Source organism: Hemitrygon akajei, unplaced genomic scaffold (assembly GCF_048418815.1).
Source record: "Hemitrygon akajei unplaced genomic scaffold, sHemAka1.3 Scf000139, whole genome shotgun sequence".
Taxonomy (NCBI): domain Eukaryota; kingdom Metazoa; phylum Chordata; class Chondrichthyes; order Myliobatiformes; family Dasyatidae; genus Hemitrygon; species Hemitrygon akajei.
In genome coordinates this window covers 1,173,047-1,404,785 of record NW_027332025.1, presented here as the reverse complement: position 1 = coordinate 1,404,785, position 231,739 = coordinate 1,173,047, and the positions used below count along the sequence as shown (strand labels likewise).

At 44.2% G+C, this 231,739-nt stretch overlaps 5 protein-coding genes across 13 annotated transcripts; 3 read left to right on the top strand and 2 right to left on the bottom strand.

Annotated features, from left to right (window-relative positions):
- Nucleotides 1-9,216: 9,216 nt before the first annotated feature.
- LOC140723833 (uncharacterized) lies at nt 9,217-124,747 on the top strand. 4 transcript variants are annotated; one of them, XM_073038392.1, is made up of 4 exons: nt 9,217-9,390; nt 11,203-11,349; nt 39,653-39,820; nt 50,850-52,289. In XM_073038392.1, exon 4 carries the CDS (start codon nt 51,251-51,253, stop codon nt 52,019-52,021), a length of 771 nt encoding a protein of 256 aa, XP_072894493.1. In that variant the 5' UTR covers nt 9,217-9,390; nt 11,203-11,349; nt 39,653-39,820; nt 50,850-51,250; the 3' UTR covers nt 52,022-52,289. The 4 variants fall into 4 exon arrangements, 2 of the variants coding, with proteins under 2 accessions (XP_072894493.1, XP_072894494.1); XM_073038393.1 differs by lacking the exon at nt 9,217-9,390 and adding an exon at nt 9,783-9,984; XR_012097980.1 differs by lacking the exons at nt 39,653-39,820; nt 50,850-52,289 and adding an exon at nt 124,732-124,747 and having other exon boundaries at nt 9,226-9,390.
- LOC140723821 (uncharacterized) lies at nt 61,774-71,951 on the top strand. Its single transcript, XM_073038359.1, is given in 2 exon segments — nt 61,774-61,918; nt 66,174-71,951. A coding segment is annotated over 1 exon segment (2,904 nt). The 5' UTR covers nt 61,774-61,918; nt 66,174-66,584; the 3' UTR covers nt 69,489-71,951.
- Nucleotides 90,980-104,013, top strand: LOC140723834 (uncharacterized). 3 transcript variants are annotated; one of them, XM_073038394.1, is made up of 2 exons: nt 90,980-91,023; nt 98,370-104,013. In XM_073038394.1, exon 2 carries the CDS (start codon nt 98,759-98,761, stop codon nt 99,458-99,460), a length of 702 nt encoding a protein of 233 aa, XP_072894495.1. In that variant the 5' UTR covers nt 90,980-91,023; nt 98,370-98,758; the 3' UTR covers nt 99,461-104,013. The 3 variants fall into 3 exon arrangements, with proteins under 3 accessions (XP_072894495.1, XP_072894496.1, XP_072894497.1); XM_073038395.1 differs by lacking the exon at nt 90,980-91,023 and adding an exon at nt 93,337-93,469; XM_073038396.1 differs by lacking the exon at nt 90,980-91,023 and adding an exon at nt 96,229-96,322.
- Nucleotides 96,593-119,231, bottom strand: LOC140723829 (uncharacterized). 3 transcript variants are annotated; one of them, XR_012097975.1, is made up of 4 exons: nt 119,090-119,231; nt 113,762-113,927; nt 109,365-110,831; nt 96,593-96,652 (listed from the first exon to the last, which is right to left on the bottom strand). XR_012097975.1 is itself a non-coding variant. In XM_073038382.1 (4 exons), exon 4 carries the CDS (start codon nt 110,509-110,511, stop codon nt 109,474-109,476), a length of 1,038 nt encoding a protein of 345 aa, XP_072894483.1. In that variant the 5' UTR covers nt 110,512-110,831; nt 113,762-113,927; nt 114,779-114,805; nt 119,090-119,231; the 3' UTR covers nt 108,346-109,473. The 3 variants fall into 3 exon arrangements, 2 of the variants coding, with proteins under 2 accessions (XP_072894483.1, XP_072894482.1); XM_073038382.1 differs by lacking the exon at nt 96,593-96,652 and adding an exon at nt 114,779-114,805 and having other exon boundaries at nt 108,346-110,831; XM_073038381.1 differs by lacking the exon at nt 96,593-96,652 and having other exon boundaries at nt 108,346-110,831.
- An 11,577-nt stretch (nt 124,748-136,324) lies between the features above and the next one.
- Nucleotides 136,325-183,081, bottom strand: LOC140723820 (NACHT, LRR and PYD domains-containing protein 3-like). 2 transcript variants are annotated; one of them, XM_073038357.1, is made up of 13 exons: nt 182,954-183,081; nt 158,153-158,245; nt 151,494-151,660; nt 150,423-150,594; nt 150,276-150,326; nt 144,171-145,908; nt 143,004-143,090; nt 142,678-142,848; nt 142,352-142,522; nt 142,026-142,196; nt 137,548-137,718; nt 137,225-137,392; nt 136,325-137,060 (listed from the first exon to the last, which is right to left on the bottom strand). In XM_073038357.1, exons 2-13 carry the CDS (start codon nt 158,211-158,213, stop codon nt 136,958-136,960), a joined length of 3,231 nt encoding a protein of 1,076 aa, XP_072894458.1. In that variant the 5' UTR covers nt 158,214-158,245; nt 182,954-183,081; the 3' UTR covers nt 136,325-136,957. The 2 variants fall into 2 exon arrangements, with proteins under 2 accessions (XP_072894458.1, XP_072894459.1); XM_073038358.1 differs by lacking the exons at nt 150,423-150,594; nt 151,494-151,660; nt 158,153-158,245; nt 182,954-183,081 and having other exon boundaries at nt 150,194-150,309.
- Nucleotides 183,082-231,739: the final 48,658 nt, after the last annotated feature.

Here is a 231,739-nt window from a genome sequence, read left to right as displayed (position 1 = left end):
AAAGGATAGCTGAGTCCCCGTGAGTAGGGATAAAAGACAGGTCTGGAGAGACACCCTCCCGACACGCCAGTGGACACTGATTGAGTGTTGGAACCCACAAGAAAGGTGGGAGCTTCGAGGACCGAACCAGGATGTCGGTCATTAAGGCTATCAGTGTAAAAGCAGGGCTGGTGGGGGCTTGTGTGCGTGTCCACTCATGCCAGAGTGACGAGTCCACCATAGAAGAATGGTCCAGCTGAAGGACAGAGGGGTCATAACTGAATGACCACAACGGTACGACGGATTAAGAAAGCAAAGGAAGGTTTGGCTGCTGTAGTTGTTACATCTGGCTCTCTCTCTCTCTCTCTCTCTCTCTCTCTCTCTCTCCTCTCTCTCCTCTCTCTCTCTCTCTCTCATCTCTCTCTCTCTCTCTCTCTCTCTCTCTCTTTCTCTCTCTCTCCAATGATTATTGTAATCATTACATTAATCAATACAACAACCATAACTACATCAGCACTCATGAACTGAACTGAACTTTATACTTTTCTATGACAATTCATTTACCCCTAGACATCGATAGAGTTTGTTTATTATTGCTTATTATTATTCCTACACTTTTAGGTTTATTACTGCTAACTTGTTTTATTTGTATATTTGCATTATTGATATGGTTTTGCTTATTTTTATTAATAAACACCTTTAGTTTGGTACCACCAGACTCCAACGGATTCTTCTTTCTCTGCTGTTTAAACACCCAGTTACGGGGTACGTAACAAATCTCCTATCCCATAGTGTGGTGACTAGTTGCAAAATGTCATCTCAGGGAGAGCAAGAGGGGAACGGCAGGGATATATTTTCATATACTGATATGGAACAGAAACATGGGCAGGGACAAGATGGGCCGAGTGGCCTCTCCAGTGAGACGCGGAATTTGATACAGAAGTGATTTATATATCACGGCTCCACAATATTAAACACCAGTCTAGTTTAAGGCTAACATCAGCAGAACAGACTCCTCCAATGCTCAGTGACCAGGGTTCAGTCCTGGGTGCGATGAGCAGCCGCAAGAACTGCAGAATCTGACAGTAACAGTCCCTCATGAACCTGCAGCTGCCTTCAGTCACCGTGATGGTTAAACATTTAACACGGAGCTGATTTGAACTTCCTCCCTGATGTGAAGTTGCTGGTGTTGCAGCAGCTGGGATGATTGAGTAAAACTCTTTGCTCACTCCGGACAGAAATGTGGCCTCTATTTATTGTGAACTCACCGAGCATCACAAGGTGGGTTAACTGAATGAGTCTCTTCGTACACACGGAGCAGGTGAACAGCCGCTTTCCAGTGCGAATCTGTTGGTGTATCTGCGATGGCCGACCGAATCCTACCAAAATGAGAGCCAGTGAATGACGTCTCACTACTATGAACGCCATGGAAATGTATCAAGTCAGATCACGGACATGGACACGTGTTCGTTCCCTCCTTGTAGCGGGTGGGGCGCTGTGTTCTCTAGCATCTACAGCTCAAAACAAGTTGGAGGAACAAGACTTCATCTTCTAACTAGCCACAGTTCCGGCATCAGGCACAATATCAAACTCTCTGCTTCCCTCTCTGTATCAAAATGAATCATTCCTCCCCTTCATCAGCCTGTGACTTGGCTCAGTTTGTCTGTCTCCTTCGCATTCTGAGCATGCGCCACACACCTACTGAGATCACATTTTATTTACACGGCTGTGACTAGAGACTTTCTGATTATTATGTCCCTCCTGGCATTTGACGTTGGTAAACTCAGAGTCAGCAATGGTATTGAACATCGGGAGTAGGTCATTAGGCTTTTTCGTTGGAGATCGATAAACTGCCGGTAGTGTGTGTCTGGATGAGTGGGTCATTTTCAGACTGGAAGGAGGTAGCGTTTGGAGTACCCCAGAGATCAGTCCCTGACCACAGTTGTTCACAGTTTAATATCCTGGCGGAGGCAGCGAGATGTGAGATGTCCCAGTCTGCTGGTGACGCAGAAAGAGTGGAGTTGGGGGAGGGGAGGCTATTCACATGCAATTTCGTAGCTTTGCAATCAGTACATAGTGCACTGTGGGGCTGCAGCGGCGGGTTCCAATCTGCTAATTAGATTTGCTGACGGCATTACATTGATCCGCCGGATCCCAAATAATAACGAGGCAGCCTATAGAGAAGAAGTCATCACCCGACACAGTGGGGTCAAAAAAAACAACCTCTCCCTCATTGTGACAAAAACAAAGGAGCTGGTTGTGGATTACAGGAGGAATGGAGACAGGGATCAAATTAAACATTTCCAAGTCTGTTATTGACACAAAATGCACATTTTAATATTGATCATAACACAATGTATTTTATATATTGTTAATGACATAAACATATTTATAGATTGTTACTGACAGAGAATAGTATAATTTGTGTTCCGTGTGTTATCTGAATGTACTTGCCTGTGATGCTGCCACAAGTCAGTGTTTCTCTGTACCTGTACCTTCCCGTACTTGTGCACTTGGCAATAAATTCAACAGGACCTGATAAATCTCAGTGAGATTTGATTAGTGATGATCATCTTGGCAGCTCGGTATGACGAATTATTGCGACAGTACACTGTTAAATGCAAATCCCTGAACAGTGTCGATGATCAGAGGGATCTTAGACTCCAAGGAGGCGGGACTATGACGTCAGTCACAGGCTGACAGCGCTCACTGTGGACTGAACCATGAGAGAGAGAGAGAGAGAGCGATCTGCAGACAGGCAGTCGGCCAGTCTAAAGAGAAAGAGAGACTGGAAAAGCTGATCGCTTCAGTTAGTCGCAGCTGAGGCTTGGAACTCTCCTATGCCCACAAGAGTGGGTTGATCATCGGTACACGGAACCACAACGAATGTGTGTGGCTGTCACTTCGTATAATCCATAGGAGTGGATTTTGGAATATCTTGTGTTAACCCTTGCCTGGGTATGTTGTGTGGAAGACGGTATTCCTGTGACAGGTCACTTTCGCTGAGAACTCGTATGTAGACGGATTCAACGGATAAGAACTTCGTCGACGGTTATTTTGAAGTAACGGCCTTTTCTCTACGTTTCACCCTGGATTACAAATATCTCTCTCCCGTCATTAATTCCGTGGATTACTGAACTTTCCTAATTTACCATCTCAAGACTCTAAGCTTTGTTCCCTCAGTCTCGATAGTCTGGGAGTTATATTTACACAGATATAGACTTAACACTGGTAACTTTCCTTTATTTCGTTAAGTTACTATATTATAAATAGATACTAATAAAGAGAGTGGTTTTAACATCTAAACCAGACTCCAGTGTGAACGCTATTGCTGCTGGTTCGTTTCTAAAGCGTTTCAGTTCGTGACACAGTTTTATAAAACTAGTTAGACCACATCTGGAGTGTTTCATACTGTTCTGGTCGCCCCCATTCTCGGAAGGATGTCGGGGCTTTGGACAGGGCGGGGAAGAGGTTTACCAGAACACTGCCTGGATTAGAGGGCAGGAGCTATAACGAGAGGCTGGACAAACTTGTATTGTTTTCTCCAGAGCGGCGCAGGCTGGGGTGAGACTGGATGGACGTTTATAAGATGAGGAGAGGAATAGATAGAGTGGACAGACGGTATATTTTTCCCGGGGGTTGAAATATCTAATACATTTAAGGTGAGAAGAGATGTGAGCGGCGTTTGCTTCTTTCCACAGAGTAGTGGGCAGCTGGAGTCACTGCCTGCGGTGGGAGACCAAATCGGTCACGTGATCCCGTCTCCTGTTCACGTTTTTCCGCAGATCTGCAGCATCTGCGGGTCACTGCTCTACGTGTCCGTGTAGCTTCATCTTTCCCCGTTCAGACAAGGCAGTGAGATCCGGATCTGTCACGTCTTCTCGTTATGGTGGACAATATGTTTTTCCTGCAATATTTTCAGCATATTTCATTCCACTGTTTTTACCTGCTGAAGTGCAGCTGATGTTTCTGGGTGTCTGACACATTTATGTGAGAATTTTGCCTTTTCTATTTCTCTGAGCTTCTCATAAAAGTGTATAGTTTAGTTAAGCTTCACTCTATAATTTCTAAAGCAACAATCAGGTCTGATAGTCCACACAATTAAAATAGTTTATTACATTTTTAAAATTTTTATTTTTGTACAATTTATATAATTTAACTATTTAATATGTATATTCTTATTTTAAATCACAATTGTTAAAATCTATTGTTCTGAATTAGGTTCTACTGCTATCGCAAAGACAACGAATTTAATGACATATGCCGGTGCTATTAAACCTGATTCTGATATTGATATGGGAGACCCACCACCGGTCACCTGATCCCAGTTCCCGCAGATCGGAAAGCGAGATTGAAGCCTTTTCTATTTATGTGCATTCCACAGAAATGACAACAGTTCAGTTTCCTTCTGAGGTTCCAGAGCAGAAGCCGAGTCTGTCTAATATTTCCACACAATTAAAATGGGGAATTTGTTTATTCTTATCACGTGCTGAGATACAGTGAAAATCTTGCCTGACGTACCATCCACACAGATCGAAACATTACGACAGTACATTGAGCTGATATACGACCAAACAATAACTGTAACAAAGCATTATGGCTGCAGAGAAAGTGCAGTGCAGATAGACATATGGTGCATGGTCACGTCGAGTTACATTGTGAGGTCGAGTCCATTCATTTGGCTTGTAACTGTAGACAGGAAGCCGCCCTTGAGCTTGTCATTACTAATAACTGCCGGTCTTCTTTTTTTCTCACTTTCTCGTGGCACTAGACAGGGATGTCCATGAAGCCCTTTATTATTTAATCTTGTATTGGAGCCCTCAGCTATAACACTACGTGAAGCTAAAAATATTCTTGGTATCTCTGTGAATGGAACCATACATAAGATTTCTCTTTATGCAGATGGTCTTTTGCTTTTTATTTCAAATCTTGAGGAATCAATTCCTAATCTTTTGGAAGCACTTAAAGATTTTGGGTGAATTTTCAGGATATAAACTTAACTTGAATAAAAGTGAATTGTTTCCATTAAATGTCCATGTTAGTATATATAATGATATTCCTTTTAGAATTGTTAATACATTTAGATATTTAGGTATTGTAATTACTAAAAAATATAAAGATCTCTATAAAGCGAATGTCGTTCCTTTAATCGACTCCATGAAACAACTATTTTCTAGATGTAATCCACTTACTCTTTCTTTAATAGGTCGTATTCATGCTAACTGATGATTGTACCTAATTTTTTATATATTTTCTAAAATATACCTATCTTTTTCTTTCTTTTTACAATATTTTTATTCAGAAAAAAAAGATTTACAGAGTGCAACACATAGATACATCTCAACATAACTTGTGTACATTCATATATTGCAATAAAATTGATCAAAATGTTATAGCATAACACATAAAGGCATACCACTCTGTAATCAAAAATTTAAAGATAGCTCATACATCATGAATGAAATTTTTTACATATGAAAAAGTCAACCCCCTACCAACTACCAAAGGAAAAAAGTTGATGGATGACAATGGATAATTAGAAAAAAAAGATATTCACTTAAGAGAAGATAAAAATATACACAAAATTCTGTGCACTGTTAAACTTTATAAATTGGACAAGTAATTTAGGAAAGGTCCCCAAATATCATAAAAAGATTGTTTCGAATTTAAGACTAAGCAGCGGATCTTTTCTAAATTTAAATACGACATAATATCACGTAGCCATTGACGATGTGCAGGAGGGGTAGACTCCTTCCATTTAAGCAAGATTGCTCTCCTTGCTAAAGGAGAGGGGAAAACGGAAATTCTTCTTCTATATGTGCCAACCATTGTTTAATTCAGTTTAAAATTGTTCACCGTTATTATTTAACAAAGGAGAGACTATCTAAAATATTTCCTAGTATAGACAAATGCTGTGATATATATAAAACTGAAGTAGCTACTTTGTCACATATGTTCTGGCATGTTCATCATTAAAATCGTTTTGGAAATCTTTATTTTCAACAAGTTCTAAAGCTCTGAAAATGAATTTACAACCTAACAGGTTGACTGTTCCATTTGGAATAGATCCACATCATATTCAGGGTATTTCATCTGCAGATCAACATGTAATTGCATTTGTTACACTACTGACAAGATGGGCTATTTTATTAAAATGGAAAGATATTTCTTCCACTACATTAATTGAATGGTTTTCTGAAGGAATGTTATGTCTCAGTTTGGAAAAAAAATAGAAGTAGAACTTTTGATCCTCGATTCGATTTTGAGAGAAGATGGGGTTCTTTGCCAAATATTATCATTTAATTTGAATTATGCTATATGGTTTCCTTCCAATTTTATTTTTTTATAAATATGAAATGGCGGTTGATGATTCTATTTTTATATTTAGATGATGGTTAAACGTATTGTTCCGGGGGGTTGATTCCTAATGAGTTTTTTTCCCTTTTTTGTAGTTAGTGGGTTTCCCCCCTAGTTAGATGGGGTTCTTTTTTTCCTTCTTTTTCCTATATATATTTTCCATTTTTATATTTTACGATTAGTTTTTTCTTCAGCTTTATTAATTTTATACATATTAATCTATTGAAGTCTGGTTTCATTCTATAGCTGTAGAAGATTATGTACTAGTAAAAAGGATTCTAAAAATGAAAAATGAAAATGACGAAACAACAATGTAACAAAGCATTATAGCTGCAGAGATAGTGCAGTGCAGATAGACATATGGTGCAGGGTCACGTCGAGTTACATTGTGAGGTCGAGTCCATTTTATCATTCATTTGGCTTCTAACCACAGACAGGAAACCGTCCTTGAGCCGGGTGGTTCGCGCTTTAAGGCTTTTGTATCTCTTCCCCGATGGGGGAGCGGGTTTGCAGCGAGAATGTCCAGGTTGTGAGGGTCTTTGAGTACTTGGCCTGCTTTTCCGAGGGAGGGGAAGTGTAGGGAGAGTCCATGGAGGGGAGGCTTGTTTCTCTGATGTTCTCTGCTCTCCAAAGTTCTCTGCAGTTCCTTGCAGTCATGGGCAGAGCAGTAGCCATACGAAGGCGTGAAGTATCGACAAAAAGCTCAGAGACCTCGGCCTTCACCCTGCCTTGTGTAGCTGGATCCTGGACTTCCTGTCATATAGCCGGCAGGTGCTAAGTGTGGGCTCGCTCATCTCTCTCTCTCTGTCTGACCCCCAGCACACATACCCCACAGGGTGGTCTTCTTGCCCCTTGCTTTCCTCTGTGCACCCATGACTTGTGTCGCCACCCACAGCTCCAATCTGCTAATTAAATTTGCAGACGACACTACACTGACTGGCCTAATCTCAAATAATAACGAGGCAGCCGACAGAGAAGAAGTCATCACCCCGACACAGTGGTGTCAAGAAAACAACAGGACAAAAACACAGGAGCTGGTTGTGGATTACAGGAGGAATGGAGACAGGGACCAAATTCAACATTTCCAAGTCTGTTATTGACACAAAATGCACATTTTAATATTTGTCATGACACAATGTATTTTATATATCGTTAATGACATAAAACATATTTACAGATTGTTACTGACAGAGAATCGTATAATTTGTGTTCCGTGTGTTATCTGAATGTACTTGCCTGTGATGCTGCCACAAGTCAGTGTTTCTCTGTACCTGTACCTTCCCGTACTTGTGCACTTGGCAATAAATTCAACAGGACCTGAGAAATCTCAGTGAGATTTGATTAGTGATGATCATCTTGGCAGCTCGGTAGGTCGAATGTATGAGACAGTACACTGTTAAATGCAAAACCCTGAACAGTGTTGATGATCAGAGGGATCTTAGACTCCAAGTTCATCGCTCCCTGAAAGAGACTGCACAGATTGATCGGGTGGTTAAGAAGGCAAATGGCATGGTTGTCTTTATTAGTTGAAGCATTGAGTTCAAAAGTCGGGAAGTTATGTTGCGGCTGTTACGAGCCTGCGGTCGTACTGTGACTGTTTCTTTAAGAGCGCCGGCGTGAGGAGGCGGGGCTATGACGTCAGTCACAGGCTGACAGCGCTGACTGTGGACTGAACCATAAGAGAGAGAGAAAGAGCGATCTGCAGACAGGCAGTCGGCCAATCTAAAGAGAGAGAGAGACTGGAAAAGCTGATCGCTTCAGTTAGTCACAGCTGAGGCTTGGAACTCTCCTATGCCCACAAGAGTGGGTTGATCATCGGTGCACGGAACCACAACGAATGTTTGTGGCTGTCACTTCGTATAAACCATAGGAGTGGATTTTGGAATATCTTGTGTTAACCCTTGCCTGGGTACGTTGTGTGGCAACCCCTGGAAGACGGTATTCCTGTGACAGGTCACTTTCGCTGATAACTCGTATGTGGACGGATTCAACGGATAAGAACTTCGTCGACGGTTATTTTGAAGTAACGGCCTTTTCTCTACGTTTCACCCTGGATTACAAATATCTCTTTCCCATCATTTATTCCGTGGATTACTGAACTTTCCTACTTTACCATCTCAAGACTCTGAGCTTTGTTCCCTCACGTTCGATAGTCTGGGAATTATATTTACACATATATACACTTAACACTGGTAACTTCCCTTTATTTCATTAAGTTACTACATCATAAGTAGAAACTAATAAAGAGAATGGCTTTAACATCAAAACCAGACTCCAGTGTGAACTCTATTGCTGCTGGTTCGTTTCTAAAACGTCACACTTCGTAACAACAATTTTATAAAACTAGTTAGACCACATCTGGAGTGTTTCATACTGTTCTGGTCGCCCCCATCCTCGGAAGGATATCAGGATATCGGAGAGGGCGCAGAAGAGGTTTACCAGGGCACTGCCTGGATTAGAGGGCATGAGCTATAACGAGAGGCTGGACAAACTTGTGTTGTTTTCTCCAGAGCGGCGCAGGCTGGGGTGAGACTGGATGGACGTTTGTAAGATAACGAGAGGAATAGATAGAGTGGACAGACGATATATTTTTCCTGGGGGTTGAAATGACTAATACATTTAAGGTGAGAGGAGATGTGAGCGGCAAGTTTATTTCTGTCCACAGAGTAGTGGGTAGCTGGTTCTCAGTCTGGGGGAGGGGGGGGGGTGGGGGAGAGAGAGAGAGAGAGAGAGAGAGAGAGAGAGGAGAGAGAGAGAGAGAGAGAGAGAGAGAGAGAGAGAGAGAGAGAGAGAGAGAGAGAGAGACCAAAGCCGTCACGTGATTCCTTTGCCCCTCCCATTTAACCGTAGATGGGCAGCATCTGTGCATCTGTTTCCGAGGCCCCGCCCTCCGGACACTGAAACGATCGCTTCGCGCATGCCCAGCTTCTCCGGGCGGACGGTGTTTTCTTCTCCGCTCATTGCTGAAGTGGGTCGTCTGTGTGATCGGGGAAGGCTTTTCGTCTCCACGGTCAGCATCCCTGTCTGCTGAGCGAAGATATCACTTTCCCATCGGTGAGTATTGAGACCGATCCCGAGCGGGGAGATCCAATGTTGGCCGTGAGCCCCGAACTGAGGGCCAGTTACTCATTTATTTTCCAGTTATCTGAGCTCGTCAGAAATGTGTCCCCTTCACACAATCTGCATTGAACGATCCAAACCAGGAGTACAGGGTGTCTATTTCCTCAGAATTGAAATGGAAGTCCCGCCAACAGGTCACGTGAGGCTGTGTATCGCAGATTCACCCCGCCCTCCGCTTTGTGACGCAAGATCACGTGGTGTGTTTTTGGCCACTTAGTCAGATTAACATTCCCAATTCGGCTCGCTTCCTGAGGCTCCTCGCATTTGTCCTGGAGCGTTATGGCTGTTGTGTCTTCTCCCGGACTGGGGTGGGTGAGAAAGGAGAACGTCCCAGGTTGTGGGGATCTTTGATTTCACTGACTGCTTTACCGAGGGACTGGGAAGTCTAGGGTGAGAATGGTTTCTGTGATGTGCTGATCTGTATCCAAAGGTCTCTGCCGTTCCTCACAGTCACGGGCGGAGCAGTTACCATGCAAAGCGTGAAGTGTCCGGATGGGAAACTTTCTATGGTGTGTTGATAAAAATTTGGTGAGGGTTAAAGTATATATGGCAAAGTTCTTGTTGTTTCTTCTAACTCTGTCATTTTCGAATCTTTTATACAGTAGTATGTATCATTAATTCAGTAGCTGTGGTGTGTTCTGACGTCTCCGGACCGGCTTTTCCATGTTTACAACAGTAGGACTAGACCCGTGAGTCTGGCGTTCAAACTGTGTTTGGAAATTCCCCCACCCCTCACTGTCACCAGTCTGTCATTCGCTGGAAATCAGGCAGAATCTCAAGTTGCTGGAGATCTGCACTAAAAACTAAATGTTTGAAGTCATTCTGACGAAACGTCATTAACCTGAATTGTAAAGTTTGTTCCCCTCCCCGCAGCTGTTCCTTACCTGCTGAGTGTTTCTGGTAATTCCACTTTCTTTTTATTACATTTAACCTGGAAATGGAAATGACTCGATCTGTGATAGTAGAACAGTAAAGAAAGCACAACTTTCCCCTGTCAATTATCCTGGTACCAGTTTGTCTGTTATTGCTGGAAATGTGTTCAGTGCAGTTGTTGCTAACGAGGTTCACATGAATAATCTCAGGAGTGATCGGCGTTATGTGTGAGGAGCATTTGATGGTTCTGGACCTGTGCTCAATGGAGTTCAGAGGGACGGTGGGGGTGGTGGGGGGATGTATGGTTAAGTAAACCTACCGAATGCTGAAAAGCCTGGATACAGTGGACATGGAGAGGATGTTTCCATTAGACAGAGAGTCTGTGATCTGACAGACTCTCACAGTCTCAGAATAAAGATGCTTCCCGTTAAAATTCAGTTGAGATTTTTTTTGCATTAGGTGTCCGAAGTGTGGAATTTGTTGCCACAGAGGTTGGTTGAGGCTGTGATTTGGGTATATTTATGACAGAGATTAATATATTCAAGATTGCTAAATAGCTTCAAGGTTACAGGAGGAAGGCAGGAATATGGTGTTGGAATAAAAACCAGCCATGTTTAAATGGTGGAGCAGATCAGATGGATCAAATCACCTAATTCTGTTCCTTATGTCTTACCATGACTGAATGATGGCTCCTTCTTATCCCATATTCTTTTGTGTCATGTGAGGGACAATAAAAGATTGTTCACTGAGATCATTATATCTGCCTTCAACGTTTAAATTTCAGTGAGTTTTGTTCTTAGTAACATTAAGCAGAAATGTTTGGTTCTGCTTTTTATTGTTAATGTGCTTCATTATCTTTCATGTTAACGTTAGACCTGCAGTGAGAGATTTATTGGAAGAAAAACCACAACTGAAGATGAGGGAACAACAACAAGTGAACCAGCCCGAGGACTGAGAGCATCAACTGGAGAGAACCCATCTGACTCGGAGATTCCAGTGATTCAGTCAAGAGAAAGTTTGGTGAGTCTCATTTACTCAAACACTGGTCCTTTAGACATTACATACCTGTACAAGGGAAGGTAGGAAACAGCTGGAGCGAGACTGAATGTGCCCTGAAGAACCAGTTATGCCTCTGTCAGACCCAGTTGCAATCACTCCAGATCTGGTAATGTGCTTCCAGCAGCCCAGCCCTTTAAAACCACTCCCATTTTGTGGAAGTCGAATCTGGAGAGAGTCTCTCATAGACTGTATAAGTACAAACTCTTTATTCCAAGTATCTGGGGCTTACTCAGTTAGTCGCTCAAACAGGAACAGTCAATGACTGTTCCTGCCCAATCCACTGACTAACAATTCCCCTTCACCACAGATATATCCATCCAGATACTCCCCACACAAGACATGCTGGAGCCAAAGTTATTTACTACATGACAGGCTGGAGCCCCTAAATACAAATTACAAAATAATTACACAATACACAATTTGTACACAAATATAAAATGGCTTACACACACAGAACAGACTGAAGCTGTCCTATCTCTGCACATGAACACACAAGGCGATGAGCGTCCTGAAACCCTAGCTAGCTACCTTCAAGAAGAAATATGGCTCAGCATGGCTTAGTACATCTACTGATCATCAGCAGTTTCTTTCAGAAAAACAGGCTGCTATTTTTTAACGAAGTGTTAAACCATACTTCATCATTCCCTGCTTTTTGATTGTTACATGAGCAACAAAACAGTAATTTTTTTACAGAGAAAGCAACCGAGTACAGTTTTGACTTCTCAGTGGGTAAAAATGGCATACAACAGTAACTATAACAATGATATGTACAACTATTAGGCCATAATGCAATATTATGCCTCACATATTACCAAACAGGCCTTCGAAGATCACCATTTTGACCCTTCAGTGAACCTGTGTAAATCCTGCCCTAATTTCTTGATGCTGTCAATCTCCTAGGCAATGTGCTTGGAGAGGAATGTAATGTTATTAGACTCATCAAGGATATAGGTGCAGCATTCTGTGTCAATAATAGCACAGGTTCCCCCTTCTTAGCTAGGATAAAATCTAAAGCCGTAAGATTCTATAGGACTGTTTGCCAGATTGCAATCATTTCAGTGGATATTTCTGTTACTTGGGCCTGTGTTTCTGTCAGGGCCCCTGCAGTATTGTGGCCAGCTCCTCAAGTGCTTGTAGCCAAATTGATTATCTCTCGTGAATTCCCGGCTACTCCATAGGAGAGAAAAACTATCATCAAAGATCGCTCAGTCTCAGTTATTCCTCTCCGCTGCTGGGCACCTGCAAGTATGGCCACGATGCATGTTTCTCAGTGTAGGAAGTTCCGTTTGGTGGGGGCCTGAGATACATCTGTCAAAACACTGTGTCTGTCAGGGCCCCTAGTTCTACCCGTTTGACATAAGTGTGACAGAGACAGAAAGATCGTAACTGGATGCTGGGGTGAGCCCTCTCAAAGACATAAACACAAACACTACTGTTACGCACTCGTAACGGTTTAAATGAACCATATATATTTACCACATATGTGTAAATATAACTCCCAAACCACTGAGCTCAGGGAATACCAAGCTCAAAGTCTTGAGATGGTGAAGTATGAAAGTTCAGTTCAGACATGGAATAAATGACGAGAGAGATATTTGTAATCCAAGGTGAATGTCGAGAGAAGGCAATTATGTTGAATTCCACAAATTCCACAGTGGTAAAACAGGATAACAGTCACCGTAGGTCTTATCTATCGTTCTAAATCCACATACGAATTATCTCCAAAAGTAGCTTATCACAGGAGTACTGTCTGCAGAAGGAACTACCACCCAAGCAAGGGTTAACACACAGGTAGATTCCGCAGGGTACTCCCAAACCAGACCGAACACACAAAGTATTACCGACAGTGATTTCCACAGAATATCCCTTCTCACAAGTGTTTACCACATAACACACCCGAATCCAGCTAATGGTTAACAAAAGTGGTAGTCACGGGATACTCCAACAAAATCCCCATATGGATTATACGAATTATCACCAACAGTGATTGTTCACACGGGTACCTCTTCAAGTGAATTACCACCCCCAGGCAAGGGTTAGCACAAGTGGTCCTCACAGGATACTCCCAAACCAACAGATCCACTCCAATGGATCAAACAAAGTGACAATCACACATTCAGTATACAATGGATCAATAATCAACCCACCTTGTGGGCACAGGAGAGTCCAAACAGTGACCTTTGGCCACTAGGTCCTTTGTTTCGAACTTTCCATCTTCTTTCTTTCTCTCCGGCTGACTGTGTGTCCTTGCTTAAATAAAACAAACTTTGAGCTATGTAAACACAAGCTGCGAGCAAGTGTAAACACACTGCATGGTCAAATAGTTCCAGCCCTCTCTCTCTCTCTTTGTAAGAATCAAACAGGAGCTGAGAAAGCTGGTGGCTGACATCACTCAGGCAATATCTGTTAAAATGACAGTCCACAGCAAGAAACCGAGAGGTTCATCACTCTCTACTATCAACCAATACAATTTCCTTTAGTCCGAGAGAGTCCTTCTACTCATTTCCTTCAGTAACACGTTTGTAGTCTGTTCGATATATCCACCGAGATTGCCCTTTCAGTTTCACAGCTGTCGGAGTGGTCAGTAACACTTGATATGGTCCTCTCCACCGAGGTCTGAGTTTCCCTCGATCGCAGTTCCTGATCAGGATAAATTCCCAGGTTCTATGGTGGGATAGTCACTCCTCTCTGCAGGGTAGTTCTCTTCCTTGTAAGCCTGTCATACCTGTGAATGTAACGCTTGGAAAATTTTGGTTAGTTGGCATATTTATTTCCCCATCTCTTCCAATATCTAATTTTGCTGGTAGGCTTTCTGGGAGCAATGGTGCACAAGGTCTTGGTCCCCAGGATATTCTCATGGGCCATCCATAAATGTTGTAAACTGGTGACAACCCCGCTTTCCCCTATGGGGTAACCCTTGTGGAATCGGGCTAACGGTAGGACCTTCAACCAAGTGAGTCCAGTCTCCGCTGTTAGTCTGGCCAGTTTACTCTTCAGAGTGCCATTGGCTCTTTCCACTCTGCCAGCGGCCCATGGGTGGTGTAGACAGTGGAATTGTTGCTGGATAGCTAGTTCATTACATACCCCTTCGTTTACTTTCACCATAAAGTGTGGGCTATTGTCAGAGCTCAGCATCTCTGGCAGGCCGTACCTGGGAATTATATCCCATAATAATACCTTCACAACAGTCATAGCAGTATTAATGGTAGTTGGAATAGCTTCAATCCATCTACTAAACACATCTATAATAACTAAGCAGTATCTATAGCAATGTACTCTAGGCAATTCAATAAAATCAACTTGTAGACACAGAAAAGGATCCACCTGTCAAGGGAGTTGTACCCGGTGTGCAGGGTACAGGTTACCAACCATTCCCTCCTTTCCCAGGTGTGTACAATTATGTATATAATCGGCCAATATTGGTAAAAACTGTGTAGGAACACAAACCTGTCCCACTGGGTGATCCAAAAACCTAGGTCGGGGTCTTTCTGGCACCCCCATCTGGGACCACAGTTTGTGCTCCTCCTCAGAGGCGTCCCCCTGAAAATTACGTACCTCCCACATGTCCAGCAAACCCTTTCTGCTTTAGTCATGGAGGGTTGCTTGACGGGAACCCGAGGAGGCTACAACTACTGAGGATTGTGCCGCACTTTTCACTGTCTGATCTGCTAGAGCATTGTGTTTAGTGACACAGTCGGACATGCGTGTGTGGGCTGTACATTTAATAACAGCCAGAACTCAAGGTAGCTGCAGAGCGGTGAGTAAGTTGTTTACAATGGTGGCATTGCTAATGGGGTGGCCAGAGGAAGTCAGGAATCCCCATGTTCCCAGAGAGCCCCGTAGTCATGTACAATTCCAAATGCATAACGGGAGTCTGTGTAAACGTTCCCACTTTAGTCTGTTGCTGGGATACAGGCACGAGTCAGAGCAAACAGCTCAGCCTTCTGGGCAGAGACAGCTGCTTCAAAAGAGGCCTGCTCAATTACTTCACTGTCCGTCACTATCGCATCGTTTCCCTGCTGGATCCACAAAGAGCTTCCATCCTCATAAAATTGCTTCGGGCTAGAGGGGGATATTGCAGAATGGATGGGAGAGTCTGTCCTTCCTTCACAGTGATCCGGACAGGGGGACAGTTGGTGCGACCGACTTCATGGCCTGAATTTGCTCAGAGATGGGGTACAGCGTCTTGGGATCGATCAATATTAAAAGTGTGTCTCACCAAATGTCCCGCCTTCACCTCAGACTCCTTCCATTATCGGAGTTGGACCGCAGCCAAGTCTTGCCAGTCTCCCTCGGTTCTGGAGGCTTGTTTCAGCAAGGTGTAGGCAATGAACTCTGGGCTCTTTGGCTTGAACCCAGGGCAAACACTAACAGTGGAATGGGGATCTCTCCAATCATCATGACTGGGAACTTCTGTCCCTCGAGGGGTGCATAATATTGACTTTCCTCAGCTGAGCACCCCGTAATGTCACAGCACAGAGTCACATGGGGGTCGACCACTGGCAGAAGGGGTTCAGACGCAGTGGAGTCCAGATTAAATGCCCACCACTGGGAGGTCAGAAATTGGGGAAGCTATCAGTTGTTCACCTGTCACAGGGTGACACCATTGCCTGTGCAGAGAATCTCGACTTCCAACAGACAGAGCAAGTCTCTCCCTGCTGGATTACAACCCCGACTGTTATGTGAATACGTACGTTCCGTGCCTTCAAACCCAGACAGAGTGAATGTTGCGTCTGATAACTGCAATCCCTTTTCCGATACTATTTCCCGATTGAGAGTGGTTGTAGTTGCCCCCATATCAATCATAAACGGAACTGGAATAGCAGCAACTGTCAATATTACATTGGGCTCTTCCTGAGGGCTGGTACTCATGGTAGGAAGCATCTTTGCTTGTCAATTTCTAAATGGGTTGTTGTCCCCACCTGTCCCTTGGTAGGTTGTTGTTCCCATTTCTGATCCGCAGATATAGCCCGCTCGCATCCTCCTTCCCACTGAACATATTCACCTTTAATATTCTTTTCATATCTTTTTATTATTATTATTCAAAAATAGCACAAGTGCATCGAAGTAACAACACTTACAATGCCTCATAAAAGAGGAAATTATCTTGAGGATTGAAAATTTTGTGAATTAAACTAAAAAGAAAAGTGAGGGGAAAAAAGAAGGAACCCATTGGAGGTACAACCCCAGAGCCAAGCGTCATACAAAAAGCTTCTAAAAATAAACATCAAACCACCAAAAAGAAAGAAAAGATATATCAAAAAAATTTACATTTAGATCGTGGAGGAAATCTATCAGTTAACTGAAATGATAATAATGAGCAGATGATCCCCATCTTTTCTCAAAATCAAATAAAGGTACAAAGGTTCGACTTCTAATTTTCTCCAAGACACAGCATCACCTGAGAGAGCCATTGTGACAAAGTAGGAGCTGATATATCCTTCCATTTCAACAAGATGGCCCTCCTAGCTATCAATGTAACAAACATGTTGGTCAGACACAGAAATACCATGGATATTTTGAGGAATTATTCCAAAAAGCATAGTTAATTTATTAGGTTGTAAATTGATTCTGAGTGCTTTAGAAATTGTCGAAAAGACTGACTTTCAAAACTGTTTTAATATAGACATGACCAGAACATATGTGTCAGTGTGGCTATCTCATTTTTACATCTATCACAATACTTGTCAACATTGGGAAATATTTTTGGAAGTCTCTCCTTCGTCAAATGGTAATAATGTACAATTTTAAATTGAATCAGTGAATGACTAGCACAGATCGAAGAAGAGTTAACCAGCTTCAGAATCCATGTCCAATCCTCCCATATAAAAGGGAAATTGAGTTCCTTCTCCCAATCCTGTTTAATCTTAAGTAAAGGACGCTTATCCCTTTGTAATAATAAATGATAAATTCTTCCAATAGAACCTTTCAACAAGGGGTTCATATTCATAATAGTATCTGACAAATCAGCCTCCAATATGTAAGGAAAATTACTTAAATATTTTTGTAAAAAATGTCTAACTTGAAGATTTTGTAAAAAATTTGAATATAAGAGAGAATACTTATCGACAAATTGTTCAAAAGACATCAATCTGCCTTCTTTAAATAAATCCAAAAAAGAATTAATACCTTTATTTTCCCAAAGTAAAAAAAAAATTGGAGCACTCCAAGAAGGTTTAAAAAGTAATTATGGTAAATTATACTACAAAGTTTAACTTTTTTATGATTAAAAAAAATTGCGGAACTGGTTCCAAATTTGTATAGAGTGCTTAACCACAGGATATAGGTTTAAATTAGCAACTTTAGCTAATTGTATAGGTAGAGTAACTCCTAATAACGAAGTTAAATAAAACTGTTTCACATCTCTCAGTTCCTGGTCTACCCAGATTGGCTGTTCATTCCTATCAACCCAATATAACCAGAAGGACATACCAGAAGTTAGCAGCCCAATAATACATTCATAGATTAGGCAAAGTGAGACCACCATCCTTTTTTAACTTTTGCAAATGACATTTACCAATTCTTGGTCTTTTATTATCCCAAATAAAAGATAGAATAATAGAATCAATCCGATCAAATAACTTCTTAGTAAACAAAAACAGGAATATTCTGAAATAAATATAAAAGTTTTGTTGGGCGGAAGCAGACACTTTGCTTGCTTCCTCTGGAATAATCCCAAAAATTGCTGTAAGTGGATTAGGTTGAACATCCACATCTATAACTTTAGATAATATTCCAAACACATCCCTCCAAAAATTGTTTAAACTTACACATGACCAAAACATATGAGTTAGAGTAGCCACTTCTGCATTACATCTGTCACAAATAGGGCTTATATTAGAAAAAATATGCATCAATTTATCTTTGGACATGTGGGCCCTGTGTACTATCTTAAACTGAATTTAGATATGGCATGTGCAGATAGGTGAATTATTGACTAAATAATAAATTTTACTCCACTGATTATCTGAAAGTGAATGTTGAAGTTGTACTTCCCAGGTGCGTTGAACCCTGTCATTAGGCGACATGCGAGCATTCATTAACTGTTTATAAAGGATTGCTATGAATTGTTTTTGAAAAGGTTTAAACTGAAAAATAGCATAAGCCAAATTTAAAGAGCAGGCTGAGGGGTAAATTGGTAAAAAATCACGTAAAAAATTCCCAACCTGTAAATATTTGAAAAATGTGTATTAGAGATATCATATTTGTCCATTAACTGTGAAAAAGACATTAAACACTCTTGTAAAAACAAATCTTAAAAAGTCCACTAAAGGAGGAAAATTGGCTTTATAAAGATCCTGATATTTTTCAGTAATTATAACACCTAAATATCTAAAAGAATCCATAACTTTAAAAGGAATATTATCATATATAGAGACAGATTCATTTAAAGGAAGTAATTCACTTTTACTAAAATTTATTTTATATCCTGAAAGGTCTCCAAATTTGTCAAATAATTTTAGCAAAGCAGGAATAGATTATTCAGGCTTGGATATACATATCAATAAATCATCAGTGTAAAGAGAGATCTTGTGCATGGCCTCATTCACAAAAATCCCATGAATATTTTCGGCTTCACAAAGAGCAATAGCAAGGGGCTCTAATCTTAAGTTACATAACAAAGGACTTAATGGGCAACCTTGGCTTGTCCCCCGTGATAGCTGAAAAAAGGAGACCTACAGTTATTAGTGACAACAGTAGCAATAGGAGCTTTATATATCATTTTAATCCAATTATTAAAATTAATACAAAAACAAAATTTTTCTAAAGTATTAAATAAATATTTCCATTCGATTCAATCAAATGCTTTTTCAGCATCCAAAGATATAAGGCATTGTGGAGTTTTAGAAGAAGGTGAATGTATAATGTTAAATAATCTCCGAACATTTGAGAAAGAAAAATGACCCTTTATAAAGCCTGTTTGATCTTTAAAAATGACTTTACCCAAAATACTCTCCAGTGGATTGGCCATCATCTTTAAGTGAATCTTAGCTTCAACATTCAATAATGAAATACGTCTGTATGAGGCAAAATCAAAAGGATCTTTATCCTTTTTGAGAATTAAAGAAATAGAAGCTTCATAAAAAGTAGAGGGTAAATCACTTTTCACAAAAGATTCTTTAAACATCTCCAACATATATGGAGAAAGCAATTTTCCAAATTTTTAATAAAATTCTACAGGATAACCGGCAAGTCCCGGGGCCTTACCAGTTTGCATTGAGAAAATAGCTTTATGAATTTTGGATTCAGTAATTTAGGCATCCAGAGTTTTTTGATCCTCAACAGAAATTTTAGGAAAAGCAATCGTTCGTAAAAAAAAAACATTCATTTCAGAAGAGTCCACTGGACATTGAGATTTATAAAGTTCAGTATAAAAGTCTTGAAAAATCTTATTAATTTCTTCATAATCCCGAGCCAGGGTACCATCTTTTCTACGAATTTTCAAAATTTGCCTCTTGGCTCCAGCTCATTTTAATTGAGATGCATGTAGTTTATTATTTTTATCTCCAAACATATAAAATTGGGTCTTTAACTTAAGTAGATAACCTTCAATTAAATGAGTTAATAATAGGTTATATTATGATTGAAGTTCCACCCTTTTTTTAAATGTCAATATTAGGGGAGGTCACATAGATATTATCTAAATCTTTAATTTGTTTTGAAATTTTATCTAATTTTGCTTTAGTCTGTTTTTTAAGTTTAGTTGAATAAGAAATAATCTGACCACATAAAAATGCTTTGAATGTATCCAATATAATTAATTTAGACATACCTCCTATATCATTAAAAAGTAAAAACTTCTTTTATCTGGCTTTTGATAAAACTGATAAAGTTAGAGCTTTGCAATAAAGTCTGAGACATGTGCCATGGTGGATGGCCAAAAATGTCATCGTCAAATTCAAAGGACAAACTCAAAGGCGCATGATCAGGTATAGCAATAGCGTCATATTCACAGTTTTTAACATTAGGCAAAAGACAGGGATCAACTATAATATAATCAATCCTTGAATATATTTTATAAACATGGATAAAAAAGAATATTCTCTGTTATCAGGGTGTAAATGCCTCCATAATTCGATCAACCCAAAATTGGTCAAAAAAGAGTTAATAACTGACGCAAAATGATTTGTAAGTCGTTGATTAGTTGAGCTCTTATCAATCATAGGATTTAAGCAACAGTTTAAAAACCCCACCCATTAACAACATATACTCATTTAAATCTGGCAGTAAAGCAAATATTTTTTTTTAAAAAGCAGGATCATCTAAATTAGGACCATACAAATTAACCAAAACAACCTTTCTATTACAAATCACTCCTTTAACAATTAAAAATCTACCATTAGAATCTGACTCAATATCCTCTTGAATAAATATATTAGATTTAATAAAGATAGACACACCCTTAGTTTTGCTCTGAGAAGTAGCATGGAGTTGTTTTCCATTCCACCAGTGAAAAAATCTATTCTGATCTCCTTACTTGATATGCGTCTCCTGAGCAAAAATTATATCAGGTTGGAATCGATTAATAATTTGAAGTCTTTTTTGTTTAATAGGATAATTCCAACCACGTATATTCCAAATTATTACATTAATCCATTTAACTGCCATACTATAATTTTATTCTAATTTACTTTATACATGCGCAGAACACATACCAATACGGGATTATCAAAGATGGCAGTGATGAAGAATAAAGCCATATAGAAAACACGCATGCTCTGGAACCACCCAATGGGAAAAAACTCCTAACTCTAAACCCACCCACCCTCCAAAAAGCCTGAAAAAACGGCAAGTGAACTAAGATAGATGGAAGACATGGGCCACTCTGTTGGTCTCGTCTCTGCCTCCCCCCAGCCAGTACATAAAATATATAAAATGACCTTGCAAGAAAGACAGTAAAGTCTCAACAAAGGAGAGTGTTTACATTCTATCATGTGTTAAACAGAAAAAGAACCATAATAATATAATCTCTTAGAGAGAAAAACCAGCCCCATCTTAAGTTTAGCTTTAAATCCATAAGAAAACTTTAAATTCAGTTATAGGGTGCTATAATAAAACAGATTTAAAAAAGTTAATTGTATACTTAACTGAACTAAATTGATAGAAATATTAATTAGTAAAATCATAGTAACTTAACCCTCCCAGATAAATATATAAAAAGAAACCCTGTTGGTAGAAAAAAAGACTACCAGTTAGTAATTTAAGAAACAACAACAAAAATCAAACCAAATATTAGATAAAATGAACAAATCCTTTTATCCTCTTTTCTCAGTCAAATATGTAATTAACCATTTAAACAGTCAAACTTGATCAACAAACCAGTTGCAAATCTGACTTTTTAAAGCATAATTTAGCAAGCAAACCACATATGGACAATATGCAAAAGCTGTGGTGAGAAAATCCTTCATTACCCATTATAGGGCTGCTACATAGGTTGTGTGAGAGTGCAGATGAACTCCATCAAACCCAGAGGAGATCAAAGTACTTATCAACAGTGATTTGCTAGCTGTGAAAACGATTACCTCTCTGTATAAAATTCACTGTGCACATGTCACTGAGTTAAAAAAAGTGCACAGTACATGATTTATGTGCACACTGGTCATTACAAATTAGAGGGGACATTGGTGGGAATGTGGTGAGACCTCCAGCGTCCCTGATGTCCTCACCTACAAGATGTGCACCCTGCACGTTAAGGAGTTGGAACCTGAAATGGATGAATTCCAGATCATCCGGGAGTTGGAGGGGGTGATAGATATGACATGAAGAGAGGTGAGTTGCACACAAGGTGCCGGACACAGGAAACTGGGAGAGAGTCAGGAAGGGGAATGAGGTTAAATAGCCATTGCAGAGTACTCTAGTGCCCATCAAACACAACAAAAGGTAGACCACTTTAGAAACTGGTGGTGAAGGGGATTACCTGACAGAGAAAAGTCAAAGGGGTGATAGGTGATTCATTAGTTAGGGGAACAGAACAAGAGGGAACTGATATCCAAGTGGTAAGGCATGCTAGTGCTAGTGTGGGTGAAGCGGGTGATGTGGTTAAAATAAGCTGTAAGGGGAATGGGAGCCAGAATGACCAAACAGATAATGGAGAGGGTGAATTGAATTGAATTGACTTTATTAGATACATACTTCATAAACATGAGGAGTAGAAATCTTTATGTTATGTCTCCATCTAAATGTGCAATGTGTAATTTATGGTAATTTATAATAGATAGTTTGTACATAGGACAGTCAATATAACATCGAAATGCAATTGTATCAGCATGAATTAATCAGTCTGATGGCCTGATGGAAGATGATGTCCCGGAGCCTGTTGGTCCTTTTGCTGTGGTACCGTTTCCTGGATGGTGACAGCAGGAACAGTTTGTGGTTGTGGTGAATTTGGTCCCTGATATCCTTTGGGCCCTTTTTATACACCTGTCTGTGTAAATGTACTGAATAGTGGAAAGTTCACCACTACGGATGTGCTGGGCTGTCCGCAACATTCTCTGCAGTTTCCTGCAATTAAGGGAAGTACAGTTCCCATACCAGGCAGTGATGCAGCCTGTCAGCATGCTCTCAATTGTGTCCCTGTAGAAAGTCCTCAGGATTTTGGTCCCCATCCCCAACTTTTTCAACTATCTGAGGTGAAGGAGGTACTGCTGTGCTCTTTTCACAACACAGCCGTATGTACAGACAATGTAAGGTGCTTGGTGATGTTTATGCCGAGGAACTTAAAGCTGTTCACCTTCTCAACCCCAGATCCATTGATGTCAATAGGGGTTATCCTGTCTCCATTCCTCCTGTCGTCCACAATCAGCTCCTTTGTTTTTGTGACAATGATGGAGGGTTTGTTTCCTTGACACCAGTCAGGTGTTCAGATCATAGATTCAGCAGTTAGATGGTTGAGCCTGGTGCGATGAATGTGCTGAGCTGTATATATCACAATGCAAGAAGCATCGTAGGAAAGCCAGATGAGCTCAGGACAAGGAATTATGATATTTTAGGCAATATTGGGACTTGGTTGCAGCCAGAAGTGTGAGGGATTTAGAGGAACAAATTTGTAGAGAGATTGCAGACCATGCCAATAAAAAAAAAAGGTTGATTCAGTAAGTGATTTTAACTTTCCATATATTGACTGGGACTCCTACACTGTAAAAAGACTAGATGGGGTAGAGTTTGTCAAATGTGCCCTTAATCAATACGTAGAATTCCTGATGTAGAAGTGTGCAATAAGCTGTTAGGAAATGATCAGGGCTGGTGACAGAAATTAGTGATCATAATGCCATGAGATTCAAAGTAAATATGGAAAAAGTGAGGTCTGGACCACGGGTTGAGATTCTAAATTGGAGAAAGGTCAATTTTGAAGGTATCAGAAAGGATCTGACAAGTGTGGTTTGGGACAGGTTGATTCCTGGCAAAGGAGTACCTGTAAGTGGGAGGCCTTCAGATGTGAATTTTTGAGGATGCGGAGTTTGTATGTGCCTGCCAAAATGAAAGTTGAAAGGTAACTGGTCCAGGGAACCTTGCTTTTGAAGAGAAATTGAAGCCTCGTATATTTTGTTCCTCTAAATGCCTCAGACTGTTGGGGTGCTACTGAGACCCATTAATGACTACAAGTCATGATTCCACGCACTTAGCTCATCTGAATTTTTTTGTTGTCTTCTTTTGGTTTCTCAAAGCTTCCGAATAGTTTTTGTTCTTTTGTTTGCCCTCTCTTTGACATTTACGTTGGCGTTGGCTTCTCATTTTAGCCACAGTTGTGTCCTCCTGTCTTACTAATGCTTCCACTTCTGTGGAATCACTCAGGTCCCGAATTGCTCCAGAAACTCCAGCCACTGCTGCTCAATTGTCACTCCTACCCTTTCCCTTCCAAACAAGTTTGGCCAGCTTCTCTGCCGTAGAAACACGGAGAAGTTCAGTAAAGAAACAGGCTATTTGTCCCATCTAGTCAATGCCAAAAAAGCATTTAAACTTGCAGTGCGATCTGGACCAACTGGCAAAATGGTTTGAGAAATGGAAAAAGGAATTTAATGCAGACAAGTGTGAGTTGTTGCAATTTGGTCTGACCTGCCAAGGGAGGTCTTTCACAGTGACTGGTCGGGCACGGAGGAGTGTTGTAGAAGAAAGGGACCTCTTGTAGAAGAAAGTCCTTAATTCACTGAAAGTGGTATCACAGTTAGATAGAGATGGAAGGGAAGATTTTAGCCCAATGGCCTTCATGAACAAAAATACTGACAACAATAGATGGATGTTATGTTGACTTGTAGAAGACATTGGTGAGGCCTAATTTGGAGTACTGAGTGCAGTTTTGGTCACCAGCCTACAGGAAAGATGTAAAGACTTTGAAAGAGTTCAGAGAAAATTCACAAGGATGGTGCCAGGTCTGGAGTACTTGGGTTATAAGGAAAGATTGAACAGGTCAGGACTTTATTCCTTGGAGTGTAGGAGATTGAGGGGAGATTTGATTGATGGGGTGGGAGTACAACCAGAGGCCATGGGTTAAGGGTGAAAGGTGAAATGTTAAGGGGAACATGAAGGGAAACTTCTTCACACAGACAGTCATCCGGGTGTGGAATGTGCAGCCAGCACAAGTGGTGCATGCGAGCTCAATTTCAACATTTAAGAGGTTCATGTAGGTACCTGGATAGTAGGGGTGTGGAAGTGGGCTGTTTAAATAGTTCACCACAGACTAGATGGCCCAAAGGGCCTGTTTCTGTGTTGTAATTTTCTACAAGAATGTAAAATATTACAAAAATTAACTCTGTCTTTTTAACAGCTGTGCGGACCAACCATTCACCTCAACAGGAATTTTTTATATGGTGTTAAAACTGTGGCACTTTAAGTTAATAATACATAAAAGAAAATCCCAGATGCACATCAAGAAAGACTAATTGCGTGAGACTGTTTTGGTTACTGTGGGGCCAGGCACCCATGCAGCTCAGCAGGAACAGGGAATAATACCAATGGAGAGAGTCCAACTCCGCCAAGGTACAAATTGGAGATGACAGAAATGCCCCATTCTTATAGAAACAGGAAGAGCATCAGGGAATTGATGGTCATTCCAGATACCAGCACTCTGCCCAGTCAGGAGATGATTTCTCTGTCCAACTTGGGTAGAACCTCACTGTAACAGTGTGATACCAGATCAAACCTTGGTAACTCAAGTAATCTCATCTGAAATGTTGTCCTACACCCATTGATGGATTTTGTAAATCTTTTTACAGGTTAAAAACAAGAAGGAATTTGTCTCCAGGAAGTTCAAACACGGCACACCAGTTTTGTTGTCTCTGTCCAGATATTTAAGAAGTGGAGCATGGGATTCAATCGGCCATCCTTCCTGCTCAAACTGTGGGGAGGGATTCACTCGGTCATTTGACCAACTGGCAACCCATCATTTTACACAGGAGAAAGGTTGTTCACATGCTCAAACAGTGGGAATGGATTCATTCGGTTATCACAATTGAAGGTACATCAGCAAGTTCACACTGGGCAAGGCCATTCACCTGTTCTGTATGTGAGAAAGGATTCAGTCAGTCTTCCCACCTGCGGACACACCAGTCAGTTCACTCTGGGCAAAGGCTGGTGATCTGCTGAATATCCTGGAAAGGATTCACTCAGTCATCTGACCTAATGGCACACCAGCGTGTTCACACTGGGGAGAGGCTGTTCACCTGCTCAGAATGGGGGAAAGGATTCACTGACTCTTCCACCTTACAGAGTCATCAGCGAGTTCACACTGGGGAGAGGCCGTTCACCTGCTCAGTCTGTGGGAAGGGATTCACTCAGTCATCCCACCTACACAGTCACCAGCGAGTTCACACTGGGGAGAAGCCATTCACCTGCTCAGTCTGTGGGAAGGGATTCACTCAGTCATCCACCCTACAGAGTCATCAGCGAGTTCACACGGGAGAGAGACCATTCACCTGCTCAGAGTGTGGGAAGGGATTCACTCGGTCATCCCAACTACTGGCACACCAGCATATTCACACTGGGGAGTGGCCTTTCCCGTGCTCAGAATGTGGGAAAGGATTCACTAAGTCATCCACCTTACTGGTACATCAGCGAGTTCACACTGGGGAGAAGCCATTCAGCTGCTCAGTCTGTGGGAAGAGATTCATTCAGTCATCCTACCTGCAGAGTCATCAGCGAGTTCACACTGGGGAGAAGCCGTTCAGCTGCTCAGTCTGTGGGAAGAGATTCACTCAGTCATCCCACCTACAGAGTCATCAGCGAGTTCACACCGGGGAGAGGCCGTACACCTGCTCAGAATGTGGTAAGAGATTCACTCAATCTTCCATCCTACAGAGTCATCAGCGAGTTCACACTGGGGAGAGGCCGTTCACTTGCTCAGAATGTGGGAAGAGATTCAGTGATTCATCCAGCCTACAGAAGCATCAGCGAGTTCACACTGGGGAGAAGCCGTTCACCTGCTCAGAATGTGGGAAGCGATTCAGTGATTCATCCAGCCTACAGAAGCATCAGCGAGTTCACACTGGGGAGAAGCCGTTCACCTGCTCAGAATGTGGGAAGAGATTCACTCAGTTATCCCAACTACAGAGACATCATCGAGTTCACACTGGGGAGAAGCCGTTCACCTGCTCAGTCTGTGGGAAGAGATTCACTGATCCATCCACCCTACTGAGTCATCAGCGAGTTCACACTGGAGAGAGGCCATTCACCTGCTCAGAGTGTGGGAAGGGATTCACTCGGTCATCCCAACTACTGGCACACCAGCAAGTTCACACTGGGGAGTGGCCTTTCACCTGCTCAGAATGTGGGAAACTATTCACTAAGTCATCCACCTTACTGGTACATCAGCGAGTTCACACTGGGGAGAAGCTGTTCATCTGCTCAGTCTGTGGGAAGGGATTCACTGACTCTTCCACCCTACAGAGACATCAGCGAGTTCACACTGGGGAGAAGCCTTTCACCTGCTCAGAATGTGGGAAGAGATTCACTCAGTCATCCCACCTACTGGCACACCAGTCAGTTCACACTGGGGAGAAGCCGTTCACCTGCTCAGAATGTGGGAAGAGATTCGCTCACTCATCCAACCTACATAGTCATCAGCGAGTTCACACTGGAGAGAAGCCGTTCACCTGCTCAGAATGTGGGAAGAGATTCACACACTCTTCCACCCTTCAGAGACATCAGCGAGTTCACACTGGGGAGAAGCCATTCACCTGCTCAGAATGTGGGAAGGGATTCACTCAGTCATCCCACCTACTGGCACACCAGTCAGTTCACACTGGGGAGAGGCTGTTCACCTGCTCAGACTGTGGGAAGGGATTCACTCAGTCATCCAACCTACAGAGACATCAGCAAGTTCACACTCGGGAGAAGCCGTTCACCTGCTCAATCTGTGGGAAAGGATTCACTCAGTCATCCCAACTACTGGAACACAAGTCAGTTCATAGTGGGGAGTGGCCATTGTTATGAATCCCTTGGTTTCCTTTGATATGGACTGTCATTTTAAGAGAGATTAAGAAGGTGAATCAGTCTGACTTGCAGCTTGTTTAGTTTTAATTGAGGAAACAGACACTCAGAGTCAGACGGAGATGGATGAAAAATGGAAGGATTGAAATCAGGGAAGTAGTGGCCAAAGGTCACTGTTTAGAACTTTCCTATGCCCGCAAGGGTGGGTTAATTATCCACTATCCATTATCCATACATCGAATGTGTGGTTGTCACCTCATTTAACCCATAGGAGTGGATCTGATTTGGGATATCCTGTGGAGTCCACTTATGTGTTAACCCTTCCCTGGGTGTGATGTGGTCATTCATTTGAAGATGATAGCCCTCATGACAAGTCACTTTCGGTGATAATTCGTATGTAGATTTGTAAAGATGACGGATCTGTTCTCTCATTTTAACACTGTGGAACCTGTATAACAGACAGATGGACAGACATACTTTATTGATCCTGAGGGAAATTGAGTTTTGTTACAGCCACACCAACCAAGAATAGTGTAGAAATATAGCAATATCAAACCATCAATAATTAAATAATAATAAGTTAATCTTTGCAAGTGGAAATAAGTCCAGGACCAGCTTATTGGCTCAGGGTGTCTGACACTCAGAGGGAAGATTTGAAAAGTTTGATGGCCACAGGCAGGAATGACTTCCTGTGACGCTCAGTGTTAGATCTCGGTGGAATGAGTCTCTGGCTGAATGTACTCTTGTGCCTAACTAGTACATTATGGAGCAGATGGGAGCCATTGTCCAAGATGGCATGCAACTTGGACAGCATTCTCTTTTACGACACCACCATCAGAGAGTCCAGTTCCACCACCACAACATCACTGGCCTTACGAATGAGTTTGTTGATTCTGTTGGTGTCTGCTACCCTCAACCTTCTTCCCCAGCACACAACAGCAAACATGATAGCACTGGTCACCACAGCCTCATAGAACATCCTCACCATCGTCTGGCAGATGTCAAAGGACCTCAGTCTCCTCAGGAAATAGAGACGGCTCTAACCCTTCTTGTAAACAGCCTGAGCGTTCTTTGAGCAGTCCAGTTTATTGTCAATTCGTCTCCCCAGGTATTTGTAATCTTCCACCATGTCCACAGTGACCCCTTGGATAGAAACAGGGGTCACTGGTGCCTTAGCCCTCCTCAGGTCCACCACCAGCTCCTTAGTATTTTTCACATTAAGCTGCAGATGATTCTCCTCGTACCATGTGACAAAGATTTCCACCATAGCTCTGCACTCAGCCTCATCTCCCTTGCTGTTCGACATAACTGCCTTCTCTCGACATTTACCCTGAATTACAAATATCTCTCTCATCACCTATTTTGTGGATGAATTGAACTTTCATACTTTACCATCTGAAGACTCCAAGCCTTGTTTCCCCCGAGCTCAATAGTTTGGGAGTTATATTTATACACATATATACACATAACACTGTTAATTGTTGTTTAACTTGCTTAAGTTACTATATTATAAGTGGATACTAATAAGCATTGTGGTTTTCACGTCAAAATCAGACTCCAGTAGTAGTCTGTTGCTGCTGGTTCGTTTCTGAAGCGTTACGGTTCGTAACAAAATGGGGCCTGCATCTGGGACATGATCAAATTTGAGGATTGATAAATTATCGATTTCATTGGGGAAATCTCTTTTGATTTATTTCTGTGTGGAAAATTTGCAGCAATGGATGTTGATCGATGTCAGGAAGCGCCAACCTCTGAGGTATTAGAGGACACCATAAGGATTGAGTTGTTGAGTCTTGCTAGAAGGTTAAAACTTGCTAAGGTGAAATTGACAATGAGGAGGGCACAGATGCAGAGGATAATAGCTGAACATTATGTTTCTGAGAGTGTGTTTAAAGTGGAGGAGTTGGAGGTGTTTCCTGAAAGTAAACCTAGTGAGCTTGAGCTCCAGTACAAGTGAGAAAAATTAAAGATGGAGGCTGCGGAAAGGCAGAGGCAGATTGAGGCTGGAGAGGCAGAAAAACAGACAGAAAATTGTCTCATAAAGTATAACAAAGGGGAAGGCTCAGCAAGCCTATTCTGCTTTGACAGTTGATGAAGCAGCTGATTATTTATACTGCACCAATCATCGCCACTGGGCTATAAACGTGCAGGAGCAGTGTGTGGTTCAGTGCTTTGCTCAAAGACACTCACACTGCCTTGGCTGAGGCTCGAAATCATGACCTTCAGATCGCTAGTTCAACACCTTAACCACATGGCCATGCACCACACATTATGACCTAGTGAAACAGGCTGTGCTCAAAGCTTATGAGTTGGTCCCAGAAGCATACAGGCAAAAGTTTAGAAATTTGAAGAAATCTGTGAACCAGACTTATATGGAATTTGCTTATGAGAAATTTGTGTGTATTTCCTGCTGGTGCACATATAAAAATGTAAATGATGATTTTAACAGCTTGAAAGAGTTGGTTTTAATTGAAGAATTCAAAAAGTGTGTGCCTGATGACATAAAGACGTAATTAGATGGAAATGAATCTGCCACTATGCAGGTGTCTGCTAGATTAGCAGATCAGTTTGCTTTAACTCATAAGGTTATGTTTACCCTGAATAAGAGTTTCGAAAAGAGTAGCAGGGATAACCAGGGTAAACCAGAAATTAATGCTGGGATTTGTCACACTTGTCAAGTTGTGGCTAAACCTAATCAGGTCATCCCAGTGGCCCCACTCCAGCCTATACCTGCATTCGGTGAACCGTTTTCCAAAGTTATAGTGCTTTGTGTTGGCCCATTGCCAAAGACTAAAGCTGGCCATCAGTATCTGCTAACTATTATGTGTACTGCATTCAGATTCCCAGAGGCAATGCCTCTCAGAAATATTAAAGCTAAAAATGTGTCGAAGGCTCTTAACGAGTTTTTTTTTTACTTTATTCGATTTGCCTCAAGAAATCCAGTCTGATCAAGGAAGTAATTTTACATCTGGGTTATTCCAGCAGGTAGTTTATGAACTGGGTGCAAAACAAATTACATCATCTACATACCATCCGGAATCACAAGGGGCTTTAGAAACATTTCACTCTACCCCCAAAACAATGATCAAGACATACTGTGTTGAAAATGGAAACGACTAGGATGAAGGAATACATTTGCTTTTGTTCGCAGTAAGAGAGTCGGTTCAGGAATCATTGGGCTTTGTATTTGAACTCGTATTTGGTCGCAGAGTGAGGTGACCCTTGACCTTGTAAAAGGAGCGGTGGATTGCTGGGGATGTACATGTTAACTTGTTAGACCATGTTTTAAAGTACAAAAATAAACGACACCAATTCTGTAGTCTAGTGAAACAAAACTTAAAGATTTCTCAAAACAAAATGAAGTGTTGGTTTGATAAGCAGGGTTGCGAAAGAAAATACCGGGTGGGGGATAAGGTGCTTGCCTTATGTTGACGAATCCACTTCAGGTGAAATTCAATAGACCGTATGAAATAGTCTCTCAATTTAATGATGTGAATTATGTTATTACAACACACGACCGACGTAAACTAACACAGCTGGTACACATAAATATGATAAAGCCTTATTTTGACAATCAGGCACCATCTGTGAGTGTTGTTGTCAAAATATATGAATCTGGCAACCCTGAGAATGAAACAATTGACTCGTCTGAGACTTTTCACAAGCCAAACATGGTCCCAGTTAGACTAATGAACTCCGATGTTCCAGAAAACATTGATAACAAGTTGTCTCATCTGCAGCCAAAGCAACAACAACAGCTGAAGGAATTAATTCTGAAGTTTAAAGATTTATTTCCCGATGTTCCCAGGCTAATCACGGTCTCAGTACATGATGCAGATATTGGTCAAGCCAAACCGATTAAGCAACACCCATATCGCATGAATGTAGAAAATGTAAATTGGCTGAGCAATTGTTGTAAGTGTGGAAACAGATTCAGTAGGTCTCAGAGGCACTGATTATGGGAAGGTAAATGCAGTAACAAAAACAGATGCCTATCCTATCCCTAGGGCGGATGATTGCATCGATAAGGTTGGAATAGCTAATTTCTTACAAAGATTGATCTGTTGACAGGGTATTGGTGTGTTCCATTGACGGACAGAGGTAGAGAAAGTTCTGCATTTGTGACACCATCTGGGTTGTATGAATACAATGTTTTGCCTTTTGGAAAGAAAAATGCTCCAGGAACATTCCAGATAATGATTGATTTTGAAATTCGAGGGTTAGAACACACAGATGCCTATATTGATGACTTAGTCACAGTCAGTGACCCTTGGGAAGAGCATATCTCTGCAGTAGAAAAGCTGTTTGACAGGCTTTCCCAGGCCAGCCTTACAGTTAACTTGGCTAAGAGTGAATATGGCCATGCCTCTGTGACCTGTCTTGGCTATGTTGTAGGTCAAGGCAAGTTGGCTCCTGTTCAGGCAAAAGTCCAGGCAATTTCTCAAGTTCCTATTCTGACTGCTAAGAAGGCTCTTAGAAGATTTCTGGGAATGGATGGATATTATCGTAAGTTCTGTAAGAACTTTGCTGCTATTGCTCTTCCTCTGATTAATCTCCTGAAGAAGGGTGAAAAGTTTGTTTGGACTGAACCTTGTCAGGAGGCATTTGATCGATTGTTATCAGTATTTGAGATTAGGCCAATCAATGTAGTATTCTGAGCAAATTTAATTAGCAGATTGGAGCTGTGGGTGGCAACATAAGTCATGGGTGCACAGAAAGTAAATGACAGGGCAAAAGAGACAACCCTGTGGGTTATGTGTCCTGAGGGTCAGCGAGACAGAGGAGATGGAGCCCACTCTTACCACCTGCCGGCGATCTGACAGGAAGTCCAGGATCCAGCTACACAAGGCAGGGTGAAGGCCGCGGTCTCTGAGCTCCTTGTCGATACTTCATGCCTTTGTATGGCTACTGCTCTGCCCATGACTGCAAGGAACTGCAGAGAACTTTGGAGAGCAGAGAACATCAGAGAAACAAGCCTCCACTCCATGGACTCTCCCTACACTTCCCCTCCCTCGGAAAAGCAGGCTATGTACTCAAAGATCCTCACAACCTGGACATTCTTGCTGCAAACCCGCTGCCACATTGGCAGAGAGATACAAAAGCCTTAAAGGTGTACCTGGTGTACAACCAGGCTGAAGGATGGCTTCCTGTCTGCAGTTATAAGCCAAATGAAAGATAAAATAGACTCGGCCTCACAATGCAACGCGACGTGACCCTGCACCATATGTCTATCTGCACTGCACTTTCTCTGCAGCCATAATGCTTTGTTAGTTATTTTTTTGTTGTATATGAGCTCAATAAACTGTGTAATGTATCGATCTGTGTGGATGGTACATCAGGCAAGATTTTCACTGTAGCTCAGTACGTTATGAGAATAAACAAATTCCCCACTTTAATTGTGTGGAAATATTAGACAGACTGAGCTTCTGCTCCGGAACCACAGAAGGAAACTGACCTGTTGTCATTTCTGTGGAAAGCAAATATATGGAAGATGCTTCAATCTCACATTACGATCTGCAGTAAATGGAATCAGGTGACCGGTGGTGGGTCTCCCATATTAATATCAGAATCAAGTTTAATAGCACCGGAATATGCCATGAAATTCGTTGTCTCTGCGGTAGCAGTAGAACCTAATTCTTAACAAAAGATTTTAACAATTGTGATTTAAAATAAGTATATATATAGTACAAAAATAGAAAAAAATGTAATAAACTATTCTAATTGTGTGGAACTATTTGATCCGGATCTCACTGCGTTGTCTGAAGGGGACAAAGGTGAAGCTACACGGACACGTAGAGCAGTGACCCGCAAATGCTGCAGATCTGCAGAAAAACGTGAACAGGAAACGGGATCAGGTGACGGGTGGAGGGACTCCGACCTGAACCGATGACTCTGCTCCTCTCCCCTCACACACTGCCCGACCCATCCGCCGCATTCCCCACATTATTCCATATTTACACCAGATACATGTCTACTTTTCCACACCATATCTACCCCGATCCCTTTCCCTCCACCCCCAGGTCACAGAGTCACGGGCTCGATTCCCATTCCCTTTTTCAGAGACTGGGATCCCTGATTCAACCGGTAAAGATGCTTTGCATTTCGATGTGTTCACCTCTCAGTCCTCGACTCTCTAAATGACATTTAGAGTTATCACATTTGATCTTTCTTCAGGTTATGACCCCACCGCTCCAGGGATCAGTCAGGTGAATCTTCATTGCACTCTCTATAACAAATACTCTCTAACCTCTTTGTTCATCCTCTATGGAATTAATTTCCATCTTCTGCAGCCCCGTGTTGCCCCCACCACTCACCTCCCACCCTTGTCACTATTTTCACCTTCCACCTCCCCCCTCACCTGGATCCACCTCTCACTCCCAAGCTCTTGCCCCATCCCCACCCCTCACCTCTTTTCTCTGACTATTTCCCGTCCACTCTCAGTCCAGAGGGAGGGTCTCGGCGCGATATGTTGACGGTCCATTTCCCTCCACAGATGCTGTCCCACCCACTGAGTTCCTCCGGCAGTTTGTTCTTTGGTCTGTATAACCCGTGTTAATATGGGGAGCGGGATTTTACACCATATTGCAGGGTTAGGGTTAATGGACTTTTCGGTGAGACAAAAACATTAATCACGGAATCCAGTGTTGTGAGATGTAAAGTCCCCTGTTATGTGTCCGGCTGTGCCGTGTTAGTGGAATGGGCAGCGTGGTGTTTGTCTCGATTCGGGTCACAACACCAGAATTGCCAGCGGGGTCCACACACAGTCAACAGAAAACCTCTCGTCCCTGCAGTCTTTGTCTCCTGGTAAACTCAACACCCTGACAGTATGGACCATAGATACCCCTTCCTCTCAGAGTCAGGGAATCACTCAGACAGCTGATCGCTGAGAGGAATTATATTTATTGGTCATTAAAGTTCGCCCAGATTCGTTTGGACGGATTTGATGTGGAGTTCGGGGTGTCACAGTGAAAGGGCCGGACGGCCGAACTCTCTCCGTTGTCCAAACATCCTTCCAGGTGAGGCGACACTTCACCTGTGAATCTTCCGGGGTCGCCCATTGTGTCCGCTGCTCCCGATGCGGTCGCCTCGACACTGGTGACACCGGCTCCTCCGCAGTTGTGTCGGGTAGGAATGTTTTATAACGGGTGTCGATATTTTTCTACCCTTTTGTGCGGGAGTGGTGGGTTTTGGGGGTTGATGATCGGGATGCCGTCCTTTTTGATGCGGGGGGTGTGGAGGGAGTTTCATTTTTTTTCTCTCTGAACGACTTTCATGCTTTCTTTGTTTCGTGCTTCTCTGGAGAAGAAAAAAACTCAGCGTTATTTATGAATACCTGCTTTGGTAATAAATTAACCTTTGAACTATCCACTCCGAGCGGGACTTCCCGATGTCCAAACATTTCAATTCCGATTCCCATTCCCGTTCCGACGTGTCATCCCATCCCTTGCCAAGTTGAGGCCACCCTCAGGGTGCAGGATCAGCAACTTATATTCCGTCTGGGTGCCCCCACCCAACCTGATGGCATGAATATCGATTTCCCCCTCCGGTGAACAAATTTACCTCACACCCCTCCCTCCCACTCCCTCTCATCCTCTCTGTCTTTGTACGTCCTCTCACCTGCTTATCACTTCATTCTGGGTCCACTACTCCATCCCTTTCTCAATATATTGAAGTGTACCTGTGAGTGTCGATACTCAAAATATCCTCTGACGTCAGGTGTTACATGGTTCGAACTTTGTACATCCTGTTCAGTGTTTAAATATATAAAAAGTTAAAGAAGCTTGAATCTTTACATAAATTATTATCGCAATATACGAATAGAAAATATTGTATTGTGGAAGTGGCAAATGTTAATGGGAGGAGATCAACCATTTGGGAGGTTTGGAAATGCATTTCATCTCGTTCATTGCCTCACTAAATTACTCTTTTTCCTGTCAACACAAAGAGAAAAAGAGCCTCTTTTCAATCAACTACAGTTGGTGGAGCGAGGCCAAGGAGTTAATCAGCTACTAATGATATGAAATGACGTAAAACTAGCTTGTAGCCTAGAATTTTTTTTTTCCATTTGGCTTCCAAAACAAAACTAAATTTATCCAGGTGTAGAAGAGGATTTTGGATGATTACCTTGAATATTTCATCAAAATCAGGCCGAAGATGAGCGAGCAGTGAATTTTTGTTTCATTATTTTCGACTCTTAAACATAGGTTTCGATGCTCATTCCGTGCTTAATATAGCTCCTTCCTGGTATCCAATGGTACCCATTGGAAAGAGCGGAAGAATGCTCACATTTGTGTACAGGTATTTCCCAGCTTCCTCGGACAATGGGTCGAGCGAGAAGGAATTTCACAAATACCTAAATTAAAAACAGTCACAGCTCCAGGATTTCACCAAAACGATCAAATATCCTAATGTTATTAGTGGTATTTTTCCCCACCAGCCAACACCCTCGCTTCCGTAAAATTCCCTCTATTTAATATCCGAGGTTGTTAAATTCCGCGCTTGTTTATTTTGACTTTTTTACAGAGGTGTCGGAGCGGCTCTCCGGTGAGCTCTGGTAGCACTGCAGCCCTGAATGTATGAGACAGTACAGTGTTAAATGCAAAACCCTGAACAGTGTCGATGATCAGAGGGATCTTAGACTCCAAGTTCATCTCTCCCTGAAAGAGACTGCACAGATTGATCGGGTGGTTAAGAAGGCAAATGGCATGGTTGTCTTTATTAGTTGAAGCACTGAGTTCAAAAGTTGTGAAGTTGTGTTGCAGCTCTGTAAAACTAGTTAGCCCACATCTGGAGTGTTTCATACAGTTCTGGTTGCCCCCATTCTCGGAACGATGTCGGGGCTTTGGAGAGGGCGCAGAAGAGGTTTACCAGGACACTGCCTGGATTAGAGGGCATGAGCTATAACGAGAGGCTGGACAAACTTGTGTTGTTTTCTCCAGAGCGGCGCAGGCTGGGGTGAGACTGGATGGACGTTTATAAGATTACGAGAGGAATAGATAGAGTGGACAGAGGGTATATTTTTCCTGGGGGTTTGAAATGTCTGACACATTTAAGGTGAGAGGAGATGTGAGGGGCAAGTCTGTTTATTTCCACAGAGTGCTGGGAAGCTGGAGTCTGTGCCTGGGGTGTTAGACCCCACCGGTCACATGATCCCGTTTGCCCCTCCCATTTAACCACCGATGTAACAATCTCTTTGTGCATGTTCACAATCTCCAGGTGGGCGGTCACGCATCCTCCATGTTGTGTTGGGAAATCTGATGTCGGCCACTGAGTCCCGTTAACTTTCCCGAACTCGCCTCGTTTCCTGAGGCTCCTCACATTTGTCCTGGAGCTTTATGGCTGTTGTGTCTTCTCCCGGACTGGGGTGGGTGAGAAAGGATAACGACCCAGGTTGTGGGGATCTTTGATTTCACTGCCTGCTTTACCGAGGGACTGGGAAGTCTAGGGGGGAGAATAGTTTCTGTGATTGTGCTGATCTGGATCCAAAGGTTTTACCAGTTCCTCGCAGTCACGGGCAGAGTAGTTACCGTGCAAAGCGTGAAGTGTCCGGATGGGAAACTTTCTACGGTGTGTTGATAAAATTTTGGTGAGGGTCAAAGTATATCTGTCAAAGTTCTTGTTATTTTTGCTAATTCTGTCATTTTAGAATCTTTTGTACAATAGTATGTACTATTCGTTCAGTACCTATGTGTTGCTGGAGGACCATCAGTGATTGTCCTTGACCCCTTTTCCGACCTGGTTCCATCTGCTCATCTTGTTCAAACTCTGTCCAGTCTCCTCACCCCCCCTCCCCCTCCCCGTTTCAGTGATATACATCAACCATCTGGGTCTTCCTCAGTCCGCCTTGTATCCCACCTCCTCAATGTTATATATCAGCAAACTTTCCTCCAACCCTTGTCTTCATTGTGAAGTTTTCTTTTGTACCTTCGGCCTCGCTGAGTCATTTCCAGAATCGGTTATTGTTAGCTGGAATGCCGGAGGGTCATCAGGTCCCAGTTCTGTTGTGCATTGGTGTGGAGATGCTAGTTTATGAACAGTGACCGGCTGACACACGCAGCATTTTACTGGCAGCAAAGAGTACTGGGAGAGTTGGTGCTTGGGCTCTAATCCTGTGATCGGCATTCCAGGCAAATAGAACTGTTGGTGTGTTGGCTTTGACTTTAGTTAGTGCTTCTACAGATGGGGCTGGATGGATGTCCTTCTTCGAGCAGCTGGACATTGGTTGTATGGAAATCCCAGATTGCACTACCCAGTGTGAGATGTGGGGACAATGTGTGAGACTCTCAGGGTCGGTGAGTGGCAGATTAAGCAGTGTGATTCTATGAGGTTGGGTCCTGGGATATCATAGTTTTTCATCCAGGTAAAATGGACCCAGGGATCGAGCTGCTTGGGCTTATGAGGTGTTGAGCGAGTATTTCTGGTCTGGGTTCAGATGTTTGTATCTGGAGTTCCTTTGGAAGTAATGACTGCCAGTCTGAGGAGAGGATGAGTTCCCATTCCATCCTCACAGGGACAGCCTGTGAGTAAATGGGCTGTTCTGTGTTTACAACAGTAGAAATAGACCCTGAGTTTGGTGTTCAAACTGTGTTTGGAAATCCCCCCCTCACTGTCACCTGTCTGTCACTCGGTGGAAATCAGGCAGAATCTCAAGTTGCTGGAGATCTGCACTAAAAACTGAAAACGTTTGAAGTCATTCTGACAAAACATTATTAACCTGAATTGTCAAGTTTGTTCCTCTCCCAAAGCTGTTCCTTACCTGCTGAGCATTTCTGATAATTCTAGTTTCTTTTTATTTCTTGATTTATATTTCATGAAATGGACCTGTCTTAACCTGGAAATGAAAATGGCTGTGATAGTTTGTAGGCCTCCGTTAGAGTCTCTGCAAGTCTCCCTTCTCCACGCCACCGATGTTGTCCAAGGGAAGGGCATTAGGACCCATACAGCTTGGCACCGGTGTCGTCGCTCAAGGACGCACACGCAGCCTCAGCCAAGGCTCGAATTAGCAACCTTCAGATCACTGGACCAACACCTTAACCACTTGGCCACGCGCCAACACATGTGATAGTAGAACAGTAAAGAAAGCACAATGTTTTCCTTTAAATTATCTTGGTACCAATTTGTCTGTTATTCCTGGAAATGTGTTCAGTACAGTTGTTGCTAACAAGGTGCGCATAAGTAATCTCAGGAATGATCAGTAGAGCATTTGATGGTTCTGGACCTGTGCTCGACGGAGTTCAGAGGGACGGTGGGGGTGGTGGAGGAATGTATGGTTAAGTAAACCTACTGAATGCTGAAAAGCCTGGATACAGTGGACATGGAGAGGATGTTTCCATTAGACAGGGAGTCTGTGATCTGACAGCACTGTCTCAGAATAAAGATGCTTCCCCTTAAAACTCAGATGAGAAATTTTTTTTTTTGGCCAAAAGATGTCTGATCTGTGGAATCTGTTGTCACAGAGGTTGGTTGAGGCTGCCATTTGGGTATATTTATGACAGAGATTAATATATTCATGATTGCTAAGTAGCTTCAGGTTTTCAGGAGGAAGACAGGAATATGGTGTTGGAATAAAAATCAGCCATGGTTGAGTGGTGTGGCAGACCAGATGGATCGAATCACCTAATTCTGTTCCTGTGTCTTATGTCTTACCATGACTGAATGATGGCTCCTTCTTATCCCATATCATTCTGTGACATGTGAGGGATAATAAAAGATTGTTCACTGAGATCGTTAAATCTGCCTTCAGTGTTTAAATTTCAGTGAGTTTTGTTCTTAGTAACATTACGCAGAAATGTTTAGTTCTCCTTTTCATTATTAAGGTGCTTCATTGTCTCTCTGGTTAAAGTTAGACCTGTGGTGAGAGATTTATTGGAAGAAAAACCTCAACTGGAGGCAAACCACGACTGAAGACGAGGGAATAGCAACAAGTGAACCAGCCCGAGGACTGAGAGCACCAACTGGAGAGAACCCATCTGACTCAGGGTTTCCATTGATTCAGTCAGGAGAAAGTTTGGTGAGTCTCATTTACTCAAACACTGGTCCTTTAGACATTACATATCTGTACAAAGGAAGGTAGGAAATAGTTGGAGTGAGACTGAATGTGCCCAGAAGAACCAGTTATGCCTCTGTCAGACCCAATTGCAATCACTCCAGGTCTGGTAATGTGCTTCCAGCAGCCCAGCCCTTTGAAACCACTCCCATTCCCTCACAGTGGTTACTCAGTTCAAGATCTTGCATCCTCTGATGTAGCTTTTGGTCAGTTCTGAGTGGGGAGAGGGGAAGAGAGGGGAGTATTTATGCTGAGTGTCTTTCAAAAACAGTATTTGTTTGAACTTGCTGCAAACTCTCTACTCATACCCTGTACTTTCTCAACCAGATTATTGACATAGAAAACAAGTAGCAATGGGCGTAACCTCAGGGAACGTCACTAAGTACGGGACTCGAATCCAAGAAACAGCCTCTCACCATCACCCTCTGCCTCCTACCACCCAGCCATTCCCAGACTCTGGGGCTCTGTAACAAACTCAATGTTAACAGGAAGATTAGTCAGTGATTAAGATGATGAGAGAATTGTGGTCTCCTGAAAGGACACGTGAGCTGAGCTGTCTGATTCATTGGACCAGATCCACCCTCGCTGACAACGTAATTTACCCCTTGCCCATCCACCCAGGTCATGTTACTGCCGATGACCCACAGTACCCCAACCACCCTCCGTCCCGCCAGTGGCCCCACACCCTTCTGACCATTCACCCCACACCGACACATGGACAGGCCCCCTTCACCCACGTCCACCCTCCCAGCTTGGGGAACCAGAGCAAACTGATCCCGCGATCCCGACTCAGTGCAAAACTAAAACCAGGGATGCAAGACTGGAGAGCCCGGAGCCTCCAGCTGTCCGGCTCGGGCCCGGCCCTTTCCCACTGCAACTGGTCCTCGATTTACACAAACCCGAGATTAACCTCTTCCTCACCGCCACCTGAAGAGGAGAAACACCAGCATCAGCTGGGGTTGAGCGGCAGTTGGTCCCCGTATGTGTTAAAACTCCCTGCTGTCGGATATGGAGACCAGAATCGTACACGGTAAAACCACATAATGATTATAGCACGGAAACAGGCCATCTCGGCCCTTCTAGTCCGTGCCGAACGCTTACTCTCACCTAGTCCCACCGACCAGCAGTCAGCCCATAATCCTCCATTCCTTTCCTGTCTGTATACCTATCCAATTTTTTTAAATGTCAAGATCGAACCTGTCTCTACCGCTTCCACTGGAAGCTCGTTCCACACAGTTACCACTCTCTGAGTAAAGAAGTTACCCCTCGTGTTACCCCTAAACTTTTGCCCCTTAACTCTCAACTCATTGTCCTCTTGTTTGAATCTTCCCTACAATCAATGGAAAAAGCCTATCCACGTCAACTCTATCAATCCCCACATCATTTTAAATACCTCTATCAAGTCCCCTTCAACCTTCTACGCTCCAAAGAATAAAGTCCTAACTTGCTCAACCTTTCTCTGTAACTTAGGTGCTGAAACCCAGGTAACATTCTAGTAAATCTCTGTACTCTGTTGACATCTTTTGTATAATTTGGTGACCAGAACTGTACACATTACTCCAAATCTGGCCTCACCGATGCCTTGTACAAATTTAACATTACATCCCAACTCCTGTACTCAATGCTCTGATTTATAAAGGCCAGCATACCAAAAGCTTTCTTCACCACCACATGAGATTCCACCTTCAGGGAAATATGCACCATTATTCCTAGATTTCCTCACACTGTCTACAAGCTTTCTCTATTTGTGAACTAACCTCCTGTCTCCTAGTCTCTTCAATTTGATTCCCACCCCCCCCCCCCAACCATTCTAGTTTAATGTCTCCCCAGTAGCCTTCACAGATCCCCCCGCCAGGATATTGGTCCCCCTAGGTTTCAAGTGCAACCCGTCCTTTTTGTACAGGTCACACCTGCCCCAAAAGAGGTCCCAATGATCCAGAATCTTGAATCCCTGCCCCCTGCTTCAATCCCTCAGCCACGCATTTATCCTCCACCTCATTCCATTACTACTGTCACTGCCGCGTGGCACAGTCAGTAATCCCGAGATTACTACCTTTGCGGACCTTCTTCTCAACTCCCTTCCTAGCTCCCTATATTCTCCTTTCAGGACCTCTTCCCTTTTCCTAACTATGTCATTGGTACCTATATGTACCACGACCTCTGGCTCCTCACCCTCCCCCTTCAGGATATCATGAACGTGATCAGAAACATCCATGGCACCAGGGAGGCAAACTACCATCCGGGTCTCCTGACTGCGTACACAGAATCGCCTATCTGACTCCTTAACTATTGAGTCCCCTATTGCTACTGCCTTCCTCTTCCTTTCCCTACCCTTCTGAGTTACAGGGCCGGACTCTGTGCCGGAGGCATGGCCGCTGTTGCTTCCCCCAGGTAGGCTGCTCCCCCCCCCCAACAGTACTCAAACAGGAGTACTTATTGTCAAGGGATACAGCCACTGGGGTACTCTCTAGTACCTGACTCTTCCCCTTCCCCCTCCTAGCCATGACCCACCTGTCTGCCTCCCATGACCCTGGTGTGACCACCTGCCCGTAACTCCTCTCCATCACCTCCTCACTCTCCCTGACCAGACGAAGGTCATCGAGCTGCAGCTCCAGTTCCCTGGCACAGTCCCTTAGGAACTGCAGCTCGGCGCACCTGGCGCAGATGTGAACGTCCGGGAAGCTGGGAGACTCCAGTCCTCCCACATCCGACACCGAGAACAGCAAGCTGCCCTCACACTCATAATTCCCAGCATGGAACCGTAATCCCACGGTGGATTTGTTCGGTGACTTGTGAACATACGTGATTAATGACCCTGCAACTGGGGACTGAATGAATAGTTAGTCTAACAATTCTAATCATACATACCATCTCCTTGCCTTTCTTGCTTCCTCACCGCCTCTCTCCCTCCCCCTTCCCTCTTCTCTGTCCCTCTCAGTTACACTGCTACTCGACCAGTCTCCCACTCTCTTTCGTCCCTTTCCTCGCGCTCTCCTTTGCCACTCTCTCTACTCCTCTAGTAACAAATCGTACTCCTCTCTCATCTCCTTCATCTCCTCACTCTCTCATACCTCTCTTCATTTCTCTCACACACTCTCCCGTTCTCCCCTTCTATCCATCTGTTTCTCTTACTCTTCCATTCTCTCTCCCATCCCACAATCCCTATCCCTACCCCTATCACCCGCCACCTCACTCTCAATCTCTGTCACCCTGTCTTCCCCTCTCCATCTCTTCCTCTCTCACGCACCTCAATCAAACTTGTCTCTCTCACTCACTCACCTCCGCCACTCTGTAACTCAATTTCCAGCTCTCAACCTCTCTATCTCTCTCCCTACATCCCACCCTCCCCCCTCTCTCAAACACTCTCCCTGCTGGCTCCCGTATCCCACATTGTCTTCCCTTCTTTCTCACCCTCTAAATCTACCACTCACCCCTCGCGTTCTCCCTCTTCACTCTCTGTCAGTCCTTCTCCTCCTCCCGCTCTCTCCTGTCACACCCCGCGCTCTCCACCCCATCCCATACAGTGGTATGCAAACGGCTGGGCACCACTGGTCAAACTTCCTGTTACTGTGAATAGTTAAGTGAGTAGAAGGTGAACTGGTCTCCAAAAGTCATAAAATTAAAGACAAAACATTATTTTCAACATTTTAAGCAAGATTAGTGTATTATTAAAAACACAAAATGCTGGCAGAACTCAGCAGGCCAGACAGCATCTATGGGAGGAGGTAGTGACAACGTTTCGGGCTGAAACCCTTCATCAGGAGTTTACTGTATTATTTCTGTTTTGTACAATTTTAGAGTGGGGGAAAAAAAAGGAAAGGAGCACCATGGAAAAGTTTGGGCAGCCCAAGAGATTTGAGCTCTCAGATAAATTTTACCAAGGTCTCAGGCCTGAATTAGCTTGTTAGGACAATGGCTTGTTCACAGTCGTCGTTAGGACAGGCCAGATTATGCAAATCACAAAGCTTTATAAATACCCTGACTCCTCAAACCTTGTCCCAACAATCAGCAGCCATGGGCTCCTCTAAGCAGCTGCCTAGCACTCTGAAAGTTAAAATAAATGATGCCCACAAAGCAGGAGAAGGCTATAAGAAGATAGCAAAGTGTTTTCAGGTAGCCGTTTCCTCAGTTCGTAATGTATTTAAGAAATGGCAGTTGACAGGAACGGTGGAGGTCAAGTTGATGCCTGGAAGACCAAGAAAACTTTCTGAGAGAACTACTCATAGGATTGCTGGAAAGGCAAATCAAAAGCCCTGTTTGACTGTAAAAAAAAAACATTCAGGAAGATTTAGCAGCCTCTGGAGTGGTGGTGCACTGTTCTACTGTGCAGTGACACCTGCACAAATATGACCTTCATGGAAGAGTCATCAGAAGAAAACCTTTCCTGCGTCCTCACCACAAAATTCAGCATTAGAGGTTTTTCTGACATTGAGGGAGAGGTTGTTTTCTTCACGCCAGACAGATGTTGTTGAGACCTCAGACAGAGTCAGCAATCAATTAGACAATAGGTGCAGAAGTAGACCATTCGGCCCTTTGAGCCTGCATTGCCATTTTGAGATCATGGCTGATCAATTACTGTCAATACCCGGTTCCTGCCTTGTCCCCCTATCCCTTGATTCCCCTATCCATAAGATACCTATCTAGCTCCTTCTTGAAAGCATCCAGAGAATTGGACTCCACTACCTTCCGAGGCAGTGCATTCCAGACCCCCACAACTCTCTGGGAGAAGAAGTTATTCCTTAACTCTGTCCTAAATGACCTACCCCTTATTCTCAAATCATGCCCTCCTGTACTGGACTCTCCCAGCATCTGGAACATATTTCCTGCCTCTATCTTGTCCAATCCCTTAATAATCTTATATGTTTCAATCAGATCCCCTCGCAATCTCCTTAATTCCAGCGTGTACAAGCCCAGTCTCTCTAACCTCTCTGCGTAAGACAGTCCAGTCATCCCAGGAATTAACCTTGTGAATCTACGCTGCACTTCCTCTACAGCCAGGATGTCCTTCCTTAACCCTGGAGACCAAAACTGTACACAATACTCCAGGTGTGGTCTCACTAGGGCTCTGTACAAATGCAAGAGGATTTCCTTGCTCTTGTACTCAATTCCCTTTGTAATAAAGGCCAACATTCCATTAGCCTTCTTCACTGCCTGCTGCACTTGCTCATTCACCTTCAGTGACTGATGAACAAGGACCCCGAGATCTCTTTGTATTTCTCCCTTACCCAACTCTACACCATTCAGATAATAATCTGCCTTCCTATTCTTACTCTCAAAGTGGATAACCTCACACTTATTCACATTAAACGCCATCCGCCAAGTATCTGCCCACTCACCCAGCCTATTCAAGCCACCCTGAATTCTTCTAACATCCTCATCACATGTTACACTGCCACCCAGCTTAGTATCATCAGCAAATTTGCTGATGTTATTTTCTATGCCTTCATCCAAATCATTAACATAAATGGTAAACAGCTGTGGTCCCAATACCAAGCCCTGTGGCACCCCACTAGTCACCACCTGCCATTCCAAGAAACACCCATTCACCGCTACCCTTTGCTTTCTATCTGCCAACCAGTTTTCTATCCATGTCAATGCCTTCCCCCCGATGCCCTGAGCTTTGATTTTACCCACCAATCTCCTATGTGGGACCTTATCAAATGCCTTCTGAAAATCGAGGTACACTACATCCACTGGATCTCCCCCATCTAACTTCCTGGTTACATCCTCGAAAAACTCCAACAGATTAGTCAAGCATGATTTACCCTTGGTAAATCCATGCTGGCTCGGCCCAATCCTATCACTGCTATCTAGATATGCCACTATTTCATCCTTAATAATGGACTCTAGCATCTTTCCCACCACCGATGTCAAGCTGACAGGTTGATAGTTCTCTGTTTTCTCCCTCCCTCTTTTCTTAAAAAGTGGGATAACATTAGCAATTCTCCAATCCTCAGGGACTGATCCTGAATCTAAGGAACATTGGAAAATGATTACCAATGCATCCGCAATTTCCAGGGCCACCTCCTTTAGTACCCTAGGGTGCAGACCAGCTGGACCTGGGGATTTGTCAGCCTTCAGTCCCATCAGTCTTCTCATCACTGTTTCCTTCCGAATGTCAATCTGTTTCATTTCCTCTGTTACCCTATGTCCTTGGCCCATCCATACATCTGGGAGATTGCTTGTGTCTTCCTTAGTGAAAACAGATCTAAAGTACTCATTAAATTCTTCTGCCATTTCTCTGTTTCCCATAACAATTTTACCCAATTCATTCTTCAAGGGCCCAACGTTGTTCTTAACTATCTTCTTTCTCTTCACATACCTAAAAAAGCTTCTGCTATCTTCCTTTTTTATCCCTGGCTAGCTTGCGTTCGTACCTCATTTTTTCTCCCCGTATTGTCTTTTTAGTTAAGTTCTGTTGTTCCTTAAACACTTCCCAATCATCTGTCCTCCCACTCACCTTAGCTCTGTCATATTTCCTTTTTTTTTAATGCTATGCAATCTCTGACTTCCTTTGTCAACCACTGTGGCCCCTTTCCCCCCTTTGAATCCTTCCTTCTCTGGGGGATGAACTGATTTTGCACCTTGTGCATTATTCCCAAGAATACCTGCCATTGCTGTCCCACTGTCTTTTCTGCTAGGCTATCCGTCCAGTCAACTTTGGCCAGCTCCTCCCTCATGGCTCCATAGTTTCCCCTGTTCATCTGCAACACCGACACCTCAGAGCTGCCTTTATCCTTCTCAAATTGCAGATAAAAGCTGATCATATTGTGATCACTACTTCCTAATGGCTCCTTTACTGCGAGATCGCTTATCAAATCCTGTTCATTACATAACACTAAATCCAGAATAGTCTTGTCCCTGGTCGGCTCTCGTACAAGCTGTTCCAAGAATGCATCCCATAGGCATTCTACAAACTCCCTGTCCTGGGGTCCAGCACCAACCTGATTCTCCCAGTTCACCTGCATGTTGAAATCCCCCATAACTACTGCGACATTACCTTTGCCACATGCCAATGTTAACTCCCTATTCAACTTGCACCCAATATCCATGCTACTGTTTGGTGGCCTGTAGACAACACCCATTTGGGTCCTTTTGCCCTTACTGTTCCACAGTTCTATCCACACAGACTCTACTTCTCCTGACCCTATGTCCCCCCTTGCAAAGGACTGAATCTCATTCCTCACCAACAGGGCCACCCCACCCCCTCTGCCCACATTTCTGTCCCTACGATAGCATGTATACTCTTGTACATTCATTTCCCAGGTCTGATCTCCCTGCAGCCATGTCTCCGTTATCCCAACAACATCACAGTTACCCATTCGCACCTGGGCTTCAAGCTCATCCGCCTTATTGCTGATGCTTCGTGCATTCAGATATAGAATTTTTAGCCCATTTCTCCTCTCTCTGTTTGAATCGCTACCTATTGTGCTTAACCCAGCTCCCCGAAATCCCATCGGGCTATACGCCCCTGGAATTTTGTTGTCCTTCCTAAATTTACTTATTCTTTCAACACATTTAACTCCATGTTCCGTCAGACCATCCCTCTGTACGTGCTTGAGCATGGTGCGATGAATGTGTTGAGCTGTGGAAATCATGATGCAAGAAGCATCGTAGCAAAGCCAGATGAGCCCAGGGCATGGAATTATGATATCGTAGGCATTACTGGGAATTGGTTGCTCCCAACAGTCTGAGGGATTTAGAGGAACAAATTTGTAGACAGTTCACAGACTATTCCAAGAAACAAAAGTTGATATAGTAAGTGATTTTAACTTTCCATATATTGACTGGGACTCCCATACTGTAAAAGGACTAGATGAGGTAGAGTTTGTCAAATGAGCCTTAATCAGTACGTAAAACATCCGGCGTAGAAGTGTGTAATAAGCTGTTGGGAAACGATCCAGGGCTGGTGAAAGAAATTAGTGATCATAATGCCATGAGATTCCAAGTAAGTACGGAAAAACAGAGGCCTGGACCACTCTTGAGATTCTAAATTGGAGCAAGATCAATTTTTATGGTATATGCAAGGATTTGACAAGTGTGGATTGGGACAGGCTGTTTTCTGGCAAAGTAGTACTTGGTGAGTGGGAGTTCTTCAGATGTGAAAATTTAAGGGTGTAGAGTTTGTATGTACCTACCAAAATAAAAGTTGAAAGGTAACTGGTGCAGGGAATCTTTGCTTTGAAGAGATATCGAGGCCCCAGATATTTTGTTCCTCTAAATTCCTCAGGCTGTTGGGTGCTACCAAGATGCATTACTGACGACAATATCATTATTCCACACCCTGAGCTCATCTGACTTTCTTTAGTTGTCTTCTGTTGGTTTCTAAAAGCCTCCCAATGTTTTTGCTCTATTATTTGCCCTCCCTTTGGCTTTTATGTTGGCTTTGGCATCTCATTTCATGGTTGTGTCCTCCTGCCTTTCCAATGCTTCCACTTCTTTGGGATGTGTCTATCACTCACCTCCCGAGTTGCTCCCAGAAACTCCAGCCATTGCTGCTCCGTCGTCATTCCTACCAGATTCCCCTTCCAGTCAAGTTTGGCCAGCTTCTCTGTCACAGAAACATGGAGACGTTCAGTGCAGAAACATGCCCCCTCTGTACGATCAGAATGGTAATCTATACGGGAGACAAAATAGATGGCGGAGGTTTTAAATAGTTGTTTTGCATCCGTATTTTCTCAGGAGATGGACACAGAGTCTACAGAGGTGAGGCAAGGCAGCATCAACTTCATGGACCCTGTACAGATTACAGAGGTGGAGGTGTTTGCTGTCTTAAGGCAAATTAGCGTGGATAAATCCCCAGGGCCTGACAAGTTGTTCCCTAGGACCCTGCGGAAGAGAAGTGCAGAAATTGTCGGGGTCCAAGCAAAGATATTGAAATAATCCTTAGTGACAGGTGAGGTACTGGAGGATTGGAGGACAGACAATGTTGTTCCACTGTTCAAGAGGGGCTCTAAGGAGAAACGAGAAAATGTTACGTTAGTGAGCTTGAGATCAGTAGTGGGAAAGTTATTAGAACATATGTGCAGGAACCAGATATATAAGTATTTGGATCGATGTGGACTGATTAAGGATAGAGAGCATGGCTTTGTGCATGGTAGGTCATGTCTAACCAGTCTTATAGAGTCTCTCAAGGAAGTTATCAGGAAAGCGGATGAAGGCAAGGCAGCTGATGTCAAGAAGGCTCAGTCATTCAGCATTCAAGATGAGATAGTAAATTAGATGAGACACTGTCTTTGGGAGAAGCCAGAGTGTGGTAGCAGATGGTTGCCTCTCTGACTGGAGGCCTGTGACTAGTGGTGAGCCACAGTGATCAGTGCTGGATCTGTTGTTGTTTGTCATCTATATCAGTAACCTGGATGATAAGATGGTTAGGGATCAGCAAATTTGTGGATGAAACCGAGACTGGGGATTCAGCGGACTGTGAGAAGACTATCATGGCTTGCAGTGCAAACTGGACCAGGTGGAAATATGGCTTGAGAAATGGAAAACGGAATTCAATGCAGACAAGTGCGAGGTGTTGCATGTTGGTGGGACCTACCAGGGTGGGTCTTACACAGTGACTGGTCGGACATGGAGGAGTGTTGTTAAAGAATGGGATCTGGGAATACAGGTCTATATTTCACTGAAAGTGGTGTCACAGTTTGATAGGGACAGAAAGAATGATTTTGTCACATAGTCCTTCATAAACCAAAGTACTGAATGGTATGTTATGTTGACTTTGTACAAGACATTGGTGAGGCCTAATTTGGAGTATTGTGTGCAGTTTTGGTCAGCAACCTACAGGAAAGATATAAAGACTTTGAAAGAGTTCAGAGAAAATTCACAAGGGTGTTGCCAGGTCTGGAGGACTTGGGTTATAAGGAGAGATTGAACAGGTCAGGGAACGTAGAAGATTGAGGGGAGATTTGATGCAGTTATATGACTATTTAGAGGTTTATAGATACGGTAAATGGAAGCTGGCTTTTACCACTGAGATGGGGTGGGACTACAACCAGAAGCCATGGGTTAAGGGTGAAAGGTGAAATGTTAAGGGGAACATGAGGGGAAACTTCTTCACACAGCCGGTAATCTGGGTGTGGAATGAGCAGCCAGCACAAGTGGTGCAAACGAGCTCGATTTCAACATTTAAGAGGTTTGTGTAGGTACCTGGATGGTAGGGGTACAGGAGTAGAAAGTTTAAATAGTTCAACACAAACTAGATGGGCCAAAAGGCCTATTTCTGTGTTGTACTTTTCCATGACTGTGACAGAACCTTAAATAATACTAATATTCACTCAAATTCATTTTAACAGCTGCGCAGACCAACCATACATCTTGAGTAGGAGATATTTAAGGAAAGGTACCTCAATTCCGGAGTCTCTCCGGTTAGCGGACGATTTCCCTCCATGCCTCTCTGACGTCATGGGCAACCACATACGAGGCAAGTATGCCATTGCCTTCTGCCGGGTGAGGTTCCAAAGAGATCACCAGCTGGTAACCCAGCACGGATGGAAAGCGTGCAGGGGAGCCGGCTGGATTCGAACTCAGGACCTTTCGTCCCGAAGTCTGGCACTGATGCCACTACGCCACCAGCCAGGTCAGGAGATATTGACATGGCATTGAAACTGTGGCACTTTAAATTAACATTACATAAAGGAAAACCCTAGCTGCACATCAGCAAAGGCTATTTGCATGAGAGGGTTTCTGTTACAGTGGGGCCAGGCATCCTTGCAGCTCAGTGGGAACAGGGAATAATGTGAATGGACAGAGTCAAACAGAGCCAAGTCTCAGATTGGAGATTCCAGAAATGCCCCATTCTTATAGAGCATCAGAGAGTTTGAGGGTCATTCCAGACACCAGCACTGTGTAGAGTTAGAAGGTGATTTCTCTCTCCAACTTGGGTTGAACCTCACTGTAACAGTGTGATGTCAGATCACACCTTGGCAACTCAAGTGATATAATCTCAAATATTCTCCTTCACCCACTGATGGATTTTTAAATCTTTTTACAGGTTAAAATCGACAAGGAATTTGTCTATGGGAATTCAAACGCAACACACCAGTTGCGCTGTCTCTGTCTAGATATTTAAGGAGCAAGGGATTCAATCAACCATCCTTCCTGCTCAGACTGTCGGGAGGGGTTCACTCAGTCATCTGACCAACTGGCGCGTCTGTCATTTTACACAGGGGAGAGGCCATTCACCTGCTCAGACAGTGGGAATGGATTCACTCGTTAATCTCAACTGAAGTTACATCAGCAAGTTCACACTGGGCAAGGCCATTCACCTGTTCTGTGTTTGGGAAGGGATTCAGTCAGTCATCCCATCTGTGGACACACCAGTCAGTTCACACTGGGCAGAGGCTGGTCATCTGCTGATTTTTTGTGGAAGGATTCACTCGGTCATCTGACCTAATGGCTCACCAGCAGGTTCACACCAAGGAGCGGCCATTTACCTGCTCAGACTGTGGGAAGAGATTCACCTACTCATCCCAACTCAAGTTACACCAGCGAGTTCACACTGGTGAGAGGCCATTCACCTGCTCAGACTGTCAGAAGGGATTCACTCAGTCATCTCACCTACTGGCACACCAGTCAGTTCACACTGGGGAGCGGCCATTCACCTGCTCAGACTGTGGGAAGGGATTCACTCATTTATACAACCTACAGTGTCACCAACAAGTTCACACTGGGGTGAGGCCATTCATTTGTTCAGACTGTGGAAAGGGATTCACTCGATCATCTATCCTACTTGCACACCAGCGAGTTCACACTGGGGAGCGGCCCTTCATCTGCTCAGAATGTGGGAAAGGATTTACTCAGTCATCGGAACTACTGGCACACCTGTCAGCTCACACTGGGGACTGGCCATTCACCTGCTCAGACTGTGGGAAGGGATTCACTTCATCATCTGATTTACAAAAACACAAGTCAGTTCACACCGGAGAGAGGCCTTTTACCTGTTCAGACTGTGGGAAGGGATTCACTCAGTCATCCACACTGAAGGTACATCAGCGAATTCACACTGGAGAGAGGCCATTCACCTGCTCAGACTGTGGGAAGGGATTCACTCAGTCATCTCACCTACTGAGACACCAGTCAATTCACACTGGGAAGAGGCCGTTCACCTGCTCAGACTTTGGGAAGAGATTCTCTCAGCTATCTCCACCAAATGTGCATCATTGAGTTCACACAGGGGAGAGGCCATTCACCTGCTGTCAATGTGGGGAAGGATTCACTCAGTAATCTAACCTTGTGATACATTACAGGGTTCACACTGGGGAGAAAGTTTCGATAAGCTGCATGCTGGATATTTGTCCATCACCATTGCAGAATGCAATTTCGAGAGTGACTGTCGGTGCTGAACTCTGCAATTATTGCTGCTGCTCACCACACCCAGTTCTGCACCCTGGTCACTGGGCATGGGAGGAGTTTCTTCTGCTGCACATTCACCTTTAATTGGACTGAAGTTTAATACTCTGGATATGTGACAAATAAATCAGTTCTATATTAAACTCTGTCTCCGGTACTTAGCGAATTTATAACACACCTAGTGTACAGTAGAGAGTCAACTCAGGCTTGCTGGACCCTGCCAGTTATTCTGTTCCATCACAGTACTTTTAAATCCTTCCCTGTTGTTCATCTCCTGCTCTCCCTGTGGTGTTGGGATCCAAACAGTCACCACTCTGTGGGTGAAGAGGTTTCCCTTGAATTTTCTGCAGACTGAAGAAGTCGAGCTGCCTGCAGTTCTGTCAGAGATGTTCTTCGCCCCTCAAATCTCTGGGCTGAGGAAGAATGACATTGAGGGTTAACCTCCTTATTCAGGGCTCATTTCCACATTATGGGTCATTTTCAGGGCAGAGTTTGGGGCTCTGGACGATGGTCAGGGTACGAATGTACGATGAGGAGTAGGGAATCAGCAGCGGGGCATGGCAAAGAATGACAGAGTAGCAATGCTTGGAAGCTGATAGACAGAGAAAATCTTCTGTTTGTCTGACTAATGACGCAAACAATACCTGTGGAGAGGTGATCCACTGGTCGAGGAATATGCGTGTGTTGGGAATGGTTTTATCTATTGACAGAAGAATACAGCAAGAAAACAGAGGGAAGTTAGAGGATTGGAAAGCTTTTAGATAACCAACAGGAGACAACTAAAAAAAAACACTGGAGAGACAAGATGAAAAATTAAGGTAAGTGAGCCAATAATATCAAGTATCAAAAGTTGTTCAGATACATAAAGAGTCAAAGAGAGGCAAGAGTTGATATTGTACCGCTGGAAGATGATGTTGGTGAGTTAGTAATAGAGCAAAGAAATAGCGGTCGAATGTAATAAGTATTTTGTGTCAATCTTCACTGTTTAAAACACTAGCAGTATAAGACCATAAGACATAGGAGCAGAATTAGGCCATTCAGCCCATCAAGTCTGCTCTGCCATTCTATCATGGTTGATCCCGGTTCTCACTCAACCCCACGCACCTTCCTCCTTGCATATCCTGTAATGCCCTGATTGATCAGCAAACTATTAGCTTCTGCCTTAAATGTACCCACGGATTTGGCTCCCACCGCCATCTGTGTCAGTGAATTCCAGATGTTCACTGCTGTCTGACTAAACAAAATCCTCCTTAACTACTCTGAAAGGTCGCTCCTCAGTTTGGAGGCTGTGCCCTCTGTTATGGCTACCCCCACCATACGAAAAGTCCTCTCCTCATCCACCCGATCCAGACCTTTCCACATTCGGTAGGTTTCAGTGAGATTTACCCCACACCACTCACATTTATTAAACATATGTCAGTGCAGGAGTACAGCCCCAAGGCTGGCAAACGCTCCTCATATCTTAACCCCTTTATTACCGGAATCATCTTCTTGAACACCCTCTGGACTCTCTCCAACAACAACACACCTTTTCTGAGATATGCATCCCAAATACTCTCAGTGCGGCCTAAGTAGTATCTTATAAAGTACCAGCATCATCTCCTTGCTTATAGATTCTACTTCACTTTAAATAAATGCCAGCATTGCATTTGCCTTCTTTACCATAGGCTCAACCTGTAAATTAACCTTCTGGGAGTCTTGCCCGAGGATTCATATTTCCTTCTGTACTTCTGTTGTTTGAACCTTTTCCCCAATCAGATAATAGTTCACTATTGTTCCTTTTGCCAAAATGCATTATCGTACATTTCCCAGTATTGTATTCCATCTGCCACTTTTTTGCCCGTTCTTGAAATTTGTCTGTGTCCTGCTGCAATCGGATTACTTCCTCAGCACTACCAACGCCTCCACCTATCTTTGTATCATCCACAAACCTTGCCACAAAGCCATCAGTTCCATTATCCAACTCATTGACAAACTATTTGAAAAGTAGCAGTCCGAATACTGACCCCTGTAGACCACTAGTCACTGCTAGCCAACCAGAAAAGGCCCCTTTTATTCCCACTCGCTGCCTCTTGGCTGTTAGCCATTCGTCTGTCCATGCTAGTATTTCCTCTGATTTTTATCCTGTTAAGCAGTCTCATGTGTGACACCTTATCAGATGCCTTCTGAAAATCCAAGTAAATGATATCCACTGCCTCTCGTTTGTCCATCCTCCTTATGACTTCCTCAAAGATCTGTAACAGACTTGTCAGGCAAGGTTTCCCTGTACAGAAGCTATGCTGGCTTTGACTTATTTTATTATTAGTCTCCTCGTACCCCAAAACCTCAACTGTTATATTAGACTCAAATGCTTTCCCAGCCACTGAGGTTAGGCTAACTGGACTATAATCTGCTTTTTTTTCAGTTGCCTGGTGCTGGATTTTAAAAGAAACCCAATTATCTAACTTCCTACTCACTTTTGCTACATTATATGCACTTTCCTTGGCTTTTATACAGTCCTTAACTTCCTTTGTCAGCCGTGGTAGTCTAGCCCTGCTGTTTGAGAACTACTTCTGCCAGACATATCTATCCTGTACGTTATGAACTATTCTCAGAGACGTCAGCCACCTGGGGAATCACCTCTCTCATGCCTCTGTAATACACTTTATTCCATTGCCATACTCCGCATGTGACCTATGCTTCTCCCTCACAAGTTGCAGTGGGAATTCAATCAAATTAAGATCACTGCCTTCTAATGGTTCCTTTACATTATCCTCCCTAATAAGATCTGGGTTATTAAAAAACACAAAACTAAGATAGCAGTTCCCTGAGTAGGCTCAACCATCAGCTGCTCTAAAAAGCCATTTTGTACACATTCCATCTCTTGCGATCGGACACAAATCTGACTTTCCCCATTCTCCTGCAGATTGAAGTCACCCACTACAATTGTGTCATTAAATTTATTGCATAAATGCCAAACATTCAGCAGTATCTGGGACAGAAGTGAGGATACATGCTTTTACCAAGGAGAGAAGGTGTTTTTGAAGCTGAAAGGCCTGAAGGTAGATAAGACTCCTGGACCAGAAGGTGTACACCCCAGGGTTCAGAAAGAGGTAGCTGAAGAGTCTGTGAAGGCATTAGAGTCAAAGAACACTACAACCCAGGCAAACCCCTTTCAGCCAAAGTAGTCCGTGCCAAAACATTAATCTGCCGAGTTCCAACAACTTCCACCTGGACCATAGACCTCCATATCCTTCTCATCCAGTGACCTAAGCAAATTTCTCTTAAAGATTACAATCGTCCCTGCCACTTGCTCTGGCAGCTCGGTGCACACTCTCCCCACCTCTGAATGAAGAAGTTCCCCCTTAGTTTTCTCTTCAAGTGATGAGTAATGATCTATCAGAAATCACTAGATGTTGGAATGGTTTTTGGCGGACTAGAAACTTGCCAATGTCACTCCACTCTTTAAGAAGAGAGGGAGGCAGAAGAAAAAAAAAACAATGGACAACAAAGGTTTTGCTTCCTGAAAACCTTTAGGTGTATCTTATGAATTTTGGGCTACTGATCATGAAAATCACCATGGAATTTCCCTATCACGCACCATTTTTTGAAATCACTTATGTTTATTATTTCAATTCATAATTCAGGTCAATTAAAATGTTACCTGCAATGTAAGCTGGAAAGTTTCCTATCTTGTTCAGGCATTCTTGGGCATACTTAGCCGGCGCGGCTGCTGCAAGGCAGGACAGGTTTCAGTAATAATTATTGGGTTCAGGACTGTAAGGATGGAATTTGCTATCACCAGGCACAAAAAATTCTATTAAGGATTTTGATATTTGAGACGGATGCTTCCCAGAATAAGCATTTTTATTGGTCCACAAATCAAACAGGTCATCAATGACAGGCAATTTGAAGAATTTCTAGTGGGACTGGAGAAAACGACATGGAAGGTATTCAAGGAAGTTGTTGAAATTTTCTCGGCATCAACAGAGCACCAAGCTTCATGCAGCTGGTTGAAACCATGCTTCAAGCATATAAAACCATGAAATGCAACGTGTCACTAAAGATTCATTTTCTGCATTCACATTTGGACTTCTTCCCTGCAAATCTTGGTGCTGTTAGTGATGAGCATGGTGAAAGTTTTCACCAGGACACTGCGGTCATGGAGAAAAGATACCAGGGCAACTGAATCCAGCAATGCTGCAAATTAGTGTTGGACACTTAAGCGAGAAGCCTCAGACACTGAGTACCAATGGAAATCATTAACCAAGTATTTTTAACTTGGTTGCACTATTGCAAAGCATCAGCACCATTATGCAATTAAAGACAATATGTTCAATAAAAGTTAATTTGTCGTTTTTCCAAATTCCTGCGTGATACAAGTAGTCTTAAATTATATTCGTGTTCATCTTCAAGCAGTTTATCATAAACAAAAAAATTCTGAGGAAGCAACACTTTTGAAAAAAAAATTGTTGTCCAGTGAAATTATAGGACAGTTAGTCTGATCTCAGTGGTCAGGAATATGTTCGGGTGTATTAAGGGTGAGTTTTTTGGGTACTGTAATTGGGGAGGCATGATGAAGTAGGACAAAGTCAGCAGAATTCCTTTGCAGGGAATCGTGTGTGACAAATCACTTGCAATAATTTGAGGAAATAACAGGCAAGATAGATAAAGCAGAGGCAGTGGATGTTGCTTGCTTGGATTTTCAGATGAGCTTTAACAAGGTACCCCATGCAAGGCCGATTGTGAAAGTAAGGAGACAATGGATCCAAGAGGACATTGCTTTGTGGGTCCAGAACTGGCTTGCCACAGAGGACAAAGAGTAGCTGCAGTCGGGTCATATTCTGCATGGAGGTCGGTGACTAGTGGTCTATTACTAGTGGACTAGTGGATGACTCCCATCCACTCCATAAAGTACTGGTTAGGCACAGAAGTACATTCAGCCAGAGACTCATTCCACCGAGATGCAACACTGAGCGTCAAAGGAAGTCATTCCTGCCTGTGGCCATCAAACTTTACAACTCCTCCCTCGGAGTGTTATTCCACTTGGAATAATTTACTTATTATTATTTAATTATGGTTTTATATTGCTATATTTCTACACTATTATTGGTTGGTGTGACAAAACCCAATTTCCCTCGGGATCAATAAAGGATATCTGTCTGTATGTCTGGTGTGCCTCAGGGATCTGTTCTGGGACCTCTACTCCTCCTGATTTTTATAAATGACCTGGATAAGGAAGTGGAGGGATGGGATAGTAAGTTTGCTGATGACTCAAAGTTTGGGGGGGTGTTGTTGATAGTGTGGAGGGCTGTCAGGGGTTACAGCAGGACATTGATAAGATGCAAAACTGGACTGAGAAGTGACAAATGGAGTTCAACACTGATAAGTGTGAGGTCATTCATTTTGTTAGGTCAAATATGATGGCAGAATATAGTATTAATGGTAAGACTCTTGGCAGTGTAGAGGATCCGCGGGATCTTGGGGTCCGAGTCCGTAGGACTCTCAAAGCTGTTACGCAGGTTGACTGTGTGGTTAAAAAGGCATAAGGTGCATTGGCCTTCATCAACCGTGCGATTGAGTTTAAGAGCCAAGAGGTAATGTTGCAGCTATATAGGACCCTGTTCAGAGTCCACTTGGAGTACTGTGCTCATTTCTGGTCGCCTCAATACAGGAAGGATGTGGAAACCATTGAAAGGGTGCAGAGAAGATTTACAAGAATGTTGCCTGGATTGGGGAGTGTGCGTTATGAGAATATGTTGAGTGAACTCGGCCTTTTCTCTTTGGAGCGATGGAGGACGAGAGGTGACCTGATAGAGGTGTATAAGGTGATGAGAGGAATTGATCGTGTGGATAGTCAGAGGCTTTTCCCAGGGCTGAAATGGCTAACATGAGAGGGAAAGTTTTTTTTTACACAGAGAGTGGTGAGTGTGTGGATTGAGCTGCCGGGGGCGGTGTTGGAGGCTGAACCGATAGGATGTTTTAAGTGACTCCTGGACAGGTACATGGAGCTTAGAAAACTAGAGGGCTATGGGTAACCCTAGGTAATTTCTAAGTTAAGGACTTGTTCGGCACAGCATTGTGGGCTGAAGTGCCTGAATTGTGCTGTACGGTTTCTATGAAGATGCATTTTGTGTCAATAACTGATTTTGAAATGTTGTATTTGGTCTCTTAGCCAAATAGTGGACACAGTTTGGGAACAACTGGGTTTCCAAGCATTGGTCCCTACAACACCCACTGGGACATCTTACAGGCCCAGGAAGGGACTTTATACTGACCGACTACCGGAACAGACGAAGGCCACTCGGCCCCATTCAATAAGTCCCTGGACTGGTCCATTCGCCCCCCACTTTGCTCGGACCATTGGCCCCACTTGTAGGTCAATGGACTGCCGGTTTGACCCCCAATGTGGTGAGTCCCTTTGCTCGCCACCATTCCACCTTTCCAATAAAATGCACCCCCTTCCTTCCCCTGCTGGGTTCATTCCCTCCGTCCCCGGGGAGTCAGCAACAAGCCGATTCGCCAAGTGTTCTCCTCCTACCTCTCGGCGATACATCAGACTCCGGCCGCAGGGGACGCTTCAGAAGCGCCCCCAACTTCCCTCGGAGGGAAATGGAAAGAAATCAAAAAGCGGGACATTTACTTTGAGGTTTATCCCGCCTAGGAAGCGGGGGAGACGATCTCTCGGCTGTTTCGCCTGTACTATTGGGTGTAACGAGTAATTGACATCACTTCGCACCAATGGAAATAACGCAGCGCCTGAATCCTCTGTTTCTCTCGGGGCCTTAATTATAACTGTTGCTCGACAGATCCCACTGAATAAAGTTGAAATTTCAAAGTTTAAGTCTGAAAAGGGAGAGATTAATGGCGGACAGAAATCGACTGTGTCTTACATGTCCATGAGCGAGAGGCGGAGTCCTGTGTTAAATGTTTAACCATCACGGCGACTGAAGGCAGCTGCAGGTTCATGAGGGACTGTTACTGTCAGATTCTGCAGTTCTTGCGGCTGCTCATCGCACCCAGGACTGAACCCTGGTTACTGAGCATTGGAGGAGTCTGTTCTGCTGATGTTAGCCTTAAACTGGACTAGTGCTTAATATTGTGGATCTGTGAAAGATAAATCAGCTCTCTATCAAATCCCATGTCTCAGGTACTTACTGTCTCTACCACACTCACGAAGCAAACTAGGGAGGCCACTCGGCCCATCTGGTCCCTGCCCATATTTCTGTTCCATATCAGTATATGAAAATCTACCCTTGCTGTTCCCCTCTCACTCTCCCTGAGATGACAGGTTGCCCACCATGTAACCTACTCTAGAAAATGCTTAGAAAATGCTTAGAAAATGCCTACAGCATAGCCACCTATTTTCCTAAGCTCCATGTACCTATCTAAGAGTCTCTTAAAAGACCCTTTTGTATCCGCCTCTACCACCATCGCTGGCAGTGCATTCCACACAAACACCACTCTTTGCTTTAAAAATCTTAGCTCTGATATCTCCTCTGTACCTACTTCCAAGCAGCTTAAACCTATTCCCCCTCGTGTTAGCTGTTTCAGCTCTGGGAAAAAGCCTCTGGCTATCCACACGACCAATGCCTCTCATCATCTTATACATCTGCATGAAATCCCTGCATGATTTTCTCCGGGCTGAATAAGACGATGAGCTCACTGTGGTTGTGACGTTCTTCAGGGCTCTGGACGAAGTTGGTTAAACTCCTTCTTCCCCCCTCTTTTCAACGTGTTGGGTCATTTTCACCAATTTTAAAGGACTGTGCCTCAGACAGCTGGGTTGTTGCAATTGTTACGTACCAGCAGCAACAGATCACTAACGGAGTCTGGTTTCGATGTTAAAACCACTCTCTTCTTTAGTATCTCCTCCAAATATAAAAGATTAAACGAAATAAACAGAATTTAACAGTGTAATGCGTATATATAGCTCCCAAACTATCAAGCTTGGGAAACAATGCTTAAAGTCTTCAGATGGTAAAATAGAAAAGTTCAGTAATCCACGGAAAAAGTGAGTGATAGGAGAGATTTGTAAATCCACACGAACATGTAGAGAGAAGGCAATTACGAAGAATTCCACACACATTCCACGCTGGGTAAACGAAACAACAGTCGCTGAAGATCTTATCCGTCGATTAGTTCCGAAATCCTCTTAGAAATATCACCAGGTGACAGTCACAGGAATATCGTCTTCAAGTGGTTACCACAGAACACCCCGATTCCAGGTAAGGGCCAACAAAAGTGATACCACAGGATACTCCAGCAAATCCACACATATGGATGATACGAAGTGACAGTCACACATCCGTTGTGCACTGCGTGCCGATGATCAGATCAACCCAACCTTTTGGGCATGGAAGAGTTGCAGCCTATAGCAGTCACACGCTGAAGTTCCAACAGCTTGTCTCCCTCTCCCTTTCCCTCTCCCGCTCCCTCAGGCTGCCGCAGCTTGTGTCTGACGTCACAGCCCCGCCTCACTCAGCCACTTAAAGCGACACTCACAGTAAACGAACCTGCGGTCTCGTAACACAATGCACCTCTAAAGTCTGACAGCAGACTAGCGAGTGAATCTTCGATAGAGCAGAGTCAGAAACTGAAGAGTTGCCAGCCTGAGTCAGGGCTTTGGGGCTGCAAAGAGAGATGGGGTCTAGAGTTTACGAGGAGGAGGAGGAATCAGACCAGCAGGATATGACTACAAAAGAAACATCAGAAACATTTGGAAACTGGTTGACCGGAAAAAAAAGGTGGTTAATTTCTGCAAAATACTAGTGGAAATCAACAGATGAGGCAGAAAATGTGAAGAGGAATAAATAGACAATGTTTAGGCCGAGCCCCTTCAGCATGCCTAGACTGTGTACTCCTGTGCTTAGTTGCTGCCTGAACTGCAGAGTTCCTCCAGCATTTTGTGTGTGTGTGCGCCTCTGTATTTCCAACAACTGCAGAATCTCCTGTGTTTTTTAACTGCATTTTACTTTGGCATTAGATACACGTTGGTATTGAGTATATTGTTTATGGGAGCCGCTTTCTGCGTTAAAACAGCTGCTGATTTTTCTATACACACGAAAAAAAAATGAGGTATGGACAATGAACCGGTGCTTGTAGAAATGTTTAATGGCACCCTAATTACCCATAATGCGGTGCGTTAAAAATTTCGCCGGCCCTAAAACACCGATGAAATGCGCAGGCGTCAGGCTGATGACGTCCCCGAGTATCACGCATGCGCGCAGTGCCCTGCAGGCCTTGAAAATGTCGGGCGCAGGTAAGATCGATTCTCTCCGATTTTATATTAAACACCGACTTCAGGACGATTCCTGTGAAATCCGGTCACGGTGACCAGCAATCCCGGAACAGTCCTGCTCTCTTCCCTCTCTCTCAGCCTCACGATCCGTACACGGGCCCCGGGGAACTTCCGGCTGATGAGGGAATGGGAACCGATGGATCTCTCAGACAGAGCTGAGCTCCAGCTTTCTAAATGCAAGGATTAGGAATTCAGAGGAAGGGAACAAAATCTTTTGCATCAGCAGTAGAGAAAATTACCTTTGTTCTACCTCCAATCACAAAGATGAGGAAATCTGCAGATGCTGGAAATCCAAGCAACACACACAAAATGCCGGCGGAACTCAGCATTAGTACTCTTTTCCATAGATGCTGCCTGGCCTGCTGAGTTCCTCCAGTATTTTGTGTGTGTGTTGTTTGTTCTACCTCCTCCTGTTCTGAACTTTTCTACAGGTGAGAACATGTTTTGTCCCATTCTCTCTGGGTACATGGTAATATCAAAAACCTTTGCCCTTGGCAACAAGTAACTTTCACATCACAAATGTGCCAGACTCCAATGGGACAGACTACTGCCCTTCCCTTCATATTCGTTGGCATTGCATTCACTGAGTTCATCACCGTCAGTCATCTGGAGAGGGTTCAAGGGAAATATTTATGTACAACACAGAAACTGCTGTTACCTGTCTGTATTGTGGTGATGCAAAAGTTGCTGGAGAATTTGCAAATGGGAAGAAGTGGAGTGAAATTTAGAAATCTGACTTTTTAAAGCGTCATTTAGCAAACAAGTCACATATGGACAGTGTGCAAAAGCTCTGGCGAGAAAATCCTTCATAACCCGCTATAGGCCTGCTACGTAGGTTGTGTGAGAGTGCAGATGAACTCGATACAAGCCAGAGGAGATCAAAGTTTTTATCGACAGTGATTTGCTAGCTGTGAAAATGAATACCTCTCTATATAAAATTCACTGTGCACACGTTTTTGCACACGGGATTTGATCGAGGTTTTTAAAATGTTGAGAGGGATAGATAGATAGAGTTGACGTGAATAGGCTGTTTCCATTGAGAGTACGGGAGATTCAAACGAGAGGACATGATTTGAGAGTTAGGGGGCAAAAGTTTAAGGGAAACACGAGGGGGTATTTCTTTACTCAGAGAGTGATAGCTGTGTGGAATGAGCTTCCTGTAGAAGTAGTAGAGGCCAGTTCAGTTGTGTCATTTAAGGTAAAATTGGATAGGTATATGGACAGGAAAGGAGTGGAGGGTTATGGGCTGAGTGCGGGTAGGTGGGACTAGGTGAGATTAAGAGTTCGGCACGGACTAGGAGGGCCGGAATGGCCTGTTTCCGTGCTGTGATTGTTATATGGTTATATATGGTTATATGGTTGTCACTGGGTAAAAAAAAATACATGGTACATGATTTATGTGCACACTTGTCATTACAAATTAGAGGGGACATTGGTGGGAAGGTGGGGAGACCTCCAGTGTTGTTGATGCCCTCACCTACAAGATATGTATCCAGCTGCATTTTAAGGAGTTGGAACTGGAAATGGATGAATTCCGGATCATCCAGCAGTTGGAGGGGGTGATAGATATGACATGAAGAGAGGTGAGTTACACCCAAGGTGCAGGACACAGGAAACTGGGTGAGAGTCAGGAAGGGAAATGAGGTTAAATAGCCATCACAGAGTACTCTTGTTGCTATCCCACATAACAACAGGTGGAACACTTTAGAAAGTATTGGGGGGATTACCTGGCAGAGGAAAGTCAAAGGAGTGATAGGGGATTCATTAGTTAGGGGAACAGAACAGGAAGGGGACTAATATCCTCGTGGTAAGAGCTCCGAGAGCAAGTGTGGTGGAGGGGGGTGCTGATGTGGTTAAAATGATTTGCAGGGGGAATGGGAGCCAGAATGACAGGACAGATAGTGGAGAGGGTGATTTGAATTGAATTGACTTTCTTACATACATATACATGAGGAGTAGAAGTCTTTACGTTACATCTCCATCTAAATGTGCAATGTGTAATTTATAGTAATTTATAATAAATAGTTTGTGCATAGAACAGTCAGTATAACATAGATATGCAATTGTATCAGCATGAATTAATCAGTCTGATGGCCTGGTAGAAGATGATGTCCCGGAGCCTGTTGGTCCTTTTGCTGTGGTACCATTTCCTGGATGGTGGCAGTAGGAACAGTTTGTGGTTGTGGTGAATTGGGTCCCCAATATCTTTTGGGCCCTTTTTCCACACCTGTCTCTGTAAATGTCCTGAATAGTGGGAAGTTCACATCTACAGATGCGCTGGGCTGTCCCGCACCAATCTCTGCAAGTTCCTGAGATTAAGGGAAGTACAGTTCTCATACCAGGCAGTGATGCAACCAGTCAGGATGCTCTCAATTGTGTCCCTGTAGAAAGTCCTCACGATTTCGGGCCCCATTCCCAACTTCTTCAACTATCTGAGGTGAAAGAGGTGCTGCTGTGCTCTTTTCACAACACAGCCGGTATGTACAGACCATGTGAGATGCTTGGTGATGTTTATGCCGAGGATCTTAAAGCTGTTCTCCCTCTCAGCCCCAAATCCTTTGATGTCAACAGGGGTTAGCCTGTCTCCAGTCCTCCTGCAGTCCACAATCAGCTCCTTTGTTTTTGTGACAATGAGGGGGAGTTTGTTTTCTTGACACGTCAGATGTTGTTCAGACCTCAGACAGAGTCAGCAATCAAATGGTTGAGCATGGTGCGATGAATGTGCTGAGCTGTGTATATCACAATGCAAGAAGCATCTTAGGAAAGCCCGATGAGCTCAGGACAGGGAATTATGATATTGTAGCCATTATAGGGGCTTGTTTACACCCAACAGTCTGAGGGATTTAGAGGAACAAAGTTGTAGGTAGATTGTAGGCCATGTCAATAAACAAAGGTTGATTCAGTAAGTGATTTTAACTTTACATATATTGACTGGAACTCCCATAATGTAAAAGGACTAGATGGGGTAAAGTTTGTCAAATGTGCCCTTAATCAGTACGTAGAGTTCCTGATGTAGAAGTGAGCAATAAGCTGTTAGGAAATGATCAGGGCTGGTGACAGAAATTAGTGATCATAATGCCATGAGATTCAAAGTAAATATAGAAAAAGAGAGGTCTGGACCATGGGTTCAGATTCTAAATTGGAGAAAGGTCAATTTTGATGGTATCAGAAAGGATCTGACAAGTGTGGTTTGGGACAGGTTGTTTCCTGGCAAAGGAGTACCTGTAAGTGGGAGGCCTTCAGAAGTGAATTTTTGAGGATGCAGAGTTTGTATGTGCCTGCCAAAATGAAAGTTGAAAGGTAACCGGTCCAGGGAACCTTGCTTTTGAAGAGAAATTGAAGCCTCGTATATTTTGTTCCTCTAAATGCCTCAGACTGTTGGGTGCTACCGAGACCCATTAATGACTACAAATCATGATTCCACGCACTGAGCTCAGCTGACTTTTTTTGTTGTCTTCTTTTGGTTTCTCGAAGCTTCCGAATAGTTTTTGTTCTTTTGTTTGCCCTCTCTTTGACATTTATGTTGGCTTTGGCTTCTCATTTTAGCCACAGTTGTGTCCTCCTGTCTTTCTAATGCTTCCACTTCTGTGGAATCACTCAGGTCCCGAATTGCTCCAGAAACCCCAGCCACTGCTGCTCAATTGTCACTCCTACGCTTTCCCTTCCAAACAAGTTTGGCCAGCTTCTCTGCCATAGAAACACGGAGAAGTTCAGTAAAGAAACAGGCTCTTTGGCCCATCTAGTCAATGCCAAAAAAGCATTTAAACTTGCAGTGTGATCTGGACCAGCTGGCAAAATGGTTTGAGAAATGGAAAATGGAATTTAATGCAGACAAGTGTGAGTTGTTGCACTTTGGTATGAACTTTATTCCTTGGAATGTAGAAGATTGAGGGGAGATTTGATTGTGATAGAGGGGCATAGATAGTGTAAATGCAAGTTGGCTTTCTCCACTAGTCTGTGGAGACTACAACCAGAGGCCATGGGTTAAGGGTGAAAGGTAAAATGTTAAGGGTAACATGAGGGGCAACTTCTTCACACAGACAGTCATCAGGGTGTGGAATGAGCAGCCAGCACAAGCGGTGCATGCAAGCTCGATTTCAACATTTTGTGTAGGTACCTGGATGGTAGGGGTATGGGAGTGGGCAGATTAAATAGTTCAGCACAGACTAGATGGCCCAAAGTGCCTGTTTCTGTGTTGTAATTTTCTATGACTGTGACAATAATACAAAAATTCACTCTAAGTCCTTTTAACAGCTGTGCGGACCAACCATTCATCTCAGCAGGAATTTTTTATATGGCGTTAAAACTGTGGCACTTTAAGTTAATAATACATAAAAGAAAATCCCAGATGCACATCAAGAAAGACTATTTGCGTGAGATTGTTTCAGTTACTGTGGGGCCAGGCACCCATGCAGTTCAGCAGGAGGGGGGAATAATACCAATGGAGAGAGTCAAACTAAGGCTCAAATTGGAGATGGCAGAAATGCTCCTTTCTGATAGAGACAGGAAGAGCATCAGGGAATTGATGGTCATTCCAGAAACCAGCACTCTGCCCAGTCAGGAGATGATATCTCTTCTAACTTGTGTTGAACCTCACTGTATCAGTGTGATACCAGATCAAACCTTGTAATCTCATCTGAAATGTTGTCCTAAACCCATTGATGGATTTTGTAAATCTTTTTACAGGTTAAAAATGAGAAGGAATTTGTCTCCAGGAAGCACAAACACGGCACACCAGTTTTGTTGTCTCTGTCTAGATATTTAAGAAGTGGAACAAGGGATCCTATCGACCATCCTTCCTGCTCAGACTGTGGGGAAGGATTCACTCGGTCATTTGACCAACTGGCAACCCATCATTTTACACAGGAGAAAGGCCTTTCACCTGCTCAGACAGTGGGAAATAATTCACTCGGTCATCTCAACTGAAGGTACATCAGCAAGTTCACACTGGGCAAGGCCATTCACCTGTTCTGTGTGTGAGAAAGGATTCAGTTGGTCTTCCCACCTGTGGACACACCAGTCAGTTCACACCACACTGGGCAGAGGCTGATCATCTGTTGAATTTCTGGGAAAGGATTCACTCAGTCATCTGACCTAATGCATCACCAGCGAGTTCGCACAAAGGAGCAGCCGTTCATCTGCTTGGTCTGTGGGAAGAGATTCACTCAGTTATCCAGCCTACAGAGACATAAGCGAGTTCACACTGGGGAGAAGCCGTTCATCTGCTCAGAATGTGGGAAGGGATTCACTCAGTCATCCCAACTACAGAGTCATCAGCGAGTTCACACTGGGGAGAAGCCATTCACCTGCTCAGTCTGTGGAAAGAGATTCACTGATCCATCCAACCTGCAGAGTCATCAGCGAGTTCACACTGGGGAGAAGCTGTTCACCTGTTCAGAATGTGGGAAGAGATTTACTCAGTCATCTCAACTACAGAGTCATCAGCGAGTTCACACTGGGGAGAGGCCGTTCACCTGCTCGGTCTGTGGGAAGAGATTCACTCATTCATCCACCCTACAGAGACACCAGCGAGTTCACACTGGGGAGAAGCCGTTCATCTGCTCAGAATGTGGGAAGGAATTTACTCAGTCATCCCAACTACACAGTCATCAGCGAGTTCACACTGGGGAGAAGCCATTCACCTGCTCAGTCTGTGGGAAGGGATTCACTGATCCATCCAACCTACAGGGTCATCAGCGAGTTCACACTGGGGAGAAGCCGTTCACCTGTTCAGAATGTGGGAAGAGATTTACTCAGTCATCCCAACTACAGAGTCATCAGCGAGTTCACACTGGGGAGAGGCCATTCACCTGCTCAGTCTGTGGGAAGAGATTCACTCATTCATCCACCCTACAGAGACATCAGCGAGTTCACACTGGGGAGAAGCCGTTCACCTGCTCAGTCTGTGGGAAGAGATTCTCTGAGTTATCCCAAGTACAGAGTCATCTGCGAGTTCACACTGGGGAGAGGCCATTCAGCTGCTCAGACTGTGGGAGCAGATTCGCTCAGTTATCCAGCCTACAGAGACATCAGCGAGTTCACACTGGGGAGAAGCCGTTCATCTGCTCAGAATGTGGGAAGGGATTCACTCAGTCATCCCAACTACAAAGTCATCAGCGAGTTCACACTGGGGAGAAGCCATTCACCTGCTCAGTCTGTGGGAAGGGATTCACTGATCCATCCAACCTACAGAGTCATCAGCGAGTTCACACTGGGGAGAAGCCGTTCACCTGTTCAGAATGTGGGAAGAGATTTACTCAGTCATCCCAGCTACAGAGACATCAGCGAGTTCACACTGGGGAGAGGCCATTCACCTGCTCAGTCTGTGGGAAGAGATTCACTCTGTCATGCAACCTACAGAGACATCAGCGAGTTCACACTGGGGAGAAGCTATTCACCTGCTCAGTCTGTGGGAAGGGATTCACTCACTCATCCAACCTTCAGAGTCATCAGCGAGTTCACACTGGGGAGAAGCCGTTCACCTGTTCAGAATGTGGGAAGAGATTTACTCAGTCATCCCAACTACAGAGTCATCAGCGAGTTCACACTGGGGAGAAGCCGTTCACCTGCTCAGTCTGTGGGAAGAGATTCACTCATTCATCCACCCTACAGAGACACCAGCGAGTTCACACTGGGGAGTAGCCGTTCATCTGCTCAGAATGTGGGAAGGGATTCACTCAGTCATCCCAACTCCAGAGTCATCAGCGAGTTCACACTGGGGAGAGGCCATTCACCTGCTCAGTCTGTGCGAAGAGATTCACTCATTCATCCAGCCTACAGAGACATCAGCGAGTTCACACTGGGGAGAAGCCGTTCATCTGCTCAGAATGTGGGAAGGGATTCACTCAGTCATCCCAACTACAAAGTCATCAGCGAGTTCACACTGGGGAGAAGCCATTCACCTGCTCAGTCTGTGGGAAGGGATTCACTGATCCATCCAACCTACAGAGTCATCAGCGAGTTCACACTGGGGAGAAGCCGTTCACCTGTTCAGAATGTGGGAAGAGATTTACTCAGTCATCCCAGCTACAGAGACATCAGCGAGTTCACACTGGGGAGAGGCCATTCACCTGCTCAGTCTGTGGGAAGAGATTCACTCTGTCATGCAACCTACAGAGACATCAGCGAGTTCACACTGGGGAGAAGCTATTCACCTGCTCAGTCTGTGGGAAGGGATTCACTCACTCATCCAACCTTCAGAGTCATCAGCGAGTTCACACTGGGGAGAAGCCGTTCACCTGTTCAGAATGTGGGAAGAGATTTACTCAGTCATCCCAACTACAGAGTCATCAGCGAGTTCACACTGGGGAGAGGCCATTCACCTGCTCAGTCTGTGCGAAGAGATTCACTCATTCATCCACCCTACAGAGACAACAGCGAGTTCACACTGGGGAGAAGCCATTCATCTGCTCAGAATGTGGGAAGGGATTCACTCAGTCATCCCAACTACAGAGTGATCAGCGAGTTCACACTGGGGAGAAGCTATTCACCTGCTCAGTCTGTGGGAAGAGATTCACTGATCCATCCAACCTACAGAGTCATCAGCGAATTCACACTGGGGAGAGGCCGTTCACCTGTTCAGAATGTGGGAAGAGATTCACTGATCCATCCAACCTGCAGAGTCATCAGCGAGATCACACTGGGGAGAAGCCATTCACCTGCACAGTCTGTGGGAAGAGATTCACTGATCCATCCAACCTGCAGAGTCATCAGCGAGTTCACACTGGGGAGAAGCCATTCACCTGCTCAGTCTGTGGGAAGGGATTCACTGATCCATCCAACCTACAGAGTCATCAGCGAGTTCACACTGGGGAGAAGCTATTCACCTGCTCAGTCTGTGGGGAGAGATTCACTCGGTCATCTGACCTACGGAGTCATCAACAAATTCACACTGGGAAGAAGCTGTTCACTTGCTCAGAATGTGGGAAGAGATACATTCGCTCTTCCACACTACAGAGACATCAGCAAGTTCACACTGGGGAGAAGCCGTTCACCTGCTGAGAATGTGGGTAAGGATTCACTCTGTCATCTCAACTACTGGCATACCAGTCATTTCACAATGGGGAGTGGCCGTTGTTATGAATCCCTAGGTTTTGTTTGCTGTGGACTGTTATTTCGAGAGAGAGGGAGAGATAGAGATTAAGAAGGTGAATCAGTCTGACTTGCAGCTTGTTTACATCGCTCGCAGTTTGTTTAGTTTTAACTGAGGACACAGACACTCAGAGTCAGACGTAGACGAAGGAGGAAAGATGGAAGGATCGAAACCAGGGAACTAGTGGCCAAGGGTCTCTGTTTGGAATTCTCCTATGCCCAGAAGGGTGGGTTAATTATCAATTCAGCATACATCAAATGTGTGGTTGTTACCTTGTTTGAGCTATAGGAGTGGATCTGATTTGGGGTATCCTGTGAAGACCACTGATGTGTCAACCCTTGCCTGGGTGTGGTGTGGTAATTCATCTGAAGACGATACCCCTTGTGACAAGTCACTTTGGGTGATAATTAGTATGTGAATTTGGAAAGATGACAGATAAAATCTACAGTGACTGTTCTCTTGTTTTACGACCATGGAACCTGTGGAATTCGACATAATTGCCTTCTCTTGACATTTACCCTGGATTACAAATCTCTCTCTCATCACCTATTCTGTGGTTGAACTGAACATTCATACTTTACCACCTCAAGACTCCAAGCCTTGTTTCCCCCGAGCTCAATAGTTTCGGAGTTTTATTTACACACATATATACACATAATACTGTTAACTTCTGTTTATCTTGTTTAAGTTACTATTGTTACGAAGGATGAACAGCTCTGATGGGCAGAAGGGTGCAGGGTTGCCCATGTCCCCCTCCCTTGGGAGAATTACAAACCGTTACTCTTGCCAGGCTGCTAATGAGAGAGAAAGAGATGGAACTAAAACTTTCTTGGACTGGAATATTTGCTTCAGATAAGGGAGAGATAACCCAGGGAGGAAGAGACTTGTTGTTCCACCATATTATGACTCCTGTAAAACTTATGGCTCCGGAGAGGGCTGTTTACTTGGTACTATTCTGTTCATTAAAATTCCCCAGTGGACAGCCGGAGTGGGCTGGTTTGATGGGCTAAGCCATTCAAAACTGATTGACACCTGAGACCCAGTGAGTAGGGATAAAAGAGAGGTCTGGGGAGACACCCCTCAGACGCACCAAGAGACACACTAGTGAGCGCTGCTTAAGTGTTGGAACCCACGAGAAAGTGTGGGGCATCGGAGACCGAATGAAGGATCGGTCAATTTTAACTCATAGTGTTTATAGCGAGGCCGGTGGGGCCTTGTGTGTGTGTCCACCCTTGCCTGGGTGACGAATCCACCATAGAAGAACGGTCTAGCTAAAGGACAGAGGGGTCATACCTGAATGGCCACAACAACACTTCGACTGATCAAGATTGTAAAGGAAGGTTTGACTGGCTGTCACTGTTTGCTCACTCTCTCTCTCTCCAACAATTACAACACATCGACCAACAACTACCTCAGTACGTATGAACTGAACTGAACTTTATATTCACATATGACAATTCATTATCCCCGGACATCGATAGAGCTTGTTTATTATTGATTATTATTATACCCACACTTTTAGGTTTAGTATTGCTAACGTGTATTATCTGTATATTTGCATTGTTGATATTGATTTGTATATTTTACTAATAAACACTGTTTTGATAATAGTACCAGACTCCAACGGATACTTCTATCTTTGCTGGTAAGACACCCAGTTACGGGTACGTAACAAATTGGGGCCTCGTCTCGAGATTTGATACCAAATTGTGGGGCCAGTGAATCGGGCTTTAAGTCCATTATTTGTTCTGGTTGCGTGGGTAACCAGATGGGAAACCAGCAAAGATGGATATAGATGAATTTATAGAAAACTCGACTTTGAAGGCGCTAGAGAGTGCCAAAAAGACGGACTTGGTGAATATTGTGAAATGTTTAAATCTCCCAGAGGTGAAGTCGTCAATGAAAAAGTAGGAGATACAGAGGGCCATAGCCCTGTATTATATATCCGAGGGTGTGTTCACGCCGGGGGTATTGGAACTTATCCCTGAAAAGAAACCAGTTGTTGGGGTGGTTCAGTTAGAGTTGGAAAAATTAAGGTTGGATGCGGAACAGAAGAAAAGGGAGAATGAGATCCTGCTAAAGGAGTTAGAGGCGCAAAGGGAGCGGGAAAGAGCTGCCTGGGAGGCACAAAGGGAGAAGGAAAAGGCTGAAAGGGAGATGGAGGAAAGGGAAAAGGAGAGAGATAGGCAGCATGCGCTGGACATGGAGAGGTTAAAGGAACAGGGAAAAGACCGAAGGGAAGGCTCAAGAGAGGAGATTAATATTAGTAGGGAGTTTAGGTTAGTACCTCCGTTCAAGGAGACAGATGTTGATAGTTACTTCTTGCATTTTGAAAAGGTGGCAGTGAATCCGAAGTGGCCCAGAGATCAGTGGGTGGCGTTGTTACAAAGTGCATTAAAAAGTAATGCTCAACGGGCATATGCGGCGTTGTCCGAGGGGGAGTCTGAGGATTATGAGCAAGTAAAGGAGGCTATCCTTCGGGCCTATGAGTTGGTACCTGAAGCGTATAGACAAAAGTTCAGAGATTTAAAGAAACTGTGGAATCAGATGTATGCAGAGTTTGCCTATGAGAAGGCTGTGCTCTTGGATCGCTGGTGTGCTGCAGAAAAGGTGGATAGATAGATAGATAGATAGATAGATAGATAGATAGATAGATACTTTATTCATCCCCATGGGGAAATTCAACATTTTTTCCAATGTCCCATACACTTGTTGTAGCAAAAACTCATTACATACAATACTTAACTCAGTAATAATATGATATGCATCTAAATCACTAACTCAAAAAGCATTAATAATAGCTTTAAAAAAAAGTTCTTAAGTCCTGGCAGTTGAATTGTAAAGCCTAATGGCATTGGGGAGTATTGACCTCTTCATCCTGTCTGAGGAGCATTGCATCGACAGTAACCTGTCGCTGAAACTGCTTCTCTGTCTCTGGATGGTGCTATGTAGAGGATGTTCAGGGTTTTCCATAATTGACCGTAGCCTACTCAGCGCCCTTCGCTCAGCTACCGATGATAAACTCTCCAGTACTTTGCCCACGACAGAGCCCGCCTTCCTTATCAGCTTATTAAGACGTGAGGCGTCCTTCTTCTTAATGCTTCCTCCCCAACACGCCACCACAAAGAAGAGGGCGCTCTCAACAACTGACCTATAGAACATCATCAGCATCTCACTGCAGACATTGAATGACGCCAACCTTCTAAGGAAGTACAGTCGACTCTGTGCCTTCCTGCACAAGGCATCTGTGTTGGCAGTCCAGTCTAGCTTCTCGTCCAACTGTACTCCCAGATACTTGTAGGTCTTAACCTGCTCCACACATTCTCCATTAATGATCACTGGCTCCATATGAGGCCTAGATCTCCTAAAGTCCACCACCATCTCCTTGGTCTTGGTGACATTGAGACGCAGGTAGTTTGAGTTGCACCAGGAGGACTTCCCTCGTTTCAGAGAGTTAATTCTGATTGAGGAATTTAAAGGTTGTGTTTTGGATAATATCAGGATGTATCTGAACGAGAAGACGAATAAGTCTATATCGGAATTTGCCAGGTTCGCAGATGAATATGCCCTAACCCACAAGACAAAGTTTTCCTCAAATAAGAGTTAACAGAAAGGCAGTAGGGACGGTAAAGAAAGTCCACCGGCTAAGGTCGAGAATAAGCCGGGAGCTAGTGGTAAAGGTAAGGAGGAGGACAAGCAAGCTGGCAGGAAGGTTTCTGGCTTGACCTGATATAATTGTGGAAAGGTTGGTCATATTGCATCTAAGTGCTTTGCTCCGAATAAGGAGACAGGATAAGGGAAAACGGCAGTCCCTACAGGGTGTATTGAGTCGATCAGCAAATCGACGAGGAAGGCAAAGGTAGATAGAGTACGAGAGCGGCGTGAGAAATTTATTTCAGAAGGGACGGTGTCTATGAAAGAAGGAGAGACCCCAGTTCCAGTGAGAATCTGGAGAGATACTGGGGCTGATCAGTCATTGATCCTAAGTAAGGTGCTAGATTTTGGTCCTGAGACTGGAGAGGTGGTTTTAAGAGGTATAGGGAAAGGGACAGAAGCTGTGCCTTTGCATGGGATCATTTTAAAATGTGACCTGGTATCTGGACAGTCGAAGTAGGGGTGCGGTCAGAATTACCGGGAGACGGCGTGGACGTCCTTCTTGGTAATGATTTAGCAGGTGGTGACGTGTGTTCAGCAGTGAAATTAACGAGCAAGCCTGTGAGGGCTGAGGACACGCCCCTGGATTCTAAGATCTATCCCGCATGCGCAATCACTCGCAGCATGTCAAGATAGGCGGCTGAGAAAGAGGACAGTTTAAATGAGTCCTGTGTTGATTTGGCTGAGACGTTTTTACCGACCCTGTACCAAGAGGGGTTAGGGGATGGTAAAGCAGAGAATAGGGAGGGGAAGGATAATAAAGGAGAGGAGGTGGACCTGCCCTTAGCAAGAAAATAATTTATAAAGGAGCAAGGACGTGACGAGGAGCTTGTGGCATTGAGAGAGTCAGTTCTTTCTGAGACAGAGCTGGATAAAGAACCTGAAGGACGGAGGGTTGATGAGGAAGTGGAGGCCGACCACGGTGCTGGTCGATGATGACTGGGCGGTAGAACATCAGGTGGTAGTACCGAAGGTGTATCGGGATGTAATTTTGAACTTAGCTCGCAAGGGACCTCTAGGTGGACATTTGGGAGTAAGGAAGACAGTGGATAGGGTTATGAAAGATTTCTATTGGCCAAAAATGAGGAATGATATAGCTGATTATTGTAAAAGGTGCCATGCGTGTCAGGTGGTAGGAAAGCCGAACCAGGTAATCCCTAAGGCACCTCTCAGACCGATACCAGCTTTTGAGGAGCCTTTCTCCCGAATCGTTGTGGATTTTGTGGGACCCTTGCCTAGAACAGCGAATGGGCGGCAGTACGTCATGACCATGCTGTGTGCCACTATACGATTTCCACAGGCTGTGCCCCTGGGGAATGTTAGGACCCCTGCGGTGGTGAAGGCCCTCATTAAATTCTTTACCACAGTGGGGCTGCCTAAGGAGATACAGTCGGATCAGGGTAGTACATTTACATCCAGAGCATTTCAGCAAATGATGACACATATGGGAGTTAAACAAATTTTAGCTTCTGCATACTATCCGGAATCTCAAGGAGCGTTGGAAAGATTCCACGCTACACTAAAGACTATGATTAAAACTTACTGTCAGGAAGACGTTCGAGACTGGGATGATGCATTACCACTTCTCTTATTTGCAGTGAGGACACGGTTCAGGAATCTCTGGGTTTCAGTCCGTTTGAGCTTTTTGGTCACAGGCCCAGAGGACCTTTAACCCTACTTAAAGAGAAGTGGTCTAGCCCGAACGTTCAAGTCAGTGTGATTGACTATGTTTTAAAATTCCGGGAAAGACTCCATAAAGTATGCGCCTTGTCAAAGGAAAATTTAAAAGACTCCCAGACGAGAATGAAACAATGGTATGAAAAAACGTACCCGAGAGCAAGAATTTCACGTGGGCGATTGGTCCTATTTCACTTGGTCCTATTCCCTGTAGTTACCAACCCCCTACCGGCGAGGTTTCAAGGACCATACAAAGTAGTTAAGAAAGTAGGCTCGCTGAACTATGTGATTGAAACCTCTGATAGACGCAAGCCGAACGAGTTGGTTCATGTAAACATGCTGAAAGGTTATCATGAAACGACCCCCGCGGAGGTCGGTGCAGTCACGAAAACTGATGAGGTAGAGAAGAGTGTTGAGGAGGACACAGAGCGTTTTGAAAAGATAAGTATAATACCCACCAGACTAGAGAACTCAGTTATTCTAGCCAACCTTGCTGATAAAGTCAATCATTTAGAGCCTGAACAAAGAGAGCAGTTAACACAGCTCATTAAACGGCATACAGATTTATGTCCAGATGTTCCAAGGAGGTGTAAAGGAACAGAGCATGATGTCATCGTTACCTCGAACCAGCCTATTAAACAATCCCCTTATCGGATGAATTTGGAAAAGAGCAAGCCAGTAGAAAAAGAAATTGAGCATATGCTAGCTGCTGGTATAATTCGTGAATCCTTTTCTGCGTGGGCCTCTCCCTGCGTGGTAGTACCGAAACCGGACGGTACCATAAGATTCTGTACCGATTACAGAAAGGTGAATGTTGTCACGCAGACAGATGCTTACCCTATCCCTAGGGTGGACGATTGCATTGATAAAATGGGGAAAGCGAGGTACACCACTAAGATTGACTTGTTAAAGGGATACTGGTGCGTTCCTTTAACGGACAGGGCTCGAGAAATTTCAGACTTTTTCACCCCATCCGAGTTTTACGAGTACAACGTCTTGCCGTTCGGAATGAAAAATGCACCACGGACATTCCAGAGGATGATTGACATGGTGATAAAAGGGTTAACAAATACCAAGACCGATATTGACGATGTGGTAGTTTGGAATGACACCTAGGATGAGCACATTGAGGCTGTAGAAAACCTGTTCAAAAGAATGTCTGCAGCACAACTTACAGTGAACCTTGCAAAGAGTGAATTTGGGCATGCCACAATCACCTACTTGGGGTATGTGGTAGGGCAGGGGCAGTTGGCTCCTGTGCAGGCAAAAGTACAGGCTATTTCTGAGGTTCCTCTACCAACAAATAAGAGAGCCTTGAGAAGTTTTTTGGGCATGGTGGGGTACTATCGAAAATTTTGTAAGAACTTTGCTGATATCGCCCTCCCGCTTACAAAACTCCTACAGAAGGAAGAAAAATTTGAGTGGAACAATTCTTGTCAGGATGCTTTTGACAAGTTAAAAACCATACTGTGCCATCACCCTGTGTTAAAGGCACCTGACTTGTTAGAACCTTTCTCCCTGGCGACTGATGCAAGTGATGAGGCTGCAGGGGCAGTCCTATTGCAGAAAGCAGGGGATGGGGTGGAACACCCGGTAGTATATTTCTCTCGGAAGTTCAATGGGCACCAGAGGAATTACTCTACCGTAGAAAAAGAATTATTGGCACTTGTTTTGGCAATGCAACATTTTGAAGTGTACATTTGTTCAGCACAAAGACCTTTAATTGTTTATTCAGATCACAACCCTTTGGTATTCCTGGCTAACATGAAAAATAAAAACAGGAGATTATTAAATTGGAGTCTGATGCTACAAGAGTTTGATATTCAGATGCAACATATTAAAGGAAGTGACAATGTAATCGCTGACTGTTTATCTAGATGCTAAGTGAAGGTATATCTGTATTGCTTTATAGTTAAGAACACTTCTGTATTTTTTTTTGCTAAACTCTGTAATCCTGTAAAACGCTGTACTAGTTAATGTTCCCCTTTGGTGAAAATTCCTAGAAGGTTGGGAGTGTTACGAAGGATGAACAGCTTTGATGGGCAGAAGAGTGCAGGGTTGTCCATGTCCCCCTCCCCTGGGAGAATTACAAACCGTTACCTTTGCCAGGCTGCAAATGAGAGAGAAAGAGATGGAACAAAAACATACTTGGTCTGGAACATTTGCTTCAGATAAGGGAGAGATAACACCGGGTGGAGAGAGACTTGTTGACCCACCATATTATGACTCCTGTAAGACTTATGGCTCCGGAGAGGGCTGTTTACTTGGTACTATTCTGTTCATTAAAATTCCTCAGTGGACAGCCGGAGTGGGCTGGTTTGATGGGCTAAGCCATTCAAAACTGATTGACACCTGAGACCCAGTGAGTAGGGATAAAAGTGAGGTCTGGGGAGACACCCCTCAGACGCACCAAGAGACACACTAGTGAGCACTGCTTAAGTGTTGGAACCCACGAGAAAGTGTGGGGCATCGGAGACCGAACGAAGGATCGGTCAATTTTAACTCATAGTGTTTATAGCGAGGCCGGTGGGGGCTTGTGTGTGTGTCCACACTTGCCTGCGTGACGAGTCCACCATAGAAGAACGGTCTAGCTAAAGGACAGAGGGGTCATACCTGAATGGCCAGAACAACACATCGACGGATCAAGAACGTAAAGGAAGGTTTGACTGGCTGTCACTGTTTGCTCGCTCTCTCTCTTTCCCTCTCTCTCTCCAACCATTACAACACATCGACCAACAACTACCTCAGCCTGTATGAACAGAACTGAACTTTATATTCACATATGACAATTCATTATCCCCTAGACATCGATAGAGCTTGTTTATTATTGATTATTATTATACCCACACTTTTAGGTTTAGTATTGCTAACGTGTATTATCTGTATATTTGCATTGTTGATATTGATTTGTATATTTTACTAATAAACACTGTTTTGATAATAGTACCAGACTCCAACGGATACTTCTATCTTTTCTGGTAAGACACTCAGTTACGGGGTACGTAACTCTATATTATAAGTAGATCCTAATAAAGGTAGTTTTAACATCAAAAACAGACTCCAAGTGTAGTTTATTGCTGCTGGTTCGTGTCTAAAGCGTTGCGATTCATAACAAAACTGCGGCCTGCGTCCGGGATATGAACAAATTTGGGGACGTATTGATTTATTATTGATTTCATTGGGGAAATCCCTTTTGATTGATTTGTGTGTGGAAAATCAGCAGCAATGGATGCTGACAGATGTCTGGAAGCACCAACCTCTGAGGCATTAGAGGACGCCAGAACTTTTGAGTTGTTGAGTATTGCCAAAAGGTTAAAACTTAATAAGGTGACATTGACAATCAGGAGGGCACAGATGTGTTTAAAGTGGAGGAGTTGGAGGTGTTTCCTGCAAGTAAACCTAGTGAGCTTGAGCTCCAGTACAAGTGAGAAAAATTAAAGATGGAGGCTGCGGAAAGGCAGAGGCAGTTTGAGGCTAGAGAGGCACAAAAGCAGAGAGAAGAGGCAAAAAAAGCAGAGGGAGGAAGCAGAAAGACAGAGGCTGTTCGAGCAGGAAAAGATAGAGGGATTTCAGCAAAGGGGTCGAGTGTTAGACTCTGGTGATAAGTTTGAGGCTAGCCAGGAAGTTAAATTGGTACCTCCATTTGACGAGGCAGAGGTTGATAAATACTTCCAGCATCATCTTTCGAGAAGTTTCTGTCCCTCTCTCTCTCTCTCTCTCATCGCTCTGGACGCCTCCCCCTCTCTCTCTCATAATAGCAGCAGAGTTCATGGGGTCTATTTTGGACCCCGTTACTAAGTAGGGTTACCCCTAACACCCCGAATAAGAGCTTCCAAAAGAGTAGCAGGGATCACCAGGGTAAACCAGAAATTAAAGCTGGGACTAGTGCAAGAGTAAGGATGAAGGGAAACAGTTGAAGGAGAAATATTCTAATCTTACTTGTTACTGTTGCCAGAAAGCTGGTCATAAGATGGCTATTTGTTCCATCCTGAAGAGGAAAAACGAAAAGAAGGCAGTCCCAAATGCCGGTGTTCAGTATGTTGAAGCACCTATAAACCCATAGTGTTTTGAACATTCTGTTAAGGCTCAGATAAGGACTGAGAGGTCTGACCGAGTTAAGAAGCGATTCGACCATTTTATGTCAGATGGATTTGTATTAGTAAAGGAGGGGTCAACCCCGGTACCAGTGAAAATTCTTCGAGTTACTGGGGCTTCTCAGTCACTTATATTAGACAGTGTTCTAAAGTTTGGTGATGCATTGGGCTTCTCAGTCACTTATATTAGACAGTGTTCTAAAGTTTGGTGATGCATTGATGCAGCATGGTTTCTGTGCCATTGTACAAGGTAACTTTACTGTCAGGGTTGGTTTCGGGACCTGTTAAAATCGGATTGTGCTCCAGTTTACCGGTGGAAGATGCTACTTTGCTGTTAGGGGATGACCTGGCAGATGGTAACGTTGTTCCTGCAGTGCAGTTGACAACTAAGCCAACCACTGACGACCCACAGATGGATTTTAACATTTATCCTTCCTGCCCAGTAACTCGAAGTATGGCTAAAAAGTCTGCCGACGCAGACGGTCTGTGCAGCTTGATTCTGATACCCATGATAGCCATTGAGAGTTAGGGGGCAAAAGTTTAAGGGAAACACGAGGGGGTATTTCTTTACTCAGAGAGTGATAGCTGTGTGGAATGAGCTTCCTGTAGAAGTAGTAGAGGCCAATTCAGTTGTGTCATTTAAGGTAAAATTGGATAGGTATATGGACAAGAAAGGAGTGGAGGGTTATGGGCTGAGTGCGAGTAGGTGGGACTAGGTGAGATTAAGAGTTCGGCACGGACTAGGAGGCCTGTTTCCGTGCTGTGATTGTTATATGTTATAGCCAAAATCGGGATTCAGGTTATGATGACTTGTCAGGGACTTTACTGCCTTCATTGTTTCAACAGGATTCCGGTAGTAAGTCTGATGAGAAAGATTTATCCCTGTCAAGGAAGGAGTTTATAGCAGAACAGAACCCAGACCCTGAGATTGAAGCTTTGAAAATCAGCTCTCTCAGATGATGAGATCAAGAAAATGCCAGTAGGGTATTATCTCAAGGATGGAGTGTTAATGAGGAAGTGGAGGCCACCTGCTATAGAAGTGAGTGAGGCATGGACAATTGTTCACCAAGTTGTAGTTCCTACAGTTTATAGGACTGAAATTTTAACCATGGCCCACAGTATGGCTTTAGGTCGACATTTTGGAGTGAATAAAACTGTAAACAAGATTATGAAATAATTTTACTGGCCGAATTTGAGGAAAGATGTTGTGACCCTCTGCAGAACCTGTCACATTTATCAAGTTGTGGGTAAACCTAATCAGGTCACCCCAGTGGCCCCACTCTGGCCTATACCTGCATTCAGTGAACCCTTTTCAACATTTATAGTGGATTGTGATGGCCCATTGCCAAAGACTAAAGCTGGCCATCAGTATCTGCTAACTATTATGTGTACTGCATCCAGATTCCCAGAGGCAATACCTCTCAGCAATATTAAAGCTAAAACTGTGGCGAAGGCTCTTACCAAGCTTTATACTTTATTTGGTTTGCCTAAAGAAATCCAGTCTGAACAAGGAAGTAACTTTACATCTGGATTATTCCAGGAGGTAGTTTATGAACTGGGAGCTAAACAAGTTATATTGTCTGCATACCATCCGGAATCACAGGGTGCTGTAGAAAATTTTCATTCTACCCACAAAACAATGATTAGGACATACTGTGTTGAAAATGGAAAAGACTGGAATGAAGGAATACATTTGTTTTTGTTCGCAGTCAGAGAGTTGGTCCAGGAATCACTGGACTTTAGTCCATTTGAACTGGTATTTGGTCATAGAGTGAGAGGACCTTTGACCTTGTTAATGGAACAGTGGATTGATGGAGATGTACATATTAACTTGTTAGGCTATGTTTTGAATTTCAAAAATATATTACACCAATCCTGTAGAGAAAACTTAATGATTTCTCAAGACAAAATGAAGTGTTGGTTTGATAAACAGGCTCGCGAAAGAAAATACCAGGTGAAATTCAATAGACCGCATGAAATAATATCTCAAATTAATAATCTGAATTATGTTATTAAAACACCCGACCAACGTAAACTAACACAGGTGGTACACATAAATATAATAAAGCCTTAATTTGACAAGCAGGCACCATCTGTGAGTGTTGTTAAAACATATGAAGCTGGCAACCCTGAGAATGAAGGATTTGACTCTTCTGAGAATTTTCACAAGCCAAACGTGGTCCCAGTTAGGCTAATGAACTCGGTTGTTCCAGAAAACATTGATAACAAGTTGGCCCATCTGCAGCCAAAGCAACAACAACAGCTGAAGGAATTAATTCTGAAGTTTAAAGATTTATTTCCGGATATTCCCAAGCAAACCACGGTCGCAGTACATGATGTAGATATTGGTCAAGCGAAACCTATTAAACAAAACCTATATCGCATGAACGTAGAAAAGTGTAAATTGGCTGAGCAAGAAATTGAATATATGCTGGAAAATGGTATTATTAGTCCTTCAGCATCAGATTGGTGTCACCATGCGTTATTGTGCCTAAACCTAATGGTAGTGTTAGATTTTGCACTGATTATAGGAAGGAAAATGCAGTAACAAAAACAACGATAAGGTTGGAATAGCTAATTTCTTACAAAGATAGATCTGTTGAAAGGGTATTGGTGTGTTCCATTGACGGACAGAGGTAGAGAAATTTCTGCATTTGTGACACCATCTGGTTTGTGTGAATACAATATCTTAATTAAAAAATGCTCCAGGAACATTCCAGAGAATGATTGATTTTGTAATTCGAAGATTAGAACACACAGATGCCTATATTGATGACTTAGTCACAGGGAGTGACACTTGGGACGAGCATATCTCTGCAGTAGAGAAGCTGTTTGACAGGCTTTCCCAGGCCAGCCTTACAGTTAACTTGGCTGAGAGTGAATTTGGCAATGACACTGTGACCTGTCTTGGCTATGTTGTTGGGCAAAGCAATTTGGCTCCTGTTCGGGCAAAAGTCCAGGCAATTTCTCAAGTTCCAATTCTGACTGCTGAGAAGGCTCTTAGAAGGTTTCTGGGAATGGATGGATATTATCGTAAGTTCTGTAAGAACTTTGCTGCTATCGCTCTGCCTCTGACCAATCTCCTGAAGAAGGGTGAAAAGTTTGTTTGGACCGAGCCTTGTCAGGAGGCATTTGATCGATTGTTATCAGTATTTCAGATTAGGCCAATCAATGTAGTGCTGTCAGCAAATTTAATTAGCAGATTGGAGCTGTGGGTGGCAACACAAGTCATGTGTGCACAGAGAGTAAAGGAGGGGGCAAAAGAGACAACCCTGTGGGTTATGTGTCCTGAGGGTCAGAGAGACAGAGGAGATGGAACCCACTCTTACTACCTGCCGGCTATCTGACAGGAAGTCCAGGATCCAGCTACACAAGGCAGGGTGAAGGCCGAGGACTCTGAGCTTCTTGTCGATACTTCATGCCTTTGTATGGCTACTGCCCTGCCATATATGTATGGAACTGCAGAGAACTTTGGAGAACAGAGAACATCAGAGAAACAAGCCTCCACTCCATAGACTCTTCCTACACTTCCCCTCCCTCGGAAAAGCAGGCCATGTACTCAAAGATCCTCACAACCTGGACATTTTTGCAGCAAACCCGCTCCCACATTGACGGAGAGATGCAAAAGCCTTAAAGTGCGTAACACCAGGCTGAAGGACGGCTTCCTGTCTGCAGTTATAAGCCAAATGAATGATAAAATGGACTCGCACTCACAATGTAACTCGACGTGACCCTGCACCATATGTCTATCTGCACTGCACTTTCTCTGCAGCCATAATGCTTAGTTACAGTGAGTGTTTTGTCGTATATCAGCTCAATGTACTGTTGTAATGTATCGATCTGTGTGGATGGTACGTCAGACAAGATTTTCACTGTGTCTCAGTACGTAATAAGAATAAACAAATACCCCGTTTTAATTGTGTGGAAATGTTAGACACACTGAGCTTCTGCTCTGGAACCGCAGAAGGAAACAGAACTGTTGTCATTTCTGAGGAATGCAAAAAAATAGAAAAGGCTTCAATCTCACATTACGATCTGCAGTAACTGGGATCAGGTGACCGGTGGTGGGTCTCCCATATCAATATCAGAATCAGGTTTAATAGCACCGGCATATGTCATGAAATTCGTTGTCTCTGCGGCAGCAGTAGAACCTAATTCATAACCATAGATTTTAACAATTGTGATTTAATATAATAATATGAATATTACATAGTTAAATTATATAAATAGTACGAAATGAAGAAAAAACGATGTAATAAACTATTTTTATTGTGTGGAACTATTTGACTGACTGGGTTGTTGCTTTGGAAGTAGTGGAGTGAAGCTTAACTAAACTGTACATATTTATGAGAAGCGCAGAGAAATGGAAGAGACTAAATTCTCACATAAATGGGTCAGACACCCAGAAACATTGGCAGCACTTCAGCAGATAAAAACAATGAAATGAAACATGCTGAAAATATTGCAGAAAAAAAACATACTGTCCACCCACAACGAGAGGACGTGACCGATCCGGATCTCACTGCCTTGTCTGAACGGGCGAAAGATGTAGAGCAGTGACCCGCAGATGCTGCAAATCTGTGAAAAACGTGAACAGGAAACGGGATCACGTGACAGGATTGTTACCCCACCCCAGGCAATGACTCCAGCTACCCACTACACTGTGGAAAGAAGCAAACTTGCCTCTCAGATCTCCTCTCACCTTAAATGCATCAGACATTTCAACTCCCAGGACAAATATATCGTCTGTCCACTCTATCTATTCCTCCCGTAATCTGATAAACGTCCATCCAGTCTCACCCCAGCCTGCTCCGCTCTGGAGAAAACAACACAAGATTGTCCAGCCTCTCGTTATAGCTCATGCCCTCTAATACAGGCAGTATCTGGTAAACCTCTTCTGCGCCCTCTCCAAAGCCCCGCCATCCCTCCGAGAATGGGGACGACCAGAACTGTATGAAACACTCCAGATGTGGTCTAACTAGCTTTATAAAACTGTGTTACGAACGATAACGTTTTAGAAACGAACCAGCAGCAATAGAGTTCACACTGGAGTCTGGTTTTGATGTTAAAACCTCTCTCTTTATTAGTATCTACTTATAATATAGAAACTTAAACGAAATAAAGTTAACAGTGTTAAGTGTATATATGTGTAAATATAACTCCCAGACTATCGAGCTTGAGGGAACAAAGCTCAGAATCTTGAGATGGTAAAGTAGGAAAGTTCAGTAATCCACGGAATAAATGATCGTCGGGAGATATTTGTGATCCAGGGTGGAACGTAGAGAAAAGGCCGTTACTTCAAAATAACCGTCGACGAAGTTCTTATCCGTTGAATCGTCCACATACGAGTTTTCAGCGAAAGTGACCTGTCACAGGAATACCGTCTTCCAGCGGTTACCACACAACCTTCCCAGGCAAGGGTTAATACAAGATATTCCGAAACCCACTCCTATGGATTATACGAAGTGACAGCCACACACATTCGTTGTGGTTCCATGTACCGATGATCAACCCACTCTTGTGGGCATAGGAGAGTTCCAAGCCTCAGATGCGACTAACTGAAGCGATCAGCTTTTCCAGTCTCTCTCTCTCTCTCTCTCTCTCTCTCTCTCTCTCTCTCACACACACACACACACACACACACACACACACACACACACACACACACACACACACACACACACACACACACACACACACACACACACACCTGGCTGACTGCCTGTCTGCAGATCGCTCTCTCTCTCTTATGGTTCAGTCCACAGTCAGCGCTGTCAGCCTGTGACTTACGTCATAGTCCCGCCTCCTCACGCCGGCGCTCTTAAAGAAACAGGCACAGTACGACCGCAGGCTCGTCACAGCCGCAACACAACTTCCCGACTTTTGAACTCAATGCTTCAACTAATAAAGACAACCATGCCCTTTGCCCTCTTAACCTCCCAGTCAATCTGTGCAGTCTCTTTCAGGGAGCGATGAACTTGGAGTCTAAGATCCCTCTGATCATCAACACTGTTCAGGGTTTTGCATTTAACAGTATACTGTCTCATACATTCGACCTACCGAGCTGCCAAGATGATCATCACTAATCAAATCTCAATGAGATTTCTCAGGTCCTGTTGAATTTATTGCCAAGTGCACAAGTACGGGAAGGTACAGGTACAGAGAAACACTGAGTTGTGACAGCATCACAGGCAAGTACATTCAGATAACACACGGAACACAAATTATACGATTCTCTGTCAGTAACAATCTATAAATATGTTTATGTTAATAACGATATATAAAATACATTGTGTCATGATCAATATTAAAATGTGCATTTTGTGTCAATAACAGACTTGGAAATGTTGAATTTGGTCCCTGTCTCCATTCCTCCTGAAATCCACAACCAGCTCCTGTGTTTTTGTCACAATGAGGGAGAGGTTGTTTTCTTGACACCACTGTGATGACTTCTTCTCTGCAGGCTGCCTCGTTATTATTTGAGATTAGGCCAGTCAGTGTAGTGTCGTCAGCAAATTTAATTAGCAGATTGGAGTTGTGGGTGGCAACGGAAGTCATGGGTGCACAGAGAGTAAAGGAGGGGGCAAGGAGACAACCCTGTGGGTTATGTGTGCTGAGGGTCAGAGAGACAGAGGAGATGGAGCCCACTCTTACCAACTGCCGGCGATCTGACAGGAAGAGCAGGATCCAGCTACACAAGGCAGGGTGAAGGCCGAGGACTCTGAGCTCCTTGTCGATACTTCACGGCTTCGTACGGCCACTGCTCTGTCAATGACTGCAAGGAACTGCAGAGAACATCAGAGAAACAGGCCTCCCCTCCATGGACTCTTCCTACACTTCCCCTGCCTCGGAAAAGCAGGCCATGTACTCAAAGATCCTCACAACCTGGACATTCTTGCTGCAAACCCGTTCCCCCATCGGGGAAGAGATACAAAAGCCTTAAAGCGCGAACCACCCGGCTCAAGGACGGCTTCCTGTCTGTGATTAGAAGCCAAATGAATGATAAAATGTACTCGGCCTCACAATGTAACTCGACGTGACCCTGCACCATATGTCTATCTTCACTGCACATTCTCTGCAGCCATAATGCTTTGTTACTGTTATTGTTTTGTCGTTTTCCGTTTTTTTCATTTTTATAAATTTTTTATAGGTACATAATCTTCTACAGATATAAATTTATACAAAACTTCAATAGATTAATATGTATACAATTAATAAAGCTGAAAGAACTGATCGTAAAATATAATATTGGAAATATATATATAAAAGGGAAAAAAAGAACCCCTTCTAACTAGGAAAAAAAAACACTAACTACATAAGTAACACACATTTGACCATCATCTAAATATGAAAATAAGAAACATCAACCGTCATTTCATATTTATAAAAAAATAAAATTGGAAGGAAACCATATAACGTAATTCAAATTAAATGATAATATTTGGCAAAAGAACCCCAACTTCCCTCAAAATCAAATAGAGGATCAAAAGTTCTACTTCTAATTTTTTCCAAACTAAGACATAACATTCCTTGCGAAAACCATTCAATTAATGTAGGAGAAGAAATATCTTTCCATTTTAATGAAATAGCCGTTCTTGTCAGTAGTGTAACAAATGAAATTACAGGTAGATCTGAAGATGAAATACCCTGAATATGATGTGGAACTATTCCAAATAGATAGAGTAGGAAATATTTCAGATAGTCTCTCCTTTGTTAAATAATAATCGTGAACAATTTTAAATTGAATGAAACAATGGTTGGCACATACAGAAGAAGAATTTACGTTTTTCAAAACTCGAAGCCAATCTTCATTAACAAAGGTTAAGTTCTCTCTCACAATATTGTTTAATATTTAGTGATACGTTCTCTTTTTGTAATAAAAATAAATTATAAATTCTGCTAATGGAATCTTTCACTAAGGGATTCAATTTCAAAATGATATCGAACAAATCAGATTCTTGTAAATATGGAAACTTAGGTAAACATTGTTGTAAAAAATGTTTCACCTGAACGTATTGCAAAAAATGTGTATGAGCAAGAGAAAATTTATTAGTTAACTCTTCAAAGGATCCTTTTATTTTTCCATAGGAGAAAAAATGGGGTCAGTTGTTGAAGGTTTAAATGAAAAGTTTCGATATAAAAACTAGACAACTTAAATTGTTTAAAATTTTTTAAAAAACGAAACTGAACCCAAATCCGTAGGGGTTGTTTAATAACCGGGTAAAGATTTAAATTTGGAATTTTAGAGAGCTGTAAAGGTAATGGAGCTCCTAAAATTTAAGTTAAATAAAATTGTTTCAGAACTTTTAATTCCAAATCAACCCATAATGATTTTTGGTTATTATCAACCCAATATAACCAAAAACATAATTGTCTAATATTCACAGCCCACTAATACCGTCTTAAATTAGGAAGTTCAAGTCAACCATTTTTTTAGATTTTTGTAAATGATACTTATTAATTCTTGGACTTTTATTGTTCCAAATAAAGGAAGAAATAAGAGAGTCAATTTGATCGAAAAAATTTAGTTAAAAAGATAGGTATATTTTGGAAAATATATAAAAATCTAGGTAAAATCATCATTTTCTCAGCGTGAATACGACCTATTAAAGAAAAAATACGTGGATTCCATCTAGAAAATAGTTGTTTCATGGAGTCCATTAAAGGAACTACATTCGCTTCATAGAGATCTTTATGTTTTTTAGTAATTATAATACCTAAATATCTAAAGGTATTAACAATTCTAAAAGGAATATCATTATATATACTAACAGTGACATTTAATGGAAACAATTCACTTTTATTCAAGTTAAGTTTATATCCTGAAAGTTTACTAAAATCTTTAAGTGCTTCCAAAAGATTAGGAATTGATTCCTCAAGATTTGAAATAAAAACCAAAAGATCATCTGCATAAAGAGAAATCTTTATGGTTTATGGTTCCATTCATAGAGATACCGAGAATATTTTTAGCTTCACGTAGTGTTATAGCTAAAGGCTCCAATACAAGATTAAATAATAAAGGGGTTAATGGACATCCCTGTCTAGTGCCACGAGAAACTGAGAAAAAAGAAGAGCTGCAGTTATTAGTAATGACAAGCTCAAGGACGGCTTCCTGTCTGGTTTATAATCCAAATGAATGATAAAATGGTCTCGGCCTCACAATGTAACTCGACGTGACCCTGCACCATATGTCTATCTGCACTGCACTTTCTCTGCAGCCATAATGCTTTGTTACAGTTATTGTTTTGTCGTATTTCAGCTCAATGTACTGTTGCAATGTATCGATTTGTGTGGATGGTACGTCAGGGAAGATTTTCACTGTAGCTCAGTACGTGATGATAATAAACAAATTCCCCATTTTAATTGTGTGGAAATATTAGACAGACTGAGCTTCTGCTCTGGAACCACAGAAGAAAACTGAACTGTTGTCATTTCTGAGGAATGCAAGTAACTAGAAAAGGCTTCAATCTCTCATTATGATCTGCGGTAACTGGGATCAGGTGACCGGTGGTGGGTCTCCCATATCAATATCAGAATCAGGTTTAATAGCACCGGCATATGTCATGAAATTCGTTGTCTCTGCGGCAGCAGTAAAACCTAAATGATAACCATAGATTTTAACAATTATGTTTTAATATAAGAATATAAATATTACATAGTTAAATTATATAAATAGTACAAAATTTAAAAAACGATGTAATAATCTATTTTAATTGTGTGGAACTATTTGACTGACTGGGTTGTTGCTTTGGAAGTAGTGGAGTGAAGCTTAACTAAACCGTACACATTTATGAGAAGCTCAGAGAAATAGAAAAGGCTAAATTCTCACATAAGTGGGTCAGACACCTAGAAACATTGGCAGCACTTCAGCAGGTAAAAACAGTGAAATGAAACATGCTGAAAATATTGCAGAAAAAAAAACATATTGTCCACTACAACGAGAGGACGTGACAGATCCGGATCTCACTGCCTTGTCTGAACGGGGAAAGATGAAGCTACACGTACACTTAGAGCAGTGAGTGACCCGCAGATGCTGCAGATCTGCGGAAAATGTGTACAGGAAACGGGATCACGTGGCCGCTTTCTTCTCCCACCCCCAGACAGATGTCCAGTTACCCACTACTCCGTGGAAAGAAGCAAAATTCCCGCTCACATCTCCTCTCACCTTAAATGTATTAGACATTTCAACCCCCATGAAAAATATATCGTCTGTCCACTCGATCTATTCCTCTCTTAATCTTATAAACGTCCATCCAGTCTCACCCCAGCCTGCGCCGCTCTGGAGAAAACAACACAAGTTTGTCCAGCCTCTCGTTATAGCTCATGCCCTCTAATCCAGGCAGTATCCTGGTAAACCTCTTCTGCGCCCTGTCCAAAGCCTCGACATCCCTCCGAGAATGGGGGCGACCAGAACTGTATGAAACACTCCAGATGTGGTCTAACTAGTTTTATAAAACTGTGTTTCGAACTTAAACTTTTTAGAAACGAACCAGCAGCAATAGAGTTCACACTGGAGTCTGGTTTTGATGTTAAAACCACTCTCTTTATTAGTATCTACTTATAATATAGTAACTTAACGAATTAAAGGAAAGTTAACAGTGTTAAGTGTATATATGTGTAAATATAATTCCCAAACTATCCAGACTGAGGGAACAAAGCTTAGAGTCTTGAGATGGCAAAGTAGGAAAGTTCAGTAATCCACGGAATAAATGATGGGAGAGAGATATTTGTGATCCAGGGTGAAACGTAGAGAAAAGGCCGTTACTTCAAAATAACCGTCGACGAAGTTCTTATCCGTTGAATCCGTCCACATACGAGTTATCAGCGAATGTGACCTGTCATGGAATACCGTCTTCCAGGGGTTATCACACAGACATACCCAGGCAAGGGTTAACACAAAATATTCCAAAACCCACTCCTATGGATTATACGAAGTGACAGCCACACACATTCGTTGTGGTTCCGTGTACCGATGATCAACCCACTCTTGTGGGCATAGGAGAGTTCCAAGCCTCAGCTGCGACTAACTAAAGCTATCAGCTTTTCTAGTCTCTCTCTCTCTCTCTCTCTCTCTCTCTCTCTCTCTCTCTCTCTCTCTCTCTCTCTCCCTCCCTCCCTCCCTCCCTCCCCCTCCCTCCCCCGACTGCCTGTCTGCAGATCGCTCTCTCTCTCTCTCTTATGGTTCAGTCCACAGTCAGCGCTGTCAGCTTGTGACTGACGTCATAGTCCCGCCTCCTCACGCCGGCGCTCTTAAAGAAACAGTCACAGTACGACCGCAGGCTCGTAACAGCTGCAACACAACTTCCCGACTTTTGAACTCAATGCTTCAACTAATAAAGACAACCACGCCATTTGCCTTCTTAACCACCTGATCAATCTGTGCAGTCTCTTTCGAGTTACGAGCAGGAGGAGGAAGAGGAACCAAACCAGCAGGATGTGGCTATAAATGAAAGATGAGAAACATTTGGAAACTGGTTAATTGAAAAACAAAATGGTTAATTTCTACAAAACATTGCAGGTAATCAGCAGATCAGGCAGCAAATGTGGAGAGGAATAAATGGGCAGCATTTAATCCGAGCCCCTTCAGCATGTCTAGGCTGTGTACTCCTCTGCTTAGTTGCTGCCTGAACTGCAGAGCTCCTTCAGTATTGTGTGTGTGTGCGTCTTTGTATTTCCAGCAACTGCAGAATCTCTTTTGATTCACATCTGCATTTGTAAGAGGATTGTACTTTGGCATTAGATACACGAAATGCCTGTTGATATTTAGTGTATCGTTTATGGGAGCTGCTTTCTGCGTTAAGAAAGCTGCTGAGTTTTCTACACACAAAAAAAACTAAGATATGGACATGGAACAGGTGCTTGCAGAAATTTTTAATGGCACCATGATTACCCATAAAGCCGCGCGATTAAAATTTCTCTGCCGTTTGAAGCACCGATCAAATGCGCAGGCGCAGGGTTGCTGCCGTCTCCGATAACTACGCATGCGCGCAGTATACAAAATGTCGGGAGGAGCGGAAAGGTAAGGGCTTTTTCGACTCTAATTGAGTGACAATTGCTGTGAGAACCGGAGACTGTAGCCCGCAAACTCGGCACAGGCAGGTCTTTTTCCTCTCTCTCAGCCCCACGATCCGTACGCGGGCCCCGGGGAGCTTCCGGCTAATCAGGGAACGGGAGCAGATAGATCTCACAGACAGAGCTGAGCTCCAGCTATCTGAATGCAAGGATTAGGAATTCGGAAAAAAGAGAACAAAATCTTTCTATCAGCTGTTGAGAAAATCACCTTTCCTCTATCTCCAACCGCAGCAAGAGAATATCTGCAGCTGCTGTACATCCAAGCAACACAGACAAAATGACGGAGGAACTCAGCATTAGTACTCTTTCCCATAGATGCTGTCCGGCCTGCAGAGTTCCTCCAGCATTTTGTGTGTGTTGTTTGCTCCGCCTGCTCTTGCTCTGGACTTTTCTGCCCATGAGAACATGTTCTGTCCAATTCTCTCTGGGCACATAATGATATCAAACACTGGGCTTTCACATCACAAATGTGCCAGACTCCAATGAGACAGAGTACTGCCCTTCCCTTCATATTCGTTGGCATTGTCATCACCGAGTTCTTCACTGTCCGTAACTTGAGGGAGGGTTCAGGGGAAATATTTATGTACAGTACAGAAACTGGTGTGACCTGTGTGTATTGTGGTAATGCAAAAGTTGTTGGATAATTTGCAAGTGGGAAGAAGAGGAGTGATATTTGGAAGTACAACTTTTTGAAGCACCATTTAGCAAGAAAATTGCATACAGTGATATGCAAAAGTTTGGGCACCCCTGGTCAAAATTTCTGTTCCTGTGAATAGCTAAACGAGTAAAATGATGACTTGATTTCCATCCTCTTTTCATCTTCAGCTTTTTTACAGATGGTGCGATGTGTGCTTCAAGAACTTACTGGTATTGAATTGAATTAATTTTTCCCTCTACCAGTGAAACGTTCCCCGTGCCACTGGCTGCAACACAAGCCCAAAGCATGGTCGATCCATCCCCATGGTTAACAGTTAGAGAGGTGTTCTTTTCATGAAATTCTGCACCCTTTTTTTTCTCCAAACATACTTTGCTCATTGTGGCTAAAAAGTTCTTTTTTTAACTTCATCAGTCCACAGGACTTGTTTCCAAAATGCATAAGGCTTGTTTAGATAACACACACAAAATGCTTGTGGAACACAGCAGGCCAGGCAGCATCTATAGGGAGAAGCACTGTCGACGTTTCAGGCCGAGACCCTTCGTCGTTTCGCTTGTTTAGATGTTCCTTTGCAAACTTCTGACGCTGAATTTTGTGGCAAGGGCACAGTAAAGGTTTTCTTCTGATGACTCTTCCATGAAGGTCATATTTGTACAGGTGTCCCTGCACAATAGATCAGTGCACCACCACTTCAGAGTCTGCTGAATATTACTGAAGGTCTTTTGCAGTCAAACAGGGGTTTTGATTTCCCTTTCTAGCAATCCTACAAGCAGTTCTCGCAGAAGGATTTCTTGGTCTTCTAGACCTCAACTTGACCTCCACTGTACCTGTTAACTGCCATTTCTTAACTACATTACGAACTGACGTAATGGCTACCTGAAAATGCATTGCTATCTTCTTATAGTCTTCTCCTGCATCATGCATTTTAATTTTCAGAGTGCTAGGCAGGGGCTTAGAGGAGTCCATGGCCTCTGATTGTTGGGACAAGGTTTGTGAAGTCAGGGTATTTATAAAGTTTTGAAATTTGCAACACCTGGCTTTTTCTGATGAAGATTGTGAACAAGCATAGCCCTAACAAGCTAATTAAGGTCTAAGACCTTGGTAAAAATTATCTGACAGCTCAAATCTCTTGGGGTTCCCAAACTTTTGCAGGGTGCTCCTTTCCTTTTTTTCCACTCTGAAATTGTAAAAACAAAAATAATACCGTAGATGTCGGATTATAAGCCGCTACTTTTTTCCCACATTTTGAACAGCTTTGAACACTGCGGCCTTTACTACGGTGCGGCTAATGCATGATTTTTTTTCATGCCGCCAAAAACATTTTGCCTCGTAACAGTAGACCAATAAAACTGATGAGTAGTTCACAGAGGTCCAATGAAATTGTACGATAAATCAAGCGCACTTTCACAATTAAATTATTGTAAATCAGTCATTTGTACTCACCCTCATCAACATGGAAAACACTCGAAGAAAAGCATTGTGCTGCCTTTATGGCAGTTATTTAGTTTATAATATTTTCACTTAGTAATTCATTTGTTAGTATTTTCTAGTTAAAGTTAGAAGTGTTTTAACTATATTTGTTTTCTGTACTACATCCCGGGATGCTCTGACGTCACATCCGGTTTCGCCGCGTCTTGTGGGAAATACCGGTTTGCGATAAACGGGAAGGTGGGGGCGAGCGGCATTAGACCCGAGCGAACGCTGCTTTTAAGTTAAAGGCGATCAATAACTTTTCCTGGTAGGCTGCAGTATATATATTTTTTACCAGTCGTTAGGAGATATTGGAATGTTGTTCAGTAAAAAAGTATACGCAACGTAATTTGTGTGTTACCGATACGTATGTATATTTAAAAGTAGCCGCGTTACAGGCACGGTTCGAAAAAAAGCATTTGCAATATGTATTTGTTTATGTTACCATACGGATTTAATTAAAAGTTAAAAAATCCTCACGTGTAATATCTTTCTGTGTAAATATCTCATATTACAACGTGGGACACCTGCGGCCGAAAATCCGGTGCCGCTTGTACAAGTACAAAATTGATTTTCTTTCTAAAATTAGAGCCAGCGGCTTTTAATCAGGTGCGCTCTGTAGTGCGAAATCTACGGTACACTAATCTTGCTTAATATGTTGAAAAGAATGTTTCATCTTTAACTTTATGACTTTTGGAGATCAGTTCATCTTCCACTCAGTTAACTATTAAGAATAACAGAAATTTTGACCGGGGTGCCCAAACTTTTGCCTACCAATGTATATACGGTGTGCAAAAGCACTGGCGAGAAAATCCTTCAGTACTGCTACAGGCCTGTTACATAGGCTGTGTGAGAGTGAAGATGAAGTCGATGAAACCCAGAGGAGATCAAAGTGCTTATTGACAGTGACTTGCTAGCTGTAGAAATCAATACCTCTCTATATAAAATTCAGTGTGCACATGTTGTTCTCACTGGGCAAAAATTTGCACAGCACAAGGTTTTTGTGCACACTGGTGATTACAAATTGGAGGGGACATTGGTGGGAAGGTGGGGAGACCTCCAGTGTCCCTGATGTCCTCACCTACAAGATGGGCATCCAGCTGCAGCTTGTAACCCAGCACTTTAAGGAGTTGGATCTTGAAATGGATGAATTCCGGATCAGCCAGGAGTGGGAGGGGGTGATAGAAATGACAGAAAGAGAGGTGTGTTACATCGAGGTGCAGGACACAGGAAACTGGGTGAGAGTCAGGAAGGGGAATGAGGTTAAACAGCCATCGTAGAATACTCCTGTGGCCATCCCCCACAACAATAGGTGGACCACTTTCGAAACTGTTGGGGGAGGGATTATCTGGCAGAGGTAAGTCAAAGATGTGATAGGGGATTCGATAGTTAGGGGAACAGAACTAGAAGGGGACTAATATCCTAGTGGTAAGGCTTGCAAGTGCTAGTGGGGTATTTAAAGTTCCAGGTAGGGAGGAACCAGAATGACAGAACAGATAATGGAGGGGGTGAATTTAATTGAATTGACTTTAATACTTATATCCTTCATATACATGAGCAGTAGAAATATTTACATTATGTCTCTGTCTAAATGTGCAATGTGCAATTTATGGTAATTTATAATAAACAGTATGTACAACAGGACAGTCAACATAACATAGAAATACAGTTGTATCAGCACGAATTAATCAGTCTGATGGCCTGGTAGAAGAAGCTGTCCCAGAACCTGCTGGTCCTGGCTTTTATGCTGCGGTACCATTTCCCAGATGGTAGCAGCTGGAGCAGTTGCTGGTTGGCTTGACTGGGATCCCCATTGACCCTTCGGGTCCTCTTTACAGCCCTGAATAGTGGGAAGTTCACATCTACAGATGCGCTGGGCTGTCCGCACCACTCTCTGCAGAGTCGTGCAATTGAGGGAAGTACAGTCCCCATACCAGGCAGTGACACAGCCAGTCACAATGCTCTCAATTGTGACCCTGTAGAAATTTCTTAGGATGTAGGTCCCCATTTCAAACTTTTCAATGCTCTGAGGTGAAAGAGGCACTGTTGTGTTTTTTTCCACCACACAACCAGTATGTATGGACCATATATTATGATATTGTAGCCATTGCTGGGACTTGGTTCCAGCCAATAGTCTGAGGAATATAGAAGAACAAATCTTTCTCCAGTGATCACAGAACATGCTAAGAAACAAAGGTTGATATATTAAGTGATTTTAATTTTCCATATATTGATTGAGACTCCCATACCATAAAAAGACTATTGGGGTAGAGTTTGTCAAATGTGCCCTTAATCGGGACGTAGAATTCCCAATGTAGAAGTTGCATATGCAATTGCGTGTGCAATAAACTATCAGGAAATGATCCGGGGCTGTTGACAGAAATTAGTGATCATAATGCCATGAGATTCAAAGTAAATATGGAAAAAGAGAGGTCTGGACCATGGGTTGAGATTCTAAATTGGAGAAAGGTCAATTTTGATGGCGTCAGAAAAGATCTGCCAAGTGTGGATTGGGACAAGCTGTCTTCTGGCAAATTATGATAATTTGCTAATTTATAATTTTACTAATTTGATAATTTATGATAATTACCATAATTAGTTGGTGAGTGGGAGTTCTTCAGAAGTGAAATTTTGATGATGCAGAGTTTGTAGGTGCCTGCAAAACTAAAAGTTGAAAGATAACTGGTGCAGGGAACCTTGGTTTTCAAGAGATATCGAGGCCCTGGATATTTTGCTCCTCTCAATGCCTCAGACTGAAGGGTGCTACAATATCATAATTCCACACCGTGAGCTCATCCGACAATTTTTTCAGTTGTCTTCTCTTGGTTTCTAAAAGCTTCCCAATAGTTTCTGCTCTTTTGTTTGCCCTCTCTTTGGCTTTTATGGTGGCTTTGGCTTCTCATTTCAGCCACGGTTGTGTCCTTCTGCCTTTCCAATGCTTCCAGTTCTTTGGGATATATCTACCACGCACCTCCCGAGTTGCTCCCAGAAACTCCAGCCATTACTGCTCCGTCGTCATTCCTACCAGATTCCCCTTCCTGTCAAGTTTGGCCAGCTTTTCTGTCACAGAAACATGGAGAAGGTCAGAACAGAAACAAGCCCACTCTGTACGATCAGAATGGTAATCTATACGGGAGACAAAATAGATGGGGGAGGTTTAAAATAGTAGTTTAGCATCTGTATTTGCTCAGGAGATGGACACAGGTGAGGCAAGGCAGCATCAACTTCATGGACCCTGTACACATTACAGAGGTGGAGGTGTTTGCTGTCTTTAGGCAAATTAGCGTGGATCAATCCCCAGGGCCTGGCAAGTTGTTCCCCAGGACCCTGCGGAAGACAAGTGCAGAAATTATTGGGGCCCAAGCACAGATATTTAAATCATCCTTAGTGACAGGTGAGGTACTGCAGGATTGGAGGACAGCCGATGTTGTTCCACTGTTCGAGAAGGGCTCTGAGGAGAAACGAGAAAATGTTACGTTTGTGAGCTTGAGATCAGTAGTGGGAAAGTTATTAGAACGTATGTGCAGGAACCGGATATATAAGTATTTGGATCGATTTGGACTGATTAAGGATAGACAGCATGGTTTTGTGCATGGTAGGTCATGTCTGACCAGTCTTATAGAGTCTCTCGAGGAAGTTATCAGGAAAGTGGATGAAGACAAGGCAGTGGACGTTGTCTACATGGACGTCAGCAAGGCACTTGACAAAGTCTCATATGGGAGGTTGGTCAAGAAGGTTCAGTCATTCAGCATTCAAGATTAGACAGTAAATTGGATGAGACACTATCTTTGGGAGAAGCCAGAGTGGGGTAGCAGATGGTTGCCTCTCTGACCGGAGGCCTGTGACTAGTGGTGTGCCACAGGGATCAGAGCTGGATCTGTTGTTGTTTGTCATCTATATCAGTAGTCTGGATGATAAGATGGTTAGGGATCAGCAAATTTGTGGATGAAACCGAGACTGGGGATTCAGCGGACTGCAAGAAGACTATCATGGCTTGCAGTGCGAACTGGACCAGGTGGAAATATGGCTTGAGAAATGGAAAATGGAATTCAATGCAGACAAGTGCGAGGTGTTGCATGTTGGTGAGACCTACCAGGGTGGGTCTTACACAGTGACTGGTAGGACATGGAGGAGTGTTGTTGAGGAATGGGATCTGGGAATACAGGTTTATATCTCACTGAAACTGGTGTCACAGTTCGATAGGGACGGAAAGAAAGATTTTGTCACATAGTCCTTCATAAACCAAAGTACTGAATGGTATGTTATGTTGACTTTGTACAAGACATTGGTGAGGCCTAATTTGGAGTATTGAGTGCAGTTTTGGTCAGCAACCTACAGGAAAGATGTCAAGACTTTGAAAGAGTTCAGAGAAAATTCACAAGGATGTTGTCAGGTCTGGAGGACTTGGGTTATAAGGAGAGATTGAACAAGCCAGGACTTTATTCCTTGGAATGTAGAAGATTGAGGGGAGATTTGATGGAGTTATATGACTATTTAGAGGTTTATAGATAGGGTAAAAGCAAGCTGGCTTTTACCACTGAGATGGGGTGCGACTACAACCAGAGGCCATGGGTTAAGGGTGAAAGGTGAAATGTTAAGGGAAACATGAGGGGAAACTTCTGCCGGGTGAGTTTCCAAAGAGATCACCAGCTCATAACCCAGCACGGATGGAAAGCGTGCAGGGGAACCAGCTGGATTCGAACTCAGGAGCTTTCATCCCGAAGTCTGGCTTTGATGCCACTACGCCACCAGCCAGGTCAGGAGATATTGACATGGCATTGAAACTGTGGCACTTTAAATGAACATTACATAAAGGAAAACCCCAGCTGCACGTCAACAAAGGCTATTTGCGTGAGAGGGTTTCTGTTACTGTGGGGCCAGGCACCCTTTCAGCTCAATGGGAAGAGGGAATAATTCAAATGGACAGAGTCAAACAGAGCCAAGTCACAGATTGGAGATGGCATAAGTGCCCCATTCTTACAGAACATCAGAGGGTTTGAGGGTCATTCCAGATACCAGCACTGTGCCCAGTTAGAAGGAGAATTCGCTCTCCAATGTGTTGAACTTTACTGTAACAGTGTGATGTCAGATCACACCTTGGCAACTCAAGTGATCTCATCTCAAATGTTGTCCTTCACCCACTGATGGATTTTTAAATCTTTTTACAGGTTAAAATCGACAAGGAATTTGTCTATGGGAATTCAAACACAACACACCAGTTGTGCTGTCTCTGTCTAGATATTTAAGGAGCAAGAGATTCAACCAGCCATCCTTCCTGCTCAGACTGTGGGGAGGGATTCACTCGGTCATCTGACCAACTGACACGTCTGTCATTTTACACAGGGGAGAGGCCGTTCACCTGCTCAGACTGTGAGAATGGATTCACTCGGTAATCTCAACTGAAGGTTCACGCTGGGCAAGGTCATTCATCTGTTCTGTGTGTGGGAAGGGGTTCAGTCAGTTTTCCCACCTGTGGGCACACCAGTCAGTTCACACTGGGCAGAGGCTGGTCATCTGCTGAATTTCTGGGGATGGATTCACTCAGTCATCTGGCCTAATGGCTCACCAGCGAGTTCACAACGGGCAGCGGCTGTTCGCCTGCTCAGAATGTGGGAAGGGATTCACTTGCTCATCTAAACTGAAGGTACATCAGCGTGTTCACACTGGGGAGAGGCCGTTCACCTGCTCAGACTGTGGGAAGGGATTCACTTGCTCATCCACACTGAAGGCACACCAGCGAGTTCACACTGGGGTGTGGCCGTTCACCTGCTCAGAATGTGGGAAGGGATTCAGTCAGTCATCTGATCTACAAAAACACCACCGAGTTCACACTGGGGAGAGGCCGTTCATCTGCTCAGACTGTGGGAAGGGATTCAGTCATTCATCCACCCTACACAGTCACCAACGAGTTCACACTGGGGAGAGGCCATTCACCTGCTCAGAATGTGGGAAAGGATTCAGTCATTCATCGACCCTACACAGACACCAGCGAGTTCACACTGGGGAGAAGCCATTCACCTGCTCAGAATGTGGGAAGGGATTCACTCAGTCATCTGATCTACAAAACCACCAGCGAGTTCATACTGGGGAGAGGCCATTCACCTGCTCAGTCTGTGGGAAGAGATTCACACAGTCGTCCAAACTATTGGCACACCAGTCAGTTCACACTGGGGAGCGGCCGTTCACCTGCTCAGACTGTGGGAAGGGATTCACGCTGTCAACTAATCTACTGAGACACCAGCGAGTTCACACTGGGTAGAGGCTAATCACCTGCTCAGACTTTGGGAAGAGATTCTCTCGGCCACCTTCACCAAATGTGCATCATTGTCAACTCAAACTGGAGTTTCAGGAAGGTATTAAGAAAGAGCAAGAATTCACTGGCAGAGAGGACGGAACCTACTGCCTGAGGGTGGTTTCTGCCCAGAACATTTGGGCAGAACCCGCAGCGTCACAGTAGCAGTCCGAGAGCAGCGTCACATCAGCAGCCAGGAGCAGCGTCACAACCTGCGGTAAGATGCCAAACTTTAAATAATTGTTGAGACTTTCAGGGAAAGGAGCACTGCTGTCACTGCGTTTGGGTTAACTCCGCCATCGGGATCATCGCACACAGGCACTTCTTGAAAACGGCACAAGGCTTAAGAAGAGCTCGCAAACGTTCGAGAGAGTTCACCCAGTTTGGAACCATAATGATCCAGTAGAGAAACGGAGGTGCAGCTCCGAAATCGTCTCCGAAGTCCGACAGGCAGCCAGTTTTTCATCTAATCCTAATGCTAAGGTGGATGCTAATGCTACTGCCTTATGACTAATCTTGACTAGACTAATAACTGACATGACTGATTATTTATGACTACTGACTAATAACTAAGAACTATGAGCTGCCAAACTTGCAAAAATAAAAATAAAAAAGGAAAAAGAAGGAAAGTTGTTTTGTCATTGAATAGAATCCGGTTAACCTGGAGTCCTGAAAAAGGAAGGAAATCAAGTTCAGATAAAACAACATCAAAGCATCACCAAAATTTGTACTCTCACCTGTGAACAGCCTGCAGAGGGAATCAAACATGTCTGATCAAGCTATTAGGAAATCGGTTGAGCAACTCAAGCTGGAGAGAATGACAGCAAAAAGATTGTTTTCTCGTCTGGCCAACAGCATTACCAGGACCTATGAAGACATGTCTGAAAGAGGAGCTCAGAGTGAGTTTCAATAAACTCACAATGGAAGCCGAGAGAGTCATGGAAGCCAATGATGATGCGGAGGCCGGACTCACTGCAGAACGGGAGGCGGAGCTGAACACAGAGAAAGTAGCTGTATCAACTGAACAGCAAAAAGCCGACCTGGCAAAGACGGCAAATGAGTGAGAGTTGAAACTAAAGGAAATCAGAATGCTGATCCAGGAGACTCTTTGGACCAACTTTGGAAATGTTGAGTGGCTCACAGTACCACAAGCAGCAGAGGATGAATGTGAAGATGTCGCTGCTGTACAACCCGATGGCCACCAGGAGGCGTATGGCTTCATGCTTAACCACCTGCAAGGACTGGTAAAGACAGCAAAGGAGGTGGGAACGATGGATCCCGCCAGGGGATCAGAAGCACCTTCAGAGTCGCCTAAAGGGGCTCGAACTCAACGTCCGCAAGTTGGTTTCCAAGAAGGCCCACTTCATACGGGCAAGGAGAAAGGAGGATGCTGAAAGACTAACACCGACAGCATTGGGCTTTTCCTCCAATTTTCCCATGCCAGCCATCAGACTGAAACCGACGTCCCTTCCCAAGTTTCCTGGCAGCAGACGTGATTTTCACAGGTGGAGAAAGGACTGGGAAGCACTCCAGAGGCAGGGAGAGCCGACCGCTTCAAGAGAGGTGAAAAAGGTTCAACTGCTGGACAGTCTTGACGACAAAGTCAGAAGAGACCTTCGCCTCAATACTTATAAAACTGCAGATGACATCTTCCGTGTTCTAGAAAACCGCTATGGAAATCGAGCGTGGAAATCGGAAGTGGGATAGTATTGGCGCAGCATGCGAGCCAAAATGCGCGGGTTGCGGCTGCGGAAACTGCCAGCCAGGCGGCAAAGGAATGACTCTTGCTGAAGAGAGGGAACTTGTATACAAATTCATATAAAATCAAAGCAATAGTGATAAGGGAGAAAGAAAGGCACGAACATTGACTTCTCTAACTTCCGTTAATGCCCCTCCTCCCCTTCTTACCCCATCCCTGACATACTTAGTTGCCCATCACTCTGCCTGTTCTCCATTTCCCTCTGGTGCTCCCCTCCCCCTTTCTTCCTCCCTAGGCCTCTGTCCCATGACCCTTTCCCTTCTCCAGCTCTGTATCACTTTTGCCAATCACCTTTCCAGCTTTCAGCTTCACTCCGCCCCCTCCTATCATTTCGCATTTCCCCCTCCCCCTCCTACTTTCAAATCTCTTAGTATCTTTCCTTTCTGTTAGTCCTGACGAAGGGTCTCGGCCTGAGACATCGACAGTGCTTCTCCCTATAGATGCTGCCTGGCCTGCTGTGTTCCACCAGCATTGTGTGTGTGTTGTTTGAATTTCCAGCATCTGCAGATTTCCTCGTGTTTGCACAATATACGAAGGATACTTCACATTATGGATCATATATACAAAAAAATAAAATCAAAGCAATAGTGATAAGCGTGTACGCTGAAAAGGCATTTGATTCGGTTAATTGGAATTTTCTTTACAGTTTTACATAGATTTGGTTTCCATAACAATTATTAAAACTATACAGGCACTATATGACAACCCTACCGCTAGGATTAAAATCAATGGATATTTATCAAATAGTCTTACCCTAGAAAGGGGCACAAGACAGGGTTGTGCATGGTCAGCACTACTCTTCGCATTATATCTGGAACCATTAGCTCAATACATCAGACAAAATGGGGAATTACTAGTAAAGGGACAGAGCATAAATTGGCTTGTTACGTGGATGACATTTTGATCTATCTAGGGCAACCAACATACTCTTTACCTGATTGATGCAATCCTTTGAACAATATGGTCAATTATCAGGATACAAGATCAACACAGATAAAACCCAATTACTTTCATATTACTATAGCCCACCAAGAGAAATTGAAAGTAGATATCCCTGGGCATGGCAAACAGAGTCTTTCAAATATTTGGGCATCATTATGCCAAAAGGTTAGGCAACATTATCAGAATGTAATTATCAGCCTTTATATAAAAAAAACATTAAGGAATATATAGCAAGATGGAACCTGATTCCTTTCTTTTAGTTTCAGTTCAAGGATTGAGTCTATTATAATGAATATACTGCCCATACTGTTATAGCTCTTTCAGCCCCTACCAATAGAGATTAATCAAAGTCAATTCAATGAACGGAACAAGATGTTATCAAGGTATATTTGGCAATGTAAAAGGCCTAGAGTTCATCTCAAAACTTTGCAATTAGCAAAGGAAAAGGGTGGATGCGGCCTAACTTCTCTTAGAGGTTATTACTTTGCAGCACAGTTGAGAGCTGTGATGTGCTGGAGCAACGCATCATATGACGCTCAATGGAAAAACATTGAGGAGCGGGTACTTCCCATCCCCATGCAAGCAATTTTGGCTGATAATAACTTGCAAAGGTACATAAATACTATTGATAATCCATGGGTGAAATTGACTCTTAAAATATGACAAACTACTATAAAAGAATATAATCTAGAGGGAGATACTGCAATTTTTCAATGGTGTGCATATGACTCGGATTTTACACGAAATAAATTGGATGCTAGATTTAAGGACTGGACAGCTAAAGGAATAACAGTTCTTTGCAACATAATAAAAGAAGGAACACTGTTCAGCTTTGAAATGTTGAAAGAGAAACATTTAGAAAAACAAGATTTTTATCAGTATTTATAGATGCGACAGTATGTTAATAGGATGCTTAAAATTGTAACCAAGGCAAGTACATGCATGATAGAGCTATTTAGTAAAGCATATAATTCAGATAACGGTAGTAGAATTATTTCAAGCATGTATAAGGGTTTGTCAAATCTTAAAACATATTTGACTTCATACATTAAAACAAAATGGGAGAAGCAAGGAGGGATAATTATATCTGAGGAAGAATGGACAATAATATGGAGGTATCAATGGAAGTGTACCAGTTCTCAGAAATGGAGGGAGTTCGGATGGAAAAACTTGATAAGATATTTTATTACACCCTCTCAGAAATTCCATTATGATTGTAACCTCCCTGTTTGCTGGAGAAACTGTGGAAATCGAAATGCAAATCATTATTAAATTTTTTATGACTGCCCTGTTATCAAAGACTATTGTAGGGGGATACACAATGGCATCTTTAAATGTGAAATACCCTTGGGGAGTAAGACCATATATTTTGGATATATACCTCAAGAATGGTTGAAAAAAGATAAATATTTAATGAATATATCGTTGGCGGCTGGTAAAAAGACTGTTACTAGGAAATGGTTATCACAGGAGAGCCCAACTTTAAATGCATGGATGGAAATTACAATGGACATTTACAAATTGGAGAAGATAATCATAATCTGGAACAATTTGATTCATACTGGGAAAAATAGTTTAACTACGTAATGCCTCATAGGCCTGATTTTATTCTCACAAATCAATGAATTTGCTGCAAAAAAAAACGTTATTTTTTCCTTTTGCTTGTTTTTTCTTTTACTCTTTTCTATAAGTGTATACCTCAGATAAATTCTATGCAGAGATTTGTGGCACATATAATTATATGATATATATCTACAATGTCTGAAATACATCTTCTGGAAATGTTTGATGATGAACTTCAATAAAAAAAACAAGAAAAAACAGTCAGATAAAACTTTTAAGTATATATTTTCATCAAAAATGAACAGAATTCAGCACTCCATGTGTGTATTTGCAATCGTGATAAGAAATACAGACCAGAAAACTTAAATGAGAGGCCAACTCAGAACAATAAATCATCACTCTGGAAGAAAACATTAACCAGTGAAATTAGTCTGACCCTCCATGGGAGACATCCCAACAATCTGAGTAGACTAGATGGTGACAAGGAAGCCTTGAGCACCTGACTGAGAGTTGGAGACCTCTTCCCAAAAAACAAAGGGGTTTCTTGCAGAAATACAGGACAAGATGTTTGACAAAAGGGGTAAAACATCAAAAGTACATGAAATATTAACAAACGTGGAAGTTAGTGCAGAAAATGCCAGAGAAATCAGACACAATCCAACACATTCCAGGATCCTGCAGCAGATTAACTCAATCTGATTACTTACAAAGGTACAAACAAATGGCAACTATCATTCACCAAAATCTTGCTTTAAAATACAAACTCATGAATGCCCTCCATCACTTCATAAAGGTACCATAATACAAGCCCGATACAGTTTTAGTGTCAAAATCTTGCAAATTAGATGATAATCAATAAATTATTTCAGATAGTACAATACATAAAAACCATCCGGATATAATATTACAGGATAAACAAACAGGAACAACTCCCCCAACAGATAAAACCATTCCCAACACACAAGTGTTCTTCAACCAGTGGAGCACCTCACCACAGGTATTGTTTGTGTCATCAGTCAGACAACCAAATTATTTTCTGTCAATCAGCTTCCAAATGTTGCTACTCTGTCATTTGTTGCCACATCTTGCTGCTGATTCCCTTCTCCTCATCATACGTTCTTAACCCAACCATCATCCAGAGCCCCAATCTCTGCCCTGTGCAGACTTGCCTCTGGTTTCTGACCCTGCTTCATTGAACATTCAACTAATCGTTTCCCATTCTGCTTTCAGTCTTTAGAGAACAGTGGTGTTCTCTAACAACACTTTAGAAGCAGGGAAAGTGACCCATAATGTGGAAATGAGTCGTGATTAAGGAGTTTAACTCCCAATGTCATTCTTCCGCATCCAGAGATTAGAGGGGTGAAGAACATCTCAGACAGAACTGCAGTCAGCTCGACTTCTTCAGTCAGTAGAAAATTAAAGGGAAACCTCTTCACCCACAGTGTGGTGACTGTTTAGAACCCATCACCACAGGGAGAGTGAGAGGGGGAAAACGGGAGGATTTAAAAGGACTGTTGTGGAACAGAATCACTGGGTCCAGCTGGCCTGAGTTGACTCTCTACTGTACACTAGGTGTGTTGTAAATTCACCAAGACAGAGTTTAAAATGAACTGATTTATTTCTCTCAGATCCAGAATATTAAACTCCAGTCCCATTAAAGGTGAATATGCAGCAGAAGAAACTCCTCCCATGCCCAGTGACCAGGGTGCAGAACTGGGTGTGGCGAGCAGCAGCAATAATTGCAGAGTTCAGCACCGACAGTCACTCTCGAAATTGCATTCAGCAACAGTGATGGACAAATATCCAGCATGCAGCTTATTGAAACTTTCTCCGCAGTGTGAACCCAGTAGTCTGTCACAAGTATAACAATGTTTAGGTTACGACTAGAGATGACAGGGATTTGGAGTGCGGGGCTATCCAAGGAGAGAAATGTTCTTTCTTGTGAATTTGTAAGAGAGATTTTGTGCTCCTTTGCTGGGGAGATGAGAAGACGCGAATGGAGAGAGTGGGCCCTTTTTCTTTTTTTTTGTTACCTTTACTACCCCTATAGTCAAAGTAAGAATTATAAAGCTCAATCATTTAATCACATATTGTGTACTGTTTTGTATTTCAGGGTACTGATTTGTTACAGGGGACACAACACACAGCACCCACCCAGACAAGATTTCTTAAGTTTGGCCGGGCTGCGGGTCTATCACCCCCTATATTAAGCTGAAAGCCAAAGCAAGAGTTACATAAGGTTAGATTAAAGGACACTCAGGCTGTTTACAAGAAGGGTCAGAGCCGTCTCTATTTCCTGAGGAGACTGAGGTCCTTTAACATCTGCCGGACGATGCTGAGTCTGTGGTGGCCAGTGCTATCATGTTTGCTGTTGTGTGCTGGGGCAGCAGGCTGAGGGTAGCAGACACCAACAGAAACAACAAACTCATTCGTAAGGCCAGTGATGTGTCTGGACTCTCTGACGGTGGTGTCTGAAAAGAGGATGCTGTCCATGTTGCAGGCCATCTTGGACAATGACTCCCATCCACTCCATAATGTACTGGTTAGGCACAGGAGTACATTCAGCCAGAGACTCATTCCACCAAGATGTAACACTGAGCGTCATAGGAAGTCATTCCTGCCTGTGTCCATCAAACCTTACAACTTCTCCCTCGGAGTTTCAGACACCCTGAGCCAATAGGCTGGTCCTGGACCTATTTCCACTTACCCCTAGACATTGATAGAGCTTGTTTCTTATTATTGATTATTATTCCTACACTTCTATGTTTATTATTGCTAACCTGTTTTATATGTGTATTTGCATTATTGATATTGTTTTGCTTATTTTACTAATAAACACCTTTAGCTAAAGTGATTTGATTACCAAATTGGGGGGCCGGTGAATCGGGATCGATTTCCCTTATCTGATCTGGTTGTGTGAGAAACCAGAAAGACAGGCAGCAGAAATGGATGTTGACGAGTTTCTGTTAAACCCTATGGGTTTAAAGAAAGCTAAAAAGTCTGAGTTGTGGGAAATGGTGGAGTCCTTGGAACTCAAGGAGGTTAAGAAAGGGATGACGAAGGCAGAGATACAAGGTAAGATAGCTGAACATTGTCACGATATTCAAGGCGGAGTTGTTAGAACACTTTCCTGTAGGGAAAGGGGAGGTCCAGTTACGTCTGGAAGAGAATTAAGTTGGAGGTGGAGGAGGCAGTAAAACAGCGACAGTTTGAGAGGGAGAAATGGCAACACGTGGATAGCGGGGCAGACCGCGGGGAAAAGTTTAATGTTAGTCAGGAGATTAGGTCAGTACCTCCATTCGAGGAGACAGACATTGATCGGTACTTCTTGCATTTTGAAAAAGTGGCCGCGAACCAGAAGTGGCCTAGAGATAAGTGGGTGGTGTTGTTACAAAGTGTACTTAAAGGGAAGGCTCAACGTGCATACGCAGCATATATGTCTGATTTGGTTAAAAAGGAATGCAATCCTTTTGGGTCAGATGGACTTGGTTCAGTGAAGAAAGGGTTAACCTTGGCACCAGAGGAAAATGAGGATTCTCAGTCATTTGTGTTAAAAGTTAGTGATGAGATAAAAGCTGGTGAGATGGATGTTATTGAAGATACTGAGGGAAAAAGTGTTACTGGACTTTTGAATAAAGTAAATGTAAAGTCAGGTTTGGTTCCAGGACTGTTGTGCAAAGGGAAGGGATCATTAATTAAACAATGGTTTGTTAACAAGGTGTTTGTTTTGAAACTTAGGATGCACAACTTGGTGATGTTGCTCAAGTATGTGATTTGGAGAGGCAGAACTTGAAGTGTTGTTTTGGCCCAGAGAGACCATCTGCTAGTGTCATTAAGGAAATTAATCAAATTAAAATCCTGAAGATAAAATTAATGACCTGCTTAAAATTAATGAGTGGTGTGGAAGTTCAGAAAATAGGCTTAGTTTATTAAACATTGGTGATAAGCTTTGTTTTCTGGACGAAGCTTGTGAAAATTAAAGGCAATATCATAGTAGGTTGACTGAAAGTTAAGTTTAGAAGTAAAATAGAGATTACTATTTGCACAAACTTCTATAATGTACTACATTATAATCACTCATGTATTGGTTCACTCTTTGTGATATACACCTAAGCTAAGAATTAACTCCACTGTAGAAAAAGAATTACTGTCACTTATCCTGGCATTACAGCATTACAGCATTTGTCCAGCACAGAAACCAGTGATAGTTTATACTGATCACAACCCCTTGGTATTTTTGACAAACATGAAGAATAAAAATAGACGGTTATTAAGTTGGAGTCTGTTGTTACAAGAATATGATATGAAAATACAACATGTAAAGGGAAATGATAATGTAATTGCTGATTGTTTATCTAGGTGTTAATTTGAAAGTATATCTGTGTTATCCTTGTAGTTAAAAACCACTTCTGTATTAGATTAGACTCTGTAATGTGCTTTACTAGTTAATCTTCACCCCGGTGAAAATTCTTTGAAGGGTGGGGGTGTTCTGTGTGCTGAACAGACCAGATGGAAATGGGGTCCAGAGCTGACCCTCCCCCCCCCCACCTTTGAGGACTATGCTGCTAATGAGAGAGAGAGAGAGAGAGAGAGAGAGAGAGAGAGAGAGAGAGAGAGAGAGAGAGAGAGAGAGATGAAGAACAGAGGTAGAGACATCTGCTACAGATAAGAGAGAGAGAGACGACAGATTTATGTATTATGGCTTCTTCACTGATGGAAAGGTAAACAAAACCTTTTGCTGCAGGGACACTTCTTTCCTCGTTAACATTCCTGAGGAGACATCAGGAGTGGCCTAGTTTGATGGACATAGACACATTGAGTTGATGGATGGCTGATACCCAGTCAGTGGGGATAAAAGACGGGTCTGGGGAGACACCCTCAGACACAACAGTGGTCACTGAAAGAGTGTTGTGCACCCACAGGAAGGTGGGGGCTTCGAGGACCGAATCAGGAGATCGGTCACAAAAGCTCACAGTGTGACGGCAGGGCTGGTGGGGGCTTGTGTATGTGTCCACTCATGCCAGAGTGACGAGTCCACGACTGAAGAACAGTCCAGCTGAGAACGGAGGGGTCATAACCGAATGACCACAATGGTACAACGGCACAAGACAACAGAAGGTTTGCCTGCTGCAGCTGCCCAATCTCATGCTCGCTCTCTCTCTCCCTCTCCAACAATTGCAGCACAGCAACGGTACCTCAGCATGGACGAACTGAACTGAACTTTATATTCTCTTATGACTAGTCATTTACCCCTAGACATTCATAGAGCTTGTTTATTATTATTGATTATTATCCCTACACTTTTATGTTTATTATTGCTAACATGTTTTATATGTGTATTTGCATTATTGATACTGTTTTGCTTATTTTACTAACAAACACCTTTAGTTAAAGTACCACCAGACTCCAACGTATCCTTCCATTTCTGCTGGTTTGTTAACCCAGTTACGGGGTACGTAACAGCATAATTTACTTAGTATTATTTAATTATTTATGGTTTTATATTGCTATATTTCCTATTCTTGGTTGGTGCGACTGTAACGAAACCCAATTTCCCTCGGGAACAATAAAGTATGTCTGTGTCTGATTACTGAGTGAATTGCTTACCACATTCACAGCAGATGAACGGACACTCGCCGGTAAGAACTCAATGATGCACACTTGGTTGATTTGGCTGAGAAAATCTTTTCCCGAAGTCTGAGCAGGTGATCAGCCTCTACCCAGTGTGAACTCGCTGATGTACCTTCAGTTTAGATGACCGAGTGAATCCCTTCCCACAGTCTGAGCAGGTGAATGGCCGCTCCCCGGTATGAATTCGCTGGTGTGCCAGTAGGTCGGATGACCGAGTGAATCCCTTCCCACAGTCTGAGCAGGTGAATGGCCTCTCTACAGTGTGAATTCTCTGATGTACCTTCAGTTGAGATGATTCAGTGAATCCCTTCCCACAGTCTGAGCAGGTGAATAGCCACTCACCAGTGTGAACTGACTGGTGTCTCAGTAACTGAGATGACCGGGTGAATCCCTTCCTACAGACTAAGCAAGTGTACAGCCTCTCCCCAGTGTGAACTGACTGGTGTACCTTCAGCTGGGATGAGCAAATGAATCCCTTCCCACAGTCTGAGCAGATGAACGGCCTCTCTCCAGTGTGAACTCGCTGATGTACCTTCAGTTGGGATGACCAAGTGAATCTCTTCCCACAGTCTGAGCAGGTGAATGGCCTCTCCCCGGTGTGAACTCGCTGATGTACCTTCAGTTGGGGTGAGCAAGTGAATCCCTTCCCACAGTCTGAGCAGGTGAACGGCCGCTCCCCGGTGTGAATTCGCTGGTGTGCCACTAGGTTAGATGACCGAGTGAATCCCTTCCCACAGTCTGAGCAGGTGAATGGCCTCTCCCCGGTGTGAACTCGCTGATGTACCTTCAGTTGGGATGACCGAGTGAATCTCTTCCCACAGTTCGAGCAGGTGAACGGCCGCTCGCCGGTGTGAACTCGCCGGTGTGCCATTAGGGCGGATGACTGAGTGAATCCCTTCTCACAGTCTGAGCAGGTGAATGGCCTTTCGCCAGTGTGAACTGACTGGTGTGTGAGTAGGTCGGATGACTGAGTGAATCCCTTTCCACAGTCTGAGCAAGTGAATGGTCTCTCTCCAGTGTGAACTCTCTGATGTACCTTCAGTTGGGATGACCGAATGAATCCCTTCCCACAGTCTGAGCAGGTGAATGGTCGCTCCCCGGTGTGAACTCGCTGGTGAGCCATTAGGTTAGATGACAAAATGAATCTTTCCCCACAAATTCAGCAGGTGACCAGCTTCTGCCCAGTGTGATCTGACTAGTGTGTCACAGGTGGGAAGACAACTGAATCCCTTCTCACAAACAGAACAGGTGAATGGCCTTGTCCCAGTGTGAACTTGCTGATGTACCTTCAGTTGCAATGACCGAGTGAATCCTTCCCCGCAGTCTGAGCAGGAAGGATAATCGAGTGAATCCCTTGCTCCACTTCTTAAATATCAAAAGAGGCAGCAAAACGTGTGTGTTGTGTTAGACATTCCCGTAGACGAATTCCTTGTCATTTTTAAACTGTAAAAAGATTTACAAAATCCATCAATTGGTTTAGAACAACATTTCAGATGAGATCACTTGAGTTGTCAAGGTGTGATCTGACATCACACTGTTACAGTGAAGTTCAACCCAATTTGGAGAGAGAAATGACCTTCTAACTGGGCACAGTGCTGGTATCTGGAATGTCTATCAAACTCTCTGATGTTCTTCCTGTCTCTTTATAAGAATGCAGCATTTCTGCCATCTCCAATCTGTGCCTTGGCTCAGTTTGACTCTCTCCATTGGTATTATTCCCTGTTCCCACTGAGCTGCATGTGTGCTGGCCCCACAGTAACTGAAACACTCTCACAGAAATAGCCGGCAGAGCATTCCAAACACCCACCACTCTCTGTGTGAAAAACTTACCCCTGACATCCACTCGGTATCTATTTCCAAGCACATTAAAACTATGTCCCCTCGTGTTAGCCATTTCAGCCCTGGGAATAAACATCTGGCTGTCCACACGATCAATACCCCTCATCATCTTATACACTTAAAAATGCTCTAAACATAAAGAATGAAGTTATACATTGCTTTGAGTATTTGTCAGAAGTATACAACATTATAAGGGTAAAGATAGGGTAAATGGAAGGAGGATTTTCCACTGAGGTTGGGTGCAATGATAACCAGAAGTCATAGGTAAGTGGAAAAGTTGAAAATTTAATGGGAACATGTGGAAAAGCTCTTTACTGAAATGGTTGTGAGAGTGTGGAATGAGATGTCAGCACCAGTGGTGAATATGAGCTCGGTTTCACAATTTAAAAGAAGTTTGGATGGGAGCCTGGATGGTAGGGGTATGGAGGGTGATGGTCTTGGTGCAGGTAGTTGCACAGCTTAAATGGTTTTTTTCAGCATTGACTAGATGGGCCAAATAGCCTCTTTCTGTACTGAACTTCTCCATGTTTCTATGTCGGAGAAGCTGGCCAAACTTGTTTGGAAGGGAAAAGGTAGGAGTGACAATGGAGCAGCAATGGCTGGAGCTTCTGGGAGCAATTCGGAAGCTGAGTGATCGATGCATCCCAAAAAAGTGGAAGCATTGGAAAGGTAGGAGGACACAACCATGGCTGAAATGAGAAGCCAAAGACAACATAAAAGCCAAAGAGAGGGGAAACAAAAGAGCAAACACTATTTTGAAGCTTTTAGAACCTAACAGAAGACAACTAAAAAAATCTCAGATGAACGCAGGACGTGGAATTATGATATTGTAGTCATTAATGAGTCTTGGCAGCACCCAACAGTCTGAGGCATTTAGAGGAACAAAATATCCGGGGCCTCAATATTTCCTGAAAGTCAAGTTTTCTGCACTGGTTACGTTTCAACTTTTATGTTGTTAAGCACATACAAACTCTGCAGTCTCAAAATTTCACTTCTCAAAGCCTCCCACTTACCAAGTACTCCTTTTCCAGGAAACAGCCTGTCCCAAACCACACTTGTCAGATCCTTCCTGATACTATCAAAATTGACCTTTCTCCAATTTTGAATCTCAACCCTTGATCCAGACCTCTCTTTTTCCATCTTTATTTTGAATTTCATGGGATTATGATCACTAATTTCTGTCACCAGCCCTGATCATTTCCTAACAGCTTAATGCACACTTCTACATCAGGAATTTTACATACTGATTAAGGGCACATTTGAGAAACTCTACCCCATCTACCCCTTTTACACTATTCGAGTCCCAGTCAATACAGGTAGTCCCTGAGTTACGAAGTCCGACTTACGGACAACTTGTACATACGAACCGAGGAAGGAGAACGCAGTCCGCCATTTTAAGTCATTGCCATTGACACTGTGTTGAGTGTTTAACTTTGTTTTGGGCTTAAATTTTTCTTAGTAAGATTTACCCTGACCTCACACCCCCCTCCCGCCATTCCTGTCAGCTGGTGGCGCAGTCAGCTCAGCACCAGGCTAGAGAACGGAGGTTCCCGAGTTTGTTTTAGTGACAGACTGCTCCTGTGCCGGGTTGATGTCGATCCAGTGACTCCCGTACCCTCCATGCAGGGTTGGTATCGAGCTCGCAACTCGACCTCGTAAAAAAAAACACTGCCACCTCCAGTTTAAATTCCCACACAGAATATTGTGCAAGATCAAATACCCAGACCCAGCACAACCCCCAGTCCCATTTAACCTGTCTCAGTGTGGTGCAGTTCAGGACCTGGGGAATTTAGTGCTGCAGTTCTTAGGACCCAGTGGACCTCGGGAGCTGGCGCAGGTCGGCACCCACCGCCTGCAGTGTTTCTGTTCCATTGACAGGAAGCGATCGCATTTGAAAATAAAGTGCGAATAATAAAGCGTTTGGAAAGAGGTGAAATACCATGTCATTGGAAAAGCGTTAGGCTACAGTCGGTCAACTATCGTAACACATCTAAATGATAATGGATAAATTGAGAATAATGGAGCATGTGAAAGTCCCTGCCATGATGAAAGCTACAATTATTACTAAGCAACACGATAGTTTAATTATTGGAATACTTACATTTCTTAAGTGTTTTATATGCATAGGAAAGTAAAATATATACTATATACTAAGACAAATGTTTGACTAACTGACGCTAAATAATATCGGATATATTTGTTCCGACATACGTACAAATCTGTCTTAAAGACGGACTCAGGTACAGAACTCATATGTAACCCAGGGACGGCCTGTATATGGAAAGTTAAAATCACTTACTGAATCAACTTTTGTTTCTCGGCATGGTCTGCAATCTCTCTACAAATTTGTTCCTCTACATCCCTAAGACTGTTGAGTGTAAACAAGTTCCAATAATGTCTACAATATCATAATTCCCTTTCCTGAGCTCATCTGGCTTTCCTATGATGCTTCTTGCATTGTGATATACACAACTCAGCACATTCATCGTACCATGCTCAACCATGATTTCAATGTTTGTCTAAATGAGACTCACCAAACTTTCTCCTGACTGAGTCAATGGAAATTCTAAGTCAGAAGGGTTCTCTCCAGTTGATGCTCTCAATCCTCGGGCTGGTTCACTTGTTGCTGTTCCCTTCTTCAGCTGTGGTTTGCTTCCAGTTGGGGTATTTCTTCCAATAGACCTCTCACCGCAGGTCTAACTTTAACCAGAGAGATAATAAAGCACATTAACAATAAAAAGGAGAACCAAACATTTCTGCTTAATGTTACTAAGAACAAAACTCACTGGAAGTTAAAAGTTGAATGCAGATATAATGATCTCAGTAAACAATCTTTTATTGTCCGTCACATGTCACAGAATAATATGGGATAAGGTGCCATCATTCAGTCAGGAACAGAATTAGATGATTCAATCCATCTGGTCTGCCCCACCATTCAACCATGGTTGATTTTTATTCCAACACAATATTCCTGCCTTCCTCCTGTAACCCTGCAGCTACTTAGCAATCTGGAATATATTAATCTCTGTCATAAATATACCCAAATGGCAGCCTCAACCAACCTCTGCTGCAACAAACTCCAGAGATCAGACATCTTTTGGACAACACGTTTTTTCTCAGTTTTAAAGTTTCTCATCTTTATTCTGAGATTGTGCTCTCATATCACAGACTCTCTGTCTAATGGAAACCACCTCTCCATGTCCACTGTAACCAGGCTTTTCAGCATTTGGTAGGTTTACTTAACAATACATCCCTCCACCGTCCCTCTGAACTCCATTGACCATAGGTCCAGAACCATCAAATGCTCCTCACACATAAATTCAATCATTCCTGAGATTATTCATGTGAACCTTGTTAGCAACTATTGTACTGAACACATTTCCAGGAAAAACAGACAAAGTGGTACCAGGTTAATTTATAGGGAAAGTTGTGCTTTCTTCACTGTTGTACCAGCACAGAACGAGCCATTTCCATTCCCAGGTTAAATCAGGTCAATTTCAGGAAATATCAACCAGTCCAGGGTGAATGTAATAAAAAGAAGCTGCAATTACCAGAAATGCTCGGCAGGTAAGGAACAGCTGTGGGGAGAGGAACAAACATTACAATTCAGGTTAATAACGTTTTGTCAGAATGACTTCAAACATTTTCAGTTTTTAGTGCAGATCTCCCGCAACTTGAGATTCTGCTTGACTTGCACCGAGTGGCCAACAGGTGACAGTGAGAGGGGGGATTTCTAAACACAGTTTGAACACCAAACTGCTGTAAACACAGAAAAGCCCATTTACTCATAGCCACTCCTCAGATTAGTAATCAATGCTTCCAAAGGAACTCCAGAAACAAACACCTGATCCTACAACAGAAGTACACACTTAACACCTCATAAGCCCAAGCAGCTCAATCCTGGGTCCATTTTACCTGGATCAAAAACTGTGTTATCCCAGGACCAAACCTCACAATCACACAGCTGAATCTGCTGCTCACCGACCCTGAGAGTTTCACACATCATCCCTGAATCTCACACTGGGTAGTGCAGTCCGGGATTTCCCCACAACCAATGTGCAGCTGCTCGAAATTTCTGCTTCATTGCAGAAGGATGACCATCCAGCCCCTTCTGTAGAAACACTAACCAAAGTCAAAGCCATCACAGGACTAGAGTCCAAGCACCAACTCTCCCAGTACTCTTTGCTGACTGTAATATGATGAAGTGTGTCAGCCCGTCACTGTTCATAAACTAGCACCTCCACACCAATACACAACAGAACTGGTACCTGATGACCCTCTGCCATTCCAGCTAACAAAAAGTGATTTTGGAAATAACTCAGTGAGGTTGAAGGTGTAAAAGTATAGTTCACAATGAAGACTATGGTTAGAAGGATTGCTGATATATATCACTGAAAAGGTGAGATACAGGGTGGACCAAGGTTGACCCAGATAGTTGATGCATATCACTGAAGCTGGGGGGAGAGAGACTGGACAGAGGTTGAACAAGATGGGCAGGGAATGAGCAGATGGAACCAGATGGGAGAAGAGATCAAGGACAATCACTGATGGTTCTCCAGCAATATGCAGATACTGAATTAATGGTACATACTACTGTATAAAGGATTCTAAAATGACAAAGTTAGAACAAACAGTAAGAAATTTGCCAGATATATTTTGATCCTCACCGTATTTTTATCAACAAGCTTTCCATCCTGACACTTCATGCTTTTTATGGTAACTACTCTGCCCATGACTGTGAGGATCTGCAGAGACATTTAGATCCAGATCAGCACATCACAGCAACCACTCTACCCCTAGACTTCCCAGTCCCTTGGTAAAGCAGGCAATGAAATCAAAGATCCCCACAACCTGCGACGTTCTCCTTTCTCAGACACCCCAGTCTGGGAGAATACACAACAGCCACAAAGCTCACGGACAAATGTGAGGAGCCTCAGGAAGCGAGGTGACTTGGGGAAAGTTAACGAGACTCAGTGGCCAACATCAGATTTCCCCAACACAACATGTGATCTTGCATCACAAACAGGAGGGCGGGAGAGTTCTGCAGGAAAAAGCCTTATGTGACCTGTCCGTGGGTCACCCATTTCAACTCTGCAGAAATAAGACAGCCTGGGCACCTGGTTTCGATCGTTCAATGCAGATTAAGTGAAGTCGACACATTTTTGACCAGCCCAGATAATCGGAAAATAAGTGAGTAATTGGTCCTCAGTTCGGAGCTCACAGCCAACATCGGATCTCCCCTCTCGGGATCGGTCTCAATACTCACCGATGGGAAAGCGATATCATTGGGCCACAGACTGTGATCCGACCCCTGGCTCCCCGACCCAGGAGGCGAGGACACCTTCCCCAATCCTACAGACCATCCACTTCAGTACTGAGCAGAAAGGAAAATACCGCCCACCCAGAGACAGTGAGCATGCGCGAAGGGATTGTTACATTGGCGGTTAAATGGGAGGGGCAAATGGGATCACGTGACTAGTGGGATCTCCCACCCCAGGCAGAGAGTCCAGCTACCCACCACTTCTGTGGAAAGAGACAACCTTGCCACTTACATCTCCTCTCACCTTAAATGTATTAGACATTTAAACCCCCAGGAAAAATATATCATCTATCCACTCAGATTCAGTTTTATATCACTGGCGTGCATCATGAAATGTGTTAATTTTGCAGCAGCAGTTCAATGCAATACATAATATAGAAGAAAAAAATAAAATAATAAAAATAAATAACTAAATCAATTACAGTATACATATATCTGGGACCATTGCTCGTCGTGATTTTTATAAAATGACCTGGATGAGGAAGTGAAGGGATGTGTTAGTAAATTTGCTGATGACACAAAGCTTGGGGGTGTTGTGGATAGTGTGGAGGGTGTTAGAGGTTACAGCGGGACATTGAAAGAATGCAAAACTGGGCCGAGAGGTCGCAATTGGAGTTCAACCCGGATAAGTTTGAAGTTGTTCATTTTGTTTGGTCAAACATGATGGCAGAATATAGCATTAATGATAAGACTCATGGCAGTGTGGAGGATCAGCGGGATCTTGGGGTCCGAGTCCATAGGACACTCAAAGCTGCTACGCAGGTTGACTCTAATGGTTAAGATGACGTATGGTGCATTGACCTTTATTAATCGTGGGAATGCGTTTAGAAGTGAAAGGTAATGTTGCAGCTATACAGGACCCTGGTCACATGCCACTGTGCTCAATTCTGGTCGCCTTACTACAGGAAGAATGTGGAAACCTTAGAAAGAATGCAGAGGAGGTTTACAAGGATATTGCCTGGATTGGGGAGCATGCCATATGAGAATAGGGGGACTGAACTCGGCCTTTTCTCCTTGGAGTGATGGAGGATAAGAGGTGACCTGATCGAGGTGTATAAGATTATAAGAGGCATAGGTCGTGTTCAAGGTTTCAATGTCTATTTGGAAATCAGATGGCAGAGGGGAAGAATCTGTTTCTGAATCACTGAGTGTGTGCCTTCAGGCTTCTATATCTCCGTCTCTGATGGTAACATTGAGAAAAGGGCAGCCCTGGGTGCCGGAGTTCCTTAACATTGGACGCTGCCTTTTGAGAAACTGCTTCTAATCCTCTGGTAATCTTATAAACATCTATCCAGTCTCACCCCAGAGAAAACAACACAAGTATGTCCAGCCTCTCGTTATAGCTCATGCCCACTAATCCAGGCAGTGTCCTGGTAAACTTCTTCTGTGCCCTTTCCAAAGCCCCGACATCCTTCCGAGAATGGGGGCGACCAGAACTGTATGAAACACTCCAGATGTGGTCTAACTAGTTTAATAAAGCTGCAACGCAACTTCCCGACTGTTGAACTCAATGCTTCAACTGATAAAGACAACCATGCCATTTGCCTTCTTAACCACCCGATCAATCTGTGCAGTCTCTTTCTTGGAACGATGAACTTGGAGTCTAAGATCCCTCAGACAGGATGAAGAGGTCAATACTCCCCAATGCCATTAGGCTTTACAATTCAACCGCCAGGACTTAAGAACTTTTTAAAAGCTATTATTAAGGCTTTTTGAGATAGTGATTTAGATGCATATCAATTTTTTTACTGAGTTAAGTATTGTATGTAATTAGTTTTGCTACAACAAGTGTATGGGACATTAGAAAAAAAAGTTGAATTTCCCCATGGGGATGAATAAAGTATCTATCTATCTATCTATCATCAACACTGTTCAGGGTTTTGCATTTAACAGTGTACTGTCGCATACATTCGACCTACCGATCTGCCAAGATGATCATCACTAATCAAATCTCACTGAGATTTCTCAGGTCCTGTTGAATTTATTGCCAACTGCACAAGTACGGGAAGGTACAGGTACAGAGAAATACTGACTTGTGGCAGCATCACAGGCAAGTACATTCAGATAACACACGGAACACAAATTATATATTTCTCTGTCAGTAACAATACAGAAACATGTTTTACTTCATCCTTCTAATAGGACCAGAACAACAGGGGCTGAGCGCCGGCTCATCTCAGACGGTTCGGTGTGAAGGTCTCACAACCCGGACCGACCCCGGCAGATTCTGTGAAGGAAGCGAGGCGAGGCCACCAGTTCGGAAAAGTTCATCCCCTCCCCCTTCAGGTTTCACCGATCACCTTGTGTTTCTCTCTCCCTCCCCACCCCCACCTTTTATTCTCCAGTCCTGCCGAAGGGTTTCGGCCGGTAATATCGACTGTACTCTTTCCTGGATTCTGCCCGGACTGCTGAGTTCCTCCAGCATTTTGTGCGCGTTGCTCGCATTTCCAGCATCTGCAGATTTTCTCTTGTTTGAGTTCGGGAAAGTTAACTCACCACCCAACGTCAGAACTCCCCGATCGGGACCGGCTTCAATACTCACCGAAGGGAAATTGTTGCTGCTGCCCCGCAGAGAATAATCCGCCTCCGGCTCCCCATCCAAGGGGGCGAGAACCCCCTCCCGATCCCGATCTCACCGCCGTCCCGCTTTCACAAAGAACGAAAAAACAACACTGCCTTTCCCGGGAATGTGAGCATGCGCAATCTGCTTAATGCGTCACGGGCGTTGGGCGGAGCCTCGGAAAATGATGACGATCCGCTGTAAAACAGGATCACGTGACTCGGTGACTGTTCCTCCCCCTTAACATATTGCCCGACCCACCGCCGCATTTCCCAAATTATTTCATTATTTCCCTATATTATTTCCATATTTACACCAGACACGTATTTAGTTTTTCCCTCCATATCTTCCCCGATCCCTTTTCAGCCACCCCCAGGTCACAGAGTTCTCAGGGTTATAATTTCGATTCCCATCCCATCCCGACACACAATTCAGACCCACACAGGAAATGTGCAGGTTTCAGTTAAATCAGTCTATGTTTATAAACACTTAATTATTAGCCCAGCCGTTAAACCGATAAAGCTCGAGCACAGCAGCACGTGGGTGACGTAACACACCGCGCCCGTCAGGGCAGATCCCGGTGTGGGGAGCCCATGTGTGACGTCAGGCGAGTGGGGGGGGGGAGCTGTGTGACGTCACCTGTGGGGGAGCGCTCGTATTTAAAAGCACGTTAATGGATTTTTCGGTGGGACAACAACATTAATCACGGGTTTCATCACTGAATCCAGTGTTATGAGATGTAAAGTCCCCTGTTATGTTTCCGGCTGTGCCGTGTTGTTGGTGGAGTGGGCAGCGTGGTGTTTGTCTCGATTCGGGTCACAAACCAGAATTGCCAGCGGGGTCCGCACACAGTGTATTAGTCAACAGAAAACCTCTCGTCACTGCAGTCTTTGTCTCCTGGTAAACTCAACACCCTGACAGTGTGGACCATAGATACCCCTTCCTCTCAGAGTCAGGGAATCACTCAGACAGCTGATCGCTGAGAGGAATTATATTTATTGGTCTTTAAAGTTCGCCCAGATTCGTTTGGACGGATTTGATGTGGAGTTCGGGGTGTCACAGTGAAAGGGGCGGACTGCCGAACTCTCTCCGTTGTCCAAACATCCTTCCAGGTGAGGCAACACTTCACCTGTGAATCTTCCGGGGTCGCCCGTTGTGTCCGCTGCTCCCGATGCGGCCGCCTCTACATTAGTGACTCCGACTCCTCCGCAGTTGTGCGGGGTAGGAGTGTTTTTTCTTGGGGGGGGGCGGTCGATGATATTCCCTTTTGTGCGGGAGGGGTGGGTTTTGGTGATTTGATGATCGGGATGCTAACTTTTTGATGCGGGGGTTGAGGTGGGAGTTTGATTTTTCTCTCTGAACAACTTTCATGCTCTTTCTTTGTTTCGTGGTTTTCTGGAGAAGAAAAAAAGCTCAAGAATTGTTTACGGATACCTGCTTTGATAATAAATTATCCTTTGAACTATCCACTCCGAGCGGGACTTCCTGGTGTACAAACATTTTCATTCCGATTCCCTCTGGGCAATCTATTGATGTTGAAAATGATCATTTCATGATAAGGAATGGCTACAAGTGGCACATGCAACTCGTTCATTATCTGATCCAGAAACACGTAATGACCAGATTGAAAAAGAATTTCTCAGAATTATGTTTCCTTGTGAGGCATTTCATCAGTTTGTGTCAGGACGATATTTTCATGTTGAAAATGATCATAAACCTCTGATTGCATTGTTTTATGCGGGGGGTGGGGTGGGAGTGTGATTTTTCTCTCTTATAGATGCTGTCCGGCCGGCTGAGTTCCGCCAGCGTTTTGTTTGTGTTGCTTTCGATTTCGAGCATCTGCAGACTTTGTCGTGTTTGTGATTTACCTCTCTGTTGTCCCTCCCGCCTCCGGTCACTGGTCCCTCTGTAGGGACTTCCGGCCTCGACTGGTGCAGCCTAGAACCTCCTCCTAAACGCAGGCGCAGTGCCGACCGTAGCTATTATTCTGTTCAGGCGTCCGTGAAGAAGGGTCTGATCTCTGTTTTGTGGAAACCAGGGGCCGGTTGGCGTGGAAACACAACTTTGTGGGCCGAAGGGCCTGTATCGTGCTGTACGTTTTCTATGTTTCTATGAAAAGTGCCGGGAACGAGCTCTGCCGGACGGCTGGAGGTTCCGGGCTCTCCGATCCCGCAGCCCCGGTTTAGCTTTGCGCCCGAGCCCGGGCTGTGGGATCAGTTAGTTGTGGTTCCCAGGCTGAGAGGGGTTTGGGTTGAGGGGGATCTGTCTGTGTGTGTGGGTAGAGGTTATGGGTGGACTGTGGGTATGGGGTGAGTGGAGGGAACGGTGTGGAACCGTAGTCGGGGGGGGGGGGGGGGTGGAGGGTGGATGGGGGGTGGGGTTGCTGTTGTGAGAAAGTTGGATGATCGGACGTTCCGTGACCTGGGTCAAATAAAGTTGTGAACGGGGGAGGATCTGCTCCGATGTGTCGGACGCTCGCGTGTCCTTTTAGGAAGCAACAATTCTCTCTTCAAATGAATTACTGTTTAATCTTGCTGTTAACATGGTGTTTGTTACAAAGCCCCAGTGTCTGGAAGAGCTGTCACCGTCATGGGCTGTTGGTGCAGATTGGGATGGCGGTGGGGCGTCAGTGACCTCTGTATCAGAGAACAACACGGGTTTCTACATCCTCCATTGAGATATAAATGTCCTCACAGTGGATTCGGATCAGCTGGCATATCTGGAGTTTCCAAAGGGAAAGGGGATAGAGAAGGGGTGAGGAGAGAGAGTTTTAAGTAGCGAAGCATGGTCCGGGGTGGAAGGGTACAGGAGCTGTCTGATAGATCGTTTTACAGTGATTGTATTTTTATATAATCTCACAGATGGTGACTGAGGAAGAGGTTTGTTGAGGGAGGATACCCGGAGGTGAGCAGGTCAGTCACAGTATCAGGAGAGTGACAGTGATGTGATTTCCTGTGTCACGGGTACAGACAATCGTGGCGAGTGAGGAGTTTGTGTGGAGATGCAGCTTCCCTGGAGGTGGAGGAAAGAGGACACACCAACAGGTGGAACCAGCTGTGGGAAGACACGGTTTGTCAGGTCTGACGACGAGCTGAATGTACCATAACCTTCAGACTGAATCAGAAAACCATTCTGAGGGTATTTGAAATGTCGGAAGCTGGGGAGATGTGATCCCATGTCTCCATCAGAACCTCAGTGAGATGGTACCAGTTATAACGTGCAGGGATGAAAGCACAGTGTTTGGGTTCTGATTTAATCACTGATTCTGACACAGTGAGAGGGTTAGTTTTGCTGTAAGGCAGCAACATTAATGGAAGAAGACACAGAAACTTCATCAATTGTCAGTTGTTTAGCAAAAGTGAACAATTTGTATATTACCTTGACAGAATCAGATATTCCCAGTGGTGACAAAGGGGTTCAGTCTGATTTACTTCAGGTTGAAGAGGGGTGTGGAGTTTTGAAATCAATGCCTTGCAGTGCCACCATCGTTAATTTAGCATGTCCGGAGTGGTGGATCACACAGCACGGAAACAGGCCTTTGGCCGGCCATACCTGTTCTGAGCATCCACTCACTGTCTACACTGGTCCCATTTATCAGCACTTGGTTCATAGCCGACTGTATCTCGGCAGTTTCAATGCTCATTCTGTTCATAAATGTTGTGAAGGGACCTGCCTCCACCACCACCTCGGGCAGTGAGTTCCAGATTTCAGCTACCCTCTGAGTGAAAAGTCTCTTCCTCAGATCCCTCTAAACCTCTCCATCCTATGCTTAAATCCATGCCCTCTGATCAGTGACACCTCTGTCCCAGGATCGGGGCCGATATGGGCATCAGTGAGGCCTTTGATAAGGTTCAGCATGGTAAGTTGCTGTGGAAAGTCAGATCACACGGGATCCAGGGAGAGCTGGCTCACTGGATGCACAGTTGTCTTGATGGTAGGAAGCAGAGAGTGATGGTGGGAGGCTGTTTATTGGACTCGAGGCCCGGGCCTAGTGAGGTTCCCCAGGGTTACACCCCATTGCTCTCATTACTCATTGATATTTAATTATATTTGCATTTGCACAGTTTGTTGAATTCTATGCTCCACTTGATCTTTCATTGATCCTGTTATTATTCTAAAGATTTTCTAAGTGTTCCTGTAGGAAAAACAATCTCAGGGTTGTATGTAGTGACATATACGTACTCTGATAATAACATTTACTTTGGACGTCAACCATTATTGTCATCTGGGTCAATAATTTGGTTAAGAATGTACAGGATATGGAGAGTAGGTTTGCAGCAAGTTCAATTACATTTTTCTGAAAGATATTAAGTATAAACTCTTCACTTTGTTTCCCTCTCCGCACTCGACCACCCCCTCCCCTTACTGTCTCCCTCCCTGCCCCATCCTCCCTCTCACCCTGACATTGGACATACGTTCAGGGTGAAAGTCAATTATTTTAGGGGAATCTGAAGGGGAATTCTTCACTCGGAGGTTGGTGAGAGTGTGGAATGAGCTGCCAGTGGAAGTGCAGGATGTGGGTTTGATTTAGACACTAAAGAGGAATTTGGGTGAGGACGTGGATGGGAGGTGTATGGAGGCTCTGTTGCAGGTAGTTGGAACCAGGCAGTAACAACAAAAACAGGTCAGCGTGGATTAGAAGGGCCTGTTTCGGTACTGCTGCTCTCTGTGACTCGAATAATATTCTCATTTGTAATTTCCACAGTCAGTACTTTGCTACTTATGAGTGAACCCAGAAATTTACTCAAACAAGAACTGAAAGACTGTTGGTTGGCTACAAATAGTGTTCACAAGCTGTGATACTTGCCAAAGGGGGTGCTACTCAGTAATGACCATGCAGGGCACCCAAACTTTTGCTTCGGGCCCTTTCCCTTTTTTGTTATTTTGAAATTTTAAAAGATGGAAATAAAAATGTAATCTTGCTTAAAATATGTTTTTTTAAAGTGTCATCTTTAACTTTATGCCTTTTGTAATCAGGTCATCGCTTACTCGCTTAGCTATTCACAGTAACAGAAATTTTGAACAGGGGTGCCCAAACTTTCCTGTGCCTTCCAAAAATTCCAGACATTGCTGCTCTGTTTTCGTCCCGGCCCATGTTTTTTTAGATCAATTTTGACCAATTTTTCTCTCGTGCCTCTCTAATTCTCTTTATTCCACCTGACTTTAGCTTCTCCTTCTCTAATGTCAGGGTGAATTTGATCACATTAAGATCACTTACCCCTAAAGGTTCTTTGGGCTTAAGTGACCTAATTAATTCTGGTTTATTACAACACCCAATCCAGAATAGCTGACCCCCAAGTGGGCTCAATCATGAGCTGCTCTAAAAAAGCATCTTGTGGGCATTCCAGGAATTCCTCCTCTTGAGACCAACACCATCCTAATTTTCCTAATCACCTGCATGGCAATCCCCCATGACTACTGTAACATTGCCCTCTTGGCACGCATTTTCTATCTCCCATTGTAATTTGAGGACCACATACTTACTACTGTTTGGGGGTCTCTGTACAATTCTCATCAGGGATTCTTTTTTACATTTGCTGTTCCTTAATTCTACCCACAGATTTTACACCTTCCAACCCTATGCCACTTCTTTCTAATGATTTTATTTAATATTTTACCAACAGAGCCACACAACCCCACTACCAGCTTGTTCTCTCAAGAAACATATAGGTATCTGGGAAACAAGAGGACCTGCAGATGCTAGAAATCTAGAAAACTACACACAAAGTGCTGAAGGAGCTCAGCATGTCAGGCAGCATCTATGGATGGGAATCAACATTTCGGGCCAAGACCCTTCACCAGAACTCTTGATACCCACGTATCTGGAATATCAACAGGCAAAGAAAATAGTAAGTAGTGCGGAATAGGGAAAACCTTTGACAAAATTTCGTCCAAGGCTTTAAAAAAAAACTACCAAATAGAGCTCAATAATTAACAAATACAACACAGGCAATAAACACTTTCATCAATACTGACATCAACTTTTTTTAAAATAAAAATATCTTGGTCCCATTTCAATCAGTAAAATTTAAAAAGATAAACAAGAACTTAAGAAAGCTTTAGAAAAGACTATTTACACTCAAACCCACTTAGATTAACACTACCTTGGACAGAAGGAGGAAGAGAAATAACACACATAAAATAAAAAAAAAATCACAGAACAGTCAGATAAAACTTCTAGGTATATATCTTTCCATCAAAAATGAACTGGATTCAGCACTCCATGTATGTATATACAATTGTGATAAGAAATACAGACCGGAAATCTTAAATGAGAGGCCAATTCAGAAAAATTAATCATCACTCTGGAAGGAAATATTAATCAGTTGAACGAGTATGATCCTCCATGGGAGACATCCCAATGATCTGAGCAGATGAAATGGTGACAAAATTATACATTAATCAATACATTATTTCAGATAGGACAATCCATAATAACCATCTGGATACAATATTACAAGATAAACAAGCAGGAACAACTCCCTTAATAGATAAAGCATTTCCCAAGACACACATGTTCCTCGACCAGTGGAGCACTTCACCACAGGTATTGTTCGTGTCATCAGTCAGACAAACAAAAGATTTTCTCTGTCAATCAGCTTCAAAATGTTTCTACTCTGACATTGCCACGCCCCACTTCTGATTTCCATCTCCTCGACTTCTTCACTCTGCAGAAAACTCAAAGGAAACCTCTTCACCACAGAGTGGTGTCTGTTTGGAATCCGTCACCACTGGATGATGGATCCAGTGGTGGATCTCACCACCCAGGGAGAGCAAGAGATGAACAACAGGAGAGGATTTAAAAGGACTGTCGTGGAACAGAATCACTGGCAGGGTCCAGCTGGCTTGAGTTGACTCTACTGTACACTAGGTGTGTTATAAATTCAGTAAGTACCAGAGACAGAGTTTAAAATAGAACTGATTTATTTGTCTCAGATGCAGAATATTAAACTCCAGTCCCATTAAAGGTGAATGTGCAGCAGAAGAAAATCCTCCCATGCCCAGTGACCAGGGTGCAGGACTGGGTGTGGTGAGTAGCAGCAATAATTGCAGAGTTCAGCACCGAGAGTCACTTTCAAAATTGCATTCAGCAACAGTGATGGACAAATATCCAGCATGCAGCTCATTGAAACTTTCTCCCCAGTGTGAACCGGCAGTGTGTCACAAGTCTTACATGCTGTAAGGTTTCACTGCTGATGTAACAACCTCTCAGTAATGTTTCCCAGCTGAGGTAATGGTTTCTCAGTAGCAGCAATGTTCAGGCTATGACTAGAGATAACAGGGTTTTGGAGTGTGGGGCTGTCCAATGACAGAAATGTCCTTTCTTGTGAGTCTGGAAGAGTGATTTTCATGGTCTTTTGCCAGGGAGAGATGAGAAAATGCAAATGGAGAGAGTGGGCCCTTTTTCTTTTTTTTATTTGTTTTCTTTACTAACCCTCTGGTCAAAGTAAGAATTACAAAGCTCAATTGTTTAATCACATATTGTTTACTGTTATTTCAGGGTACTGATTTGTAGCAGGGGACACATCACACAGCATCCATCCAAACGAGATTTCTTAAGTTTAGCCAGGCTGGGGTCTATCACCCCTTATATTAAGCTGCTAGCTGAAGTGAGAGTTACGCAAGGATATTTCACTGAGTGAATCGCTTCCCACATTCACAGCAGGTGAACGGAATCTCCCCAGTGTCAACAGTGATACACATTTGGTGGATTTGGCTGAGAGAATTTTTCCCAAAGTCTGAGCATGAAATCGGCCTCTCCCCAGTGTGAACTCTCTGATGTACTTTCAGTTGGGATGACGAAGTGAATCCCTTCCCACAGTCTGAGCAGGTGAATGGCCTCTCCCCAGTGTGAACTCTCTGATGTACCTTCAGATGAGATGACATAGTGAATCCCTTCCCACAGTCTGTGCAGGAGAACGGCCTCTCCCCAGTGTGAAATCGCTGATGTATCTTCAGTTGAGATGACGAAATGAAACCCTTCCCACAGACTGAGCAGGTGAACGGCCCTTTCCCTGTATGGGCTGACTGGTGTGACAGCAGGTGAGATAACCGATTGAATCCCTTCCCACAGTCTGAGCAAGTGAACCGCCACTTCCCAGTGTGAACTGACTGGTGTCTCTGCAGGAAAGATGATTCAGTGAATCCCTTTCCACAGACTGAGCAAGTGAATGGCCACTCCCCAGTATGAACTAACTGGTGTCTCAGTAGGTGAGGTGACAAAGTGAATCCCTTCCCACAGACTGTGCAGGTGAACGGCCTCTCCCCAGTATGAACTCGCTGATGTACCTTCAGTTGAGATGAGCAAGTGAATCCCTTCCCACAGTCTGAGCAAGTGAACGGCCGCTCCCCAGCGTGAACTCGCTGATGTAACTTCAGTAGACATGACTGAGTGAATCCCTTCCCACAGTCCGAGCAGGTGAATGGCCTCTCTCCAGTGTGAACTCGCTGATGTACCTTCAGTTTATATGACCGAGTGAACCCCCTCCCACAGTCCGAGCAGGTGAACAGCCGCTCCCCACTATGAACTCGCTGGTGAGCCATTAGGGTGGATGATTGAGTAAATCCTTTCCCACACTCTGAGCAGGTGAACGGCCTTTCCCCAGTGTGAACTGACTGGTGTACCAGTAGGTAGGTTGACTGAGTGAATCCCTTCCCACAGTCTGAGCAGGTGAATGGCCTCTCTCCAGTGTGAACTCTCTGATGTATCTTCAGCTTAGATGACGAAATGAATCCCTTCCCACAGTCTGAGCAGATGAACGGCCTCTCCCCAGTGTGAATTCGCTGGTGAGCCATTAGGTCAGATGACCGAGTGAATCCCTTCCCACAGTCTGAGCAGGTGAACGGCTCTCCCCAGTGTGAACTCACTGGTGAGCCATTAGGTCAGATGACCGAGTGAATCCTTTCCCACAAATTCAGCAGATGACCAGCCTCTGCCCAGTGTGAACTTGCTGAAGTACCTTCAGTTGAAATGACCGAGTGAATCCATTCCCACTGTCTGAGCAGGTGAACTCCCATGTAAAATGACGGGCATGCCAGTGAGTTAGATGATAGAGTGAATCCCTCCCCACCGTCTCAGCAGGAAGGATGATCGTGTGAATCCCTTGCTGCACTTCTTAAATATCTGGACAAAGACAGCAAAACTGGCGTGTTGTGTTTGAGATTCCCGTAGACAAATTCCTTGTCATTTTTAACCTGTAAAAAAGATTTACAAAATCCATCAATGGGTGTAGGACAACATTTCAGATGAGATCACTTGAGTTGTCAAGGTGTGATCTGACATCACACTGTTACAGTGAAGTTCATCCCAAGTTGGAGAGAGAAATCATCTTCTAACTGGGCACAATGCTGGTATCTGGAATGACCATCAAACTCTCTGATGCTCCTCCTGTCTCTATAAGAATGGGACATTTCTGCCATCTCCAATCTGTGACTTGGCTCAGTTTGACTCTCTCCATTGGTATTATTCCCTGTTACCACTGAGCTGCATGGGCTGCTGGCCCCACAGTAACTGAACACTCTGACGCAAATAACCTTTGTTAACATGCAGATGGGAATCTCACACAAATGTCTGGAAGCGCATTTCACGCACCCACCACTACCTGTGTAGAAAACGTACCCCAAAATCCCCTCGGTATCTATTTCCAAGCAGCTTAAAACTATGCCCCCTCATGTTAGCCATTTCATCCCTGGGAAATTTCAACCATAGAAACATAGAGCATTACAGTACAGAAACAGGCCTTTTGACTCTTCTTGGTTGTGCCGAACCATTTTTCTGCCTAGTCCCAATGACCTGCACCTGGGCCATATCCCTCCAAACCCATCTCATCCACATACCTGTCCAAGTTTTTCTTAAATGTCAAAAGTGAGCCCACATTCACCACTTCATCTGGCAGCTCATTCCACACCTCCACCACTCTCTGAGTGAAGAAGACACCCCAATGTTCCCTTTAAACTTTTACCCCTTCACCCTTAACCCATGACCTCTGGGTTTATTCTCCCCTGGCCTCAGTGGAAAAAGCCTGCTTGCATTCACTCTATTTATACCCATCATATTCTTATACACCTCTATCAAATCACCCCTCATTCTCCTACGTTCCAGGGAATAAAGTCCTAACCTATTCAACCATTCTCTGTAACTCAGTTTCTCAAGTCCCAGCAACATCCTTGTAAACCGTCTCTGCACTCTTTCAACCTTATTAATATCCTTCCTTTAATTAGGTGACCAAAACTGCACCCAATTCTCCAAATTCAGTCTCACCAATGTCTGATACAACCTCACCATTACATTCCAACTCTTATACTCAAAACTTTGATTTATAAACACCAATGTAACAAACCTTTGGCTATCCACACGATCAACATCCCTCATCATTCTATAAAATTAAAAAAGTCTCTAAACATAAACAAGGAAATTACACATTGCTTTGAGGATTTGTTGGAAGTATACAAAATGATGAGGGAGAAGATTGGGTAAATAAATGCAAGCAGCTTTTTCCACTGAGATTGGGTGGGATGACAACCATAGGTCATGGGTAAGCGGGGAAGGTGAAAATTTAATGGGAACATGTGGAAAAGCTCTTCACTGAAATGTTCGTGACAGTGTGGAATGAGATGTCAGCAAAGTGTTGGATATGAGTTTGGTTTCACCATTTAAAAGAAGTTTGGATGGGAGCCTGGATGGTAGGGGTATGCCGGCGATGGTCCCAGTGCAGTTAGTTGCATTAGACAGCTTAAATGGAAGCATTGGAAAGTCAGGAGGACACAACCATGGCTGAAATGAGAAGCCAAAGCCAACATAAAAGCCAATGTGAGGGCAAACAAAAGAGCAAAAACTATTGGGAAGCTTTTAGAATCCAACTGAAGACCACTAAACAAAAAGTCAGATAAGCTCAGGGTGTGGCATTAATTACTGTACTCATTAATGAGTCTTGGTTGCACCCAGCAGTCTGAGGCATTTAGAGGAACAAAATATCTGGGGTCTCAATATCTCTTGAAAACCAAGGTTCCCCGCACCAGTTACCTTACAACTTTTATTTTGACAGGCACATACAAACTCTACACCCTCACTTCTGAAGAACTCCCACTTACAAGTACTCCTTTACTAGAAAAACAGCCAGTCCCAATCCACACTTGTTAGATCTTTCTGATACCATCAGAATTGACCTTTCTCCAATTTAGAATCTCAACCCATCGTCCAGCCCTCTCTTTTTGCATGTTTACTTGGAATCCTATGTCATTACGATCGCTAGATACAAAGTGTTCCCATACACTAATTTCAGTCACTAACACTGGATCATTTCCTAACAGTTTATTGCACACTTCTACGTTAGGAATTCTACATCCAGATTAAGAGCACATTTGACAAGCTCTTCCCCATTTAGTCCTTTTACAGTATGGGAGTTCCACTCAATATATAAAAAGTTAAAATTGCTTACTATATCAACCTTTGTTTCTTAGCACAGTCTGTGATCTCTACAAAGTTTGTTCCTCTAAATCTCTGAGTGTTGGGTGCAACCAAGTCCCAATAATGGCTACAATATCATAATTCCCTGTCCTGAGCTCATCTGGCTTTCCTACGGTGCTTCTTGCATTGTGATATACACAGCTCAGCACATTCATCGCACCAGGCTCAACCATTTGATTGCTGACTCTGTCTGAGGTCTGAACAGCATCTGTCTGGGTGTCTAGAAAGCAACCTCTCCCTCAATGTCACAAAAACAAGGGAACTGGTTGTGGATTACAGAAAGAATGGAGACGGGCTAACCCCTATTGGCATCAATGGATCTGGGGTTGAGAGAGTGAACAGCTTTAAGTTCCTCGACATAAACATCACTGAGGATCTCATGTGGTCTGTACATACCGACTGTGTGGTATGTGGCCGTATCCACATATGGTATGTATATGGTATTTATCCACCCCCCCCCCAACGGTTTATAAAGTGGTCTACCTGTTGTTGTAGGAGATGGCCCCAAGGCTATTCTGCGATGGTTGTTTAACCTCATTCCCCTTTCTGACTCTCACCCAGTTTGATGTGTCCTGTACCTTGGGTGTAACTCCCCTCTCTTGATGTCATAACTATCACCCCCTCTGACTCCCAGATGATCCAGAATTCATACATTTCCAGCTCCAGCTCCTTAAAGTGCAGGGCTACAAGCTGCAGCTGGATGATATCTTGTATGTGAGGGCATCAGGTACACTGGAGGTCTCCCCACCTTTCCACCAATGTCCCATCTAATTTGCGATGACAGGTGTGTCAAAACACCTTGTGCTGTGCAATTTTCACCCACTGACAACAAGACGTGCACACTGAATTTTAAATAGGGTGGTATTTCTTTTAACAGCTAGCTAGTATTGTATGTAGTTTTGCTACAATAAGTGTATGGGACTTTGGAAAAGATGTTGAATTTCCCCATGGGGATGAATAAAGTATCTATCTATCTATCTAAATCACTGTCGATAAGAGCTTTGATCTCATCTGGATTTGATCGAGTTCATCTGCACTCTCACACAAAATATGTCGCAAGCCTGTTGCAGGTTATGAAGGATTTTCTCACTAGAGCTTTTGCACACCCTCCGTATGTGATTTGCTTGCTAAATGATACTTTACAAAGACAGATTTCCAAATATCACTCCACTTCTTCCCACTTGTAAATTTTCCAACTGTAATCGCCACAATACTGTAACACCAGTTTCTGTATTGTACATAAATATTTCCCCTGAACCCTCCCCCAAGTGACAGATGGTGTTGAACTCAGTGTGGCAATGTCATTGAACATAAACGGAAGGGCAGTAGTCTTTCTGTCTCATTGGAGTCTGGCACATTTGTGATGTGAAAGCTATTAGTTACCCAGGACAAAGGTGTTTGATATCATTATGTGCCCAGAGAGAATGGGACAAAACATGTTCTCACCGGTAGAAAAGTGCAGACCGAGAGGCGGTAGCTCAAGCAACACACACAAAATGCTGGAGGAATTCAGCAGGCCAGGCAGCATCTATGGAAAAGAGTACTAATGCTGAGTTCCAGCATCTGCACATTTTCTCTTGTCTACGATTGGAGAAAGAACAAAGGTGATTTTCTCAACTGGTGATGTAAAAGATGTTTTTTTCCCTTTCTCCGAGTTCCTAATCCTTGCATTTAGATAGCTGGAGATCCATCGGTTCCCATTCCCTCATCAGCCGGAAGCTCCCCGGGGCCCGCGTACGGATCGTGGGACTGAGAGAGAGGGAACCGAGCAGGACTGTCCCAGGATTGCGGACTATGAGGTCCAGAGTTCACAGAAAATGTCCCTCAGTCGGTGTTTAAGATAGTAGCCCGGAAAATCATTCTTACCTTTACCGATCATCCGGAGGTCCTTTGTGTACGGTTGTGACCCTCCACAGGAAAAGGAGGAGGAGTCCATGGAGGAGGGGAGAGCCGAGGGGGAGGAAGGCTGGAGCGTTGTGGGCAAACGAAAGAATGCCCAAAAAGCTCCGGCCAAACGACAGAGGGCGGAACGGAAGGAGCTCGTGAAGAGAAAGGCAGGGGACCACGCAGCCTCCGGTAACCTGTCCACGTCAGACGAGGAAGGAGTTGGGGGAGGCCAGCAGCAGCCCCAGAAGACAAAGCAGCGGGCAAAGCCAACGGAGAGGAGGAGAGAGAGGGTGGGGAAAGTCTGCTGGCCACCCCCGAAGAACAAGCACAGGAGGCGGAGACCACCAGAGACCCCCAGCTCCGGGAACCCGGGAGCGGAGCCACGTATGGAGCCTCGCAGCCTGAAGGGGCAGCAGGCCTGGGAGACACCAAGTCCCCAGGCACAGAACAGGAACTGCCACACCCAGGGGAGGATGACCTGCAGTTCCTGAGCACACAGAAGGTGAAGGACTTCACAAAGGCCGTGGGCATGAAGGCTCAGGACTGCGAAGGTAAGGACAGTGTGCTTCTGAAATAAAGAACCGGTAAAGGCCGACGTGACCTTCCTCCAGGAGTGCGGACTGCCACACCTCCGTAACTACCGGAGGTGGTCGCGTTGGTGGACCCGGGGTTTGTCGGTGTGGTCGGGGACGGTCTGGTAGCAGACGTCAAATACCGGGACACTCCGCTCCGGCTCCCACCGCTGCTGGTGACGTCCCGGCTGGACCATCCGGCAGCGCCGACGGCAGGCTGGACAGTACCTCTATCACGCAGATCTTAGACGACGGCAAGCGGGAGTGTCTGGAGCAGCCACTGACCCTGGACGAGCTGACTGGCTCCGTCCATTCCTCTGAGTCGGGTAAGACTTCCGGAAGCGACGGCTTACCGGTCGAGTTGTACTCGGCTCTGTGGAACCGGATGGGCCCCGACCTGCTGGAAGTGTACAACGCTACGCTCCTGGCAGCAGCATGTCCGAATCCATGAGGAAGGGCATCATCACCCTCATCTACAAGCATAAGGGGGAGAGGGAAGACATTGGGAATTGGAGGCCCATCTCACTCCTGAATGTGGACTACAAGATCCTGTCCAAGGCTATCGCCAACATGGTCAAGTCTGCACTGGAGCTGGTGATCCACCAGGACCAAACCTGTGCTGTACCGGGCAGGAAGATCTCAGACAGCCTCGCGCTGCTGAGGGACACCATCGCCTACGTGCAGGACGGGGGGGGGGGGGGGGGTGGACGCCTGCCTGGTCGCCTTGGACCAGGAGAAAGCCTTCGACAGGGTATCGCACACGTACATGGCGGATGTACTCTCCAAAATGGGATTTGGGGCGGGAATCCGGAATTGGATCAAACTGCTCTAAACGGACATCTGTAGCGCAGTCCAGGTCAACGGGTGGGAAACAGACAGCTTCCCCATCAGGTCTGGAGTCAGGCAGGGCTGCCCTCTCTCCCCTGTCGTGTGCTGCATAGAACGCTTTGCCGAAGCCATCAGGAGGGATGAGGGCATAAGAGGGGTGACGCTGCCAGGCAGCGGAGGGGCACAAGTCAAAACCTCCCTGCACATGGACGACGTCACCGTCTTCTGCTCCGATCCGAGGTCAGTTCGCAGGCTGATCAGCGAACAGTTTGAGCTGGCGTCGGGGGCCAAGGTCAACCGCACGAAGGACGAATCCATGCTCTTCGGCAACTGACCCGACCGATCCAGTGTCCGCTTCGCCATCCGGTCTGATCACGTGAAGGTGCTGGGGATCTGGTTCGGAGGTGCTGAGGCGTGCAGGAAGAACTGGCAGGAGCGGACTGCCAAGGTGAAACAGAAACTGGGACTGTGCTGAGGACGCTCCCTTTCGATAACGGGCAAGAACCTGGTCATCAGGTGTGAGGTGCTCTCAGGGCTGCTGCACTTGGCGCAGGTGTGGCCAGTGCCCCGCTCCTGCAGCTTGGAAATCACCAGAACCGTCTTCAGATTCGTCTGGGGATCGAGGATGGAGTGAGTCAGACGGGCAGTCATGCACAAGTTCCTGGACAATGGGGGCAAGAACGTTTCCAATGTCGCCCTCACCCTGATGGCCAGTTTCGTGTGTGGATGCATCAGGTTGTGTGTGGATCCCAGGTACGTGGGCACCAAGTACCGCATTGTGCCGATGTTCTACCTGTCCCCCTGGCTACGAAGGATGGGTCTGGTCCCTTTCCCGCGCAACACCCAGTCAGCTGGTCGTTGCCGCCATGTCTGTCCTTCGTAGAAAAGTTTTTCCAGGTCAACGCCTTTGACCACAGGGCCATCAGGCAGTGGTCAGCACGTAATGTCCTGCAGGCACTGCAGGAGAAGGACATGATGGACACAGTGGGGTGGTTCCCTGAGCAGACCATCCAGTTCATTTGGCAAAATGTCTCATAGCCAGACCTCACCAACAGGCAGCAAGACCTCGCCTGGCTGGCCGTGAGAGGGGCATTCCCAGTCTGATCCCTCCTGTACACCCGGGACGTCGCCTCCACAACCTGCTGCCCACGGGAGGACTGCAGTGAGGAGGAGTCGGTGACCCACCTCTTTGCACACTGAGGGTTTGTGGAGAAGGGTGGAAGGGACGGTGTCGAGATTCATCCCCAGCAGCTGCGTGACAGAGGACTCTCTGATCTACGGGCTGTTCCCGGGGACGCACAAGGAGACCAACATCCGGTGCTGCTGGTAGATCATCAACTCGGTGAAGGTCCAGAAACTTGATGGTCTTCCAGCACACGGAGATGACCGTGGGGGAATGCTGCTGACTGGCACCTTCTCGGTTGCAGGAGTATGTGCTGAGGGACGCGCTGATACTTGGTGCAGTCACCGCAAGGGCCCAGTGGGGAAGGACCAGGGTTTAGGGTTCTTCTCCAGCAGGAGTGTGTGGGATTGGGTGGTGGGGAGTTCACCCCTCAACAATGGTGTGTAAAGATGAACCAACAGAGTGCCACATGAGTGGCTGAAAGTGTGGAAATGCATAGAAACATCTGTAAAGGGCAGAGTCATCAAATGGTTTGTTGTAAATAATTTTATTTTTGAATACAGTATATCTTGATTTAAAAAAAATCTCACGCCACAGAACAGGAGAGGGCGAAATGGACAGCACAGAGGAAGGCAAATTCACTCTCTGACGCTGTGAGTGTGTGATGGGACGGTGTGGAGGGAGATTTTCTCCTCGTCTCACCCCGGGAGTGTGTGATGGGACAGCGTGGAGGGAGATTCACTCTGTGTCTGACCCTGGGATTGTGTGATGGGACAGTGTGGAGGGAGATTCACTCTGTGTCTGACCCCGGGTGTGTGTGTGATGGGACGGTGTGGAGGGAGCTTCACTCTGTGTCTGACCCCGGGAGTGTGTGATGGGACAGTGTGGAGGGAGATTCACTCTGTGTCTGACCCTGGGATTGTGTGATGGGACAGTGTGGAGGGAGATTCACTCTGTGTCTGACCCCGGGAGTGTGTGATGGGACAGTGTGGAGGGAGCTTCACACCGTGTCTGACCACGGGAGTGTGTGATGGGACAATGTGGAGAGACTTCACTCTGCCTTTAACGCTGGTATTTCATCCCCCATCCGTACTTGTACTTGGGACTTCATGGACACACCTCTATTATAGTCGATTTTATCTGATGCGGGGCAGTTAGCCACGATGTGGGTTGGGTGGAGATGAGATCCTGGGCACCCAGACTCTGCCAGTCCGACCTCCCTCAGCCTGGAGCTGAGACGCTACTGTGTCAGTGTGAGGAGCTCCGACCCACTGTTGCAGTGCACAGGGTGCGGGGGGCAGCAGAAACCTCAAATAAAACTCGAGTCCGGCACCAGGACAGGAAGTTACAGCGGTTTATTGATTTCATCATGACAAATGTAAATTAAACAATGTGTGAGCTGCTGACGTGCGGGAATAAATAAGCTGCTCCCGACTCACTCACAGTCACACACAATTAACTGACCGGCGACAAGGAGTGACCGGTTGAATAATCAGTCCCGTTTCTCACCGTCACTCTGCATCGGGGAACCGATGATTATAAAATCACAATTCAGGGCCGTGTCCGGGATCGCTGCAGATCCAGGGTCACTGCCGAGGGATTTGTCCATTTAACATCATTATATCGGCCAGACTGCCGAATGCACTGTCCTCAGCAAAGGGAGCAAAAAGATTCTCACCTTGGATAATCCCACCCCGGGACACCGCTGTCCCAGACTGAGCCCTGGACCCCGGGCTCTTCTGGTCTTTGTACTTCCTGGGGCAGTCTCGAACCCACACAGGTGGCAGCTGGACAACAGGCGGAAATAGGTCACTGCGGAATGGCTTCCGATGTCACCGAGCCCGATACTGGAGCCGGTTCCGTTAAAACCATTGGGAACTAAATCCGGCGCGCGGCCATTAAAGGTAATGGCGGGCGTTAAAGGGGAGGGTGGAGAATCGGGCAAAATGCCACTATTCCACGGACAGGGATGTTCACACATTCAGATGTTCACAGATCACTCTCAGTCCGGGTCTGACTCCCTGCAGACATCTCAGTTCCTTACCCCCGATCTCACTGAACTGATTCGACCCCAGGCTGAAACAGTTGGGAGAATAAAGATGAAATAAACAGATTACACAACAGTGTCAGTAACAGGGGACTGGGGTTAATGTTTTAACAACTCTCACAGACAAATATCACCAGAAAACCCGTAGATCTGCTGATATTTTATCACATTAAACATTAACACAAACACTCACCAGATCCACTCCAGACTCGGGAGGGTCAGTATGAGGCGGCAGATAGCGGGGACAGATCGGTCTGTCAGCGAGTTGTATCCCAGGTTCAGCACCGTCAGTGATGGGTTTGTACTGAGAGCGGAGACGAGATCCTCGGCACCAGAATCTGTGAGACCGACATTGTCCAGCCTGGAGATGAGTGAGAGTGAGGGTGAAGGAGACAGAGAGACAGGAGATGGTACAAATCCCCAGTGTTTATCAGTAACACAATTACTGATCACATTAATGTTCACTGTCAGACACCCAGTGACGGTAAACACAATCTCCCACAGTCTGGTACTTACCACAGTTTCTGTATTTTACACTCCGGGTTCCTCAGAGCCGCAGACACCAGTTTCACTCCTGAATCGCCCAGGTGATTATCACTCAGGTTCAGCTCCGTCAGTGATGGGTTTGCACTGAGAGCGGAGGCGAGATTTTCGGTACCAGAATCTGTGAGACTGACATGGGTCAGCCTGGAGATGAGAGAGAGTGCGGGTGAAGGACACAGAGAGACAGGAGACGGTATAAATCCCCAGTGTTTATCAGTTACACCATTACTGATTTTTTTCTTCAGCACGACTGTGCAAGTCAGCCAGTGAGAACAGCAGAAAGAGTTTAAAAGGAAGACAGATTTACAAAGCGAGCGTCAGAGGAGCGGGAGACAGAGTAGGAAGGCTTTGGCTCAACGGGGCTTCGGCGATAAAGAGTCGAGGCGAGGTAGGTTATCTGTTTACAATACAGACAGAGAGTATGTGTGTGAGGCTGGTTTTCTGTGCTCGGTGTCAGATGTGGGAGATCCTGGAGACTCCCAGCCTCCCGGACGGCAACATCTGCACCCGGTGTGTCGAGCTGCAGCTCCTTAGGGACCGAGTTAGGGAACTGGAGATGCAGCTCGATGACCTTCGTCTGGTCAGGGAGAGCGAGGAGGTGATAGAGAGGAGTTACAGGCAGGTGGTCACACCGGGGCCACGGGAGACTGAAGAAGTGGGTCACAGTCAGGTGAGTGAAGGGCATGAAGCAGGTACTAGAGAGTACCCCTGTGGCTGTCCCCCTTGACAATAAGTGCTCCTGTTTGAGTACTGCTGAAGGGGGGGACGGCCTCCCTGGAGGAAGAGGATGGCAGCAGTGATAGGGGACTCTATAGTTAGGGGTTCAGATAGGTGATTCTGTGAACGCAGGAAAGAAACGCGAATAGTAGTTTGCCTCCCAGGTGCCAGAGTCTGGGATGTTTCAGATCGCGTCCAAGTTATCCTGGAGTGGGAGGGAGAACAGCCAGAGGTCGTGGTACATATTGGTAAAGAAAAAGGGAAGAATTTCTGAAAACAGACTACAGGGTGTTAGGAAGTAAATTGAGAAGCAGGACCGTAAAGGTAGTAATCTTGGGATTACTGCCTGTGCCATGTGGCAGTGAGAATGGAAATAGAATGAGGTGGAGGATAAATGCGTGGCTGAGGGATTGGAGCTGGAGGCAGGGATTCAGATTTCTGGATCAATGGGACCTCTTTTGGAGCTGGTGTGACCTGTACAAATAGGACGGATTGCAATTGATTACCAGGGGGACCAATATCCCGGCAGGGAGGTTTGCTAAAGCTACTGGGAAGAGTTTAAACTAGAATTGCTGGGGGGTAGGAACCGAACTGATGTGTTGGAGGAGAGGGAGGTTGGCTCACTAATGGAGAAAATTTGGAGACAGTGCGAAAGGGAGGATAGACAGGTGATATAGAATGGACGCGCTCGGTCCAATGGTTTGAGATGTGTCTATTTTAATGCAAGGAGTATTATGAACAAAGCAGGTGAGCTTAGAGCGTGGATCAGCACTTGGAGATATGATGTTGTGGCCATTACAGAGACTTGGAGGGTGCAGGGGCAGGAATGGTTACTTCAAGTGCCGGGTTTTAGATGTTTCGGGACGGACAGGGAAGGAAGCAAAAGAGGTGGGGTTGTGACACTGTTGATCAGAGATAGTGTCACGGCTGCAGAAAAGGAGGACGTCATGGGGGGGTTGTCTATGGAGTCTCTGTGGGTGGAAGTTAGGAACAGGAAGGGGTCAATAACTCTACTGGGTGTTTTGTATAGACCACCCAACAGTAACAGGGGCATCGAGGAGCAGATAGGGAGACAGATTCTGGAAAGGAGTAATAATAACAGGGTTGTTGAAGTGTGAGATTTTAATCTCCCAAATATTGATTGACATCTCCCTAGAGTTAGGGGTTTAGATGGGGTGGAGTTTGTTAGGTCTGTTCAGGTAGGTTTCCTGACAAAGTGTGTAGATAAGCCTACAAGAAGAGAGGCTGCACTTGATCTGGTATTGGGAAATGAACCTGGTCAGGTGTCAGGTCTCTCATAGGGAGAGCATTTTGGAGATAGTGATCACAATTCTATCTCTTTTACCATAGCATTGGAGAGGGATAGGATCAGTCAAGATAGGGAAACCTTTAATTGGAGTAAGGGGAACTATGAGGCTATCAGGTTGGAACTTGCAAGCATAATTTGGAAACAGATGTTCTCAGGGAAATGTACCGAAGAAATGTAGAAAATGTTCAGGGGATATTTGCGTGGGGTTCTGAGTCGGTACATTCCAATGAGACATGGAAAGGATGGTCGTGTACAAGACACATGGTGCACAAAGGCTGTTGTAAATCTAGTCGAGAAAAGAAGGGCTTACGAAAATTTCAAAAAACTAGGTAATGATATGAATCTGTAAGATTATAAGGCAAGCAGGAAGAAGCTTAAGAATGAAATTAGGAGAGCTAGAATGGGCCACGAGAAGGCCCTAGCGGACAGGATTAAGGAAAACCCCAAGGCATTCTGCAAGTACGCGAAGAGCAAAAGGATAAGATGTGAGAGAATAGGACCAATCAAGTGTGACAATGAGAAACTGCGTATGGAACCGGAGGAAATAGTGAAGGTATTTAAAGAAGCATTTGCTTCAGTATTCATGACGGAAACGGATCTTGGCGATTGTAGGGGTGACTTGCAGCAGACTGAAAAGCTTGAGAATGTAGATATTAAGAAAGAGGATGTGCTGGAGCTTTTGGAAAGCATCAAGTCGGATATGTCACCAGGACATGGCGGGATGTACCCCAGGCTACTGTTGGAAGCGAGGGAAGAGATTGCTGAGCCTCTGGCAATGATCTTTGCATCATCAATGAGGACGGGAGAGGATGCGGAGGATTGGAGGTTTGTGGATGTTGTTCCCTTATTCAAGAAAAGGAGTAGGGATAGCCCAGGAAATTATAGGCTAGTGGGTCTTACTTCAGTGTTTGGTAAGTTGATGGAGAAGATCCTGAGAGGTAGGATTTATGAACATCTGGAGAGGCAAAATATGATTAGGAATAGTCAGCATGGCTTTGTCAAAGGCAGGTCGTGCCTTACGAGCCTGACTGAATTTTTTTGAGGATGTGACTAAGCACATTGATGAAGGTAGAGCAGTGGATGTAGTGTATATGGATTTCAGCAAGGATTTGATAAGGTAAACCATGCAAGGCTTATTGAGAAAGTCATGTGGCATCGGATCCAAGGGGACATTGCTTTGTGGATCCAGAACTGGCTTGCCCACAGAAGGCAAAGTGGTTGTAGACAGGTCATATTCTGCATGGAGACCGGTGACCAGTGGAGTGCCTCAGGGATCTGTTCTGGGACCCTAGTCTTTGTGATTTTTATAAATGACCTGGATAAGGAAGTGGAGGGATGGGTTAGTAAGTTTGCTGATGACACTAAGGTTGGGAGTGTTATGGACAATGTGGAAAGCTATCAGAAGTTACAACGGGACATTGATAAAATGCAAAACTGGGCTGAGAAGTTGCCCATGGAGTTCAACCAAGATAAGTGTGAGGTGTTTCATTTTGGCAGGTCAAGTGTGATGGAAGAATATGGTTTTTATGGTAAGTCTCGGCAGTGTAGAGGATCAGAGGGATCCTGGGGTCCCAGTTCATAGGTCACCCAAAGCTGCTACGCAGGTTGACTCTGTGGTTAAGAAGGCATACGGTGCATTGGCCTTCATCAGTCGTGGGATTGAGTTCAAGAGCCGAGAGGTAATGTTGCAGCTATATAGGACCCTGGTCAGACCCCACTTGGAGTATTGTGCTCAGTTCTGGTCGCCTCACTACAGGAAGAAAACCACAGAAATGGTGCAGAGAAGATTTTCAAGGATAAATCAACAGGCCCGAAAAGTTAGCTGCTCCTTTCAACGGATGCTACCTGACCTGCTGAGTTCATCCAGCTTGTTTGTACGTGTTGATTTGACCACAGCATCTGCAGTGTGCTTTGTGTTTCCAAGGATGTTGCCTGGATTGGGGAGCATGCCTTATGAGAATAGGTTGAGAGAACTCGGGTTTTTTCCTTGGAGTTACGGAGGATGTGAGGTGACCCGATAGAGGTGTATAAGATGATGAGAGGTATTGATTGTGTGGGTAGTCCGTGGCTTTTTCCCAGGGCAAAAATGACTTGCATGAGAAGGCTTAGTTTTAAGGAGATGTCAGGGGTAAGTTTTTTTACGTAGAGATTGTTGAGTGTGCGGAATGTGCTGCCGGTGGTGGTGGTGGAGGCGGGTACGATAGGGTCTTTAAGAGACTCCTGGATGGCTACATGGAGCTTAGAAAAATAGAGGGCTTTGAGGAAAGCCTAGTTAGTTTTAAGGTTGGGACATGTTCAGCACAGCTTTGTGGGCCGAAGGGCCTGTATTGCGCTGTAGGTTTTCTTTGTTTCTACTGATCACATTAATGTTCAGTGTCAGACACCCAGGGACTGAAAACACAATCTCCCACAGTCTGGTACTTACCGTAGTTTCTGTATTTTACACTCCGGGTTCCTCAGAGCCACAGACACAATTTTCACTCCTGCATCTCCCAGTTTATTCTCACTCAGGTCCAGCCCCGTCAGTAATGGGTTCGTACTGAGAGCGGAGGCGAGATCCTCGGCACCAGAATCTGTGAGACCGACATCGATCAGCCTGGAGATGAGAGAGAGTGAGGGTGAAGGACACAGAGAAACAGGAGATGGTACAAATCCCCAGTGTTTATCAGTAACACAATTACTGATCACATTAATGTTCAGTGTCAGACACCCAGTGACTGTAAACACAATCTCCCACAGTCTGGTACTTACCCCAGTTTCTGTATTTTACACTCCGGGTTCCTCAGAGCCGCAGACACCAGTTTCACTCCTGAATCTCCCAGTTCATTATTACTCAGGTTCAGCTCCATCAGTGATGTGTTTGTACTGAGAGCGGAGACGAGATCCTCGGCACCAGAATCTGTGAGACCGACATCGATCATCCTGGCGATGAGAGAGAGTGTTGGTGAAGGACACAGAGAGACAGGAGACGGTACAAATCCCCAGTGTTTATTAGTAATACAATTGCTGTTCACATTAGTGTTCAGTGTCAGACACCCAGTGACTGTAAACACAATCTCCCACAGTCTGGTACTTACTCCAGTGTCTGTATTTTACACTCCAGGTTCCTCAGAGCCGCAGACACCAGTTTCACTCCTGAATCTCCCAGTTCATTCTCACTCATGTCCAGCTCCGTCAGTGATGTGTTCGTACTGAGGGCGGAGGCGAGATCCTCGGCACCAGAATATGTGAGACTGACATCCCAGAGCCTGGAGATGAGAGAGAGTGAGGGTGAAGGACACAGAGAGACAGGAGATGGTACAGATCCCCAGTGTTTATTGGTAACACAATTACTGATCACATTAATGTTCAGTGTCAGACACCCAGTGATTGTAAACACAAACTCCAACAGTCTGGTACTTACCAAAGTTTCTGTATTTTACACTCCGCATTCCTCAGAGCCACAGACACCAGTTTCACTCCCGAATCTCCCAGTTCATTCTCCCCAAGTCTAAACACAAACAGACAGATTGATCAACAAAGTGATTCAAACCATGGGTCTGAGGGAATTTCTCTCACTCGGATATTTCAGGAAACATTAAACCCTTCAGTAAATCACTGATCGAGGTTCCCATCACTGTCAATGTCCCTCACTGTCCAGCTCCAGCGTATTCACCGAATGTCAGTAATTTAGTTTGTTGGTGTGACCCTGTAATCTGCACATATTCTGTCTCTTTCCCTGATGGTTAGAAAAGTGTTCCTGACGTGAGAGGGTCGGGAGGGGCAGAGATGAAGGATGGGAGAAAGTCCCACAGTGAGGAAGAGTTGTGAATATGGAAATGTCGATAGGAGACGGTGGAAGATTCCCCACCTGAGGAAAAGGGATGGGAAGACAGAATCTGCAGGAGGAAGGGGGATGAGGATTAGAAGACACTCAGGAGGAAGAGGAATGAGGATGAGAAGTCCCGCAGCAGTATACCGATGGGAAAAGATAATCCAATAGGATAAGAAGATCCAGAAATAGATTGCAAGGGAGGGGTGTGTCTGAACTGAGACCCACAATCGGGAGAGGAGATGCACCCATGGGGTCTGGGTATCTGATAGTGAGCACAGTCACACAGGTGGACTGATGGTGATAATCACACACGGGGAAGGGCAAGGGAGGACAATCTCACGATGGTATTTCTTTCCTTCTCACTGGGACAGTCTGCTGACGGTCTCTTGTCCGTCACCGGGAAGCGCGTGGGAAACTCTGACCCACCTGCTGCAGTCAGTATCGGTCTGGGTGTTAGTAACAGTGAGAAGGAACATTGTCAATGGATGTGTCACAGACAGCAAGAAACACAGCCATTCCTGTGATTTACTGCCATTAAACCAATGGCCGATGTTCACTGATCTGATGAAGTCTCCAACATCCCTTCACAAGGAACCACAGAACCCTCCCATCCTTGGGGAATTACTGACGGATCCCTGGGTCATTTGTCACCATTCTTCACAATCTGAATTACTGCAGTTTTAAGCAAATCCCTTTACATTGAAACAACATAATGGAACAGTTTCACAGTTCAGAGTGAGAGATAAATCAAGTTACCTCAACTCCTGGCACTTGTGCAGCCCGGGTCCCAGCCGCTGGATTCCTTCGCACTGAATGTGGCAGTTCCCCAGGTTGAGGTGTTTTATTCTATCACAGAGTCCGATGACATGAGACAGGACCGCGCAGTCAATCGGTGTCAGTGTCATTCCACTGAATGAAAGTGTTTCCACAGATCCCAGTGCGGCCTGAGCCAGTCCACGATTCTGAGACTCAAACAGGTAGTGCAATGTGTTCAGGAGGCTCCTTTTACCAGCTTCACTCCCCGTGTTTCCACTCCGGCGTTTAATCTCCTCCATCATCCAGTCAATCACCCGGCAGGTTGTTTGATGAGGAAATGGACCCAGAAACTCCTCCAGGCCCCGAGCTGTCATTGGGTTGGAGAGACCAGCAACAAAACGGAGAAATACCTCAAATCGACCATCTGTCGTGTAGTGAGCTTCAGTGAGGAGTTTCATAATATCTCTGCCATCTGAAATCAAGAATTGTGCGACTGCAGCTACAAACTCTTGGATGGTGAGGTGAGGGAATGTGTACACCACGCTCCGGGCCGAATCCTCTCTCTCCAAAAGCTCCATCAGGAACCCGGACAGGAACTGGGAAGGCTGCAGATTGTACTTGATTAAATCTCCATCTGTAAACACAATCTTCTTCTCGGACACCCCTCTGAAGGCCATCTGACCAACCCTGAGTAACACATCACGGGGGTTCTCAATCTCACGGCCGTGGTTTTTCAGGATGTTGTAAATATAGTAGGAGTACAGTTGGGTGATGGTCTTGGGAACTCGGTGTGAGTCCTTGACTCTTTGTGTGAAGAAGGGGCCCAGTGCCAGAGCGAGGATCCAGCAGTAGGAGGGGTTGTAGCTCATGGTGTACAGGATCTCGTTCTCGTTCACGTGTTTGAAAACAGCTGCCGCCACCGTCTGATCTTCAAAATGTTTGATGAAGTATTCCTTCCTTTTCTCACCAACGAATCCCAGGATTTCAGCCCAGACACTGATCTCAGCCTTTTCCAATAAATGTAATGCAATGGGACGGGTGGTCACCAGCACTGAACACCCTGGGAGCAGCTTGTGCTGGATTAAACTGTACACAATGTCAGACACCTTGCACTTGAAATCAGGATCTGTGCATGTGGACCGAGGTTCTGTGTCTCTTTGACTGTCAGTAAAAACAATTTTGTCATTGAATTCATCCAAACCATCAAATATAAACAACAATCCCTCTGGGTTCTTCCAGACGTCTCTCAGGATATTCCCAAAGTAAGGATACTGATCTAGAATCAGTTCCTTCAGGTTTATTCTACAGTTAATGGAGTTTAAATCCCGGAATTTGAAACTGAATACAAACTGGAACTGTTGGTATATTTCCCCCGCGGCCCAGTCATAAACAATCTTTTGTACCATTGTTGTTTTCCCAATCCCCGGTTCTCCAGCCATTGCTGTCGAACTCCCAGATTTGGATTTACTCCGGGTAAAGCTGCTCTGGAACAACTGATCAGTCCGGATTTTTTCCAGCTTTCCGCGGAGATGGTTCTGTCTCCACTCATCGTTGTCTCTGCCTCTTGCCAGCAGCTCATGTTCCACCAGTCTTCGATCTCGAACAGTAGAAATGACCGTGAGCTCAGCGTATCGATCAACCAGCTGGAAAACCTTCACCTTCTCCCTCATCAGGATCGTGTTCACTCTCAGTGTTTCAGTTTGTGCCCGCAGAGTCTCCTTGTGTTTCTGTTGAACATCTTCAATGGGAACAGACAGCAGACAAACTGTTAGATGCCTCAACTCAGAACTCAGTATCTAAGCACACGAGAGTTATCTCAAACCCATGGCATTAATGGATTCATCAATGGATGTTCGTACAGTAAAGTAAATTTGATTAAAAGACCCCTGACTGGACAGAGAGGCCTGGTCTAGATAAACACCAGATGATCACATTTCCACATTAATTGTGCAGTGAAGGTGAGTATTTCCCTGGTAGTTTACTGATGCCCGACTGTCCCGTACTGGACAACATCCCACTACTGCCACAGATATCATTATTCCTGTGGAAGAAACTTTTAATCCCCTGTGTTGATGTGGTGTATAGACATAGCAAAGAGGGTAGTGGGAATGCTACCAAAGGAACAGGTCAGGGAATCACAACTTCCCCCTCTTAGCATCACTGATTCAAAATGCAGAGGCAGATTTGCTGATCAGCACATGCACTGTGGGTGGCTGGTTGGGGTGTGCGGGATCTCAAAATGTGTTCGAACCCTTTCATGGGTGTGTGGGGTCTTGCAATGTGCCTGGCTCTCACAGTGTGTCAGCATACTGTCGGGATGTGTGGATTCTCACAGCGTGAAAGGGGTGTGTGGGATCTCATACTGTGTCAGGAACCTGTTAGGGTTGTGTGGGGTCTCTCAGTGTGTCCGGACCCTGTCAGGCGTGTGTGGGGTCTCACACTGTGTCAGGACCCTGTCAGGGGTGTGTGGGATCTCACACTGTGTCAGGACTCTGTTAGGGGTGCGTGGGATCTCACAGTGTTTCCCGACACTGTCAGGGGTGTGTGGGATCTCACACTGTGTCAGGACCCTGTCAAGGGTGTTTGGGGTCTCTCAGTGTGTCAGGACCCTGTCAGGCGTGTGTGGGGCCTCACAGTGTGTCAGGACCCTGTCAGGGGTGTGTGGGGTCTCACAGTGTGTCAGGACCCTGTCAGGCGTGTGGGGTCTCACAGTGTGTCCGGACCGTGTCAGGGGTGTGTGGGGTCTCACAGTGTGTCAGGACCCTGTCTGGTGTGTGTGGAGTCTAACAGTGTGTCAGGACCCTGTCTGGTATGTGTGGGTCTCACAGTGTGTCAGGACCCTGACAGGGGTGTGTGGGGTCTCACAGTGTGTCAGTACCCTGTCAGGTGTGTGTGGAGTCTCACCGTGTGTCAGGACCCTGTCTGGTGTGTGTGCAGTCTCACAGTGTGTCAGGACCCTGTCTGGTATGTGTGGGGTCTCACAGTGTGTCAGGATCCTGTTAGGGGTGTGTGGGATCTCACAGTGTGTCAGGACCCTGTCTGGTGGGTGTGGAGTCTCACAGTGTGTCAGGACCCTGTTAGGGGTGTGTGGGATCTCACAGTGTGTCAGGACCCTGTCAGTGGTGTGTGGGATCTCACAGTGTGTCAGGACCCTGTCAGGGGTGTGTGGGATCTCACAGTGTGTCAGGAGCTTGTCAGTGGTGTGTGGAGTCTCACAGTGTGTCAGGACCCTGTCAGGGGTGTGTGGAGTCTCACAGAGTGTCAGGACCCTGTCAGGGGTGTGTGGGGCCTCACAGTGTGTCAGTACCCTGTCAGGGGTGTGTGGGATCTCACAGTGTGTCAGGACCCTGTCAGGGGTGTGTGGGGTTTCACTGTGTGTCAGGACCCTGCCAGGTGTGTGTGTGAATTCACAGTGTTTCAGGACCCTGTCATTAGTGTCTGGGTTCTCACCGTGTGGCAGGACCCTGGCAGGAGTGTGTGCGGTCTCTCACTGTGTCAAGAACCTGCCCGGTGTTTGTGGTGTCTGAAAGTGTCTTACAGTGTGCCAGGATACTGTCAGAGGAGTGTGGGGTCTCACTGCATATCAGAACCCTGTTACGGGTGTGTGGGGTCTCACAGTGTATCTGGATCCTATCAAGGGTGTGGGGTCGCACATTGTGTCAGGACCCTGTTAAGGGTGTGTAGTGTCTCACAGTTTTCTGGACCATGTTAGGCATGTGTGGGGTCTCACAATGTTTCCCAACACTGTTAGGGTGGGTGTGGGGTCTCACAGTGTGTCAGGACCCTGTCAGGGTTGAGTGGGGTATCAAAGTGTGTCTGTGCCCTAACAGTGGAGTGTGGTGTCTCAGTGTCTTTCAGGACCGAGTCAGTGGTGTGTGGTGTATCACACTGTGTCAGGACCTTGTCAGGGATGTGTGTGGTTTCACAGTGTGTCAGTACCCTAACAGGGGTATGTGGGTTCTCTCAGTCCTTCATCATCTGGTCACTGGTGTGTAGTGTCTCACAGTGTATCTGGATCCTATCAAGGGTGTGGGGTCGCACATTGTGTCAGGACCCTGTTAAGGGTGTGTAGTGTCTTACAGTTTTCTGGACCATGTTAGGCATGTGTGGGGTCTCACAATGTTTCCCAACACTGTTAGGGTGGGTGTGGAGTCTCACAGTGTGTCAAGACCCTGTCAGGGGTGTGTGGGGCCTCACAGTGTGTCAGGACCCTGTCAGGGGTGTGTGGGGTCTCACAGTGTGTCAGGACCCTGTCAGGGGTGTGTGGGGTCTCACAGTGTGTCAGGACCCTGTCAGGGATGTGTGGAGTTTCGCAGTGTGTCAGGACCCTGTCAGGCGTGTGTGGGGTCTCACAGTGTTTCAGGATCCTGTCAGGGGTGTGTATGGTCTCACAGTGTCCGGATACTGTCAGAGGTGTCTGGGGTCTCACTGTGTATCAGAACCTTGTTACGGGCGTGTGTGGTCTCACAGTGTATCTGAATCATATCAGGTGTGTGTGGTGTCTCACAGTGTGTCAGGACCCTTTCAGGGGTTGGTGGTGTCTCACACTGTGTCAGGACCCTGTTAGAGGTGTGAGGGGTCCCACAGTGTTTCCTGACACTGATAGGGGTGTGTGGGGTTTCATAGTGTCTCAGGACCCTGCCCGGCGTGTGGGGGGTCTCACCATGTGCCAGGACACTGTCGGTGGTGTGTTGGGTCTCACAGAGTGTCAGGTCTCTGTGACATCTCACAGTGTGTCAGGACCCTGCCCGGTGTGTGTGGTGTCTCTCAGTTTTCAGGACTCTGTCAGGAGTGTGTGGTGTCTCACAGTGTATCAGTATCCTGTCAGCCATGTGTGGAGGCTCACCGCGTGTCAGAACACTGTCAGGGTTGTGTAGGGTCTCACTGTGTGCCAGGACACTGCCAGGTGTGTCTGGGATCTCACAGTGTGTCAGGACCCTGTCAGTGGTGAAAGCAATAACAGATGACAGAGGCGTGAACAGCTTGAAAACATCCTCTGTTACCATTTGAAAATTAACGTCCTTGGAATTTGTTCTTGGAAATGAGACAGGCTGAATGAACGTTGTGGCCTTATATTTCTGTTCAAGGGCTTCGAGTAATCAGTTAAAGCATGGGTTACTGTGAGATTAATAATTTTTACGATGTCTGTCTTTCCTTCGCCCTCTCCTCTGTTAAATGTGCAGTTGAGTGATCCAACTCAGTCCGCGATGATGAACCCTCACAATCTCTTGAGCCCAAGAGATACCAGTTGCATTTTCGGAGACACAATGTGCTTACGGATGTAGTGAGTTTCTTATCCAGACGATCACAATTTAATTAATTGCAATATTATTTATAGATATCTTCAGTACTTTCTACCTTTTTGCTGCAATCCCACAACCCTCGGTTTCTCTGTCCAAATTCCCATCTCTTACCCTTCCACAGTGTCCACACAACACAGACACACATGAATTTCAGCTGAGGATTTAGTCTCTGATCTCCCCCTCACTAACATTGTTTCCTGATGGAATTCCAGGATTACTGAGTGGGAAATTGAGCTGGATAATTTCAGCAGAGTTGGCACTAAGGGGTTGCAAAGTTGGAGCGAGTGGGGTTCATATGCTGCTCTGGGATTAAACAGACTAGTTGGGGTGTTAACTGCTTTTCTCATTAAATGGATGTTGTCATGCTTATTCTGTGACGATAACTTCAATGGATTCCCAATTCTAAAAAATGATAACCTGTAGGATCTGAGGGAGTTTAGAAATGTGGTTCAGGATGAGGGTGTTGGGTTGGGTGGTAGGGATATTATTTCATTTTTCAGAGTGAGAAATTTCCCATAGTTTCGCTCCTCAGATTGCCCTCTTCTCCATTCTGACCCCGGTAGGGGGACCTGTCTTTGCAGGACCCGGAGAGGAGTGATCCCTTTCAGCAACGCCCCCAACTCTCTGCGTGCTTCCTCATAATGTCCTGTGAAAACTCTCCCTCCAGCAAACATTTTTCCATGTGTCTCACTGTGTGTTGTGACACGGTGGAACATTTACCTGATCAAATCCTCCTGGCTCAGCAACGATAGGTCCCTACACAACATCAACCATTGATGGAAACAGCGGTTTCTTCATTTACCTTTCAGCTCCCTGGGAATCTCCGGTAAGGGTTGATGGACCGGAACACAACCTGTTCAGATTTAAAATAATTTTACACGTTTCAATTCCTCAAATTTTAAGTATGTAATATTTGAATCCAAAAGTAAATTAATATCTGATATCTCACCATGTTCCTGTATTTCTTTCAGTATTTTGTCCAACTCTGGGACACCAATCCGCATTTTCACAAAGGTTTCCCACATCACCCTCCGGGCGCGGGAGCCTTTCTCCATCACCAGGCTCAGGAGGAGTTTAGAACTGTCCGCCCGCTCTCCCTTATCAGCGAGATCAGAGATTTTCTGTGAAGAGTAACAGTGAACATATTGGGGACTGACAGATTCACACAGAGAATGAGAAGTAAATGATGTGCTCTGTAACGGGATCACACTGAGCAGTCACCCGGACGGGTGCTGATCCTGTCTGGACATGGACTGTACATTCTGAGTGCAGAGCACACGGAGGGACATTCACCGTGAACCTGGTCCACCAGTCAATGAGATCCTGGCTGGTCTGTGACCGCTTCATTGACGTGGCTCCAAATCCATAAATAATTCCTCACCGGATTTGACGGTGTAAAACAGAATCAGAAAATATTGATCACAGATGAAGAAAGAAGTCAGGAGGGTTTTTATAACAGAGTGAACAGTCTCAGAGAAGTTGCAGAAAAGATGATGTGATTCATCCCCTCAGTCCGCCAGTGTCCAACATGACAGCGGATTACCGGCTGACTCCTGATGCCTTTCCTTTGCCTTTTCCAGTGGAGGTTTATTCAGTGATTACACATTACAACATGGCAGTATTCCCCAATCCACACTGTTTGCAGTTACAGATTGTAACAGAATGATCTCCACCCAGAACAGAACACACTCGAGCTCCTGTGACATCCAGTCGTAATGCCCCGGTTCTTACTGAATCCTGCCGTCACACTGTACACTCTTCCCGAAATAAAAATTCCTACCGTATTTCCATTTAAGCTCGTTTATTGCAACATCATAGAACTGTTGCCTCGCTCTGAACATTGAGCTGCAGCAGGGGTATTTACAACTCTTTCAATCATTCCTTCAGATTCACAGCTTTAAGAATTATATATATTTATTTCTGATTTGTTGTTATGCTCTATTATCCGATGAGTGAGAGTCCCGACACCCATCAGTCCTGTGATGTGTGAAAATTCAAACCCATTCGCTCTCCCACTCACCCGATGTTCCTCTCCGCTGAACTGATTCTCGGCCGTTAACGCCAGACTCACTCCGTGCACCCCTCTTTCCATGGTCTGTTCCAGCCTGTCCCGGTAGAAATCCGTCAACTGCAGCAGCTGGAAATCGTCCCAGCTTGCCAGGAGCTCGGTGATCACTGAGCTCGGACCTGTGAAGGAAAATTAGGAGCATTAAAGACATTTCAACACCATACAGGGTAGTAACTTTCTCTCTGGAAACTAAAGATCACAAAACACAGTCCGGGCGGGGTGGGGGGGGGGACGTCACGTGATGACGTAGGATGGAGACGCGGGAAACCAGCTCCCGTAAAAAATCAGTAGATTGATGTTTACGTGAAGAAAAGTTAGTAAATACTTTCTAAAAGTTACTTATAAACTACTCCGGATTGTTTCAAACTGTGTCTCATAAACAGAAGACGAAGAAAACTATTACCGTGAAGACACCGCAAATTGGAACAGAATCAAGGCCCACCTCTGCGAGAGAACCGCGGGCTCAGGTACATTTCACCTGCGGTGATACAGAACAGGAAACTGCGGCAACATTGACCATTTCTAAAGAAAAAGACCAACAAGAACTGCGCAAACGTGAAGGAAGGAGCATGCGCAAACGCGAGCAACTCAAACTACAAATCCCAGTTACGATTGAAACCGGAAGTGCAAGTGAATCTGCGGCCGATTCAGATTCTCTGGATAAATCAGACGAAGATGGAGATAAAAGTTTTTGTGGAAATATAGAAAAAACTTTGATGCAAATAATGCGTAAATTAGAAAAATTAAACGCATTAAAAGAAATAAAAAAGATAAATATGGAGATTATGTTTGATAAAATGATAAAAAGACAGGAAAAAATGATAAAGAGAATTATAGACATGGAAGCAACAACGGAAGACATGGTTGAAAGAATGAATAAAATGGAAGATAATATCTCTGCCTGGACATTAGAAAGAAAACAATTGTTGGAAAAAGTGGATAAGCTAGAAAATTTTAGCAGACGAAACAATATTAAGATTGTTGGACTTAAAGAAGATATAGAAGGAGAAGATCCAATAATTTTTTTTCAAGAATGGATCCCTGAGAACTTGGAAATGGAAGAAGAAACTCTAATTGAAATTGAAAGGGCTCATAGAGCCTTAAGATCAAGACATCAAGCTGATCAAAATCCGCGATCAATTTTGATAAAATGCTTAAGATACCAAGATAAAGAAAAGATCCTGAAGGCGGCTGCCCAATGTGCCAGAAAGAGTAAAGTGACATTGATGATAGAAGGGAAAGCAGTTCTTTTCTATCCTGATATAAATTATAACCTTTTGAAGAGAAAAAAGGAATTTAACCCAGTGAAAAAAGCTTTATGGGAAAGGGGTTATAAATTCATAATGCGTAACCCAGCAAAACTGATAATTTCCAAGAGATTTCCAAGCGTAATGGATTAAAGATGAAGACAGAGACAGTGAATGGAATTGATGGACATTTGAGGATGATACAGGGGGAGAAATATTAATTGCGAGTAGTATTTTTCTTCACATATATATACTTTTTATGTCGTGGGGGAGCTGGGTGAGCTTTGGATCGATTGCTACGGGATTCACGTGTGTAGTCATGGCGATTGCCATGACCCGTAAAACAGAGGGGGGTAATGTTGTGGTTTTTTTCATCCACAACATTAGTAGGGGGTATTTTGTTTTTTTCTTTATAATCTATTTTTCTTCTATCTTTCTTTATTTGCCTGGATGATCGGTGGGGACACACATAGCAACATGGAGAATTTTAAAAAGATTCCCCAAAGTACCACAAAGTTGAAAGATTATGTATTATTATAGATTGGAGTAACCCAATTAAAAATAATGACCAATTTACTAAATTTTTAAAGTTTTAATGTTAATGGGCTTAATGGACCGGTGAAAAGAAAAAGAATCTTAACACACATTAAAAAAATGAAAATGGATATACCTTTTTTTACAAGAAACACACTTAATAGAGAAAGAACATCAGAAATTAAAAAGAGATTGGGTTGGAAATGTTATTGCAGCTTCATTTAACTCAAAGGCGAGAGGAGTTGCAATTTTGGTTAATAAAAATTTACCAATTAAAATAGAAAATGTATTAATTGATTCGGCGAGGAGATATGTAATTATACATTGTCACTTTTTTCAGAACTATGGACTCTTATGAATATTTATGCACCAAATGAAAATGATGAAAAATTTATATGAGGTCTTTTTGAATTTGGCTAACGCACATGACAAGATATTAATAGGTGGAGATTTTAACTTTTGTCTAGATCCAGTTTTAGATAGATCAACAAAGGTTGTCACAAAATCAAAAGTAGCAAAATTAACTTTATAATTGATGAAAGATTGATATATGGAGAAGAATTAACCCAAAAGTAAGAGATTATTCATTTTATCCAAATAGACATAAAACTTAGTCAAGGATAGATATTTTTCCTATTAACAATGAATATTCAAGACAGTGAAAAATATGGAATATAATGCAAGAATATTGTCAGATCATTCTCCTTTGATAATGACAATGATAATGATAGATAAAGAGGAATCAATTTGTAGATGGAGATTTAATTCAATATTACTAAAACGTCAAGATTTTTGTGATTTTTTGAAAAAGCAGATTCAGGTTTTTTTAGATACAAATTCACATTCAGTTGATAATAAATTTATATTGTGGGAAGCAATGAAGGCATATTTGAGAGGTCAGATAATAAGTTATACTTCTAAAATTAAGAAGGAATATATGATAGAAATAGATCAATTGGAAAAAGAGATTACAAAATTAGAAAATGAATCTCAAAGATATCTGACAGAAGAAAAACGAAGACAACTTGTTAATAAGAAGTTACAATATAATACACTTCAGACATATAGAACAGAAAAAGCAATTATGAGAACTAAACAGATATATTATGAACTAGGTGAAAGATCACATAAGGTTCTTGCTTGGCAGTTAAAAACAGACCAGACTTCTGAAACGATAAATGCAATTCGAACAAGTAAATAAAATTACTTATAAACCTTTAGAAATTAATGAAACTTTTAAGAATTTTTATTCTGAACTGTATAAATCAGAACCACAAAATGATAATGTCAAGATAGAAAGGTTTTTATCATAAATAACTCTTCCAAAATTGAATTCGGAAGAACAGAAGGTATTAGATGTGCCTTTTACATTAAAAGAAGTCGAAGAAGCTCTAGGATCATTTCAAAGTAATAAATCCCCTGGAGAAGATGGTTTTCCACCTGAATTTTATAAAAAGTTTAAAGATCTATTAATTCCTCCTCTTATGGAGTTAATACATCAAGCGGAAAGAATGCATAAACTTCCAGAATCATTTTCGACAGCTATTTTAATAGTATTGCCAAAAAAAGATAAGAGATCTTTTAAAGCCAACATCATATAGGCCTATTTCTTTGTTAAACACTGACTATAAAATAATAGCAAAAATCTTATCTAACAGATTATCTAAATACCAAAATTAATACATATGGATCAAACAGGATTTATCAAAAATAGACAATCGGCAGATAATGTAACCCAGTTACTTAGCATAATTCATTTAGCACAAAAGAGGGAGGAAATGAGTGTGGCAATTGTCTTAGATGCAGAAAAAGCATTTGATAGATTGGAATGGGATTTTTTATTTAAGGTATTGGAAAAATATAGATTAGGCGTATCCTTTATAAAATGGATTAAAACCTTAAATACTAATCCCAAAGCTAAAGAAGTGATAATTGGTCAAATTTCAACAGCATTTCAGTTAACAAGGTCAACTAGGCAAGGTTGTCCATTATCACCTGCTTTATTTTGTGTTGGCGATAGAACCATTAGCTGAATTAATTAGAATGGACCCAGATATTAAGGGTTTCAGAGTTAACCAGGAGGAATACAAGATTAACTTATTTGCTGATGATGTTCTGCTTTATTTAACAAACCCATTGTACTCGTTGCGTAAATTATCCTCTAGATTAGAAGAATATGGGAAAATATCAGGCTACAAAATAAATTGGGATAAAAGTGAAATTTTACCTCTTACTAAAGGATATTATAGTCAATGTCGATTAATAACTCAATTTAGATGGCCGATAAACGGTATAAAATATTTAGGTATAAGAGTTGATAATGATATAAAGAACTTGTATAAATTAAATTATTTACCATTATTGAAAACAATTCAAGAAGATCTTGATAAATGGATGATATTACCAATAACATTAGTAGGTACAGTAAATACCATAAAAATGAATATATTCCCTAGATTACAATACTTATTCCAATCACTAACAATACAACTGCCCCAGAAGTTTTTTCAAGAGTTAAATAAATATGTGAGGAAGTTCCTTTGGAAAGGTAAGATGTCAAGAATATCGTTGAAAAAATTGACATGGAACTTTGATCTAGGAGGGTTACAACTTCCAAATTTTAAGAATTATTATAAAGCAAATCAACTTAGATTTATTGCATCTTTTTTTGAGAAAGATAGACCGTCATGGATTAGAATAGAACTAGATAAAATAGGAGAAGATACACCAGAAGTTTTTATATATAAATGGGAATCTAAATGGATACGGGAAAAGAAAGAATCTCCTATATTAAAACATTTGATTTCTGGAATAAGATAAATGTTGATGATGAGATAAAGAAATCTTTATTAGCAAAGAGATCTTTAATTCAAAATTGACATTCCTTTTATAATGGATAATCAATTTTTATATAATTGGTTTCAGAAAGGGATTAGATATATAGGAGATTGTTTTGAAGGAGGTATATTAATGTCATTTGATCAATTAAAGAATAAATATAAAATATCAAACAACACTCTTTTTTGTTACTTCCAATTAAGGGCTTATTTAAGAGAAAAATTGGGTCAAACAATGTTATTGCCGAAATCTAATGAAATAGAAACTTTAATTCAAAAAGCAAGAACTCAAAAAAATTATTTCTTTTATGTATAGTTTGATTCAAAAACAGGCAATTAAACAAGGAATCCATGTCAAGACAAAAATGGGAAATTGACTTGAATATTAAAATTGAAGAAACAAATTGGTCAAGACTATGTCTTGATAGTATGACAAATACAATAAATGTCTGGTTAAGATTAGTGCAATATAATTTTTACATCACTTATATATTACACCACAAAAAATAAATAAATTAAACCAAAATTTATCTGATCAGTGTTTCCGATGTAACCAAGAAATTGGTACTTTTTTACATTCTACTTGGTCTTGTTCTAAAATTCAACCTTTTTGGACAAATTTAAGAGTTTTACTGGAACAAATTATTGGAACACAACTTCCACATAACCCAATATTATTTTTATTTGGCGATATTGAAGGGATAAAACCAAAACCCAAATTGAATAAGTATCAGAATGAATTCATAAAAATTGCACTGGCAGTAGCCAAAAAGGCTATTGCAGTTACTTGGAAATCGGATTCATACTTAAGATAGATCGTTGGAAGAATGAAATTTCTAGCTGTATTCCACTTGAAAAAATTACTTATAATTTAAGAGATAAATATGAAACATTTTTGAAAATTTGGCACCCTTTTTTTTTTACAAAAGACAGGATTAAATATATAGGTGCTCCGAAGATAAAATAATTGGTTATTTGGGGAAATAAATAAATATATATACTAAAGTTATTATGAACTCCGTGGAGCATGTGGGGATCTTCCAATATCGAGGCATTCTTTCTTTCTTTCTTTCTTTCTTTCTTTCTTTCTTTCTTTTTTCTTCTTTTTCTTTTTCTATTCTTCTATAGGGATGTTAGGGGGGAGGGGGGAAGGGTAGATTTTTTTTTCTTTCTGTAATCATTTGAAAACTCAATAAAAAATTTTAAAAAACAAAACACGGTCCGAAATATATATATGGGAGAACGGGTTTGGGCCGGAGGGTAGGGGTCGCCGGTGGTGTAGGAGGTGGTATAGTTCCATCTGTTGAAGTCTGCTCTTTCATGTCCGCAGGAATATACCTCCCTGTTTTGAAAGGACTCTGCTTATTCCTGAGAATATAGTAACCCATCAGCATCACTCTCCTGGTACTACCCATCACCACCGCTTTGCTCTCGGTTACTGTCTGCCTGCCTGGTCAACCCCTTCCTTAGCAAATCTCTAGGATTTCTCACAAAATGCTGGAGGTACTCAGCAGGTCAGGCAGCATCTATGGAGGAGAATAAACAATCAACGTTTCAGGCCAAGGCCCTTCATTGGACTGGAAATGAGGGGACAGAAATTCCAGATATTTCCACATTACTTTGTATTCCTTGTTGTCCTGATCTGAAATGTTGACTGTTTATTCCTGTCCATGGATGCTGCCTGACCTGCTGAATTCTGCCAATATTTTGCGTGTCTTTTTGTTGCCCGAAACTTTCAGCACCTGCAGAATGTCTTGTCTTCTGGAATGACTCGCTATTTTAATGTGCATCACAATCTGTAAGAGGAGCAGGAGCAGACGGTAACTGTACTCCTTCCACGTGTGACTGTGTTTCCCCAGAGATGTTAACTCTCTCTCTCTCTCTCATCTCCCTGCTCAGTTTTCACAAATACTTTGTGAATTGCCTATATTGCATTAAACCCAGACGCAGAATCCGCAGAGTATTTATAAATTAAAATAATTCGCCAACATACCCGTGTCCTTTCTCGACGTTGACGTCACTGGAGCTCCTCCACTGCTCGAACCTTGATGCATTTTGGGGACAGGTGTGATCAGTTTTTACTGTTCTGTAACAAAACAAAACAACAGGAGGGTCAGACATTAATTAAAGGAGAATACTGTTTTGTTTTTAAACAGAGGCAAACACTTCCAAACATCTTGGGCCGATCCACTGAAGCCTTGACATGGCCTGATCCACCTGTGCCCATCCACCCACAGTCACACAATGTCCATTTCCGATCTCTCCATGGATTGTACACTGGACCAGGATTTTCCAGGGTATCTACTCTCTGTATTGCAGGCAATTCCCTTTTTGGAACCAATCTTGTGTCCTGGACCAGGTGTGTTGCGTCTACGGAATGGCAAGGCAGATTGGGCAGACAGCGGCCACGGCTTTGGTCCTCCTACCACTGGTGGCGCTGTGGTGAGTAATGGACAAGTGTTACAGCAGTGTGGGGTGAATCATTTCTGCTGATGATGAGACTTCTATTCCTCTCGTCACTGGATTATACAGATTTCTCGGTCAGACCTGATTCTCACCGTCTCCTTTCAGTTTAACATCGCCTGGCATTGACACCTACGGCAATATAGGATTTGAGTCTACAGATAGACACTCCGACATCCTGAACAATGCAATATCACCTATAGCATCGTGACATCTTGTCCTGAACCAGTATAGCTTTTTTTCCGGCAGGACTTTAAGACCATTATTAGCACCAAAACTCAGTTACGATTTCTTTCAGCATATCACCTGGCTATTATCAGATAGTTAGTTATATGACACAATGTCGACATGCCATACATCCAAAACAACAAGTTGGGGAAAGTCATTAACATAAATAAAATAAGATGCTGGAGTTAATCAACAAGACAGAGAGTATGTTAACATTTCAGGTGGAAGACTCTGTATCAGAGCTGAGCCTGTGTGTAGGAGCCATGTATCTGTTCTCTATCAGCATTGTATCCTGCGTTGTGAATTTATGATGTTTTTTATGGTAACTGGTTGCATCAGTGAGGGTGTGGTATGCGCAAAGGGAGTCAGTTATATATTTGTGCTTTGTTCCATGCAGTACACAGCCCTAATGCCCTTCCTTCAGACAACATTGGTGGCGTGGAGAGGGGAGACTTTCAGCTTGGGCGACTGCCGATCTTCCATAAGAAAAATACCTTGCCCAGGCTTGCGCCCTGGAAACTTTCCAAGGTGCAAATCTATGTCTATCGAGACTAACGGGGGCCTACTACACTACCCAGCTGGGGACTGACGGATGTCATATATTTTGTTATTATCCACTCAAATACGCTGAACTTAAACTTGGGTACAGATCAGTTTCATCGCTTCAAGATTGTATGTTTACTGATTGCTAATAAAGGATCGAATACTTATCACCGACATTTGTACCAATCATTATTGGATTTGAGGGCACGTCATGTAAGTTGAACAAACCTGGGGGGAGACGCCAGTAACGACAAATTAGCTTGGTTGCATTTCACCGCTACATTGTCAACAGATGTTTCTCAACCTGCCGATCATTGAAATGTTCTGAGATGCTGAGTATTTTGCTTCAGTTTTCACCAGTGAAAAGGACCTTGGCAATTGTGGGGATGATGCACAGTGGACTAAAACAAAAGTACAGACTTTAAGAAAGAGCATGCGCTGGATCTTTTGAGAGGTGTTAAGTTAGATAAGTTGCCGGGACTGAACGAGATATACCCCATGCAAATGTAGGAATCGAGGGAAGAGATTGCTAATCCCCTGACGATGATCTTTGCATTATCAATTAGGTGTGGAGAAGTACCAGAGGATTGGAAGGTTGCAAATGTTGCTCTCTTGTTCGAGAAATGGAGTAGAGATAACTCAAGAAATTATAGACCAGTGAGTCTTACTTCAGTGATGGACAAGATTTAGAGAAGATCCTGAGAGGCAGGGTTTATGAGCATTTGGAGAGACATGGTCTGATTAGGGATAGTCAGCATGGCTTTGCCGAGGGCAGGTCATGCTTAAAACCTGACTGAATTCTTTGAGGATGTAACAAAACACATTGATGAAAGTAGAGCAGTGGAAGTACTGTATATGGATTTCAGGAAGAGGTTAGCAAAGGTTCCCATTGAAAGCTCATTCAGAAAATAATGAGGGATGGGATTCAAGGAGACCTTGCTTTGTGGATCCAGAATTGGCATGGCCACAGAAGGCAAAGGGCGGCTGCAGATATTTCGTATTCTGCCTGGATGATGATGACCGATAGTGTTCCATTGGGCCTGTTCTGGGACCCCTTCCCTTTGTGATTTTTACAACTGACCCAGATGAGGAAGTTGAAGGATGGGTTAGTAAGTTTGCTGAAGACACAAAAGTTGGGAGTGTTGTGGATCATCTGCAGGGTTGTCAGATGTTACAGTGCAACATCGATAGGATGCAGAACTGGGCAGAGAAGTGGCAGATGGAGTTCAGTACTGATAAGTGTGAAGCGGTTCATTTCGGTCAAATTTCAAGATAATATAATATTAATGGTAATACTTTCATCAATCTGGAGGATCAGTGAGATCTTGGGGTCCGTGTCGATAGAACACTCAAAGCTGTTGTACACGTTGACAGTGTTGTTAAAAAAGCATATGGTGTGTTGACATTTATCAGCCATGGAATTGAGTTCAAGAGCCTGAGGTAATGTTACAGTTATATAAGACCTTGATTAGACCCCGCTTGGGAGTACTGTGTTCAGTTCTGGCCACCTCACTACAGGAAACAATATGGCTGCTATAGAGGGAGCACAGAGGAGATTTACAAGGACTTGCTTTGGATCCAGAATAACAATTATTTTGTTCTCCTTTACACTTGTAAACAATCTTGAATCTTGAACCCTGGGGATAATACCACGACCAACCACATTATCTATGCTCCCACTTGATTTCATCAACTCCTACAATGTCACCCTCATTCTCCTCTGGAATAAAGATCCAGCTCGGCCAACCTCTGCCTATGACTCGGCCCTCTAATCCAGGCAACATCTTCAGTAATCTCGTCTGCACCCTATCCAACTTGATAGTATCTTTCCTACAGCAGGGTTAATACAGCTGTACAGAATACTCTGTGTAGCCACACCAACAATATAATGCCCATAATCCAGAACTCAATGTCCTAACTGATGAAGGCCAGCATGATTAAATCCTTCTTTTCCACTCTCTATACTTGCCCGTCCACTTTCAGTGACTGTACTCTTGTATTCCCAGGTCGCTCTGTTCCAACAACAACCCTGGAAAAGATGCAGAGGAAAACTTCACAATGAAGACAAAGTTTGAAAGAGAGATTGCTGATATCTATCATTGCAGCAATGGGATATAAAATGATGGTTGATATATATCATTGATGTGGTGGGATACAGACTGAAAAGAGGTTGAACAAGATGGTTGATATATATCATTGACGTGGTGGGATACAGACTGCAGATTTTGAACATAATGGTTGATAGATATCATTGATGTGGTGGGATACAGACTGGACAGAGATTGAAGAAGATGGTTGATATATATCATTGAGGTGGTGGGATACAGACTGGACAGAGGTTGTAAAAGATTGTTGATATATGTCATTGAGGTGGTGGGATACAGGCTGGACAGAGGTTGAACAAGATAGCTGATATATATCATTCAGGTGGTCAAATAGAGGCTGGACAGACGTTGAACCAGACGGGTAGGGGATGAGCTGATGGATCCGGATGGGAGAATGGGATGAAGGGCGATCTCTGATGGTCCTGCCGCAATACACAAATCTTGAATTAATAGTACGCACTGGTACATAACAGAATTCCAATATAACAAAGCCGGTACAAACAATAAAAAAAACTTGGTATATGCCCTTTTCTACTCTACGCACTTTATCAATGCTCCGCAGGAAGTATCCCATCCCGATACTTCACATCTTCATACGGCTACTGCTCTTCCTTTAACTGAATGAAATAGCGGAGAGCTGTGGACACAGCTGAGTACATCATAGAAACTAACCTCCCCTCCATGGACTCTCTCTATACTTCCCACTGACTCAATAAAGCGGCCAACATAATGAAAGATCCGCCCAACCCTGATCGTTCTCACTTCTCACCCTCCCCTCGGGTTGAAGATAAAATAAAACAGAAACATGCCACCCAGCTCAAGGACGGTGTCCATTCTGCTGTTATAAGCGAAAAGCGTGATGAGTGGACTCCTGACCTCACAGTCTAAATCGATGTGACCTTGCACCACATATCTACCTGCACTGCACTTTCTCTGTAACCAGAATAATTTGTTTCACCTCAATGCACTGCTGCAATGTATTGATCTGTGTGGAGAATACCGGAGACACGATTTTCACTCTACCTCTGTACATGGAAAACAAAATAAAGATTCCCCATTTAAATCGTGTGGAAATATTAGACAGCCTCGGTTGCTCCTTTGGAAATTCCGGAGGGAGTGTACACATGTCCGAGAAACCCAGATAAATGAACAAGACTTAATTCTCGCATTAATAGGGCCAGATACCGGGGAACACTGTCAGCATTTCGGCGAATCGTAGCAATGGAAAGAAGATGGAAATAAACTTCCTAGTCCCCCGAGAGGACGTCAGAGATCTGGATCTCACTGTCCTGTCTGAACGGGGAAAGATGAAACTACTCATACACGTGCAGGAGTCTCCCGAGGGTGTGATTACTCTTTTTAACCCTCTGTCTGCAAGAACACAACGGACCGAACGGCCGCTTCCAGTGTGCTTGAAATATGTAAAACAATTACCGACCCCAGGCGTCGATCCAGGTGAAGCTTGGATCCGATTCCGGGACGGGTGATGGAGGTAAAGCTCACCAGGTACATCTTAATGGATGGGTTCAGTCTCGGCATCACCACCTCATCCCGCTCCTGGGACCAGAACACCAGGGGCTGAGCGGCGGCTCATCTCAGGCGGTTCGGTGTGAAGGTCCCATAACCCGGATCGACCACGACAGGTTGTATCCCGGAAGCGGGGCGAGGCCGCCAGTTCGAGGAAGTTGACGGGACTCTCTGCCCAACATCAGGTTTCCCTCCCCCGGGATCGGCTTCAGTACTCACCGATGGGAAATTGTCGGTCGCGTTCACCCCGAGTGACAGGCCTCAATACTCACCGATGGGAATTTGATCAAATTGTCCTGCAGACAGCGATCGGTCCACCGGCTCCCCGCCGACGATCCGCTTCAACAGAGAACGGAACGAAAACCACCGCCCATCCGGAGACTGGGAGCGGGGGCGGGGCCTCGGAAGCGAAAAGCGCAGATGCAGCTGATCTGCGTTTGAAATGGGAATGGAGAAGTGGATCAGGCGATGGGTGGAGGATCTCCCGACCGAACCGGTGACTCCGCTCCACGCCCATCTCACACTGCCCGACCTATCTGCCGCATTTTACACATTATTTCATATTTACATCAGCTACATTGTTAATTTTTCCCTCTGTATCTTCCCCGTCCCCATCTCTCCACCTCCCGGTTCTCAGAGTTACGGGTTCAATTCCCATCCCGGTCCGATCCACAATTACCACCCGAAGAGGAAATGTGCAGGATTCATTGAAACGACTTCTTTGTTTCTAAACACTAATTTCTATTCACATTCCTCTTGAGCCTCACTGGACAGGAACACTGAAACATCAAGCAAGAAACAGCAGGCGGTGGCCATTCAGCCCCTCAAACCATCAACAAGATGGCGGCTGCTTTCCCATCTCAGCCACACGTTTCTCCACGATCCTCATTTCCTCGACCCCTTCGGTCTTCACACATCTGCCGGCCTCTGTTTTATGTGAAGACGATCATTGATCTTCATCGTCCTCCAGGAATCATTCTAGTCAATCTCTATAACAAATATTCTCTAACCTCTTCGATAATCCTCCATAGAATTAAATATCTTCTGCAGCCCCGTGTTCCCCCAACCACTCACCTCCCACCCCGTCACTATTTCCACCTTCCCACCTCCCCCTCACCTGGATCCACCTCTCACTACACAGCTCTTGCTCCATTCCCACCCCTCACCTCTTTTCTCTGACTATTTCTCGTCCTCTCTCAGTCTGGAGGGAGGGTCTCGGACCGAAATGCTGACGGTCCATTTCCCTCCACAGATGCTGCCCGACCCACTGAGTTCCTCCGGCAGTTTGTTCTTTAGTCTGTATAACCCGTGTTAGTTTGGGGAGTGGGATTTTACACCATATTCCAGGTACAATCTCAACAAAGCTCAAATAATTACTTCAAACACGAGAAAGCCTGCAGATGCTGGAAATCTAAAGCAACAGACACAAAATGCCGGGGGAATTCAGCACAACAGGCAGAATCTTTGGACAAGAGTAAACAGCCGACATTTTGGACCACCAGCCTTTTTTCATTCCCGAGGAGGAGGGGAAGTGATCTGAATAAATAGATCGGGGAAGAGACAGAGGCAAGCTGGGAGGTAATAGGTGAAGTCAATGTTGGGCAGGTCAAGGGCTGGAGAATAAAGAATCAGTGCATTGTCAATAGGAGAAAGGAAAATTGGGGATCCAGGGGGAAGTAAGGAGCTCGTGAGCAGAAATGGAAGTTCAGAGTGGGGAATAGAGAAGTGGGTCGGGGGATTTGTTTACTGGAAGGAGAATTCAATATTCATACAATCAGGTTGGAGGGTACCCAGATGGAATATATCCTGCTCCTCCACCCTCTGGGTGGTCTCCTCTTGGCACGAGAGAAGGCCATCGGTAGAGACCTCTGAATGGGAATCCGAATTGAAATGTCTGACCACTGCGGAGTCCCCCTTGTGGCAGATGATACAGAGATGCACGACAAAACGGTCTCCCAATTTGTGGTGGGTCTTACCAATGTAAATTAGGTCGCATTTGGAGCACCGGACACAATAGACGACCCCAGCAGGTACGCAGGTGAAGTGCTGCCTCACCTGGAAGGACAGTTTTGTGTCAGAATGGAGCTGAGGGAGGGGATGTACAGGTAGGTGTAGCGCTTAGTCCGCTTGCAGGGCTAAGTGGCTGGAGGGAGATTAGTGAGGGGGATGAATGAACAAGGGAATTGTGGAGGGAGTGATCCCTGTTGAAAGAACAGAGTGGGGTGGTGTTTAGTTGTTAGATCTCTTTGGAGATGATGGAAGTTGCAGGGGCTGAAGGCGTGGTAGACAAGGACAAGAGGAAGTCTGTCAATAGGAGGGCAGTGGGAAGGGGTGAGCACGGACGTACTAGAAATGGAGGTGATGCGGGTGAGGACAGCATCCATAGTGGGATCAAGTTCAGCGGATGCAAGAAAACTGAGAAGAGTGAACAGTATCTTAAAGATGATAGGTTGGGAAGAGGTATGGTATAGATTATCATGAGGATCAGGAGGTTGATAATAGAAGTAGATTCACAATCTGTCTCCAGAGATGAAGACAGAGAGAGAGTGAGAGAGAACATGAAAGGGCACGAAGATGTGAGAGATCGACCAACTTATACCAAATAGCTCTTACAATAAGTTCACTGTACCTTTGACTTCTCTCCCTACCCACTGCACCTCAGTCCCTCACCATTTAAACACACTTAGTGTTTCCGTTTCTCCGACAGAACTGGGTGATCTCACATTCCCCACATTGGGCTCCAGCTGACCTGTTGTTCCCACTCACTCCTTTTGCCTCCGTTACCCCGAACTTCTCAATAGCGCACACAGACCATAGAACAGTACAGCACAGGAACAGGCCATTCGGCCCACAATGTTGTGCCAAACCAATTATATTTGTAATCAACTGTCCAACTAAACTAATTCATCCTGCCTACACAATTCCCACAATCCTTCCATTTCCCTCACGTTCACGTGCCCATCTAAATATCTCTTACAAGTTCCCATTATATTGGCCTCTGGCACCATCCTAGGCAGGACCTTCCAGCTACACCACTTCCTGTGGGAAAAAAAAATACTTGACTCTCACACCTCCGATGAAATAACACGACCTCATTTTAAATGCATGACGTCCGGCATTAGACATTTTAAGTCTGGGAGAAAGATATTGTCTATCTACTCTCCCTTTGCCTGTCATAATCTTATAAACGTCCATCAAGTCTCAGCCCAGCCTGCACCACTCTGGAGAGACAACCCAAGTTGTGATCCAAGGTTCCTGGGAAATGGACTTGTGTAGAACACTCAATATAAATTAATTCACCCAGATAGTGGTGGATATGTGGAATGGTCTGCCCCAGAAGGCAGTGGAGGCCAAGTCTCTGGATGCATTCAAGACAGAGTTAGATAGAGCTCTTATAGATAGCGGGGTCAAGGGATATGGGGAGAGGGCAGGAACGGGGTACTGATTGTGTATGATCAGCCATGATCACGGTGAATGGCGGTGCTGGCGAGAAGGGCCGAATGGCCTACTCCTGCATCTACTATCTATTGTCTATTGAGACGCTGCTGGACTTTCTTTGCTATGGAGCTGGTGTTAAGGGACCTGGTGAGATTCTCCACCAGGTGAACACCAAGAAATTTGCTGCTCTTACCGATCTCTACCAAGGAGCCGTCGATGTTCAGCGGAGAGTGGTCGCACCGTGCTCTCCTGAAGTCAACAACCATCTATTTTGTTTTGTTCACATTCAGAGACAGGTTGTTGGCTCTGCAACAGTTCGTTAGCCACTGCACCTCTACTCTGTATGCTGACTCGTCGTTCTTGCTGATGAGACCCGCCACGGTCCCCATAACATCTTGTCCCCATTCGGTCAACCCAGACCTCAGCATTTCATCGAGGTTTCTGTTCCCAGAGTCACACTCTTCCATTGGGAACAGGCCCAGAGACACCAAATGCCCCAAACGTTTCATTCCCGAATCACTCTTGTGAACCTTGTAAACAACAACTCTAACGAGAACATTTTCATGTATAATAGACAATTTGGTGGCAGGATAATTCATTGAGAAAACCTCAGCCTGCACCACTCTAGAGAAACAACCCAAGTTTTACAGTGAAATGATCCAAGTTTCCTGCGGAATGGACTTGTGTAGAACACCCAATTTAAATTAATTCCCCTACAGCACAGAGTTTGTTCAACCTTTCATCATAACTCATGTTCTACAACCTCTATCCAACAATCCGACCGGAAACCTGCTCTACTGCAGAAGGAGGAACATTCAACCTCATCTGCAGCAGCACAAACCTAGGCCGGAGCCAAACCCTAACACTGCCAGTCCCATAATCCTGGAGCCCCATTCCAGGATTATAGCCCAAGCACCAACACTCCCAGGACTCTTTCTTGTCGGTAAGGTGCTGCAGTGTCTTGGCTATTCCCAGTTATAAAGTTAACACCCCCTCATCCCAGACAGAACAGGAACCTGATGATGCTTTCAGTGGTCAGGCGAACCGGGCTATGGGTCACCAGGTCTGGTGGGCTGTTACCCTGGTGTGGAGGAGGTGGCTCAGCAGAAGTAACTGAAAATATGAAATAAGGAACTCAACCTCACATGCTGTGAGTTTCATTATGACAAAGTGAATACTGGGCTCTCAGCCATTTTGTAATGGGGAAGCTAAAATTTCAGTGGCTGTTTTAACCCTGTCCCGAGGTGCCTCCAGTACATCTGCTGGTCGTTCCATCTCTGAACTTCCAGTAGTGCAGAAGCTGTTACAAAATAAAAACAGGTTGTTGGATGTTATCTGTCGGCTCCAACTGTCCACTACGGGCTATTTACAAAAGACATCACACAATACATTGTGGTGATAATCATGAATTTCACTCTTTTTCCCATTAAGTGGTTAAATATTCCGTTATATTCTTGTGTCTGCAAGTAACTTATAATTACGATCAACCCCCGGCATTGATACAGGTGCAATTCAGATCCTGCTACCGACAGAATGATGGAAGGGGAGGTCCCCAGATACAATTGAATGGGTTCAGATGGTGACCTCAGATCCTAGACTCTCCTTCTGTTGGACGCATCTTGTCCCCATCCAATCTATCCAGGCCGCAGGATATCATTGAGGTTACTGTTCGCAGAGTCACCGCCCTTCCAGTGAGCACAGGCCCGGAGACACTAAAAGCCCCTCCTACACTATTTTTTTTTCATTCCAGAATCACTCATGAACTTTGTAAACCCACAACTGTATTGTGCACATCTCCATGGATAACAGACAGTTTGGTGGCAGGATAATTCATTGAGAAAACTTGTGGTTTCCTCACCGCCCCAATAACAGTCACAAAATTTCTCCTGAGGATCAGCGTTCTCATCTACCAATGGAGCCGAAAGAGATGGGGAGATTTTTAATAGCTTCTCTGTGTATATATTTAACTGGGAGTCGGGCCATGGATTGTATGCAGGTTGCACAACAGGTGCTTGCTGTGTTGACATGAATTAGGATGGATGAATATCCAGTGCCTGACAAGGTGTCCCTCGCACCTTGCGGCACGCTAGTGTAGAGACTGCAGGAGCCCTGGCAGACAAAGGTTTCAAAGGTACGTTTAATGTCAGAGAAATACATACAATATACATCCTTGGCAAACATGTTGCTGGTATTTAAGGAACTGAGTTACAGGGGTTCGCAAACTTCTTTATACCATGGATCCCTGACATTATCCGTGGGGTCCGTTGGGAACCACTGCTAGATGTATTCAAACTATGATGGTATAAATAGGGAGATGGCATGTTGGCGTTCGTCCCTTAGGTTGGTTGCGTGGGTTTAGGGTGAAAATTGAACTATTTAAGGGGAGTCTGAGGTAGACTGCTTCATTCAGAGAGTGGAATGTGGAATATGGCGATCTGCGGATCGTTTCCTGTATTTTCTCCTTCTCGTTTTAAATTTCCTACAACTGTAGATTTTTCCTCTTCATTTTATTGCGCAGATGTAACTGATTGCAAAATGTCATCAACACCCCAAGCTGTGTAAATGCCACCCCATCCCACCGGTTTGTTAGTTCTGAGTCCATTCCGGACCTGGTGTAATACATTCCGTACAGTCAATGCTCACGGCATCCTTTCCTCCCACTACCACTCTGTTACCCTTGCTCTGCGATGACCGCAGAGCCATAAATATGTTCAACACTTCCTGCAGCTCTGTTGGGCTGTTACCCTGGAAACGGAGGAAGTGACATTCCAAACGTAACCGAAAAGGGAATTAAGAAACTCTACATCATATGCTGTGAGTGCCATTGTGACACATATTAGCACTGCAGCCATTTTGAAATGAAGAATCTAAAATCGTGAAGGCTGTATTCAACGATACCTCACGCTATATTCAATTTATCCTCTGGTAGTTCTGGCTAACAAAAAAAAATCACACTATGCCATAAATATACTCAATGAGATTCTTAGCCATCATCTGTTGTAACAAACTCGACAGACCGACCTTTCTTAGGCTGAAAAAGTTTCTCTCATCTCAGTTTTAAAGGGAAGCTGCTTTATTCCGAGGCTGTGCTCTCAGACCCCAGACTCTGTCTGATGGAAACATCCTGTCCACGTCCACTGTATCCAGGCTGTTCAGCACTCTGTAGGTTTAAATAAGTTCCCGTCCACCTCTATACTTCTGAACTCCATAGAGTACAGGCCCAGAGTCATCAATTGCTTGTCATACATAAACCCTCTCATTCCTGAGATTACCCTTGTGAGCAACAGCTGTAATGAACACATTTCAGTAAAAACAGGGAATGTGGTACCAGGATTATTTACAGGGGAAAACTAAGGTTTCTTTACTGTTCCCCTAGCAGTCACAAAACATGCGCTTGTGCACAGGTCCACTTCAAGAGGAACTAAGTTAGCGATTTGGTTTCACAACCGTACGTCAGAATGATTTCAACAATTTCCCATTTTTAGTCTAGATTTCCCGCATTTTCAGGTTCTTCCTGTTTTCCACCCACTGAGAGGCAGAGGACAGTGTGGAGGGTGGGGGGGGGGTGAATTTCCAAAGACAATTTGAACACCAAACTCACGGGTCTATTTCTGTTGCAAACACGGAACAGCCCATTTACTTTCAGCCTCTATCTGAGAGGGATGGAATGGGAACACATCCTCTCCCCAGATTAGCAGTCATTAATTCCAAAGGAACTCCAGAAACAAACGTCTGAGCTTAGAAAATAAATACTGGCTCAACACCTCAAAACCCCTGAGCAGCTTCATCCCCGGGTGCATTGTACTTGGACCCAACCTCACAGGGTCACACAGCTGAATCTGCTACTCACCGACCCCGGAAACCTGTTCGCCCCAACAGACAGGATCTCCCGGTTGCCACCCACTTCGACTCTGCTTCAAATTCCCATTCGGATATGTCCCTACATGGCCTCCTCTACTGGCATGATGAGGCCAAACTCAGGTTGAAGGAGCAATTCCTCATATACCTTCTGGGTAGTCTCCAGCCCCTTGGTATGAATATCGAATTCTCCAACTTCCGGTAATTCCCTCCCTCCCTCCTCCCCCTCCCACTTTCACTCTGCCTCCTCTTCCAGCTCCCTATCACCTCTCTCATAACTCTGCCTTCTTCTGCTACCCATAGTGCTTTCCCCTTACATTCCTTCTTCACCTCTCCTGCCTATCCCCTCCCTGCTTCCCCTCCCCCACCCCTTGATCTTTCCTCTGTGGTTTTACACCTGGTACCTTCCAGCCTTATCCTTCCCACCCTCCCCCCACCTTCTTTATAGGGCCCCTGCCTCCTCCTTCTTCAGTCCTGACGAAGGGTCTCGGCCCGAAGAGTTGACTGCTCGTTTCCACGGATGCTGCCCGACCTGCTGAGTTCCTCCAGCGTGTTGTACGTGTTGATTGGACCACAGCATCTGCAGTGTACTTTGTGTTTACTATCCGGAAACCTCAGACATCTTCCCCACATCTCACAGCGAGTGGTGTACATAGAACACAGAAAACCTACAACACAATACATGCCCTTCGGCCCACAATGCTGTGACGAACTTGTACTTATTTTATAAATTACCTAGAGTTATCCATAGCCCTCTATGTTCCTAAGCTCCATGCACCTATCCATAGACCCTTCAAAGTCCCTATCGTATCCGCCTCCACCAGCGTCTCCGGCAGCCCATTCCATGCACTCACCACTCTCTGAGTAAAGATATTACCCCTGACATCTTCTCTGTACCTACTTCCCAGCACCTTAAAACTGTGCCTTCTGGTGTTATCCATTTCAGCCCTGTGAACCCACCCTGTTTCTGACTACCCACCCTGTGATCTGACTACCCACACGATCAATGCCTCTCATCGTCTTATACACCTCTATCAGATCACCTTTCATCCTCCGTCGCTCCAAAGAGAAAAGGCCGAGTTCACTCAACGTATTCTCATAAGGCATGCTCCCCAATCCAGGCAACATCCTTGTAAGTCTTCTTTGCACCCACTCTGGCTTCCACATCCTTCCTGTACTGATGCGACCAGAATTAAGCACACTACTCCAAATGTGGTCTGACCAGGGTCCTATATTGCTGAAACATTCCCTCTCGGCTCCTAAACTCAGTCCTACGGTTGATGAAGGCCAAGGCACCGTATGCCTTTTTAACCACGGAGTCAAGATTCGAGCAGCTGTGTAGCAGCTTTAAGTATCCCATGTACTCGGACACATAGATCCCTCTGATCCTCCACACTGCCAAGAGCCTTACCATTAATTCTATGTTCTGCCATCATATTTGACTACCAAAATGAACCACCTCAAACCTATCTGGTTTGAACTCCATCTGCCACCTTTCAGCCCGGTTTTGCATCTTATCGATATCCCGCTGTAACGTCTGACAGCCCTCCACACAATCCACAACATCCCCAACCGTGTTCTCAGCAAATTTACTAACCCATCCCTCCACTTTCTTATTCAGGTCATTTATAAAATTCACGAAGAACAGTGGTCCCAGAACAGATTCCTGAGACCCACCACTGGTCACCGACCTCCATGCAGAATATGACCCGTCTAAAACCACTCTTTGCCTTCTGTGGGCAAGCTAGTTGGATCCACAAAGCAATGTCCCCTTGTAACCCATGCCACCTTACTTTCTCAATAAGCCTTGTAAGCGGTACCTTATCAAATTCCTTGCTGAAATCCTTATACACTGCATCTACTGCTCTATCTTCAAATGTTTAGTCACATTGTCAAAAATTCAATCAGTCTCACAAGGCACGAACTGCTTTTGACAACGTAATGTTGACTATTCCTAATCATATTATACCTCTCCAAATGTTCATAAATCCTGCCTCTCAAGATTTTCTCCGTCAACTTAACAACCACTGAAGTAAAGCTCACTAGCCTACAATTTCCTGGGCTATCTCTACTCCATTTCCTGAATAACAGAACAATATCCGCAACCCTCCCATCATCCGGAATCTCTGTTCCCATTGATGATGCAAACATCATCGCCAGAGGCTCAACAATCTCCTTCCTCGCCTCCTACAGTAGCCTGGGGTAAATCTCGTCCGGTTCCGGCGAATTACCCAGCTTGATGCTTTCCAAATGCTCCAGCACATCCTCTTTCTTAATATCCAAATGCTCAAGCTTTTCAGTCAGCTGTAAGTCATCCCTACAATCGTCAAGATCCTTTTCTGTAGAGAATACTGAAGGAAAATATTCATTAAGTACCTCTGCAATCTCCTCCGGTTCCAGCCACATTTTTCTACTGTTACACTTGATTGGTCCTAGCCTCTCACGTCTTATCCTTTTGCTCTTCACAAATTTGTAGAATGCCTTGGGGTTTTCTTTCAACCAAACCGCCAAGGCCTTCTCATGGCCCCTTCTGGTCCTGCTAATTTCATTCTTCTGCTCTTTCCTGCTACTCTTATATTATTCTAGATCTCTATTAATACCAAATTTTTGATCCTTTCGTAAGCATTTCTTTTCTTCTTGATTAAATTTTCAACAGACGTTGTACACCACAGTTCCTGTACCCTACCATATTTCCCTGGTGGTGTGAGTCCTGAGGCTCCTGTACCTCCTTCCTGATGGTTGAGGTGTAATAACTGTCCCTGAACCTGTTGGTGTGATTCCTGAGGATCCCATACCTTCTTTCCGATGGCTGCGGGGTGTAGTAACTGTCCCTGAACCTGGTGGTGTGGGGCCTGAGGCTCCTGTACCTTCTTCCTGAACATTTGCCACTTTTCGGCCGTCCATTTCCCTGAGAACATCTGTTCCCATTTTATGCTTCCAAAATCCTGCCTGCTAGACTCATATTTCCCCTTACTCTAACTGAACGCTTTCATAATTTGTCTATTCTTATCCCTCTCCAATGTTATGGTAAAGGAGATAGAATTGTGATCACTATCTCCAAAATGCTCTCCCACTGAGAGATCTGACACCTGACCAGGTTCATTTCCCAATATCAGATCAAGAACAGCCTCTCTTCCTGTAGGCCTATCTACGTTTGTACATATTGTATCAAGAAACCTTCCTGAACACACCTAACAAACTCCACCCCATCTAATCCACTTGCTCTAGGGAGTTGCCAATTAATATTTGGGAAATTAATATCTCGCAACACGTTGACCCTGTTATTATTACAACTTCCCAGAATCTGTCTTCCTCTCTGCTCCTCGATGTCCTTGTTACTATTGGGTGGTCTATAAAAAACACTCAACAGAAGTATAGGCCCTTTTCTCTTCCTAAATTCCACCCAGAGAGTCTCAGTGGACAATCGCTCCAAAGATATACGGTGTATCGGAAAGATAAGTTAGTAGGCAGAGGGAAGTGGTGTGGCCCTGTGTATAAGAAATAATATTAAATCATGTGAAAGGGATAACATAGGATCGGAAGTTCTAGAGTCTGTATGGGTTGAATTAAGAAATGGCGAGTGTGAAAGGACCCTAATGACAATTTTATACTGGCCTCGAAACAGCAGCAATATAGTAAGAAACAGCAGAAAAATAGTAAGGGATAGAAAAAGCGTGTCAGTAGGGCAATGCTATGATAATCGTTGGAGATTTTAACATGAAAGTGGATTGGGAATACCAGGCTAGTACAAGAAAGAGAATTTGCAGAATGTTTAAGGGATGGCTTTTTAGAACAGTTTGTTGTTGAGCCCACTGGGGCATCGGCTGTGTTGTATTGGGAGTTGTGCAATGATCCGGAGATGATAAGAGAGTTTGAGGTTAAGGGACCCTTAGGGAACAGTGATCTCAATATAATCGAGTTCTCTTTGAAATTTGAGAAGGAGAAACTGAATTCTAATGTATCGTTATTTCAGTGGAATGAGGCAAATTACAATGGGATGAGCGGGGAACCGGCAAAGGTTGACGGGAAAGGGACTGCAGCAGGAAGGACAGCGGGGCAGCAATGGCTGGAGATTCTGCGAAAAATGAGGGAAGTGCAAGACAGCGAGATTCCAAATAGGAAGATAATTTCGAATGGAAGGAGGACACTGTCGTGGCTGACAGGTGAAGTCAGAGCCAATGTAAAAGCAAAATCCGAGGCCATAGAAGGAAGTCGAAGCTAGTGATGGATAGAGTATTGGGAAGCTTTTAAAAACTTGCATAAGGAAACTAAGAAGGTCATTGGGAAAGAAGAGATGAATTATGAAAGGAACCTGGCGATTAATATCAAAGAAGCTACTAAGAGGTTTTTTTTTAGTATATAAAGCTTAAAAGAGAGTTGAGGGTAGATATAGGAATAATAGAAAATGACGCCGGAGATATTGTAATCAGAGGCCAAGTGGAAGACATCTGCAGTATACCCAACATTTAAGAATGCCAGGGAAGCGGATTATGTGCAGTGAAAATTACGACTGAGCAAGTGCTCAGGAAGTTTAATAGTCTGAATAGTCTGAGGGTGATGCAATGCACCCTTCGGTTCTGTGTGGCCGTTGCAGAAGGAAGAGAAGGAGCGAATGAGATAATTGGCAGGGACAAATAAAAGGACGTGTAACTGAAGAGGAGCGGCCAGTGTGTGAGTGGCTCAGGGTAGGAGTGGAGCTTTGAGGCTCTGGCTCTAGAGGCTTCGGCAAGCAGAGGCTGAGGACGAGTTTGCTCCCAGTGAGGTAAGGCCGGGTAAGTTTCTTTAATTAATTTAATTAACTTCGGAGTAGGTATTGGAGGCAGCAGTTAGGGCATTGGAGTGCTCCGTTTGCAGACTGTGGGAAGTCAGGGCGAGCACTGTTGTCCCTGATGACTACACCTGCAAAAGGTGCATCCAGCTGCAGCTCCTGACAAACCGAATTAGGGAACTGGAGCTGGAGCTGGATGAACGTCGGATCATTCGGGAGGCAGAGGCAGAAATAGACAGGAGTTTCAGGGAGATAGTTACCCCTAAGAGTCAGGAGGCCGGTAGCTGGCTGACTGTCAGGAGAGGGAAGGGGAATAGACAGGAAGAGCAGAGCACTCCTGTGGCCATTCCCATCAACAATAAGAATACCGTTTTGGATACAATTGGTGGGGCCGACCTACCGGGGACAAGTTGTAGTGGTCGCGTCTCTGGCACCGAGAATGGACACTCTGCTCAGAAGGGAAGGAAGGAAAAGAGGAGAGCAGTAGTGATAGGGGATTCGATAGTTAGGGGGACAAAGAAAAGGTTCTGTTGGAGAGATCGAGATTCTAGGATGGCCTGTTGCATCCCTGGTGCCGGGGTCTGCGCTATCTCCGATCGAGTTCTCGGTATGCTCAGGAGGGAGGGTATGCAGTCAGATGTCGTGGTCCATGATGGAACATATGATGTGGATAGGAAGAAGGAAGAGGTCCTGCAAAGAGGTTAAAGAGTTAGGTGCAAAGTTGAAGGACAGAATCTCCAGGGATGCAATCTCAGGATTTCTCCCCGTGCCACGTGCTAGTGAAGTTAGAAATAGGAAGATAATGCAGCTAAATACGTGGCTAAGGAGATGGTGCAGGTGGGAGGGCTTCATATTTCTGGACAATAGGGCTTTGCTCCAAAGAAGGTTGACCTGTTCCGACGGGACGAGTTGCACATGAACTTGAGGGGAACTAACATCCTTGTGGGTAGGTTAGCTAATGCTGCTCCGTGGGGTTTAAACTTGATTTGCAGAGGGACAGGAAGCAGAGAGTTAGAGCTGGTGGTGAGGTGCGGGAGGATAAGGGTCATTCGAGGACTGCGTGTGTGGATTGAAATCAAAGGTTTGTATGTGATAGAAATGTTCTCAGGTGCCAAACTGAAGAGACTGGGGAAGAGGCGTCTGGCTCTCAAATAGAGAAAGACAGAGCAGCAGAAGTAGTGCATGGAGTAAAGCCAGATCTAACATATAAAGAGGCTTTGAGGAACGAGAAGCAGAATAAAGGGTCTAAAGGTAGTAAGGTAGAAGTGCTAAAGTGTGTGTACTTCAATGCAAGAAGCATCAGGAACAAAGGTGATGAACTGAGAGCTTGGATACATTCATGGAATTATAATGTAGTGGCTATTACAGAGACCTGGCTGGCACCAGAGCAGGAATGGATTATAAATATTTCTAGATTTCAGTGCTTTAAAAGGGATAAAGGGGGGGGGGCGTGAAGGGGTGGAGGGGTGGCATTACTGGGTCAGGGATACTATTACAACTACAGGAAGGGTAGGTAATGTAGCAGGATCCTTTTGAGTCAGTATGGGTGGGAGTCTGGAACAGGAAGGGAGCAGATAATCTATTGGGAATATTGTGTAGGCCCCCTGGTAGGAGCAGATTAGGAGGCAGATTTTGGAAAGGTGCAAAAGTAATAGGGTTGTTATCATCGGTGAATTTAACTTCCCTAATATTGACTGGCACCTGATTAGTTCCAAGGGTTTAGACGGGGCAGAGTTTGTTAAGTGTGTCCAGGACGGATTCCTGTCACAGTATTTTGACAGGCCGACTAGGGGGAATGCCATACTAGATCTAGTATTAGGTAACGAACCGGGTCAGGTCACAGATGTCGCAGTGGGTGAGCATCTGGGGGACAGTGATCACCGCTCCCTGACTTTTCGCATTATTATGGAAAAGGATAGAATCAGAGAGGATAGGAAACTTTTTAATTGGGGAAGGGCAAATTGTGAGGCTATTGGCTAGAACTTGCGTTTGCGAATTGTGATGATGTTTTCTTTTGCAGCGAATTGTACTATGGGCATGTGGTCAATGTTTGAGTATCTCTTGCAGGACGTTAGGGATAAATTTGTCTCGGTGAGGAAAATAAAGAATGGTAGGATGAAGTGAGGTGGATAATCTAGTCAGGTGGAAGGTTTAGGAAGCAAGGATCAGAGGAATATGTTTTTATTAACGGCATCGATGTGGGGGTAGAAGGGTGGGTTTCCAAGTTTTCAGCAGGCAAAAAGGTTGGTCGTCTTGTGAAGGTTGAACAAGATGTTTGATATATATCATTGAGTTGGTGTGATACAGACTGGACAGAGGTTGAACAAGATGGTTGATATATATCATTGAGGTGGTGGGATACAGACTGGACAGAGGTTGAACAAGATGGTTGATATATATCATTGAGGTGGTGGGATACAGACTGGACAGAGGTTGAACTAGATGGTTGATATATATCATTGAGGTGGTGGGATACAGACTGGACAGAGGTTGAACTAGATGGTTGATATATATCATTGAGGTGGTGGGATACAGACTGGGCAGAGGTTGAACAAGATGGTTGATATATATCATTGAGGTGGTGGGATACAGACTGGACAGAGGTTGAAGAAGATGGTTGATATATAACATTGAGGTGGTGGGATACAGACTGGGCAGAGGTTGAACAAGATGGTTGATATATATCATTGAGGTGGTGGGATACAGACTGGACAGAGGTTGAAGAAGATGGTTGATATATAACATTGAGGTGGTGGGATACAGACTGGACTGATGTTGAACAAGATGGTTGATATATATCATTGAGTGGTGGGATACGGACTGGACAGAGTTTGAACAAGATGGTTGATATATATCATTGAGGTGGTGGGATACAGACTGGGCAGGGTTTGAACAAGATGGTTGATATATATCATTGAGGTGGCGGGATACAGGCTGGACAGAGGTTGAACAAGGTTATTGATATATATCATTGAGGTGGTGGGATACAGTCTGGACAGAGGTTGAACAAGGTTATTGATATATATCATTGAGGTGGTGGGATACAGTCTGGACAGAGGTTGAACAAGGTTATTGATATATACCATTGAGGTGGTGGGATACAGGCTGGACAGAGGTTGAACAAGGTTATTGTTATATATCATTGAGGTGGTGGGATACAGGCTGGACAGAGGTTGAACAAGGTTATTGATATATATCATTGAGGTGGTGGGATACAGGCTGGACAGTGGTTGAACAAGGTTATTGATATATATCATTGAGGTGATGGGATACAGGCTGGACAGAGGGTGAACAAAATCGGCATGGAATAAGCTGGATGAAACAGAATGGAGAATGGATCAAGCTCAATCACAAGTGGTTCTCCAGCAATACACAGACATTGAATTTACTAGACCTTCTATTGCATGGAAAAGATACTAAAACGACAGAGATAGAACTAACAATAGGAGATTTGGCATATAACCATTGTCTTTCACGAAATTTCATCAACGTACCATAGAAAGTATCCCAACAGGATACTTTACGCGTTCGTACTGCTACTACTTTACTCATGACTGCCAGGAACTGGAGAGAACTGTAGACACTGCGAAAACCAGACTGCCCGCCATGAGCTGTGTATGAACTTCTTGATATATATCAGTAAAGCAGGCAGAATAACCTCACGGTCCTGGCCATCCTCGCTTTACACCTGGGACGAAGATTACACACTCAGTGGAAAACACAAAACACCAGAGTCAAGGACGGCTTCCATTCTGCTGCTATAAGCAAACTGAATGCACCCCAGCTAGATAAGATGAACCTTAACCTCAAAATGTAACTTGAAATTATATAAATTATATAACTCAAAATTATCACCTTTCACCGTATTCCAAAGTGCGCTTTGGTTTCTCTGAAACAATGATGCTTTGTTACCCTCTGTAGCTCCACTTACCCTGTATCTCCTCAATGTTCTGTTGTGCTCTATTGATCAGTATGGATGTTATGCAAAACAGGATTTTCATTGCGCCTCAGTACATGATAAAAACAAACTGATTTCCCATTTTAATTGTGTGGAGATCGTGGACAGGTTGGGTCAAAATTTCGAAAATCAAAAAAACCTACTAAGGTGCAAAGAGACTTGGGAGTGCTTGTGCAGTTTTCCCAACAGGTTAATATACAGGCCGAGTCGGTGATGAAGAAGACAATTGCGATGTTTGAATTCATTTCAAGAGGGCTATAATATAGAAAGAAGGATGTACTGTTGAGAATGTATAGAGACCTGATAAGGCAAAACTGAGAGTATTGTGCGCAGGTTTGGGCCCCTAACATGAGAAAGGATGATTGAAATGGAGAGGGTTAAAAGGCGGTTCAGGAAAATTATTCCAGGTTTGATTCCAAAGAGGGTGTTCCCGTGATGTACTATTCTATGCTCTAAGTTATGTTCTATCTCCATTCGACCATACGATATAGGAGCAGAATTAGGCCATTTGGCCCATCGAGTCTGCTCCGCACTTTCATCATGGCTGATCCAGTTTTACTGACATTCCCAAGCTCCTGCCATCTTATCAAATCCTTCCATGCCCTCACCAGTCAAGAGCCAATCAAACTCAGTCTTAAATATATATAAAGATTTGACCTACATAACTGCATGAGGCAAAAAAAAAACTTCCACAGATTCAACATTCTCTGATAAAATAAATCCTTGCTCGCCATGTTCTAATAGGGGGCCTTCTATTCTGAAGTAGTGTCATCCGCTCGTAGAGTATCCCACCAGAGGAAACATCATCTCTACATCAACTCTATCAAAACTTTTCACCATTCGATATGTTTCAATAAAGTCACCACTGATTCTTCTGAATTTCAGTGAGTACTGGCCCAGAGCCATCAAACGCGGTTCACATGAGAAGCCATTCAATCTTCGAATCACTTTTGCGAACACCCTTTGAACGCTCTGCAGTTTCTCCACATTCCTTTCGAAGTTAAGAGGCCCAGACCTGCTCTGGATACTGCCTCACCAGTGCTTTATACAGATTCAACATCACATCGTTGCTTTAATATTCTAGTCCTCTTGAGATGAATGCTAACATCGCATTTGTCTTCCTCACCACAGACTCAACCTGCAAATTAACCTTCAGGGAATCCTGCACAACGACCCACAAACCCCTTTGCACCTCAGTTTTCTTTTGTATTTAGAAAATAACTAACCCTTTCATTTCATCTACCATACACTTCTCGACACTGTATTCCATTTCCTTGCCCTGTTTCCTAACTGTGTAAGTCCTTCTGTAGACTTTCTAATTCCTCAAAACCGCATGCCCTCTACCTATCTTCATTCTGTCTGCAAACTTTGCAACAGAACCATCAATTCTATTGTCCAAATCATTAACATATGACGGAAAATAATCGGTCCCAACACAAACCCCTGTGGAAAATCACTGTCACTGGGACCAATACAGAAAGCTTCCTTTTGTTCCGACGCTTTGCCCCTTTCCAATCAACCACTGCTTTATCAATGTTAGAATCTTCCTTGTAATACCATGATCTCGTAGCTTTTTAAGCAACCTTACGTGTTGAAGCAAACAAAGACCTTCTGAAAATCCAAACACACAGCATCAACCGATTTCCCTTTGTCTATCCTGCTTGTTATTTCTTCAAAGAACTCCATCAGATTTGTCAGACAAGACTACGGCATATTTTCTGACGGGTCTCCAAGTACCCTGAGACCACATTCTGGGGTACACGCCATCAAATCCAGGTGACAGATCTAATTTCAGACCTTTCAGTTTCCCAAGAAACCTCTCTCTGGTTTTGGTTACTTCACACACTTGATGCCCCCTGAACTTCCAATATACTGCTAGTGACTTCCTCTATGAAGATCAGTTCAAAATACATCTTCAGTTCGTCCGCCATTCCTTGTCCCGCATTTACTACATCCCCAGTTTGCAGCGTTCTGATATCCCGTCGTGCCTGTCTTTTACAACTTACGTATCTGAAGAAACGTTTAGGAGCCTTTTTAATGTTATCGGCTCGATTACTTTGGTATACTACCTCTGATTTTTTAACAACTTTTGTTGCCTTTTGTTTGTTTTTACAACCTCACCCAACCTCCAACTTCCCACAAGTTGCTGCTCTGTTGACATCCCTGCGAGTGATTCTGGCCAATTCCCCTCTCCTGCCTCGGTAATTCCCTGTACACCACTGTAATGCGGGTACTTCTGTCATATCGATACGTCTGTCTTTAGCTTCTCCTTCTGGAGTTTCTATTTGACTCCCACTAACTGACTGTAGGGGACAGTGAGAGGGACTTTCCAAACACGGATTGAACACTGAACCCCGGTTATCTTTACTGCTGCAAACACGGAGCGGCCCATTAACTCACAGCCTCTCACTGTGAGGGAAGGAGTGGCAACTTATTCTGTTCTTTGCTTCCAAAGGAACTCCAGAACCAAACATCTGAGCACAGAGCATTAATACTAACGCATTACCTCATACTCCTGGGCAGCTTGAACGACGGGTCCATTATATATGTATCAAAACCTGTGTGCTGTCCCAGGACCCATCCTCACAGGGTCCCAACCCACCCCCAAGATGATCACACATCTTTCCCCTGTCTCACACAGTAATCAGAATTCCCCGCAACCCGTGACTATCTGTCCGAGACGTCTGCTTCATCGCGGAAGGAGGAATGTCCAGTGCCATCTGTAGAAGCAACAAGAACGGGCGAACACCAAACACTGGAATTTCCATGTTCCTGGACTCCTCATCCCAGGATGATAACGAATGGCCCAGCACTCCCAGAACTCTTTTCTACCGCTATGTGCTGCAGTGTCTCAGCTGTTCACAGTTCAAACAAACAATAACACTCCTACACAAACCCATGACAGAACTGTAAAATGAGGAACCCGTTGTCTGGACGGGGATCGAGTTGACTTTCGTTCTGGGATTTACAAAATGGCCCCGGATACATTTCATCATGTCTCTGGGCATATTATTGATTATTATATTGTTGAGTGGAATCTACACCAAATCAGCTGGCCGCCTCTTTTCCCGTAGTGGAACATGAACAATATATCTCAATATTAAATGGTAATGATAGCCCTGGAAACAGAGATTTTTCTCTTTTTTTTTTGATTCGCAAATATTGACCGATTACAAGATGTTTGTGACATTCTAAAAAGATTTCCATGAATACAATCACAAGATTCATTAGTCATCTGTTCATTCCAGCATAGACATTATATATTCCATACAGTAAATGCATCCTCGAATCCACACTGGATCCTGTGGCCACTGAATTTCTGCTAAAGGGCTGTGTAGAGTGATCAAAATCTTCAACACTCCTTGAAGCTGTGGTGGGCTGTTTCCCTGGTGACTGAGGAAGAGGCCCACCAGAACTAAACGAAAAAGGAAGTTACATTCTCAACCTCACATGCTCTGAGTTCCCTTATGACCACAATGAATACTGAACACTCTGCCATTTTGTAATGGTTAAACTAAAATACCAGTTGCTGTTTTAACCCTTTCGAGGTGCAATAAATCTGCTGCCAGTTCCAGCTCTACACAACTTCAGCATTGTAGACACCGGCTATCGATCCAAGGGAAGTTTGGACCCGATGCGGGGCCGGGTGACGAAGGTAAAGTTCCCGGGATAAACCACAATGGATGAGTGCAGTCTCGGTATCACCGCCCCATCACGCTCCTAGGACCAGGGCAAGAGGGGCTGAGCGGCGGCTCATCTCAGTCGGTATGTTGTGAAGGTCCCACAACACAGACCGACCCCGGCAGGTTCTGTCCAGCAAGCGCAGGGAGGCCGCCAGATCGGAAGTTAACTGGGTGCATTACCTTACATCAGGCGTCCACACTCGGGACCAGCCTCAGTACTCACCGATGAGAACTTGTTTTCACGCCCGGACAGTGAACCCTTCCCCGGATTCCCGACTCTGGGGGTGATGGTTTTCTCCTAATCCGGATCCTACAGACGATCCGACGCCGCCGACCCGCTTCAACACAGAACTGAAGGAAAGTCAGGACTGTAATTCATGTCATCAGAGCTGGGGGCGGAGCCTCGGAAACAAGGCAGATCTGCGGTAAAATGGGAGCGGGAAAAGAGCTCACGTGACTTACACATACATGTACGTCCATGAAATTTTGCAAAGATTTTGCAATTTTCACCGTTAGCTGAGATTCTAAAAACAAAACTTTCTTAAGAATTTACGAATATATCACAGATCTTGTAGCTATGTTTAGATTGTGACGAGATCTGAAGGATAATTCTAAAGTGGACTGTTCCTTTAAACGAGAGAGAGGGGGAGCGAACAGCTTGTCTGCTAATTCAGCAGCAGGGAGACAGAAAGTCCGTGAGTTGCCTTGGAAACTGAAAGGCGGAGCTATGTGATGGACAGCTCGTGTTCAGCACTTGGAGATATATACAAGGTCGTTGACTTTTTAATTAGACACATACCAGAGACACACAAGACACACCACAGGAGACACACACCAGAGACACACAAGTCACACCACAGGAGAGACACGAATCCAGAGGCAAGGAGGACACTGGTGAGCTTTGTGTGCCCACGACAAGGGTGGGGTTTTTGCTCACAGTGTGGACAGAGGGGTGACCGGTGAGGAGCTATCGGTGTGTTTAACCGTGGTCTGGGGTTGATAACTCCACCACAGAAGATGGAATCCCCTTTTCTGTGGTCAGAAGTTGGTGACTTTTAAATAAGTTTCGGCAGCAAGGAGGATGACGTGGAGGATCGACATCGGCATTGGAAGATAAACCAACACTCTAACTCTCTCTCTCCAACTCTACTCAAACCAAATTCCAGAACTGAACTGATCACTTACCATCCCACCGTGAGACTGTATCACCCAATCACCTGAGCTGGGGAAGCTTATTTTCTCACCTGTATATATGCATATACTTTGCTAACCTGTTCACCTTATCTTGTTTTATATTACTTTATTCACGTAGTTACTGATAAAATAGAGTTTATAACGCAAGACTCAGAATCCAGGTGTGCCCATTTCTGCTGGTTATTTAACTCGTTACGGGGTACGTAACAACTCCATCCCTCCCTGTCACATTGATCCCCTTCTCCATCCTATCTCGCGATCTGCTTCTCTAACCCGCCTTCGCGATGACTCTCCCTTCCTCTCCCGACTACCCTCTTCTGCATGACGCCCTGCCTCCCCTTCTCCGACCTGACCCTCACTGCCTCGGTGACCCTCACTGCCTCGGCGACCCTCCACTGAAATCGACTTCCTGCCCTCTTTGGCGCCCCTTGTCCTTCCCGATCGTGACCGTGCCTGCCTGGCGGCGAGAGGTGGAGTGCCCCGGGGGGCGAGGTTGGACGCGGATGGGATACAGCCAGCCCTCTTTCCAGTCTGCAGTCCTGTGCCAGGCGGTAAGGGTGCTGAAGGAGCGGGAACATCCCTAGTCTGTCTACCGAGGGGCCTCGCTTGCGAAGTGTTTCGGGTCGATAGGTCCTGAGGCCGAAGAAACTGTAGAAAGATGAGGGAAGGTTGGAGATTCAACTCACTCCGTGATCCACGGGGGAGAGCCTGGCCGGTGGGTGGGTGATCAAAAGTCCAGGCACTCGTGTGTTTGGCGGTGCCCCTGGGCTCGGGGATTCCGTAGCCTGGAGGTCAAAGGAAGGCTGGAGTGAAAGCATGGTAATGCGGGGCTGGGCCGTTAGGGGGAGCTACTGGATGGAGGGATGGGGCGGGGTAGCTCGATTTGTCATTTTAGCTATTTATGGAACAACACAAAACCTAACACTTTTGATAAATACAGTGAAATTCGTATTTTAGTGTGCTTCACTCTGTACTAGCACCCACCTTTCGTAAACGGGGACACACACTACTCCTAGAGGCCTGTGCCAGTACCAAAGTAATGCCACCATCTCGCTATCTCCCCAGCCTCGTGTCACCCCAAACTAACCCCACTGCCGCGTTAAGTCCCAGCTTATTCCCCATAGCCCTGTGACAGTCCTTAAATTAATCCCTCCCTCTCCACACCATCGTGTCAGTTCCCAAACGAATCCCGTTACCCTGATCTCTCCCTACGAACCTATGTCAGTCCCCGAAATAATCACATTGCCCTTCTCTCTCCCCACACCCGCGTGTCAGTCCCCAAACGAATCCCGTTACCCCGATCTCTCCCCACAAACCTATGTCAGTCCCCGAACTAACCACACTGCCCACTCCCAACAGGCCAGAAGTTTCCAAATTAATGAATTGGCTAAATGGAATTATAATGTTTTAGGCTGGAATCTCAGAGCTGAAACTGGGAACGGATGCACCCTGGAAAATGCACAACGGAAATGAGAAGTTATTTTAGACAGCACTTGCATAGGGTTCTGGATAGATGAAGGAGTCATGTTTGACAGAGATGTGGATCATCTGGTCAAGAGGAAGAAAACAACTGACCAGGTTTAGAAAGCTAGGATCGGACACGGCTGTAGAGTTACAAGGCAGCCAGGGACGAGCTGAAGAATGGAATTGGGAGAACTTGAAACCTCTACAGAAGGCCTACAGCGGGATTAATGAAGACCCCGTGACACTCTAGATGTGTGTGAAGAAGAGGATGACTAGAGTGACAGTAGGACCGGTCGGGGATAGTGATGAAACATACGGCTGGAGCTGGTGGAGGTGGGACAGGTCCTTAATGAGGACTTCACTTCAATTTTCACCAGTGAGAGATCCTGGCGTTTGTGAGGAAGCGTCAAACGGGCTTATGTGCGATAACAGGACGAGGTTAGAAAACAGGATGTACAGGAACTTTTGAAGAATAGATAAGTCCTCTTGTGAGGTTGCGAGAAACCCCAGGTTACTGTGGGAAGCGGAGGAAGAGATTGCTGCGCCCTTGGCGATTATCTTTGCGTTATCACTGCCGCACAGGCAGTATCAGGGGATTGGAGATGGAAATATTATCCCTTTGCTCAGGAAAGGGAGTAAGGATAACCTTGTAAATTATAGCCCAGTGAATTCTACTTCAGTGATGGGCAAATTATTGGAGAACATTCTTAGAAACCGAATTTCCGAGGTTTGGGAGACCCTGATTTGGGAGAGTCAGAATGGTTTTGGGAGAGGCAGGTCATGCCTCACGTGCCCGGTTCAGTTCTGTGAGGATGTGACAAAGCACATTGGTAAAGGCAGAGAAGTTGATCTCGTATAAATAGATTTTAATAAGGCATTTGATACGGTTAACCGTGGTAGGACCGTTCATAGCGGCAGAAGGCTTGGTATCCAGGGAGAGTTGGCTGGTGGATTCAGGACTGATGCCCACAGAAGGCAGACTGTAGTTGTGGATGGAGCGTTTTCTCCCTGGATGTTGGTGACCAGTGGAGTCCTGCAGTGATCAGTTTGAGACTCCCGGCTTATGTGTTTCTATGAATGATTTGGATGAGGAGGTGGAAGGGTGGATTTTTGTATTTGCAGTGATGTGGAGGTTCGTGCAATTATGGACAGTATAGAAGGTTGTCGCAGATTACAACAGGACAGTGACAGGACGCAGAGTAGCACTGAGAATTCACAGATGGAGTTCAACCCGAAAGGTACGAAGTGATTCTCTTTGGGAGAATGCATTTGAAGGCAAAGGTATTACTTGCTTTAGTCAACCGAGGGTCGCACATTAGTGCGAGTTCCACAATGGAAACAGAGTGATGAGACATTCTCCAATAAGCCGAGGGCCGCTCATCGGTACGAGAACCACAATCGGCACGGAGCGATGCACTGCAGGAGCAGAAGGAAGTGTGATTGACAGGTGAGCTTGAACACTTCCGCTGTTCTGCACATACATACGGTGACGATTGTCTTATGAAAACAGTTGAGTAAACTCGGCCTTTTCTCCTTGGAGCGACGGAGAATGAGAGGTGACCTGATAGACGTGTATAACATGATAAGAGCCATTGATCGTGTGGATAGGCAGAGGCTTTTTCCCAGGGCGGAAATGGTTGTCACAAGAGGACACAGGATTGAGGTGTGGGGATTAGGTACAGATGAGATGTCAGGGGTAATTTTTTTTACGCAAAGAGTGGTGAGTGCATGGAATGGGCTGCTAGCAACGATGGTGGAGGCGGATAAGATAGGGTCTTTTAAGACACTTTTGGATAAGTAGATGGAGCTCAGAAAAGTAGAGGGCTATGGGTAATCCTAGAAATTTCTAAGGTAGGGACATGTTCGGTACAGCTTTGTGGGCCGAAGAGCCTGTATTGTGCTGTACGTTTCTATGTTTCTATGTTTGTATGAATGACAATATACCTGAAAGCAAATCTGGAGAAAAACAGACAATTTCGTGGCAAATAATAGCCTGAGCACCTGCGGAATGTTCACAGATTTTACTTGTTACTTTTGTTCAAACAGAGAAAGCATGGCGAAATACTAGCAGAATTGTAGCTGGTTTGAGAATATCTTTAAAGTTAAATAGACTGCATCGCAGGTCACGGCTATGATTTGGTCAGGTCATTCACTGGAAGAGGTCAGGTTCCTGCCAAACGCCCCATGTGTACGCTGGAAAACATTGTTCTTCAAACTGTCCACAGCCCTCGCTAATTTCCCAGGACACGTTAACTTTTTGATCACGGGTCTCTGGAATATCGCTGTGGATCTTTTACAGTGTTTGGAGGAACATAAGTGTAGTGCATTTTATTGTAACACATGTCTGCTGTCATCGTGATTTCCATCACTCGCACCACCCGGAATGACTGGAACAAACGAAAGAAAAGAATGAACGAATGTTCCCCTTTAATAAAGAAGTGTTCTCCAGTTCACCTGCCAGAACAAACTCCTTCCCTCAATTTCAGAAGGTAATGTGCACGGTCAAATATTACAAAATAAATCGACTTCAATATGAATGCCTGTTTTAAAGCAACAATAATATAAAAATATGTTATTTATATGCTGAAGCCAGGTATCATGGAAAATAACATGGAATAAGGCACATCATATTTTGTTTTAAAGTAAATAGATTGCAAAATCCCTTGATGAGTCAAATTCATGCCACGGGGACAGAGTGAGTAAAAATAGTTTAACGTAAGTGTTTGAGCAGTTGGTTGTCACTAATGTCCCTGACGTGATAGCCACGCTAATTGCCTCAGTGGAATTGCTCTCTCCTCAATAAAAGTCTGCTAAACCGTTCCCCAGTACATCTGAGCAGCTGGAACGTTTCGTACAACTGAACGCTGCTTCTGACGGAATATGGGATATGCGGCGATTTACTACATCGCGGGCATTTTCTATCCCACACTTGTAGCGGTTGGTGTCCCCGGTAAGATGCCGGAGCTGGTTACTTTATGTATGGTGCCGTCGTTACTCTGCTGCGGTATCCGCACTGTTACTGAGCACAGATGCTACCATCGGCTGAAACGTGTTTCCGGAATGGAGGATTCAGGCATCTAATGGTTTTATTTCCATTTTCCATATCTCGATCGCAGTGTTTTCTTCTTTTGTCAATTAAGTTGGTGCCAATATCGTCACTGTTTCATAATTTCACCTCGCTCGGCTTTCTGAAGTCATGCTGGTCTCCGCTTTTCTAGGTCCGAGTCTCTATCAGTGCAGACACTTCGAACTTCTAACAACGTGGCAGCTTATTTAAATGAGGGTCCCGTCTATTTTCGACACGTAGGTCCGTTCATCTGCAAGTCAGTAAATGAGAAGTCGTGCTTCATATCTCCTTGACTCCACTTTCTCGCCGCTACAAACAATCCCTTCAGCTATTTCACCTCTAATAATGGAAATGGTGTTGTTAACAGGGGCGATCGGGTGCTCACCGGTACGTGAGTCGTGGAACTCGGATGCCTCGCTCTAAACTGTGGGAAGGTCGCCAATCCACTGACACTCACATCCGTCATTGTCCTCCAGCCGCAGTGCAGCGACTGAGACCGGACACACTGGTTTCCCGCTTTCCACTTCCAAACAGACCATACCTGCGTGCATTCAGAGAGTTGCTGCTGACCATATTTTGTTTTCATATTTTTTGTAGTTACCTGTTTGGATTGGAAACAAGGGATCAGATGGTGGTTATCGTTGTTGCTTTATGGAACAGACTAACAATATCTTCAATTATTCTGATTATATTTCTTTTTTTTCCCAATTTGTTGCAGTTAATTTAACGGCGATTGTGATATTATCTCGGGGAAAATGCGGACTCTCCAAATGCATCACCCGTTACCTGGTTGGAATGGCAACAGCGGATCTGATGGTGGTTATCGTATTCGCTTTAGTGGACCAGACCAATAATATCTACATTTATTCCAGATCCCTGCTCATCACTCCAGTATGCGCTCTAACAGTTGTGTTTCGGGTCGTAACGACGGACTGTTCTGTTTGGTTCACTGTCATTTTTACCTTCGATCGTTTCATCGCAATATGTTGTCGAAAGCTACGGGAGCGATACTGCACTGAGAGAACAGCAACGGTGGTTATCGTGACCGTGGTTATAGTGAGCTGCGGAAAATGTGTCCCGGGTTACTTTGCCATTGTACCTTACGTCATCATTGACAACACGCCGTGGCGGTGCACCGCCAAATATGAATACGTTACTTCACCAGTGTGGAGAGCATACACATTACTGCAGAGCATTTTAACACCATTGTTACCAATCGGCTTAATCCTGGTGTTTAACGGGTTAACCGTAAGACATATCGTTGCGGCAAATAGAGTCCGCAGAAACCTTCGGCATAGCAGCGACAATCAGAAAGATGCCGAGGTGGAAAAACGCAGAAAATCGATGATTTTGTTGTTTTCTATATCTGCTAATTTCATATTATTTTGGATGCCCTCTGTAGCCCATTCCCTGAAATGGCAAAAGGAAAACTATTTTTACGAGGACAGATACTTGAGTTCCCCGGTATACATCCTACAGCAATTTGGGTTCATGTTGCAAGTATTCAGCATGTGCACCAATACTTGTATCTATACACTGACACAGAGGAAATTCAGAGAAGAGCTGAGGAATGGAATGAAGTATGTGTTTACATTAAATGGCTATCTGTGTAGATAACGCCCGTGTCTAATGAGAATTCAGCGAAGTTTTCAAATAAAGCCGTTTTACAATGAACAGCTTTGGCAAATATGTCTTAAATTCATACAATCACATGGCTAGTCGACCGGAAATTGCAGAATTGGCGGAAAATTGCTGACTTCATACAGTTCAGGTAGGTAGCAATACAAACGCTCAATGCTTCTGGAGTGTTTGTTACATTGGTTCAAGTATGTTCCGAACTATCACAGACACTCGGCTGTCACAATGGGCAGGAATGGCTTCAGGACTTTCCGGGTTTCAGATGTTGAAAAATGTATAGAGCCGAGTAACGGAGTGTAAAGAGAGTGCGATGGGAAACCAGGGATGGTATCGCTGCTGCAGAAAGGGAGGACAACGTGGAGCGTTCGTTTGTTAATAGACTGGGAGACAAGCACAGATACATGAAGCGAGAGAGCACCCATCTGGAGTATTCTATACTGCCGCCCACCAAATTAACACCAAAAAAAAAACGCAACGGGAACAGTGAGGAACCGATCGGGAAACGGATCTTTGACATGCGCCATGTTATTGACACGGGCATCTGAGACTTACACAATATTATGTATGTATTATATATTACACAACATATGAGCAGGCATATGGCATAATTCCTCAGTCGTGTCCAGGAAGGATTCATGTCACTATAAGAAGAAACGCGGACTAGCGAACAGTCCAAACGGTATCTAATATTAGAAAAGGAAACGGATCAGGTGACAGATCTCTCCGCGGGTCAGGATTTCAGAACGATAGGGCAGAACACCCCGATATTTACCTTGCACAGGGGTAGGACGAGAGAGTATGGAATTTGGGGTCTGCAATGTATGGTGCTACCTTGCAGGAACTTGGGAACGGACATTGGGAAATGATGCACTCAGAGAAATACACAACAGATATATGGGGATTGCTTAGGGAGCACTGACATTGGGTACAGTAAGAGTCTGTCTCATTCATGCAGGGAAAGGATGATAGCGTAAAGTAACCCTGGCTGACAAGAAAGTTGGGACAGCTCGCAAGGAGGAAGAAAGAAAGATACTTAAGGTTTAGGAAGAAAAGATCGGGTAGGGTTGTGGCGAGTCACAATTGAGAGAGGAAATAATTTAACAACGGACTTAGAAGAGGTAGAAAGGGACTTGAGAACCCTTGGCGAGTTGCACTGTGAAGAACAGGAGTAGACTGGAGAGAGTGTGGGCAGATCAGAGGAAAACATGTGTCTGGGGCCAAGGAGGCGGTGAAGCTCCTCACCGAATACATTCATGAATGTGAACACAGCGTAAAAAGGCAGGTATGGTCGAACATGCCGAGGCTCAGAAAAAAGATGCGCTGGAAACTTGGAAAACATGATGATAGATAATTCCCCGATACCGGAAGGGATATAGTCCAGATAATTCTGGAAGGCCAGCGAAGATATTAGTGCACTTTTTGACAAGATATTTGTGTCTTCGCTGGCCCTGGAAGTAGACTTTGAAGATTTGGGGACGGCAAATGTAATCCCGCTGTTGACGAAAGATAATAGGTACACTCTTTCGAATTAGAGACCAGTGAATATTATGTCAGTAGTGGTAAACTATTGGAGAAGACTATTGTGGATGGAATTTATGTGCATTTGGAGAAACGTAGTCCTGCTACGGAGAGTCAACATGACTTTTTGAGAGGCATATTGCCCTTAATGAACCAGATTGAATTATTTGTAACAGTGAAAAACAAACAGATGAATCAGAACAGTCGATGTGGATGTATTAATTTTGATAAGCGTTTGATTCGTTCCCAATAGTAGAATCACTCAGGAAGTCAGGAGGCATGGGATCTAGAGAAACCAGGCTGCGTTGATTCCGAATTGGATGATGTAGTAGATAGAGTGCATTTTGGCTGGAAGACTGCGGGCACCCGTGTTCCGCAAGGAGGGCCAAAATTTTGGTACAATTTATAACTATATTTGGACTCTGTAGTTATAGAGGGAAATAATCGATTTAATCTGACCACCGAGCCTCAGCTGGATAATTTATGGAATTCGGGCTGACGACGTAAGCAAATCGCTGAGATATTGACTACACCGCCACTTTCTCTGAACTGACCTGCAATTTACATATTACAGGGCAGATGCTACAATGATTTCAAAACGTGTTTTCCAATGGAACCCTACAACTTAAAACCAGCATTTCAAAGTGTTCAGCAGCAGCTTTTGGAGCTCGTTAAACGAGTCAACCTTCCAAAATGCCAATTCCAAATTCCCAATTCAAGTACACAACATTTTATCCTAATGTCAATTTTCCTCTGAATCGTGGCTTTATCGTATATCCAGATAACAATATAAAACTTACAGCACGGAAACAGGCCATCTCGGCCCTTCTAGTCCGTGCCGAACGCTTACTCTCACCTAGAACCACCGACCTGCACTCAGCCCATAACACTCCATTCCTTTCCTGTCCATATATCTATCCAATTTTAGTTTAAATGACAATATCGAACTAGCCTCTACCAATTCTACTGGAACTCGTTCCGCACAGCTACCACTCTCTGAGTAAAGAAGTTCCCCCACGTGTTACCCCTCAACTTTTGGCCCCTAACTCTCAACTCATGTCCTGTTGTTTGAATCTCCCCTACTCTCAATGGAAAAAACCTATCCACGTCAACTCTATCTATCCCACCATACTTTTAAATACCTCCAGCAAGTCCCCCTTCAACCTTCTACGCTCCAAAGAATGAAGACCTAACTTGTTCAACCTTTCTCTGTAACTTAAGGTGCTGAAACCCCCCAGGTAACATTCGAGTAAATCCTCTCTGTACTCGCTCTATTTCATATATGTCAAACTCAAGGCCCGCGGGCCAAATCCGGCCCGCGGTGGAATTATCTTTGGCCCGCGAGATAATATCTAATTACTATCAAAGCTGGCCCCAGTAATCGAAGCGCCTATGGCGTATGATATGGCTAATGCTGAGTTTATTCAGGTACCAGGTTTTCAGGGTTTTTAGTGTTTATTCGGCAGTCTTGCTCGGCAGTCTTCTTCATAAGAAACGGAATTTGTAAAGTGAAACACTTTGTAGTTATAGCAGAGACTGAGACACATGAGAGCAGGCTGAAAAAACGGAGGCAACGAAAGCTGCGTTCGCAGGCGTCCGACTGATCCGGCCCGCATGAAGCTGCATTTTGCTCAATCCGGCCCGTGACCTAAAATGAGTTTGACACCCCTGCTATTTTGTTGACATCTTTGCTATATTCGGTGACCAGAACTGTACTCAATTCTCCAAATTGGCCTTACCAAAGCCGTGTACAATTTTAGCGTTACATCCCAACTCCTGTACTCAATGCTCTGATTTATAAATGCCAGCATACCAAAAGCTTTCTTCACCACACTAACCACATGAGATTCCACCTTCGGGGAACCATGCACCATTATTCCTGGATCACTCTGTTCTACTGCATTCTTCAATGCCCTACTATTTACCATGTATGTCCTATTTTGATTATTCTTATCAAAATGTAGCACCTCACAGATATCAGCATTAAATTCCATCTGCCATCTTTCAGCCCACTCTTCTAACTGGCCGAAATCTCTCTGAGAGCTTTGAAAACATACTTCATTATCCACAACACCACCTATCTTAGTATAATCTGCGTACTTACTAATCCAATTTATCACCCCAGCATCTAGATCATTACTGTATATGACAGGAAACATTGGACCCAGTACAGATCCTTGAGGCATACCACTCGTTGCCGGCCTCCAATCTGACAAATCTGAAATACCTAACGACTGAACATTCCGACCTAACCTTCCATGTGGAACCTTGCCATAGGCCTTACTGAAGTCCATATAGAAAACAACCGCTGCATACCGTCGTCAACTTTCCTGGTAACTTCTTCAAAATATTCAATAAGTTTTGTCAAACATGACCTTCCACGCACAAAGCCATGTTGACTGTTCCTAATCAGACACTGTCTATCCAGACAATTATATATACCATCTCTAAGAATACTTTCCATTAATTTACCCACCACTGACGTCAAACTTACAGGCCGATAATTGTTAGGTTTATACTTTATAAACAATGGAACGACATGACCAATACGCCAATCCTCCGGCACCATCCCCGTTTCTAATGACATCTGAAATATTTCTGTCGAAGCCCCTGCTATTTCTAAACTAACCTCCCTCAAGGTCCCAGGGAATATCCTGTCAGAATCCGGAGATTTATGCACTTTTATATTCCTTAAAAGCGCCAGTATTCCTCCTCTTTAATCGTCATTGTTTCCATAACTTCCCTAATTGTTTCCCTTACCTTACACATTTCAATATCCTTAGTGAATACTGAAGCAAAGAAATTGTTCAAAATCTCTCCCATCTAATTCGGCTCCACACACAGCTGTCCACTCTGATTCTCTAAGGGACCAATTTTATCCCTCACTATCCTTTTGATATTAATATAACTGTAGAAACTCTTTGGATTGATTTACACTTTACTTGCCAAAGCAACCTCGCATCTTCTTTTAGCTTTTCTAATTTCTTTCTTAAGATTCTTTTTCCATTCTTTATATTCCTCGAGCTCCTCATTTACTCCATGCTGCCTATATTTATTGCAGATATCTCTCTTTTTCCGAACCAAGTTTCCAATATCCCTTGATATTGGCTCTCTCAAACTTTTAGCCTTTCCTTTCAATCTAACAGGAACATAAAGATTCTGTATCCTCAAATTTTCACCTTTAAATGACCTCCATTTCTGCATTACATCCTTCCCATAAAAACATTTGTCCCAATCCACTCCTTCTAAACCCTTTCGCATCTCCTCAAAGTTAGCCTTTCTCCAATCAAAAATCTCAACCCTTGGTCCAGACATATCCTTCTCCATAATTATATTGAAACTAATGGTATTGTGCTCACTGGACTCGAAGTGCTCCCCAGCACATACCTCTGTCACTGGACCTATGTCATACCCTAACAGGAGATACAACACTGCCCCTTCTCTAGTTGGTACCTTTATGTATTGCTGGAAAAGCCTATACTGCCCACATTTTACAAACTTCAAACCGTCCAGCTCTTTAACAGTATGGGTTTCACAGCCGATGTGCGGAAACTTAAAATCTCCCACAATCACAAACTTGTGCTTACTACAAATATCTGCCGTCTCCTTACAAATTTGCTCCTCCAATTTTCACTCCTCATTAGGTGGTCTATAATACACTCCTATAAGTGTGACTACACTTTTCCCATTCCTCAATTGCACCCAAATAATCTCCCTCGACGAGCCCTCTAATCTATCCTGTCAGAGCACCGCTGTAATATTTTCTCTGACAAGCAATGTAGCACCTCCCACTCTTGTCCCTCCGATACTATCACACCTGAAGCAACGAAATAGAGGAACATTTAGTTGCCTATCACACCCGTCCTGCAACCATGTTTCACTACAACATCATATTTCCAGGTATTACTCCGTGCACTAAGCTCATCCACCTTTCTTCCAATGCTCCTGGCATTAAAATAAATGCATTTAAAAAATTATCCACCTCTTTCTCTCTGTTTGTCACTAACGATGCAAACAACTTTACTATCTTCTTTTTTTCCTTCTTCACTTCATCTGTTCCTACTGTCTGGGTCCCCGCCCCCATTGTATCTAGTTTAAATAGACTGGAGCCTCTCTAGCAAACCTACCTGCAAGAATATCTGTCCCCCTCCAGTTCAGATTTAAACCGTCCCGCCAGAACAGGTCCCACCTTCCCTGGAAAAGTACCCATTTATCTATAACTCTGAAGCCCTCCCTCCTGCACCAGCTCTTCAGCCACGTGTTGCTCTGCACTATCTTACTACTTCCTAACCCTCCTGCACATGGCACTGGAAACAATCCTGAGATTGCTATCCTGGAGGTCCTGTCCTTTAACTTGGCGCCTAACTGCCTAAACTCACCTTTCAGGACTTCCTCACTCTTCCTACTCACGTCATTGGTACGTAGAAGGGCCACGACATCCGGCTGCTCCCCTTCCCTCTTGAGAATACTGAGAACTCGATCCGAGATATCGCGGACCTTGGTTCCAGGGAGGCAACGGGCCATCCGGAAATCTCGATCTCTTCCACAGATCCTCTTATCTGTCACCCTCACTATCCAATCCCCTATCACTACTGTTCTCCTCTTTTCCCTCCTTACCTTCTGAGCAGAGGGTCCAGTCTCGGTGCCAGAGACGCTACCACTGCAACTTTTTCCCGGTAGGTCATCCCCACCAACAGTATCCAAAACGGTATTCTTATTGTTGATGGGAACGGCCACGTTGGTTCTTTGCTCATTCTGTTAATACCCCTTCCCTCTCCTGACAGTCATCCAGCTACCTGCCTCCTGACTTTTAGTGGTGACTATCTTCCTGTAACTGTTGTTTATTTCTGCCTCTGGCTCACGAATCACCCGAAGTTCATCTAGCTCCAGCTCCAGTTCCCTAACTCGCTTTTTCAGGATCTGCAGCTGGATGCACCTTTTACAGGCGTAGTCATACTGGTGTAGTATCGGGTGTAGAAACAGTCATATTTCGATCCCTTTAACCCTGAATCCACATGGCCAGTGTGGAGCCCGTGTTTCCACCTGAAATCAATAATAAATGAAACATACAAATCCTCACAAAAGAAAAACACAGCGAGAGCAACGCAAACACCCGGTCTCACACTTGTCTTCCTTCAAACCCATCGCAGGCAATTGGAGAATGCAGAGTAAACAACTTCCAAAGCAAAACGCCTCAAGACGTATTCTGAAGAATTTAGGATAGTGAGATATGGAGAGCTGAGGCTCACATACACTAACACTTCACAGAATTCCGGAAGGATACGCAGCCTCCGAATTTCGCATCAGTTCCTAGATATCACTTATCGCAAGAAGACACGAATTTTCTGCAACATGTACGATGAAAAATGTGATAAATTCAATCGCCCACCCAAAACATACTAAAGAAACGCATGACTTCCATATAGCCATTCATGACCGTCGTACTTTTCTTTCTCTTTCAATTGAAATCACATATGTCCACACCTCCTGCAATATCTTAAATCCGCAATGCAATCATATTTTAAAAATATGGCAGAAAATGGCATGATCTTATTTGTTCAACCTTTGACAAACATCTGTAATCGCAATCATAAAACATTTAATGAAGCCTTCCGACTCCAAGACAAAGAGACGCAGAAAGTAACGTATCGTCCACGAGTTAATATTCAACACAATTAAAATATGACGTCTTCACAACTCGAAACATCCAACGACTTCCAGAATTTCCCACGTCCAATTTCTGATTAATGATAGGATTCGGATTAAGTGAACCCCTTGTCGTATAGTATCGAGGCTAATAATCCCCGTTACCACCGCTGAAGCAACAGATTTGTTCACTGTACTGGGATCACTGTCATACACACCTCCAGCCCGGAACTATTGTCTTTACCGCATTACTGAATGAGTGAAGGTATATTCCTGCAGTGTGATACTCCCTTTATCATCTCACATCTGCACTTCATTCTTCTCCTGCTATAACCATCCATTAACTCAGTCTCCATGCTTCAGTGTGTGCAAGGACAAAGGGATCTAACAGTATCTACGACTTTCTAGATTGGTTGGTGCAGTGAGACAGTAAAGATCTAACCCAGATGTACAGTCGGACAGCCACAGGAAACCGGTGTACAGAAACAGGGTCTTCAGCCCGTCAGGCCAGTGAGGAATTATTTACACTGCCTACTGCCATCGACCTCACCCGGACAGTGGCCATACATATCCCTCTCATCCGTGTACTTATCCAATCATCTCTTTAACGTTGAAATCGGAATCTCAATTAGCACTTGCGTTGGCAGAAGTGTCTACACCCTGACCACCCTCTGGGTGAAGAAGTTTCCCCTCATGTTTCCCTTAAACATTTCACATTTCACAATTCACCCATGATCTCTAGTTGTATTCTTGCCCGGCATTAGTGGAGAAAGCCCGCTTGCATTTACAGTCTCCATCCGCCTCATATTGTTGTATACCTCTATCAAATCCTCCTTTAGTCTTCTAACCGCTCGGGGATAAAGTGCTAACATCTGCAATCTTTCCTTTTAGTTCAACATATCCAGTCCAGTTGGTTGATCAAAATCGTACGTATCTTTTTTTTTTCCAAATTAGTCCTCAGTAATGTCGTAAATAGCACCAACATAACATCCCAACTCCTGTACTCAGCACCTTGCTCTATGAAGACCAATGTGCGAAAAGCTGTTTTTACGACCCTTTATAACTGTGCCGCAATTTCAGTGTATTATGGACCTGCATTCCCAGATTCGTTTATTCTATCGTACTCCTCAGTGCCCTATTTCTCATTGTGTCAGACCAACCCAGGCTGGTCCTCTCAAAGTGCAACATCTGACACTTGTCTGCGTTAAATCCGATCCGCTTTTTTTCAGCCCATTGTTCCAGCTGCTCCAGATCTCGTTTCCGGGACCATGCTCTGGGACTCTTCCTCGCTGTCAACTACACAGGTAATGCTGCTGTCATCGGCAGTTTGCCGATCCAGTTAACAACATCATTATCCAGATCATTAATATAGATGACAAACAACAATCAATGCTGACAGCAATGATCCGTGCGGCACTCCACTCGTCACAGGTCCCCAGTCAGAGAGACAACCATTTATTACCACACTCTAGTTTCCCCAACGTAGCCAATGGCGAAGGCAATTTAATAGTTCATCATGAAAGCAAGCGACTGAACCTTCTCGAGCATCCACCCGACGGAACTTTGAGAAATTCCTTGCTGAAGTCCCTGTAGACGGCATCCACTGCCTTGCCTTCTACACCATTCCAGGTAAATATCTCGTAAAGCTCTTTGAGATTGGTTAGACATGACCTACTACGCACTGGCCCATCCTGACTATCGCTAATGTTCCTGCCTGTCCAGATATTTCCCTTCATACCTCATGACCGGCGTAGTCCTAACTCCGAGGGCATTTCCTCATTACGTAATACTTGGCGAGTCCCTTCCAAGCAAAGTCCTTTCACAGCAATGCAGGTATGCTTGGGAATAATGCACAAAGTGGAAAATCAGTTCATTCCCCGGAGAAGGAAGGATTCAAAGGGGTGAAAGGGACCATAGTGGCTGACAAAGGAAGTCAGAGATTGCATCGCATTAAAAAAAAGTATGACAGAGCTAAGGTGAGTGGGAAGACAGAGGACTGGGAAATTTTTAAGGAACAACAGAACTTAACTAAAAAGGCAATACGGGGAGAAAAAATGAGGTACGAACGCAATCTAGCCAGGAATATAAAGTAGGATAGGAAAAGCATTTTTTAGGTATGTGAGGTGAAGAAGATAGTTAAGAATAATGTTGGGCCCTTGAAGAATGAATTGGGTGAAACTGTTATGGGAAACAGAGAAATAGCCGAATAATTTAATAAGTACTTTAGATCTGTCTTCACTAGGGAAGACACAAGCAATCTCATAGATGTATGGATGGGCCAAGGACATAGGGTAACAGAGGAACTGAAACAGATTGACATTAGGAAGGAAACGGTGATGAGTAGACCAATGGTACTGAAGGCTAACAAGTCCCCAGGTCCAGATGGTATGCATCCCAGGGTACTAAAGGAGGTGGCTCTGGAAATTGCGGATGCATTAGTAATCATTCTCCAATGTTCCTTAGATTCAGGATCAGTTCCTGAGGATTGGAGAATGGCTAATGTTATACCACTTTTTAAGAACGGAGAGAGGGAAAAAACAGGCAACTATCGCCCTGTTAGCCTAACATCAGTAGTGGGGAAGATGCTAGAGTCCATTATTAAAGATGAAATAGTGGCATATCCAGATAGCAGTGACGGGATTGGGCCGAGCCAGCATGGATTTACCAAGGGAAAATCATGCTTGACTAATCTGTTGGAGTTTTTCGAGGATGTAACCAGGAAGTTAGACAAGAGAGATCCAGTGGATGTAGTGTACCTCGATTTTCAGAAGGCATTTGATAAGGTCCCACATAGGAGATTGGTGGGTAAAATCAGAGCTCATGGCATTGGGGGGAAGATATTGACATGGATAGAAAACTGGTTGGCAGATAGAAAGCAAAGGTTAGCTGTGAATGGGTGTTTCTCGGAATGGCAGGTGGTGACTAGTGGGGTGCCACAGGGCTCGGTATTGGGACCACAGCTGTTTACGATTTATATCAACGATTTAGATGAAGGCATTGAGAATAACATCAGCAAGTTTGGTGATGATACTAAGCTGGGTGGCAGTGTGACATATGATGAGGATGTTAGGAGAATTCAGGGAGACTTGGATGGGCTGGGTGAGTGGGCAGATAATTGGCAGATGACGTGTAATGTGAATAAGTGTGAGGTTATCCACTTTGGGAGCAAGAACAGGAAGGCAGCTTATTATCTGAACCGTGTAGAGTTAGGTAAGGGAGAAATACAAAGAGATCTAGGAGTCCCTGTTCATCAGTCACTGAAGGTGAATGAGCAAGTGCAGCAGGTTGTGAAGAAGGCTAATGGAATGTTGGCCTTTATTACAAAGGGAATTGAGTACAAGAGCAAGGAAATCCTTTTGCATTTGTACAGGGCCCTGGTGAGACCACACCTGGAGTATTGCGTACAGTTTTGGTCTCCCGGGTTAAGGAAGGACATTCTGGCTGTAGAGGAAGTTCAGCGTAGATTCACAAGTTTAATTCCTGGGATGTACAGACTGTCTTACGCAGAGAGGTTAGAGAGACTGGGCTTGTACACGCTGGAATTAAGGAGATTGAGAGGGGATCTGATTGAAACATATAAGATTATTAAGGGATTGGACAAGATAGAGGCAGAAAATATGTTCCAGAGGCTGGGAGAGTCCAGTACCAGAGGGAATGGTTTAAGAATAAGGGGTAGGTCATTTAGGACGGAGTTACGGAAAAACTTCTTCCCCCAGAGAGTTGTGGAGGTGTGGAATGCACTGCCTCAGAAGGCAGTAGAGGCCAATTCTCTGGATGCTTTCAAGAAGGAGCTAGATAGGTATCTTATGAATAGGGGAATCAAGGGAAATGGGGACAAGGCAGGAACCGGGTATTGATAGTAGATGATCAGCCATGATCTCAGCATGGCGGTGAAGGCTCGAAGGGCCGAATCGTCTACTTCTGCACCTATTGTCTATTGTCTATAAAGCTATCGAGATCATCCAGCGGTCGGTACTGATATTTATGGCCTATTGTTTTTTTTTATTTCCTGCTCTTTATTATCCGACGCATTGAGAGTAGTCTGGAAAAATAAGGCGTCATAGCCTTAAATAATTAATGGACTTGCTTAACTATTGCAAGATACGGTACGCTGGATCGAGCACAGAACATAGAATATTACAGCACAGTACACGAGTTTCTGATAGGCTTTCAACTAATGTAAGTTCGATCTGACAAATCCCCCTGCATCTGAATCAGAATCAAAGGTTTCAAAGGTACATTTAAAGAATCAGAACCAGATTTAATATCAAAGCCATACAACGCGAAATTGTTAACTTTACGGTAGCAGTACAATGAAATGCAGGATAAATAAATATAGAGAAAACAAAACTGAGATACAGGTGGCAGCGGGGAAACACTGTTCCTGAATCGCTGAGCCTGAGCTTTCAGGCTTCTGTATCTCCTTCCCGATGGTAACACTGTGTAGAGGGCGTGTCCTGTTAGTGGGCAATGTTAATGATGGACGCCACTGTGACAAGAACCATCCCTTGTAACAATGACCAATGAGATACAGAGAATCTGTATTTACCAACAAGTATCTGTTATTATTTCTACTAAACGCACGTAGAGTTACACACTATCTTCCTGTGTGCACCCTACTGGAAACCCTGGCACTCCATGAACTGTCAATGAAGAGAAAAGGTATTATCCGGGAAAAGAGTCTACACTGGCAAGGCATTCCATAGAAACATAGAAAACATAGAAAATCTACAGCACAATACAGGGCCTACGGCCCACAAAGTTGTGCCGAACATGTCCCTACCTTAAAAATGACTAGGCTTACATATAGCCCTCTATTTTACAAAGCTCCATGTACCTATCCAAAAGTCTCTTAAAAAGACCCAATCATACCCGCCTCCACCACTGTTGCCCGCAGCCCATTCCACGCACTCACCACTCTCTGAGTAAAAAAAAAACTTACCCCGACATCTCCTCTGTACCAACTCCCCAGCACCTTCAACCCGTGTCCTCTTGTGGCAACCATTTCAGCCCTGGGAAAAGCCTCTGAATATCCACACGATCAATGCCTCTCATCATCTTCCGATCCTCATGTTCCCGATCTCCACGTGTCCGTGTGGTCCTACTTTTCGGCAATGGTTGGTCTCTGGCCGCTGGAGAGTTATCACCCCGGCATATCTGAAGCTCCGGAATCTTATATTGTTCCTCATCAATTGAACTATTGGATCTCCAAACCATTGGCTCAAGACCACCTGACCTACATGGGTCACCTGGTTACTGATCATTGTACAGAGCTACAACCAACATATTTTACGTGGCTCTGCACACCCCAGCCTTGTGTATTCGTATCTTTACACCCTGACTGGTCCGAACCAGTTAAATGAGGCAACCCAGACAGAGTCTAACGAGACTACAGATTGCTTCTTTGATATGTCTGGCATTTTACATAACAAGTAGCTGCTCCTCTGAGCATGGTCTCAGGTTTATTGCTGTGATTAGATTGTCCCAGAGTCAGGAATCAGTTCAGAGTCCGCACCCTTCACATAACAAATGGCGACTTGTTTGAGAATGGGCTCAGGTTTAGCAGATCATTATCGGAAGCTTCCTGTGTCCACATTCAGTTCCTCTAATTAAATTATTCCAGTGCAAGAATCAGTTCATTATCCACAAAATGGGGGGAAACAGAGAGAGCAGGTTTGTCTGCTTCCCCAGTCCTTGATCAGTCTGTAGTTTCTTCTGGCCAACAGTATTTTATGAGCCATTCAATCTGACACGACGGTATCTTTCTCGGGTCCGCTGTCGTCTGAATGCACCAGGGTGGATGATGGAGGTTTTGCAGAGATGCCGAGTGCTGTAGGGGTTGAAGGGGTTTACAGAAATGCGGTGTGATGTAGGGGTTGGAACGGTGTTGTTACATACCCCGTAATAGGTTAAAAGAACCAGCAGAAATAGAACACACCTGGAGTCTGGTATTGCTACAAACAAAACTGTTTATTAGTTTCTACGTAATATAGTAATATAAAACCAGATAAGCCAAACAGGTTAGCAGAGTTTATGCATATATAAGTGTGTAAATATAAAACCCCAAACTTCTTCATGTTTAGGTGATAAATGATACAATCTTACGATGATATAGGAATGACGTCAGTTCAGTACGTGATTTTAAGTGGAGTAGAATTGAGCAGACAGAGAGCGGTGATTTGTTTTCTAAGTAAGCCGATGCCGTCGATCTTTCCGTTGTCCTCCGAAGTCCTGTTAAAGTTACTGACTGTGACCACTCAAAAGGGTACCGTCTTCACAAGGTAATGCTGTCAACCCAGTCAATGGTTAAACACATCGATACCATTCCACCGGACACCCCATTTCCACACTGCGAGCAAAACCCACCCTTTCGTGGGCACTGAAAGCTCATCCAGTGTCTATTTCTTCTGTATATCTCTCCGTGTCCTCCGTGTGTCTGTGTGTCTGTGAGAATGGATTTAAAGACAGAGGAGATACTTTCTAGAGACAACCGAGGGCCGCACATTAGTATGAGTTCCACAATGGAAACAGAGTGATGAGACTCTCTCCAATAAGCCGAGGCCCGTTCATCGGTACGAGAACAACAATCGTCACGGAGCGGTGCACTGCAGGAACAGAAGGAAGTGTGATTGACAGGTGAGCTTGAACACATCCGCTGTTCTGCACACACATAGAGTGATCGTTACTTAAGAAAGCAGATTGAGTGAACTCTGCGTTTTCTCCTTGGAGCGACGGAGTATGAGAGGTGACCTGATAGAGGTGTACAGGGTGATGTCAGGCATTGATCGTGTGGAGAGTCAGAGGCTTTTTCCCACGGCGGAAATGGTTGCCACAAGAGGATACAGGATTAAGGTGCTGGGAAGTAGGTACAGAGGAGATGTCAGGGATAGGTTTTCTACGCAGAGAGTGGTGAGTGCGTGGAATGGGCTGCCAGCAACTGTACTGGAAGCAGATACGATAGGGTCTTTTAAGAGACTTTTGGATAGGTACATGGAGCTTAGAAAAATAGAGGGCTATGACTAACCCTAGTAATTTCTAAGGTAGGGGCATGTTCGGCACAACTTAATGGGCCGAAGGGCCTATACTGTGCTGTAGGGTTTCTATGTTTGTATGAAAGACAATATACCTGAAAGCAAATCAGGAGAAAGACAGACAACTTCGTGGCAAATAATAGAACAGCCTGAAACCCTGCGGAATGTTCACAGATTTTACTTGTTACTTTTGTTCAAACTGAGAAAGAATGGGGAAATGCTCGTAGAATTGTGGCTGGTTTGAGACTATATTTAAAGTTAAATCGACTGCATCTCAGGTCACGGGTATGGGGTGGTCAAGTCATTCACTGGCAGAGGTCAGGGTCCTGCCAAACGGCCCATGAGTACGTTGGAAGACATTGTTCTTCAAATTGTTCACAGCCGCCGCCAATTTCGCAAGGACTCGTTCCCTTTTTGACCACAGGTCTCTGGAATGTCGTTGTGGATCTTTTAAATTGTTTGGAGGAATATAAGTGCAGTGTTATTGTAACACATGTCAGCTGTCATCGCTTATTCCACCACTCACACCGCCTGGCATGTCTGGAACAAACGAGAGAAAAGAAGGAACGAATGTTCCCCTTTAATAAACAAGTGTTCTCCATTTCACCTGCCAGAACAAACTCCTTCCCTCAATTTCAGAAGCGAATGTGCTCCGTCAAATGTCACAAAATAAATCAACTCCAATATGCATGCCAACTTTAAAAGCAATACACTTCAATAAAAAAAGATAAATTACAAAAAAGAAAGAAATTTAAAAAAGCAACATGGATATTTAAAAAAATCATATTTAAATACCTGAAACCAGGTATCATGGAAAATAACATGGAAAATTCACGTCATATTTTGTTTTAAAGTAAATAGATAGCAATATCCCTTGAGGAGCCAAATTAATGTCACAGGGACAGTGAGTAAAAATATTTTAACGTAAGTGTTTGTGCAGTTGGTTGTCACTAATGTCCCTGACGTGATAGCCACGCTAATTGCCTCAGTGGAATTGCTCTCTGCTCAATAAAAAGTCTGCTAAACCGATCACCAGTCCATCTGAGCAGCTGAAACGTTCCGTACAACTGAACGCTGCTTCTGACGGAATATGGGATATGCGGCGATTTACCACATCGCGGGCATATTCTATCCCACACTTGCAGCGGTTGGTGTCCCCGGTAAGATGCCGGAGCTGGTCACTTTATGTATGGTGCTTTCGATACTCTGCTGCGGTATCCGCACTGTTACGAAGCACAGATGTTACAGTCGGCTGAAACGTGTTTCCGGAATGGAGGATTCAGGCATCTAACGGTTTTATTGCCATTTTTCATTTTTTGATCACAATGTTTTCCTCTTCTGTCAATTAAGTTGGTGCCGATATCGTCACTGTTTCATAATTGCGCCTCGCTAGGCTTTCTGAAGTGACGCTGGTCTCTGCTTTTCCAGGCCGGAGTCTCTATCAGTGCAGACACTTCGACCTTATAACAACGTGGCAGCTTATTTAAATGACGGTCCCATCTATTTTCGACACGTAGGTCTGTTCTTCTGTAAGTTAGTAAATGAGAACTCGTGCTTTATATCTGCACGATGCCACTGTGTCACCGCTACGAACAATCCCTTCAGCTATTTCACCTGGTGTTGTTTACAGGAGCGATCGACTGCTCACCGGTACGTGAGTCGTGGAACTCGGATGCCTCGCTCTAAACTGTGGGAATGTCGCCAATCCATTGACACTCACATCCGTCATTGTCCTCCAGTCCACTGTATTTCCGCTTTCCACTTCCACAGACCATACCCTGCAGGAATCGGGGGGAGGGGTCATTGATCTGTTGCAGCTAAATCATATTCTGTATAGCATCGTTATAATGGATGTTCAGCGAGTTGCCACTGACGATATTTCTTTTTTATTCAAATTTCTTGCAGTTAATTTAACGGCGATTGTGATCCTATCTCGTGGGAAATGCGGACTCTCCAAATGCATCACCCGTTACCTGGTTGGAATGGCAACAGCGGATCTGATGGTGGTTATCGTTGTTGCTTTAGTAGAACAGACCAACTATATCCACAATTATTCCAGAACCCTGCTCATCACTCCTGTATGTGCTCTGATCCTTGTATTTCGGGTCATATTGATCGATTGTTCTGTTTGGTTTACGGTCAGTTTTACCTTCGATCGCTTCATCGCAATATGTTGCCGAAAGCTGCGGGACAGATATTGCACCGAGAGAACAGCAACGGTGGTTATGGTGACCGTGGTTATAGTGAGCTGCGGGAAATCTGTCCCGTTATACTTTGTCATTGAACCTTACGCCATCATTGACAACTTGCCGTGGCGTTGCGCCCTCACACAGGAATATGCTACTTCAGATGTGTGGAGAGGATACGAATTGCTGGAGAGCATTTTAACACCATTGCTACCAATCGGCTTAATCCTGTTGTTTAACGGGTTCACTGTAAGATATATCATTGTGGCAAATATAGTCCGCAGAAGGCTTCGGCACAGCGGCGACAATCAGAAAGATGCCGAAGTGGAAAACCGAAGGAAATCGATGATTTTGCTGTTTTCTATATCAGCTAATTTCATATTATTTTGGATGGCCTATTTAGTCCATTCCTTGACATGGCAAGTGCAAAACTATTTTTACGAGAACAGATATTTGAGTTCCCCAGTATACATCCTACAGCAATTTGGGTTCATGTTGGAAATACTCAGTATGTGCACCAATACTTGTATCTATGCACTGACACAGAGGAAATTCAGAGAAGAGTTGAGGAATGGAATAACGTATGTGTTTACATTGAACGGCCATCTGTGTAGATAACGCCCGTGTCTAATGGTAAGTCAGCGGAGTTTTCAAATAAAGCCGTTTTACAATGACCAGGCTTGTCAAATATGTCATTAATTCAAACAATCATATGCCTGGTCATCCGGAAATTGCTGAAATGGCGGAAGATTGTTTGCTTCATACGGTTCAGGTAGGTAGCAATACAAACGCTCAATGCTGCTGGCGTGATTGTTACACTGATTGAAGTATGTTCCAAACTATCACAGACACTCGACTGCCACAAGGACAGGGATGGCTTCAGGACTTTCGGGTTAACAGAGAGTGAAGTGAGTGCGATGGGAAACCAGGGATAGTATCGCAGCTTCAGGAAGGGAGGACAACGTGGAGCGTTCGTTTGTTAATAGACTAGGAGACGAACACAGAGACATGAAGGGCGTGATCACCCCATTTAGAGTATTCTGTATAGCCGCCGACCTGTTTACCCAAAAAAACAAAAAACAAAATCTGCAACGGGAACGGTGAGGAACCGATCGGGAAGCAGATCTTTGACATGTGCAATGGTATTGGCACGGGTAAGTGAAACTTCCACAATATTCATTGGCACCTCCGAGGGTAAAAGTCCGGCATAATCTCTCAGTTGTGTGCTGGAAGGATTCATGTCAATATAAAAAAAGAAAGACAATCTAGCGAACAGTCCAGACCGGATCTAATATTAGAAAAGTGATCAGATCAGGTGACAGATCTCTCCGCAGGTCACCATTTCAGAACGACAGGGCAGAACTCCCCTCCATTTACCGTACACGGGGATATGACCAGGGAGCATGAGATGTATTGAACTGGAGATCTGCGATGTGTGGTGCTAACTGGCCAGAACATGGAATGGTAAATAAGGAAATGATGTACTGAAGGAAATGCACAACAGTTATGTGGAGATTATTCAGAAAACACTTAGATGGGTTCAGTATAGACTTGTCTGACTGAGGCAGGCAAAGGATGACAGCGTAAAGTAACCCTTGCTGACAAGAAATATGGAACAGCTCGTCAAGAGGAAGAAAGGAAGATACTTAAGGTTCAGGAAGAAAGGATCAGATAGGGTTATGACGAGTCACAATGTAGACTGAAAAGAATTTAACAATGGACTTCAAAGTTAGAAGGGGAGTAAAGATGCACTAAGATAAGTGAAGTACAGGAGGAGACCTGAGAGAGTGTAGGCAGATCAGAGGTAAAAAAGGAAAACCTGTGTCTGGAGTCCAAGGAGGCAGTGAAGCTCCTAACTGAATATATTGATCAATGTGCACACAGCGTCAAAAGATAGATATGCTCGAACATGCCAACGCTGAAAAGAGGATGCGATAGAAACTTGGAAAACATTATGATAGATGATTCCCCGATATCGGAAGGGATATACTCCAGGTAATATTGGAAAGCGAGCTCAGATATTGCTGAGCTTTTGGACGGGATATTTGTGTCTTCGCTGGCCATGGAAGTAGAACTAGACGATTGGAGGGTGGAACATGTTATTCATTTGTTGACGAAATAATAGGGATACTTCTTGGAATTATTGACCAGGGTGTCTTACGTCAGTAGTGGGTAAACTACTGGGTGGGATTATTGAAGAAGGAATTTATGAGTATTTGGAGAAACGTAGTCTGGTTAAGGACAGACAACGTGGCATGTTGTCCTTTATGAGTCAGATTGAATTATTTGAAAAAATGAATATAAAACAAAGAGAAGAATCAGATCAGTCGATGTGGATGTATTAATTATGGTGAAGTATTTGATCACTTCCCCAAAGTGGACTCATTCAGAAAGTCAGGAGGAATGGGATCGAGGGAAACCTGGCTGCGTTGATTCAGAGTTTGCTTACTAACAGAAGGCATATGATATAGTAGACAGAGTGAACTCTGGCTGAAAGACAGCGACCAGCCGTGTTCCGCACGGAGAGCCGAAATTTCAGTACACTTTTTAACTTTATTTCAAGTTTGCAGTTAAACGGCTGCAAATGGAGGGTCGGAATTTCGGTACACTTTATAACTTTATTTCGAGTTTGCAGTTAAACTGCTGAAATAGGGCTGAGGGAAATAGTCGATTTAATCAGAACACAGAGCAGCAGCTGGATAATTTATGGAATTAAGACTGACGGCGTAAGCAAATCGCTGAACGATTGGCTGCACCGCCACTTGTCTAAACTGACCTGTCAATTACATATTACAGGGCAAATGCTACATTGAATTCAAAGCATCTTTTCCAGTGGAGACCTACGACTTAAAACCAGCATTTCAAAGTGTTCAGCAACAGCTTTTGCTGCTCATTAAAAGAACCAGCCTTCCAAAATGCCAATTCCAAATTCCCAATTCAAGTACACACCAATTTATCCTAAAGCCAATTTACGTTTGAATCGTGGTTTTATCGTATCGGGTGTAGATACGCTCATATTTAGATCTATTTAACCGTGAATCCACATGGCCGTTGTGGAATCCGTGTCTCCGTCTGGAATCATTAATAAATGAAACACACAAAACTACACAAACTGAAAACGCAGCGAAGGCAAAGCAAATATCTGGTCTCATACTTGTCTTCCTTCAAAACCATCGCAGACTGTTGGGGATGCAGAATAAACATCTTCCAAAGTTTCCATCTTCTCATGCTGTAACCATCCATTAACTCAGTCTCCATGCTTCAGTGTGTGCAAGGACAGAGGGATTGAACAGTATCAACGACTTTCTAGATTGATCGGTGCTGTGAGACACTAAGGTTCTAACCCAGACATACAGTCAGACAGCCAGAGGAAACCACTGCACAGAAACAGGGTTTTCAGCCAGTCCAGTCAGTGAGGAATTATTTAAACGGCCTACTGCCATAGACCTCACCCGGACCGTGGTCATCTCTTCCGTGTACTTCTCTAATCAGCTCTTAAACGTTAACATCGGAATCTCAATTATCATTTGTGTTGGCGACACTCTGACCACCCACTGGGTGAAGAGGTTTTCACTCATGTTTCCCTTAAACATTTCACATTTCACCCTTCACCCGTGATCTCCAGTTGTATTCTCGCCCAACTTCAGCGGAGAAAGCCCGCTTGCATTTACACTCTCTATACGCGTCTTAATGTTGTATACCTCCATCAAATATCCTTTCTCTCTTCTACCAGCTCAGGAATAACGTGCTGACATATGTAATCTTTCCTTTTATTTAAAACATTCAGTCCTTCACGGCAATAACCGTGTATTTTTTTCTACATTATTTTAATCTTATTTTCATCTTTCTTGCACACAATATTCCAAATTAGACCCCAATAAAGCTTAAACATCAGCAACGTAAAGTCCCATCTCCTGTACTCACTACCTTGCTCTGTGAAGGCTCAAACTGGGCCCCAATAACTCCGTAAACCACAGCAACGTAAAGTCCCATCTCCTGTACTCACTACCTTGCTCTGTGAAGGCTCAAACTGGGCCCCAATAACTCCGTAAACCACAGCAGCGTAAAGTCCCATCTCCTGTACTCACTACCTTGCTCTGTGAAGGCTCAAACTGGGCCCCAATAACTCCGTAAACAACAGCAACGTAAAGTCCCATCTCCTGTACTCACTACCTTGCTCTGTGAAGGCTCAAACTGGGCCCCAATAACTCCGTAAACCACAGCACCGTAAAGTCCCATCTCCTGTACTCACTACCTTGCTCCGTGAAGGCTCAAACTGGGCCCCAATAACTCCGTAAACCACAGCAGCGTAAAGTCCCATCTCCTGTACTCACTACCTTGCTCTGTGAAGGCTCAAACTGGGCCCCAATAACTCCGTAAACCACAGCAACGTAAAGTCCCAACTCCTGTACTCACTACCTTGCTCTGTGAAGGCTCAAACTGGGCCCCAATAACTCCGTAAACCACAGCAACGTAAAGTCCCAACTCCTGTACTCACTACCTTGCTCTGTGAAGGCTCAAACTGGGCCCCAATAACTCCGTAAACCACAGCAACGTAAAGTCCCAACTCCTGTACTCACTACCTTGCTCTGTGAAGGCTCAAACTGGGCCCCAATAACTCCGTAAACCACAGCAACGTAAAGTCCCAACTCCTGTACTCACTACCTTGCTCTGTGAAGGCTCAAACTGGGCCCCAATAACTCCGTAAACCACAGCAACATAAAGTCCCAACTCCTGTACTCACTACCTTGCTCTGTGAAGGCTCAAACTGGGCCCCAATAACTCCGTAAACCACAGCAGCGTAAAGTCCCAACTCCTGTACTCACTACCTTGCTCTGTGAAGGCCGAAGTGCAAAAAGCTTTTTTTTACGACCCTGTCTAACTGTGGCGCAACTTTCATTGAATTATGGACCTGCATTCCCAGATTCGCTTGTTCTATCGTACTTCTCAGTGCCTTATTTCTCATTGTGTCAGACCAATCGTGGCTGCTCCTCCCAAAGGGCAACATCTGACACTTGTCTGCGTTAAATCCGATATTGTTTTTTAGCCCATTGTTCCGGCTGGTCCAGATCCCTTTTCCGGTACCAGGCTCTGGTACTCTTCCTCGCTGTCAACTACACAGGTAATGCTGCTGTCATCGGCAGTTTGCTGATTCAGTTAACGACATCATTATCCAGATCGTTGATATAGATGACAAACAAAAAACAACGATGACAGCAAAAATCCGTGCGGCACTCCACTCGTCACTGGTCCCCAATCAGACAGACAACCATTTATTACCACACTCTAGTTTCCCCAACGTAGTCAATGGCGACTGCAGTTTAATAGATAATCATGAAAGGCAAGCGACTGAACATTCTTGAGCAGCCTCCCATACGGAACCAAGAGAAATTCCTTGCTGAAGTCCCTGTTAGACGGCATCCACTGCCTTGCCTTCCACACCATTCCTGGTAACTACCCCGTAAAGCTCTGTGAGGTGGGTTAGACATGACCTACTCCGCACGGGCCTATACTGACTATCGCTAATGGTCCTGATACTTCCAGATACTTCCCTTCATACCCCATGACCAGCGTAGTCTGAACACCGAGGGCAATTCATCATTACATAGTACTTAGCGAGTCCCTTGGAACCAAAGCTATCGAGATCATCCAGCCGTCGGTACTGATATTTATGGCCTATTTTTTTTTATTCTCCTGCACATTATTATCCGACGCATTGAGAGTAGTCTGGAAAGGCAAGGCGCTGTAGCTTTAAATAATTAATCGATTCACTGAACTATAGCAAGATACGGTACGCTCGGTCGAACACAGAACATGGAATATTACAGCACAGTACACGAGGTTCTGATAGGCTTTCAACTAATTTAAGTTCGATCTAACACATCCCCCCCCCCCCCACTTCTGAATCAGAATCAAAGGTTTCAAAGGTACATTTAAAAAATCAGAACCAGATTTAATATCACAGACATACGTTGCTAAATTGTTAATTTTACGGTAACAGTACAATGAAATACAGGATAAATAAATATAGAGAAAACGAAACTGAGATACAGGTGGCAGCGGGGAAAAATAACTGTTCCTGAATCGCTGAGCCTGAGCTTTCAGGCTTCTGTATCTCCTGCCCGATGGTAACACTGTGTAGAGGTCCCGTCCTGTTAGTGGGCAATGTTAATGATGGACGTCACTGTTGCAAAAATCACCCATATTAATAATGATCAGTGAGGTACAGAGAAGCTGTCTTAACCAATAAGTAACTTATTATTTCAACTAAAATGCAGGTAGATTCACATGCTATCTGCCTGTCTGCACCATACGAGAACCCCGGACACTCCATGAACAGTCAATGGAGATAAAAGGTATTACCCCGGAAAGGAGTCGACTCTGGACACAGAGACGGGAGAGAGGGACTGGGGAGAAAGAGACAGGGACAGAGACTGGTGAGGTAGCGAAAACTAGAGGAGGGTAGAGAAAGACCATGGAAAATGATGGACGACACTGTGACAAGAATCATCCCTTGTAACAATGATCAATGAGATACAGAATATCTGTATTTACCAACAAGTATATTTTATTATTTCTATTAAAAGCACGTAGATTTACACACTATCTTCCTGTGTGCACCCTACTGGAAACCCGAACACTCCATGAACAGTCAGTGAAGGGAAAAGGTATTACCCGGGAAAAGAGTCTACGCTGGCCAGGCATTCCATAGAAACATAGAAAACATAGAAAATCTACAGCACAATACAGGGTCTTCGGCCCACAAAGTTGTGCCGAACATGTCCCTACCTTAGAAATGACTAAGCCTACCTATAGCCCTCAACTTTTCTAACCTCCATGTACCTATCCAAAAGTCTCTTAAAAAGACCCAATCATACCCGCCTCCACCACTGTTGCCGGCAGCGTATTTCACGCAATCACCACTCTCTGAGTAAAATAAAAACTGACCCCTGACATCTCCGCTCTACCGCCATCCCGGACCTTCAACCTGTGTCCTCTTGTGGCAACCATTTCAGCCCTGGGGAAAAGCCTTTGACTATCCACACGATCAATGTCTCTCATCATCTTCCGATCCCCATGTTCCCGATCTTCACGTGTCCGTGTGGTCCTACTCTTCGGCAATGGTTGTTCTCTGGCCGCTGGAGAGTTATCACCCCTGCATATTTGAAGCTCCGGAATCTTATAGGAATATAGGGTAGCAAGAAAGGAGCTTAAGAAGGGGCTGAGAAGAGCAAGAAGGGGGCATGAGAAGGCCTTGGCGAGTAGGGTAAAGGAAAACCCCAAGGCATTCTTCAATTAAGTGAAGAACAAAAGGATGACAGGAGTGAAGGTAGGACCGATTAGAGATAAAAGTGGGAAGATGTGCCTGGAGGCTGTGGAAGTGAGCGAGGTCCTCAATGAATACTTCTCTTCGGTTTTCACCACTAAGAGGGAACTTGATGACGGTGAGGACAATCGGAGTGAGGTTGATGTTCTGGAGCATGTTAATATTAAGGGAGAGGAGGTGTTGGAGTTGTTAAAATACATTAGGAGGAATAAGTCCCCGGGGCCTGACGGAATATTCCCCAGGATTATTCCCCTTGCTCCACGAGGCAAGGGAAGAGATTGCTGAACCTCTGGCTAGGTTCTTTATGTCCTCGTTAACCACGGGAATGGTACCAGAGGATTGGAGGGAGGCGAATGTTGCCCCCTTGTTCAAAAACGTAGTAGGGGTAGTCCAGGTAATTATAGACCAGTGAGTCTTAGGTCTGTGGTGGGAAAGCTGTTTGAAAAGATTCTTAGAGTTAGGATCTATGGGTATTTAGAGAATCATGTACTGATCAGGGACAGTCAGCATGGCTTTGTGAAGGGCAGTTCGTGCCTAACAAGCCTGATAGAGTTCTTTGAGGAGGTGAACAGGCATATAGATAAGGGTTGTGCAGTGGATGTGATCTACATGGAATTCAGTAATGCATTTGACAAGGTTCTACATGGTAGGCTTATTCAGAAAGTCAGAAGGCATGGAATCCAGGGAAGTTTGTCCAGGTGGATTCAGAATTGGCTTGCCTGCAGAAGGCAGAGGGTCGTGGTGGAGGGAGTACATTCAGATTGGAGGGTTGTCACGAGTGGTCTCCCACAAGGATCTGTTCAGGGACCTCTACTTTTTGTGATTTTTATTAACGACCTAGATGTGGGAGTAGAAGGGTGGGTTGGCAAGTTTGCAGACGACACAAAGGTTGGTGGTGTTGTTGATAGTGTAGAGGATTGTCGAAGATTGCAGAGAGACATTGCTAGGAGTGTGAGGTGGTACACTTTGGAAGGACAAACTCCAAGGCAGAGTACAAAGTAAATGGCAGGATATTTGGTAGTGTGGAGGAGCAGAGGGAGCCGGGGGTACATGTCCACAGATCCCTGGAAGTTGCGTCACAGGTAGATAGGATAGTTAAGAAAGCTTATGGGGCGTTAGGTTTCATAAGTCGAGGGATAGAGTTTAAGAGTCGCGATGTAATGATGCAGCTGTATAAAACTCTACTTAGGCCACACTTAGAGTATTGTGACCAGTTCTGGTCGCCTCACTATAGGAAGGGTGTGCAAGCATTGGAAAGGGTACAGAGGAGATTTACCACGATACTGGTCAGTACAAGAAGACATGGCTTTAAGGTAAGGGGAGGGAAGTTCAAGGGGGATATTAGAGGAAGGTTTTTCACTCAGAGAGTGATTGGTGCGTGGAATACACTGCCGGAGTCAGTGATGGAGGCAGATACACTAGTGATGTTTGAGAGACTACTAGACACGTATATTGAGGAACTTAATGTGGGGGGGGGGGGGTTGTTAGTTTTTATGTGGGAAGCAGTGTTTGAAGGTCGGCAAAACACTGTGGGCCGAAGGGGCTGTAATGTGCTATTCTATGTTTTATGTTCTATATGTAATATAGTAATAGAAAACAAGATAAATCCAACAGGTTAGCAGAGTTTCTGCAGATATAAGTGTGTAAATATAAAACCGCAAACTTCCTCAAGCTTAGGTGGTAAATGATACAGTCTTACAATGGTATAGGAATGACGTCAGTTCAGTTCGTGATATTAAATTGAGTAGATGTGAGTAGAGAGAGAGCGAGAGGTGATTTGTTTTCCAAGTAAGCCGATGCCGTCGAACTTTCCGTTGTCCTCCGAAGTCCTGTTAAAGTTACCGACTGTGATCACACAAAAGGGTACCGTCTTCACGCGGTAAAGCGATCAACCCAGTCCAGGGTTAAACACACCGATAGAATTCCACTGGTCACCCCTTTTCCACACTGCGAGCAAAACCCACCCTTTAGAGGGCAGTGAAAGCTCATCCAGTGTCTATTTCTTCTTTATTTCCGTCCGTGACGTCCGTGTGTCTGTGTGACAAGCCAGCTGACCTTGTATGTATCCCAAACATGCTGAACGCCAGCTACCCATTGTATAGCCCCGCCCTTCCGTAACCATGGAGACTCACGAGCTGTTCGGTGCTCCCTCTCTCTCTTTCTGAATCAGTGTACACCCATTCTCTCCTTTTTTAAAGGCACATCCATATTGAATAACGCTTAGCATCTTGTCAAACCTCCCTCCGGTTGGGCAAAAAAAGTTTGATCAACGAACAAAATTGCTGTCAAAATTATGATTACAGAATATGAAGCAATACATACATGATTAACATATAGCAGACTAGAGAAGTGTATAAAAATAATAGTTTCTATTTCATTCTTAAACTTATCTTCCAGACAATCAATCCACCATGTCATTGTCTTTACCTTTCACATACTTTGTTACAAAACCAAATTCCTGCAAAACCAAAACCCCGTTCTCTTCAAAATGGCGTTTGATCACACATTTTCTCATTTCCACTTCACTACAGAATATTTAGCCATCACGTGATCAGCCCCAACAGGTATTTCACGTTCGGCCTGAAATTTATCCTGCACAGTAACTAACTCCTCACTCGTGTTTTCTAAACTAAGCCCATTCGCTGAACTTCCAAAGAAATCCTTTGCTCCAAACAAGTCATTAATTCTATCTCCAAGATCATTAGTTCTATATGTTTCCATAAGAACACATGCCGATGACCTCTCTTGGTCAAATCAACACTTCCCTTTGTTTTGAGAAGTCTCCGAGCCCCGTCTCTCCAATTCACAAACTTGAACAACATCACCAAGTTGTTTATCTTTAAATTCAAAAACATAGTTAAACGAACCAACGTGTACTGTCTCAGCATCTGAGAGAGCTGTTTCTGTCAGCAAGGTCAAAGGTCTTGAACCCAATCTAGACTTCACAGGTACTTTATTCAAAAAACCAGAAACAGCACCCTTCTCAATATCTTCAATAACATTCACCTCACCAGTTTTCATCTCATCACCAACTTTTAGAAAACTGTCTAACTCAGCTGACTGAGAATCCTCAATTTCCGCTGCTAACAAGGTTAGCCCCTTATTCACTGAACCAAGTCCAGCTGACACAAAAGGACTGTATTCCTTTTCAACCGACTCCGACACCTCAGACCTTAACTGAGTTCCAACACAAGGCGCAATACCCTGTAAATTCACAAGTGCTTCAAGAACCTGAACACAGGCAATCGGGCAAGCTGCCTCTTCTACGCTTTCATTACTAGCCCCAATTTCAAATTCCAGTTCACCCTGATTACCCCAGCTACTCTCTTTGAGGCTCTCATTCAGGAAAAACTGAACCTCATGGGTTAAAGCAAACTCGTCTGCTGACTAATCAGACCCTGAGAGGGTCTCAGCCACTTTCTCATCCTACCCCTTTAATTTTTCTAACCGAAGCTGAACCTCAGCCTTAGTAGGTTTACTTTAAACAACATTTCCCACATATCCTCTTCAAACGTTCCCTTGGATATACAATGCTTTGCTATTAACGCCTGTATTATGTACATCCTCATTCTAGTGCTCACCTTAAGTTTTAGCTGATGAGTAATTCACAACTGCATATCTCTCTTAGCATCCTCTCATATTTCAGGGGATGGTTCCACAGAAACCTACCAACCTCAATCTCCATTGCTGCTGATTTTCCACGCAAGGAAACATAAATTTAAGATAAACCACTAATCACTCAATTAAGCCTCCAGCAAATTTAGAATGGCTCAAAACAAGTTTTTTTCTATATCCCGGACCAGCCCCCAATTTTCAACATACCCCGTAACGAGTTAAAAGAACCATCAGAAATGGAAAACACAGGAGTCTGGTTTTAGAACATAGAACATAGAATAGTAAATCACAGTTCAGGATTTCTGGCCTACAATGTTGTGCCGACCCTTAAACCCGGCCTCCCACCTTAAATTGTAACTCCAGATCCCTCTGGTCTCCCACAATACCAAGTTTCCTGACATTTACTTTCTACTCTGCCTTGTAGGTTGTCCTTCCAAAGTGTACCACCTCACACTTCTCTGTGTTGAACTCCATCTGCCACTTCTCAGCCCACTTCTGCATCCGATAATTTCTCTCTGAAATCTGCTACAAACAAAACACTATTTATTAGTATCTACGTGATATAGCAATATTAAACCAAAACAAATCAAACATGTTAGCAGAGCGACTGACGGACTGGTGCAGAGACCAGTAACCTGTCTCTTAATGTGAACAAACTAAAGAGATGGTTGTTGACTTCAGGAGGGCACAGAGCGACCATTCCCCGCTGAAGAGCGACGGTTCCTCTGCAGAGATCGTAAAAAGCACGAAATTTCTTGGTGTTCACCTGACGGAAAATTCATCTGGTACCTCAACACCAACTCCAAGCAAAGAAAGCCCAGCAGCGTCTCTACTTTCTGCGAAGGCTGAGGGAAGTCTATCTCCCACTCTCCCCCCTCCATCCTCATCACGTTCGACAGGGGTTGTATTGAGAGCATCCTGAGCAGCTGCATCACTGCCTGGTTCGGAAGTAGCACCATTTCGGATCGCAAGACCCTGCAGCAGATAGTGAGGTCAGCTGAGAAGATCATCGGGGTCACTCTTCCCGCCATCACGGACACGTACACCACACGCTGCTTCCGCAAAGGAAACAGCATTATGAAGGACCCCATGCACCCCTCATACAACCTCTTCTCCCTCCTGCCGTCTGGGAAAAGGCACCGAAGCATTCGGGCTCTCACGACCAGACTATGTAACAGTTTCTTCCCCCAAGCTATCAGTCTCCTCAATACCCGAAGCCTGGACTGACACCTTGCCCTATTGTCCTGTTTATTATTTATTGTAATGTATGCACTGTTTTGTGCACGTTATACAGTCCTGTGTAGGTCTGTAATCTAGTGTAGTTTCTCTGTGTTGTTGTTGCTGTTTTTTTTTTACGTAGTTCAGTCTAGTTTTTGGACTGTGTCATGTAACACCATGGTCCTGAAAAACGTTGTCTCATTTTTACTATGTACTGTACCAGCAGTTATGCTCGAAATGACAATAAAAGTGACTTGACTTGACTTTACTTTACTTAATTATGCATATATAAATGTGTAAATATAAAACACCAAACTTCTTCAGCTTAGTTGGTAAACGATACAGTCTTACGATGGTATAGGAATGACGTCAGTTCAGTTCGTGATATTAAGTTGAGTAGAATTGCGGAGAGAGAGAGAGCGAGAGGTGATTTGTTTTCCAAGTAAGCCGATGCCGTCGATCTTTCCGTTGTCCTCCGAAGTCCTGTTAATTTTACCAGCTGTGACCACACAAAAGGTTACCGTCTTCACGCGGTTAAGCTGTCAACCCAGGCAAGGGTTAAACACACCGATAGCCTTCCACCGGTCTCCCCTTTTCCACACTGCGAGTAAAACCCTTCCGTGGGAACTGAAAGCTCATCTAGTGTCTATTTCTTCTGTATTTCTTTCCGTGTCTTCCGTGTATCCGTGTAACGGTCTGAAAAGCCAACTGACCTTGTATACATCCCAAATATGCTGAACACCAGCTGTCCATTACATAGCTCCGCCCTTCCGTAACCATGGCGACTCACGGGCTGTTCGGTGCTCTCTCCCTCTGAATCGGTGTACACCCACTCCCTCTTTTTAAAGGCACAGTCCATATTGAATAAACCTTTGGCTCTCGTCACAGTTTTTACAGATAGCGAGGGGTATCAGCACACTTATCCACCAAACTGGCATTTTTGTCTGTAACAAAATGAAACCCATATTGTGTCGGAGTGTTTTGCTAATAATGTTCGTGCAACATTATACTGAGTGAACCTGAGTACCTGACTGCAGACCGCAGTCCCTACACTGTATTTCATCTGTCACTTCATTGTCTGTTCTTCAAACCTGTCTGAGTCCTTCTGCAGACACCCACTTTGCTCTAAGCTGCCTATCCGGCACCTACCTTCGTAGCAACGACAAAGTCTGTCACCAAGCCACCAACTCTGTCATCCAAATCGTTGATTTTAACATGAACAGAAGCAATCTCATTACCGACTCCAGAGGAACGCCATTGGTTACCGGTAGCAAACAGAATAGGCTCGCATTGTTCTAACTCTTTGCCTCATGCCGTAAACCAATCTTCGATCCGTGCCAGTATCTTTCCTGTAATACCGTGACCTGTGATCTTGTTTGGCAGCCTCATGTGCAGCAAGTCCTTAAAACCATCAGAAAAATATCCACGGCCTCTCCTATGTCTATTCTGCTTGTTATTTTTCAAAGAATTCCAAGAGAGTTGTCAGACAATATATACCCTGAAGAAAACCATGCTGAATTTGGCCAACGTTTGCTTCCGCTAAATACCCCTAAAATCATCCTTAATGGAATCCAACCACTGACTAACTGTTCTATAATTTCCTTTCTTCTGCCTCCCTTCCTTCTTAAAGTGTGGGGTGACATTTGCAACTTCCTAGTTCGCCAGAAGCTTTCGAAAATCGAGACACTCTTGAAAGATCATTACTCATTCTCTAAGAGCAAAATGAGGGGTAATTTCTCCTCTCAGAGGCGGTGGGAATGTGGAATGTGCTGCCAGAGCAAGTGGCAGTGTCGATTTTCAACATTTCAGAGATGTTTGGATGGGTAAATGGATGGGAGGGAATGGATGACTGTGGTCCCGTTGGAGGTTGCTGGAACTAGGCAGATTAATGGATTGGCACAGACTAGACTGTGTTGTAATGTTTCATGACTCTAATGCCTTCACAAACTCTTCAGCTACCTCTTTCTGAACATTGGGGTGTACATCATCTGGTCCAGGAGTCTTATCTACCTGCAGGCGTTCCAGCTTCCAAAGCACATTTTCTCATTAATAATGGCATCTTTCCTCACTTCTATCCACGATACTCTTGAATTATTGCCTTTTTTGGAAAAAGATGATAAGTCAGGGTAAGAGGTGTAGTGGGCAGGGAGACAGAATAACAAAGCGGTACTCCATTGGTGAAACTGGGAGATGGGGAGGGGTGTTAATTAAAAAAAGTTCTCCTCAGGAAATGTTTTTCTTAACGAAACCAGAATTGAGCACTTCATGCCGGCATGTGTAAAACTAATACAAAATACACAGCACTAAACTCAAATGAGAGCACAATCCTGAAACGTGAAGAAATGGTCACTATGGAAGATCAAGTGAACCACTCATGTCCGTCCAGAGAAGACATCCCAGCGATTTGAGCAAACAATTTCCTAGCAAACTGAGAAATGAGTGTGCTTCGCGATGGCTCTACTCGTCATACCAGCTTGAGCTGAGAAACAAGTAAAATATAGTAATAATTATTATAGGTTGACATACCCTGTATAGACAGTCGCTCGCTCCTTCATCATTAAAGGTAGAAGAATTAATTATATAAATAGTGGACCTATATTTTAAAGAAAAAGACATGAACTTTAGACAGGGTCGGTGCAGTGCAAAATTATGAACGGCGCAATAGAGTTTGCAATGTATGAACCAGATCAGCCAGATACAATACAACTGAGAGATAGATATTAAACATAAGACCAAAAGACATGGGAGCTGAGTTAGGGTATCGAGTTTACTCCGCCATTTCATCATGGCTGATCCAACTTTCCTCTCAGACCCAATCTCCGGTTTTCTCCCTATATTCCGTCATGTCCTGACGTCAAGAATCTATCAACCTCTGTCTTATATAAGCACAAAGTCTTGGCCTCTACAGCTGCCTGTGGCAACGAATTCCATAGATTCACCACTCTCTGGCTAATATCATCAACGTTGCAAATGAACGACGCTCAATTCAGAAAAAGACTCTCCCACCCATAGAACACAGCCCCTCCACATCCATACCATCGGGGACTTTCGATAGATTTAAATTGTATTACCCATCAAAATCACTTTATATGACAAGGTATTCAATCCTGGAATCATTTTCATAAACCTCTGTTAATCTCACTCAAGTGTTAGCCCATCCTTTCTGAGAAAAGCGGCCTAATACAGCTTATTATCTCTAAGTGAGCTGTTGTGCCTTTTTCACCACACAGCCAGTATGTACAGGCCACGTAAGGTCCTCGGTTATGTGGATGCTGAGGAATTTAAAGCTGTTCACCCTCTCAACCCCAGATCCATTGATGTCAATAGGGGTTAGCCCGTCTCCATTCCTCCTGTAATCAACAACCAGACCCTTTTGTTTTTGCGACACTGAGGGAGAGGTTGTTTACTTGACGGCACTGTGTCAGAGAGATAACTCCTTCCCTGTAGGCCACTTCGTTATTTTTTGAGATTAGTCCAATCAATATAGTATCGTTGGCAAATTTAATTAACAGATTGGAGCTGTGGGTGTCGATACAGACATTGGTATATAAAGAGTAAGGGAGGGACTCAGTACAGTGCCCTGAGATGCTCCTGTGATGAAAGTCAGAGGCGTGGAGCTGAGGGAGCCCACTCTGACAACCTGCTGGCGACCTGAGAGGCAGGATCAAGGACGGGATCTCTGAGCTTCCTGTCGAGCCTGGGGGGAATTTTGGTGTTGAATACTGAACTGTCGTCCAAGAATAGCATTCCCACATAAGCATCCTTCTTCTCCAGATGTATAAGGACGGTGTTTAGAGCATTGTCTATTGCGCCGTCTGTCGATCGGTTGTGTCGGTAGGGATATCATAAGGGGTCCAGCACCCTCCTTTCGTATAATGGTTACATACATTGATGACACAACCCCGCGTCAGTCACCAAGTAATCTCAATGCCCCGCTGTGTCCCCACAACCTCGTGTCATTCCCCATACCCATTCCATTGCCACACTCTCTGCCCACTGCCCCTTGTCAGGGTTCAAGTTAATCACTGTACCCGCTCTCGTCCCACAGCTCCGTGTCATTTCCCGAAGTAATTAACTGTGTAAGTGGAATTATAAAGATATTAGGCTGGGACATCAAAGCATAAATCACGAACGGATATGTCCTGGAAAATGCACGACGGAAATGTGAATATATTTTAGGCTGCATTTACACGGGGTTCTGGATAGGTTTGTCCCATTCAGACAGGGAAAGGACGGTAGGGTGAAGGAACAATGGTTGACCAGAGATGTGAAACATCTGGTCAAGAGGAAGAGAGAAGCTTCAGGAAGCTGAGCTCAGGATTAGAAAACAAGGATCAGACATGACTGTAGATTTACAAAGTAGCCGGGGACAAACTGAAGAATGGAATTAGATAGTTAGATAGATAGATAGATAGATAGATAGATAGATAGATAGATAGATAGATAGATAGATAGATAGATAGATAGATAGATAGATAGATAGATACTTTATTCATCCCCATGGGGAAATTCAACATTTTTTCCAATGTCCCATACACTTGTTGTAGCAAAAACTAATTACATACAATACTTAACTCAGTAATAATATGATATGCATCTAAATCACTAACTCAAAAAGCATTAATAATAGCTTTAAAAAAAAATCACTAGAAACGTCTACAGAAGGTCTGCATTGGCTTTCAGGAAAACCCCAAGCCATTCGAGATGTATGTGAAGTAAAAAAAGATGACTGGAATGAGTGTAGGACCGGTCGGGGATAGAAGATGAAACAAGCCCCTGAGGTCCGAAGGGCAGGTCCGGAATTAAAACTGAATTCTCCAGTCAGAGGGATATTTGTGAGGAGGACGTTAAACAGTCCGATGTGCGACAACATACCGAGGTTAAGAGAGAGGATGTACTGGAACTTCTAAAAAAAAGTACAGTAGGTTAAATACGTCTTCTTGTGTGGTCGGGAGAAAGCCTGAGTGACTGCGTGAAGCGGTGAGTCCCACTTCAGTGATGGGCAAATTATCAGAGAACTTTCTTAGAAACAGGATTTGCGAGAATTTGGAGAAACGTTACCTAATTTTTGGAGAGTCAGTATGGCGTTGTGAGGGGCAGATCATGTCTCACGAGCCTGGTTCAATTCTGTGAGGATGTGACGGTTATACTTACGGTTAAGCCTGTTAGGACCTTTCAGAAGGCTTGGTATCCTGGGAAAGTTGGCTTGTGGATTCAGGACTGACGCCCCAGAAGGCAGAGGATAGTTGTCGGTGGAGCTTTTTCTCCCCGGATGCTGGTGCCAGTGGTGTCCTGCAGAGATCTGTTCTGAGACCCCAGGATATTTGTGCTTTAAATGATGTGAATAAATAAGTGGAAGGGTGGTTTATTGTATTTGCAATGATGTGGAGGTTAGTGGAATTAGGGTTAGTATACAAGGTAGTCAGAGTGACAGTCAGCAGGACAGTGACAGGACGCAGAGCAGCGCTGAGAAGTTACAGATGGAGCTCAACCCTGAAAGGTACGAAGTGATTCACTTTGGACGGATAAATTTGAAGGCTGAGGTGATACTCTCTCGAGTCAACCGAGGGCCGCACATTAGTACGAGTTCCACAATGGAAAGAGAGTGATGAGACTCTCTCCAATAAGCCGAGGCCAGCTCATCGGTACGAGAACCACAATCGGCACGGAGCGGTGCACTGCAGGAGCAGAAGGAAGTGTGATTGACAGGTGAGCTTGGACACTTCCGCTGTTCTGCACAGACTCACAGAGACGCTCGAAAGGCAATATACCTGACAGTAAATCAAGAGGAAAAAATACAACTTCGCGGCAAATGATACAACAGCCTGAGAACCTACTGATTGATCAAAGATTTTGCTTACTATATTTGTTCAAACAGAGAATGGATGGAGAAATAGTGGTAGAATTGTGGCAGGTCTGAGAATATCTTTAAAGTTAAACAGACTGCATCGCAGGTCACGGGTATGGGGCGGTCAAGTCATTCACTGGCAGAGGTCAACTTCCTGCCAAACGGCCCATGTGTGCGCTGGAAAACATTGGTCTTCAAACTATCCACAGCCCTCGCTAATCTCCCGAGGACACTCTCCCTTTTTGACGACAGGTCTCTGGAATATCGCTGTGGATCTTTTAAATTGTTTGGAGGAAAATGTGCAGTGTATTTTATTGTAACACATGTCAGCTGTCACTGTGATTTCCATCACTCACACCGTCCGGAATGACTGGAACGAACGAAAGAAAAGATGATGAATGTTCGCCTTTAATAAATAAGTGTTCTCTGTTTCACCCGTCAGAACAAACTCCTTTCCTCAATTTCAGAAGCGAATGTGCTCCGTCAAATATTCCAAATAAATGGACATCAAGCTAAATGCCTGATTTAAAAGCAACAATGACAAAATATATCTTCATTTAAATAGCTGAAGCCGGGTATCATGGAAAATAACATGGTAAAAAAGCACATCATATTTTGTTTCAAAGTAATTACATTGCAAAATCCCTTGAGCAGTCAAATTCATGACAAGGGGATTGAGAGAGTAAAAATAGTTTAACGTAAATGTTTGTGTAGTTGGTTGTCACTAATGTCCCTGACGTGATCGCCACGCTAATTACCTCAGTGGAATTGCTCTCTCCTCGATAAAAGTCTGCTAAACCGATCACCAGTCCATCTGAGCAGCTGAAACGTTCCGTACAACTGAACGCTGCTTCTGAACGAATATGGGATATCCGGCGATTTACCACATCGCGGCCATTTTCTATCCCACACTTGTAGCGGTTGGTGTCGCCGGTAAATGCCGGAGCTGGTTAATTTATGTATGGTGCGGTCGTTACTCTGCTGCGGTATCCGCACTGTTAATGAGCACAGATGCTACCGTCGGCTGAAACGTGTTTCCGGAATGGAGGCTTCAGGCATCTGATAGTTTTATTTTCATTTTCGTACTTTGTTCGAAGTGATTATTCTTTTGTCAATTACGTATATGCCGATATTGACATTGTTTCATAATTTCACCTCGCTAGGCTTTCTGAAGTGATGCTGGTCTCTGCTTTTCTAGGTCCGAGTTTCTATCAGTGCAGACACTTCGAGCTTAAAACAACATAGCAGCTTATTTAAATGACTGTCCAGTCTATTTCCGACACGCGGGTCTGTAAATGATAAATTGTGTTTTGTATCTTTTGATTCCACTTTGTCACGGCTGCAAACAATCCCTTCAGCTCTTTCACCTCTAGTAATGGAAATGGTGTTGTTTACTGGGACGATCGTCCGTTCACCGGTACGTGAGCCGTGGAACTCAGATTCTTTGCTCGAACCTGCCCAGCCGGAGTGCAGCGACGCAGACTCCCGCTTTCCACTTCCAAGACCCAACCCTGCATACCATCGGTAGAATGCGGGCATGCAGGGAGATGACCATATCTCTAATCTCTTTTCAAATTTCTTGCAGTTAATTTAACGGCGATTGTGATCCTCTCTCGGGGAAAATGTGGACTCTCCAAATGCATCACCCGTTACCTGGTTGGAATGGCAACAGCGGATCTGATGGTGGTTATCGTTGCTGTTTTAATGGAACAGACCAACAATATCTACATTTATTCCAAATCCCTGCTCATCACTCCTGTATGCGCTCTGACACTTGTATTTCGGGCTGTAATGACGGACTGTTCTGTTTGGTTCACGGTCAGTTTTACCTTCGATCGCTTCATCGCAATATGTTGCGAAAAGTTGCGGGAGCGATACTGCACCGAGAGAACAGCAACGGTGGTTATCGTGACCGTGGTTATAGTGAGCTGCGGGACAGGGGTCCCGTTTTACTTTGTCATTGAACCTTACGTCATCATTGACAACACGCCGTGGCGGTGCACCACCACATATGAATACGTTACTTCACCCGTGTGGAAAGGATACGAATTACTGGAGAGCATTTTAACACCATTGCTACCAATCGGCTTAATCCTGTTGTTTAACGGGTTAACCGTAAGGCATATCGTTGTGGCAAATAGAGTCCGCAGAAGACTTCGGCACAGCAGCGATAATCAGAAAGATGCCGAGGTGGAAAAACGCAGAAAATCGATGATTTTGCTTTTTTCTATATCAGCTAATTTCATATTATTTTGGATGCCCCATGTAGCCCGTTCTCTAAAATGGCAAGCGCAAAACTTTTTTTACGAGGACAGATATTTGAGTTCCCCGGTATACATCCTACAACAATTTGGGTTCATGTTACAATTTATCAGCATGTGCACCAATACTTGTATCTATACACTGACACAGAGGAAATTCAGAGAGGAGCTGAGAAATGGAATGAAGTGTGTGTTTACATTAAATGGCCATCTGTGTAGATAACGTCCGCCTCCAATGGCAATTCAGCGGAGTTTTCAAATAAAGCCGGTTTACAATGAACAGGCTTGGCAAGTATGTCTTAAATTCAAACATTCATATGCCTGGTCATCCGGGGATTGGAGAATTGGCGGAAGATTGCTGACGTGATACAGTTCAGGTAGGTAGCAATACAAACGCTCAATGCTGCTGGCGTGATTGTTAGATTGGTTGAATTATGTTACAATCTATCACAGACACTCGCCTGTCTGTGAAAGGTACATAAGATTCACTTATGTACATAGACTAATTTTACGTACTTAAATAAACGCTGGTTGCGCGAACATCTGAACATGATATGTGTCTGACAGGAAATTATAAATTGACAATGTCAATGGCCACTGAAATGTGTCAACAGGGCAGGGATGGCTTCAGGGCTTTCCGAGTTTTAGGTGTTTCAAAATGGACAGGGTCGGGTAACAGAGTGTAACGGGAGTGCGATGGGAAACCAGGGATAGTATCGCAGCTGCAGAAAGGGAGGACAATGTGGAGCGTTCGTTTGTTGATAGACTGTGCGACGAACACAGAAACATGAAGGACGCTATCTCTCCGTTTGGAGTATTCTATACAGCCGCCCACAAGTTGAACAAAAATAAATACGGCGACTGAAACAGGGAGGTACCAATCGGGAAGCGGAACTTGGACACGTGTCATGTTATTGGCAAGGGCAACTGAAAATTCCCTAATATTCTTTGGCACATCCCCAGGGTAAAAGGTTTGGTTATGACAGAAATCCTCAGTTGTGTGTTGGAAGGATTCATGTCACTATATGAAGACAGGCGGACTTCCATACGGTATCTAATATTAGATAACGAAACGGATCAGGTGACAGATCTCTCCGCGGGTCAGCATTTCAGAACGACAGGGAGAACTCCCCGACATCCACCCTGCACGGGGATAGGACCAGACAGCATGGAATTATTTAATTGCGATATATCGGGCTACCTGGCAGGAACTTGGGAAGGTAAATAGGAAAATGATGTACTCAGGGAAATGCACAACACATATGTGGAGATTGTTCAGGAAACACTTAAATGAGGTTCAGTAACAGCTTGCCTCATTGAGGCAGGGAAAGGACGATAGCGGAAAGTAACCCTTGCTGACAAGAAATTGGAACAGCTTGTCAAGAGGAAGGAAGAAAGATACTTAAGGTTCAGGAAGAAAGGATCAGATTGGCTTAGGGCGAGTAACAATGTAGATAGAAAATGAATTTAACAATGGACTTCAAAGTTAGAAGGGGAGTAGAGATGCACTAAGATAAGTGAAGAACAGAAAGATGACCAGAGAGAGTGTGGGCAGATCAGATGTAAAAGAGGAAAACTTGTGTCTGGAGTCCAAGGAGGCGGTGAAGCTCCTCACTGAATACATAGGTCAATGTGAACACTGCGTCAAATGGCAGATATGCCAGAACCTGCCGACGCTGAGAAAGAGGATGCGATGGAAACTTGGAAAACATTATGATAGATGATTCCCCGGTGCCGAAAGAGATATAGTCCAGGTAATTTTGGAAGGCGAGCAAAAATATTGCTGCACTTTTGGACAGGATATTTGTGTCTTAGCTGGCCACGGAGGTAGAACTAGATGATTGGAGAGTGGAAAATGTTATTCATTTGTTGACGAAATATAATAGGGATATTTCTTTTAATTATAAGCAGGCAGTCTTACAGCAGTAGTGGGTAAACTACTGGAGAGGATAATCGAAGAAGGAATTTATGTGTATTTGGAGAAACGTAGTCTGGTTAAGGAGAAACAATATGGCATGTTGTCCTTTATTAGCCAGATTGAGTTATTTGAAAAAGTGAAAATAAATCAAATAGAGGAATTAGAACAGTCGATGTGGGTGCATTAATTATGCTCAGGCTTTTCATCAGCTCCCCATAGTGGACTCATTCAGAAAGTCAGAAGGCAAGGGATCGAGGGAAACCTGACTGCGTTGATTCAGAGTTGGCTTCCTATCCGAAAGCAGATGATGTGGTAGACAGAGTGAATTCTGGCTGGAAGACAAAGGACAGCCGTGTTCCGCATGGAGAGTCGAAACTTCGGTACACTTTACAACTCTATTGCGAGTCCGCAGTTACAGTGCTCCAAGAAACAGGGCTGAGGAAATAATCGATTTAATCTGATCACACAGCAGCACCTGGATAATTTATGGAATTAGGGCTGACGATGTGAACAAATCGCTGAGCGATTGACTGCACCAGCGCGTTTTCTAAACTGACCTGCCATTTACATATTACAGGGCAAATGCTACAATGACTTTACAACCTGATTTCCAGTGAAGCCCTAGAACTTAAAACCAGCATTTCAAAGTGTTCAGCAGTAGCTTCTGGTGCTTATTAAAAGAACCAGCCTTCCAAAATGTCAATTCCATATTCCCAATTCAGGTACACACCAATTCATCTGAATGCCAATTTACCTCTGAATCGTGGTTTTATCGCATCGGGTGTAGATACGCTCATATTTCGATCCATTTAACCCTGAATCCACATGGCCGGTGTGGAATCCGTGTCTCCCTCTGAAATCAATAATAAATGAAACACACAAATCTACACAAACTGAAAACGCAGCAAAGGCAAAGCAAATATCTGGGCTCACACTTGTCTTCCTTGAAAACCATCGCAGGCAATTGGGGAATATAAAATAAAAAAAATTCCAAAGTTTCCATCTTCTCATGCTATAACCATTCAAGAACAGTATCAACGACTTTATAGATTGGTCGGAGCTGCGACACACTGAAGTTCTAACCCAGACATACAGTCAGACACCGATAGGGATCCACTGCACAGAAACAGGGTCTTCAACCCGTCAGGCCACTGAGGAATTACTTAAACTGCCTACTGCCATCGTCTGAACCCGGACCGTGGCCATCCATATCCCAGTACTTATCCAATCATTTCGTAAACATTGGCATCGGAATCTCAATCACTGTTTGCGTTGGCGACACTGAATACACTCTGACCACCCTCTGGGTGAAGAAGTTTCCCCTCATGTTTCCATTAAACTTTTCACGTTTCACCATTCGCCCATGATTTCTAGTTGTATTCTCACCGAACATCAGTGGAGAAATCCCGCTGGCATTTACACCCTCCATCCGCCTCATAGTGTTGTACACCTCTGTGAAATCTCCCCTCGGTCCCTACCCGCTTGGGAATAAAGTGCTGACATATGTAACCTTTCTTTTTAATTAAAAACATTCAGTCCCGGCAATAGCCGCGTAATTTTTTCTGCATTCTTTCAGCCCTTCTAGTCTATGCCGACCCGTTTTTGTTGTTACTGCCTGGTTCCAGCTACCTGCACCACAGCCTCCATACACCTCCCATCCACGTCCTCACCCAAATTCCTCTTGAGTGTCTCAATCAAACCCACATCCTCCACTTCCACTGGCAGCTCATTCCACACACTCACCAACATCTGAGTGAAGAATTCCCCTTCAGGTTCCCAGAAAATAATTCACTTTCACCCTGAACGTATGTCCAATGTCAGGGTGAGAGGGAGGACGGGGCAGAGAGGGAAGAAAGTAATGGGGAGGGGTGGTCGAGCGCGGAGAGAGAAACAGAGCGGAGAGGTTATACTTAATATCTTTCAGAAAAAGTAATTGTTTGAACTTGCGGCAAACCTACTCTCCATACCCTGTACATTCTCAACCAAATTATTGATCTAGATGACAAGTAGCAATGGTTGATATTCAAAGTAAATGTTATTAACAGAGTACATATATGTCACCACATGCAACCCTGAGATTGTTTTTCCTACAGGAACACTTAGCAAATCTATAGAATAATAACAGGATCAATGAAAGATCAAGTGTAGCATAGAATTCAACAAACTGTGCAAATGCAAATATCATTAAACATCAATGAATAATGAGCGCAATGGGGTGTAACCCTGGGGAACCTCACTAAGCCCGGGGCTCGAGTCCAATAAACAGCCTCCCACGATCACTCTCTGCTTCCTACCATCAAGACAACTGTGCATCCAGTGAGCCAGCTCTCCCTGGATCCCGTGTGGTCTGACTTTCCACAGCAACTTACCATGTGAACCTTATCAAAGGCCTCACTGATGCCCATATCGGACACGATTCTGGGTCAGAGGTGTCACCGATCAGAGGGCATGGATTTAAGCAGAGGATGAAGAGGTTTAGAGGGAACTGAGGAAGAGATTTCTCACTCAGAGGGTAGCTGAAATCTGGAACACACTGCCCGAGGTGGTGGTGGAGGCAGGTCCCTTCACAACATTTACGAAGTGGATGAGCATTGAAACTGCCGAGATACAGTCGGCTATGAACCAAGTGCTGATAAATGGGACCACTGTAGACTGTGAGTGGATGGTCAGAACAGGTATGGCCGGCCAAAGGCCTGTTTCCGTGCTGTGTGATCCTCCACGCTGGACATGCCAGATTAATGATGGTAGCACCGCAAGGCATTGATTTCAAAACTCCACACCCCTCTCCAACCTGAAATAAACCAGAATGCACCCCTTTGTCACCATTGGGAATATCTGTTTCTGTCAAGGTAATATACAAATGGATCACTTTTGCTAAACAACTGGCAATTGATGAAGTTTCTGTGTCTTCCATTAATGTCGCTGCCTTAAAGCAAAACTAACCCTCTCACTGTGTCAGAATCAGTGATTAAATCAGACTCCAAACACTGTGCTTTCATCCCTGCACGTTATAACTGGAACCATCTCACTGAGGGTCTGATGGAGACATGGGATCACATCTCCCCTGCTTCTGACATT

Coding starts and splice junctions, on each gene's coding strand:
- LOC140723833 (XM_073038392.1), top strand. CDS start 51,251: ATGGCTCACCAGCAGGTTCACACCAAGGAGCGGCCATTTACCTGCTCA.
- LOC140723834 (XM_073038394.1), top strand. CDS start 98,759: ATGGCTCACCAGCGAGTTCACAACGGGCAGCGGCTGTTCGCCTGCTCA.
- LOC140723829 (XM_073038382.1), bottom strand. CDS start 110,511: ATGGCTCACCAGCGAGTTCACACCGGGGAGCGACCATTCACCTGCTCA.
- LOC140723820 (XM_073038357.1), bottom strand. CDS start 158,213: ATGCATCAAGGTTCGAGCAGTGGAGGAGCTCCAGTGACGTCAACGTCG. Junction 143,091..144,170: donor CACAAGTGCCAGGAGTTGAG/GTAACTTGATTT, acceptor GTTTGTGTTTAG/ACTTGGGGAGAATGAACTGG. Junction 137,719..142,025: donor TGTAAAATACAGAAACTACG/GTAAGTACCAGA, acceptor TCTCATCTCCAG/GCTGACCCATGTCAGTCTCA.